The sequence below is a fragment of the Harpia harpyja genome, chromosome W, assembly GCF_026419915.1.
Source record: "Harpia harpyja isolate bHarHar1 chromosome W, bHarHar1 primary haplotype, whole genome shotgun sequence".
Taxonomy (NCBI): Eukaryota; Metazoa; Chordata; class Aves; order Accipitriformes; family Accipitridae; genus Harpia; species Harpia harpyja.
This window is the reverse complement of record NC_068968.1, coordinates 10,328,224-10,593,047: the sequence shown is the minus strand read 5'-3', so window position 1 is coordinate 10,593,047 and position 264,824 is coordinate 10,328,224. Positions and strand designations below refer to the sequence as shown.

Genomic DNA, 264,824 nt, shown 5'->3' with positions numbered 1-264,824 from the left:
AAGGGGTCGCGCGTCCCTTTCCTCCAATTCCTCTACCTCTTCAGAGCTGTTTTCATCAGAGTCTCCCTGAGATGGGGGGCTAGAAATTTTAGGAGAAATATATCAGCATGGTTACTTATTTTAGATATAGGTAAGGGTTTAATGATTATCTAACTTGTAATAGAGTTTTAATGGCAATAGACATAGTTCAAAGGGATAAGGGACAATGATTAATGTATATGTTGTTGTAACCAACTGAAGCAAGGGATAGTTCCTGATGAGAAGCTGGAGTCGACCGCAAGAACCAGCCAAGATTGGCCACGCGATTTGAACAAAAGCCAAAGGGCGACTGAGCCTGTGCAGGAGCAAGAGGTAAAGAGTTCATCGCGAGGAAGACATACAGCCTTCATCTTTATGACCACCACAAGGAGGCATTGCGCAGACTCAGTTAGGAGGGACTTAGGGAAATGACTTCTTGGAACTAATTTTAATATGAAGCGGGGATAGATCATGCATATGTATAGGTGCATTAGAAAATCTTATGTATAAGTAACACGACTGTTTAAATTTGAAGTAAGTTGCCATGTCAGGCGCGCACGACTTTGGTGGGACTACCCCCCCGTGCTGCCCAGCGCTGAATGAACATACCTACTTTACAATCTCACTGATTGTGGAGTCTGTTTCCGCACGTCAGTTTTGGCGAGCCAGGCAGGAGACTCTCTGCTCGGCTGCGGGACCAACTGCGGAGAGGACGCCCCTAGTCGTGCCCCGAGCACTTTCCTCGGAGGAGCCTCCGTTGCCAGCCGCTCACCGCAGGAGCAGACAACAACCTCCTGAAGCAGCGGACTAAACGGTATGTTTACAAAGGTAGCCTGTAGAAATACGGGCCGGGGCAGCTGGTAAATCGCGCAGAGACGTCTGGCGTGCAGCGTAGTCCCCGTATGGGAGGAGGGTACCCTGTATGGTAAGGGGGATTTGCTGACCGATAGAGCGGCCGCCAGCGATCTTGGGGGTAGATCGAGCAAATCCGGGGTGACCGCTGCATCCCAGTATCGGGAGCCAGGACGGACCTGTCGATGACTGGTATATAGGAGGCAGGAGAAGGGTAAGCACACCCCCTCGCAATTGCGCTTGGTGCATTTTTGGGGTAAGTGGACCCCCTCGCAATTGCGTTTGATTTATTTTTGCAGCTGCTGAAAGGTTGTCAACTGGAGCGATGACTGTATGATGCGAATGTTTGGAAGTTTAGTGTTAAAGACTTTGTATGAATGTTTTGTTGAAATTTATATGTATATATTTGTTGATGTGTAAATGTCTATACGTTTTAATGGAGGATTAGAGCGAAGGGAATCACTTCTTCAGTGGTTTGGGCTTGAACCTTGGGAATATTTAAATGACGGAGGGCATTGGATAGGAAGGGAGAATGAACAATTTTATTTAAAAGGAGCATATGTGACTCCCGCAGGCTGGCAAGTAGCTTTGGATTTGGAACAACCTGCTTTAAATATATCCCAAGATCCCACGATTGGTGGACAAATAGGGGTGATTCCCTGTTTTGTGTGTGGACTTGTAATTAGACTATATAATAACTGGCATCCGGCATGGATTTTGTTGAAGTATAAAATCTGTGGAAGAAGGTAGTATTGTACGTCTGGTAGACGTAAGCCTGGATGTCCTAAGTGTTTTCCCCAAATTTCACGTTTTTATGGTTGGGAAAGAACTCACCAAGAATCTGAGATAGTGAAATTGGTGTGTGGAAGGGAGAATTTAATTCCAGAAATTAGGGATGTGTGAGAAGAAAATTGGGAAAAGACTGTAAGAAGGTGCAAGAGGCGGTTTGCTTGGAAACTAACTAAGAGGAAAAATAAGGATCATTAAAGAACAATATTGCAAGATGAGAAATGGTCAAGGGGGAATATTAAGGAAGAGCCCTCTGGGCTGTGTGCTTGCACACTGGAAGGATATTGTTGAAACGGGGGGCACAGAGAACAAAAAGACTCTTATTAAACATTGCAATCAATGGTGGCCATTGTATAAGCTAGAAGGTGATGCTAAGTAGCCACTTAATGGGTCAATAGATTATAATACTCTATTACAACTAATGCTGTTTTTAAGGAGAGAAGGAAAATGGGATGAGGTTTTGTATGCAGACATGTTTTTCACCCTCCGAAACCATCCGGAGTGGCAAAGGGACTGTGGAATGATACCCCCACAGGACCCCATGGTGCTTGCACTTGAGCGAGAGAACAACAAGGAGCTTAGAGGTAAACTGAGGCGGTGTTGTTCGGCATGTAGTATTGGACAAAGATGTACAAAGACCAATAAAATCCATCAGGCACCAGAACAAGATCTAATTGATTTGTTTAAGCCTCCCCCTCAATCACAGGAACAGGATGCAGACTCGGATAGAACTCCAACCCCTCCAGACAGCCCTGTATCTTCCCGTACTAGGAAGAAAACTACCTCAACAGCTTTACAAGCACCTCTCCGAGAGGCGGTGGGGCCGGATGGTGGGACAATGTTAATCAAAGTACCCTTTTCTACTACTGACCTAGGGGAATGGAAAAAGGTTGCAAAAGATTATAGGAGTGATCCGGTAAGTGTAACTAAGCATTTCCAATTTATTATAAAACAGCATAACCCTGATTGGAAGGATATACAGTTATTATTGGAATACCTGACTGAGACAGAGAAACAGCTGATTTTAAAAACAGCAGGGAACTTAGCTGAAGATCATTATAAGATTACAGGAGGGGACATTAAGGAATATTTCCCTCTCCAAGACCCAAAGTGGGACATTAATAGATCTGCACATATGGAAAGATTGCAGGGGTATCAGGATTGGATTACAAAAGGAATGGAGAGGGCAATCCCCAAAACTATAAATTGGTCAGCTTTATATGCAGTCAAACAGAGTCCTTCCGAGTCTCCATCTGAATTCCTGAATCGACTGAGGGATGTAATGCACCGTAGCACACTGCTGGACCCTGGATCAGAGGTAGGAATACAACAATTAGTTTCCCTGTTTTTAGGGCAATCAACAGGAGATACCAGGTGTAAACTTCAGAAGCTATGCCCCACGTTGGGCCGGAATTTGGAAATATTGTTAGATGAGTGTCATGGTTTCAGCCCAGCCGGTAACAAAGGACCACGCAGCTGCTCGCTCACTCCTCCCGCCCCCCTCCGGTGGGATAGGGAGGAGACGGAGGAGAGAAAAGAAAAAAACCTGGAACCTCGAGGGTTGAGATAAGGGCAGTTTACTGGGACAACACAAAAAAAGGTTACAACAACAACAACGGCACTAATGAAAGAATATACAAAAAGAGTGATGCACAGTGCAACTGCTCATCACCCGGAACCCGACACTCCGCCACCAAAAGTCGAGAGCCCTCCCCCCGGCCTGCTCCCCATTTATATACTGAGCATGATGTCACATGGTATGGAATAGCTCCTTGGCTAGTTCAGGTCGACTGCCCCGGCTATGCCCCCCCACCTCCCAGGTTCCTGTAAAAATTAACTCTATCCCGGCTGAACCCAGGACAATGAGGCATGGAGAGTATTTAGCAACAGAGAAGAAGGGTATAGGCAGGGGCAAAGAAAATAAATGACTGTTATCCAGGAAGAAAGAGGAAGAGGGCCTAGACGAGATATACCCCAACTGGACAAGAACCAATGTGCTTTGTGTAAGAAATTTGGTCATTGGAAAAAGGAATGCCCAAAGAATAAGAAAGAAAATCAGAGGGCTCAAACAGGAAGAACGGTAGCCCATGTGAAGGAAGATTGATGGGAACCTGGGGAATCTACCCTAGCGAATCCACTGGTTATAGTTAAGCTAGGGAAAACACAACAGGAAGTAGAATTTTTGGTAGATACAGGAGTAACATACTCAGTTTTAAACCAAGTCTTGATGCCCCTGGGAGATGATTATGTTATGGTGAAAGGAGCGACTGGCCAAAGTGAGAAGGCGTATTTTTGTAAACCTTTGGAATATAAATTAGGGAAACAATGGGGCATTCACAAATTTTTATATATGCCCAGCTCCCCAAAGGCACTTTTGGGAAGAGACTTGTTGGAACAATTGGGAACAAAAATTGTATTTGAAAAGAGAGAAATTACTCTGGAGGTAAAAGATCAGCAGTATATCCAAATATTGAGCTTAACCTTAACCAGTCTCCCCCTAGAAGGAAGCATTAATGAAGACATCTTAAACCAAGTGTACCCGGGGGTATGGACTACCGATGTACCTGGAAGAGCGAGAAATGCTCCACCTGTTGAAGTTAGGATCAAGGAAGGCCGAAAGCCGGTAAGAATTAAACAATATCCCCTAAAGAAGGAAGACAGAGAAAGAATCCAGCCAGTGATAGAAAAATTTTGGCAGCTAGGACTACTAAAAGAGTGTGAGTCTGAATTTAATACCCCTATATTACCTTTTCGGAAGCCCGATGGGTCATATCGGGTGGTCCAAGACTTACGGGTGGTAAATAGGATAACTGAAGACCTTTACCCGGTAGTGGCGAACCCATATACCCTGTTGACCGTATTAACACCTGAATTGACTTGGTTTACTGTTTTAGATTTGAAGGATGCTTTCTTTTGCCTCCCTCTCCATGAAGCCAGTCAAAAGTTGTTTACATTTGAATGGGAAAACCCCAAGAGTGGTCAAAAGACCCAGCTCACTTGGACGGTGTTGCCACAAGGATTTAAGAATAGTCCCACCATTTTTGGCAATCAGCTTGCGAAAGACTTGGAATCCTGGGAAACCCCGTCTGAGGAAGGAAAATTGTTGCAGTATGTGGATGATATCCTGATCGCCACCAAGACAGAGAAAGATTGTATGACGTGGACGGTGAGTCTGTTGAACTTTCTGAGACTCCAGGGGTATCGAGTATCCAAGAAAAAGGTACAAGTAATGCAACGTAAAGTGAATTATTTGGGCTATGAAATTAGTGCAGGACAAAGAACTTTGGGACAGGCCCGTAAGGAGGCGATATGCCAAACCCAGAGACCTCGGACAGTAAAGAAGTGTCCTGGTTTCAGCTGGGATAGAGTTAACTGTCTTCCTAGTAGCTGGTACAGTGCTATGTTTTGAGTTCAGTATGCGAAGAATGTTGAGAACACTGATGTTTTCAGTTGTTGCTAAGTAATGTTTAGACTAAAGTCAAGGATTTTTCAGCTTCTCAAGCCCAGCCAGTGAGAAAGCTAGAGGAGCACAAGAAGTTGGCACAGGACACAGCCAGGGCAGCTGACCCAAAGTGGCCAAAGGGGTATTCCATACCATGTGATGTCACATCTAGTATATAAACTGGGGGGAGTGGGGGCGGGGGGAATCGCCGCTCGGGGACTAACTGGGCATCGATCGGCAGGTGGTGAGCAATTGCACTGCGCCTCATTTGTACATTCCAATCCTTTTATTATTACTGCTGTCACTGTATTAGTGTTATCATTATCATTATTAGTTTCTTCTTTTCTGTTCTATTAAACCGTTCTTATCTCAACCCACGAGTTTTACTTCTTTTCCCGATTTTCTCCCCCATCCCACTGGGTGTTGGGGGGTAGTGAGTGAGCGGCTGCATGGTGCTTAGTTGCTGGCTGGGGTTAAACCATGACAAAAGGAATTCCAGCCACTCCAAACAGTAAGTCATCTTCTTCTGGGGCCCAACTTAAATGCCTTTATGCAAATACACGTAGCATGGAGAATAAACAAGAAGAGTTAGACGTGCGCACGTCTGCAGGGCTATGATCTTACTGGCATCACAGAGGCATGGTGGGATGGCTCCAATGACTGGAGTGTTGGAATGGAAGGATACAGGCTCTTTAGGAAGGAGAAGCAGGGGAGATGAGGAGAGGGTGTCACCCTCTATGTCAGTGACCAGCTGGAGTGCATGGAGCTCCACCTGGGGATGGATGAGGAGCCGACCAAGAGCTTATGGGTCAGGATTAAAGGAAGGGCAGGGACAGGTGACATTATAGTGGGGGTCAGCTACAGGCCATCTGACCAGGAGGAACGAGCAGATGAGGCCCTGTTGCATTAAAGAGTAAAGGAATTTGGCAGAAAATAAACCCCCTTGTGTTCCAGCTTATCCTCAGATATCAGAGGGGCTGGGGGTGGCTAGGTTTAGTTTGAGTAATGTCCAATTCAGCACTATAAGTCCGGTTGCACAATGATGGATGCACTTATAGCACACTGCACTCTCGGCTTAGCCGCGTTCAACGCACGAGAATTACCAGACTTAGGGAGTTTGGTTGCGTTAACAAACTATCACGACTAGATAGATACCAGTGTGTGGTAGCAAGTGAAATACCATATAGAAGAATGTGATTACATCAGTTATATTGCTAGAATGGATTAATTATTTTTTATAAATATTTGAAAATCAATTTTTTCTGTTGACCTAAAGATTTTGTGAATTTATGATTAATTCAACAAAGAGTTTAGGTTCTGGCAAATTTTTAAAAGCCAAAAAGTTTAATCAAAATTTTTTATACTGGAACATTTCAAATATGTGTCAAAACAATACTTTGATTTTAAAAATGTTAAAAACCTTCTCAAATCATAATGGAACACATTGTACTTTATTGAATGAAATATGATCCAAAATTATTCATTTTTTTACTTGGGTTAAAGAAATCCTGGCTCATGCACTTTTGTCAGGCAGAATTTGTTTATCAACCTTCACAGTTGTATAAGAGGTGGAAGGCTGATGGCTGATACTGTAGAAACTTAGAAAACTATGATAAAGTGTTGTCCAAAATTAACTACGAGGCAAAAACATCAGGACTTTAATTGAACGATACCTGAGTAACCAAAATATAACAAAATAATATAACATAGTCAAGAGGAGTTAATAGAAAGGTAAAAGATAGATAATCACAATGGACTACCTCATCAAGCTCTGACCATTATCATGGCAAGCAGCTACACTGTATAATCCTGATGATTCATTTATCACATGCCAATTTAAAACTTCCTAATTTCTGCCCTTCATTGCTTTTGTTGGAAGGAACCTTGCTGCTCTGATGTGTAAAAGCCATCAAATTTGAAGTCCAATACTATTCAGTTTATACACTTTTGTTGCTGTGCTAGTACTGTAATTTAATTTAATAATTATTCTTCCTCCCTGAGGTTTACCCACTGGTGTATTTTTAGAAATTAATCATATTCCCTCTTGATGTTGACTTTGATATACTAAATAAACTGGGGTGGGGGTTAATGTTGGCTGGCTGCCAGATGCCCACCCAGCTGCTCTCTCAGGAGGACGGGGGAGAAAATAAGGTGGAAAAGCTCATGGGCCAAGATAAAGACAGGGAGATGGCTTACCAATTACCATCACGGGCCAAACAAGCTCAACTTGGGGAAGATTAATTTAATTTATTGCCAAATAATAGTTAGATAGTGAGAAACAAAGACAAAGCCGAAAACACCTTTCCCCCTCCCCCACCTTCTTCCCAGGCTCAACTCCACTCCTTCATTCCTGACTCTTCTACCTCCTCCACCCCACTGAGTGGCACAGTGGAGATGGAGAATGGGGGGTTTGTGGTCACTTCGTAACAGTTTGTCTCTGCTGCTCCTTCCTCCTCATACTTTTCCCCTGCTGGAGCAGGGATGAAGGCAATGGTCCATCCTGGAAGACAGATGTATGTCTGATAGCACTTCACAGGTGGTTTTTAATACAATAAGCATCTCTTTAGACTTGCCTGTAAGAGTATGTCACGTAAATGCTCACATGCCCAAGAACTTCGCCACCAAAGAACATCAAAACAATAAGCAGGTAGACCAGGCTGCCAGAATTTAAGTGGCTCTCCCTGTCCTTATCTCAGCCCACAAGCCTTTCGTCATATTTTCTCTCCCCTGTCTAGCTGAGGAGGGGGAGTAATAGAGCAGCTGCGTGGTGCTTAGTTGCTGGCTGGGGTTAAACTATGACACCTGTAAACCATTCTGTTGTCCCACAAATGGGGTTCATTTACCTGGTGTGCAAGCCAATAACACACAGAGTCAAGGTATTTTCAAATTAATTTCATTGATGCGCATGAATAGGTGCCTGTCTCAAGACGGTACACCCTTGTCTCAAAAATTCCCACATTTATACACTTAACTAATACAATATATTCATTGTTATTTTCCTTAATGATTGGTTCTTTCTTCTTTGCCTTTCATGTAAATTAGTGCACAGACTCTGTCTTCTTCCTCCACTGTCTTCTTTTGAGTAGGTGATATCATCTGAGTAGGTGGTCAATGAGTCGGTGGTCCCGATCTCCCCCTGTAGGAATTACCTTTTACCTACTTCTTCCCTGATCTTGGCAGTTCCAAGTGGTTCTTCAAGGTTTGTTGATCAGACCACAATCCATTACCTTTTCTGACATAAACATAAAGCTCCACTGTCTAGTAGTTAGTTCCTAAACCCTGAATCATGTCTAGTTATTGTTTCCCTATTTTAAGTTTTAACTGATGGGGTCTGTACACAGGACTTTAGCAGCTCCCTGGTTATTTCAAACATATTATACATATTAATTGATAACAATTCCACTGCCCAAAACACCATCCTGGGCTTTGAAAGGCAATTCTGTGGCAACATGGTACCCCAGAAAGAATTGAGGTAGACAATGGGATTCTTTTCCAAAATAACTGCATAGACTCCTGGGCCAAGGATCATGGCATTGATTGGGTGTATCGCATCCCCGACAACCACAAGCCTCCAGAAAGACTGAATGATATAATGGACTGTTAAAGACTATACTGAAAGTGATGGGCACTGGGACATAGAAGCACTTGGATGTAAATTTAGCAGCAGCCACTTGGCTGGTTAACACCCAAGGTCTGATAACTGACCTGGTCCTGCCCAAACAAAGCCCCTACATACTATGGAAGGAGATAAGGTCCCCATAGTGCACATAGGGAACTGGCTGGACAAGACAGCATGGGTTGTTCCTCCCTCTGGAAAAGGCAAACCTGTTTTTGGGATTGCTTTCTCTCAAGGACCCAGGTACAGTTGGTGGGTAATACAGGTGTCGTGGTTTCAGCCCAGCCAGTAACAAACCCTAAACAGCCCCAAACCTCCCAACAGCCATGTTCCAAACACCCTTGGGCAGATACACAGTATGGGGATGAGCCATATTGGGGAAAACGCTTGGTCCTGAGGTATGTGGAACTGGTAAACACCCAGTGGTGCTTTGAGTTTCCTTCAACACCTGGGAAGAAGGGGATGAGGTTTTTTGGCTTCCAAGGTGGCCGTTGCTCTGAGACTGGCTGGGCATCAGTCTGCTTCTGGCAAGTGGTGAGTGATTGCCTTTGCATCGCTGTGGTTTTTTTCCCCTCTTTCCTTCACCTATTAAACTGTCTTTATCTCAACCCATGAGTTTTCTCAGTTTTACTCTTCCTATTCTCTCCCCTGTCTTGCTGGGGGAGGGGAGTGAGCAAGCAGCTGTGTAGGTGCTTGGCTGCTGGCTGGGGTCAACCCATAATGTTGTCCCAAAAGTGGGGTCGTTTACCCGGTGTGCGAAACGCCAATATACGCACAGAGCAGAGGTATTTTATTCCAATTCATGTTTGCGCAAAGATGGGGGCTAGGTGGTAATCCACAAAGCTAGCACACCTCATGCCTAAAAGGGCAAGCAATTTATACGGTTCAGTTATACATATTCAACTTCCAAAGTTCTTCCCCAAAACTATTACTGGTAGTTGCTTATCTAGTACAGTTTCTATTGGGTTAAAGTTTCCCTGCTTCAAATTAAAGGTACAGTGTTCTTTTATTCTACAGCGCATGCTCAAGGAGAGTGGGGGGGGTAAGTCTTTTTGGTCTTGAATTGAGTCGGTGGTTGTGATCTTGCCCTGCCGCCTTTACCTTTCCTCCAGTTATTGAAGATTTTTTGCTGACTTCATGGCTATTAGCAATTTTTCAACTTTTAGGCGCCTCCTGGGGTGGGATGTTCCCTTCTTATCAGTCTTTTAGTTCTTCTTCAGGGGCACAGTCGTTAGCACGGCATGCCTTGTGTATACAAAGGGTATCTTATTCCACAAGACCTTTGTGGTCTTCTTAGGGTGGCTTAAGTACATAATTTCTTAAGTACATCAATAACACCACTGAAGTATAGCACCTCAGTTTTTGGATTGTCAGACTGAGACATCAGGGTCATTCTGACAGGGATACATGACATGGGTATCTCCTCTATAGACCCTCTGTCCTAGTCAACCTAATAAAAATATACATCAGCTGTGTCTTCCTTTGCAATGGTAAAGAAGAGGGCAAGGCACATTAACGGATTCCTCTCTAGACCTTCCTCTCCAGAAATTTGAGTCACATGCTTGAATGGAACCTCTAAAATCATAAGGCTGGCCTTGAGTTTACTATTTTACATCATTCCCGCTCAGGTTACTCCCTGTATTCCTAGCTGTTTTCAAGTGATCTTTCTTAGTCCCCAGTCCTTTTATTTCTTTCTGTTCCTGAACTACTCATATTTTTGCCTGTCCTCCCATTCCCATACCCTTTTCCCCAGAATTCTTTGCCTTCCTTTCCTTCTCTGAATTAACACTTTATACTACATTGCAAAATGATGCTATACTTCTGTTGCATTAAAGGGTAAAGGAATTTTGGCAGAAAATAAACCCCCTTGTGTTCCAGCTTATCCTTGTTGCAAATATTCTGGTAAAGAAATCAAAATTTAATCACATAGAAGAGTTAGGTTTGATTAAGAAGTAAAATTGTGAAGCATAATGTATAGGATTGTTAAGTTTGAAATGTAGCCATAGAAACTTTAGGAACTGTGTTATGTGTGACTATAGGAACCTCAATATTGTTGAAGTTTGAAATAGCTAACCATAGAAACCTCACCAGGAAGTTACTGGTCTTTCTATGTTTTGTTTCAAGAAACTAAGGGAACCGTCATGGACACCAGTTATGCTGCTTGGAAACCCCCTTACCCTTCCCATCTCGATTTGAGTATCGAAGATTCCAATCAGTAGAGCTAAGTGAAATTGACCAATGATTGTTTTTAAATAAGAATATTGATAAGGTTATATAATCAAAGGACCAATCATTATAAAGGTTAAATTTAAGAGCAAGCACAGTATGCATTTTTATGTAAAGAGCTTATGTAACAATGACCTGACAGAAAAAGTCTATAAAAACTGATGGATTTTGATACTAAGTTGGACACGCCTTTGGAGGAGCGATCCCCCGTGTCCCCAGCGCTGCAATAAACGAAGTGCCTGCTTCTTAACTTCACATTGGTGTTAAGGAGTTTTATTCCGCATTTCGGTAACGTCCTCAGATGTCAGAGGGGCTGGGGGTGGCTAGGTTTAGTTTCTGAACAATGTCCAATTCAGCACTATAAGTCCGGTTGCACAATGATGGATGCACTTATAGCACACTGCACTCTCGGCTTAGCCGCGTTCAACGCACGAGAATTACCAGACTTAGGGAGTTTGGTTGCGTTAACGAACTATCACGACTAGATTAATGAGCAGCGCAGTTTATTAAAGCAACAGTACAGGTTCTTTTGGATTGCCGGTGATAAATACACTGTCTGCAAAGCACGTGCAAATGATAATACAGTCGACTGCAAGCGCATAAAATTATGAAAGAAAAGAGCTCTAAAGAATTCTAAGTTTCCCGGGGAAGCACTCGGTACAGCTGAGTGTTTGAATCCCACCCAATAGGCATCCTTATGGGGGGGAAGAGAGGTTCAGCCCGTCGACTGATCCCAGAAGTCAGTGATGTCCTCCCGACTTGTCTATGATGGTATCTTCCCTAATAGTCTTTTTCTTTTTGGGTCTTTTTATCCTATTTTTCCTTTTAGGTGGAGCTTGAGTGACTCTAGTCATACATACCTTTACTTTGATTGGTATAAAGTTCTCTCGCTTTGCTTTTAAAGGTATATGCTAGAAGAAATTCAGAGCGCATGCTCCGTGGGGGGGTGGTTGCACCTTGGCGGTGGGTAAATTTTGGGATGGAGGTGTGTTTTGGTATTATAATGAGATTATAATGAGCAAAGTTCACCCAAAGGACATGGTGTTGCATATCAGTACCCCAGAACTGGGCACGTGTGATATAAATCAGTAGTAGGGCATTAGGTCGACAGAACCCCCATTATTTTACCTCCTTGCTTCAGTGGATTCAATGCAGGGACCAACCGTTCTCATTGTTATCGTTCCAGTTCCCTATCCCTGCAATCACAGAGCCTGGCCGCGGCATCTCCACTCTGCTCCACCTTCCGTGTTACTTTTCAGAGTCAGCATACCAAGCTCCCCTGGTGTTGCTAACATCTAAAGTTGCAGGTTATGTTGCTTAGGGAACTACCATGGAACCGATTCTTTACGTGTCCACTGCATTCCACCCTGGAGGTTCACCTTCCTTTGATGGGGGCGGGGGGTGTCATATCGATGAGTCACCTCCAGCAATCATTCCACAACTTCTTATTGGGTTTTCCCTTTCCTACCTCAAATTTTCTCCCTTTCTATCTGTGAGAAAGTTAGCATGTTTGTCAGAGTCCAATACTCTGATACTGGACAAGATTATACTGGGTACTATTGAAAGGCATTTAAAGAATAATGCAGTCCTCAGGCACAGTCAACATGGGTTCACAAAGGGAAAGTCCTGTCTAACTAATTTGATCTCCTTCTATGATAAGGTCACCTGCCTAGTGGATGGAGGGAAGGCGGTGGATGTAGTTTTTCTGGATTTTAGTAAGACTTTGATACTGTCCCTCACAGCACCCTTCTGGACAAGTTGTCCAACTGTGAGATGAACAGGGTCACGTTGCGCTGGGTGAAGAACTTGCTGAATGGCAGGGCTCAAAGGGTTGTAGTGAATGGGGCTGCATCTGGCTGGCAACTGGTCACCAGCAGCGTTCCTCAGGGTTCAATTCTAGGGCCAGTTCTGTTCAATATATTTATCAATGATCTGGATGCAGGAGATGAATACACCACTAGCAATTTTGCTGATTGTCGTGGTTTAACCCCAGCCAGCAACTAAGCACCACGCAGCCATTCGCTCACTCCCCCCCACCCAGTGGAATGGGGGAGAGAATCGGAAAAAAAAAAAAGTAAAACTTGTGGGTTAAGAACGGTTTAATAGAACAGAAAAGAAGAAACTAATAACGATAATAATAATAATTAAAAAATGACAATAATAATAATAAAAGGATTGGAATATACAAGTGATGCACAGTGCAATTGCTCACCACCCGCCAACCAACGCCCAGTTAGTTCCCGAGCAGCGATTCCTCCCAGCCCCACTCCTCCCAGTTTATATACTAGATGTGACGTCACATGGTATGGAATACCCCGTTGGCCACTTTGGGTCAGCTGCCCTGGCTGTGTCCCCTCCCAACTTCTTGTGCCCCTCCAGCCTTCTTGTTGGCTGGGCATCAGAAACTGAAAAATCCTTGACATTAGTCTAAACACTACTTAGCAACAACTGAAAACATCAGTGTGTTATCAACATTCTTCTCATACTGAACTGAAAACATAGCACTGTACCAGCTACTAGGAAGACAATTAACTCTATCCCAGCTAAAACCAGGACAATTTCATTTCATGCTTTTACTACTCAAGAGAAAGTAAATATTGCAGTAAATGCTGTGTGTAGCTCTAGAAGTTCTTCTCAGTCTAGCAGCAATGAGAAGTGCTGCAGAAAGCTGTGATGATTTATATTGTTACCAGATCAAGAGGTGCCATCTTGTCACTATTGCTCAGTTAAAATGAGCTGACTCTGCTGCAGGAACAGGCAGGTTAATAGCAGTGAGAATGCGAGTCCACCTGGTTTGCAGTTCAGAAAGGGGCTAGTATGGTCCCATTCAAAAAAGAGAGAGTAGAAATCTTTAATGAAAAGTGGAGATTAAAAATCCCAAAAGAAAAAGTTTAATTTAAAGAACAAAAACAAAGGTGGTGTCCCACAAACAGGGTTCATTTACGCGATGTGCAAGCCAATAACACACAGAGTCAAGGTATTTTCAAATTAATTTCATTGATGCGCATGAATAGGTGCCTGTCTCAAGACGGTACACCCTTGTCTCAAAAATTCCCACATTTATACACTTAACTAATACAATATATTCATTGTTATTTTCCTTAATGATTGGTTCTTTCTTCTTTGCCTTTCATGTAAATTAGTGCACAGACTCTGTCTTCTTCCTCCGCTGTCTTCTTTTGAGTAGGTGATATCATCTGAGTAGGTGGTCAATGAGTCGGTGGTCCCGATCTCCCCCTGTAGGAATTACCTTTTACCTACTTCTTCCCTGATCTTGGCAGTTCCAAGTGGTTCTTCAAGGTTTGTTGATCAGACCACAATCCATTACCTTTTCTGACATAAACATAAAGCTCCACTGTCTAGTAGTTAGTTCCTAAACCCTGAATCATGTCTAGTTATTGTTTCCCTATTTTAAGTTTTAACTGATGGGGTCTGTACACAGGACTTTAGCAGCTCCCTGGTTATTTCAAACATATTATACATATTAATTGATAACAAAGGGGCAATGCCAGCTTTCAAAATGCAGACTGAATGTTGGGAAGGATGATCACAAATGGTTCAGAAACCTAATAAGTCACTTACTCAAAGTTCTTCTTGATTTTAGAGGATTTTTTCCAGAATCCCAGCTGCCTAAGAAAATACTTGAACATAGACAGCACTACTAATGAGATAAGACTGTAAAACTCTCCATGCCATTAATAAGGCTCCTAGGAATATTATACAATCATAGAATCATTTAGGTTGGAAAAGACCTTCAAGATCATAGAGTCCAACCATAAACCTAACACTGCCAAGTCCACCACTAAACCATGTCCCTAAGCACTACATCTACACATCTTTTAAATACCTCTAGGGATGGTGACTCAACCACTTCCCTGGGCAGCCTGTTCCAATGCTTGATAACCCTTTTGGTGAAGATATTTTTCCTAATATCCAATCTAAACCTCCCCTGGTGCAACTTGAGGCCTTTTCCCCTCATCCTATCACTTGTTACTTGGGAAAAGAGACCGACACCCACCTCACTACAACCTCCTTTCAGGTAGTTGTAGAGAGCGATAAGGTCTCCCCTCAGCCTCCTTTTCTCCAGACTAAACAACCCCAATTCCCTCAGCCGCTCCTCATAAGACTTGTGCTCCAGGCCCTTCACTAGCTTCATTGTTCTTTGGATGCACTCCAGCACCTCAATGTCTTTCCTGTAGTGAGGGGCCCAAAACCGAACACAGTATTCAAGGTGCAGCCTCACCAGTGCCGAGTACAGGGGAACAATCACTTCCCTGCTCCTGCTGGCCACACTATTTCTGATACAGTCCAGGATGCTATTGGCCGCCTTGGCCACCTGGGCACACTGCTGGCTCATATTCAGCCAGCTGTTGACCAATACCCCCAGGTCCTTTTCTGCTGGGCAGCTTTCCAGCCACTCTTCCCCAAGCCTGTAGCGTTGCATGGGGTTGTTGTGACCCAAGTGCAGGACCCGGCACTTCGCCTTGTTAAAATTCATTCAAATGGCCTCAGCCCATTGATCCAGACCTCTGTAGAGCCTTCCTTCCCTCAAGCAGATCAACACTCCCACCCAACTTGGTGTTGTCTGCAAACTTACTGGGGGTGTGCTCAATCCCCTCGTCCACATCATTGATAAAGATATTAAACAGAACTGGCCCCAATACTGAGCCCTGGGGAACACCACTTGTGACCGGCCACCAACTGGATTTAACTCCATTCACCACAACTCTTTGGGTCCAGCCATCCAGCCAGCTTTTTACTCAGCGAAGAGTACGCCTGTCCAAGCCATGAGCAGCCAGTTTCTCCAGGAGAATGATGTGGGAAATGGTGTCAAAGGCTTTACTAAAGTCCAGGTAAATGACATCCACAGCCTTTCCCTCATCCACTAAGCGGGTCACCTTGTCATAGAAGGAGATCAGGTTAGTCAAGCAGGACCTGCCTTTCATAAACCCATGCTGCTGGGCCTGATCACCTGGTTGTCCTGTACATGCCGTGTGATGGCACTCGAGATGAGCTGCTCCATAACCTTCCCCGGCACCGAGGTCAGACTGACAGACCTGTAGTTCCCCAGATCCTCCTTTCGGCCCTTCTTGTAGATGGGCATCACATTTGCTAACCTCCAGTCAACTGGGACCTCCCCGGTTAGCCAGGACTGCTGATAAATGATGGAAAGTGGCTTAGTGAGCACTCCTGCCAGCTCCCTGAGTACCCTTGGATGGATCCCATCCGGCCCCATAGGCTTGTGTGTGTCTAAGTAGTGTAGCAGGTCGCTAACCATTTCCCTGTGGATTATGGGGGCTTCATTCTGCTCCCTGTCCCTGTCTCCAGCTCAGGGGGCTGGGTACCCTGAGAACAACTGGTCTTACTATTAAAGACTGAGACAAAGGCATTAAGTACCTCAGCCTTTTCCTCACCCTTTGTCACTATGTTTCCCCCCGCATCCAGTAAAGGATGGAGATTCTCCTTAGCCCTCCTTGTGTTGCTAATGTATTTATAGAAACATTTTTAATTGTCTTTTACCTCAGTAGCCAGATTAAGTTCTAGTTGGGCTTTGACCCTTCTAATTTTCTCCCTGCATAACCTCACGACATCCTTGTAGTCCTCCTGAGTTGCCTGCCCCTTCTTCCAAAGGTCATAAACTCTCCTTTTTTTTCCTGAGTTGCAGCCAAAGCTCTCTGTTCAGCCAGGCCGGTCTTCTTCCCTGCCGGCTCATCTTTTGGCACATAGGGACGGCCTGCTCCTGCACCTTTAAGATTTCCTTCTTGAAGAATGTCCAGCCTTCCTGGACTCCTTTGCCCTTCATGACTGCCTCCCAAGGGACTCTGTCAACCAGGCCCCTAAACAGGCCAAAGTCTGCCCTCTGGAAGTCCAAGGTAGCAGTTCTGCTAACCACAGTCCCTACTTCTCTGAGAATTGAAAACTCTATCATTTAATGATTACTGTGCCCAAGACAGCCTCCAACCATCACATCACCCACAAGTCCTTCTCTGTTCACAAACAACGGGTCCAATGGGGCACCTTCCCTAGTTGGCTCACCTACCAGCTGTGTCAGGAAGTTATCTTCCACACACTCCAGGAACCTCCTAGACTGTTTCTTCTCTGCTGTATTGTATTTCCAGCAGACAGCTTGTAAGTTGAGGTCCACCACGAGAACAAGGGCTAGCAATTGTGAGACTTCTCCCAGCTGCTTATAGAATAGTTCATCTGTCTCTTCATCCTGGTTGGGTGGTCTATAACAGACTCCCACCATGATATCTGCCTTGTTGGCCTTTCCCCTGATTCTTACCCATAAACACTCAACACTTTCATCACCATCATCAAGCTCCAGACAGTCAAAACACTCCCTAACATACAGGGCTACCCCACTGCCTCTCCTTCCTTGCCTATCCCTTCTGAAGAATTTATAGCTATCCATTGCAGCACTCCAGTTGTGAGAGTCATGCCACCATGTTTCCATGATTGCAACTACATCATAGTTTTCCAGCTGCACAATGGCTTCCAGCTCCTCCTGTTTGTTGCCCATGCTGCGTGCATTGGTGTAGACGCACTTCAGTTGGGGTATTGATCCCACCACCTTTTTTGGGGGAGAAGCCCTAATTCCTATGTGACCATTCTCAGGTGCTTCCGTGGTTTCTAACACATCAGTAACCCTTGTGTCTTTGCTGCACATGGATCTCCATCCCCTACCTCCACTGAGATGGTAGACCGAAGGACCTCACTAGCACATTGTCCCTCAAACACTGGCATGCTGCCCCCAGGCTTATCTCTAGCAAGCCTGGTTTTATCCCTTTCCCCCTTCAAATCTAGTTTAAAGCTCTTTCAATGAACCCTGCTAACTCCTGCATGTTGTGCGGTTTGGTATACTACTTATATAGAACTTGCTTAGCATTAGTAGCTAAATTTGCTGAAGCCTTAGGCTGCAAGCTGTGAACTTTCACCCAGATATGCTGAACTTTTACCTAGTTAAGTAAAAGAAGGCCTGTCCTGGGTTCAGCTGGGATAGAGTTAATTTTTACAGGAACCTGGGAGGTGGGGGGGGCATAGCCAGGGCAGCGGACCTGAACTAGCCAAGGAGCTATTCCATACCATGTGACATCATGCTCAGTATATAAATGGGGAGCGGGCCAGGGGGAGGTGCTCTCTCGATTTTCGGTGGCGGAGCGTCGGGTTCCAGGTGGTGAGCAGTTGCACTGTGCATCACTTTTTTTTTGTATATTCTTTCATTAGTACCGTTGTTGTTGTTGTAACCTTTTTTTTTGTGTTGTCCCAGTAAACTGCCCTTATCTCAACCCTCGAGGTTCCAGTTTTTTTTTTTTCTTTTCTCTCCTCCATCTCCTCCCTATCCCACCGGAGGGGGGCGGGAGGAGTGAGCGAGCGGCTGCGTGGTCCTTTGTTACCGGCTGGGCTGAAACTACGACAAGGCCCCAGAGCCAGTTCGAACTGGAAGATAAGGAAGGCCACTACGATCGTCAGCTGATGCAGCAACCTTAGAGATTAAGAGAAGAAATGGCCTGCCTAGAGGCAATGAAGGGACTCAGTGAAGAACGGGAAGACCCCAGACCCTAATATTACTATTGGTTCAAACTGTTGCGTGAGGGGGTGGGGAACTTAAATTGTAAGCGTATAATTGCCCAGGGGTTTCTTTGTTTGAGGTCCCCCTTTGGAGGCACCCAGCTTGAGCTGCTCTGCATGTCAGATAAATAAACCACTTATTTACTCAGCAGATTGGCAACTCATCTTTGAGCAGGAACCTAGGGCCAAGCCCTGTGGATGGTGGCATAATTCTTGCAGGTGGTGTAATTCCATCAACACTGGCCAAGGGCATTGACAGTGGCATAATTTCCTCAACATTGCACAAGGATTCTTTTCCCCCTTTGAGACAGGTGTACTCCATCTGTCGCCAGCAGGCCTGGTATCGGGTAGATCAACCCATGATCAACAAACCCAAAATTCTGCCGGTGACACCAGGCTTGGAGCCAGGTATTGATCTGCTGGGTCTTCCTGTTTCTTCCCTCATCATTCCCTGCAACTGGAAGGATGGAAGAGAACACTACCTGTGCTCCTGATCCCTTAACTAGTCATCCCAAGGCCCTGAAGTCTCTTTTGATTGCCCTTGGACTTCTTATTGCAACTTCATCATTGCCTACCTGAAAAATCAATAATGGATAATAATCTGAGGGCCGTACCAGGGTAGGAAGCTTTTTCTTCACATCTTTAACCCAGGCCCCAGGGAGGCAGCAGACTTCCCTAAGAAGTGGGTCCAGTCTGCATATTGGGCCTTCTGTTCCCCTCAGGAGAGGGTCTCCTATGACAGTGACCCGTCTTTTTTTCTTTATGGAAGCAGTTTTGATGCAGGGCATAGGCTGACTTAACCTTGGCAACACCTCCAACCTAGATGGACCATCATTGTTTGGTTCCACTTGCAGAGCCTCGTACCTATTATGCAAGGGCACCTGGGAAGGTGGGGCAGTCACGGAGGATACATGCCTGCTGCACCAGGCAGGAACTTGTCACCTTTCCCCCCTATCCCTTAAGTCACCACATTCATCCAGGTGGAGAGGATAGGGAATCCTCTGTGTCATGTGTCCTGTCTGCCTGACAGGCCTGTTCCAGGGAAGGTAGGGTGCAATTCCAGTAATCTCTCTCTCTCTCAGACTCCCTGATACTCCTCAAACTACTCCCCGAGCTCTATCAATAAGCAGAGGAGTTCCTCTACCCGGATACACCTCCCACAGCTGTACTCACTACTGCCATCCAGTACTGGCATAAGAGCAGGGTACACCCTACAGCCTGATACCTGGGTGGCAGCATGTTCCCATAGGATCTCTGTCTGGGAAGCTGCATCAGTTGCGGCGGGTGCAGAGTTTAGAGAGGCCATGGCTTTCTGCTGGGTGGATACCATTGCTCCCTGGTCGAGCTGGCAGAGCTTCAGCACCCTTCCTGCACAAACTGCCGTGCCCTTGCTGACACGCCACACCCTGTTTGGCCGCCCTGGTCGTGGCGCTTGTGGTTGCTAGCATTCTCTAGGGGTTTCTTTTACACGTGGAGGGGGGGCTTGGCCGCCGTTGCTCCTGGCCCTGCCCAGGTCTCATCAGCCGCTGTCGCGCGACCTGCGGGCTCCTGGCGGCTCTTTCGGCTCCCCTGAGGTTTCCCCGGTTCAGGAAACCGCCCTGTACACCGCGCTAGAGCGCTCCGCTGTGGATTGTGCCGGCACCGGAGCTGCTCGCCTCGGCATTGCCATTAATAGCAACAGTGAGAAAAATTAGATGTCAGTCAAAGAGGATTCCAGGTGGGGGGGAGGGCTTCCTCCCATTTTATGACCATCCCATCTGGTTTCATAGTAGCATATTGCAGCAAAGCCTGCTTTTTATAGTTCCTAATGGAATGGTCCCTGATCTCTGGTAAGACCAATAAACTAATATTTTCATAAACAGGAAAACAAAACTAATGCCTAAAGCTTCAGAAATAATAAAAATAATAGTGTAGCATTATTTATTTGTATCACAATACCAAGTAGAGAAGCCAAAGAAATTAGAAGTTGCTCAATACCAATCAATGTGCAAACATGTAATAGAAACATGCAGCCTAAACAGACCAGATAGAGGCTGAGAGAGGAAACAGAGATACAAGGTAGTAACTAACTATGACTTTTCAAGGCCACATTTCCAAGGCATACAAGGAAAATTAAGGGAAGTTATAGAAAATATGTTAGAAACCTAATTATTGGCCCTGGTTCTTGCAAGCCTCTCGTGGTTTAACCTCAGCCAGCAACTAAGCACCACGCAGCTGCTCACTCACTCCCCTCCTATCCAGTGGGATGGGGGAGAACTGGGAAAAAAAAAAAGTAAAACTCGTGGGTCAAGATAAGAACAGTTTAATAGAACAGTGTGGTGGGTTGACCCTGGCTGGATGCCAGGTGCCCACCAAAGCCGTTCTATCACTCCACCCTCCTCAGCTGGACAGGGGAGAGAAAAATATAACAAAGGGCTCATGGGTCAAGATAAGGACAGGGAGAGATCACTCAGCAATTACCGTCATGTGCAAAACAGACTCAACTTGGGGAAAATTAACTCAATTTATTACAAATCAACCAGAGTAGGGTAATGAGAAATAAAACCAAATCTCAAAACACCTTCCCTCCACCCCTCCCTTCTTCCCAGGCACAACTTCACTCCTGGATTCTCTACCGAACCCCCCAGTGGCGCAGGGGGACGAGGAATGGGGTTTACGGTCAGTTCATCACATGTTATTCCTGCCACTTCATCCTCTTCAGGGGGAGGACTCATCACACTCTTCCCCTGCTCCAGCATGGGGTCCCTCCCATGGGAGACAGTCCTCCACGAACTTCTCCAATGTGGGGCCTTCCCACGGGCTGCAGTTCTTCATGAACTGCTCCAGCATGGGTCCCTTCCATGACGTGCAGTCCTTCAGGAGCACACTGCTCCAGCGTGGGTCCCCCGCGGGGTCACAAGTCCTGCCAGAAAACCTGCTCCGTGGGCTCCTCTCTCCACAGATCCGCAGGTCCTGCCAGGAGCCAGCTCCAGCACAGGCTTCCCACAGGGTCACAGCCTCCTTCGGGCACCCACCTGCTCCGGCGTGGGGTCCTCCACGGGCTGCAGGTGAATATCTGCTCCACCGTGGACCTCCATGGGCTGCAGGGGGACAGCCTGCCTCACCATGGTCTTCACCACGGGCTGCAGGGGAATCTCTGCTCCGGTGCCTGGAGCATCTCCTCCCCCTCCTTCTTCACTGACCTTGGTGTCTGCGGTGTTGTTTCTCTTACATGTTCTCACTCCTCTCTCCGGCAGCAGTTTCTGTGAGTCCCAGCAACTTTTTTTCCTTCTTAAATATGTTATCACAGAGGTGCTGCCACTATCGCCGACTGGCTCGGCCTTGGCTGGCGGCGGGTCCATCTTAGAGCCGGCTGGTATTGGCTCTGTCGGACATAGGGGAAACTTCCAGCAGCTTCTTACAGAAGCCACCCATGTAACCCCCCCCCCCGCTACCAAAACCTTGCCACACAAACCCAATACAAACAGAAAGGAAGAAACTAATAATTATAGTAATAACAATACTAAAATGACAAAAATAATAATAAAAGGATTGGAATATAGAAAACAAGTGATGCACAATGCAATTGCTCATCACTCGCTGACTGATGCCCAGTTAGTTCCCGAACAGCAATCCCCCCCCCAGGCCAACTCCCCCCAGTTTATATAGTAGGCATGATGTCACATGGTATGGAATATTCCTTTGGCCACTTTGGGTCAGCTGCCCTGGCTGTGTCCCCTCCCAACTTCTTGTGCCCCTCCAGCCTTCTTGTTGGCTGGGCATCAGAAGCTGAAAAATCCTTGACTTAGTCTAAACACTACTTAGCAATAACTGAAAACATCAGTGTGTTATCAACATTCTTCTCATACTGAACTTAAAACATAACACTGTACCAGCTACTAGGAAGAAAATTAACTCTATCCTAGCCGAAACCAGGACAAAGCCAAAGGAATTTTTGCACGTATACTCGGTGTAAAAAAATGCTACTGTTTGTGGGGTAGAACAAAAAGGATAATGAATTGTCCTGGTTTCAGCTGGGATAGAGTTGTCTTCCTAGTAGCTGGTACGGTGCTATGTTTTGAGTTCAGTATGTGATGAATGTTGATCACGAGCACTGCGGCTACCCAAACCCCGGCGACAGACACTGCAGTTATCCAAAACCCGGCGAGCAGTACTGCAACTGAGCCAGCGGACCAACCCGCACCAGTATCAGTTGCCCCCATACACAAGAAGAAATATACAAAAAAATCAGTTCGCTGAGCGAAGGAGGGAGATGAGCCAGGGTCATCACGGGAACAGGAGGAAGAGGCAGAACCAGAGGTAATCACCCGATCCCTATCCTTGAGTGAGCTGCGGGATATGCGAAAAGATTTCAGCCGCCGTATAGGTGAGCATATTATCACCTGGCTCCTCCGATGCTGGGACAATGGGGCTAATAGCCTGGAATTAGAAGGTAGGGAAGCCAAGCAGCTGGGATCGCTTTCCAGGGAAGGTGGCATTGACAAGGCAATTGGAAAAGGGGCACAAGCCATCAGCCTCTGGAGGCGACTCCTGTCAAGTGTGAAGGAAAGGTACCCCTTTAAGGAAGATGTTATATGTCAATCAAGCAAGTGGACGACCATGGAAAGAGGTATCCAATATCTGAGGGAATTAGCCGTGCTAGAGATGATTCATTATGACCCGGTGTATACGGAGGAGTTAAAAGATGGAATTTTGGTCCATTGATGAACACTGGGGGAGAAGTAGATAGCCGAGAAAAATGCAGTCAGCACAGAAAACGGATGGTTTGTTGCCCGTTGCTTGGAATGCTGACCACGGAGATAAGAGAGCTGAGCAATACTGGGGGAAGACGAGCAGCAGGCTGTTGCACAGCACAGCTGTGAGCATGGTCGGCGCGTGACTGCTGGATTATGACAATATGCCGTGTGTACAAAGCCCATGAACCAGTAGACAGGATGGCTATGGCTTGTGCAGCGCGCCTGGCCAGCGAGCGCATGCATCATAGGCTCCCTATGTTGCAACCGAGGCGTGTTTTGGCACCCGCTGGCCACGTGTGCCGAAACCCGTTCCTCTGCAAATGTATAAATACCGGGATTTTTCCGAAGAGCATCAGGCTGGTGTACGGCAAGGCCACCGTTGCCTCCGTGGGGACGCCCACGTAAAGCTGGCACCTACCGATTGCTGGGCTGAGCTCGCGGCGCAAGACGGCACAAGAATGTATGGATGGTCCATCTTCCTTACAGTCCTTGGGTCGGTATGTTAACTTGCTTTACAAGATACCCTTAGCATAACGCACATCTGTGTGGCAGTACATTCCCTCCTCCCCCCCCCCCCCCCCCCCCCGTCCTGCCAGCAGGAAACAAAACTTCTCCAGGAAGGGAGAAGGGGAAGGAAACCCTGGAAGCTGCAGGTTGAAATTTGAACTGGCCAATCGAGATGCGCCAGGTACACCGAGGTGACCCTCCTAGCCAATAGGATTAAATGACCACAGGTCAGATTCGACAGGGGTATAAACGGGGTCCCGCCGGAGGACACGTTGGCAGTCCTCCTTAGAGCAGCGGCTCTGCAGTCGGGGACTCCCCTCGGGTCGGGGCACCGCCCGAGGTAACTCCTCGAGGGAGAGAGCCCTCAGCTTTTAGGTGAGTGATACGTGCGTTTTGAGCCATCACTTTAAATCTTGGGGATTCTTAAGTCGGCCGTGTAGTATTAATTCTCTTTACATCATTGAGCCTGTGGTTTTATAAAATGTTACCGGACTTCTAACTAACTTTTGCTGAAGAATAAATCTGAGTTTTAACACCTGTTGGATTTGGTTAGTTGTACATCCGTAACAATCTGTAGTTAATAAATGCTTGCTTTTTCCCCTTATAGTCAGTGTGTGTGTGTGTTTGCCTTCTTGGGAATCCTCAAAACCACCCTAAAACATAATTGGCGACGAGGATGGGATTCCCGTAAAGAAGGAGGCACACAGACACAAGTGGGTGGGACGCGGATAGTGGAGCCGGTAGCTATCCGTCGGTGCGCCACTCAGGCATTAGTGGGTGGGACGCAGATAGTGGAGCCGGTAGCTATCTGTCTGTGTGCCACTTGGTTATGGAGGGGGTTAATGGGAGGGTCTCCACATGAAGGATTAGAGAGAAATCCGATAACAAGGTCTACTGCGGGACAGAGTCCTTGCTGCTTGTGTAGGAGTTGTTTGTGTTCTGTTATATAGATTGTGGTTGGGGTGGGTGGCACATCTTACCCACAGATTTACTGCTGAATAAATTTTTAGAGTTCTTTTGTATCCATTGCGGGTGTACTGGACTTTTGACACACGGTGGAGTAGGTTTTTTTTCTTTTTCCTTTCCTTCTTCGTTTTGTGTAAGATACAGGAAAGAGGTTTTTGCTTACTCGATATAATGGCTCTAAAAATGCTCTGGAAATCTAGGACAGGTACCAGTGGGTCGGCACCCACAATTGAGAGACCAGGTTGGACCCTGGAACCCTGGAATACCCTTTGGGACAAGTGGGAAGCCTGTACTCGGGTATGCCCAGAACCATCGACTAATCAATCCCCTATGGAGGTTTTAAAATATTGGGAGGGGTTCGTAGAAACATCACATACGAAGGGGAAGGGCTGCCTTAAGCATGCTGGGTGGATGGGGGGTGCTGTCCTATGTGCTTATAAAGTACAATGGGGGCGAACACAAAAGTTGGAGGCAAAAGTTGAACAGCTGGAGAATCAGTTGCGGGAGCTCAAGGCGACTACAATCTTACAACAACAAGCCCTCCTTAGTGAAACAAAACAGCGGGAGGAGTTGGTGCAGAAATGTGCCAATCTTGCTACCCATTTTGCAGTGCGAGCAGCACGCCGGAGGCAAAAGGGCTCCCAAAAGCCGAAGGGTGGCCATCACGTCCGGGCAATTGTAACTGACCCCGGGTGGGATCCCGAGACATGGGATGGTAATGTATGGGAAAGTGGTGATGATGATTCCACCGAGACGGAGGGGGAGGAGGCAGCACCCCTGACCTCTGCAGTGCCTGAGTCAGGGAAGCGAGCTGCTCCCATAGTAAAGCGAAAGGCGGTGCAGGATCCCAACGGCGTATTTGTCCAACAGGACCAGATGGAAGATTATTCCCCTGAGGACATTAAAAACCTCTTAGCAAAATATAGCCAAAAACCGGTGAAAAGCCACAGCATTGGCTGGTATGGCTTATGGAAGAAGGAGGGGATACAGTGTTGATAGATAGTGTAGATGCTAGTAAATTCCTGGGACTTACAACAGACCCATATGTTCATTCAGCTTTGTGGCGGATGACTCCGGGTATAAACCGCACCTTAGTTGCTATAATAGCCGAAGGACTCGGGGATCGACATACAAATGATGGGGCGTGGCCGCAGGGTGCAAAAAGTTGGGCTACTTTACAGCAGGCTATCGCCCTCCTGAAGGCAGAGGGTATGAAGTTAGCAGTGGGTATGGGAGATCCCGGCCTTTATCTTGACCAGCCACTCCTCCCTGGGAGTCGTAACCTGCTCCTTGAGGGCTGTCCAGCAGGTTGGAGACCATATTTGATTCCCCTTTTTATGGCGGAGCAGGGGAACCCCATATCTCAGGTAATTGAAAAGCTAGGTCAGATGGGAGACCTCCCAGGCATCATGACAATGGAGAATAGTACTCCCCGACCCCAACCAATGAAAGAACCGCGCCCTGAACCAGGGCCGCCAGGAGAGCGCGGCTGCTTGTTTAAACAATTACTGGAACAGGGCATCCCCAAAACAGAAATAGATGGGCAGCCCCTATCGGTGCTGCGCCGTTTAGCCCAACAGGGGAACAAGAATCAAATTCGTAAGATTCAAAGCGAGGCCCCAGGTTTCGCTCCCGTGTCTCATTCCGGTTTTGAGCCTCATCCGAAAATCCCACAGTACCCTTGGAAGGAACTAGACGAGACCGTGGCCCAGTTTCACCCAAAAGCTGAATGAGGGTCAGACCAAGCCCTGGGTCTGAGTTGCCGTGTACAGCGGCATGACCCGCATCCCTTTGTAGCCTGCACAATTTGGTGGTCTCCTACAAACAAATAGCCAGTGCGGGCTCTAGTGGACACTGGGGCGGAGGTCACAATTATACACGGCAATCCAGCCAAACATAAGGGGGAGACAAGCCCCGTATGGGGCTTAGGGGACCAACCAGTTATCGGATGCCTAACGCACGTAACATTGCAAATTGGGGAATGGCCCCCCAGGTCTTTTAGGATTATGATAGCCCAGATTGGAGAATAATATATTATTGGTATGGACATACTCCGGGGCCAGACCTTGGAGCTGCCCGATGGTTTATGGGCTTTTGGTGTGGCACAGCAACTGCACATTCGGGCCATCCAAGTAGGGAAAATTCCTGACAAGGCAAATATACCTGTGGCTTACACAGTGGTACACCTAAAACAATACCGAATACCGGGAGGGAAGGCTGAAATTGAGCAAACAATACAAGACCTGCTTCAAGCAGGCGTGGTGCGTTACACGCACTCCCCATTCAACAGCCCCGTCTGGCCAGTTAAAATCCGGATGGGAGCTGGAGGATGACTGTAGATTATAGGGGTGTGAATAAGGTATCTCCACCGATAACCGCTGCTGTTCCTGAAGTAGCTGAATTGGTACATCAGATCCAGGCGCACCCAGGCACCTGGTACGCTGTAATTGATATAGCCAATGCCTTTTTCACTGTCCCCATTCCTCCAGCTACTCAAGAGCAATTTGCTTTTACCTGGGGTGGGACCCAGTATACTTCTTTTACCAGATTACCCCAGGGGTACCTACACAGCCCAACCTTCTGTCACCAAGCCATTCACAAGACCCTACAACAGGTCAGCCGGGAACCTGAGACCCGAATAGTACAATATATCGATGACATTTTAATCCAGGGACCATCCCAAGAGCAAGTACAACGACAACTCGACCATGTCCTAGACAAATTGAAACAGGATGGGTGGGCGGTAAACTTCAAGAAAGTTCAGGGACCCTCAGACACTGTGAAATACTTAGGTATTATGTGGCATCAAGGAAAACAGCAGATCCCTGAACCTGTATTGAAAACTATACAGGAATGGCCATGGCCGACCACTAAGAAACAGGTGCAACAATGTTGCGGACACATATTTAGCTAACGGTCGCAAAAGTATTCCAGATGCCTTTAGAAGGCCTTGAACAGAATAAACAAGAAGACAAAAAAAGAAAGATGCCAATTAGAAGAACACAGGTGCGCATTCCAAGATAAAGGGAACTTGGCACGAAGAACCTCAATTCGGCAGTTTATCTTAACCAATTAGGCTGAGACAAGTTTCGCATGTTTTAGTTAGTATAACCAATTGTGTCCTATGTTTATGTGCGTGGACAGAGATAGTATAACCAATTATATTTTAGCTTTTGGCGCGTGGACAGCTGATGTTTAGCTTGACAAGGTATATAAGCATGCTATTTGGGCAATAAAGGGAGAACAACTTTAACCATATCGGTGTCTGGTTGTTACTTGGCTCACGTCTCCAGATGGTTCCCTGCTACACAACAATTTTTGGGGGCACTTGGCTTTTGGCGGTCGTATCTTCCCTGCCTGGCCATTGTATTGAAGCCCTTATATGTTGTAACCCAAAAGAAGGCCCATTTCCAATGGGAACGTGCACAGCAGGAGGCCTTTGAACAAGCAAAACACATAGTCCAGGAATATTTGGAACTTCACCCTATCCAAGATGGGCCTGTGGAGCTACACGTCTCGCTAGAGCGTGATGTGGCTCTCTGGAGCTTGTGGCAACTACAGGATGGTCGCAGATGGCCTTTGGGGTTTTGGTCCCGCCGGCTTACCAGGGCTGAATTGTGGTATACTGTATTTGAAAAACAACTAGTTGCTGTATATTGGGCCCTGCTCCACACTGAAGCCAGGACCCTTGGGCACGATGTCTTAGTACGGACCGAGACACCGGTGATAGCCTGGGCAATCACTCCATCCACAACACATAAGATCGGCCACGCACAGGAAGCCACAATTATCAAAATGCGGTGGTACCTGCAGGAGAGAGCCAAGCCAGGTCCAAGGGGTACACACCAACTCCATGAAGCAGTGAGCACTGGGGTATTTGAGGAAGGGAAAACAGCTACTGATGTGGTGAATTATCAACTGGGTTTGTGGGGTGTGCCATATGAAGAGCTTACAAAGGAACAGAAAGAGTTTGCCTGGTTCACTGATGGCAGCTGCTCTGCAACAGGACACTGGCGGGCCATCACCTACAACCCTGCTACTAGAACAACTTTCAGTACTGAGGGGGAAATGGGCAGCGCTCAGCTTGCAGAGTTAATAGCAGTTTGGCAAGCTATTGACGCCACCCCACCCAATCACATCTGTTATCTCTACACTGACTCTTGGGCTGTAGCCCAAGGACTTGTACATTGGTTGCCAAAATGGCATGCTGACCAGTGGCAAATCGGGACTAAAGATGTGTGGGGCCGTCCTTACTGGGAGTGTATTTGGGCTCTCCTCCAGGACAGGGACGTCCGTGTATTTCATGTGGACGCACACACGAAAGAACAATCTGAAACACATCTGGGGAATGCACAAGCCAATGTCCTCGCAAAGATTCAATCAGTAAAGCTAGAGGAACAGAGTAACGCCGCATTAGCACAGTGGGCCCATGAGAAGGCCATTCATGGAGGAAGGGATGCCACCATAGCATGGGCCAAGGCCCAGGGTGTACAACTTTCAGTAAAAGATGTACAAACATGTATTGCTCAATGTGAAACTTGCCAACTGCTAAAAAGACATCCTTATTTAGATCAACCAGTAGGGCACATACGGCGGGGCACAACTGGGGGTGAAGTATGGCAGATTGACTATATTGGACCTTTGTGGGAACATAGGCAACAGCGCTATATCTGCGTAGCTGTGGACACATATTCGGGACTAGTAGTAGCAGTTCCCAGCCGCTATAGTAATGCACATACCACAATTAAATGCTTAGAAATGATAGAGCTCTATTATGGTACCCCTGTAGAGATCCAATCTGACAATGGGATGCATTTCAAAAACACCAGAGTAGCACAGTAGGCCAGTGACCGAGGAGTTACGTGGACATGGCATCTTCCTTACCACCCCCAGGGGGCAGGATTAGTAGAGTGCACTAATGGATTATTGAAAGAGCAGCTGAAGCGCTTGGGGGGTGGTACATTCACTGGGTGGGTAGACCATCTAACTGAAGCAGTACGCATCTAGAATAACCGTATCATTGGCCAGAGCTCGACCCCCATCCTACGCATGAAGCAAGGGCAGATCAGAACCACAAAGGTTGCAAATCCAGGAATATCTGTCACACAATGGACGGCCTTCACAGCTACACCCCAAGGCAGTGGATACGCCGTGCAAAGCACTACAGATATAACCATGGCTAGCCAAGAGACGTGGTGGTTCCGCACCGATGTCACGCTGTATCCAGCCTCCGGCAGCTGTCTACGTTTATTGTGTTTGACCCCAGGGCCTTGTGTTACTGAATCCAACTCAGGAATCTGGAAAAAGACCACTCATATTTGGAATCAAAAACACCTCCTCGTGGGCGGTGATCCTACCTACCGCCCCATGGGTTTTGGTATATCATGTCCTGAATGCACCACCAACTACAGAGACCACGCGGTGGTTCGCTGGGGCGCGGGTATGGTATCGGCCCCCATTAGGACAATCGGTTGCGGCTGAAGTTATAGCTGCTGATGACTCACAAACTGTAACTATTGTGGTGCAGGGAGAATCTGCATGGCGGCACGTGCCAGCACAGCACCTAACGCGACGGGAGTAGGGTATGGGCTATGTTTCCCCTCCCCTCTTGTGTTCACAGATGGACATAGTCATGGATACCGCCACAACCCAAAGAAAATGTCTGGATGACCCTGGCTAACATGACCAGACAAGATTCCTTATGCCCCAATACAGCAACACCAAACAATCCCTTTTCCACATGTTTAATAGGGGTTCTGCTGGCATCAACGAAGTTTAAGAACCTATTGACGGAGACCCCCATGCAGCAGGCCATAGACGCGACGGATTGGAATGCCTGGTTTCCACGGATTGGGCATTCATCCTCATTGCCACCCCAGGAATCACAAATTCAGGGGTCCCTGAATGCAGATTGGTGTAGCATTATCTTATTTACTATTAGATGTAGGTAGTATTAGACACACACCCTTACAAAATAGAGCTGCAATTGACTTTCCATTACTTGCTCATGGACATGGCTGCCAAGACTTTGATGGACTCTGTTGCATGAACTTGAGCGACCACTCCACATCTGTTCATGCACAAATACAGGAGCTACAAAGGCTAAGTCACAAACTTGTTGTGCAGACAGGTTGGAACCCTCTTTGCAGGGTGGACATGGGGGTGGCCATGGCTATGACAACTCATCTTAGGTTTTGCTCTTGTATGTCTTGTATTTTTATGTATCATGTGTTTTGTCCCCTGTATTATTCAACTAATATGACAGATTATGGATACTCTGCTGCAACAACATATCGTATGAATGGTAGAATATTGTTGTGTTCCATCCACGGACCACGCAGTGGCATGTATACGGATGGCTTAAAAGATGGAATTTTGGTCCGTTGATGAACACTGGGGGAGAAGTAGATAGCCGAGAAAAATGCAGTCAGCACAGAAAACGGATGGTTTGTTGCCCGTTGCTTGGAATGCTGACCACAGAGATAAGAGAGCTGAGCAATACTGGGGGAAGACGGACAGCAGGCTGTTGCACAGCACAGCTGTGAGCATGGTCGGCGCGTGACTGCTGGATTATGACAATATGCCGTGTGTACAAAGCCCATGAACCAGTAGACAGGATGGCTATGGCTTGTGCAGCGCGCCTGGCCAGCGAGCGCATGCATCATAGGCTCCCTATGTTGCAACCGAGGCGTGTTTTGGCACCCGCTGGCCACGTGTGCCGAAACCCGTTCCTCTGCAAATGTATAAATACCGGGATTTTTCCGAAGAGCATCAGGCTGGTGTACGGCAAGGCCACCGTTGCCTCCGTGGGGACGCCCACGTAAAGCTGGCACCTACCGATTGCTGGGCTGAGCTCGCGGCGCAAGACGGCACAAGAATGTATGGATGGTCCATCTTCCTTACAGTCCTTGGGTCGGTATGTTAACTTGCTTTACAAGATACCCTTAGCATAACGCACATCTGTAGTTAATAAATGCTTGCTTTTTCCCCTTATAGTCAGTGTGTGTGTGTTCGCCTTCTTGGGAATCCTCGAAACCACCCTAAAACACCCAGACAACCCACAATTACCCAAAGATCCAGACGAAGTCCAATGCACACGACCAATGTGGCAGAAGTTTGTATGGAGCGCACCATCGTCCTATGCCAACTCACTGGCGATAATGACCTGGAAAGACGAAGAGGCACCAACAGTGGATGAAGTGGCTCACCAACTCCGTCAATACGAAGAAAATCTTTCTTCCTCCCTACAAGCCTGCATTTTGGCTGTGAAGAAGCTGTCCCAGGATTTCCAGCAATTCAAAGAGGATATGTCCTACTCCCCACCTGTAAGGACCAATGTCTCAGCTATTAGGCGTGAGCGCTCCTCTGCCCAAGAGAGACAATATAGAAGGTACACACCGCGAGGTGCCCTGTGGTTTTACTTATGTGATCATGGAGAGGACATGAGGAAATGGGATGGAAAACCTACCTCAGTCCTAAATGCACGGGTACGTGAGTTGTGAGGAAAAACCACCACAAAAGGGGATTCTACCAGGGAAAATGCCGCTCCAGTTTCCAAACAGAGTAGAAGGGCTGATCTTATTTCTGATCCTCTTGAAGGGACTTCTGAGCCAATTTTACGAGAAGTGAGTACTGGATACTCTGACCAGAATTAGAGGGGCCCTGCCTCCAGCCAGGTGGAGGAAAGGGATAACCGGGTCTATTGGACTGTGTGGATTCGATGGCCTGGCACATCAGATCCACAGGAATATAAGGCTCTAGTAGACACTGGTGCACAATGTACCCTAATGCCATCAAGTTATAAAGGGGCAGAACCCATCTGTACCTCTGGTGTGACAGGGGGATCCCAAGAGCTAACTGTATTGGAAGCTGAAGTGAGTCTAACCGGGAATGAATGGCATAAACACCCCATTGTGACTGGCCCAGAGGCCCCATGCATCCTTGGCATAGACTATCTCAGGAGAGGGTATTTCAAGGACCCAAAGGGGTACTGTTGGGCCTTTGGTATAGCTGCACTGGAGATGGAGAAAATTGAACAGCTGTCCGCCTTGCCCAGCCTCTCTCAAGACCCTTCGGTTGTGGGGTTGCTGAGGGTTGAAGAACAACAGGTGCCAATTGCTACCACGACAGTGCACCGGCGGCAATATCGCACCAACCGAGACTCCCTGATCCCCATCCATAAGCTGATTTGCCAATTGGAGACCCAAGGAGTGATCAGCAAAACTCGCTCACCCTTTAATAGTCCCATATGGCCCATGTGGAAATCTAATGGGAAGTGGAGACTAACAGTTGACTATCGCGGCCTTAATGAAGTTACACCACTGCTGAGTGCTGCTGTGCCATATCTGCTAGAACTTCAATACGAACTAGAGTCAAAGGCAGCCAAGTGGTATGCCACAATTGACATCATTGCTAATGCGTTTTTCTCAGTCCCTTTGGCAGCGGAGTGCAGGCCACAGCTTGCTTTCACATGGAGGGCTGTCCAGTACACTTGGAATCGATTGCCCCAGGGGTGGAAACACAGCCCCAGCATTTGCCATGGACTAATCCAGGCTGCACTGGAAAAAGGTGAAGCTCCGGAACACCTGCAATACATTGATGACATCATCGTATGGGGCAACACGGCAGAAGAAGTCTTTGAGAAAGGGAAGAAAATAATCCAAATCCTTTTGAAGGCTGGTTTTGCCATAAAAGAAAGTAAGGTCAAGGGACCTGCACAGGAGATCCAGTTTTTCGGAATAAAAAGGCAAGATGGATGTCATCAGAACCCAATGGATGTGATCAACAAAATAGCAGCTATTTCTCCACCAACTAATAAAAAGGAAACACAGGCTTCTTAGGTGTCGTGGGGTTTTGGAGAATGCATATTCCAAATTACAGTCTGATTGTAAGCCCTCTCTATCAAGTGACCCGAAAGAAGAATGATTTTAAATGGGGCCCTGAGCAACAACAAGCCTTTGAACAAATTAAGCGGGAGATTGTTCATGCAGTAGCCCTTGGACCAGTCCGGGCAGGACAAGATGTTAAAAATGTGCTCTATACTGCAGCCGGGGAGAATGGCCCTACCTGGAGCCTCTGGCAGAAAGCACCTGGGGAGACCCAAGGCCGACCCCTGGGGTTTTGGAGTCGGGGATACAGAGGATCCGAGGCTTGCTATACTCCAACTGAAAAAGAGATATTGGCAGCATATGAAGGAGTTCGAGCTGCCTCAGAAGTGGTTGGTACTGAAACACAGCTCCTCTTAGCACCCCGACTGCCAGTGCTGGGCTGGATGTTCAAAGGGAGGGTCTCCTCTACACATCATGCAACTGATGCCACGTGGAGTAAGTGGGCCGCACTGATCACACAACGAGCTCGCATAGGAAACCCCAGTCGCCCAGGAATTGTGGAAGTGATCACGGACTGGCCAGAAGGCAAAGATTTTGGAATGTCGCCAGAGGAGGAGGTGACACGGGCTGAAGAGGCCCCACTGTATAATAAACTGCCAGAATATGAGAGGCAATATGCCCTGTTCACTGACGGATCCTGTCGCATTGTGGGAATGCATCGGAGGTGGAAGGCTGCTGTATGGAGTCCTACATGACTAGTCGCAGAAACTGCTGAAGGAGAAGGTGAATCGAGTCAGTTTGCAGAGGTGAAAGCCATCCAGCTAGCTTTAGACATTGCTGAAAGAGGGAAGTGGCCAGTGCTCTATCTCTATACTGACTCATGGATGGTGGCAAATGCCCTGTGGGGGTGGCTACAGCAATGGAAGAAGAACAACTGGCAGCGCAGAGGTAAACCCATCTGGGCGGCTGCACTGTGGCAAGATATTGCGTCCCGGCTAGAGAATCTGGTTGTAAAAGTACGTCATGTAGATGCTCACATACCCAAGAGTCAGGCCACTGAAGAACATCAAAACAACCAGCAGGTGGATCAAGCTGCCAAGATTGAAGTGGCTCAGGTGGACCTGGACTGGCAACATAAGGGTGAGCTATTTATGGCTCAGTGGGCCCATGATGCTTCAGGCCACCAGGGAAGAGATGCAACATATAGATGGGCTTGTGATCGAGGGGTGGACTTGACCATGGACACTATTGCACAGGTTATCCATGAATGTGAAACATGTGCTGCAATTAAGCAAGCCAAGTGGCTAAAACCCCTGTCGCGTGGAGGGCGATGGCTGAAATATAAACAGTGGGAGGCCTGGCAGATTGACTATATCACACTCCCACAAGCTTGCCAAGGCAAGTGCCATGTGCTTACAATGGTGGAAGCAACCACTGGATGGCTGGAAACATATCCTGTGTCCCACGCCACTGCCCAGAACACTATCCTGGGCCTTGAAGAGAAATTTTTATGGCGACACGGCACCCCAGAAAGAATCGAGTCAGACAACGGGACTCACTTCCGAAACAACCTCATAGACACCTGGGCCAAAGAACATGGCATTGAGTGGGTATATCACATCCCTTATCACGCACCAGCCTCCGGAAAAATCGAACGATACAATGGACTGCTGAAAACTACATTGAGAGCAATGGGGGGTGGAACTTTCAAACATTGGGATACACATTTAACAAAAGCCACCTGGTTAGTTAATACTAGAGGATCTGCCAATCGGGCTGGCCCCGCCCAACCAAGACTTCCACATACTGTAGAAGGGGATAAAGTCCCTGTAGTGCGCATGAGGAGTATGTTAGGAAAGACAGTCTGGGTTAGTCCCCCCTCAAGCAGAGACAAACCCATCCAAGGGGTTGTTTTTGCTCAGGGACCTGGGTACACCTGGTGGGTGATGCAGAAGGATGGGGAAGTTCGATGTGTACCTCAGGGAGATTTGATTTTGGGAGAGAATAGCCAGTGAATTAGGCTGTATGATATTTAACTGCTAAATAACCTGCCAATGTATGTCATTGTATCTATAGTGTCTATATGCCATATCAAGGGTATTACTGTAAGAATTACCCAAATGACTGAAGGATGGACTTTGAAACCAAGCCAAGTACAACAGTGATAGAACTTGAACTGGTGCCCTGCAATTTCCTCGAGATCAGCCTCTTCGACCTGCAGGCCAAGGGTGTGGGTTGCACCAAATGTACCGGCCACAAGTTCCAGAGGCAGCATACAACAACCTAACACCTCACACCATCTCTCTTATCCTGAAGAACTGTTACAACAGATGGAGCCCCAAAGTCATGGACTAAATAAAATTGATGGACACATTGGAGGGATAGCCCATCGACTAAGGGAATACTATTTGTGTGTGTGTGTGGGGGGGGGGGGATGTCCATATACATATATATATATATAAGACAAGGAAAGTGGTAGTAGTTGATTGGAAAATGTAAGATCTGGGCATGATGTAGATGGTATAGAATAAGGGGTGGATAATGTCCTGGGTTCAGCTGGGATAGAGTTAATTTTTACAGGAACCTGGGAGGGGGGGGGGCATAGCCGGGGCAGCCGACCTGAACTAGCCAAGGAGCTATTCCATACCATGTGACATCATGCTCAGTATATAAATGGGGAGCGGGCCGGGGGGAGGGCTCTCGACTTTCGGTGGCGGAGCGTCGGGTTCCGGGTGGTGAGCAGTTGCACTGTGCATCACTCTTTTTGTATATTCTTTCATTAGTACCGTTGTTGTTGTTGTAACCTTTTTTTGTGTTGTCCCAGTAAACTGCCCTTATCTCAACCCTCGAGGTTCCAGGTTTTTTTTTCTTTTCTCTCCTCCATCTCCTCCCTATCCCACCGGAGGGGGGCGGGAGGAGTGAGCGAGCGGCTGCGTGGTCCTTTGTTACCGGCTGGGCTGAAACCACAACAGGCATATATAAAAATTTATGAATGCCCCACTGTTTTCCTAATTTATATTCTAAAGGTTTACAAAAATATGCCTTTTCACTTTGGCCAGTCACTCCTTTCACCATGACATAATCATCTCCCAGGGGCATCAAAGCTTGATTCAGAACCGAGTATGTTGCTCCTGTATCTACCAAAAATTCTACCTCTTGTTGTGTTTTCCCTAGCTTAATTATAACCAGTGGGTCCGCTACGGTAGATTCCCCAGGTTCCCGTCAATCTCCCTTCATATGGGCTACCGTTCTTCCTGTTTGAGCCCTCTGATCCTCCTTGTTCCTTGGGCATTCCTTTTTCCAATGACCGAATTTCTTACACAAAGTACATTGATCCTTGCCCAGTCGGGGCAAGTCTCGTCTAGGCCCTCTTCCTCTTTCTTCCTGGATAACAGCCATTAATTTCCTTTGCCCTTGCCTATATCCTTCCTCTCTGTTACTAAATACTCTCCATGCTTCATCCAACAATATTTCTTAATTCCTACGCTCTGTAGGGTTTAATTTCTGAAGTTTGCGCCTTATATCCCCTGTAGATTGACCCAAAAACAGGGAGACTAATTGTTGTACTCCTACCTCTGACCCAGGATCCAGCGGTGTGCTGCGGCGCATTACATCCCTCAGTCGATCCAGGAATTCGGATGGAGACTCAGAAGGACTTTGTTTGACTGCATGTAAAGCTGACCAATTTATAGTTTTGGGGATTGCCCTCTCCATTCCTTTTGTAATCCAATCCTGATACCCCTGCAATCTTTCCATATGTGCAGATCTATTAACATCCCACTTTGGGTCTTGGAGAGGGAAATATTCCTTAATGTCCCCTCCTGTAATCTTATAATGATCTTCAGCTAAGTTCCCTGCTGTTTTTAAAATCAGCTGTTTCTCTGTCTCAGTCAGGTATTCCAGTAATAGCTGTATATCCTTCCAATCAGGGTTATGCTGTTTTACAATAAATTGGAAATGCTTAGTTACACTTACCGGATCACTCCTATAATCTTTTGCAACCTTTTTCCATTCCCCTAGGTCAGCAGTAGAAAAGGGTACTTTGATTAACATTGTCCCACCATCCGGCCCCACCGCCTCTCGGAGAGGTGCTTGTAAAGCTGTTGAGGTAGTTTTCTTCCTAGTACGGGAAGATACAGGGCTGTTCGGGGGGGTCGGAGTTCTATCCGAGTCTGCATCCTGTTCCTGTGGTCGAGGGGGAGGCTTAAACAAATCAGTTAGATCTTGTTCTGGTGCCTGATGGATTTTATTGGTCTTTGTACATCTTTGTCCAATACTACATGCCGAACAACACCGCCTCAGTTTACCTCTAAGCTCCTTGTTGTTCTCTTGCTCAAGTGCAAGCACCATGGGGTTCTGTGGGGGTACCATTCCACAGTCCCTTTGCCACTCCGGATGGTTTCGGAAAGTGAAAAACATGTCTGCATACAAAACCTCATCCCATTTTCCTTCTCTCCTTAAAAACAGCATTACTTGTAATAAAGTATTATAATCTACTGACCCATTAAGTGGCCACTTAGCATCACCTTCTAACTTATACAACGGCCACCACTGATTGCAATATTTAATAAGGTTCTTTTTACTTTCCGTACCTCCGGTCCCAACAATATCTTTCCAGTGGGCAATTACACAACCCAGAGGACTCTTCCTTAATACTCCTCCTTGATTGTTTCCCATTTTATAACTTCTCCTTTTAATAAGCTTCCATGCAAATCGTTCCTTACACTTCTTTATAGTCTTCCCCCAGTTTCCCTCCCACACGTCCCAAATTTCTGGAATTAAATTTTCCTTTACACACCAATATTCTTGGAGAGCTCTTTCCCAATCATAAAAGTGTGGAATTTGGGGAAAACACTCAAGGCAGTCTGGTTTCCGTCTGGTAGATGTACAGTACCACCTTCTCCCACAAGATTTACACTTCATCAAAACCCAAGCCGGATGCTAATTACTATATAGTCCAGTTACAAGCCCACATACAAAGCAGGGAATCACCCCTATTAATACGTAAAGACATTCACACATTAACAAACATACATACACCTATAAATTTCAACATATCATTTCCATACACCCACACAAAATCTTTAACATAAATTTCCAAACATTCACATCATACAGTCATCGCTCCAGTTGACAACCTTTCAGCAGCTGCAAAAATAAATCAAACGCAATTGCGAGGGGGTCCACTTACCCCAAAAATGCACCAAGCGCAATTGCGAGTGGTGCGCTTACCCTTCTCCTGCCTCTTATATACCAGTCATCGACAGGTCCGTCCTGGCTCCCGATACCGGGATGCAGCGGTCACCCCGGATTTGCTCGATCTACCCCCAAGATCGCTGGCGGCCGCTCTATCGGTCAGCAAATCCCCCCCTTGTTACCATACAGGGTACCCTCCTCCCATACGGGGACTACGCTGCACACCAGATGTCTCTGTGCGATTTACCAGCTGCCCTGGCCTGTACGATTTACAGGCTCCCTCTGTGACACATACCGTTTGGTCCGTGGCTTCAGGAGGTTGTTGTCTGCTCCCGCGGTGAGCGGCTGGCAGCGGAGGCTCCTCCGAGGAAAGTGCTTGGGGCGTGCCTAGGGGCGTCCGCTCCGCAGTCGGTCCCTCAGCCGAGCAGAGAGTCTCCTGCCTGGCTCGCCAAACTGACATGCGGAAACAGACTCCACAATCAGTGAGATTGTAAAGGAGGTATGTTCATTCAGCGCTGGGCAGCACGGGGGGTAGTCCCACCAAAGTCGTGCACGCCCGACTTGGCAGTTCGCTTCAAGTTTATACAGTCACTTGTTACATATTCACAATACGCCTATACATATGCATGACCTATCCCCGCTTCATATTAAAATTAGCTCCGAGAGGTCATTTCCATAGTCTCCTCTCAACTGCGCTTGCGCAGTGCCTCTTTATGGTGGTTGTCTGGTGGTCACAGAGATGAAGATAGATGACTCCGTCACCGCTAGTAACCTCTTTTCTTGCGCAGGCTCAGTGGTTTCTTGGTATTCACCCAAGCCGCAAGACCAGTCTTAGCTGGCTCTTGGGGCCAGCTCCTGCTTCTTATCAGGAACTGTCTCTGCCTCATTGGCTGGTTCTTGGGACCAGCTCTTCTTATCAAGGACTGTCTCTACCTCAGCTAATTTCAACAATGTAAGCGCTAAACATCATCTTTCATCCCCCTTTATTATGTCTACTGAGATTCTTTTGACTCCCCTTGTCTCACACGGGCTTCAGTTCTTCATGAACTTCTCCAGCATGTGTCCTTTCCACGGGGTGCAGTCCTTCAGGAATGGACTGCTGCAGTGTGGGTCCCCCGCAAGGCCACCAGTCCCACCAGAAGACCCGCTCCAGTGCGGGGTCTCCATGGGGTCACAGCCTCCTTTGGGCACATCTACCTGCTGTGGCTTGGGGTCCTCCACAGGCTGCAGGGGGGCAGCCTGCCTCACCATGGTCTTCACCATGGGCTGCAGGGGAATCTCTGCTCTGGCAACTGGAGCACCTCCTCCCCTTCCTTCTTCACTGACCTTGGTGTCTGCAGAGTTGTTTCTCTCACATATTCTCACTCCTCTCTTCCGGCTGCTGTTGCGCAGCATTTTTTTTCTCTTCTTAAATATGTTATCACAGAGGCGCTACCACTATAGCTGATTGGCTCAGCCTTGGCCAGCAGTGGGTCTGTTTTGGATCTGGCTGGCACTGGCTCTATCGGTCATGGGGGAAGCTTCTGGCATCTTCTCACAGAAACCACCCCTGCAGCCCCCCCTGCTACCAAAACCTTGCCATGCAAACCCAATACACGTGGACAGTGCTTTATGGGAATCATTAATGTGTCAGCAGGTTTGGCCTAAGATTCCTGCAATATTCCTATAATTCACATGCTCCTGCATTTGGCCAGTAAGAGCTGGAAGTTCTTACTTATGTCACGTTTTAGATGCACAATATTGAAGTGACATATTGCATGCTTGTCCCCCTTCTTGGTCTATACACTTTAAAACAGGATGATGTTTCTGCAGAAAGTTTTCTGTGTAAATATGCCTACTCACAAGACCTCCTTTTAACTACATAGTTTTCTGCATGAGCTGTTCCTCAACAGAATTTCTGTTGACATGTTTTCTTCAGTAGTGCTTTGCTCCTTCTCCCAAACATTTTTCAGGAGTGAAGTCCTGAGAAAGAGTGCTTAATAAAGAAAATGAGCTTGTGGTTAGACTGACTGGATGTACTGGGTCTGGCTGGGACAGAGTTAACTTTCCTCATAGCAGCCCATATAGTGCTGTGCTTTGCATTCGTGGCTAGAACAGTGCTGATAATGCACCAATGTTTTGGCAGCCTGTGGCGGGTACACCCGCCCTGATAGAGCAAAACTTCTTGGCCATGGAAAAGAGGAAAAAAACCCTAGAAGCTGCGGTTCGGGGGTCGAGCCGCCCCGCCCACACAGTGGGGTCCAGTTACAACCGCCAGGTACACACTTTGGTCAGGAATAAGGAAGTGTTGGCCCTCGGCCAAGGAGGACTAACATGACCTTATTTGACCACAGATCAGATTCGACTGATAAACGGAGCCCCGCCGGAGGGAAATTGAGTCGGTCCTCCTCGGAGCAGCGGGTCTGCAGTCAGGGACTCTCCCCTTGGGTCGGGACGCCGCCCAAGGTAACTCCTGCAGGTTGAGAGCCCTCATTTTTTAGGTGAGTGATATGCACATTTTGGGTTACCATTTCTAAAGCTTAAGAATTCTGAAGTCAGTTGTGTAGTATTAATTTCCCCTTACATCATTGAACCTGTGGTTCACTAATGTTGTCGGAGTTCCAAACGGTTTTGATTGAAGAATAAATTTGTTCAATTTAACACCTGTTTAATTTGATTGGATGAGCCTCCATGACATTACCTCGAGGCTTTCTCTCCACCACCCCCACCCCCAAAGGCCAGTAGGCTGGGGGTGGGCAAGAGGTTGGGAGGGGACACAGCTGGGACAGCTGACCCCAACTGACCAAAGATATTCCATACCATATGATGTCATTCTCAGCAATAAAAGCTGAGAGAAGGGGGGGACATTTGTGGTTAAGGTGCTATGTGTAATGAGGTTCTGCTTCCCAGGAAGTGGCTGGACATCACCTGCTGATGGGAAGTAGAGAATAAATTTACTCTTTCTGCTTTGCTTCTACACATGGCCTTTGCTTTTCTTATTAAACTGCCATTATCTCAACCCACAAGCTTGTCCATCTTATTTTCTCCCCCTGTTCTGTTGAGGAGGGGGAGCAAGAAAACAACTGGGGGAGGGAGGGCTAGCAGCCAGCCAAGGTCAACCCACCACACTAGATCTGTGCTCAAACTCTGGATTAAATTTCTGGGTTTACCACATACTACATGTATGACCTGAGGCAAGGTACACTGCCTCTTTATACAGCAATTTCTCATCTTGAAAGTGGGGATAATAATATTTTCTCTACATGACAGGATTCTTGTGAAGTATAGTTCATTAACAGTAATGAGAAGCTTAAATAGAATGGTAACAATGTTTGCAACAGTTCTTTGTATTCATCAGATAATGACACTCCATCATCTAATCATGTACAAGTAAAACACCATCAGTAGGGCATAGGGCTGGGACTGGTGGTTTTCAGTGGCTGGATCTGTAAAAGGGAAGATGAGTGACTAGATCTGTGACCTGATTCAAACACCCCTCACACGGTCCTTCAGAAAGCAATTCAGAAATAACCACATCTGGTACTTCAGTGGCACAAAGGCAGGCCTCTAAGAAAAATGTCCAAAATCATAAAAAAGAGTCTGTAAAAATAAAAAAAAAAGGCAAGAGAACAAGGAAAATCAATTGAAGGCATTGCAGGAGCACTCATGCATTGCATTGTCAGTTGATACAGCTTTTATTAAAGACATGAAACCTATATTGTTAATAAGCCTAAATATCAGGTGTATTCATATAGACTAAAAAGAGACCAAAAGTTTTTTAATACTTTTTGATATGTTTGATAGCCTTTTCAGACTGTTTTATAACAGTTTGCTGATTTAGGTATAGACAAGGAAACTTTCCACTCTATAATTGGTCTCTGTGTCTCTTTCTCTGTGATACTGTCCAAGTTCAGCTTAGTGGAAACTCTTTTAACACTGCAACATTTTCAGTTTTACCCATGCAGCTGAACCACACATGATCTGTAAAATAAGGACAACTAGTACACAAGTGAGATGGAGGAGGATGGCAGCTTCTCTTAATTTGGAGGACTGGAACACAACAGAACTGAGGTATCTCTGGGTATAGCTGCCACCAGTTCCTTGCCACTCAGTGGGAAAGATCTGATCCTGCACATTGGTCAAGTTTCATGTTTGAGTCATGCTTGCCACTTTTAGTGGCAAAGTGAAACCTTTTTTCTTCTCTTTTAAGGACAATATATGGTCCAATCTAATGGAGTGAGGTCTGTTCAAGAGTCACAGTGGTGCAATACCTATTTTGAATCAATAAGAGCTATGGGTGTGGAACACTCAACAGGAGCCCTAATCATTCTGCAAAGTCAGGTTTGTATTGCTGCCATAGACTGAAATCCTAATCCTACAAGGGGGATAAGTAAGACGGGAAAGTTCATCAATTTACAAAGGGGGTTTGCTGCTGTAAATAGCCTGAGGTCATAAGCCAGAGCATTTGGTCATGGTTTACATTTTCTTTTCTTGAAGGGCTGACATGGATCATATCAGTTCTCATGAACGTATTTCACACGTCTCTCAAGGCCTTATGAATGCCAGAACAGAATTAACTGGTTTTTATGCTATCCTGGGATGTGCTATTTCCTGATAAAGCAAAGGTGAGCATCCGAGCAGGTGAGATGACTCCCTCCTTCCTCCAGATTCTTCTCTCTCAGTTGACTTCAGGAGGAATCTGGAATGCTGGCTTCACCCAGCTCCCTAACTTCATGGACCTGAAAGGAAAGGAGAGGAATCCTACTCAGGGAGAAGGATTCTCCTCCTGGCTGGACAGAGAAAGCTCTCTGGTGGACAGGGAGAGTTTGTCCCCAGGACCGCACGTGGCACCAGCCAAAGTCCGATTTCCTAGGTGGTTCAAATGCCCTGTTAAGATGATTTTGGAAAACACTTTTATAACAGGATGGGGCAGATGTCAGGAAGTTCTAGGAGTGCCTTGCTGACCAGGGCCCGCAGTGATGAGAGCCGTGTAGGAGGAACATACCCCACATAACTGACCACAGCTAGGGAGGAGCTGCCAGGCCTGCTCCCACCGGCTGCCCCACCGCCGCCCACTGACTCACCCCGCCGCCCCGGGCTGGCAGCGAGGGGCCGCAAAAACGACGATATACCCCAGGCCGCACTGGACCTTGCTGGGCCGTGAGGCCCACAGACACTGTGGCTACCCCGCCCAGCCACCCCCGGGGGGGCTCCTGCAGCTCCCCGGTGATGCCGCGCGCGGCATCAGGGAGCGCTGCAGCACCAGCTACCTCACTAATCCCTGGCACTGCGGCCACGTCCGGCGGCGGTTTGAAAGTGCGGCAGCAGAGGGGCGGGTTGTATATAAGGGCTGACAGGAAAGAGCAACTCCTTTAGTTGCTGCTTGTGTCTCCTTTATTCGCTGTCTTCCTCGTCGTGCTGAGCCCAGCCGGTAGCGTGGAGTGAGCCGGCCTGGTGGATCTGTTCCCATCGCCGCACTAGCGCCACTGAGGTCGCCATTTTCACCTCCTCCCCACCCCAGACCCTCCCGGCCGGGCTCGCAGCGCGGCGGGGGGAAGGCGCTTCGCCGGCGGCAGCAGGCAGTGTTTGGCGCTCAGCTGCGGTAGGAGAGTCAGCCGGGAGGGCGAAGAGAGGCTAGCGCCGCTCCTGCCCGTTGCGTGTGACCACCCGGCCATCACCAGCCTCCTCCATTGATTTCGCCTCTATCCTCCTCCACCCCTCCCTAGCACCGTGGAGAAGGGGCACGGGACTCCCGAAAGGAGGGGGAGAAGGTACCAAGGAGAGGTGGACAAGGAGAGACTGCCACTGCGCATAGCGGTGAGTGACGGGGACAGGGATTTGGGTTCCCCCGCCAGCCCAGTCGGCGGTTTTACCACCCCCTCCTTCCCCCGTGAGCCCGAGGAGCGGCCTCGCCGGCCTGCCCGCCATCAGGGGTGCTGCTGGCGCCGGATTGGGCAGGGTGCCGTGGAGCAGGTACCTGCGGCCGGCAGCGAGTCGGGCTGCGCCTCGGGCACCGGAACCGGTTGCTCCCTTCCCCTGGGCAGGGAGCTGGCAGAAACCCAAGCCCCCCTCCCACGGACCGGAGCAAGGGGGTAGTCCCGGCAACCTCTCCCTGTAGAGTCCCCAGTCTGCCGGCGGCGGCTCCTTGCCGAGGAGCCCACCGGTATCTTCCGTACTACAAGCCCTCAGCCCTGCGACTGGGCTGGGCGAGCTCCCCGCGAGCGGCGGCAGGGCCGCCGAGGCCCGGGTGAGGCGTTGTGAGAACAGCCCCCTTGCAGGGGTACTTAACCTCAGAACAGGTAGGCTCTTTGTCAACAGTGCGGTGAGCGATGCTCTCGAGGCGTTTTAAAAACCGTTTTCTTCTGACACTTTAACAACAACAACAACAACAAAAAAACCCCAAACAAACCAAAAAAAGAGAGGCAGGCAAGAAACAGCGTTTCTGGTAGATTATAAAAATTAGGATGTTAGTGGGTGGGTTGGTGGGGTGGTTTTTGTGTTGTTTTGTTTTTTCGGGGGGAGGTAGATGTGAGAGCAGACTGTGTTGAGGGAGGGCAAGTGGTGCTTTGAACAGGTTGCTCGGTGGCAGACCTGTGGGAGGTCAAGGCTGTGCGGGGGCCCTGAGCACGGCCTGTGTTGAACACAGGGTGTGGTGGCCTGCTGGGGATGCTGCGGTGCCTCCCTCCCGAGCAAGAGGCACGAGTGTCTGTTACCTCCCCCCCTCGCATTTTAAAATAATGGTATAGCTTATTGTACAACGGTATGAAATGCAGAATGTCACTCTGAAGAAAAATTCCTTGAAGCTACCTATTAAACCAAGTGTCTAAAGGCCATTGGGGATGTAACAGTGAAACTCATTTTGTATCCAAAGAGCTAAACTCTTATTTTAACAAGGTGGTTTGAAATGTGGGGCTTGTCTTGGATTAAGCATTTAATTTTTAGTCTGTTATGTAGTATATGTAACTTTATGCTTTTATCAAAATTATAAATCTTTTATAGGCCCATCAGTTTTTGGGACTTCTAACTCTGAAGTCAGATGTGAAATAGATCATAAGCCTTCTGATCTTGTTTTTGAACTTGGATGAATGGAGTAATTTTTTTTTTTTTTTTTTTTTTTACTTTTCAAAATGAGAAACTTCTTAGCAATTTAAACAAAACACTGAACAGACCTTTCTCACACCCATTCCAAATATCCTTCCTGTACTAACTGCTTAAAAAAAAATAAAATCTAAAAGAAATTTGTTTGTAAAGTTGGGGGAGTTGCTTTAGTTCTATTTCTTTTTTTGTGTGTGAAGGATCCTATCTAATGCTCAAGGTCTGAGTTTTATTGTGGTTTTTTTTTTTTTTGAAAAATTGAATCAGTGTATAAGGAACTCTTGTAAATATAAGGTAACACTAGTATTACAGTTGAAAGAAGTAATTGGGGTTAGAATGTGTTCTTGCACTCAAGGCACATTTAGTTATTGACATTTACTTAGGTCATCTGATTAATATTAGCTCCATGGAGATGTGTGGATGTGTTTCTGAAAGGTACGTTTTTCACTTTCTCAAAACATAGATACAATTTTGAAAGACAATAAAATAAGTGAATTTCTGTTGTAATGATTGGTGTGTTTTTTGAGGGGGAGAAAGGGAATATTGAAGATGAAATTACAGAAAGTGATCTTGCAAATGCTTATGACTATTATTAAGTAGCAATTCAAATAAGCAATGAGGTCCTTTACTGTGTATAAGTTCTAGTATGTTGTATTTGGTTTACATGGCAAGGTTGGTTTTTTTTTTGGGGGGGGGTGGCTTCTGTGAGAAGACATCAGGAGCTGCCCCCATGTCAGAGGCAGTTTAAGCTGGTTCTGAAATGGACCCACCACTGGCCAAAGCTGAGCCAATCGGCAACTTAAGTAGTGCTTCTGTGATAACATATTTAAGAAAGGGTAAAAAAAGCTGTGCAGCGGCTGTGGGAGAGAGGGGTGAGAGAAACAGCCCTGCAGACACTAAGGTAAAGAAGGAGGGGGAGAAAGTACTCCAGGTGTCAGAGCAGAGAGTTCCCTGTAGCCTGTGGAGAAGACCATGGTGACACAGGCTGTCCCCCTACAGCCTGTGGAGGACCCCAGGCCAGAGCAGTTGGATGTGCCCTGAAGGAAGCTGCAGCCCATGGAGAACCCATGCAGGAGCAGGCTTCCTGGCAGGACCTGTGACTCCATGGGGGACACACGCTGGAGCAGTCCATTCCTGAAGGACTGCACCCTGTGGAAAGGACCCATGTTGGAGCAGTTTGTGAAGAACTGTCTCCTGTGGGTGGGACCCCATGCTGGAGCAAGGGAAGAGTGTGAAGAGGAAGGAGTGGCAGAGAGAGACAAAGCATTATGAACTGACTGCAACCCCCATTTCCCCTTGTGCTGCTTGGGGAGGGGAGGAGGTAGAAGAGTTGGGAGTGAAGAAGGGAAGGGTGGAGGGGGAAGGTGTTTTTTAGTTTTATTTCTTGCTATCCTACTCTCTTACAATTAATTGGCAATAAATTAAATGAATCTTCCCCAAGTCGAGTCTGTTTTTTGCCCATGATGGTAATTGGTGAGTGATCTCCCTGTCCTTATCTTGACCCATGGGCACCTGGTGTCCAGCTGAGGTCAACCCACCACATATGGGCATAAAACTAATTGTGTGTGAATATTTACATTGTCCTCTCAAATTTAATTTCCCCTATTAGCTTGGGTAAGAACTTACAATATGGATATACTTGCCTGGATAACTAACTTTTTTTTTTTTTTTTTTTTTACTAGTGGGTGATTTTTTTTCTATGTACTTTCCATGTTGAAAGAGTGGTCTCCTTTCCAAGAATAGAATCAATTATGCTGGATTGAAGAAACTTCCTGCTGAAGTTTATATAACTCTATACCAAAGATACATAAATTGGAAATATAAAAAAAAAGTAGTGTATGGTCTGTGAAATATTTTAATTCATTTGTACACCAGATGAATGAAGAACACTGAAACTAGTTTGTAGTCCAGAAATGTTGCAGCTGTATTGTATGTTATCTTTGACAACTTTTAGTATAACTTTTAGATAACTGTTTAGTGACAACTTAAACTATCATATAACAAGGCAAAATAAATTATTTTGAAGCATGCTAGTAATGGTGACCTTGTGAGCATGTCAGCTCTGTGGTGGTTTGCAGTATAGCAGTTTGAGCAAAGCTTGTGGAGAAGGTGGTTTTTTACAACAGGGAAAAGAGTTAGAAATGTTTTGAACGTCCTTTCATGGTTATTTCTGTCCAAAACCAGTTGAGTTGCTTTAGAAACTGGAAGGAGAGAAATTCAGTGTGTGTGTTTTGAGTGACTTCCTGCATTTTTTGTGGCTTTTTTTTCCCCTAGGTATCAGAGCATTCACTGCACTGATTAAATCATTACTCAGAGTAGTGACAAGAAATCAGATCAGGACATACAGAGGTGTCACAGTAAACAAGAAATGTTAAACATGTTGGTTTTTTTTTTTCCTCCTCCCCAGCAAGAAGTGTAATTGACTATGTTTTACATCTCTAGAAGGAGTAATGGTTTGTGGTGATGAAATAATGTTAATCAGCATTTGCTGCTATAATTCATTGCCCACTGGGCAGCGGTTAGTATAATACCTGGTAACTTGAGCAAACCTTTAAGAGGTTGTGATGTTTATATACCAGACTTTTTGACCCCCCAAAGGTGGGTGTCGCAGGGGGGGAATTTAAAAATGAGAGAGGGGTTTGGATTGCTTAAAGAATCACCTCCAATAGTATTAGCAATAGAAAAATGATTTTATAGAAATTTGTATAAAAGTGCGACTTCACAGAATTCACTGGCAAGGTTCACTCTATTACTTAGTACATGGATGAAATGCACACAGGAAAATTAAATCAGAATCAAACTAAACTTATGTATATAGGGACCAAAAACGTAATAGGGTAAAAGGAAATGTGGGAAAGGGTAAGGGAGACCCTCCCATTGAGTCACAAGGTTCAGAGAAGACCCCCTTGCTTTCTAAACTCCTGTTGGAGTCTAGGTGCGGCTGGATCGACTCCTAGTCTCAGACTTGGTCAACGGTTTATATCTAAAGGGATTATGAATATAATAGCAGCCTAAAATTCATTCACAGTTGAATAAAAATCATGACTGAAATTTAAGTATAAATTTGAAAGTATTAACTTATATCTTATAATATACTTGCTATAACTTACTATAGACTATTCAGGTTAGTACACATGTGTGCATAAAGACACTAAGAGAAATACATATAAGAGAGTAAAAGAATAAAAGAGAGAGTAAAAGAGGTATACCTGTTAAAAATTCCCCTCGAGGTCAGTGAAAATATTCATGTCAAATGCTTCGGCATTTGTCTCAACGGGAGAAGGGTCGAGCTTCAAGGAGTGAAGAGAATCAGCCCAGGTCGTGTTGGCTTTTGGCGACAGACCTCTGATTTTCGCAAACTGGACAGCTTGCGAGCTCTGAGAGGCGTCCCACTCAGAGGGAGATGCTGGTCACAGCCTGGTGTGGTCCAGGAGAGCTCAAAGGGCCTCGCTTAGTACTGCTGTTTATAGGTTTGGGAGATGATTGACTTTTGTCATCAACAAATTTCTAGAATCCCAGCTGCGCTGGAAAATTCCGAGACTGTTGGAGAATAACTCAAAACATAGATACGGGATGCTCCAAGATTGTCAGGGGAGGATTGTAATGTCTCGAAGGTTGTTATGAGAGAGAGCTGGCTATCTCTACTCCCGTCCCCCTGCCTTTGCCAGGCAGCAGGAGTCCTTGAGACACACAGCATGTCTCCCTGTCTTAGCTGTGTAAGAATTCCTGGCACAGTCAAGGGTCGCTTAACTGCCCGACTCATTACACTTATGCTAAGGCCTAGTGAGCCTTCCTGAGTTCGTAAATCAGCCTGGAGAGGGGGAAAGAAATGCACCACCACAGTGGGGTGTATGGGGTTGTCCTGGTTTCAGCTGGGACAGAGTTAATTGTCTTCCTAGTAGCTGGTATAGTGCTATGTTTTTGAGTTAGGTATGAGGAGAATGTTGATAACACACTGATGTTTTCAGTTGTTGCTAAGTAACGTTTAGTCTAAAGTCAAGGATTTTTCAGCTTCTCATGCCCAGCCAGCAAGAAAGCTGGAGGGGCACAAGAAGTTGGGAGGGGACACAGCCAGGGGCAGCTGACCCAAAGTGGCCAACGGGGTATTCCATACCAGGTGACATCACATCTAGTATAGAAACTGGGGGGAGTGGGGGGGGGGGGGGATTGCCGCTCGGGGACTAACTGGGCATTGGTCGGCGGGTGGTGAGCAATTGCATTGTGCATCACTTGTATATTCCAATCCTTTTATTATTACTGTTGTCATTTTATTAGTGTTATCATTATCATTATTAGTTTCTTCTTTTCTGTTCTATTAAACTGTTCTTATCTCAACCCATGAGTTTTACTTTTTTTTTCCTGATTCTCTCCCCCATCCCACTGGGTAGGGGGGAAGTGAGTGAGCAGCTGTGTGGTGTTTAGTTGCTGGCTGGGGTTAAACCACAACAGGGGTTGTGGTGGGTTATCCTTGGCTAGCTGCCAGAGACCCACCCAGATGCTCACACACTCCCCTTCCTCAACAGGATGAGGGAGAAAATAGGATGAAAAAGCTCCTGGGTCAAGACAGACAGGGAGATCACTTACCAATTAGTCACAGGCAAAATAGACTTGACTTGGGGAAAATTAATTTAACTGATTGCCAATTGGGGGGACAAAAAGAAAATAACACCTTTTCCTCCACCCCTTCCCTAGGCTCAAGTTCACTCCTGACTGATCTACTCCTTGCTTGCCCCCCAGAAGCACAGGGCAATAGGGGTTGCTGTCATAGAACTGTAGAATGATTCAAAGCCCTGTTGAACCTGACCTTGAACAGTTCCAGCAGTGGTGCATCCACAACTTCTTTGGGCAGCCTGTTCCAGTGTCTCACCCTCCTCGTTGTAAAGAATTTCTTCCTTATTTCCAATCTAAATCTACCTTCTTTCAGTTTTAAACTGTTACCCCTTGTCCTGTTGCTACAGGCCCTGGTAAAAAGTCTCTCTCCATACTTCTTTCAAACTGATTTTTCCTTGTATTGTAACAGGGTCAGCTGTCCCACCTGTCCCCCCCCTCCCAGCTGCTTGTGCATTCCCACAGCCTACTCACTGGTGGGGCAGCATGAGAAAGAGGAGGCCTTGATGCTGTGTAAGCACTGTTCAGCAGTAGCTAATACGTGTGTGTGTTATCAACACTGTTTTGGTCACAAATCCAAAACATATCACCATGTGCTACTATGAAGATAATTAACTCTATCCCAGCCAAAACCAGTACACTTTTCCATTCTAGTATCAGTACATATCACTTCATTCACTGAAGGTCTAGAGTACTGGGGTGGGGGGGGGAAGGTGGAAAAAACTTTCTTCTCTCTTCTGGAGATAGTGTAAAAATGGTAGTGAATTTTGGGAGAGAAATGCTTTTATAATAACAGACAAGTAGAGTTTATTGAGGAAACCCTTATTCCATTCATTTCTGGCACTGAAAGCTTCTCCCGCATTTCTGCAATACAGTCTAGTTGCCAAAAGTGCTAGCCTAAAATGTTAGCAGACTGCATTCATGGTTGTGTTTGTTTCTGGATACCACTATAGTAAAGCCAGTGTATCTTTAAAATCCGAAATGTCTTTTCTATTGCCTTGGTTTTGTACTGTATGGTTTTCATATTTGTTTCATGGACTGTCTTCTGTGCAAGATTTTAATGGTTTTAGCTTCCTGAAAGTGTGTAAGGAAGTAAGTTTTTAGATTTGTTGCCAAACTCCGGAATAAAACTCCTTAACAGCAATGAGAAGTTAAGAAGCAGGCACTCCTTTATTGCAGCGCTGGGCACACGGGGGATCACTCCACCTATTGTGTGCACCTGTCTAGTCTAACTGTGCAGGTTAAATACACACCTGTTATACATATTCACTAAATTTCTGGAAAATGTTATACATAATCATTAGTTTTCCGATAAATCATTAGCATATGTAAATGTCTCTTCATGCAGGCGCAGTGAAGGTCTCTGGTGGTCTTCAGAAGCCCTCTGGTGGTCTTCCATAGTCTTCCTCACTTGTCCGCTTCTTGACCTCTCTTAGGTGATTCTGCGCAGTACGATTCTCACCATCATCTATATTAGTTTACATAAAAATGCATACTATGTCTATTCTTAAATGTAACCTTTTAATAATTGGTCCTTCAGTCACACCATCTTATTAATATTCTTACGTTAAAACAATCATTGGTTAATCTCACTTAACTCTACTGATTAGAATCCTCGATAATTAGATCGAGGTGGGAAGGGTAAGGGGTTTCCAAGCAGCAAACTGGTGTCCATAGCGGTTTCCTTAGTTTCCTAAAACAAAACACTACAAACCAACAAATCTTTGTCAAAGTTTCTGTGGTTAACTGATTTTAGACAATACTTGAATTCTTATGGTTACACATAGTACATTTTTGTCCTGGTTTCAGCTGGGATAGAGTTAACTGTCTTTCTAGTAGCTGGTACAGTGCTATGTTTTGAGTTCAGTATGCGAAGAATGTGGATAACACTGATGTTTTCAGTTGTTGCTCAGTAGTGTTTAGACTGAAGTCAAGGATTTTTCAGCTTCTCATGCCCAGCCAGCGAGAAAGCTGGAGGGGCACAAGAAGTTGGCACAGGACAGAGCCAGGGCACCTGACCCAAACTGGCCAATGGGGTATTCCATACCATGGGACGCCTCATCTAGTATAGGAACTGGGAAGTGGGGGCGGGGAATCGCCGCTCGGGGGACTGGCTGGGTGTTGGTCGGCGGGTGGTGAGCAATTGCACTGCGCATCATTTGTACATTCCAATCCTTTCATTATTACTGTTGTCATTTTATTAGTGTTATCATTATCATTATTAGTTTCTTCTTTTCTGTCCTATTAAACCGTTCTTATCTCAACCCACGGGTTTTGCTTCTTTTCCCGATTTTCTCCCCCATCCCACTGGGTGGGGGGGAGTGAGTAAGCGGCTGCGTGGTGTTTAGTTGCTGGCTGGGGTTAAACCACAACAGTCCTTTTTGGCGCCCAACGTGGGGCACGAAGGGTTGAGATAACGACAAACCTGACCAGAGCTTGTTAAAACAAATTTGTTATAAGTATTTATTATATCGGTCTAATAGTCGCTGGTCATTATGTTGATTTATGTGTTCTTAGAGTTGTTGCTCTGGTTTTTAAAGTTCTTTTATGTATCACCTCGCTTGCTGTATGTAGTCCCTCTTCTGCTGCTTATCATCCGTGGGAGGTGGATTAAGGTTTTTGCTTTGATGTATTGTATAACACTGGTTTATGGTATGATAAAGTCGTCGGCTGTGGGATTAATCTGGTACTTGCACTCAGCATTGTCACCTTTATACTTCGGGAGCCATCTGTGGGAAACTATTAATAATTACACCATTTACCTTTCCTCCTTGGAAAACCAGTCTATGGGTGGCATACCTTTCTTCCCCTCTCCTTTCTCCTTCAGTCCAGTTACAATGGTGTTTGAGAATTTTGAAAAAATTGAATACTCTTGGGATGTTGGGACCAGCACGGTCCTAGCCCTACTGCTAGGAATTAGCATGGTTCTGAATGTGGTTCAGCTCTCTTTTAAGGTTAAACAACTATTTAAGAAAATCACCCAGAGATCTGCCCCAAGGCTGGATAATTATGAGTGGCAGGGTGTGTGGGGTAGTATGGGCAAGTACCTAGAAAAGTGGGCACCTCCAATGTTTTGGAAATTCACCCCTGAACAAATGCAGAATCCAGAAGAACTAGTAAAATATTTGGAAAAGGTATGCTGTCACCCCGGCAGCTCCAGAGAGATACAAATTACTGCAACGTGCTGGGGCCTGGCCCATGCCTATCGAGCCCTGTTTGACACCACTCAGTACCCTCAAGGGGAAGAGAAGGTCTCTGGACCTAACAACAAAACGATGAGCACTGCAGTCACTCAAACCTCGGCAACGGGTGCTGCGGCCCCTCCAGCCCCGGCGACGAGCACTGTGGCTACCCAAACCGCAGCGACAGGCACTGCAGCCCCTCCAGCCTCGGCAATGAGCACGGCAGCTACCCAAACCTTGGCAACAGACACTGCGGTTATCCAAGACCCGGCGAGCGGTACTGCAACTGAACCAGCGGACCAACCTGCACCAGTATCAGTTGCCCCCGTACAGAAAAAGAAATATACGAAAAAATCAGTTTGCTTAGCGAAGGATGAAGGCGAACCAGGGTCATCACGGGAACAGGAGGAAGAGGCAGAACCAGAGGTAATCACCCAAACCCTATCCTTGAGTGAGCTGCAGGATATGCGAAAAGATTTTGGCCGCTGTATAGGTGAGCATATTATCACCTGGCTCCTCCGATGCTGGGACAATGGGGCTAATAGCTTGGAATTAGAAGGTAGGGAAGCCAAGCAGCTGGGATCGCTTTCCAGGGAAGGTGGCATTGACAAGGCAATTGGAAGAGGGACACAAGCCATCAGCCTCTGGAGGCGACTCCTGTCAAGTGTGAAGGAAAGGTACCCCTTTAAGGAAGATGTTATATGTCAATCAAGCAAGTGGACAACCATGGAAAGAGGTATCCAATATCTGAGGGAATTAGCTGTGCTAGAGACAATTCATCATGATCCAGACAACCCACAATTACCCAAAGATCCAGACGAAGTCCAATGCACACGACCAATGTGGCAGAAGTTTGTACGGAGCGCACCATTGTCCTATGCCAACTCACTGGCGATAATGACCTGGAAAGACGAAGAGGCACCGACAGTGGATGAAATGGCTCGCCAACTCCGTCAATACGAAGAAAATCTCTCCTCCTCCCTACAAGCCTGCATTTCGGCTGTGGAGAAGCTGTCCGAGGATTTCCAGCAATTCAAAGAGGAGATGTCCTGTTGCCCACCTGTAAGGACCAATGTCTCAGCTATTAGGAGTGAGCGCTCCTCTGCCCAAGAGAGAGAATATAGAAGGTACACACCGCGAGGTGCCCTGTGGTTTTACTTATGTGATCATGGAGAGGACATGAGGAAATGGGATGGAAAACCTACCTCAGTCCTAAATGCACGGGTACGTGAACTGCGAGGAAAAACCACCACAAAAGGGGATTCTACCAGGGAAAATGCCGCTCCAGTTTCCAAACAGAGTAGAAGGGCTGATCTTATTTCTGATCCTCTTGAAGGGACTTCTGAGCCAATTTTACGAGAAGTGAATACTGGATACTCTGACCAGAATTAGAGGGGCCCTGCCTCCAGCCAGGTGGAGGAAAGGGATAACCGGGTCTATTGGACTGTGTGGATTCGATGGCCTGGCACGTTAGACCCACAGGAGTATAAGGCTCTAGTAGACACCGGCGCACAGTGTACTCTAATGCCATCAAGTTATAAAGGGGCAGAACCCATCTGTATTTCTGGTGTGACAGGGGGATCCCAAGAGTTAAACTGTATTGGAAGCTGAAGTAAGCCTAACTGGGAATGAGTGGCATAAACACCCCATTGTGACTGGTCCAGAGGCTCCGTGCATCCTTGGCATAGACTGTCTCAGGAGGAGGTATTTTAAGGACCCAAAGGGATATCGATGGGCTTTTGGTATAGCTGCCTTGGAGATGGAGGAAATTGAACAGCTGTCTACCCTGCCTGGTCTCTCTCAAGACCCTTCGATTGTGGGGTTGCTGAGGGTTGAAGAACAACAAGTGCCAATTGCTACCACGACGGTGCACCGGCGCCAATATCGCACCAACCGAGACTCCCTGATTCCCATCCACAAGTTGATTCGCCAACTGGAGATCCAAGGAGTGATCAGCAAAACTCACTCACCCTTTAATAGTCCCATATGGCCAGTGCGAAAGTCTAATGGGGAGTGGAGACTAACAGTTGACTATCGCGGCCTGAATGAAGTTACGCCACCGCTGAGTGCTGCCGTTCCAGATATGCTAGAACTTCAATACGAACTAGAGTCAAAGGCAGCCAAGTGGTATGCTACAATTGACATTGCTAATGCGTTTTTCTCAATCCCTTTGGCAGCAGAGTGTCGTCCACAATTTGCCTTTACTTGGAGGGCTGTCCAGTACACTTGGAATCGATTGCCCCAGGGGTGGAAACACAGCCCCAGCATTTGCCATGGACTAATCCAGACTGCACTGGAAAAAGGTCAAGCTCCAGAACACCTGCAATACATTGATGACATCATCGTATGGGGCAACACAGCAGAAGTCTTTGAGAAAGGGAAGAAAATAATCCAAATCCTTTTGAAGGCTGGTTTTGCCATAAAAGAAAGTAAGGTCAAGGGACCTGCACGGGAGTTCCAGTTTTTAGGAATAAAATGGCAAGACGGGCGTCGTCAGATCCCTATGGATGTGATCAACAAAATAGCAGCAATGTCTCCACCGACTAATAAAAAGGAAACACAGGCCTTCTTAGGTGTCGTGGGGTTTTGGAGAATGCATATTCCAAATTACAGTCTGATTGTAAGCCCTCTCTATCAAGTGACCCGAAAGAAGAATGATTTTCAATGGGGCCCTGAGCAACAACAAGCCTTTGAACAAATTAAATGGGAGATTGTTCACGCAGTAGCCCTTGGACCAGTCCGGACAGGACAAGATGTTAAAAATGTGCTCTATACTGCAGCCGGGGAGAATGGCCCTACCTGGAGTCTCTGGCAGAAAGCACCTGGGGAGACCCGAGGCCGACCCCTGGGGTTTTGGAGTCGAGGATATCGGGGATCCGAAGCTCGCTATACTCCAACTGAAAAAGAGGTATTGGCAGCATATTAAGGAGTTCAAGCTGCCTCAGAAGTGGTTGGTACTGAAACACAGCTCCTCTTAGCACCCCGACTGCCAGTGCTGGGCTGGATGTTCAAAGGGAGGGTCTCCTCTACACATCATGCAACTGATGCCACGTGGAGTAAGTGGATTGCACTGATCACACAACGGGCTCGCATAGGAAACCCCAGTCGCCCAGGAGTTTTGGAAGTGATCACGGACTGGCCAGAAGGCAAAGATTTTGGAATGTCGCCAGAGGAGGAGGTGACACGTGCTGAAGAGGCCCCGCTGTGTAATAAACTGCCAGACAATGAGAGGCAATATGCCCTGTTCACTGATGGGTCCTGTCGCATCGTGGGAAAGCATCGGAGGTGGAAAGCTGCCGTATGGAGTCCTACACGACAAGTTGCAGAAACTGCTGAAGGAGAAGGTGAATCGAGTCAGTTTGCAGAGGTGAAAGCCATCCAGCTAGCATTAGACATTGCTGAAAGAGAGAAGTGGCCAGTGCTCTATCTCTATACTGACTCATGGATGGTGGCAAATGCCCTGTGGGGGTGGCTACAGCAATGGAAGCAGAGCAACTGGCAGCGCAGAGGTAAACCCATTTGGGCTGCCGCACTGTGGCAAGATATTGCGTCCCGGCTAGAGAATCTGGTTGTAAAAGTACGTCATGTAGATGCTCACATACCCAAGAGTCAGGCCACTGAAGAACATCAAAACAACCAGCAGGTGGATCAAGCTGCCAAGATTGAAGTGGCTCAGGTGGACCTGGACTGGCAACATAAGGGTGAGCTATTTATGGCTCAGTGGGCCTATGATACCTCAGGCCACCAGGGAAGAGATGCAACATATAGATGGGCTCTTGATCGAGGGGTGGACTTGACCATGGACACTATTGCACAGGTTATCCATGAATGTGAAACATGTGCTGCAATTAAGCAAGCCAAGAGGTTAAAGCCCCTGTGGTATGGAGGGCGATGGCTGAAATATAAATATGGGGAAGCCTGGCAGATTGACTATATCACACTCCCACAAGCTTGCCAAGGCAAGTGCTATGTGCTTACAATGGTGGAAGCAACCACTGGATGGCTGGAAACATATCCTGTGTGCCATGCCACCGCCCGGAACACTATCCTGGGCCTTGAAAAGCAAGTCTTGTGGCAACATGGCACCCCAGAAAGAATTGAGTCAGACAACGGGACTCATTTCCAAAACAACCTCATAGACACCTGGGCCAGAGAGCATGGCATTGAGTGGGTGTATCATATCCGCTATCATGCACCAGCCTCTGGGAAAATTGAGCGATATAATGGATTGTTAAAGACCACATTGAGAGCAATGGGGGGTGGAACTTTCAAACATTGGGATACACATTTAGCAAAAGCCACCTGGTTAGTCAACACCAGAGGATCTGCCAATCGGGGTGGCCCTGTCCACTCAGAACTTTTACGTACTGTAGAAGGGGATAAAGTCCCTGTAGTGCACATAAAAAATATGTTAGGGAAGACAGTCTGGGTTACTCCTGCCTCAGGCAAAGGTAAACCCATTCGTGGGATTGCTTTTGCTCAAGGGCCTGGGTGCACTTGGTGGGTGATGCAAAAAGATGGGGAAGTCTGATGTGTGCCTCAAGGGGATTTAATTTTAGGTGAGAATAGCCAGAATTAAACTGTATATTAGTTGCTATATAACCCTGCTACTGCATGTTATCCTTACTATAATTGTTGTATGCTATATCCATAGTACTATAGTAAGAATCACTTAGATCAAGCAAGAAAAGAACTGTGATAAAACTGAGCAAAGCGCAGTAGTGATGGAACCAGAACTGACTCCAGCATGCAACAATCCAACAGTGCACACCATCCTCCTGCTGCGCCAAATGTCACCTGCTTGTCACAGCGCACTGAAGCCCAATTCTGCTCTACCGACTGAAAGGACTTTGCACCATCCCTCCTGCCCAGAAAGACTGGTATGACAGATGGAGCCCAGAGTCAGAAACTAAATGAACTCAATGAACATTTTATGAACATGACCCATGAACTAAAGGAATGATATCTCTGTGTGTGTATACATATATATATATATATCATTGTTCATATGTCTTAAAGGGATGGAAAGGTGATGATGATTGATCAGGATGTAACTAAAGGTATGGGAACTGTGCATGACGTCAATGGTATAGAATAAGGGGTGGATACTGTCCTGGTTTCAGCTGGGATAGACTTAGTTGTCTTCCTAGTAGCTGGTGCAGTGCTATGTTTTGAGTTCAGTATGCGAAGAATGTTGATAACACTGATGTCTTCAGTTGTTGCTCAGTAGTGTTTAGACTAAAGTCAAGGATTTTTCAGCTTCTCATGCCCAGCCAGCGAGAAAGCTGGAGGGGCACAAGAAGTTGGGAGGGGACACAGCCAGGGCACCTGACCCAAACTGGCCAACGGGGTATTCCATACCATGGGACGCCTCATCTAGTATAGGAACTGGGAAGTGGGGGTGGGGAATCGCCGCTCGGGGGACTGGCTGGGTGTCGGTCGGCGGGTGGTGAGCAATTGCACTGCGCATCATTTGTACATTCCAATCCTTTCATTATTACTGTTGTCATTTTATTAGTGTTATCATTATCATTATTAGTTTCTTCTTTTCTGTCCTATTAAACCGTTCTTATCTCAACCCACGGGTTTTGCTTCTTTTCCCGATTTTCTCCCCCATCCCACTGGGTGGGGGGGGAGTGAGTGAGTGGCTGCGTGGTGTTTAGTTGCTGGCTGGGGTTAAACCACGACAATTTTCTAAAGTTCCTAAGTTCCTATGACTACATTTCAAACTTAACACTCCCATACCTATGTTTCACAATTTTCTACTTCTTAATCAAACCAAACTCTTTTATATAATTAGATTTTAATTTCTTTATCTAAATATTTTCAACATTCCCCCCTTTGAAAGTTTTGAAAATCATTTCAATACTTTCACTATCATTTTACTAATTATTCACTATAAGGTGGAGGAAACTCTGGGATTGATTGTCCATTTTGTTGTCTTGCAACAGCTTGGATGATCATGCGATTAAAAGAAGTTTTACGAGTAATTTGCTTTTTCAGAAAATAATAAATCAAAATGATCATTAAAGAGATTATCATCAAAGTTAATACTGTACTAATCAATGATTTAATCCAAGAACTTAGTTTCCACCCTAATCCCTTAAAGATCTTGTCTATCCAACTCTCTTGCATATCTTGTTGCAACTCTTGTGTGTCTTTCTCAATTTTTCCCAATAATTCCAAATCATGTTCTACATCCTGAGTTACATTTGGAACGTGTATACAACAATGGTCCATTCTGTCTTTTAAATATCCACACACTCCGTGTTCTTTGAGTAAAAGCATATCTAAAGCCATTCTATTTTGCAGAGTCATTTTGGAAGTGGCCTGTAATTGTATATTTAGATCTCTAAATCCTTTTCTGGTCACATTGGCCAGTTTCTCTACCTGTCCTGTTAGTTGGTACAGCCATTCTCCATTCCTGTATATTGCCAAAGGGGTTAGTAGAGATTCTAAGGCCCAACTAATTCTAACTCCAGTGGAGGCTTCATTCCATTCATCATCTATTTCTGACCTTTTTGCCCATTCCAATTTCAAATTTTCTAACGATCCTTTAAAAGGAGACTTTTTCCAAATTGGGCATAATGTTGGCATTCCCAAAGTGATTTGTTTTACCTTCCCATCAAGAGGCAGATGGGTTGTCCAGGTTCCGTCACTCATTGCCCAAACTAAGTGTCCTGGACTCTGAATGGTAGTTTTTCTGCAACTAAATATTGTTCCTCTTTTAGGTTTAAAGGTTTCAGTCAATTGGAGATCATTTTTAAGTCCTCTACACAAGCAGCCATACTTCACGGCTGCTGCTAAAGGGGGGAATTCTTTGTATTGCCATGTCTTTAGTACTGCAATTGTATATTTTCCCACATTTCCACCAAGATACTAAATTTTCCTTTTCTTGTAATGTACTCCCTTTGTCATTTACTGATGGCCAAGCTGTAAAAATGGTTCCATCCCAAGTAAAACACCAAGGAGCTTTGGCCATATATTGGAATTGAGACAGTATAGTCATAGACCACACTGAATCCCAACTAATTGTCCTTTCTGGTATTGTCTGATTAGCCTTATCACATTTCCATTCCATGATCATTTGAGTTGTATTTTTCTTAACTTGTTCATCATAAGTACAATATCCTACATTATGAAATCTCCCAACTTTAATAAAAACCGAATTTAATAATTTTTCACAATCTGCCCTGCTCCCTGGAGACTTCCATTGCTTCTTAATAGTTGTCACTTGTTCTTGCCATCCAACTACTGGCCTTTGTTCACAGTGGGTAGTCACATTTCTATGTTCTAAATTAGTCAAATTCATTGTCAAAATTCCCCATGGAACGGATTCACCAACTGCCCTTGGTATTGGTAAACAGGCAGTAATTTGTGTCACATTCTGGAAATTAGCAAATCCCTTAATCAATCCTACCATCAAATTTTCTTCCTGAATTTTCTTTGGGAGGTAAATTAATTATTCAGCTTGTCTCTTATTTCTTGTCTTTTTCTTCAGCTCAGTTTGTCCTGGTAGATACTCGCCTTTTCCCTTATCTCTCATCCAACTAATTTCTAATTTGTCAGGATCAAGTTCTGGAATCTGAGTAAAATTACATCCCAATCCCAAAGTACCTCCGTAGTTCACTGTTACTTGTTGTTTAGCCACAATCTCAGACCAGACTCCCACCAATATTATTTTCCAAATCAAAAACCATTTCCCCCAGATTCCAAAATGATATGGAAGATTAGACATGCTTCAAAGTCAGTTTTAAGGTTCTAGGGTCTCTATATACAACTTTCCAAGATGATGGAGCTTTCTTCACCCGAGTATAATGGATCCATGCATCTGATTCAGCAATCTTGACAGCAGTGAAAGTAGTCAACAATATTTGAAAGGGTCCTTTCCAATGTTCCTGAAGAGGTTCAGAAGTCCATGTCTTCACATAGACATAATCACCTGGTTGGAAATCATGTACTGGATTTTCCAAAGACAGAAGCCTGTTCCAAACAACTGCACTCCGAAGCGCAGTTAAAGTTTTTCCTAAAGAAAGCAGACAGTTATATACATCTTGTTTTCCTTTTAAATGTATGCTCAAGTTTGGTTCAGGAGATTCATAAGGTTTTCCATATAATAACTCATAAGGACTAATTAATGTCCCACTCTTTGGTTGGACCTGAATTCGTAAAAGGGCCAGTGGGAGTGCCTGAGGCCATTTTAAATTAGTTTCCTGACATATTTTACTAACTTGCCTTTTCAGTGTTTGATTCATTCTTTCTACCCTTCCACTAGATTGTGGCCTCCAAGGTGTATGCAAGTCCCATGTAATTCCCAAAATTCTACTAACACCCTGGACCACTTCTGCAACAAAATGGGAACCTCTATCAGAAGAGATTCCAATAGGTACTCCAACTCTCAGGATAATTTCTTGTAGTAGCCATTTAATGACCTCCTTTGCTTGATTGGTCCGACAGGGAAAGGCTTCCGGCCATCCTGTAAAAGTATCAACCCCTACCAGAATGTATCGATACCCATTTTGTCGAGGTAACTCTGAAAAATCTATTTGCCAATAATCCCCTGGTTCCATTCCTGATTTCAATATTCCCATTTGGACCTTTTTCTTTACTACTGGATTGTTTTTCAAACATATTTCACATTTAGCAATTGTCATTTTAGCTATTTCTAGCATTTTCACTGATACTACTTGCCTTCTCAAAAGAGTTACTAATGCTTCTGCTCCCCAATGACATTCCTTATGTTTTGTCTGTACTATTTCCCTCATTACAAATGGTGGGACTACTACTTGACCTTTTGATGTCACCCACCATCCTTCCAGATTTTTCCTTGCATTTAATAATCTCCCCAATTTCTCATCTTCCTCTGAATATTTAGGTTTTTCCTTTGGTAATGCAATAGTTTTTGTAGGAATTAATGCCATTTGTAAGGCATTCCTTTTGGCTGCTTCCCTAGCTGATTTATCTGCTAATCTGTTCCCTACAATCTCTTTTGTATTCTCTGATTGATGTGCTTTACAGTGCATGATTGCTACTGCAGTTGGTTTCTGAACTGCTTGTAATAAATGCAAAATCTCCTCTTTATATTTAATGTTGGACCCCTGAGAGGATAATAATCCTCTTTCTTTCCATAAAATCCCATGGACATGCACCACACCAAATGCATATTTTGAATCAGTCCAGATGTTTACTTTCTTTTCTTCATTCAATTCTAGAGCCCTTGTCAAAGCCACTAATTCCGCCTTCTGAGCTGAAGTTGTGCTCGGCAAAGCATTGGCTTCTATAACTGATTTTTCAGTTGTTACCGCATATCCTGCATAGCGGATTCCATTTTCGACGAAACTGCTACCATCTGTGTACAATTCCCAGTCCGGATTGTCCATAGGTACATCCTTCAGATCCTCTCGACTGGAATATACATATTCAATGGTAGTCAGGCAATCATGTTCCAGGTGTCCTTCTTCCTGTATAGAACTCAAAAAGACTGCAGGATTAGTTAAGTTAGTGGTTTTCAAAATCACATCATCTTGCTCCATCAAAATTACCTGATATTTCATCATTCTTCTCGGGGATAGCCAATGGCCCCCCTTTTGCTCCAACACTGATATCACCATATGTGGCACATATACCACCATCATTCTTCCCAAAGTCAATTTTCGGGCCTCCTGTATTATCATCACAGTGGCTGCTACCGCTCTCAAACAAGCAGGCCAGCCCTTACTTACAAAGTCCAATTGTTTGGAAAAATATCCAACCGGTCGCTTCCAACTTCCCATCTTCTGAGTCAGCACTCCCAGTGCAATGTGTTGTTTCTCATGTACAAATAACTGAAAGTCTTTAGTCAAATCCGGAAGTCCCAAGGCTGGTGCTGTCATCAGGGCCTGTTTTAAACTCTTGAAAGCTCTCTGCTGATCTGGACCCCATTCAAATGGTGGACCTTTAAGAGCTTCATATAATGGTTTAGCCAACAGACCATAGTTCATTATCCATAGCCGACACCACCCAGTCATTCCCAAAAAGGTTCTTAATTCATGGGTATTTCTCGGCTCCGGGATACTGCAAATTGCTTCTTTGTGGTCTGTTCCCAACTGTCTTTGCCCTTGTGAGATTTCAAAACCCAGATATATCACAGTCTGTTTTGCTGTCTGGGCCTTAGTTCTAGAGACTTTGTATCCGCTTAGCCCCAAAAAGTTTAAAAGATCAATTGTTACCTTTATACACGCTGGTCTTTCTTCTGTTGCTATCAATATGTCGTCTACATACTGTAGGAGCAAATGTCCAGGTTTGGGACCATCTCGTTTCCACATCTCAAGTTCTTTTGCTAATTGGCTCCCAAAAATTGTTGGACTGTTCTTGAATCCTTGCGGCAATCTTGTCCATGTCAATTGTGTTTTTCGTCCTGTTTTTGGATTTTCCCACTCGAAAGCAAATAATTTTCGACTTCCTTCTTCCAGGGGTATACAAAAGAAAGCATCTTTCAAATCAAGCACTGTAAACCACTGATGATTCTCCCCTAGAGCTGTTAAGAGTGTATATGGATTGGCCACTACAGGATGTATATCTTTCACTACCTGATTTATCGCCCTCAGATCCTGTACTAATCTATATTCTCCTGATGGCTTTTTCACTGGTAAAATTGGAGTATTATATTCAGATTCACACTCCTCTAAAATTCCATATTCCAAAAATTTATCAATTAATTTCTTGATTCCCAATCTAGCCTCAGGTTTAACTGGATACTGTTTTAATCTCACTGGCTTCACATTTTCCTTCAGTTCTACCTTTACAGGCTGTGCCATTTTAGACTTTCCAGGTATCTCTGTGTTCCAAACTGTAGGGATCACAGCATCATCAGCTTCTTGTGGCATCTCCTGAATCTTAACCTTCTCCTGTATCATCAATATTTCTCCTGTCTTTGATTCTGGTATTTTTAAAAGAATTTCTCCTCCCTCAAAAGCTATCTGTGCATTTAATTTGGATAACAAATCTCGACCCAACAAGGGTATCGGACATTCTGGCACATACAAAAATTCATGTGTAATTGCCTTATTTCCAAATTTTAAATCAAGGGGTTGAAAGAATGGTCTATTTTCCTGTTTCCCAGTCGCTCCAATTATGTTAGCTGTTTTATTTCCCAATTTCCCTTTATAAGTATTCAAAACAGAATATACTGCTCCCGTATCAACTAAAAATTCAACTTTATCATTTCCCAGCTTAATTGTAACCAGAGGTTCAGCTGGGTTCCCCTCCGGTCCCCTTCATTCATTCAAAGTCATCATTTTTGCAGCCTCTTGCTTATTTGTTTGCAATTTAGGGCAATCCTTCTTCCAATGTCCATCCTCCTTACAATATGCACACTGATTCATTCCTAGAGGTGCATTAGGTTCCCAGTTACCAAAGTTTCTAAAACCTCCTCTTCCTCGAGTTCGTCCTCTTCCTCTTGCTGCATTTCCTGTTAAGACAGCTATTAATCTACTGTCTCTAATCTTTTCTTTCTTTTCTTTTCTTTGCTCTTCTTCCTTCTCTCGATTATTATAGACTTTCCATGCTGTTTCTAGCATTTTATTTAAATTTCTTGAGTCCTCTCCCTCCAATTTTTGGAGTTTTCGCCTTATATCAGGCGCTGACTGCCCCGTAAAAATCGAAGCCAATTGTTGTTGTTCTGCCTCTGTTTCCAATTTTAAATCAGTATATTTTCTAGCAGTTTCCTTCAATTTTTCCAAAAACACAGAGGGAGATTCATTTTTATCTTGCTTTATCTCATATAATTTAGACCAATTCAAAGCTTTCGGCATTGCATGCTTTACTCCATACAATACCCATTTTTGATATCGAGTTAACCTTCTCCTGTGTACAGGGCCATTTGGATCCCACTGGGGATCTCCCGAAGGAAAATTCTGTTCCAAAGTTCCAGAGAGCGTTTCATTCATAAATGCTGCCTCTGCTTGTGCTTTTCCAGTTTTTAATACCATCTGTTTTTCAGTACTATCCAATAAGTTATCCAATATTACTTGTAAATCATTCCAATCAGGATCCTGAGTTCTAATAATTGTTTCTACAACCCTTCCTACTCTCTCTGGGTCTTCTCTATAAACCCCTGCTGCCTGTTTCCATGCCATCTAATCCATAATAGAAAATGGCACTTTGACATATACTGGCCCATGCTGTCCCACTCCCTGTCTCAAGGGAGCCAACAATTGAGATTGCTGATGAGTTCTCCGAGACACTGGGGTATGAATTACTACTTCTGGTGTCTCATCAGCTCCTTCCCTCATTCTAGTACTATCCGGTTCTATTATTCTCCCTGATTCAATACTCCTTTCCCGTGCATGTGAGGGAGAGAGATCCTGCTCCTCCCTTGGTGGGGCTATTTCTAATTCTACTTCCATTTCGTCCTCTTTTGGTACCGTACATCTAATGCACCTCCTTCCAATATCACAAGCCGAACAACAACTCTTAGCTTTCTTATTTTCTGAAGTCAATGTCATCACCAAATTATCTCGACTAATTAACTTGCATTCTTTTTGCCAATCCGTTCTCTGCCTCAAATAAAAAAACAAATCCACATATGGCACTTCACTCCATTTACCCTCTCTCCTACAAAATAACATTAACTGTAATATAGTATTATAACTTAAAGTTCCATTTGTTGGCCACTTTTCCTGATCTTCCAAGACATACAAAGGCCACCAATGATTACAATATTCAATCATTTGACTTTTACGTAAATCATCATGTAATTCACCCCAATGTGCCAATAAACATCCCAATGGTGATGTTTTCGGTATCTTTTCATCAGTGGTTATATTTCACATACTCTTAAATAATTTGGCTAATGCCATTATACTTATATATCAAATACCAAATATACCAAATATCAAATATCAAGTTGCCTATTAGCAATTTTTCAACTTTTAGGCGCCTCCTGGGGTGGGATGTTCCCTTCTTATCAGTCTTTTAGTTCTTCTTCAGGGGCACAGTCGTTAGCACGGCATGCCTTGTGTATACAAAGGGTATCTTATTCCACAAGACCTTTGTGGTCTTCTTAGGGTGGCTTAAGTACATAATTTCTTAAGTACATCAATAACACCACTGAAGTATAGCACCTCAGTTTTTGGATTGTCAGACTGAGACATCAGGGTCATTCTGACAGGGATACATGACATGGGTATCTCCTCTATAGACCCTCTGTCCTAGTCAACCTAATAAAAATATACATCAGCTGTGTCTTCCTTTGCAATGGTAAAGAAGAGGGCAAGGCACATTAACGGATTCCTCTCTAGACCTTCCTCTCCAGAAATTTGAGTCACATGCTTGAATGGAACCTCTAAAATCATAAGGCTGGCCTTGAGTTTACTATTTTACATCATTCCCGCTCAGGTTACTCCCTGTATTCCTAGCTGTTTTCAAGTGATCTTTCTTAGTCCCCAGTCCTTTTATTTCTTTCTGTTCCTGAACTACTCATATTTTTGCCTGTCCTCCCATTCCCATACCCTTTTCCCCAGAATTCTTTGCCTTCCTTTCCTTCTCTGAATTAACACTTTATACTACATTGCAAAATGATGCTATACTTCTGTTGCATTAAAGGGTAAAGGAATTTTGGCAGAAAATAAACCCCCTTGTGTTCCAGCTTATCCTTGTTGCAAATATTCTGGTAAAGAAATCAAAATTTAATCACATAGAAGAGTTAGGTTTGATTAAGAAGTAAAATTGTGAAGCATAATGTATAGGATTGTTAAGTTTGAAATGTAGCCATAGAAACTTTAGGAACTGTGTTATGTGTGACTATAGGAACCTCAATATTGTTGAAGTTTGAAATAGCTAACCATAGAAACCTCACCAGGAAGTTACTGGTCTTTCTATGTTTTGTTTCAAGAAACTAAGGGAACCGTCATGGACACCAGTTATGCTGCTTGGAAACCCCTTACCCTTCCCATCTCGATTTGAGTATCGAAGATTCCAATCAGTAGAGCTAAGTGTAACTGACCAATGATTGTTTTTAAATAAGAATATTGATAAGGTTATATAATCAAAGGACCAATCATTATAAAGGTTAAATTTAAGAGCAAGCACAGTATGCATTTTTATGTAAAGAGCTTATGTAACAATGACCTGACAGAAAAAGTCTATAAAAACTGATGGATTTTGATACTAAGTTGGACACGCCTTTGGAGGAGCGATCCCCCGTGTCCCCAGCGCTGCAATAAACGAAGTGCCTGCTTCTTAACTTCACATTGGTGTTAAGGAGTTTTATTCCGGAGTTCGGTAACGTCCTCAGATGTCAGAGGGGCTGGGGGTGGCTAGGTTTAGTTTCTGAACAATGTCCAATTCAGCACTATAAGTCCGGTTGCACAATGATGGATGCATTTATAGCACACTGCACTCTCGGCTTAGCCGCGTTCAACGCACGAGAATTACCAGACTTAGGGAGTTTGGTTGCGTTAACGAACTATCACGACTAGATTAATGAACTGTACAGTTTATTAAAGCAACAGTACAGGTTCTTTTGGATTGCCGGTGATAAATACACTGTCTGCAAAGCACGTGCAAATGATAATACAGTCGACTGCAAGCGCATAAAATTATGAAAGAAAAGAGCTCTAAAGAATTCTAAGTTTCCCGGGGAAGCACTCGGTACAGCTGAGTGTTTGAATCCCACCCAATAGGCATCCTTATGGGGGGGAAGAGAGGTTCAGCCCGTCGACTGATCCCAGAAGTCAGTGATGTCCTCCCGACTTGTCTATGATGGTATCTTCCCTAATAGTCTTTTTCTTTTTGGGTCTTTTTATCCTATTTTTCCTTTTAGGTGGAGCTTGAGTGACTCTAGTCATACATACCTTTACTTTGATTGGTATAAAGTTCTCTCGCTTTGCTTTTAAAGGTATATGCTAGAAGAAATTCAGAGCGCATGCTCTGTGGGGGGGTGGTTGCACCTTGGCGGTGGGTAAATTTTGGGATGGAGGTGTGTTTTGGTATTATAATGAGATTATAATGAGCAAAGTTCACCCAAAGGACATGGTGTTGCATATCAGTACCCCAGAACTGGGCACGTGTGATATAAATCAGTAGTAGGGCATTAGGTCGACAGAACCCCCATTATTTTACCTCCTTGCTTCAGTGGATTCAATGCAGGGACCAACCGTTCTCATTGTTATCGTTCCAGTTCCCTATCCCTGCAATCACAGAGCCTGGCCGCGGCATCTCCACTCTGCTCCACCTTCCGTGTTACTTTTCAGAGTCAGCATACCAAGCTCCCCTGGTGTTGCTAACATCTAAAGTTGCAGGTTATGTTGCTTAGGGAACTACCATGGAACCGATTCTTTACGTGTCCACTGCATTCCACCCTGGAGGTTCACCTTCCTTTGATGGGGGCGGGGGGTGTCATATCGATGAGTCACCTCCAGCAATCATTCCACAACTTCTTATTGGGTTTTCCCTTTCCTACCTCAAATTTTCTCCCTTTCTATCTGTGAGAAAGTTAGCATGTTTGTCAGAGTCCAATACTCTGATACTGGACAAGATTATACTGGGTACTATTGAAAGGCATTTAAAGAATAATGCAGTCCTCAGGCACAGTCAACATGGGTTCACAAAGGGAAAGTCCTGTCTAACTAATTTGATCTCCTTCTATGATAAGGTCACCTGCCTAGTGGATGGAGGGAAGGCGGTGGATGTAGTTTTTCTGGATTTTAGTAAGACTTTGATACTGTCCCTCACAGCACCCTTCTGGACAAGTTGTCCAACTGTGAAACTCTGTTTCAGACACCCATTTTTACGAATACATATTCATTTCTTATTACTGCTGTCTCTTGTACCCAGTATGTTTATATCAGGCTGTGTTCCAATTCTTTCATTCTTAAAGCTGGGTCAAACAAATCACTGAGGTGCAGCTGGGTTGTACTGTTGTCCCACAAATGGGGTTCATTTACCCGGTTGGTGTGCAAGCCAATAACACACAGAGTCGAGGTATTTTCAAATTAATTTCATTGATGTGCATGAATGGGTGCCTGTCTCAAGACAGCACAGCTTTGTCTCAAAAATTCCCACATTTATACACTTAACTAATACAACATATTCATTGTTATTTTCCTTAATGATTGGTTCTTTCTTCTTTGCCTTTCATGTAAATTAGTGCACAGACCCTGTCTTCTTCCTCCACTGTCTTCTTTTGAGTAGGTGGTATCATCTGAGTAGGTGGTCAATGAGTCGGTGGTCCTGATCTCCCCCTGTAGGAATTACCTTTACCTACTTCTTCCCTGATCTTGGCAGTTCCAAGTGGTTCTTCAAGGTTTGTTGATCAGACCACAATCCATTACCTTTTCTGACATAAACATAAAGTCCCATTGTCTAGTAGTGAGTTCCTAAACCCTGAATCATGTCTAGTTATTGTTTCCCTATTTTAAGTATTAACTGATGGGGTCTGTACACAGGACTTTAGCAGCTCCCTGGTTATTTCAATCATATTAGACATATTAATTGATAAGAATTTCCCCCCTTTGAGACTTGTGAAGTCTTAATATACTTGAACAAGTCTCATTTTCTATCTCTTATTAATACATACGATTGAGATACCTGTCTCATGATGATACTTTTAAGACTTCCAAACAAAAATCACTATAATAACTAAAATGATTAGGTTCTGTAGTAAAGTCTATAGCCATCCAGTCCTGGAGAATTCAAACCCATGCAGGATTTTATTCAACCACCCTGTCTCCATTGCCTCTCTTATATTTCTACAAGATTACTTTACCACTGGACTGTGGATTCCAAGGGGTATGCAAATCCCATTTAATACCCAAAAATCTAGAAACTCCCTGTACTATTTCTACAATAAAATGGGTTCCTTTATCAGAAGAAAAACCTTCTGGAATACCAAACCTAGGGATAGTTTGTTTTAATAAGGCCTTAATTACTTCTCTAGCCTTGTTGGTACGACATGGAAAGGCCTCTGGCCAACCCAAAAAGGTATCTACTATCACCAATAAGTATTTGTATAAATTACACCTTGGTATTTCCGTAAAATCTATTTGCTAGTACTCCCCAGGAGTTATTCCTTGTTTCACAACTCCTCTAACTCTCTTGGTAATTTTTGGATTAGTAGCACAACAAATAGCACATCTTTTAACTATTATATCTGCTAGATTTTGCATTTTTGGTCCTACAACATATCTTTTCGGCAGTCAATACCAATGCATCTGCTCCTGAATGTGTTTCTTGATGCAATCTTTTAAGTAGAATTTCCATCATCTTTTCAGAATGTAGCAATTGTTTTAAAGGTGTCACCCACCATCCCTGATCATTTTTAGAACAATCTAATTGTTCTGCCAATTGATCTTCTTTCTCAGTACACTGTGGCTGGAATTAAGGCTCCTTCAGATTTTGACTCTTTTAGAGCTGCTTCTTTTGTCGCTTGATTTGCTTTTCAGTTTCCCTTTAGAATTTCACTGTTTCCTCTTTGATGGGCTTTACAATGTATTATTGCAACTTCCTTGGGTTGAAGAACTGCCTGTAAAAGTTTCATTATTTCTTCTCCATATTTAATTGGGGTTCCTTGTGAGCTTAGAAGTCCTCTTTCTTTCCAAATTGCTCCATGTGCATGCACCACTCCAAAAGCATACTTAGAATCAGTATAAATATTGACTCTTTTTCCTTGGCCAAGTTCCAAGGCTTGCGTTAATGCTACCAATTCTGCCTTTTGGGCAGAAGTATTATTAGGCAGAGATTTAGCTTCTAAAGTTTGAGTAGATGTTACCACAGCATATCCAGCTTTTCGCCTTCCTTTCAATACAAAACTGCTCCCATCAGTAAATAGCTCCAACTCCACATTAGGCAAGGGTTCATCCTGCAGGTCAGGTCTACTGGAATACACCTGTTCAAAAGTAATCAAACAGTTATGATGCATCATTATCACTTTGCTATTGTTCTAGCTCTTTAGCCAATATGTTACTAAACAAAGTGGGGCTATTCTTGTGCCCTGTAGTTGGATTTTCCCATTCGAAGGCAAAGATTGTCTGGCTTTGCTTATCCACAGGAATACAAAAGAAAGCATCTTTCAGGTCCAACACTGTAAAATAAGTGTTACTGTCAGTGATTGAAGCAAGGAGAGTGTATGGATTTGGAACCACAGGGTGAACATCTACTTTTCTCATTAATTTCTTGTAAATTCTGTACCAGTCTATACTCTGAAGAATGAGGTTTCTTTGCAGGTAAAATTGGAGTATTATATTCTGATTAGCATTCTCGTAGTCCATATTCCAAAAAGGAGTTTATCATAGGTTCTAAGCCCTTTCAGGTTTCTAGCTTAATAGGATATTGTCTTTTTCTTACTGGCTGGGCTCCCAGTTTAAGTCCAGTCTTTACCGGAATCACATTCTTCGCTCGTCCAGGTATCTTTGATGCCCATACCAAAGATATAACTGCGTTTAGTACTTCTTCTGGAATATCCCTTTCTTCATCAGGATTCTCTTCAGTTATTAAACATATCTGGGCTTTCCAAGCTGTCTCTGCAGGAATATGCAACTGAATACAGTCTTCAGAAAATGTTAGTTGTGCATTCAACTTACAAAGTATGTCTCATCCAAGCAGTGGTAAGGGGCATTCTGGCACGTAGAGAAATTCATGTGTTAATTTAGTATCACCAATTGAACACTCCATAGTTTTTTAAAATGGTCTTAAGGTCTTTTTCCCTGTCACGCCAACAATATTTATCTTAGTTTTACTTAAGTGTCCTTTACAACTAGTTACTACAGAATGTGTGGCTCCACTATCAACTAAAAAAATCTGTTATCTTATTCCCCAGCTTAACTGGAACCAGAGAATCAGCTGGGGAGTTTTTAATAGATTCCTCTGGTCCCCTTCAGTCTAACTCAATCTCTGCCATTATTTCAATAGTTTCCTCTCCTTTTTCTCTGATCATTAGAGAGATTAGGGCATTCCTTTTTCCAATGTCCCTCCTTTATACAATATGCACCTTGGTTTGTTCCTAAAGAGATGTTGTAATTTCCTCTATCATAACTTCCCTGTCCTTGAAATCCACCTCTTCTACATCCCCTTCCTCGCCCTCTACTTCTCCCATCATTTAGGGCAGCTACTAGGGATGCCTGAATTTTGGCCTGTCCTTGTTTTTCCTTCTCGGCCTCCTCATCTCGATTATTATATACTTTGTATGTAATGGATAACAACTGTGAAATTGTCATTCCATCTGCCCCTTCTACTTTTTGCAGTTTTTTTCTAATATCTATTGCAGCTTGACCAATAAACAACATATTAAAGAACTTCAAATTGCTGGGATCTTCTGGATCTAAATCAGTCCATTTTTGTGCCACTTTGCACAATGTCTCATAAAAAGCAGAAGGGGTCTCTTTATCCCTTTGTCTGACTTAATATAATTTGGATACTATGCATCCCTTTATGATTGTCTTTGATATGATCCAATTTTTGTCCCTCAAATGGGGTTTGTTTACCTGGTGTGCAAGCCAATAACACAGAGAGTTGAGGTATTTTCAAATTAATTTCATTGATGCGCATGAATGGGTGCCTGTCTCAAGACAGCACACCCTTGTCTCAAAAATTCCCACATTTATATACTTAAGTAATACATATTCATTATTATTTCCCTTAATGATTGGTTCTTTCTTCTTTGCCTCTCATGTAAATTAGTGTGCAGACTCTGTCTTCTTCCTTCATTGTCTTCTTTTGAGTAGGTGGTCAATGAGTCAGTGGTCGCGATCTCCCCCTGTAGGAATTACCTTTACCTACTTCTTCCCTGATCTTGGCAGTTCCAAGTGGTTCTTCAAGGTTTGTTGATCAGACCACAATCCATTATCTTTTCTGACATAAGCATTCTACCTATCTACAAAGCCCCATTGTCTATTCTTTCTTCCTAAACCCTAAATCATGCCTAGTTATTGTTTCCCTATTTTAAGTATTATCTGATGGGGGGGGCTGTACACATGACTTTAGCAGCTCCCTGGTTATTCCAATCATATTATACATACTAATTGATAACAGTGCGACCAACTCATTCAACTCAAATATTTTGTTTGCATTTTGAAGTGGAGCACAGCTGATCCAGATTGAACAATATCAATGTCACAGTGTCACATTTGCGGTCATTTTTCACAGTAAAGTGCAACTTGAGAAACAAAGTCACTGAGCTTTTGTGCTGGTGGAAGCCATAAAGTAGAAGAAATTTAGAAAACCAAGTTCATCAATAAGAAAATTACAATCATGGAAACCAACTTTCTTTATATCTGTCTGTCTATATGAAGAGTGTATTATCCAAAAAGTAGGATGGGAGAGTGCTTCAGGGAAATTGGTTGATTGTCTAAATTAGTCACTTTAACTGGTTTGTTCTCCTGCTGTGTAATGGGAAAGCGAATGTAAATGAGGCTCAGAAAGAAGTGATGCTAGGAAGTGTAATTAGAAATACATCTGTATCATGTTCAGTTAATGTATTCTGAAATATTGAATATACACTCTGAGAGACCTTCCATTTTTGAGGTTTTATATTTAGACTTCTAAGTAGCTGTAGAATGTACTTTGTAATGATATTATAAGTATCTCTAACAGATGGGAAAGTTCTGTCCTATAATGCTTTTTCTTTCTGGATGTAGGGTCATATGCCACAATCTTTCTCTTAAATTGGCTAAGCTTATGTACAGTGTGAAACATGACATCCTGAAAAAAACTGTACATTTCCTGCTCTTTTTCCCCCCACAGTGGTTTTTGCAATCATATTTTTGTGTCTTTCATTTGATTTTTATGAAGGAAAAAAAGTCTGCCATTTTGTAATCAAGCCACAAAAATTTGGGAAGCCTAAGAGTAATTCTGGCTTCTACTACCATGAATAATCATGTCCACAAAAAATGCCCCAAGCCCAGGTGGTGTGTAATGCTCAGGACAAAGTGCCATCTGCAATTAGAATGCTGAAGAAGAATGTCCAGAGACTGCTTCAATGCTGACATCCCATTTGCCGGGAGAGGCTTGGGGGAGTGTTAATAGTCCTTGGCGCAATTTGTTTAGTGCTTGCATCCAACTACTGATGCTAGGACTCTCTCTCACTCCAGTAACTGACACCACAGGCCTGGGGCTCCTATGCCCCCGGTCTGACTCCAGTTACTGGCCCCATATCCACTTGTGCCAGTCCCCCCAGTAGCTGACACTTAGTCCTTGCAGCACACACACACGGGATAGAGAGTGAGATTACACAGAGATAGTAAAGAAAGGATGTAATAAGAAGATATAAGAAGATAGGACAGGCCGTGGTGATCAGGTGCAGGACTCGGCCAGACAAGCATACTAACCGGCCTTATTTTACACCTGACCGGTCCTTTTTGTACCCCTTTCTTTGTATTCCTCCTTTTGTTCCTCTCCAATCCCCCTTCCCCTGCACGTTCCCTCATCAGTTTGCATAGTTCCATCCACTCTCTTCCCCCCACCTCCCCCAACGTCCTGGACCCTCAGATTTGCATCCTTAGTTACAAAGTCTTGGTTTGCATGCAGTTTCTTGATAGCCCATCAATTAGTGCGATTCTCAAGGTTTGTTTCTTGTCATCTTTGTCTCCCTCTACGTTTGCCTGTTAAGTTTGTGTATTCTGTATATTTTGTTTCTGGATTTCCCCTTTTCCTTAGTATCCCATTTGACAAGGTTCTCGATTAGATAATTTACTGAAATAAACATTCCCACATACCCTTATCAATTAGTGTGATTGACCAGGTTTGGTTCTCATCACTGCCTCTTCCCCTTACCATTTGTCAGTCATGTTTGTGTCTCTGTATGTTCTTGTTTATGGCTTCCCCCTTTTCTTATTATCCCTTTTTGCATTGAAAAGGTTCTTGACCAGATACCCTTAAAGGAGCAGACACTCCTTCCACATACCCTTACGTTGCATATCCTGCTTCTCAGAAATCTGGCAGGCTTTGAGGGAAGTTGGGTATTTGGCACTTATGTTTTGGGAAGCTTTTGTCATAAGGCTCCTAACTCCAAATGCCACAAGAGACTGGATCATAGATGGACACCTTCTTTGACTTGGAAGACCTATGGTGATTGCATGCAATTTTGTAAGGCCACAGGATTCCTTGTGCAATTGTTCATATGTAAATAGTCATGATTGAGTGGCTGGAATTGTTCAAGTACTTTCTGGTGGGTGTGTGTGGGAATGCTCTATTCTCACTATGTGCCCTCTGAGAAAAAGATAATTAAAGCATTTATGCCTCTCTCCAAAGACTTGCGTTTCAACAGGAGTTGGCCATGCAGCTGTAACCCTAGCAACAAGGCTTTAGGAAAAAGAATTAGGGCAGCTTTCCAAAAGAGAGAATCTCCACATTTGGAGATGAGCAAATGAAACTGGTAGCATGGTATTTAGGAATTAAAGGAAGTATAGAAGAACTTATGTATCTGCTTTTGTTCCTAGGTTTATTTTTGGAACTTTAACAATTGAACTGAAATCCCCATTTTTAAAATATTTTTTAAAATAAACAGGTAAATCAATGACTTAAGACTTGGCAAGGTCTTTATTGTTGTTATCCTAATTTCTGGTATTGAACATAACACTGTAAGTATGTTCTCATAAAAACAGTAAAAATCCTTAATTTTTTTTGCAACTTTTCAGTCTTCATGTGAGAGTGTATTTGCTGAAGCATTCATAGTGCTGTTTGATGCAGTACATAATTCATTGTCACCAGTTAACTAATATGAAGGAATTCAGTTGGAATTGATTTTTGTGGTATGGATGCACATTTCGGTACGTTTCAGAAACAGTGGTTTAAGAAACTAATTTCTTGTAAAAATTCACAGGACTATTTGAAAGTGTGGTTTAACCCCAGCCAGCAACTAAGCGCCACGCAGCCACTTGCTCACTCCCCCCCCCCAGGGGGGGCTGTGTGAGAATTAGGGAAAAAAGTAAAACTCATGAGTTGAGATAAAGACAGTTTAATAGGACAGAAAGGAAGAAAAAATAATGATGATAAAAAAATTACAATAATAAAAGAATCGGAATATACGAAACAAGTGATGCACAATGCAATTGCTCACCACTTGCCGACTGATGCCCAGTTAGTTCCCGAGCAGCGATCCACTCCCCCTGGCCAACTCCCCCTAGTTTATATACTAAGCATGATGTCACATGGTATGGAATATCCCTTTGGCCAGTTTGGGTCAGCTGCCCTGGCTGTGTCCCCTCCCAACTTCTTGTGCCCCTCCAGCCTTCTGGATGGATTTGTATTAGTGCTTATGAAAGGGTTATACTTATTGTAACAAATGTTTTTGAGAGAAACTAACCATAAATATTTCATTTGTAAGGTGTGGCAATCTGATCTATTTGCATGGGAAGTACTGAATGAGTTGGGGGTAACACTACTGATGTGACTGCTGTGGAAAGTGATTCACTAACTACAGGTCTCACCACATGTTTGGAAGAGAAGGGGTGTTTGTTTGAGAGAGACTGAAAAATGAATACCTGTCCTGGTTTTGGCTGGGATAGAGTTAATTTTCTTCCTAGTAGCTGGTACAGTGTGTTTTGGATTCAGTATGAGAAGGATGTTGATAACACACTGATGTTTTCAGTTGTTGCTAAGTAGTGTTTATACTAAGTCAAGGATTTTTCAGTTTCCTGCGTGCTGCCAGCAAGCAAGTGTACAAGAAGCTGGGAGGGAGCATAGCCAGGACAGCTGACCCAAACTAGCCAAAGGGATATTCCATACCATAGAATGTCATGCCTAGTATATAAACTGGGGGGAGTTGGCCAGGAGGGGCAGATTGCTGCTCAGGCATAGGTCAGCGGGTGGTGAGCAATTGCATTGTACATCACTTGTCTGTTCTTGGGTCTGATTTATCTCTCTTTTTTTTGTTATATTCCTTTTCATTACAATTATTGTTATTATATTTGTATTATTATTGTTCTTATTATATTTTATTTCAGTTATTAAACTGTTCTTATCTCAACCCACGAGTGTTGCGTTAAAGGGTAAAGAAGTTTGGCAGAAAATAAACTCCCTTGCATTCCAGCTTGTCCTCAGATATCAGAGGGGCTGGGGGTGGCTAGGCTTAGATTGAGTGATGCCCAATTCAGCACTATAAGTTCGGTTGCGTTCAATATATTGAACTTTCACGATTACAGATGCACAAATAGCACACTGCTTTCAATTTAGTCATGTGCAACGAATTAGAACAGCCAGACTTCAGGAGTTTAGTCGTGTTCAGCAAACTATCACAGCTAGATTAATGAACTGTACAGTTTATTAAAGCAACAGGAGTACAGGTTCTTTTGGATTGCTGGTGATAAATACACTGTCTGCAAAGCACGTGCAAATGATAATACAGTCGACTACAAGTGCATAAAATTATGAAAGAAAAGAGCTCTAAAGAATTCTAAGTTTCCCAGGGAAGCACTCGGTACAGCTGAGTGTTTGAATCCCACCCAATAGGCATCCTTATGGGGGGGAAGAGAGGTTCAGCCCGTCGACTGATCCCAGAAGTCAGCGATGTCCTCCCAACTCTTCTATGATGGTGTCTTCCCTAGCATTCCTCCTCTCTTAAGCCCTTTTATACTATTTTCTTATTTTTAGGTGGAGCTTGAGTGACTCTAGTCATACATACCTTTATTATGATTGGTGTAAAATCTCCTTGCTTTACTTTTAAAGGTATAAGCTAGAGAAAATTCAGAGTGCGTGGTCATGAAGGGTGGTCGCACCTTGGAGGTGGGTAGCTTTTGGGATGGAGGTGTGTTTTGGTATTATAATGAGATTATAATGAACAAAGTTCACCCAGAGGACATGATTTAGCGTGTCACTACTCCAGAACTGGGCACTTATGATATAAATCAGAAGTAAGACAATAGCGTTGACAGAACCCCATTGTTTCACCTCCTTGCTTCAGTGGATTCAATGCAGGGACCTTCCATTCTTGTTCCAGTAGTTCCAGTTCCCCATCCCTGCAGTGATATCACAGAGCCTGGCCGCGGTGTCTCCACTCCGCTCCACCGTCTGTGTTGTTTCTCAGAGTCAGCATACCAAGCTCCCCTGGTGCTGGTAACATCTAAGGTTGCAGGTTATGTTGCTTAGGGAATTATTATGGAACAGATTTCTTGCATATCCACTGCATTCCACCCTGGAGGTTTACCTTCCCTTAAGGGGGAGGACACACATATCAATAAGTCACCTCCAGCAATTATTCCACATGTGAGTTTTACTTTTTTTTTTTCTCCCCCCCCGATTCTCCTCCCCATCCCACTGGGAGCGAGGAGGAGTGTGCAAGCGGCTGCATGGTGCTTAGTTGCTGGCTGGGGTTAAACCACGATAATACCTTACACAAAATGATCTGTGACTGAGTAGCAGACAAAGAGGGCTTTGGGGAAGTAACTGCTTATTGTGTGTGAAAGGACAGCAGCAATATCTGGCCTTCACACTGAACCTGGCATGAGCCATCACTCCTGCTTTCTTAGGAGAAACAAGGGAAATCAAATCCATATAGGAAGCAAGTATACCTTGTAAGTGAAGGTGCTGTTATTGTATCATGTTCATCTAGTTACTGAACTGAAGAAAGGTGACATAAAAAGATTGGTTATTTCAGTTCTGTTTTCCAGCATTTTGACAAATGCAGTACCCATTTTTTGGCGAGATATTTACCAAATTTCTTGGTTTTTCTTTTGCTCTCTTACCTCTTATATGCAGTCTCTAACATCTATGCTACAAGCTGCTTGTAAGTCAGAGCCCATAGCAGCAGATCTGATTTCTGGATGTTTTTTGATTTGACTAATATGCTGACCTGGGGCAACAACGTCAGGAGCACATTCCCTTCTGCAGGCTCTGCTTACAGATGCAATGATGTCCTGCACAGGAGCAGAGTGGAAAGCTGGAACAGCAACATCTTAAATTGTTTGAGTAAGATTTACTGGAGCTTGATTGTAGATGGGATGAGTTATTAATTCATTGTTGCTTTTTTTTTTTCTTTTTACCTTCTCGGCTTGCTCTGTATTAAGCCTGTGCAATGGAAGAGGACTGAAGGTAGAGGTTGAGAAGAATGTGTTCCCCCACAAGGTATATTTGTTGACTTGCTATTAAAGTGCAAAGGGGAAGTCTGACACCTTGAGTTTCAAATTATGTAATTGTCAGATAGTATTTTTGTGAGGGGTAGGAAAAATAAGGGAACTCTTTTGGGCTGGGTTGAGATTTGAATCTGAACTTTAACATTAGATTTAATAACTGTATCTTGCACTCTTTTGCAAAAGTTGCTAGTGAAAGCAAAGTTATGAATTTAAAGAGCTTGAAATCCCCTTTAACAGCACTTTCTTTTAATTGAGAAAGAACAGCCCTGATGAAAAAACATGTTAAAGAGCAACTATAACACTGATCTAAATGCATGTTTCTTATACCTTAATCTTTTAGGTAAAAATTGATATCCCAGGCAGAAGAATTTGTGGGTTTTTTTGTTGTTCTGTGGTGGTGTTTCTTTCTCTGTGTGTGTGATTTCTCCCCTCCTTGAATCTGCTGACAATGAAATCCCGTGTATATTTGGAAACAAGCAGTTGTGTGGCATTAGGAGATGATCTCATTTAAAATAGGAAAACATTGCATAGTAAACTGAATTGTCACATTACAACTGTTTGACAATTTAGTCAAAGTGTGGTCCCTCAAACGGGGTTTGTTTACCCGGTGTGCAAGCCAATAACACAGAGAGTTGAGGTATTCTCAAATTAATTTCATTGATGTGCATGAATGGGTGCCTGTCTCAAGACAGCACACCCTTGTCTCAAAAATTCCCACATTTATATACTTAAGTAATACATATTCATTATTATTTCCCTTAATGATTGGTTCTTTCTTCTTTGCCTCTCATGTAAATTAGTGTGCAGACTCTTATCATCTTCCTCCACTGTCTTCTTTTGAGTAGGTGGTATCATTTGAGTAGGTGGTGTCATTTGAGTAAGCGGTCAATGAGTCGGTGGTCCTGATCTCCCCCTGTAGGAATTACCTTTTACCTACTTCTTCCCTGATCTTGGCAGTTCCAAGTGGTTCTTCAAGGTTTGTTGACCAGACCACAATCCATTACCTTTTCTGACATAAACATAAAGCTCCACTGTCTAGTAGTTAGTTCCTAAACCCTGAATCATGCCTAGTTATTGTTTCCCTATTTAAGTATTAACTGATGGGGTCTGTACACAGGACTTCAGCAGCTCCCTGGTTATTTCAGTCATATTATACGTATTAATTGATAACAAAAGTAGTTGCTGCTCATTTTTCATTTGAGTTGATTTAAGTCGGTTCTACAGGCAGCCTTGATTGTACCCTCCAGCAAAACCCTAGTGACTCATCTCCAGACCTTTCATTGGAAAGGATTATACAAATGAAATATTATGATGTAATTAAATTATTTACAAAAAAACCCCAGAAATAAGAGAAATGTGAAGGTAGCACAGACTTTTTTTTTTTTTTTGAGCAGAGAGGATTTAACTAAATTTTACAGCCTAAATTTTCAGTAATTATGGAATTTCCCAGCAGTTCTATAGTGTGCAGAAAGGCTCACCAGAAACTTGTAAAGGTCAGCATGAAGACATTTGCTAAATATATATACTTGAAAGCAGTTACAATCTCTTCTTTAAATGTGGCTGCAAAATTCTAGGAGCTCAAGGTAACTGGGGAAAGGGGCAAAAGTATCCATAGGACCCGAGGAAACAGGGCATCTTCTCTCAAAGTTCAAAAATGTGCAGTTTTATGTCTTTTATAAAATCAGAATGCTAGTTTGGGCTATCTTTATCTTTCTAAAACCTTTTTCTGTTTTAGTCATTTGCCACAGGAAACTGTTTCTAAGAGGAAATGAGGCTGTCGTGCTGCTTATTGTTTAGGGTCTCCAAATCGCTGAGATCCCTGCAAATGACAAAGTCCCACTGCGTTTAAATGAGACCACTGTGTTTAAATGAGACTATGCTTGTGTGTTAAAGTGAAATGTTCCAGACCATGCTTATGTTTTAAAGTGAAATATGTACCAGGATGATCCTTCCAAATACCTAATATATATTTATCTTGTGGTCTAGGGAATTAAGTACTTATCAAAACAAATAACTCTGATAACTAAGTTAACCTGTCGGAAGAATAGAATAAGACACTAGGCCATGGAGAATGGCTTAGGTGATGTTGGCAAAGCGATTTGCCAAGCTTAAACTGGGAAGCATCTGATGTTAAATCCATCATGATCTATGCCTTGTAATTTATTTCACTGTGTCTGTGGCTTGTTCTGCAGTCTTTCAGTATAGTTGACAAAAGTCATGGAGGAATTTGAGGATACTTCCTGATGTAATGAGCTGCAATGGTTGCTGCTGCCATTTCCCTTATAGCTTCATAGTGTAAATAACAAAAAGATTTCTTGTTGTGCTGGCTGTCTGGAAAACTTCTGTAGCTGATCTTGAAAAAGAAACTTGCATTTCTCTGTTTCAAGTAAACAAAGGGTTTTGAGTCATGTGAGAAACACTTGAGTCCTCATGCTTATATTTATAGAGAATCTTGTTTGGTGTGGCAGCAGCATTCTTTTCATACTGAGGAAACTGAAGTATTGCATTTCATATATCTGTGTGTCCTGGATTCAGCTGGGATAGAGTTAATTTTCACAGGAATCTGGGAGGGGCCACAGCCAGGACAGCTGACCTGAACTAGCCAAGGAGCTATTCCATACCATGTGACATCATGCTCAGTATATAAATGGGGAGTGGGCTGGGGGGTGCTCTCTCGGATTTTGGTGGGGGAAGTGGTGGAGCGTTGGGTTCCGGGTGGTGAGCAGTTGCACTGTGCATCACTCGTTTTGTATATTCTTTTATTAGTACCGTTGTTGTTGTTGTAACTTCTCTTTTTGTGTTGTCCCAGTAAATTGTCCTTATCTCAACCCACGAGGTTCCGGTTTGTTTTTTTTCTTTTCTCCTTTCTGATTCTCTTCCCCATCCTACTGGAGGGGGGCGGAGAGGAGTGAGTGAGCAGCTGCGTGGTCCTTTGTTACCGGCTGGGCTGAAACCATGACAGTCCTTTTTGGCGCCCAACGTGGGGCCCAAAGGGTTGAGATAACGACAGATCTGGCCAGAGCGTGTTAAAACAAATTTGTCATACGCGTCTTTTATATTACTTAAATAGTCGCTAGTCACAATGTTGGTTCATTTGTTCACATGGTGGTGTTGTGTAAGTTCTTATATGCTCTATGTATTCCCTGCGGTTATGTTTATCATCTCTGGGAGTGGGATCAGGATTATCATTTTGCTGTACTGGGCAATGTCGATTTATGAAATGATTACATCACTGGTCATGAGGTTAAGCTGGTATCTGTATGCGGCAGTGATATCATTTCCATACTTCGGGCGCCTTCTATTGGAATTTATTGGTAATCGCACCCAATCCATGGAGAAGTTGGGGGGGATACTTCCCCTCTGTTCGTTCACCTCCCTTTTCTCCTTCCGGCTAATTACAACAGCTTTTGAGAATTTTGAATATCCTTGGGATGTGCAAGCCAGCATGCTGTTAGTGCTATGTCTCCTGAATATGTTTCAGGTCTTGTTTAGGGCTACAAAAAGGTTTTTTTAAGAATACCACCCAGAGATCTGCCCCAAGGCTGGATATTCATGGGTGGCACGGCATGTGGGAGGATATGGGCAGGTATCTAGAGAACTTCTCACCTCCAGTGGCTTGGAAGTTCACTCCTGAACAACTACAGAACCCTCATGAAGTGGTAGAATATTTGAAAGGAAAATGCTGTGGCTATTCCAGAGACGCACAGCTTACTGCACTGCACTGTGCTGGGCCTTGGCCAGTATCTACCAAACACTGCTTGATATTAGGCAGCACCCTCAGGGGGAAGAGAGGGAAAACAGAGCGACAGGCACCATGGCTACCCCAGCCCTGGCGACAGGTACTGCAGCTAAACCAGAGAACCAACCTGTGCCAGTATCAGTCGCCCCTGTACAGAAGAAGAAACACACAAAGAAATCAGTTTGCTTAGTGAGGGATGAAAGTGAACCAGGGTCATCACGAGAACAGGAGGAAGAGGCAGAACCTGAAATAATCACCTGACCTCTATCCCCGAGTGAGTTGTGCAACATGCGAAAAGATTTTGGCCGCCACCCAGGTGAGCACATTGTTACCTGGCTGCTCCGATGCTGGGATAATGGGGCCAGTAGTGTGGAATTAGAGGGTAGGGAAGCCAAGCAGTTGAGATCTCTGTCTAGGGAAGGGGGCATTGACAAGGCAATTGGGAGAAAAACACAAGTCCTCAGCCTCTGGAGGCGACTTCTGTTAGGTGTAAAGGAAAGATACCCCTTCAAGGATGAAGTTACATGTCACCAAGGCAAGTGGACCACCATGGAGAGAGGTATCCAGTACCTGAGGGAATTAGCTGTGCTGGAGGTGACTTATAATGACCCAGAAAATGGGCAGTCACCCACAGATCCAGATGAAGTCCAATGCACACAACCCACGTGGCAGAAGTTTCTACAAAGTGCACCACCAACCTATGCCAACTCATTGGCAGTAATGTCCTGGAAAGAAGGCAATGGACAAACGGTGGACGAACTGGCTGTCCAACTCCGGCAATACGAAGGAAGTCTCTCTTCCTCCCTACGGGCCTGTGTCTCGTCTGTAGAGGAATTGTCCCGAGAGTTCCAGCAATTCAAAGTGGATATGTCCTCCTCCCCACCTGTACAGGCCTGCATCGCAGCTATTAGGAGTAAGGATTCCTCTGCCCAAGAGAGAGGAGAGAGAAAGTACACATGACGGGCTAACCTCTGGTTTTACCTGTGTGACCATGGAGAGGACATGAGGAAGTGGGATGGAGATCCTACCTCAACCCTAGATGCACGGGTACAGGAGTTGCGAGAAAAAGCAATCAGAAAAGAGGATTCTTCTTGGAAAGCTGCTGCTCCAGTTTCCCGTGAGCAGTCCCCCAGACAGAGTAGAAGGGCTGATCTCATTTCTGATCCTCTTGAAGGGACTTCTGATTCACGTTTGCGAAAAGTGAGTAACAGATACTCTGACCAGGATTAGAGGGGCCCTGCCTCCAGCCAGGTGGAGGAAAGGGACAACCAGGTCTACTGGACAGTGTGGATTCGATGGCCTGGCACATCAGACCCACAGGAATATAAGGGTCTAGTAGACACTGGTGCACAATGCACCCTAATGCCATCAAGTTATAAAGGGGCAGAACCCATCTGTATCTCTGGTTTGACAGGGGGATCCCAAGAGCTAACCGTATTGGAAGCTGAAGTGAGTCTAACTGGGAATGAGTGGCATAAACACCCCATTGTGACTGGCCCAGAGGCCCCGTGCATCCTTGGCATAGATTATCTCAGGAGGGGGTATTTCAAGGACCCAAAGGGGTACCGTTGGGCCTTTGGTATAGCTGCACTGGAGATGGAGGAAATTGAACAGCTGTCCGCCTTTCCCGGCCTCTCTCAAGACCCTTCGGTTGTGGGGTTGCTGAGGGTTGAAGAACAACAGGTGCCAATTGCTACCACGACAGTGCACTGGCGGCAATATCGCACCAACCGAGACTCCCTGATTCCCATCCACAAGCTGATTTGCTGATTGGAGAGCCAAGGAGTGATCAGCAAGACTCACTCACCCTTTAATAGTCCCATATGGCCCATGTGGAAATCTAATGGGGAGTGGAGACTGACAGTAGACTATCGTGGCCTGAATGAAGTCACGCCACTGCTGAGTGCTGCTATGCCAGATATGCTAGAACTTCAGTACGAACTAGAGTCAAAGGCAGCCAAGTGGTATGCCACAATCGACATTGCTAATGCGTTTTTCTCAGTCCCTTTGGCAGCAGAGTGCAGGCCACAGCTTGCTTTCACTTGGAGGGGTGTCCAGTACACCTGGAATCGACTGCCCCAGGGGTGGAAACACAGCCCCACCATTTGCCATGGACTGATCCAGGCTGCACTGGAAAAAGGTGAAGCTCCAGAACACCTGCAATACATTGATGACATCATTGTATGGGGCAATACAGCAGAAGAAGTTTTTGAGAAAGGGAAGAAAATAATCCAAATCCTTTTGAAGGCTGGTTTTGCCATAAAAGAAAGTAAGGTCAAGGGACCTGCACAGGAGATCCAGTTCTTAGGAGTAAAATGGCAAGACGGGCGTCGTCAGATCCCTATGGATGTGATCAACAAAATAGCAGCTATGTCCCCACTGACTAATGAAAAGGAAACACAGGCTTGCTTAGGCGTTGTGGGCTTTTGGAGAATGCATATTCCAAATTACAGTCTGATTGTAAGCCCTCTCTATCAAGTGACCCAGAAGAAGAATGATTTTAAATGGGGCCCTGAGCAACAACAAGCCTTTGAACAAATTAAATGGGAGATTGTTCATGCAGTAGCCCTTGGACCAGTCCAGGCAGGACAAGATGTTAAAAATGTGCTCTATACTGCAGCCGGGGAGAATGGCCCTACCTGGAGCCTCTGGCAGAAAGCACCTGGGGAGACCCGAGGCTGACCCCTGGGGTTTTGGAGTCGAGGATACAGAGGATCCGAGGCCCGCTATACTCCAACTGAAAAAGAGGTATTGGCAGCATATGAAGGAGTTTGAGCTGCCTCAGAAGTGGTTGGTACTGAAACACAGCTCCTCTTAGCACCCCGACTGCCAGTGCTGGGCTGGATGTTCAAAGGGAGGGTCTCCTCTACACATCATGCAACTGATGCCACGTGGAGTAAGTGGGCCGCACTGATCACACAACGAGCTCGCATAGGAAACCCCAGTCGCCCAGGAATTGTGGAAGTGATCACGGACTGGCCAGAAGGAAAAGATTTTGGAATGTTGCCAGAGGAGGAGGTGACACGGGCTGAAGAGGCCCTGCTGTATAATAAACTGTCAGAAGATGAGAGGCAATATGCCCTGTTCACTGACGGGTCCTGTCACATTGTGGGAAAACATTGGAGGTGGAAGGCTGCTGTATGGAGTCCTATATGACAAGTCACGGAAACTGCTGAAGGAGAAGGTGAATTGAGTCAATTTGCAGAAGTGAAAGCCATCCAGCTAGCGTTAGACATTGCTGAAAGAGAAAAGTGGCCAGTGCTCCCTATCTCTATACTGACTCATGGATGGTGGCAAATGCTCTGTGGGGATGGTTACAGCAATGGAAGCAGAGCAACTGGCAGTGCAGAGGTAAACCCATTTGAGCTGCCGTACTGTGGCAAGATATTGCTATTTGGCTAGAGAAGTTACTGATAAAAGTACATCACGTAGATGCTCATGTACCCAAGAGTCGGGCCACTGAAGAACATCAAAACAACTAGCAGGCTGATCAGGCCGCTAAGTTTCAAGTGTCTCAGGTGGATCTGGACTGGCAACATAAGGATGAGATATTTATGGCTCGGTGGGCCTGTGATACCTCAGGCCATCAGGGAAGAGATGCAACATATAGATGGGCTCATGATCGAGGGGTGGTCTTGACCGTGGACATTGTCGTGCAGGTTATCCATGAATGTGAAACATGTGCTGCAATTAAGCAAGCCAAGCAGCTAAAACCCCTGTGGTATGGAGGGCGATGGCTGAAATATAAATATGGGGAAGCCTGGCAGATTGACTATATCACACTCCCACAAACTCGCCAAGGCAAGTGCCATGTGCTTACAATGGTGGAAGCAACCACTGGATGGCTGGAAACATATTCTGTACCCCATGCCACTGCCCGGAACACTATCCTGGGCCTTGAGGAGCAAGTTTTATGGTGACATGGCACCCCAGAAAGAATCGAGTCAGACAACGGGACTCATTTCCAAAACAACCTCATAGACGCCTGGGCCAAAGAACATGGCTTTGAATGGGTATATCACATCCCCTATCGTGCACCAGCCTCTGGAAAAATCGAACGATACAGTGGACTGCTGAAAACTACACTGAGAGCAATGGGGGGTGGAACCTTCAAACATTGGGATACACATTTAACAAAAGCCACCTGGTTGGTTAATACTTGAGGATCTGCCAATCAGGGTGGCCCTGCCCAACCAAGACTTCCACATACTGTAGAAGGAGATAAAGCCCCTGTAGTGTGCATGAAGAGTATGTTAGGTAAGACAGTCTGTGTTAGTCTTGCCTCAAGCAGAGACAAACCCATCCACGTGATTGCTTTTGCTGAAGGACCTGGGTGCACCTGGTGTGTGATGCGGAAGGATGGGCAATTTTGATGTGTACCTCAAGGACGTTTGATTTTGGGAGAGAATAGCCAGTGAATTAGGCTGTATGATGTTAACTGCTAAATAACCTGCCAATGTATGTCGTTATATCTATAGTGTCTATATGCCATATCAAGGGTATTACAGTAAGAATTACCCAAATGACTGAAGGATGGACTTTGAAACCAAGCCAAGTGCAACAGTGATAGAACTTGAACTGGTGCCCAGCAATTTCCTCAAGATCAACATCTTCGACCTGCAGGCCAAGGGCGTGGGTTGCACCAAATGTACCAGCCACAAGCTCCAGAGGCAGTATACAACAACCTAACACCTCACACCATCTCTCCTGTCCTGAAGGACTGTTACAACAGATGGAGCCCCAAAGTCATGGACTAAATAAAACTGATGGACACATTGGAGGGATAGCCCATCGACTAAGGGAATACTATTTGTGTGTGTGTGTGTATGGGGGGGGGGGGTGTCCATATACATATATATATATATATATAAGACAAGGAAAGTGGTAGTAGTTGATTGGAAAATGTAAGATCTGGGCATGATGTAGATGGTATAGAATGGTGGATAATCCTTTCTGATTCTCTTCCCCATCCTACTGGAAGGGGGCGGGGAGGAGTGAGTGAGCAGCTGCGTGGTCCTTTGTTACCAGCTGGGCTGAAACCATGACACTGTGTTATTCAGGACCTCTTATGTTTATCAACAGAAGTATTGTATGTCTAATGATTGTTTTGGCATGAGAAATACCATGCTCACAGCACTGTTTATTTTTCAGGTTTCCTTAGTTTTTTGGCTCCCTGCCTTTAGGGCAGAAGGTCGAAGACGTGGAGAGAAGCAGCCAGTATTTTGATGTGTGTGTTTTGGTTTTGTTTCCTTTCCTTACCTGTTTGCAAGTAGATGATAACTTACTAAAAGATTGCTTGGGGATAATATGCCTCTGATCTGTACCACACTTGTTGACTTGTGATATTTCTTTGGGGATTAGTAATTGGGATCATAGCAGTACATTAATGTGCTGCCGGAGGTGCTAAGTACCTTGCCAATCTTGTACTGAAGTTTGTAAAGCTGTTGATAGCCAGCTTGCAGTCATTCTGGTTACACCAGCTTCAGTTTCTCCCAATAACAACAATTTATTTGTTAGGGTTTCAATATCAAATGAATTAAATGTTCCTGTTCCTGTACCAATTCTACCCAACAAAGTTTGGATGATATATCTTTTAGTTCTCTGTCCTATTGGTCTATGATTTTTGTAGCCACCAATCATAGAGAGGGTCACTATAAACAACACAATGGTGTTTATGGAAAAATTGCCTTATATTATTGTGTTGTTATCATTGTTTACAGTTAGAGTGTAATTCTTATGAGCCACTAACATACGATTAGTTGCCTTACATGTCTGTAGTACCCATTTCACTTTATTGTTAAAACCATTTGCGGTTTCCCATCCGGTGTTATTACATATAGTTAAATTCAGATTAACTTTAGATCTTAGAGTTAGTGTAACATTATTACCTGCGATCAGTCCTTGACCTTGTGCTAATACAGATGGTATTCCTCCTGTAACTGGTTTCAAAGATGGCTTGTGACTGATGTTCAACACCTGAGTTGTTCCATGGGCAACATGAAAAGGCAGATCCTGTTAGAATCATAGAATCATTTAGGTTGGAAAAGACCTTCAAGATCATCGAGTCCAACCGTCAACCATGCTCACTAAACCATGTCCTGAAGTGCCTTGTCTATGTGCTTTTTGAATACCTCCAGGGACGGTGACTCAACCACTTCCCTGGGCAGCCTGTTCCAATGCCTGACAACCCTTTCAGTAAAGAAGTCTTTCCTAACATCCAATCTAAACCTCCCCTGGTGCAACTTGAGGCCATTTCCTCTCATCCTATCCCTAGTTACTTGATAGAAGAGACCAGTACCCATCTCACTACAACCTCCTTTCAGATAGTTGTAGAGAGCAACAAGGTCTCCCCTCAGCCTCCTTTTCTCTAGACTAAACAGCCCCAGTTCCCTCAGCCGCTCCTCATAAGACTTGTGTTAGATACAGGTTTAGGCGGTGTGTTCCCATGCTGATAAGGTAACACCACATTTTCCTGTAAGAGAAGACACCTAGGTCTTCGACATAATCCAAGCCTCAGTTATGGTTAACTTGCTTCCCTTAGTGTCTACAGCATGCCATATTCCTTTTCCTTTCTATAACAACAGAGTCACCCAGATCCATCCCCGAGTTGGGTGTTTAACCACGACCTCATCTCCAGGACTTAGGGTTTCACCTCTGTTTTAACAGGAATTTGTGCAGCCATTGACATGAATCACTTATCTATGGGCCTTCCCATGGGAGTTTGTTGCTTATTTAGCTGACTTACAACTTCTCACAAATGGGATCCCCATTCAGAAGCATTAATAGATTCACTCCTGTGTAGTTGTTTTAGTAGTCCATTCCACCTTTCTGCTGTCCCATTACTTTGATGTTGATATGGTAGGTGGAAAGTCTATTGTACTCCATTTGAAGCACACCAAGTTTGCACTTCTTTATTTTTAAAATGTGATCCATTATCAATTTTTATTTCTCTGGGCAAGGGAAAAGTAGCAAACAACTGGTTTAAACCAGCAGTGGTTGTCAGACCAATTGCAGCCTGGGTGGAGTGCATGTTCCCTATACCACTATTTGTACTCCTGTTTCCAGCCTTCAGGTGTTTGCTTTAAAGGATCAATACACTCTACTTGCCAGGTTTCCCAGAGTAGTTTACCTTCCCTGATATTGACAAACTTATCCTTTTGACATGGACTGTACCACTGTTTGACAAAAATGGCATGAGTCTACAATTTGTTTTGCCAGAGCTTTTGTCACAGGCCATCCTCTCCTTGCAGCCTGTTGAAACAAATCATAACTCCCAGTGTGTCCTAGCCATTCCTGTAACCACTTACCTAGCTGTTCTGAGGCAGAATTTTGTAATACAGTTTTTTTCTAGCCAAATGATCAGCCATCTGGTTCCACTTTGCTTCAGGGGTTTTATGTTTTTGGTAGGCAGATATATGCCCTATGGATATGCTCTTAGATTGAGCTATGTCATAAATCTTTTTCCAGTGTGTTCTTCCCCATGCATTTCTACCATTTACTTGCCAATTGTTTTTCACCCAGTTCTCTAGCCACTGGGTGGTACCGGCCCACACAACATATGAGTCTGTATAGACCCAAGTGGCTCCTTGCTCCAGGGTCATTTCCAAAGCTCTGAGCTCTGCCAGTTGGGCCGAGCTGTTGATTTCATCTGTGAAAGCTTTTCTGGTCTCTACCAATATAGCTGCAGCTTTACCTCTCTAGTTTCCCCATTTGCTTGACACTCCCATCTGTGAACCAAACTCTTCTTGTCTCGCTGTCCCAGGGTAAGGCATCAGTTAACAGGGAGGAGGGCAAATGGGAGTATTCAATAGGCATCCCAATTTGCTCTATACTTTCTGATAATTTGTTTTCTGTATTCATCCCATCACTTGTCACTCAGTAATGTATAGACAAAGCCTATTGCTGCACAGTAGTTTTCTGTGCTACCCCTAAGGGTAATGGCTTACCAGCTAAAATTGCTTTTAAAAAAGGAATAAGCACACATAGCTTGATTTCCCTTTCTTGAGTCTGCTTTTTTTCTTCAGCAGATCATAGAGGTCTCGCTAGATACTGAATCTAGGAATATGTGACTTCCAAAACCCAAAAGTTCCTAATAAAGCTTGCAATTCTTTTTTGTCAGAATGTGCTGGAATGCTTTGTATCTCTTCTAATGTAGATTCTGATACAGTTTTACATCCTCCTATCCACCAGGAACCTAAAAATGTAACCTCTTGACTTGGTCCTTGCCATTTTGAGTTGGGAATGCTAAGATTTAGTTCTTGTAAATGCTGGACAATAGCGTTCACACTTTGGCAAACCACTTCCTATTCTGGTCCTCCGATTGGAATATCATCTACATATTCTAAAATTGTTACTTCAGGTGGGAGGATGATTGATTCTAGTTCTTTAGCTAACATGGCATGAGCAATTGTGGGGCTATGTTTAAAACCTTGGGGTAGATGATTAAAGGTACTCCAAGTAAAATCAAACTTTGGTTTGTCTTGCTCTTGTATTGGGATCATAAAGAACATCTTTTATATCTAACACTCCTATCCATGGAAAAGCACATTCGTTTATTGTATTAACTATATCTACTATGCTAGGAACAGCAGCTGTTAAAGGGCCAGTTACTTTATTCAAAGCCCTATAGTCAACAGTCATATGCCATGTCCTGTCTGTTTTTTTAACAGGCTGTACGGGGCTGTAATATGGTGAATGTGGGGGTTTTTTTGTTTGGTTTTTTTTTTTTTGTTTTTCTACAATACCCCCTGTCCTGGTATCAGCTGGGATAGAGTTAATTGTCTTCCTAGTAGCTGGTATAGTGCTATGTTTTTGAGTTTGGTATGAGAAGAATGTTGATAACACTGATGTTTTCAGTTGTTGCTAAGTAGTGTTTAGTCTTAAGTCAAGGATTTTTCAGCTTCTCATGCCCAGCCAACAAGAAGGCTGGAGGGGCACAAGAAGTTGGGAGGGGACACAGCCAGGGCAGCTGACCCAAAGTGGCCAACGGGGTATTCCATACCATGTGACGTCATGTCTAGTATATAAACTGGGGGGAGTGGGGGTGGGGGGGATCGCCGCTCGAGGACTAACTGGGCATCGATCGGTGGGTGGTGTCTGCAGGGTTGTTTCTCTTACATGTTCTCACTCCTCTCTCCGGCTGCCGAATACCACCGTCCCAACTTTTTTTCCTTCTTAAAAATGTTATCACAGAGGCGTTACCACTATCGCTGATTGGCTCGGCCTTGGCCGGCGGCGGGTCTGTCTTAGAGCCGGCTGGTATGGGCTCTGTCGAACACAGGGGAAGCTTCCAGCAGCTTCTTACAGAAGCCACCCCTGTAACCCCACCCGCTACCAAAACCTTGCCACACAAAACCAATACATTCCACCCCTCGCCTCTGTGCATCACATTTTTAAGAACTATCATTAAAATCTACATTCATCACACAAAATCTTCACTCACATCAACAAAAAAGAATTCCCCACACCAATCAAAATAATATCATCACAAAACCGACAAAAAGTGGACAATTTACACACAATCCACCCCTGGTCCCTTCACCACAATTACAACAATAAAAATTCCCTGCTCGTCATGCAGCTCTTAACTCTCTAGCTGCGTTCAGTCCATGTTTTGCCCGTTACCTCTCTCAGTTACTATCCTTATCTCAAATTCCTCACTTGCCCGCATTCTCCACCAAAAAAAGCCTGTGATGGGTTAACCCTGGCTGGATGCCAGGTGCCCACCAGAGCTGTTCTATCACTCCCCCTCCTTCTCAACTGGACAGGGGAGAGAAAATATAACAATGAGCTTGTGGGTCGAGATAAGGATAGGAGAGATCACTCACCAATTACTGTCACGGGCAAAACAGACTCAGTTTGGGGAAAAATTAACTTGATTTATTACAAATCAACCGGAGTAGGGTAATGAGAAATAAAACCAAATCTCAGAACACCTTCCCTCCACCCCTCCCTTCTTCCCGGGCACAACTTCACTCCCGGATTCTCTACCACCCCCCCAGCGGCACAGGGGGACGGGGATGGGGTTTACGGTCAGTTCATCACACGTTATTTTCTGCCGCTTCATCCTCCTCAGGGGGAGGACTCATCACACTCTTCCCCTGCTCCAGCGTGGGGTCCCACCCACGGGAGACAGTCCTCCACGAACTTCTCCAACATGGGTCCTTCCCACGGGCTGCAGTTCTTCACGAACTGCTCCAGCATGGGTCCTTTCCACGGTGTGCAGTCCTTCAGGCACAGACTGCTCCAGCGTGAGCCCCCCACGGGGTCACAAGTCCTGCCAGAAAACCTGCTCCGTGGGCTCCTCTCTCCACAGATCCGCAGGTCCTGCCAGGAGCCTGCTCCAGCGCGGGGTTCCCACGGGGTCACAGCCTCCTTCGGGAACCCACCTGCTCCGGCGTGGGGTCCTCCACGGGCTGCAGGTGGATATCTGCTCCACCGTGGACCTCCATGGACTGCAGGGGGACAGCCTGCCTCACCATGGTCTTCACCACGGGCTGCAGGGGAATCTCTGCTCCGGCGCCTGGAGCATCTCCTCCCCCTCCTTCTTCACTGACCTTGGTGTCTGCAGGGTTGTTTCTCTTACATGTTCTCACTCCTCTCTCCGGCTGCCGAATACCGCCGTCCCAACTTTTTTTCCTTCTTAAAAATGTTATCACAGAGGCGTTACCACTATCGCTGATTGGCTCGGCCTTGGCCGGCGGCGGGTCTGTCTTAGAGCCGGCTGGTATGGGCTCTGTCGAACACAGGGGAAGCTTCCAGCAGCTTCTTACAGAAGCCACCCCTGTAACCCCACCCGCTACCAAAACCTTGCCACACAAAACCAATACAACATCTAATCTAAATCTATCCTCTTTCAGTTTAAAGCCATTACCCCTTGTCCTATCACTACACACCCTTGTAAAAAGTCCCTCCTCATTTTTCCTGTAGGCCCTCTTTAAGTATTGAAAGGCCACAATAAGGTCTCCCTGGAGTCTTCTCTTCTTCAGGCTGAACAACCCCAACTCTCTCAGCCTGTCTTCATAGGAGAGGTGCTTCAGCCCTCTGATCATCTTCGTGGCCCTCCTCTGGACTTGCTCCAACAGGTCCATGTCCTTCTTATGTTGGGGACCCCAGAGCTGGGTGCAGTACTCCAGGTGGGGTCTCACAAGAGCAGAGTAGAGGGGGAGAATCACCTCCCTTGACCTGCTGGTCATGCTTCTTTTGATGCAGCCCAGGATATGGTTGGCTTTCTGGGCTGCAAACACACGTTGCCGGGTCATGTTGAACTTCTCGTTAACCAACATCCCTAAGTCCTTCTCTGCAAGGCTGCTCTCAATCCACTCATTGCCCAGCCTGTATTTGTGCTTGGGCAAAAATGTTGTGGTATACTTACCATTTACAGCAACCAACACTTCCAGACCCTAGTTCCATGCGGCTGCCTTGTCGGCCATGGCCCAAACAGTGGAGCTGTCAGCTCCCCTAGCATTTAAATCGCCTTGCTCCAAGTGTTGAGTGATACTCCCTAACTTCGGGGGTGGGCAGGGAGCTGGTGTGGGTCCTGAGATCTGCTCCTGGGCTTCTCTTACTAATTGTTTCAGCACTGCAGTCAGCAGACCTTGCAGTTGCTGCCTCATTAACCCTTTAACTAAACATTTTTGCCAAACAGAACTATGTTTCTCCGATGCACTGTCTGGAGGGTCTTTGCCTTTATTTTTTTTTTTTTTTTACTGGAATCGAGTAGGGGGGGGCATTGTAGCTGGGCTTAACTGCTTGCATGTTCCTAACCTTTACCTTGGAGTCTGATGTTTCATATAAGGGTAAAGCAGACTGCTGCAGAACCGTCTCCCATCAAGTAGCTGCATTTATTCCTGTCGTTGTAGAAAGGGTGAGCAGTTTCAGCGCTGCAGCTGCTCACTTTAGGAGAAACCCCAGTCCTAGTAGTAAACCTTGAGCCTCATCCATGGTGAGGGTAACCTAATTTGCACCTTCCCCCCATATATGGGCCATCCATTCTAGGGGTGTTTCTCCAGTCTTAAAGGAAAATTTAGTTTGAAGATCAGTTAACTCCATGAAAGTAAAACTTCTCACAGTTGTTTGACGGGGTGCACCTGGTGTTTGCTCTACTTTTATCATGGGAGCAACCATTTTTACATTATTTTCTTCCCGTGGATCATCTGAATCATTGTGAGGAGGATCAGGATCAAGCCAGATATCTCCTGACCATTCACCATCATTGGTGTATATAACAGCCATCATTTTAACAGGGTCTATTTGAGTAGACTGTAGTAAGCGATCCCTACGCATGTGAGCATTGGCTATGATCTGAGGCTCCAATTTTGATTCTAAGAACCTGTTCTGATTTTCTACGTATGTTGTGTTTTATACATCGTATTATCTCTTATAATTGTTTCTTTCTCTGTAGAATGTTATAATTACGTGTCTCCTCCTCTAACTTCTCCACTACTGCTCGCAAGCAACTTCCTAACAACCAGAACAAGCCTGCTTTCCCCTTTCCTTTCTTCAAATTATTAGAACCTTTCAATTTTTCAAATTTATTCTAAATATCTCTGGGATCAGTGCAATGTTGTTCTACCCATGAAAAATCTCAGATAGGATATCTCCATCTCTCTTTTTAAAATTTATTGCCTAGCTTTTTCCAGTCTTTGTTAGCACTCATAATGATTTATACCCTCTAAATGGTAGCAGTCCCATCTGCAGCCAGTCTTATCACTACCCTTCCTTAGTCACAGCATGTGTTGCCTCTCTTAGTCTCTTATTCATGGTTGTAATGCTAAATCAGAAATCCCGTTATTGCTGAATTGTTAGTAAATAACATTTACCCTCAGGAATATCCTGTGACACCAGTTAGTGTCAGAGTCCAATACTCTCTGACAGGTTCTTTTAGTTATTCCACATGAGGAGGGTTTAATGTTTAATATCAAATTTACTTATTTGATATATTTGGTGTTACATGGGATTTTGATTTAGTAGAATAATACAGCAGTACACTGAAATCACAACACAAGCATAATATACCAATTGCAATATACAGTTTAATCACAGTACAAACATGATTCCTATTACTGGTCTTTATATTCTTACTGTCATGATGCTGGGCATCCTCAGCTGCTGGGGAGGAATACATGGGTTGAAGCCAGCTCAAGCCCATTGCTCTCTTCAAAGCTCATTTTGTTGATTGCTCAGTTTTTATACTTTATGTTGAGCTGAGCCATGTATATGCTTCCCCCTCATGCTAGTCTGTCTAGCTCAGGAAGACATTACTAGTTACCTCAGGGAAAGCTGATTATACAACCTGATGACCATATATATGGTACAGCCATATATCTAAACAAAGGTTACCTACTGTGGGGATGTGCCGATCGGTCACATTTTCTTGTAAATAATCTAATTCCCTCCCCTCCCTCATTTCCCAACTAATTCTCCTGAACTGGGTCTTTGCACTATTCATTCAATGTGGATAAGCAAATACTGTAGGGCAACATGACAGCAAAATTGAAATGCTAACAATGTGAAAACATATGTAACTTCATTTCTGTGTTAGCTTACAGTGATAAGATTTTATTTCTCGCTGCTAACATCTGCTATAAGTAAATACTACATTGATCATTTGAGAATGCAATATTAAGTGAGTCTTTTCTTCCTCACCATATGTGTATGGAGGAGAGAAGTATAGATGTTCTTCAGGAAGGGATGAGAAAGCAAGAGGTAGATAGGGGCAGTGTCTGAAGACTAAGCCAGGCTAGCATAGAGACCTGGACAATGCAGGGGCAAGAGCAGGAAGCATGGCCTCCCCTCTCAACAAAATGCCTAGGAATGGGAGTGAAAAGGGGCTCTCTAGCAAGAAGAGCAGTGCTGTTGTCTTATTAGTTGTGGTGGGTTGACCTTGGCCAGCTGCCAGACACCCACCCAGCTGCTCTCTTATTCCCCCTCCTCAACAGGACAGGGGGTTGAAAATAAGATGAAAAAGCTCATTGATTTAGATAAAGACAGAGAGATCACTTACCAATTACCATCACAGGAAAAACCATACTTGACTTAGGGGAAATTTTATTTATTAATTTATTTTATTGCTACTTAAAATAGATTTGGATAGTGAGAAACAAAGACAAATTAATACAACACCTTCCCCCCCAACCCATTTTTCCCAGGCTCAACTTCACTCCATCATCAACTCCTCTACTCCCCCCTCTGTCTGAGAGCAGCATGGGGGGTGTGTGTGGGAATGGGGGCTTGCAGTCAGTACATAACAGTTTCTCTCTGCTGCTTCGTCCTCCTCACACTTTTCCCCTGCTCCAGCATGTGTCCTCTCCGCAGGCTGCAGTCCTTCAGGAGAATTTGCTCCAGTGCAGGCTCTCCACAGGCCACAATTCCTTCAGGAAATATCCACCTGCTCCAGTGTGGTCTCTTCCACGGGCTGCAGGGGAATATCTGCTCTGATGCCTGGAGCACCTCCTCCTCCTTCTCTGACTTTGGTACCTGTTTTTTCTCACACTTTTTTTCCCCCCCCTCACTCCTCACTGCCTGTGCAGTGTTTTGCTCTTTCTTAAGTATGTTTTCACAGAGGCTCAGCTTTGGCCTGCAGTGAGTCCATTGCTGGCTCTGTCCAGCACAGGGCAGCCCCTTACCTCTTCTCAGAGAGGTCACCCCTGCACCTCCCCTGCTACCAAAACCTTGCCACGGACACCCAATACATTAGTGCTGGTCAATAACTATATTATTATCCAAGCACCTAGTTCAAATCACCTTAAAGGGCTGATAGTTTGCCTCCTTCACAGTATGGAAGAGGTGGATTCAGCAGAACAGAATCAATTGGTTTGCCTGTGTCACCTTCTTTTTCTAATTTTTTTCTTTTTTTTTTTTTTTTAAGCTCTATCTCCTATCTGCATTGCTCCCAGGGTTTGACATACATGCTTCACAGTGCAGTACTGCAGGGAGAGCAGAGGTGGCACAAAGAGGAAAAGTACAAGAGCTTGAGTATCTGGCAGCTTGACACACCTTGAGGGCAATTGCTTTGTTTGTTTTAAATACTGGCAGTAATATGAAAAGTACACAGAACTCCAGCTAATATCAACTTAAGCCTTAACAGCAAATAGCCCAAGTTTCTTGAGTTAATGGGAGGGGAGGGAGATGTTTACTGGTTTGTCGTTAACTTTTTCCAAATTACTGACTCTTCCCTTCCCCCAATATCTTTATTCCATTCTTAAGTGTTGAGCTCTACCAGATAGATTATCCTACAGAAGCTAGATACATAGACAAGGCTGATTTTTTTTTTTTGTTAACAAGTATTTGAAACAAGAATATGTGGATGGCAAAAACATCAAAGTAGACTGTAAAGTAGGAAAAGTTTCTATCAAACCTTGATTAATTTATAACCCCCCCCAACAGAATATTTTGATTGTCATCTTGGAATACCATACATAATGAAAATAATAGTAAAAGGCAGGTGATGTATGACTTTTCCCCTCTGGATGCTTTCTCCTATTGAAAGGATTAAAGAAGATACTATTTCTGCTGTATTTTGCCTTTGAAAAAGTGAGGGAGCTGTGAAAAAGTTGTTTGAGAAGGGGGGGGAAGTTAATTGGGGGGGGATAAAGTTTATATACAATCCTGCTCTGAGTTATTACAGAAATAAAGGTGCATATTTTTAACACAGATTAATTAATCAACAGAACAACTTTCTAAAGGAACTAATGGATTCCCCATAATTCAGTATCTTCAAGGTAGATTTGGATGGCTGTTTAGAAAAAGATTCCAAATCAGACTAGAGGTTAACTATCTTCATTTTCATTCTGCTATAACTTTAATTTCTTTTGTGTACAATACTGGACAACAACATTAGAGAGGCCTCATCGGACTAGAAAAACTATCAATCAGTCCACTTATCATAAATGCTGTTTTACATCTAAAAGTTTTAGTTGTTGTTTAATTCAGCTGGCACTTGTCCATACAACAAACTTTCAAAATTCAAATTTTTTTTCCTTGAAGTTTAAAAAAAAAAAAATAAAGACTGAGTTTGGCTAAATATGAAACAGTAGAAGCATTTCAATAAGGTCATTAATTAATGACTAGTATATATTTTTATTTGTTATTTTGACTGATTAAAAATAATAAGCTACTTTCAACTCAGCAGTGCTTGACAAAGAGCAATCTTGCAAGGAAATGCAGATTTGTAACATGGTGACATACTTAAAAACATTTACATTAGTAAATAGGATGGTGGTGTTCCTCCAGGTGTGGTGGGTTGACCCTGGCTAGCAGCCAAGAACCTACATAGCCGCTCCCCCCCCCCCATGAGATGGGGAAGAAAATCGGAAGAGCAAAAGTGAGAAAATTTGTGGGTTGAGATAAAGATAAATAATAGGTAAAGCAAAAGCTGCACATGCAAGCAAAACAAAATAAGGAATTTATTCATTATTTCCCATCGACAGGCAGATGTTTAGCCATTTCCAGGAAAGCAGGGCCTCAGGACACATAACGGTTCCTTGGGAAGACATACACCATAACCATGAATGTCTCCCCTTCCTCCTCCTTTTCTTGAGCTTTTATTGCTGAGCATGATGTCATATGGTATTGTTGAAAATATTTTGATAAAGAAATTAAAATCTAATTATATAAAAGAGTTTGGTTTGATTAAGAAGTAGAAAATTGTGAAGCATAGGTATGGGAGTGTTAAGTTTGAAATGTAGTCATAGGAACTTAGGAACTGTAGAAAATGTACTATGTGTGACTATAAGAATTCAAGTATTGTCTAAAATCAGTTAACCACAGAAACTTTGACAAAGATTTGTTGGTTTGTAGTGTTTTGTTTTAGGAAACTAGGGAAACTGTTATGGACACCAGTTTGCTGCCTGGAAACCCCTTACCCTTCCCACCTCGATCTAATTATTGAGGATTCCAATCAGTAGAGTTAAGTGAGATTAACCAATGATTGTTTTAACATAAGAATATTAATAAGATGGTGTGACTGAAGGACCAATTATTAGAAAGGTTAAATTTAAGAATAGACATAGTATGCATTTTTATGTAAACTAATATAGATGATGGTGAGAATCGTACTGCGCAGAATCACCTAAGAGAGGTCAAGAAGCGGACAAGTGAGGAAGACTATGGAAGACCACCAGAGGGCTTCTGAAGACCACCAGAGACGTTCACTGCGCTTGCGTAAAGGACATTTACATATGTTAATAGTTTCCCGGAAAACTAATGATTATGTATAACATTTCTCGGAAATCTAGTGAATATGTATAACAGGTGTGCATTTAACCTGCATAGTTAAACCAGACAGATGCACACGACAGGTGGAGCGATCCCCCGTGTGCCCAGTGCTGCAATAAAGGAGTGCCTGCTTCTTAACTTCTCATTGTTGTTAAGGAGTTTTATTCCAGATTTCGGCAACAGTATTGAATATCCCTTTGGTCAGTTGGGGTCAGCTGTCCCAGCTGTCCCCCCTCTCAACTTCTTGTGTACCCCCACAGCCTACTTGTTGGGGGGGGTGTGAGAGACCAAAAGAGTTAATGTCTCAAACATTGTGGTGGGGCAAGTTCTGCTTAAAGACAAACCCTGCACAGCAAGGAACCAAGGTGAAAAGCCCATCAGCTCAGACATCAGCAACAGGAGGGGAGGGCATGCTGGAGGGTGCACAGCTCCCTGTTCTGATACAAAGATCAAACAATGGCCATGTCTGCAGGGAAGGAGAAGTTACTCCACAAATGACCCCCAAGCCCAAAGGCTCACAAACTGCACATTAACCTGAGGAGTTTGGGTGCCCTCCCAAAGGAGGGGCAAGGATGATAAAAGGACACCAACTGAAGCCCCGGGCGTGCAAGCCCACCGGAACTGGACCCCTCGGCTGACTGAACCAACGCTGGACCCAGGACCGGTGAAATCTTTCTCTCCTCCTTGTTCTCTCTCCGTCTTCTTCTCTCTTTCCTTTTCCACAATCCCTACACCTCATCTGTTTCAAGATATAAACTGTTGACCAAGTCTGAGACTGAGAGTAGATCCAGCCGCCCCTGGGCCATTCATTCTCTGAGGAGGAGTCTAGAAAGCAAGGGGGTCTGCTCTGAACCTCGTGACTCAATGGGAGGGATCTCCTTATTCCCTGAATTGATGTATATGGTTACCCTGGGTTACACGGTTTACTGAGGTAGTTCCATGCCAATTCCTGTTGTGAGAAACCCTGCCACCTACTACCACGCCTCCCCAGTTCAGTCTGCTTCTGTCATAAATAAAATCTTTAACTGATCATTTGGTGTCGTTTCGCCTTAATTTAGCCTGAGGGAATTTCAAATTAAACATGACTCCCTGGTCTGTCCAGTCTGGGTCGTGACAGGGTGGGTGATAGGGAAAAAGAGACAACCTTCACACTGTGTAAGCATTGCTCAGCAATAGCCAAAACACTGGTGTGTTATCAACACTCTTTATTCAGAAATCCAAAACACAGCACCATATGGGCTGATATGAAGAAAGTTAACTCCATCCTAGCCAGACCCAGTATACCAGGTAACTGCTGTAAATCAGCACTGGTAAGTCAGCTGTCCTTCTAAACCATAGTTTGTATTACTTTAGCTTATTTTTTTTCCCCTGAATAATTTGTTTAATCTGTGAAGCATTTGCCTCTCATCTCATATAATGTCTGTGTCTTTAGAGAAAAGTGTTTAGGCTTTTAAAAATCATGTTCTGTCATAGGAAAATCCATTTCAAAATAAAATATGCAATTCCTAGTGATTTATGAATTGATTTTGATTCAGTAAGAAATGCTGTGCATTCTGGCATCGTTAGTCCTGTGTTGACTGCTTTTAGTAAAGGCGGCAAATCTGCTTAGAGTGTATCTGTTGCCAAAATCCAGAATAAAACTCCTTAACAACAATGAGAAGTTAAGAAGCAGGCACTCCTTTATTGCATCGCTGGGCACACGGGGGATCGCTCCACCTGTCGTGTGCATCTGTCTGGTTTAACTATGCAGGTTAAATGCACACCTGTTATACATATTCACTAGATTTCCGAGAAATGTTATACATAATCATTAGTTTTCCGGGAAACTATTAACATATGTAAATGTCCTTTACACAAGCACAGTGAAGGTCTCTGGTGGTCTTCAGAAGCCCTCTGGTGGTCTTCCATAGTCTTCCTCACTTGTCTGCTTCTTGACCTCTCAGGTGATTCTGCGCAGTACGATTCTTGCCATCATATATTAGATTACACAAAAGTACATTCTATGTTAATTCCTTTTCAATGATTGGTCTTTTAATCATACCACCTTATTAATATTCTTATGTTAAAACAATCATTGGTTGATCTCACATAATCCATTAACCAGAACTTTGATCAAAGTAGGATTTCTAAGCAACAAAACTAAGGTCCATAACGATTTCTTAAAACAAACCACTATAATTAATCATTCTGTGTTAAAATTCTATGGTTAACTGACTGTCAACAATACTTGTATTCTTATGATTATGCTTAGCACATGTTGTAATGTTCCTTAAGTCTCTATAACTGCGTTACAAACTTCACAGTACTGTTCCTTATCAAAGTATTTGCAACATATCTGACAAGTAAACATTGACATGTATAATCACTACATGTGGTATATTAATATTTTACATAAATAAAACTCTTTAAAACCCCTAGTAGGTACAATAAAAGGTTGCACAATGTTTTTTTTATTGAAGAGCTGCTGAGTATGCTGCAGAGCTTTTATAAATATGGAAGGCAATGCTGATATGGGGAAATGAAACTAGTGTAAGTACATAAAACTCAGTAGGTATCCCACACTAACTCCCCATGTGGATACTAGAATTTCACATTTCTAGTGGAGAAATAGTATTTGTGGATCCTACAGCCACTGTGCATTATGTTCACTCCATAGTTTATTACATTCACATAGTTGACTTCACAAATAATGTCAATGAGTCACTATGGCCCAAGACAAAGTTATGCCTGTATTAGTGCTAGGAATACATTAAGATCAGAAAGCAAAGTTGTGATTCTTTTGCCTGTTTGATACTGGTTCTCCAATAAATATTTTATCCATGTCTTTAAATTGTTATTGAATCAGTTTTATTTTTTGTTAATATATTTTTTTAAATGTACAGTAAAGACTATTTGATTTATTTCCCACAGAATCATGAAAAACAGGGATGGAAAAGAACTGCTCATTCATCTGTTAATTTTTTTGCCTAGATGTGACTGTTCATCTGTGGTGTGATGTTTTTGGGAGATGTATGTGTTTTTCTGTGCTTTTTAAAAAATTATTATTATTATTTTTAAACTAATGCTCTGTCCAGTTTAGTGCTAAATGACTCACGTGCTGGAACTTCCCTACTTGCCTTTTGAGACTGTTCTATAATTTAGAAAAAAATTAGGAAGTGTTTTTTGATAATTACCTTCCATGTTTTTTTGCCTTATAGCTTTTCCTGTAAATTATATATTAATTTAATTTAGGTTAAATTGATTAAATCTGTGTTAGAGAAGGGAGGGGCTCTGGAGGCTGTGTGTCAGAGTACGAAAGTGCTCATTTGCAAATGTATCTTCAGAAGTGTAATTGCCCAGTTATGTTAACAATTTGATTTGTGATTTTGGACATAATAAGCATTCTTATAATTAAAGGTCTATTTTATGCTTCCATCTATCTTCTGAAAGTGTGACCATACAAAGAAAAACCTTTTGTATTTCATGCATGTTCAGTAAATAAGCTAGATTAATTGATCTCATTTATTCCTTATTATTTAACTTGAATTTTCATTCATTGGTGAAAACACTGCATTGGTGTCTTAGCTGCTTTCAGTGATTAAAAATATTGACTTAATAGGTGCGTGTGGGGTTTAGCTGTGTGGTGGGTTGACCCTGGCTGGATGCCAGGTGCCCACCAAAGCCACTCTATCACTCCACCCTCCTCAGCTGGACAGGGGAGAGAAAATATAACAAAGAGCTTGTGGGTCAAGATAAGGACAGGAGAGATCACTCACCAATTACCATCACAGGCAAAACAGACTCAGCTTGGGGAAAATTAACTCAATTTATTACCAATCAACCAGAGTAGGGTAATGAGAAATAAAACCAAATCTCAGAACACCTTCCCTCCACCCCTCCCTTCTTCCCAGGCACAACTTCACTCCTGGATTCTCTACCTACCCCCCCAGCGGCACAGGGGGACAGGGAATGGGGTTTACGATCAGTTCATCACACGTTGTCTCTGCTGCTCCATCCTCTTCAGGGGCAGGACTCATCACACTCTTCCCCTGCTCCAGCGTGGGGTCCCTCCCACGGGAGACAGTCCTCCACGAACTTCTCCAACGTGGGTCCTTCCCATGGGCTGCAGTTCTTCACGAACTGCTCCAGCATGGGTCCCTTCCATGACGTGCAGTCCTTCAGGAGCACACTGCTACAGCGTGGGTCCCCCGCAGGGTCACAAGTCCTGCCAGAAAACCTGCTCCATGGGCTCCTCTCTCCACAGATCCGCAGGTCCTGCCAGGATCCTGCTCCAGCGCGGCGTTCCCACGGGGTCACAGCCTCCTTCGGGTACCCACCTGCTCCAGTGTGGGGTCCTCCATGGGCTGCAGGTGGATATCTGCTCCACCGTGGACCTCCATGGGCTGCAGGGGGACAGCCTGCCTCACCATGGTCTTCACCACGGGCTGCAGGGGAATCTCTGCTCCGGTGCCTGGAGCATCTCCTCCCCCTCCTTCTTCACTGACCTTGGTGTCTGCAGGGTTGTTTCTCTTACATGGTCTCACTCTCTCTCTGGCTGCCGTTTCTGTCTGTCCCGCAACTTTTTTTCTTTCTTAAAAATGTTATCACAGAGGCGTTACCACTATCGCTGATTGGCTCGGCCTTGGCCGGCGGGGGGTCCGTCTTAGAGCCAGCTGGTATTGGCTCTGTTGGACACAGGGGAAGCTTCTAGCAGCTTCTCACAGAAGCCACCCCTGTAACCCCCCCTGCTACCAAAACCTTGCCACACGAAGCCAATGCAAGCTGGCATCAACTAAGAAATTCATATCTATAGTAAGCATAAGCATCTATCTTTCCCCTCAATTCATATCTATAGTAAGCATAAGCATCTATCTTTCCCCTCTAAAGACAATAGAATCTTTCTGTGAAATTGAAGCAATACTGTCATACAAAAATGTCTGAGTTGCCTTTGAGCTTTTCTTGAGGTAGTATATATTGATTATTGGTAAATAAGTAAATGTTTTGTAAAAGCACAGTACCCATTGATCATTTCATGCATGAAATTGCTAGAATAAAAGGGAGGAAAAAAGATTCCTTTAAATCTAGGGGTTTTTTTGTTACAGGAACCTAGATATAGTTATTTTAGCTTTGACATGATGCAGCTTTGATTCCTCTATGAATTAGAGCAATACACAGCATTTTAGAGTGTGTCTTAAAAACAAGGATAGTTCCAACTCTTGGTGCCATAGTGCATAAACACCCTTTACACAAAGATGACCATGCAGAGGGATGAGGTACAAAGCACATGAGAGGCAGGTGGCAACATCTGGTGAAGGATTGTGCTCTGAGGTTAGGTGAATCTGGGTCATATTTATATATGGAAGGTGTAATAACTAGTCAACACTAATTCTCTGTAGTGTGCTCAAATCATCTCTGGATTGGGTACCCTATACTACTTGTGAAAGTTAGCTCCCTTGCACATGGACACCCTCAGCGCTTCAGGAAGTGTCCGCATGGGAGGCAGATTAAGTGCAGAGTCACTATTATGCAGTGAAATCATATCTTGGATGACAGTGCACCAACCTCCTTGTGTAGACACAGTGTATGTGATGAAGGGCTAATCCAGTTTCATATCCAGAACATTTCTGAGGTTTTTTTTCAGAACAGGTTTTCTGATTTCTTTAATAATGTAGTTTGTTCTTAATATAATTCACAGATGGGAGTCTTTCAAAGGCAAAAATCATTGTCTAGGAACATAGCTGTAACTGAAAACTAATAGGAAATAAGTAGCAAATGCTATCTGGCTTTGAGCTAACAGTTTCAGAAACTTTCAGATGTAGGCATTTCTTCAGTCTTCTGAAGCTACTATCTAATTAACAACTGAACTCTCTAGTCAGTCCTGTGAAAGAAGCCTGATAAGAAGAGCTGGAGAACTTGTTAATTTTTGTATTTAATGAAATAAGACCCTAGTTCAGATTCCAGATAGCGCAAGGCCTGTGGTTGATAATGCGTTGGCAATATCTGTTTCTTTTCTGAACACCTGGTAGTGAGGTAGAAGGTATTGTTTCTTAGACTGCTTCAAATTGAGAAGCAGATAGCTTTGCTGTGAGTTAAGTTTTAGTGTACAAGAAAAAAAATTCTACCACCAGCAAGATTAACAGTTAAACCAATGACTGTGAAAGTAAATTGAACAAAAATGTCATGCTATTCAAATCTTCTTTATTGCCCCACATAGAAACATAGAGCAGATTTACAACTGTGTGTGCTCTTCTCTTTAGAATGGCTTATTTTTTATGCTGCAGAGCTGTTGTATGTTAAGCAAAATAATTCTCAGTGTAGCAGATGTAGCGTTGAGAACTGCAACATGGTGAGAAATGTCAGTGGCATTCTGTCCCATCTTTGCTGTTAGATGCACTGGGTGAATTGAGAATGGAGCTTGAAAGTTAGTTTCCTTTCATGTGACTCAATGTCTTTTGATGTACTTTTTTCTCCCCTAAACTTATGTTTTTTAAAAGGAAAAAATACAGTTCTGATTAATTTTCAGGTAGGTCACATTGAATAGCTGACATGACTCTGCAAATTTCATGTAGTAGTTCTGTCTCTTAATGAACATAATTTTTATTATGTGACATAAATTTAGTCTAGTATGTATTAGGAAGAGAATAGGACGGGTGTTTCTAGTGCAAAATATACTTAAGAGCAAATAAAAAGCAGTGGTTTTAGAGAAGAGAATTAACAGCAGCAGATGCATGGGTACATGGAAGCCAACTGGCTGAAGCAATTCTGCAATCAGAATGAATGAGTAAAATGTGCTGTAGATTAATCAGTTTTTTACTGGGGAGTAAAAAGGAAATGTTAGTAATCTAAATATCCATCTGTTATCTCCTCCAGCTTTTAAAAAAGCTGTCACTTATCTGTACTAAACTGAGTAGTTCTTGAAGCTAATTGCAGATATGCATGACATCAGTGAGGCCTTACCCAGGGGCCAAGAAGCTGAGTGTGGGGAGCAGAGTTCCTGCTCCAGGGCTTGCCCCACAGGGCAGGCTGATCTGCCTGCAGCAAGCTGGGTGGTTGGTGGCTCCTCCCACCAGCCTTCCCACTTATTTGGCAGAGAAGGTGCTCCAGATCTCACCAATTTACCTGCTTGTCTGGTGCTGTGAAATAGCCCAAGTCTTGAGGCAGAAGAAGTGCTGAGAATGAACAGGCAAGAGACTACCCACTGAATCCAGATATATAGAATCATTTCGGTTGGAAAAGACCTTCAAGATCATCGAGTCCAACCATTAACCATGCCCCCTAAACCATGCCCTGGAGTACCCTGTCCACTCGCTTTTTGAATATCTCCAGGGATGGTGACTCAACCACTTCCCTGGGCAGCCCATTCCAATGTTTGACAACCTTCTCAGTAAAAAAATTTTTCCTAATATCTAACCTAAATCTCCCTTGCCTCAACTTGAGGCCATTTCCTCTTGTCCTATCTCCAGACACCTGACAGAAGAGACCAACACCCTCCTCACTACAACCCCCTTTCAGGTAGTTGTAGAGAGCAATAAGGTCTCCCCTCAGCCTCCTCTTTTCTAGACTGAACAGCCCTAGCTCCCTCAGCCGCTCCTCATAAGACTTGTGCTCCAGGCCCCTCACCAACTTGGTTGCCCTTCTCTGAACACGCTCTAGCAGCTCAATGTCTTTCCTGTAGTGAGGGGCCCAAAACTGAACACAGTACTCGAGGTGCGGCCTCACCACTGCCGAGTACAGGGGAACAACCACCTCCCTGTTCCTGCTGGCCACACTATTTCTAATACAGGCTAGGATGCCATTGGCCTTCTTGGCCACCTGGGCACACTGCTGGCTCATATTCAGCCAGCTGTCAACCAGCACCCCCAGGTCTTTCTCTGCCAGGCAGCTTTCCAGCCACTCTTCCCCAAGCCTGTAGCGCTGCATGGGGTTGCCGTGACCCAAGTGCAGGACCCGGCACTTGGCCTTGTTGAACTTCATACAATTGGCCTCAGCCCATCGATCCAGCCTGTCCAGATCCCTCTGTAGAGCCTCCCTACCCTCAAGCAGATTGACCCTGCCTCCCAACTTGGTGTCATCTGCAAACTTGCTGAGGGTGCACTCAATCCCCTCATCCAAATCATCAATAAAGATATTAAACAGAACAGGGCCCAACACCGAGCCCTGGGGAACACCACTTGTGACCCGCCGCCAACTGGATTTCACCCCATTCACCACTACCCTGGGCTCGGCCATCCAGCCAGTTTTTCACCCAGTGAAGAGTGCACTTATCCAGGCCACGAGATGCCAGCTTCTCAAGGAGTATGCCATGAGAGACAGTGTCAAAGGCCTTGCTGAAGTCAAGGTAGATAACATCCACAGCCTTTCCCTCATCCACTAGGCGGGTCACCTGGTCATAGAAGGAGATCAGGTTGGTCAAGCAGGACCTGCCTTTCGTAAACCCATGCTGACTGGGCCTGATCCCCCTCTTTTCCTGGAGTTGCCATGTGAGTGCTCTCAAGACAAACCGTTCCATAATCTTTCCCGGTACCGAGGTCAGGCTGACAGGCCTGTAGTTCCCCGGATCCTCCCTCTGACCCTTCTTATAAATGGGAGTCACATTGGCAAGCCTCCAGTCCTCTGGGACCTCCCCTGTTGACCAGGAACGCTGATAGATGATAGAGAGTGGCTTGGCAAGGACCTCTGCCAGTTCCCTCAGTACTCTTGGATGGATCCCATCAGGTCCCATAGATTTGTGAGTGTCCAGATGGTGTAACAGGTCCCTAACTAATTCCTCCTGGATTAAGGGGGGTTATGTTATGCTCTTCATCCTTACCTTCCAGCTCAAGGGGTGGAGTACCCTGAGGATGACTGGACTCACTATTAAAGACTGAGGCAAAGAAGGCATTAAGTACCTCGGCCTTTTCCTCATCACTGGTTGCTACGTTCCCTTCTGTATCCATTAAAGGAAAGATAGTCTCCTTGGGATTCTTTTAACTGTTAACATATTTGTAAAAACATTTTTTGTTGTCCCTTACGATAGTGGCCAGATTTAGTTCTAGCTGAGCTTTTGCCTTTCTAATTTCCTCTCTGTATGATCTAACAAGATCCCTGTACTCCTCCCAAGTTGCCCGCCCTTTCCTCCAGAGATGATAAGATAAACTCTCCTTTTTTTTCTTAAGTCCTAGCAAAAGCTCCCCATTCAGCCAGGCCGGTCGTTTTCCTCGGCGGTTCGACTTGCAGCACATGGGAATAGCCTGGTCCTGAGCCATTAAGATTTCCTTTTTAAAGAATGTCCATCCCTCCTGGACCCCTTTGCCCTTCAGGACCGTCTCCCAAGGGACTCTCTCAACCAGTGCCTTGAAGAGGCCAAAGTTAGCCCTTGGGAAGTCCATAGTGGTGGTTTTGCTGACCACCTTCTTTGCCTCACCAAGAATTGAAAATTCTATCATTTCATGGTCGCTAAGCCCAAGACGGCCTCCGACCATCACACCTCCCACCAATCCTTCCCTGTTTGTAAAGAACAGATCTAGCAAGGCTCCTCCCCTGGTTGGCTCACCCACCAGCTGTGTCAAGAAGTTATCTTCCACACACTCCAGGAACCTCCTAGATTGTTTACTCACTGCTGTGTTGTATTTCCAGCAGATGTCTGGAAAGTTAAAGTCCCCCACAAGGACAAGGGCACATGATTCTGAGACTACTGCCAGCCGCTTGTAGAATGATTCATCCGTCTCTTCAACCTGGTCGGGCAGTCTATAACAGACTCCCAGCACAATATCTGTCTTATTGGCTTTCCCTCTCATCCTCACCCATAAGCACTCCACCTTGTCATCAGAATCGTGTAGCTCTGTACAGTCAAAACATTCCCTAACATAGAGAGCCACCCCACCACCTCTTCTACCTTGCCTATCCCTTCTGAAGAGCTTGTAGCCATCCATTGCAGCACTCCAGTCATGGGACTCGTCCCACCATGTTTCCGTGATGGCGACTAAGTCATATCTATCCTGCTGCACGATGGCTTCCAGCTCCTCCTGTTTATTGCCCATGCTGCGTGCGTTGGCGTAGATGCATTTGAGCTGGGTTATCGAATCCACCCCTAACATTGGCATGCTGCCCCCAGGCTCATCTCTGTTGCACCTAGTTTTATCCCTTACCCCCGTCGAACCTAGTTTAAAGCCCTTTCTATGAGCCCTGCCATCTCATGAGCAAGGATTCTCTTACCCCTTTGAGATAGCTGGACACCATCTGTCGCTAGCAAGCCCAGTGCTGTGTAAGCCTCCCCATGATCAAAAAACCCAAAATTCCACCTATGGCACCAGCCTCTGAGCCACATATTAACCAGGTGTGTTTTCCTGTTCCTTTCAGTGTATTTCCCTGCCACTGAAGGGATTGAGGAAAACACTACCTGTGCTCCCGATCTTTCTACTAATCGTCCCAGTGCCCTGAAGTCCCTTTTGATTGCCTTTGGATTTCTCCCTGCAATCTCATCACTGCCAACCTGCACAACCAACAATGGGTAATAATCAGAGGTCCGAACCAGACCAGGGAGTTCCCTGGTAACGTCTTTTACCCGGGCCCCAGGGAGGCAGCAGACTTCCCTGTGGGATGGGTCAGGTCTGCATATTGGGCCCTCTGTCCCCCTTAAGAGGGAGTCGCCTACAACAATTACCCTCCTTTTTCTTTTTTCAGAGGATGTGAGAATGCGTGGGGATGCCCGACTGGGCCTAGGCACCTCCCTAGATAGGGCTTCATCTACACCCTGATCTTCACTGGCCTGGTCCTCAAGTTCCAGAGCCCCATACCTGTTGAGTAGGGGCAACTGGGAAGGTGAGGGAGACCAGGAGGGGACTCGCCTGCCTCCCCGAGCAGGGACCTGTATCCATTCCCCTCCATTTCTTAGGTCCCCTCCTGCCTGGTGGCAGGAGGGCAGGGGAACCTCCACTTCTTGCGGAGCCTCCATCTACTGCCTCTGCCTCAGGGATGGTAGGGTGTGGCTCCACCAATCTATCTCCCTCTCACACTCCCTGATACTCCTCAACCTTTCCACTTCCTCCTTCAGCTCTACCACCAGGCTGAGCAAATCACTCACCTGGTCACACCTCACACAAGAGGTGTCCCCGCTGACCTCCATCATTTCTGATAGACTCAGGTACTCCATGCAGCCAGAGACCTGGACAGCTGCATGTTTACATGGGACCTCTGTCTGCGTTGCCACATTTTTCCTAACAATGGCTTTCACCTGAGTGGCAACCATACCTGGGTCACCCTCTGGGCTGACACCCACCACGTGAGTAGCCTACTCGAGCTGGGAAGAGGTGGGGCTGCGCCCTACCTGCACACTCTGCTTGCACGAACTGCCGCGCCACGCTGTTTCTGATGTACCACGCCCTGTTTGCCCGCCCTGTTCGCCGTGCTCCTGGTCACTGTCGCTCCTCAGGGGCGTTCAAATCTCCCGCGGTTGCCCCTGGCAACGCCCGCGCCACGTCAGCCTCTCCCGCGAGAGCCGCCGGCTCTGGCCAGGTCCCTCCGCTCTTCCCCGGCGCTCCTGGGCCTCGGGAACCTCCCTGTCCGCCTCAATCTAGCTCTTAGCCGCCGACTTACCGACTGACATTTGCCTCTGCTGGCCTCGCCGCTGACTGAATGCTGCTGACCGTTACGCCACGTTCAAATCTCCCGCGGTTGCCCCGGCAACACCCACGCCGTGTCAGCCTCTTCCACGAGAGCCGCCGGCTCTGGCCGGGTCCCTCCGCTCTTCCCCGGCGCTCCTGGGCCTCGGGAACCTCCCTGTCCGCCTCAATCTAGCGCTTAGCCGCTGACTTACCGTTGCCTCTGCTGGCCTCGCCGCTGACTGAATGCTGCTGACCATTACGCTGCGTTCAAATCTCCCGCGGTTGCCCCTGGCAACGCCCGTGCCGCGACAGCCTCTCCTGCGAGAGCCGCCGGCTCTGGCCGGGTGTCACGGTCCACTCGGTGGACTCGTGATGGTTTGTTTGCTACGATCTCGAAAGTGCAAAATTAAGGTGACCAACACCAAAGGGGATAGCAATAATCACACAGTAAAACTTTATTGTATTGCCTGTAAAGAGGCACGCGATAGTTAGGGATGGGTGAAAGAAAGGAGAAAAGAGTAAAGTTAAGTTTAGAGAGAGGAGAAAGAGAAGTTATAGCTACCACCGCTGATCTCAAGACGTCCTAACGGTCCCGGGTCCAGCTAATGCTGCGTCGTCGATCGTCGTGGTCCTTGGTGGGGAAGCTCCAAACTTCCGTTGTTCAGAAGTCATCTTTTTATGCTTAGTAACACACCTTGCTCCACCTCTGCCTCAGGAGTCTCCGCCCTTCTCGAGCGAGGCTATCACGCAGGCGCAGGGTCAGTGTCCGAGGCGTGGTAAGTCTTGGAGGCGGGTAGCCTTCGACCAGGAGGTGTGTTTTGGTATTATAATGAAGCAAAGTTCATTTAAAGTTCATGATTTCTTCATCGATGTTATGGCAACAGTTGCAATCCATCCTTTTTGACAGTCTAATGGCTCTAGCCAGGTACCTTCCAGGAGCCTTGTACCGCGCGTTCCGTTCTTGGGATCGGCCACTGCGCTCCAAACAGGCCATTCTCAGGAAATGTACTGTTCATGTTCCTGATGACAGTGTTGAGACAATGCTGATTTTCTGACCGACTCCTACACCACCCCGTGGCTCAACATGGTCGTCAGGACGTCAGGACCGCTTTGTGGTAGCATGATAAAGAAGAGGAAGAAGAAAAGGAAAAGAGAGAGAGAGAGAAGGAGAGAGGATAGAAAGGCAGGACAGAGAGAGAGAAGGAGAGAGGATAGAAAGGCAAAGAAGAGGAAAAGGAAAAGGAAAAGAAAGAGAGAGAGCGCAGGAGAGAGGATAGGGAGGCAACTACAATATATCAATTACAATCAAAGCTGTTTATATAAAAGAAGAATCAATGAGGTTTCAAAACATCAATTGATTTGGGGATATCCACATTGGATGGGACATCAAGCATATTGTATGTGTTCAATACAGACATCAAATGTGTTAACCGATTCATCATTCTCCAGGTTATGACATACAATACTGCCGACAAAGCCAAACTGATCAAAACCAATATCAAGAGAACCACGATGGGGTGACACAACTTGTTCAGGATGCCTGTAGCAGTAGGCGACCATCCGAAAAGTGTGTCCCACCATCTATGTTCTGCATCCTTTTGCACTCTTTCTAAAACTCGGTGTATTTCTTTCACATTGTGATGAACAGTTATTAAGGTTTTCTGTCCATTTTCCCTAATTTTTTCCAAAATCTCAACCAAATCCTTGTGTTGTAATAACTGTTTTACCAAAGCGAGATTCATTCCGATGGGTATAGGTAGCAATTCATGAATCAACATGTAGTTAGATTGCAAAAGTTGGTGAGACGTGACCGGGGCTGAATAGGAAAAGTCACATCCGACAATCTTAGTAAAATTGCAAACACAAAAATTTGAATGATTTTTAGTCTCTACAACTACCTTGTCTACAGATAAAAAGTCACAAACAGTCCTCAAACATACACAGCCTTTGCCGATATATATGAGTACTGTTTCAGGGTTTTCATTAGGATGAATCTCAAAATGGCAAATATTTTGTTCAGTATCTAAACAAATATCTTGTGCCTCAATTGCATTACCTTCACAAACAAATCCTTGTTGTTCCCGTACAATGCAAGATTCCAAATTAACAGTTTGCCATTTTTCATTCTCCTTTCGGGCCCATACTCTATGCTCAAAAGGATAGAGTATAGTTCCGTTGTGGTTCAACCCTAATGCAATAATGGGATAAATTGGGTATATGGTAGCATTATATATAGTAAGCACAAAAGTTGTAGCTATGTTTGTAACGGGATCGTAAGTAAAGTTTACCAGGTTCCACCAGGATTGGAGTTCCTTCTCAAAATCAGTGGCACTGTCCCAAATTATTTTCCGAATTTCAGTAGGGAGAATACCTTCTTCACCTTCTCTTATAATTGAGGCGGCTACCGACTGCATCCATATTTGAGCCTGGATACAACTGAGAGCCAAAGAGAGGTTATTTTGGACCACCCCAAGTGCATCAGTAATCAATTCGTGGTCCCTTATATTTACCTTTTCCCATTTTGGTAATATATTTGACAACAGCCACTGGTTAGTCCCCAAAGCCAATAACGAAGATCATCAAGGCTGTTGTAATTTAGCCAAATCACTAATTGAAGTAGCCAACTTGTTCATTATTACTTCTGAATCGATGCTATTTAGAACTCCCAATCCTGTTCCCAAAACACCGGTTAGGTCTCTCCGTGTTCTTCTCATGGGAAGAGTTCGTTTTTGCAGCCAGGTTGTCCATCCCTCATAAGAAGTCTTTAGGAAAGGTGAGCAAGCTGGCTGAATGTCTGAAACATTGTTCTGCATCGACAATTCAACTCGTTTGAGAGACCATGCCGGGTTAAGCAACATTTGTTGTAGGCCCGTATTTCTGATCACATACGGTCCAATTTCAAAGATTTTTGGGTTAAGTACAACAATTGGTTGGGTAGTAGGTATTACAACATCTATTTTAAATCCTCCCCAATATTTAGTATTATTTTTACCACACATAACTTTATAAAAGTATTGTACAGCAGTCAAATTTAACCAACAGTCTAGATTTTGATTTTTACACAACAAAATACGGCCATATGGTCCAATTCCATAACTATTTGTGGATTCAATGTGAGATTCAGTGATCAGTCTACATCTTATTGTGATGTTATTTCCTTGTACCACCGTAAAAGAGGGTATAACTTCATCTTTGTCAGTTAGCGGGAAGAGGGTATCTATGCCATTGTGCGTGACTACTGCAACAAGCATCACTAGAGGCCTAGTTACAGCATTCATTTTGAATTTAAATGTTAGGCCTGATAGCCCTCCTGTTGGTGGATTAGATCGCCAATCGCACACCACATAAACTGGTTTGGTCAAAGTGAAATTGTACCAACAATCTCCTTGTTCCTTAATACAGGATTTGGTGATTTCAACATTGTTAGTACTTGGGTCTAGGGAGTAGTTACCGACATTCTTTTGACGGCAACACATAATGAGAGAATCCTGTTTGTTACATCCCCATTCTGTAGTAGGACAGAGTTTCGTAGTGATGTTGGAACTAGGGTCCAATAGATTTCCAGAGATGGTAATTGAAGAGGCTTTCTCATAAAGAGATCCTTCCACTTTTCTGCATCCCACTTGGATTTTTTCTCCAACCGTTCCAGTCAGGACACGGACCCAGTCTTTTCTGTCCCGTTCCCCCCACTCAAGTGGGTGGTATGCTTCAGAATCATGCATTACTACAGTGGCTAAGCTTGGGAAACGGTCTTTGGGATACTGTCCCATACTCCGAGTATACTGGACAATAGCTTGGGACCATGGCCATTCTGTATTCCTTTGGCTACAGATTAGTGGTGAGATACAAAAAAGTATTGTCAATCTAATTAAGTGATTCATACTTCATGCCGTTTTTGGCGTCCCTCGGAGTTCTTCTGTAAAACAAAAGACAAAACTTGCCTCTCTGGGGCAAAAAGAGATTAATACTATACAGACAATTAAAATGATGGAATTATCCAGCGAGTATTTATCCGATGCTCCTTCCCTAGGGCATCAGACGCTACCCATGAGTATGCATTCAGTGGGGTTTTTAGTACCAGTGGCACACTTCCTACGGTGGGAAGTTCTACCAGGACAGGTTGTCCAGGGAAATGTGCTGGATTCTTAGAATCATCTGGTCCCTTTAATGAGGGAACTAGAGAGGGAGCCTTTGGGCAAAAGGCAGTAATTTTGGGGCATCCATTTACCCCCCATCTGTCATTTACACCTTTGACAGCTTCCCATAGGCGGGCATCCCAATTTCCCTCCTGTGGTTTCAAGAGTCGTTTTAAGAGACCATTTGTTCTCTCTACAATTCCATTTGCCTGGGGATAGTAAGGAGTGTGGAAGACCCATTTAATCCCTTCGCTTCGTGCCCAATCCTGTATGATTTTGGCGGTGAAGTGGGAGCCATTGTCAGATTGTATTTCTTGTGGTTTTGTAAAAGTTCCAAACCACTCACGCAGTGCTTTCACAGTTTTTTCTCCCATAGCTTTGTTAAAAGCTTCGGCTTGGACTAGCCCTGATGTTATTTCCACTCCTACCAGCACAAAGCGTTTTCCTCCTGATCTCTTAAAGGGGCCTATATAATCTACCTGCCAAGCATCCCACAAGCCTTTACCCTCTCTTAAATGCAGAGGGTCATCCTCTAAGGGGTGTCTTTCGAGCCGTGTACGGCACTGTTCACAAGCTGATATGCAGGTTTTACACATTTCCCTAGTGACAGGCCAACCTTGGGCAAGGGCTTCACGATACAGATCTTTAGCTCCCGTATGTTTACGTTTTATATGCAACCATTCTAGCAAACGATCCCAATCTTCTGTGATCTGGTCCTTTTGTACAGGAGCTAGTCTTGCTAATTCATCAGCTTTGTTGTTCCATTCTCCTGCTGAGCCCCCATCTACTTGATGAGAAGCTACCCATCCCACAGCAAAGTTCCTTTGGCTAGCAATGCTCAGAATTTCTTGCCACTTGTCCTTTTGCCACACTGGAATTCTGTTAACCTCCTATTCATTTTGCTCCCAGAAAGGGAGCCATTCAGTACATCCTTTAAACACTGCATAGGAATCGGTATATATGTGGATGGGGGAAGCGGTTTGTGCTTCATGCTTGAAAACGCTCCATACTGCAATTAATTCTCCTACCTGGGCACTCCCTTCTCCCTCTGTTATTATCTGTTCATTAGTAGTAGTGTGGAGGGCTACTGCCCGGTATTTCCACACTTTTCCTTCTCGCTTTGCAAAGCGTTGGTAAACCAAGCATTCACTGACTGATTGTGGGAGAAAGGAGGGGCTACCCGAATAGCTGAGATAGGTTTGTCTTGGCTGCCGTCCAGGCTTCCTGTTTCTTGGATAGCTAAGTTTTTTAAAGCTCCTTCAGTCACTGAGAAAAGGTTACAATAGTGTTCAATCTGGGCATACCACTTTCGTACCGAGGCTCTCTGGGCCACCCCGTCAGGAGGGGGGGTCCCGTTAGTGACTGCTTTTATAACTTTGAATGGGCCTCTTAGCACGATTGGTTGCTGACGTGTAATTTTCTCCACTTCTATGAGAGCCATGCTAACCACAAACAAACCTTTCTCCCAGGCAGTATATCTCTTCTCAGCATCCTTAAAGCCGCGGGAGTAAAATCCTACAGGACGGGTTGGACCCTCAGGACCACGTTGCCAAATGTGTACTGACAATCCTGTTGTGGCAAACCCCCATTCTACTTGAAAAGAGTCTGTAGGGTGGATAGGGCCAAGAGCCTGATGAGCTGTTGCTTCAAAAATTAACAATTTCATTGCTTCTTCCTGAGAAGCAGTCCATTCCCATTTGGCCCCTTTTCTCAGTAAATCGTAAAGAGGTCTGGCAATGATAGAAAAGTCTGGGATATGTTTTCTCCAGAATACCAATAACCCTAAAGCATGCTGCAAATCCTTTTTTGATTCAGGCATTTTAATCTGATCTAGGGAAGTGAGGGTGTCTGGTGGGATACATGTCATTCCCCCCTTCCACCAAATTCCCAAAAACTTTACTTCTTGTGAGGGTTTTTGGATCTTTTCTGGGGGAATTTGCAAACCCAAGTTCTCCAAATGAGAGATTATGTTCTGTTGAGTTGCCTCCACCTCCTTTTCTTTATCTCCACCCACGAGAACATCATCAATATACTGATAGACAGCTATGCCGTCGGCTTTTGGTATTTTCTCCAGTTCTTGGGCCAAAGCGTGGTGAGCTAGTGTAGGGGAATGTTTGTATCCCTGAGGCAGCCGGGTAAAGGTAAATTGTTGTCCCTCCCAAGTAAAAGCAAAGCGATCTCTGTCTTCTGGTCGCAAAGGTATCATGAAAAACATATCTTTAACATCTATGGTTGCCATGATCGGATGAGCTTTCTCCTGAATTGTTATTACCAGTTCAGCCATATTAGGGACTGCGGCAGTTAGAGGCCCTGTGTTAGCATTCAGTCTTCGAAAATCTACTGTGAGCCTCCACTTCCCATTAGGTTTTTTCACCGGCCATACCGGCGAGTTAAAAGGAGAATGTGTATTTACCACCACTCCTTGTTCCCGCATCTCCTGCATGACTGGTTTGATACCTTCCTTTGCTCCCAGGGGGAGGGGATATTGTTTAACACTAGTTACTTTGCTAAATGGTAGAGGGGGTGCAGTTTGAAGTAGCCTGATGTTCAGCTGCGGTGTCCCGAAAGTCCACAACAATCCTTCTGAATCCTCCCACCCCCTTCCTTTAAGGGCATCTATTCCTAACAGGTTAGTCGGAATGTTCCCAATCACCATGTCAATAGTGATCGTGCCTTCCTCTCCCGGCAGCATCAGCTTTACCGGAACAACCTTCATAACTTCTGTTGACCCTAAAGCATTCAGGACACAAACGTTTCGCTTAGAGAGAATCACCCCACACCTCTGTGCATCTTCCTCAGTCAGGGCGGAGATCTGTGCACCGGTGTCAATTAAAAAGGTTACGGGTGCACGCTTAGGACCTACAATAGCTGTAATCAATAAATCTCCTCTGTTAGTTTTAGTGAGCTGTCGGATATAAATCCATCCTCCGTTCCCCCGCCCACTGCTAAGGAACGGAGGTTCTAGTTTCCCTGCTGACTTTCCCCGTCACCCGTGCTCTCCGCGGGGGGGGCTGTGGGCATGACAGGAGAGATTTCTCTATTTGACCCTAAGTGCTGTGGGTGTTGTTTCGGACCATACCACTTTGATATCAGTTTACTCAGTTTATTAAGGGGTAAACCATCCATCACATCTCTGGGAACTCCCTTTTTAATTCCCAAGGCCCACCATTGTTGTCGAGTCAGGGGTTGTCTTCCTCCTCCCCCAGTTTTAGAGTAGGAGTAGTCAGCAACAGTGGCGGAGTCAGTGAGAGCAGTTACAGTTTTACTAACAGATAGGGGTAGATTTTTAGCTCCCACTTGACGGATTCCTTTAGATTTCTCCTCCAAAGTTCTCACAGGACCATATTTTCTGCTATAATCTATCAATTCTTGTGCTACGTCTCCCCATGTCCAGATCCTTTTATGCTTTGAGTGGGAAGGAGACAAGCCATGATTGAGAGGTGAACCTGTGCCAACATCAATTTCATCTCCTTTACCTTTAGTAGAGCTCTCCAACTTTTCTACAGCGTCTAAAGATGCTATGGTCCTTTGGAGAACAATCCCGGTAGATTTGAGTGATTCTGGGAGTCCCCTTATCAAAGGAGTCATGATTTCAGGATTCACCGGCAACATCATTGGGGATTCACATCCGGGAACTAACTTCCTTTCATGTATCATCTGCAGGCAGGCTGCTTTGTGCACACTTTCTAGCAATTGATCAGCTGTGCCTGTGATTGCTAGGGGATCTCCCCTGTCTAAGGGGTTCAGCCCTCCGGCCCAATAGGCAGCCCGCTGGGTTAGGGACCATGGGGCACGTCTATCCCCTGTTGTTAAAAAGACACTGTGGCCCCAGTAACCACTAGCTTCCCTTTCATTTAACTGAATATGGTCCCCTCCAGTTAAAGATACACGCCACACATACTCTGTTTCGGATTCTTTGGGAAGACGCCCATATTCTCTTTTCATTTTGGCCAATTCAGTGGGAGTGTATGGTATCTCTTTAGTTGTAATATGTGGGTCATTATCCTCATCATTTATATAAGCAAATTCTGCTTTAATCAAAGGCCTCACTTGGGGGTTTTCTCTGAAGTGTCTCCTTGCTTCCTCTAGTTCCTTTTGGGGGTATACCTGACTTATTTGCTGAATACCTATCTTTTCCATCTTCATTTCTATCTCATTCAATGATTCAGCAGACTTTGAAAGTCCTTCTTTCAAGGCATCTTTTAGACAGCGATTTTCTTCCTCCTTTTCCTCTGCTCGCTGTTTGTACAAGCTAATTACTCTTTCTTTCTCTGCTACCTGCTCTTCCAGGTTGGAGGTTGTTTTCTGCAAGAGTTGTACCAAATTTTCAAGGGATTCTATGATTTGTTTTTCCTGGCTACACCGCTTATAGCGGTCTTCAATTGCTGCAACCAGGCTGGCTCCAAGAACTGCACAGATTATCGCTTTGCCTTTGCCTGACCGTGATCCAGCCTCATTATGTATAGAAATCACTCGGTCTGTTACACTCTGTAAATTCGCCCAATTGTCTCGAGCCCACTCTTCCCCAGGTGGGGAGGGTCGAGCTCCATACTTTGCCAAGAGTGCATAAAACGAGTCAAGATTTTTTACTGATGGAGAGTTTTGATAACCATTCTTTTCAGTCATTTTTGCTGCGAAGGGCCAAACTCACTTCGGGGAGGTCAAACTTAGTTACACCACACACGCAACAACTGCTGCGTCGCCCTCCTCTTCCCCGAGTGGCGAAAGGGACTCAAATCTCACTTCGGGGAGGCAAAACTTAGTTGCTCACAAGTGCAGACTTTCTCTGCTTGTCCCTTCAACTTCCCCTGGTAATCAACCTCATCTAATGAGGACAGTTCCCCCTTTTGCACTAAGAGATCCTTGCACTTGATCCTGATAGAGCCCTCAATTCGAGTTTGGGGTGAAATACACCGAGGTGTGTGTGGTGTGCGGGAATCCCGAATCGTCCCCCTTGCTTTCTGGACACCTCTCACCCTTTCAGGTGTAGGGCCAGGTGCGGCTGGAACGAAATGTTCTTCCCCTGTTACAAACCACACAAAACCTGCACCCCTCTGTCTCTCAGGATCCTGTCCGTGACGCCAGTTTAATGTCACGGTCCACTCGGTGGACTCGTGATGGTTCGTTTGCTACAATCTCGAAAGTGCAAAATTAAGGTGACCAACACCAAAGGGGATAGCAATAATCACACAGTAAAACTTTATTGTATTGCCTGTAAAGAGGCACGCGATAGTTAGGGATGGGTGAAAGAAAGGAGAAAAGAGTAAAGTTAAGTTTAGAGAGAGGAGAAAGAGAAGTTATAGCTACCACCGCTGATCTCAAGACGTCCTAACGGTCCCGGGTCCAGCTAATGCTGCGTCGTCGATCGTCGTGGTCCTTGGTGGGGAAGCTCCAAACTTCCGTTGTTCAGAAGTCATCTTTTTATGCTTAGTAACACACCTTGCTCCACCTCTGCCTCAGGAGTCTCCGCCCTTCTCGAGCGAGGCTATCACGCAGGCGCAGGGTCAGTGTCCGAGGCGTGGTAAGTCTTGGAGGCGGGTAGCCTTCGACCAGGAGGTGTGTTTTGGTATTATAATGAAGCAAAGTTCATTTAAAGTTCATGATTTCTTCATCGATGTTATGGCAACAGTTGCAATCCATCCTTTTTGACAGTCTAATGGCTCTAGCCAGGTACCTTCCAGGAGCCTTGTACCGCGCGTTCCGTTCTTGGGATCGGCCACTGCGCTCCAAACAGGCCATTCTCAGGAAATGTACTGTTCATGTTCCTGATGACAGTGTTGAGACAATGCTGATTTTCTGACCGACTCCTACACCGGGTCCCTCCGCTCTTCCACGGCGCTCCTGGGCCTCAGGAACCTCCCTGTCCGCCTCAATCTAGCGCTTAGACGCCGACTTACCGTTGCCTCTGCTGGCCTCGCCGCTGACTGAATGCTGATGACCGTTACAACGCGTTCAAATCTCCCGCGGTTGCCCTGGCAATGCCCACACCGCGTCAGCCTCTGCCACGAGAGCCGCTGGCTCTGGCCGGGTCCCTCCACTCTTCCCTGGCGCTCCTGGGCTTCGGGAACCTCCCTGTCTGCCTCAACCTAGCGCTTAGCCGCCGACTTACCGTTTCCTCTGCTGGCCTCGCCGCTGAATGAATGCTGATGACCGTTACAACGCGTTTAAATCTCCCGCGGTTGCCTCTGGCAACGCCCGCGCCACGTCAGCCCCTCCCGCGAGAGCCGCCGGCTCTGGCCGGGTCCCTCCGCTCTTCCCCGGCGCTCTTGGGCCTCGGGAACCTCCCTGTCTGCCTCAATCTAGCGCTTAGCCGCCGAGTTACCGACTTACCGTTGCCTCTGCTGGCCTCGCCGCTGACTGAATGCTGCTGACCGTTACGCCACGTTCAAATCTCCCGCGGTTGCCCCGGCAACACCCACGCCGTGTCAGCCTCTTCCACGAGAGCCGCCGGCTCTGGCCGGGTCCCTCCGCTCTTCCCCGGCGCTCCTGGGCCTCGGGAACCTCCCTGTCCGCCTCAATCTAGCGCTTAGCCGCTGACTTACCGTTGCCTCTGCTGGCCTCGCCGCTGACTGGGACAGTTTTTCTGACTGTGTCCCAAGTAACAAACTGGAAGTGGCTAGGTATGATGTCTTGGTCCTCTCTTTGCCATCTATACAATTGAAAGAACTGTTTTTGTCTTTATGGATTTTGAAAATACCAAATTATTTTTAATAAATAATTTTAATAAATAATTACCGATGGGGAAAATGTGTCTTTGGGTGTAAGCTGGTGGGACTGATCGAGAGAGCTTTAAACTATAATCGATGGGGGAAGGGGATACCAACAGGATTGCAGTAGGTAAGCCAAGGATTGGTATGGCATTGCCTGAGGGTGGCAATGCTAGTGGGAGCATTTACACTCTTCCTGGGAGCATGGAAGGCATTTGAAATGCTTGTACACCAACACACGCAGTATGAGAAACAAACAGGATGAACCGGAAGCATTGGTCAGCTCCCAGAGCTACGATATCATTGGTATTAGTGAGACTTGGTGGAATGAGTCCCATGACTGGAGTGCTGGGGTGGAGGGCCACAGGCTGTTCAGGAGGAATAGGTAGGGCAGGCGAGGTGGAGGTGTCACACTATACATAAGGGAGAGATTTGATAGTACAGCCCTTGCAGTTAGTCATGATGTGGTAGAGACCCTCTGGGTGAGGATTAGGGGGATGGAAAACAAAGGAGATGTTGTAGTGGGTGTCTACTACCGATCGCCCAGCCAGGTTGTAAGCACTGATGGGTTATTCTATAGGTAATTAGGAGAAATTTCTGGATCAGTAGTGTTACTGAAATCCAGAATAAAACTCCTTAACAGCAATGAGAAGTTAAGAAGCAGGCACTCCTTAATTGCAGCGCTGGGCACACGGGGGATCGCTCCACCTATCGTGTGCACCTGTCTAGTCTAACTGTGCAGGTTAAATACACACCTGTTATACATATTCACTAAATTTCTGGAAAATGTTATACATAATCACTACCTTTCCGATAAATCATTAGCATATGTAAATGTCTCTTCATGCAGGCGCAGTGAAGGTCTCTGGTGGTCTTCAGGAGCCCTCTGGTGGTCTTCCATAGTCTTCCTCACTTGTCCGCTTCTTGACCTCTCTTGGGTGATTCTGCACAGTACGATTCTCACCATCATCTATATTAGTTTACATAAAAATGCATACTATGTCTATTCTTAAATGTAACCTTTCTAATAATTGGTCCTTCAGTCACACCATCTTATTAATATTCTTATGTTAAAACAATCATTGGTTAATCTCACTTAACTCTACTGATTGGAATCCTCGATAATTAGATCGAGGTGGGAAGGGTAAGGGGTTTCCAAGGAGCAAACTGGTGTCCATAACAGTTTCCTTAGTTTCTTAAAACAAAACACAACAAATCTTTGTCAAAGTTTCTGTGGTTAACTGATTTTAGACAGTACTTGAATTCTTATGGTTACACATAGTACATTTTCTAAAGTTCCTAAGTTCCTATGACTACATTTCAAACTTAACACTCCCATACCTATGCTTCACAATTTTCTACTTCTTAATCAAACCAAACTCTTTTATGTGATTAAATTTTGATTTCTTTACCAGAATATTTGCAACAGTAGCCCTTGTCCTTATGAGAGATTTCAACTTCCCAGGCATCACCTGGGAATATCATACTGCTGTGACAAGCAGGTCTTGGAAATTCTTGAAGTTTGTAGGAGATGATAACTTCTTGTCACAGGTACTCAGGGAGCCAACTAGGAAAGATGCCCTCCTAGACTTGCTATTTGTGAATAGAGAAGGACTCGTGGGAGGTGTGATGGTAGGTGGCTGTCTTGGCCACAGTGATCATGAAATGGTTGAGTTCAAAAATTTCAGTGTAGTGAGAAAAAAGTTCAGCAGAGTTGCTACCCTGGACTTCAGGAGAGCAAACTTTAAGCTATTCAGGGAGCTATTTAGCAGAGTGCCCTGGGAATCTGCTTTTGAGGGCTTAGGAGTCCATGAGTGCTGGTCAGTCTTTAAGAACTACCTTTTAGAAGCACAGGAGCAGGCAATCCCCTTGTGTTGAAAGTCAAGCAAGGGGGGCAGAAGACCAGCTCAGCTGAACAGGGAACTCCTCATGGAGCTCAAGAGGAAAAAGAAATTGTATGATCTCTGGAAGCGAGGTCAGGCTTCGCAGGAAGATTACAGAGCCATGGTTTGTATATGCAGGGAGAAGACACGAAAGACCAAAGCTCAATTAGAGTTGAAACTGGCCAGTGTTGTGTCAGACAACACGAAAGGCTTTTTAAAGTATGTTAATAGCAAGAGGAGGTCTAAAGAAAACATTGGACCGATACTTGTTGAAGATGGTCATCTGGCTAATAGGGATGAAGAAAAAGTGGAGGCATTCAATGCTTTTTTTACCTCAGTCTTTAATAATACTGATAGACCTTGGGCTGCCCGGTCCCCTGAGTCAGAGGACCACGAGTGTGGGAACAGTGACTTTCCATTTCTGGACACTGAAATTGTAGGGGACCAGCTGTATCAGCTGAATGTTCACAAGTCCATGGGGCCTGATGGGATTCATCCCAGAGTACTGAAGGAACTAGCGGATGTTATGGCAGGACCCCTTTCAATCATCTACCAAAGGTCTTGGGAGTCTGGGGAGGTCCCTGCTGACTGGAAGCTAGCCAACGTTATTCCAATCCACAAGAAGGGCGTGAGGGAAGACCCAGGGAACTATAGACCTCTTAGTCTAACCTCAGTACCTGGAAAAATGATGGAGAAGATCATACTGGGTACTACTGAAAGGCATTTAAAGAATAACGCAGTCCTCAGGCACAGTCAACATGGGTTCACAAAGGGAAAGTCCTGTCTAACTAATTTGATCTCCTTCTATGATAAGGTCACCTGCCTAGTGGATGGAGGGAAGGCGGTGGATGTAGTTTTTCTGGATTTTAGTAAGGCTTTTGGTACTGTCCCTCACAGCACCCTTCTGGACAAGTTGTCCAACTGTGAGATGAACAGGTTCACAGTGCACTGGGTGAAGAACTGGCTGAATGGCAGGGCTCAAAGGGTTGTAGCAACTGGGGCTACATCTGGCTGGCGACTGGTCACCAGCGGCGTTCCTCAGGGTTCAATTCTAGGGTCAGTCCTGTTCAATATTTTTATCAATGATCTGGATGCAGGAGTTGAATGCACCATTAGCAAGTTTGCTGATGATACCAAACTGGGAGGTGCTGTTGACTCTCTTGAGGGACAAGAGGCCTTGCAGAGGGATCTAGATAGATTGGAGCATTGGGCAATGATTAATGGGATGAATTTTAAGAAGTCCAAATGCTGGATTCTGCACCTGGTGTCACGACCCAGACTGGACAGACCAGGGAGTCATGTTTAATTCGAAATTCCCTCAGGCTAAATTAAGGTGAAACAACACCAAATGATCAGTTAAAGATTTTATTTATGACAGAAGCAAACTGAACTGGGGAGGCGTGGTAGTAGGTGGCAGGGTTTCTCACAACAGGAATTGGCATAAGACTACTTCTGTAAACCGTGTAACCATATACATCAGTTCAGGGAATAAGGAGATCCCTCCCGTTGAGTCACGAGGTTCAGAGCAGACCCCCTTGCTTTCTAGACTCCTCCTCAGAGAAGGGCCCAGGGGCAGCTGGATCTACTCTCAGTCTCAGACTTGGTCAACGGTTTATATCTTGAAACGGATGAGGTGTAGGGATTGTGGAAAAGGAAAAGGAAAGAGAGAAGAAGACAGAGAGAGAAAAAGGAAGAGAGAAAGATTTCACCGGTCCTGGGTCCAGCGTTGGTTCAGTCAGCCGAGGGGTCCAGTTCTGGTGGGCTTGCGCACCCGGGGCTTCAGTTGGTGTCCTTTTATCATCCTTGCCCCTCCTTCGGGCAGGCACCCAAACTCCTCAGGTTAATGTGCAGTTTGTGAGCCTTTGGGCTTGGGGGTCGTTTGTGGAGTAACTTCTCCTTCCCTGCAGACATGGCCATTGTTTGATCTTTGTATCAGAACAGCTTATCAGAACAGGGAGCTGCACACCCTCCAGCATGCCCTCCCCCTCCTGTTGCTGATGTCTGAGCTGATGGGCTTTTCACCTGTGGTTCCTTGCTGTGCAGGGTTTGTCTTTAAGCAGAACTTGTCCCACCACAATGTTTGAGACATTAACTCTTTCAGTCTCTCACACCTGGGACGGAGGAATGCCTGACCCAAGTATAGATTGGAAGAGGAGTGGCTGGAGAGCAGCTCTGCAGAAAGGGATCTGGGGGTGCTGGTTAACAGCAGGCTCAGTATGAGTCAGCAGTGTACCCTGGCAGCCAAGAGGGCAAAAAGCATCCTGGGGTACATCAAACACAGCATAACCAGCCGATCAAAAGAGGTGATGATCCTGCTGTATCCAGCACTGGTGTGGCCTCACCTCGAGTACTGTGTGCAGTTTTGGGCCCCACTGTTTAAGAAGGATGTTAAGGTACTCGAATGCATCCAGAGTTGGTGAAAGGGCTGGAAGGCATGTCCTATGAGGAGCAGCTAAGGACTTTGGGGTGGTCTAGTTTGGAGAAAAGGAGACCTGAGGGGCGACCTCAATGCTCTCTACAGTTTCCCGAGAAGGGGAAGTGGACAGGGAGGTTTTGATCTCTTTTTCTGATGTCTTCAAAGCTGCGTCAGGGGAGCTTCAGACTAGACATTAGGAAGCATTTCTTTACTGAGTGGGTGGTCAAACACTGGAACAGGCTTCCTAGAGAGGTGGTCAATGTCCCGTGCCTGTCAGTGTTTAAGAGGCCTTTAGATAATGCCTTTAATAACATGCTTTAGCTTTTGGTCAGCCCTGAATTGGTCAGGCAGTTGAACTAGATGATCATTGTAGGTCCCTTCCAACTGAACTATTCTATTCTAGTCTAAATTTTATTCAGTGTATTACAGTATGTGGCGTGTGTATGTATATACATACAGTAGAATATGTTACACATTATATAAATATATTTAATATAGTATAATAATAGTATGCATACGTCAAAAATATTTCCTGTTCAGGATTGGAATATACAAATGATGCACAATGCAATTGCTCACCACCTGTCGACCGACGCCCAGTTAGTCCTCGAGCGGCGATCCCCCCCACCCCACTCCCCCCAGTTTATATACTAGATGTGACATCACATGGTATGGAATACCCCGTTGGCCAGTTTGGGTCAGCTGCCCTGGCTGTGTCCCCTCCCAACTTCTTGTGCCTCTCCAGCCTTCTTGTTGGCTGGGCATCAGAAGCTGCAAAATCCTTGACTTTAGACTAAACATTACTTAGCAACAACTGAAAACATCAGTGTGTTATCAACATTCTTCTCATACCAAACTCAAAAACATAGCACTATACCAGCTACTAGGAAGACAATTAACTCTATCCCAGCTGAAACCAGGACAGCATTGCAAGTTGCTCATTATTTTGTCAGTAGCTATCAGTTTGAGGAGCTGAAATGAGCCTGTTTCACATTTGCAGGTATGTACAATTTGTCTTAAAACTAGTTGGAAAAATAACTCATAGCATCTAAAATTATGAGTCTCTTCTAGGCTTTTTCTCCTCACTGGATACCTGTCAATGTAGGTAAGCCATATACCACTGTATACATGGGTCATTTCATAGGAAGGCTAAATAATTTAAGGTTTACAATGGTTATATGGGCAGTAAAACTCTAGATAACAGTCAAGATTGAGCTCTGCCCCATAGGGCATTTTCCAAATGGGCATTTTTAGCAATAAATGCCTTGAACTTTTCATAGGTACACAGGGGATACAATTTGGTGTTTCTTGGTGTGATAAGCAGGTCATTTCTGAAGAGACAGTTTAACTTCCTGTATATTCAGATTTCAGAACAGTAGTAACTGTTCTGTTAAGAATACATACTTTGTTATAATAATGTTTCTGGAACATTTTGAAACTGCCTATGTTCACAGCAGTTTGTATCTTAACTAGGTCATAATGCTGGTATCTCCATTGAAGTTGCATTTCAGTGTTGGATATCTGTCTTTTATGCACCATGTGCTTTTATTTTAAGCTAACTCTATGCTTGCTTGACTATTTTTATATATATGTTATGGAGTAGTCTTTTTTTCCTCAAAATATTTGTTTTAAAATAATTTTTAAAAAACCTGGTAGAGAGATGTGTATTTTTTTATTTGGTAAAGTTATTGTTCTTTCCTTGTGTATAAAAGGATATCCTGCTGCACCATTTACAGTATTCTTTGAAACTTCATTCAGAAGCAACACATTCTCATAATATGATGGTCCTTCATGGCTATGAATTTGTTACTTAAGGAAATAATGAAAACTATTTCAATATAAGTAGGGAGGAAAAAAATTACTCCAAATGACCAATGATCAAAAAATAAAACCCTTATAAGAAAATCTCTAATTATAAGTAACTTTTGAACATTATGACTAAACCTCATCATAAAGGAAAGGACATTAATAAAATGGGTCACTGTACAGAATCAAGACCTATGCTTTTAGTGTTTAAAAATGCATAAAAAAGTATAACTTAAACTTTGAAGAAGTTTCTTCAATGTTTTTATTCTTAACTTGAAACTAAACATGGAGCATTTTGGGGAAGCTATGGGAAAGTTATGAGGAAGTGATAAAAGGTTTTCAGGCTATATTGTGCTTTGTCTGGCAGAGTTACTTGCAAATCAGGTTTCTTGGGATCTGAGAGTACAAAAGAGAATTGGTGCATTAAAAGCATTGCCAAAGTTCCTAGAAGTCCCTGCCCTGCTAGGGGGAAGAGAAGAAGAGGGCTTCTGCAAGTGCATCTGGCCTGGTGAGAGAAACATGGCTTTCAGAGCAGCTTCAGTAACTAGTTTGAACCCCTCCCTTCAACTTTTAAAAAATGTCAATATTATTTCAAAGAATACCTATCAGGGTACTTCCAACAAAGATTTCTGGAAAATTCCTAGTTCTAGTTAAGGTGTGAAGTTTTCAGAATACGGAGATACTTTTTTCTCTAAATTTTGAAAAGCATATTTTTGCTTGACAGCTGTGCTACAGGATTGTGGTCAAATAGTATTTAAACCTTGCTACCTTGCTCTCAATGGACTGGGTAATTTTTCCATTGAGAAATATGAAGTGTCAATAAGCAGAATTCCTTAAGAAGTTGAAGTACGGTCAGTTGTCATTTTCCATTAAGATAGTGAAAGTTAGGAATAGACCAAACATAGATGGCTGCTGGAAAATTGGATGCCAGTTCTTGATGCTGGTTCGCCTAACAGGAGTTAGAGAATTTCAGCCTCACTTGAATTTCTGGTATATGCCATTTTCACTACTCACTGTAGAATCATAGAATATGTCAAGTTGGAAGGGACACATAAGGATCATCAAGTCCAACTCCCTGCTCCTCCCAGGACTACCTAAAATGAAATCGTATGACTAAGCGTTGTCCAGATGCTCCTTGAACTCTGACAGGCTTGGTGCTGTGACCACTTCCCTGGGGAGCCTCTTCCAGTGACCGACCACCCTCTCAGTGAAGAACCTTTTCCTAATGTCCAATCTGAACTTCCCCTGAGGCAGCTTCATACCATTTCCTCATGTCCTATCACTGGTCACCAGAGAGGAGATCAGCACCTCCCCCTCCGCTGCCCCTCTTGAGGAAGTTGTAGACTGCGATGATGTCACCTCTCAGCCTTCTCTTCTCCAAGCTGAACAAACCAAATTACCTCAACCGCTCAGTCTTTCCCTTGAGACCTATCACCATCTTGGTCACTCTCCTCTGGACACACTCTAATGGTTTGATGTCCTTCTTATATTGAGGTGCCCAAAACTGCACACAGTACTCGAGGTGGGGCCGCACCAGTGCAGTGTAGAGTAGGACAATCACCTTCCTTGACCGGCTAGCTATGCTGTGCTTGATGCACCCCAGGACACAGTTGGCCCTTTTGGCTGCCAGGGCATACTGTTGACTCATATTCAACTTGCCATCAACCCAAACCCCCAGATCTCTTTCTGTGGGGCTGCTCTCCAGCCTCTCATCCTCCAATTTGTACGTATAACTAGGATTACCTAATCCCAGGTGCAGAATCTAGCACTTGCTCTTGTTAAATTTCATATGGTTGGTGATTGCCCAGCTCTCTAGTCTATCCAGATCTCTCTGTAAGGCCTCTCTACCCTCAAGGGAGTCCACAGCTCCTCCTAGTTTAACATCGTCGGCAAACTTAATGTACATTCGATTCCTGCATCCAGATAATTTATAAAACCATTAAAGAGCACTGGCCCTAAAACTGAGCCCTGGGGAACCCCACTGGTGACTGGCTGCCAGCCTGATGTAACCCCATTTACTAAAACTCTTTGAGCCCGACCTGTCAGCCAATTTTTCACCCAATGTATTATGGACTTGTCTAGCTGTATGCTGGACATCTTGTCCAGAAGGATACTGTGAGAGACAGTATCAAAAGCTTTGCTAAAATAAAAAAAACCCCACATCTACTGGCTTCCCTTGGTCAACTAGATGGGTGACCTTGTCATAAAAGGAAATTAAGTTAGTTGAACAGGACTTTCCCCTCGTGAACCTGTGCTGGCTATGACCATTGACTGCATTGTCTCTCAAGTGTTTTTCAATAACTCCCAGAATAACCTTCTCCATAATTTTACCAGGCACTGAAGTGAGACTGACAGGCCTGTAATTACCAGGGTCTTCCTTCTTACCCTTCTTGAAAATTGGGACAACATTTGCCAGCTTCCAGTCAACTGGGACCTCTCCAGACTCCCAAGACCATTGAAAAATAATGGAGAGAGATCCCACCATAGCATCAGCCAGCTCTTTCAGTACCCTGGGATGAATCCCATTGGGCTTCATAAGCTTGTGCACATCCAGCTGGAGCAGCAAGTCCTGAACAAGTTCAGAGTCGGCTGGGAGTTTATCATCCCCCCAGTCACAGTCTTCCAACACAGGGCTCTGGGAGTCCCAGGGCCCATCGTCGGTGTTAAAGACAGAGGTGAAGAAGATATTAAATGTCTCTGCTTTGTCTGTGTCCCCATTTGTGAGGTGACCGACCTCATCAAGTAGCAGACTGTTGTGGTTTAACCCCAGCCAGCAAGTAAGCACCACGCAGCCACTCTATCACTCCGTCTCCTCAACTGGACAGGGGAGAGAAAATATAACAAAAGGCTTGTGGGTCAAGATAAGGACAGGGAGAGATCACTTAACCAATTACCATTACGGGCAAAACAGACTCGAATGGGGGTAATGAGAAATAAAACCAAATCTTGAAACACCTTCCCCCCACCCCTCCCTTCTTCCCGGGCACAGCTTCACTCCCGAATTCTCTACTTACCCTCCCCCAGTGGTGCAAGGGGACAGGGAATGGGGTTTACGGTCAGTTCATCACACGTTATCTCTGCTGCTCCATCCTCTTCAGGGGCAAGACTCCTCATGCTCTTCCCCTGCTCCAGCGTGGGGTCCCTCCCACAGGAGACAGTTCTCCATGAAATTCTCCAACGTGGGTCCTTCCCATGGGCTGCAGTTCTTCACAAATTGCTCCAGCATGGGTCCCTTCCATGGCGTGCAGTCCTTCAGGAGCACACTGCTACAGCGTGGGTCCCCCGCAGGGTCACAAGTCCTGCCAGAAAACCTGCTCCAACATGGGCTCCTCTCTCCATGGATCTGCAGGTCCTGCCAGGAGCCAGCTCCAGCACAGGCTTCCCACAGGGTCACAGCCTCCTTTGGGGGCATCCACCTGCTCTGGCGTGGGGTCCTCCACGGGCTGCAGGTGGATATCTGCTCCACCATGGACCTCCATGGACTGCAGGGGGACAGCCTGCCTCACCATGGTCTTCACCATGGGCTGCAGGGGAATCTCTGCTCCGGTACCTGGATCACCTCCTCCCCCTCCTTCTTCACTGACCTTGGTGTCTGCAGGGTTGTTTCCCTTACATGTTGTCACTCCTCTCTCTGGCAGCAGTTTCTGTGCCCGCTGCAACTTTTTTTTCCTTCTTAAATATGTTATCACAGAGGCGCTACCACTGTTGCTGATTGGCTTGGCCTTGGCCGGTGGCAGGTCTGTCTTAGAGCCGGCTGGCATCGGCTCTGTCAGACATAGGGGAAGCTTCTAGCAGCTTCTCACAGAAGCCACCCCTGTAACCCCCCTGCTACCAAAACCTTGCCATGCAAACCCAATACACAGACCAGTGTTATCCCTGATACTCCTTTTGCTGTTAACATATTTTAAAAAGCCCTTTTTGTTGTCCTTCACAGTACTAGCCAGCTTGAACTCTAATAGAGCTTTGGCTGCATGAATTTCCTCCCTACAATGGCAAACAGCATCTCTGTAGTCCTCCTGTGTTGCCTGTCCTTTCTTCCAATGTCCATACACTTTCCTTTTCTGCTAAAGTTCTAGAAGAAGATCCCTGCTCAGCCAAGCTGGCCTTCTGCCCTGCTTGCTTGACTTCCGACACTTTGAAATTGCCTGCTCCTGTGCTTTTAAAAGATGGCTATTAAAAAGAAATAAGCGTGTGACTTGTTTGCTAGTGTCTCTCCACTGTGTAATTCAAGATGTCATCAAGAAATCACTGGCATGTGTGGCTGGCTGTGAGTGTGAGGTTCTGTATCTTCTTTCTTTCTGATGTAATTTACTTCTTTCTTTCTGATGTAATTTACTTCTTTCTTTTCAGGTTCACATAACGCTAGGAATCAAAGAAGCATATGTAACACTTGTGTGGTGCTGGGACCAGTCTTCTGAAAGAAGACTCCAAAATAATCAACCTGTTTATCCTGAGACTGACTTTTCTTTGGAAAAAAGCTCAACAGAGAAACTTTTCACATTGGAACCATTATAAATCAATCTAAAGAAGTTGCTACTTGGAGACACTTTTGCAGAGATTGAATCCTGCTTTTCATCTGTGTTTGCACTTCAGACTGTAAGCAATGAGTGAGTTCTGGTTGTGTTTCAACTGCTGTATTGCAGAACAGCCTCAGCCTGTAAGTATGAGTATTGGAACTGTTTTGTGTATAATTCAATACATTGTTCAATTTTTTTTTGTTTGTTTTAGCTTCTTAAATTAGTGCTGTTGGACTAAGCCCAGTGAGAATTGAGGAATTAACTACCATCTTGGTTTAGCTGTGAAAGAGAAGAGTCTAATCTAGACTGTTAGAGACATTTTTCTATCCTTAATCTTAAATCTGTCTGAAGTCTTTGAAAAGTCTTTATATGTTTGAACTGTAGAGAGGGAGGAAGGAGAAGGGGAGGGTGAGAGTGAGGAGGACCTAAACTGTTGCTCTAACATCTGCCAAAAAGCAGGTGGAAATCTGGAAATGTCATGACATCTGATATTGTTTATGGCTTATTTTCCTGTGTGGCTGGACAATAGTGAAGGAAGGAAATATTGCTGTTAAGAAATATAGGGTAAAATCCATTCCTCCTCTGCCTTTCTAAGCATTAATTTAAATGAAGTCAGAAAGAGGGTGGGCAAGAGGGAGAGCAAGAGAGCAAGGAGGCAGGTGGGTGAGAGAGCGGGGGCAGGGAAGAGGGAAGGAGCACAAGCCAGGGAGAGCGGGCAAGAGTGAGCGAGAGGGAGTGGGAGGGGAGCAGGTGAGCAGGGGAGGGAGCGGGGGGGGGGGTGAGAGTGTGCAGGTGAGGGAAGCATAAGGGGGCGAGAGAGGGAGGGAGAGAGACTGAGGGAGGGTGAGTACAAGTGCAAACAAGGGGGGAACAGGAGCATGGGAGAGAGCGTGAGTGCATGTGCGGGTGAGCAAGCAAGGGCACGAGAGAGCAAGAGCAAGTGGAAGTGAGAGCAAGAGAGCACGGGTAAGTGCTTGAGAGTGAGCGAGGGGGGAGAACGAGCATGGGGAGGGAGAGGGTGTGGTCGCGTGAGAGGGTGGGGGCGAGTGAGAGGGCAGGGGCAAGCGAGAGGGGCAAGAGAGCAACAGTGAGCGGGGCAGGGGGCGAGCGAGTGAGGGAGGGTGAGAGGGCACAAGTGAGCAGGGGCGAGGGTGAGCAAGGGAAAGGGAGGGCAGGAGGGCGAGGGTGGGCAGGAGGGCGAGGGTGGGCGTGAGTGGGAGGGTGAGGGCAAGCAAGAGAGTGAGGGAGAGGGAGGGTGAGAGGGCAGGCGAGAGGGGGAGGGTGAACGAGAGAGGGGGCAAGGGGTTAAGCAGGGGCAAGTGGGCGAGGAGGTGAGTGGGATCAAGGAGGCAGGCGAGGGGGCAAGTGGGCAAGGAGGTGAGTGGAAGCAAAGAGGCAGGCGAGGGGGTGAGCTGACTGGGGGTGAGGAGCCAAGCGAGACTAAGGAGGTGAGCGCGAGGAGGAGATGGACTGGGGGAGGAGGTGAGCATGGGGTGGCAAGCGCTAGGTGATGAATGCGAGCATGAGACTTGAGATGAACGCGAGGATACGAGCGTGAGCAAGTGTGAGGACACTAGCAACAGGGAGGGGATGAGCACAATTGAGAGAGGGAGGAGATGAGAGAGAGGAGATGAATGCACAAGGGAGAGGAACAAGATGAGCACAAGGATACAAGCATGAGGGGGAGAGAGAGAGAGAGAGGAGACAAACGTGAGAAGGCAAGCTGGAACAAGAGAAGGAGATGAGTATGTAGTGGAGGGGGGAGGGGGGGAGACTATTGAGAATGAGAGCAAGGCAGCTCAGGCGAGAGACCAGGAGGCAGCGGGGAAGAGAGGGAGGGAAAGAGCACAGGCAAAAGAGGAAGAGAGGGAACGTGAGACGGCAAGAGCGAGTGAGACAGCAGTTGTGAGACAGAATGAGTGCGAGACTGTGAGAGCGAGTGCGAGTCAGTGAGGGCAAGTGTGAGATTGAGTGAGATGGCAAGTACAAGACTGAGTGAGAGAGGGTGAGACAGTGAGCGAGCATGAGACAGCAAGTGTGAGACAGCATGCAAGAGGAGGCAAGCACAAGTGAGAGACTGAGCATGTGTGTCACTGTTGGAGTGAGCTGGAGCGAGCGTGAATGGTCAAAACAGTGAGATGAGCGCACGCTTGAGTGAGCATGAGATGGAGAGAAAGATGGTGATCACTAGATGGAGCAAGAGCAAGGCAGCAAGAGAGTGACACAGTCACAAGCATGAGACAGTGGGACTGCAAGCAAGTGCAAGCAGGTGAGAAAATGAGCACAAGGTGTCAGCACGCGTGAGAACAAGCACAAGATGATGGGAGTGGGCACGAGATGGCAGGTGACACACTGAGTGAGCACGAGACAGAGTGAGCAAGGTAGTGAGAATGAGAGACAGTGAGATGGCATGGGGGGGGAGAGAGAGAAAGAGTGAGAAAGAGGGAGACAAGGGAGTGAGACAAAATTCAGAGATGGAGACAGAGAGACAGCAAGAGAGTGGGAGTGTTAGGGAGACAGAGCGAGAGAAGGAAACAGCAAGCAAAGGTACAACAGATAGTGAGAGAGAAGAAAAACTGAGAGACAGAGAAGAAGATTAAGATGTTAATTGATCTAGTGGTTCAAGCAGAATACCTGAAGGTTATGGGGTTTACTGCAGGCTACAACACTTAGGTGTTTTCTAAATAGCAAATATGTACAAACTGTAGTCCCTGGTTTCTCTAATTTGTCAAGTATGTGTTTTGGATAGTGGGTTGTTGGTGTTTTGCATGTGAGGTTTTGGGGAGGGTGTTGATTTTTTGGTTTGGATTTTTTTTGTGAAGGGAAGAATCTGCTTCATTGTTGCAAAAACTGATCGACTTCTGGAATATTTTACTTAGATTAATGCTTGCCCAGGATGATGTTAACTGCTTTGACATCCTCTGAGGAAAGGCACTACAGTATACTGTAAAATACAGAGCTCTTGGACATTGATAAGTAGGTCTTCACGGGGCATGTGTATAAGCACTGTGACTTTTTATTGAATGTAGTGCAGCTTAAATGTTTTGGCAAACACTTATTCTAGATAGATTTTAAATATGAAAACTATCTTATTTTTAAAAATTGACATCAAGCAAGTAGTTTAGATATGGAAAAGCTGATTAGACTTAAGAGATGTATTAAAATACAAGAGGAATTTCTGAAGTGCATAATACTTAAGTGAAATTACTGCAGTGTAAAAATCTGCAGCAACGTATTACAAATATGAGGGCCTCTTGATTATCCTTTGAAGACAGTAAAATTGGTCTCCTTGTATGCTGCTTGCATCATACTTCATTTCACCAAAATGATCTTCTGCAGTATTTAGATCACTCTCTCACTCTCTCTTGCACAATCTCTCTCTTTGAACTTTACACTGGTTTAAATATTTTTCTATTTAGTTTGTTTGATGTAAGCCCTTCTGTTCACACTATCTGAAACATATTATTTTAAATGATAGGAAAAGTGATCAAGTACTTAGGATATCTTAAATTACATAATAACTTATTGTTGTGGGTTAACCCTGGTAGGCAGCTAAGCACCACACAGCTGATCACTCGCTCCCCCCACAGTGGGATGGGGAAGAGAATTGGAAGGGTAAAAATGCAAAAATTTGTGGGTTGAGATAAAGACAGTTTAATGGTGAAGCAAAAGCTGCATGCACAAAGCAAATTGAAGGAATTCATTCACTACTTCCCATTGACAGGCAGATGGTTAGCTATTTCCAAGAAAGCAGGGCTTCATCACATGTAATGGTTACTTAGGAAGACAAATGCCATAATTCTGAACTTCCCCTCTTCCTCCTCCTTCCCCCAGCTTTTTATTGCTGAGCATGATGTCATATGGTATGGAATATCCCTTTGGTCAGTTGGGGTCAGCTGTCCCCCCTCCCAACTTCTTGTGCACCCCTGGCCTACTGTCACCACCCGGGCTGGACAGACCAGGGAGTCGTGTTGAATTTGGAATTCCCTCAGGCTAAATTAAGATGAAACAACACCAAATGATCAATTAAACATTTGATTCATAGCAGAAGCAAACTGAACTTGGGAGGCATTGTTGTCCCAAAAGTGGGGTCGTTTACCCGGTGTGCGAAACTCCAATATACACACAGAGCAGAGGTATTTTATTCCAATTCATGTTTGCACAAAGATGGGGGCTAGGTGGTAATCCACATAGCTAGCACACCTCATGCCTAAAAGGGCAAGCAATTTATACAGTTCAGTTATACATATTCAATTTCCAAAGTTCTTCCCCAAAACTATTACTGGTAGTCGCTTATCTAGTACAGTTTCTATTGGGTTAAAGTTTCCCTGCTTCAAATTAAAGGTACAGTGTTCTTTTATTCTACAGCGCATGCTCAAGGAGAGTGGGGGGGGTAAGTCTTTTTGGTCTTGAATTGAGTCGGTGGTTGTGATCTTGCCCTGCCGCCTTTACCTTTCCTCCAGTTATTGAAGATTTTTTGCTGACTTCATGCCTATTAGCAATTTTTCAACTTTTAGGCGCCTCCTGGGGTGGGATGTTCCCTTCTTATCAGTCTTTTAGTTCTTCTTCAGGGGCACAGTCGTTAGCACGGCATGCCTTGTGTATACAAAGGGTATCTTATTTCACAAGACCTTTGTGGTCGTCTTAAGTACATCACTCCTTAAGTACATCAGCATAACAGTAGGTGGTGAGGTTTCTCACAACAGGACTTGGCATGGAACTACCTCAGTAACCCCTGTAACCCATGATAACCATATACATCAGTTCAGGGAATAAGGAGATCCCTCCCGTTGAGTCACAAGGTTCAGAGCAGACCCCCTTGCTTTTCTAGACTCCCTCTCAGAGAGGAGCCTAGGGGTGGCTGGATCCACTCCTAGTCCCAGACTTGGTGAACGGTTTTATGGCTTAAAGGGATGAGGTGTAGGCGTTATGGAAAAGGAAAGAGAAAGAGAGAGAGCAAGACAGAGAGAGAAAAAGGAAGAGAGAAAGATTTCACCGGTCCTGGGTCCAGCCTTGGTCCAGTCAGTCTAAAGGTCCGGTTCCGGTGGGCGCACGTGTGTGGGGCTTCAGTTTGTGTCCTTTTATCATCCTTGCCCCCTCCTTTGGGCGGGCACTCGAACTTATTAGGCCAATTAGGTGTAACCTTCAGGCGGTGGGCTTGGGGGTTGTTTGGGGAGTAACTTCCCCTTCCCTGCAGATGTGGCCGTTGTTTGATCTTTGTATCAGAACAGGGAGCTATGCACCCTCCTGCACGCCCTTCCCCTCCTGTTGCTGATGTCTGTGCTGATGGGCTTTTCACCTGTGGTTCCTTGCTGTGCAGGGTTTGTTATGCAGAGTTCTTCTTTAAGCAGAACTTGCCCCACCACAATGTTTGAGACGTTAACTCTTTCAGTCTCTCACATCTACTCGTTGGTGGGGTGGGGTGAGAAGCAGAAAAGGCCTTGACTCTGTGTAAGCACTGTTCAGCAACAGCTAAAACATCTCTGTGTTATCAGCACTTTTTCAGCACAAATCCAAACCATAGCACCATACAAGCTACTATGAAGAAAATTAACTCTATCCCAGCCAAAACCAGTACACTTATGTTCTGGAATTGGTCAGGTCATATTATTTCTCAGTGAAAAAGAAAGAAAAATTATGAAAGGAATGAGAAGATTTTCTTTGGGTTTGGTGTCCTTGGTTTTTTTTATGTAATCAGACAGATAAAACTTTTCCTTTGAAGTTTACTGTGAAATACAACCTTAAAATCTTTTACCATATATTATTTTGTTGCTTCATAAAATGTACGTCAAATGATTACATTTTACAAGGAAAAGCTTTTTAAAATAAGTAAAACTTCCAGTTGCCAGGGCTACAAACTCAGTCTGCATTCAGAGAGTTCAAGCAGGGTCTATTTCCCACATTGGCACAGTATGTTTTCTGCTATTAATCCCTTTGCTTCAGCTCATTGGAATTTAGTAAATAATTTGGTCATAGAATCATAGAATAGTTTGGGTTGGAAGGGACCTTTAAAGGTCATTTATTCCAACCCCCCTGCAATGAGCAGGGACATCTTCAACTAGATCAGGTTGCTCAGAGCCCTGTTCAGCCTGATCTTGAATGTTTCCAGGGATGGGGTTGTCAGGGCCAGCCCGATTGGCACCTTAAGTCTATGGGCCATCCCTATAAAATGTCTGTTGAGTTCATTTAGTCCGTGACTTTGGGCTCCATCTGTCATAACAGTCTTTCTGGGCAGGAGGGATGGTGCGAAGCCCGATACTGCTCTGCCGACTGTATTCCAGTAAGAATAACCACCATCATTTTGGGGAAATTCCTGGATGGTTATCAAATAACAAAGTTTACAGATACCTTTAGGGGACCAGGACAGATAAAAGTTACTGAAATAGAAAAGGAAAAGGATCAAAGACAGGGAATGCTCCTTATAAGTATGCTGTGGGCTGCAGATAGCAGTTATCTGGAAGGATGAAACTTTTTTGGACAGGGGTGGGTGGGGGTGTACATTCAGCAAGGCAGTGAAGAGAGGGATATGGAGTGAACACCAGAGAGATAGTAAGAAAGATGTGAAAAGGAGCACCACAGCCTTCTCATTTTCAAAATAGTTTCTAATGTGTTATTTTCAAACATTTGAAGTGAAAGAGGCTCTGGGAAGCTCTCTATAGGGCAACTATAAAGCGATAGTCTTTTACTAATTCCATATTAGACAATTCAGATTTTCCCCATTACATTGAGACATTTCACATTGATTCATTTCTTCTTGTCCTAAATTATTTTGATATGGTATGCAGCTGTCCTTACTGCAAAATTTTGAAGCTATCAAGAACACGTAGACCTAAATGACTTGGACAGCAGTTGTAGAAGGCTACTCTATAGCCTGTGTCCATGAATCTTTGGGCACTTTATACCCAGAACTTTGGGGAATTTCAGTGTGTCCTGGTTTCAGCTGGGACAGAGTTAATTGTCTTCCTAGTAGCTGGTATAGTGTTATTTCTTGGATTCAGTATGAGAAGAATGTTGATAACACACTGATGTTTTCAGTTGTTGCTAAGTAATGTTTAGTCTAAAGTCAAGGATTTTTCAGCTTCTGATGCCCAGACAGAAGGAAGGCTGGAGGGGCACAGGAAGTTGGGACAGGACACAGCCAGGACACCTGACCCAAACTGGCCAAAGGGATATTCCATACCATGTGATGTCATGCCCAGTTGTATTGGGTCTGGCTGAGATGGAGTTAATTCTCCCCATAGTAGCCCTCATAATGCTGTGCTCTGCATTGGTAGCTAGAAAGGTGTTGATAAGACACCAGTGTTTTGGCTACTGCTGAGCAGTGCTGGCACAGCATCAAGGCCGTCTCTCCAACATTTTTGCCCCCCTCAACGGCAGGCTGGGGCTGGGCAAGATCTCGGGAGGGGACATAACCAGGACAGCTGACCTAAACTAACCAAACAGATATTCCATACCATATGACGTCAGCTCAGCTATAAAAGCTAAGTAAAGGGAGATGGAAGGGGGGGCATTTTGTCTTCTGGAGCAACCACTACACGTATTGAAGCCCTGCTTCCCAGGAAGTGGCCAGACATCACCTACTGATGGGAAGTAGAGAATAACATCATTTGTTTTCCTTTGCTTTCACGCGTGACCTTTGCTTTCGCTTTATTAAACTGTCCTTATCTTGACCCACGAGCCTTTTGTTATATTTTCTCCCCCCTGTCCAGCTGAGGAGGGGGAGTGATAGAACGGCTTTGGTGGGCACCTGGTGCCCAGCCAGGGTCAACCTACCACAGTCCTTTTTGGCGCCCAATGTGGGGCATGACAACAGCAGTTTTGCATTAAGCGTGCCATAGCTAGTTATTAAGTGGCAAGCTCCCGTGTGGGTCACGGAGTTTGTTGGCTGCTTGCTTATCTCTGTTTTGCTGAGTTTGGGAGCATGCTAATACAAACAATGGCTATGTGCTTTGTCCTGGCACTGATGGCTTTGCTGTGTTGTGGGAGCTATCTTGTGGAGGAGATGAGGGAATACATCTCCCTCTCCCTACCGGGCACTGATGTGAATGGCTTTATTATGCAGGCTCCCGAGGTCCTTATTCACCCTTATGTGAGCTGTTCAATACTAATAATGAATACTAGCGGTATATTATGGGTATTGTGGAATCTGGTCTCGTCCTGGTATAAGAGAAGACAAGTTTCGGGTGAGGCAATACTGAAATGTGCCCTCAAGCGACCGGTCCCTGGGTGGCAGGGTATATGGAAGGATTTGGGCAGATTCCTAGGACGGTTATCACCTCCCATAACCTGGGACTTTACACCCGAACAGGCAAGCAACCCTGGCAAACTGACGCGCCACCTGATAGAAGGGTGCCTTGCCTATCCCAATGAAAACCAGCAGCTTCTCGCACTGTACTGGGGCCTGGCCTATGCCTACCGAGCCACAGTTCAACACTCTCAGAGGACCACGGTTGAGGCAGGGACCCAAACTGCATCTGAGGACACCATGGTTGAGATAGGGACCCAAACAACAACAACTACAGTAATTGCCCCAGTAGTGAAAAAGAAACAGTGGACAAGGAGATCAACAGGTCCACATCATCGATTAGTAAGGGAAGAAGAAGAAGAGGAAAGGTTTGATCTAGAAGCCGGTCCTTCGACAAAGAAATTGGAGGAAGGAGTGAGAAAACTTAGACAGGAAGCGGAAACTACCCGGTCCCTGACCTCCTCAGAACTTCGAGACATGCGGACAGACTACAGCCGCCAGCCAGATGAGCGGATTGCTGCCTGGCTGCTCCGATGCTGGGATAACGGGTCTGACAGTCAGCAACTGGAAGGCAAGGAAGCCCAACAGCTGGGATCCCTTGCTAGAAACTGGGGAATCAAGAGAGGAATTGGAAAAGAGGCAGCAATTTGCAGTCTCTGGAGCCGGCTCCTCTCAAGTGTGAGGGCAAGATATCCATTCAAGGGAGATCTTGTGAACTCCTCAGGAAAGTGGACTACCGCAGATGAAGGCATCCAGTACCTGAGAGAGTTAGCAGTGGTGGAAGTCATCTACAGTGATCAAGATGATGAGGAGGTCTCCAAAGATCCAGAGGATGTCCTGTGCACACGGGCCACGTGGAGGAAGGTGATTCAAGGTGCCCCAGCGTCATATTCTAACATCTTGGCAGCAATGTATTGCCCAGATATGGAAACACCAACTGTGGAGAAAGTGTCATCTTGGCTCCAAAACTTTGAAGAAAATCTCTGTATCTCCTCATCCCTACAGGACAGTGCCTTGGCTGTTAGGGACGCCCCAAGAAATCAGTCCTCTCCTGCCCCGGTCAGAGGGAAAGGGAGCCCGAGGCATATGCCGCATGGTGCACTCTGGTTCTTCCTGCGTGACCAAGGGGAGGACATGAGGAAGTGGGATGGTGAACCCACCTTTAAGCTGGAAGCCCGTGTACGTGAACTGAGAGGGAAGACAGCTGTTAAGAAGGGGTCACCCAAGAAGAAGGCTGTCAGCATAGTTGCAGTAGAGGCCCAAGAAAGCAATCAGCGATCCTCCAGGCATAGAAGAACTGCAGCCACCTCCCTTGATTCTGGTGAGGAGACTTCTGGTCTGGCACTGCAAGGGAGTTCCTCTGATGAGGAACAGCAATAGAGGGTCCCTGCCTTCGTCCAGGAGAAGGAAAGGGATGACCGGATATACTGGACTGTGTGGATTCAATGGCCTGGCACATCAGACGCACAGAAGTATAAGGCTTTGGTAGACACTGGTGCACAGTGTACACTGGTGCCATCAGGGTACAGGGGCACAGAACCCATCTGGATCTCTGGAGTGACAGGGGGATGCCAAGAATTGTCTGTATTGGAGGCTGAAGTGAGCTTGACAGGGGACAAGTGGGAAAAGCACCCCATTGTGACTGGCCCAGAGGCCCCTTGTATCCTTGGCATAGACTACCTCAACAGAGGGTACTTCAAGGACCCAAAGGGGTACCGATGGGCTTTTGGTATAGCCACTGTAAACTCAGAGAAGAGCAAACAGCTATCTACCCTGCCTGGCCTCTCGGAAGATCCCTTCATTGTGGGGTTGCTGCGAGTTGAAGAACAGCAGGTGCCAATTGCTACCAGGACAGTGCACCGGCAGCAATATTGCACAAACCGAGACTCCCTGGCTCCCATCCATGAGCTGATTCATCAACTGGAGAGCCAAGGAGTCATCAGCAAGACTCATTCACCTTTTAATAGTCCTATATGGCCAGTGGCAAAGTCTGATGGAGAGTGGAGGTTAACAGTAGATTATCACGGCCTGAACGAAGTGACACCACCACTGAGTGCTGCTGTACCAGACATGTTAGAGCTCCAATATGAACTGGCATCAAAGGCAGCCACGTGGTATGCTACAATTGATATTGCCAATGCGTTTTTCTCCATTCCTTTGGCAGCAGAGTGCAGGCCACAGTTTGCTTTCACGTGGAGAGGTGTCCAATACACCTGGAATCGACTGCCCCAGGGGTGGAAGCACAGCCCTACCATTTGTCACAGACTAATCCAAACTGCACTGGAACAAGGCGATGCCCCTGAACATCTACAATACATAGATGACATCATCGTGTGGGGCAACAAGGCAGAAGAAGTGTTTGAGAAGGGAAAAAGAGTAATTCAGATTCTTCTGAAAGCTGGTTTCTCCATAAAGAAAAGCAAGGTCAAGGGACCTGCACAGGAGATTGAGTTCTTGGGAATAAAATGGCAGGATGGATGCTGTCATGTGCCTATGGATGTGGTCAACAAGATAGCAACTATGTCTCCACCAGCTAACAAGAAAGAAACACAAGCTTTCCTAGGCCTCGTGGGGTTCTGGAGAATGCATATTCCAGGTTATAGTCAGCTTGTGAGCCCTCTCTATCGAGTAACCTGGAAAAAGAACTATTTTGAATGGGGCCCCGAGCAACAACAAGCCTTTGAGCATATCAGACAGGAAATAGCTCTTGTGGTAGCTCTTGGGCCTGTCCGGACAGGACCAGATGTGCAAAATGTACTCTACACTCCAGCTGGGGAGCATGGTCTCACCTGGAGCCTCTGGCAGAAAACACCAGGAGAAACCCGAGGTCGACCATTAGGGTTTTGGAGCCGGGGGTACCGAGGATCAGAAGCCCACTACACCCCGACTGAAAAAGAGATACTAGCAGCATATGAGGGGGTTCGAGCTGCTTCAGAAGTTGTTGGTACAGAAGCATATCTCCTCTTGGCACCACGATTGCCTGTGCTACGCTGGATGTTCAAAGGAAACATCCCCTCTACACATCATGCAACCAGCGCTACATGGAGTAAGTGGGTAGTGTTGATGACGCAACGAGCTCGACTGGGGAAATCCAACCGCCGAGGAATTCTGGAAGAGATCATGGACTGGCCAGAAGGCAGAGATTTTGGAGCATTGCCTGAGGAGGTGGCTCATGCCCAAGAGGCACCACCATATAATGAGTTATCAGAAGACGAAAGGCGTTATGCTTTGTTTACTGATGGATCCTGTCATGTGGTAGGGAACCAGCAGAAATGGAAAGCTGCTGTGTGGAGTCCCACACGACAAGTCGTTGAGGCCACTGAAGGAGAAGGTGAGTCAAGTCAGTTTGCAGAAGTGAAAGCCATCCAACTAGCCCTAGATATTGCTGAATGAGAAAAGTGGCCAGTACTCTAGCTCTATACTGACTCCTGGATGGTGGCTAATGCCCTATGGGGGTGGCTACAGCAGTGGAAGAAGACCAATTGGCAGCACAGGGGTAAACCCATCTGGGCAGCTGCATTGTGGCAGGACATTGCTGCCCGGGTAGAACACATGGCTCTAAAGGTACGTCATGTAGATGCTCACATGCCCAAAAGCCGTGCCACTGAAGAACATCGAAATAATGAACAGGTAGACAAGGCTGCCAAAATTGAAATAGCTCAGGTAGACCTGGACTGGGAGCGTAAGGGTGAGCTATTTGTAGCTCGATGGGCCCATGAGACATCAGGACATCTAGGGAGAGATGCAACATATAGATGGGGTCATGATCGAGGGGTGGACCTGACCACAGAGGCCATCACACAGGCCACTCATGAATGTGAAACATGTGCTGTAATCAAGCGAGCCACCAGAATAAAGTGTCCCTGGAACAGAGGGCGGTGGCTGGGCTTTCGATATGGCGAGGCCTGGCAAATTGACTACATCGGACCACTGCCACGAACACGCCAAGGCAAGCGCTACATACTCACGATGGTGGAAGCAACTACTGGTTGGCTAGAAACATATCCTGTAAACCATGCCACTGCCCGAAACACCATCTTAGGCCTCGAAAGGCAAATTTTATGGCGACATGGTACCCCAGAAAGAATTGAATCAGACAATGGGACTCATTTCCGAAATAACCTCATAAGCTCCTGGGCAAAGAAACACGGCATTGAGTGGGTGTACCACATCCCCTATCACCCGCAAGCATCTGGAAAGATTGAGAGATATAATGGACTGTTAAAGACTATGTGGAGAGTGTTGGGCAATGGGGCATGGAAGCTTTGGGATACAAATTTAGCAGAAGCCACTTGGCTAGTTAACACCAGAGGATCTGCTAACCATCCTGGTCCTGCCCAAACAAAACCCCTACATACTGCGGGAGGAGATAAGGTCCCCGTAGTGCACATGGGGAAGTGGCTGGGGAAGGCCGTGTGGATTTCTCCTCCCATGGGAAAAGGCAAACCCATTCGTGGGATTATCTTTGCTCAAGGACCTGGGTGTACTTGGTGGGTAATGCGGAAGAATGGGGAGACCCAGTGTGTGCCTCAAGGACATTTAACCTTGGGGGAAAATAATCTGTGATGTGAGTTGTATGTTGTAGGAAGTAATGTAGCAGGAATGACCTGAACCGCAGAGGAGTGAACTTCGCAAGGAACCAGACGAGTGCAATGGTGACCCAAACCAAGCTGGTGTTGGTGCCCAACGATCAAACATACTGCTTCTCCTGTCCTGACCACTCATCTTGATGGATGGGGCCCAAGTCATAACCTGTGTGTGAACATCTGGAGGAGTGGAAGAAGCCCATGGAATATCTATCTGTTAAAGGACAGGGGATAGTAGTTAATAAGAATGTATAAATCTGTACGTTGGGTATAAAAGTGGTTTAAGTATGTAGTTTCAGTTGTAAGTGTTGGTAAGAAGGGATTTCAGTAATGAGAATTAAATACAATGGCGTGGTTCGAAGATATATGTGTATTAAATTATGTGGGACCTGAGCATGACGCAAATGGTATGGAATAAGGGGTGGAGATTGTATTGGGTCTGGCTGAGATGGAGTTAATTCTCCCCATAGTAGCCCTCATAATGCTGTGCTCTGCATTGGTAGCTAGAAAGGTGTTGATAAGACACCAGTGTTTTGGCTACTGCTGAGCAGTGCTGGCACAGCATCAAGGCCGTCTCTCCAACATTTTTGCCCCCCTCAACGGCAGGCTGGGGCTGGGCAAGATCTCGGGAGGGGACATAACCAGGACAGCTGACCTAAACTAACCAAACAGATATTCCATACCATATGACGTCAGCTCAGCTATAAAAGCTAAGTAAAGGGAGATGGAAGGGGGGGCATTTTGTCTTCTGGAGCAACCACTACACGTATTGAAGCCCTGCTTCCCAGGAAGTGGCCAGACATCACCTACTGATGGGAAGTAGAGAATAACATCATTTGTTTTCCTTTGCTTTCACGCGTGACCTTTGCTTTCGCTTTATTAAACTGTCCTTATCTTGACCCACGAGCCTTTTGTTATATTTTCTCCCCCCTGTCCAGCTGAGGAGGGGGAGTGATAGAACGGCTTTGGTGGGCACCTGGTGCCCAGCCAGGGTCAACCTACCACACACCAGTATATAAACCGGTGAGAGTTGTCCTGGGGGGGGATCGCTGCTCGGGAACTAACTGGGCATCGGTTGGCAAGTGGTGAGCAATTGCATTGTGCATCACTTGTTTTGTATATTCCAATCCTTTTATTATTATTAGTGTCATTTTATTATTGTTATTATTATCATTATCAGTTTCTTCCTTTCTGTTCTATTAAACTGTTCTTATCTCAACCCATGAGTTTTACTTTTTTTTTTTTCCAATTCTCTCCCCTATCCCACTGGGTAGGGAGGAAGTGAGTGAGCGGCTGCGTGGTGCTTAGTTGCTGGCTGGGGTTAAACCACGACATAGTGAAACAGAGAAGTGTTTGTAGATGGAGGTGAGGCACAGAGACCATGCAGGAAATCTGGGAAGAGTCAGATGCATATTCTGTGCCTTGATTGTGGAAGCATGCTTTTGAGTGGTATAGTCTGATGACACTGTGGTACAGGGATCTCTTAAAATCATCTGATAAGATCAGAATTTGGCAGTTTTCATACTGATGAACCATCTGTTCAAAAACAACTTTTTTTATTGGCACAGCTGTGAGAGTCCACTGGAGACCCATCTGTTGGTAAAAAGGTATCTGACATTCACGCTATAAAACATGGAGTGGCGTTTGTTTTTTATTTTAGCTTAGTTTTATTTTTTAAATTTAGGAACGATAGATGTTTTCCTATCAGCGATTATGATTGAGTTCCATGTCCATATCTCTACTTGATGGGCAAAATGGAGTTGTCTGCCTATCTTTTATGTTTTATATGGTTCCATTTTCTGAAAAGCACAAGGAAAAATATTTACTATAAATAATCTACATATTATTATGCACCCAGTTTGCAAATTCCGAGTGTGCAATGCTTTAGAAAACTGTTTTTGTTCTGGTTTGTTTATTGCTTTTTCTCCATTCTCTGATTTATTTTTTTAACTGTTTGTGATTGTAAATCTGTAGCAAATAGATGATGTTGACTGTGTTGTCTTTTTGATAGAAGCTAACTACATTCATGGAACTGGGAAGCAGTTACCTTGAAGTTACCATTAATGCAAGAACCTGTAGGAGTTTGTGATGTCTGTGGTGTTTCGTGTTCCAATGCCAAGCTTCATTTTTTTTGCTGACTACTCAAGAACCATCTTTTCCTATTCCATCTTTCTTAAGAAGCTCTTGAATATAGGTTTATTCTGGCAAGTCCAGTAGATCTGACATACTAGGAAATCCACTAAACTTCCTGCATTTCTCCAATGGATCCAACGTCAGAATTACCGGTATTAGATTGAGAGAATGGTGTCCAAAAAAAGTATGCAAATAGGAGACATTTACACGATATAAATTCTGCCATCAGAGTAATCAGTTAATTATAGATTAGTTATATCCATTGAGTTCATAATTTGTTAAAACTTGTTACTAAACCATGGAAAGACATGAAACTTGTGGAATAGGAAATGAATTTAGCTCATTAGCTGGACTAAACTGATAGTTGAGGTTTCTTTTTCAGTGATGTTGAAGTTTTGTTGAAGACAGACTATTGCTGTTGAAATTGAATCCATTTCTGTTGCTGGAGTGGGGGAGAACCTATTTGTATTCCACAGCCTCATTAATTGCATGCTGTGTGGGGAAAATGTTGGTCAGTAATAGCTTAATGACTGCTGTATAACATGGTATGGAATCATGACTGCGTACTTATTTCCTTTGCACTTTGCTTTCTTTTTATGTCCAAGTTGAAAATTTAACTTTGAACTAATGGAGGAAATTCAGGCCCTCCAAAGAAATAGGGAAAGCAAGTCTAGTCTGAGAATGCATCTTCCCAGACATGTTAGATTAGTGTGTTTGCTCTAAGGATAATGAAATAACTATATTCACATAGAGAGTTGTCATGATACTCTGTCATGACTACTTAAGATACTTCCCTGGAAAATCAGTGTACTTGCTCCTTTTTTGCACTTTTATTTAGTTTATCATATAGCATCCTACACAAATATAGCACAATGTTTTTATTGCTTCATTCTCCTGTTGCGGACGGAGTGACACACTTCACTCGGAAGAGAGAAGTAGCAATATGTTTATTGATATAAAACAGCAATTTAACAAAGTTTGATAGTAAATGTGACAGTGGCTTAACAAGATTTGATGGCAAGGTTCACTTGGTATTTACTGCATAGAGGACAGGGTCAGACAAAACTGTCAGGGAGACACTCCCGTTGAGTCACGAGGTTCAGAATGGACCCCCTTGCGTTCTAAACTCCTTCTCAGAGAGGAGTCTAGGTGCGGCTGGATCCAGACTTAGTCCCAGACTTGGTCAACGGTTTATGTCTAAAGGATTCTATATGTGCAATCAGTCCTTGATATCGCTTAGCTAAGATTTCAAAGTTTAGCATGCTATTAATCACTTACCAAGAATCTGTTGCAGCAAGGACTCTCTCAACCTCGAGGAGTAACCTTGAGAGGCATCCTACTCAAGGGGAGATCCTGGCGTGCAGCCTGCTGCTATGCAGGAGAGCTCAACGGGCCCTGGGCTGTCCACTATTTATGGAGTAAGATAATTGACTCATAGTCATATTTGCATACCAACTACGGATGTTAGCTTCTTTCAAATTTGGCTTGAGTTGAACATTGACCAGCACTGTGGTTAGGTGGGTGCATTGTTCAAATTAGTCCTTGGCTATTGTGTTGTTATCTGTCTTCCCCGAAACCACTTTGACCGGATGCAGCCATCACGACCAGACGCATCCATTACAATTGCCACTGGTGGTTATCACTTGATCAGGATTATGGGAAATACAGGTCCGGTTGAGGTGGGGGGTGGAGCATACCGCCACACTCCCGCCTCCCTTGAAGTAACTGAAAACTACAGAAATTCTGAACTTGTTAAGCCAGCAGATTTCCATGCTTCATTCTTCTGAATTCCCATAATTTCCCCTATATTTGGTTAGTGCCATGTACTGCGTATGTCTGGGATGAAGTTAATTTTCTTCATAGTTGCCCATATGGTGCTGTGCTTTGCATTTGTGGCTAAACAGTGTTGATAACACACCAATGTTTTAGCTATTGCTGAACAGTGCTTGCACAGCATCCAAGCCTATTCTGTTTCTGACTCTGCCCCTGCAGTGGGTAGGCTGATGTGGTGGGTTAACCCTGGCTGAATGTGTTGTTTCACCTTAATGTAGCCTGAGGGAATTCGAACTCAACACAGACTCCCTGGTCTGTCCAGCCCGGTCCTGACAACCCTGACCAGCAACTAAGCACCCACCAGCCACTCCCACACTAGCCCTACCAGTGGGATGGGGGAGACAGTGGGAAGAGCAAAAGAGAGAAAAAAAAACCCTCATGGATCAAGATAAAGACAGTTTAATAAGTGAAGGGGGAAAAAAAAAACAACACCCCCCCCCCCCCGAAGTGATGCAAAGATAATCACTCACTGATACTTTGAGTAAAGACTGGAGTTAAAAGACTCCATTGTATTTTAATTTGTGCTTGCTTGAGCGACTTTGAAACTTTTGGTATGTAAGAAAACCTTGAGCTTTGTTAACAGTATGCACAAATAGATAAGAAGCCTTAAGTTCTGCTGAGCTTTGTGATTAAAACCTGCCAGGACCAGCTAACTGGGAAGAAGAGATGAACCACCTGGGATGACCCCCACTGCACATGCCTTAAGGGAGAGTTCAATTAGCGGACACCAAGAAAATGACCACCAGAGGGTTTTGAAGACCCCAAAAGACCACCGACCCATTTAATAGCGCATGCCCAAAAGGGCGGACACTATGTAAATAATTTCTGGGAAATAACATGAATATGTACGACAATTCCGGGAAATGTAATGAATATGTATATATTAGAACAATATAAGCTTTGCTTGCTGTAGGTAGCGGTATGCATGCTAGGAGGAACTATCCCTTGTGCATCCAGCGCTGCAATAAAGAATGCCTGCTTTCTAAAATTCCAAAATTGAGTCTTAGAGAATTTCTTCGACCGGCTTTTTCGGTAACAGTTTTGGCGACCCAGATGGGACACTGCTTCTAGACCTCGATGGATACGTGGGATTACGGGACCTCCAGCCGGCACCGAGGGATTCTCGGGGAGAACCTCTAATCCCCAGACCGAAGAGCTCGAAGTAAGACCCCTGGTAAGTTTAAAGGCATTCTCTCTGTTGGTTTCTGGTCGCCTGCCCGTAAGATGCAGTGAAAGCTGTGCAGGGTTGGGCTAGAAAGGTACCTATTGGATTTGTTTTGATAAGCCCAGGTTCTGGTTTGGTAAAAGGGGTTAAAAGTCCCCAATTTGGTTAACTGTCTTGATTTGGTCTCTGAATTTTGATTTGGTTATCGGAACTTGGCTATTGGAATTACGGATTTGTTTCTGTTTACTTGGATCATATAGTCGTCTTGCTACTCATATTTAATATGAGTGGGGGATCATCTAAGGGAGGCATCCTGAAAAAGTCACCTTTGGGGTGTATCTTGAAACATTGGAAACAGATTGCCGGACCCCCGGGTGGGGTCTCGACAAGGGAAAATTTGATTAAGTATTGTAATCAATGGTGGCCACTGTATAAATTGGATGATGGGGAAAAGTGGCCTATGAATGGTACATTAAATTATAACACCTTATTACAATTAATGTTATTCTTGAGGAGAGAAGGAAAGTGGGATGAAGTGTTGTATGCGGATATGTTCTTTACTTTGAGGGGACATCCGGGGTGGCAAAAGGAATGCGGTATAAATCTTGCACCTAGTGATCCCCTCGTTTTAGCTTTGGAAAAGGAGAAGGATGAGTGTTAAATTTCCCTGAGCAGAACTAGCACAACAGGCTGGAGAAAAAAACAAAGGATCAAAACTGGGACTATAACAATGTAGGAGACTGAGCCGTTTGTCAGACAGGGCTCTGAAATTTAATAGAAGCCATTAGGGCATGTGGGGAACTAGGGGTAAATTGGACTAAAAGTGCAAGAATGCAGGCAGAGACCTGATGAGCGTCCCAATAATTTTTGGGGACGACTCAGACAAGCTCTGCTAACAAAATTTTAATGATGCACTCGCAATTAGTGTCCTTGTGGATCAAACGGCCCCTGATTTAGAGAAATAATTTGAGTGTTGCTGTGTTTGTATAAGATGAGCACAAAGAAAAGCAGAAAACTGAGCAGCAAAAAAAAAAAAAAAGAAGAAAAAAAGAGGAGCAAAGCAACAAGAGGCTGATTTACTGGCAGCCCCTTTTGCAAGGAATTTACAAGTGAGATAAGGATTAGGAAGAAAGATGATCAGGTACAGGGTCTGAACTAAGACCTGGAAAAAGGGAAGGAGAATTGGAAGGAACGCTGCAAGAAAATGTTACTATTGTGGAAACCTGGGATATGTGCAGCAAGAAAAATATTTTTCTAAACATGTCCCTGAATGACCAGGGAAGTCAATGGATGAGGTAGTACATTTGGCTACAGTGGTCAAGAAGAGGAAAGGGTTAAGGAAGAGGGATGTTAAAGGAAAGAGGAATCAAGTGTGTTTGTGGCTGTGCTGAGAGAAGCGTTTGAAGTAAGCAGGGGGAGAGGACTGACAGGGACCGGAGGAACCTCTCCCAGCGGAACCTCTAGTTAAAGCAAAGCTGGGAGATGAGGAAATAGAATTTTTAGTCGACACTGGGGCTACATATTCGGTCTTAAATACACTAGAAGGAAATTTAAGTAACAAAAGCATAAATGTCATTTGTGCAACAGGGACTCGTGAGACCCGGCCATTTTTCAAACCCCTGAAATTTAAACTTGGAAAACAATGGGTTACTCACCAGTTTTTATATTTGCCAAATTCTCCGAAAACCTTTACTGGGTAGAGATTTACTTGAAAAGGTAGAAGCTGAAATCAGATTCAAGGATGGGGAAGTTGAAATTTTAATCCCAGAATCTAAATATGTTGAAGCCACAGCCTTGTTGTTACAGGATACAAATCCCAAAAGGGACAAGATACCTCGAGAAACAGAAGATGCAGTGATTCCCATCGTTTGGGCAGGAGAAGTTCCAGGAAGGTCTAAGAGAGCGGAACCAGTAAGAATTGATCTAAAACCAGGATCGTTACCAGTAAGAATTAAACAATACCCTTTAAAATTAGAAGCGAGAACTGGCTTGATACCAATAGTTCAAAAATTCTTGAAATATAAGTTGCTGGTAGAACGTGAGTCACAATATAATACACCTATCTTACCAGTAAAGAAAGCTAATGGAAAAGATTATTGTTTGGCTCAAGATCTTAGAGCAATCAATCAGATAGTGCAAGATATACATCCCGTAGTTGCAAACCCATATACATTACTAACTACCCTCACCAGTGAACAAGGCTGGTTCACGGTTTTAGATCTGAAAGATGCCTTTTTCTGCATCCCTTTGGACTCTAAAAGTCAGGAGCTTTTTGCTTTTGAGCGGGAAAATCCTGAAACAGGGCGAAAGACACAATATACTCAATATACTTGGACTGTTCTACCACAAGGCTTCAAGAATAGCCCAACTATTTTTGGAAATCAGCTGGCGAAGGAATTGGAGATTTGGAGGAAATAAATGGACAGGGAACTGTATTACAATATGTAGATGACATCTTAATTGCAGCAGAAACTCGAGAACAATGTTTTTCTTTGACCATAAGCCTCTTGAACTTTTTGGGACTTAGCGGATACTGGGTATCAAAGGAAAAGGCGCAGATTGTAAAGGAAACAGTAATTTATCTGGGCTTCAAAATTCTAAAAGGGCAGAGACGATTGGGAATTGAATGGAAAGAAGCCATTTGCCGCCTCCCAGAGCCGTGTACACCAAGAGAACTGCGAGCATTTCTAGGCATGACAGGGTGGTGTCGCCTGTGGATTGTAAATTATGGACTGTTAGTAAAGCTTCTATACGAATTACTAAAAGACTCCCAAAAAGGGACTCTTGAATGGACAAATGACAACAGAGCTGTGTTTAAGCAACTGAAACAAACTCTGATGAAAGCCCCCGTCCTGGGATTGCCAGACCCGACAAAATTTTTTGCACTTATGAGCGACGAGGAGTGGCACTAGGGGTCCTGGCACAGTTTTTAGGGGGGCAAAGGAGAGCCATAGCATATTTTTCCAAACAATTGGACAATGTGAGCCAGGGATGGCCCAGCTGCCTCAAAGCAGTAGCAGCCGCAGTATTATTGATTCAAGAGGCTCGTAAACTTACTTTAGGGCAAAAGATCACTGTGTATGTACCACATATGGTAGCCATAGTTTTAGAACAAAAAGGGGGGCATTGGTTGTCCCCCAGCCGTATGCTGAAATACCAAGTAGTACTACTGGAACAAGATGACATCGATCTCAAGACTACTTCAGTTGTCAATCCTGCAGTGTTTCTCTCCACTGATTGAGTGGAGAGTCCACCAGAACATGATTGCTTACAAACAGTAGAAGAAACATATGCTAGCCGTCCGGATCTTAAAGACGTTCCGTTGGAAAATCCAGACTGGGAGTTATATACTGACGGCAGTAGTTTTGTTCGCGATGGGAAGAGACTGTCAGGATACGCTGTGATGACCTTAGATGGCATAGTAGAGGCACAAGCCTTATCTCCCAAAACATCAGCCCAAAAGGCAGAACTAATAGCCTTAACTCAAGCATTTGGAACTGAGCGAAGGGAGAAAGGTTAATCTCTGGACAGACTCTAAGTATGCTTTTGGAGTTGTACACGCCCATGTAGCCATCTGGAAAGAGAGAGGACTACTATCAGCACAAGGAACTGAAATCAAGCATGCTGCACAAATACAAGAACTATTAGAGAGCATTCAAAAACCGACGGCAGTTGCAACAATGCATTGCAAAGCCCACCAAACAGGAAAGACCCCACCAGAAATAGGTAATCAATTGGCAGATAAAGCTGCCAAAGAGGCTGCAGAAACAGGCATCATGGCATTATTACCAGAAAAAGAAATAACTTTACCTGAAACACCACCTAAATATGATAATAAAGATGCCAAATTAATAAAGGCCTTACAGGCACAAGAACAGACAGATGGGTGGGCTGTTACACCCACAGGGCAAGTGGTAATCCCACCCTCATTAATGAGAGAAATTGCCAGGCGAGAACATAATAAAGTACATTGGGGAACTCAAAATTTAGTAAAACATCTTCAAAAGATAGTTATAAGCCAGGCAATGACAGAAATTACCCGATCCATTATGGGAAAATGTGAAATTTGTTGTAAAAATAACCCAAATACCAGCAATAAGTTAATTTTGGGGGTTACAAAAGGAGGAAATTCCCCAGGAGATTATTGGCAAATTGATTTTACAGAACTACCTAGAAAAGGGGAATATAGATACATCCTTGTTCTAATTGACACTTTTACTGGATGGCCAGAGGCTTTTCCCTGTCGCACCAACAGAGCTAGGGAAGTAACTAAAATCTTGTTTAAAGAAATTATCCCGAGGTTCGGTGTTCCTTTAGGAATGTCCTCAGACAGAGGACCACATTTTGTTGCTGAAGTTATAAAACAATTGAGTAAAAACTTAGCCATAACATGGGATCTCCATACCCCTTATAGGCCACAATCAAGTGAAAAAGTAGAAAGAATGAACTATACACTTAAATTGCAGATTGGAAAAATATGTCAGGAAACATCAGTGACTTGGATACAAGCACTACCTTTAGCGCTGTTAAGAATTAGAATACAACCTCGTGGTAAAAACAGCTTGAGCCCTTACGAGTTACTTTATGGAAGGCCTTACCAGGCCCCACATATACCAGGGACAATCCACATTAAAGGGGAAATGGATTTAAACAATTACTTAATGTCTTTGGGAAAGACTTTACAGGAATTGCAAAAGTACAGGACAACAAGCAGGCCCTTGGAACTGGATACACCAGCCCATTCATTTCAACCTGGAGACTGGGTCTACATCAAGTCGTGGAATTCAGAGCCGCTGACTGAAAACTGGAAAGAACCATTCCAAGTACTCTTGACAACTTACACAGCTGTCAAGGTCCAAGGGAAAGGGCCGTGGATTCATTACTCCAGGATTAAAAGGGCTCCCACCACATGGACAGTTGAACAAAAGTCTCCCTGTGGTGGGTTGACACTGGCTGGACACCAGATGCCTACCAAAGCCGCTCTATCACTCCCCCCCCCACCTCAGCTGGACAGGGGAGAGAAAATATAACAAAGGGTTCGTGGGTCAAGATAAGGACAGGGAGAGATCACTCAACCAATTACCATCACAGGCAAAACAGACTCGACTTGGGGAAAATCAACTTAATTTATTGCCAGAGTAGGGTAATGAGAAATAAAACCAAATCTTAAAACACCTTCCCCCACCCCTCCCTTCTTCCCGGGCACAGCTTCACTCCCGGATTCTCTACCTAACCCCCCCAGTGGCGCAGGGGGACAGGGAATGGGGGTTACGATCAGTTCATCACACGTTGTCTCTGCCGCTCCATCCTCTTCAGGGGCAGGACTCATCACACTCTTCCCCTGCTCCAGCGTGGGGTCCCTCCCACGGGAGACAGTCCTCCACGAACTTCTCCAACGTGGGTCCTTCCCACGGGCTGCAGTTCTTCATGAACTGCTCCAGCATGGGTCCCTTCCATGACGTGCAGTCCTTCAGGAGCACACTGCTACAGCGTGGGTCCCCCGCAGGGTCACAAGTCCTGCCAGAAAACCTGCTCCAACATGGGCTCCTCTCTCCACAGATCCGCAGGTCCTGCCAGGAGCCAGCTCCAGCACAGGCTTCCCACAGGGTCACAGCCTCCTTCGGGCACCCACCTGCTCCGGCGTGGGGTCCTCCACGGGCTGCAGGTGGATATCTGCTCCACCGTGGACCTCCATGGGCTGCAGGGGGACAGCCTGCCTCACCATGGTCTTCACCACGGGCTGCAGGGGAATCTCTGCTCCGGTGCCTGGAGCATCTCCTCCCCCTCCTTCTTCACTGACCTTGGTGTCTGCAGGGTTGTTTCTCTTACATGGTCTCACTCCTCTCTCTGGCGGCAGTTTCTGTGCCCGCCGCAACTTTTTTTTCCTTCTTAAATATGTTATCACAGAGGCGCTACCACTGTCGCTGATTGGCTCGGCCTTGGCCAGCGGCAGGTCCGTCTTGGAGCCGGCTGGCATTGGCTCTATCGGACATAGGGGCAGCTTCTCACAGAAGCCACCCATGTAACCCCCCCCGCTACCAAAACCTTGCCACACAAACCCAATACGTTCCCCTTCTTAAACTGAAATTGAAAAAGTTATGACTGTATTTTATGTTTTGTTTGTAACAATTATGGTAGGTATGAGTCAAGTGTGCCAGACATCATCTTGGGATCAAAACCTCCATTTAATCCTAACACAGAATATAACCTGAATACTCTGCAAAAGTGATTGTTGGAGTTGTACCCAAATGCCAACTTCAGGACAAGGCCAAATCGTACCCTTGATAGGAGTGCCACTGTCAATAAAAACGTCATTATTTAACAATCCACAATATGGTATGGGACATCCAGACAATGCGTGGTGGCCAAGACTTTTTAAAAAAAGACAAGAAGAAAAGTTGCAAGTCACCATGATAAGAGATAATCTGAATTCCACTGTATGCTTATATGGGCCAGGTAATGACTGTCTAAGTTCCCATTCCCTTAAGCCTGGAGATGATGGGTGTTATAATTACACTGCCAAACGAAATGACAGAACTTTTGTAGGATGTTTCTCAGGATGTAACAACAGAACCGGATCATATTGGAGGCCCGCACTAAGTCATATAGATACATCAAATTATTTTGGCCTCCCAGTCCCAGAAGGAAGCGGTTGGTATTGGTTATGTGGAATACATACTCGGAAAGTACTACCTCCCAATTGGCAAGGAGCATGTACATTGGGAGCTGTAGTTCCCAATATGACAATAATTGACAAACTACATAAACAGATCGGATGGGTGAGGACCCTTCTCAAACGAACCAGGAGGGCTCATAATCCCATTGCAGATCATTCCTCAGGATTCCATAGTTTTGTCAGATGGTTTCTCCCTTTTGCTTGGAGTTAGTGAATAGGAAAAGGCAATTGTAAATATATCAGCTGCAATAGAAGACATTGAAAACAGAACCATTGATGCTATACAGGCATTAAAAATTGAAGTATCTAGTTTATCCCACGTAGTGATGCAAAACCGAATGGCTCTTGACTTGTTATTGGCTTCACAGGGAGGTGTTTGCACAATTATTAATATGATCTGCTGTACATATGTGGACCAAGGTGGCAGAATTTCTACTGATTTAGCAGAAATTTGGGAGCAAACAAAGATCTTACATGAGGTTACTAAGGACAATACATCCTGGGGATTTGAAGAGTTATGACATAAACTTACCTCATGGCTACCAAATTGGACATGGCTAAAGAATTTGTTTGTTATTATAATAGTCATAATTTGTGTGTGCATCTTAGCCTGTATAATGATTCAGTGCTGTAGTTGTTGTAGTAAATTATGTATGAAAATTAAGTTTAGATATTGAGGCTTTGAATTTGTATGTCCAAAGTCTCAATAAAAGGGGGGAGTTGATGCCTTGAATAAAGACTGGAGTTAAAAGACTCCATTGTATTTTAATTTGTGCTTGCTTGAGCGACTTTGAAACTTTTGGTATGTAAGAAAACCTTGAGCTTTGTTAACAGTATGCACAAATAGATAAGAAGCCTTAAGTTCTGCTGAGCTTTGTGATTAAAACCTGCCAGGACCAGCTAACTGGGAAGAAGAGATGAACCACCTGGGATGACCCCCACTGCACATGCCTTAAGGGAGAGTTCAATTAGCGGACACCAAGAAAATGACCACCAGAGGGTTTCGAAGACCCCAAAAAGACCACCAACCCATTTAATAGCGCATGCCCAAAAGGGCGGATACTATGTAAATAATTTCTGGGAAATAACATGAATATGTACGACAATAATGACGTTTTTATTGACAGTGGCACTCCTATCAAGGGTACGATTTGGCCTTGTCCTGAAGTTGGCATTTGGGTACAACTCCAACAATCACTTTTGCAGAGTATTCAGGTTATATTCTGTGTTAGGATTAAATGGAGGTTTTGATCCCAAGATGATGTCTGGCACACTTGACTCATACCTACCATAATTGTTACAAACAAAACATAAAATACAGTCATAACTTTTTCAATTTCAGTTTAAGAAGGGGAACGTATTGGGTTTGTGTGGCAAGGTTTTGGTAGCGGGGGGGGTTACAGGGGTGGCTTCTGTGAGAAGCTGCCCCTATGTCCGATAGAGCCAATGCCAGCCGGCTCCAAGACGGACCTGCCGCTGGCCAAGGCCGAGCCAATCAGCGACAGTGGTAGCGCCTCTGTGATAACATATTTAAGAAGGAAAAAAAAGTTGCGGCGGGCACAGAAACTGCCGCCAGAGAGAGGAGTGAGACCATGTAAGAGAAACAACCCTGCAGACACCAAGGTCAGTGAAGAAGGAGGGGGAGGAGATGCTCCAGGCACCGGAGCAGAGATTCCCCTGCAGCCCGTGGTGAAGACCATGGTGAGGCAGGCTGTCCCCCTGCAGCCCATGGAGGTCCACGGTGGAGCAGATATCCACCTGCAGCCCGTGGAGGACCCCACGCCGGAGCAGGTGGGTGCCCGAAGGAGGCTGTGACCCTGTGGGAAGCCTGTGCTGGAGCTGGCTCCTGGCAGGACCTGCGGATCTGTGGAGAGAGGAGCCCATGTTGGAGCAGGTTTTCTGGCAGGACTTGTGACCCTGCGGGGGACCCACGCTGTAGCAGTGTGCTCCTGAAGGACTGCACGTCATGGAAGGGACCCATGCTGGAGCAGTTCATGAAGAACTGCAGCCCGTGGGAAGGACCCACGTTGGAGAAGTTCGTGGAGGACTGTCTCCCGTGGGAGGGACCCCACGCTGGAGCAGGGGAAGAGTGTGATGAGTCCTGCCCCTGAAGAGGATGGAGCGGCAGAGACAACGTGTGATGAACTGATCGTAACCCCCATTCCCTGTCCCCCTGCGCCACTGGGGGGGTTAGGTAGAGAATCCGGGAGTGAAGCTGTGCCCGGGAAGAAGGGAGGGGTGGGGGAAGGTGTTTTAAGATTTGGTTTTATTTCTCATTACCCTACTCTGGCAATAAATTAAGTTGATTTTCCCCAAGTCGAGTCTGTTTTGCCTGTGATGGTAATTGGTTGAGTGATCTCTCCCTGTCCTTATCTTGACCCACGAACCCTTTGTTATATTTTCTCTCCCCTGTCCAGCTGAGGTGGGGGGGGGAGTGATAGAGCGGCTTTGGTAGGCATCTGGTGTCCAGCCAGTGTCAACCCACCACAGGGAGACTTTTGTTCAACTGTCCATGTGGTGGGAGCCCTTTTAATCCTGGAGTAATGAATCCACGGCCCTTTCCCTTGGACCTTGACAGCTGTGTAAGTTGTCAAGAGTACTTGGAATGGTTCTTTCCAGTTTTCAGTCAGCGGCTCTGAATTCCACGACTTGATGTAGACCCAGTCTCCAGGTTGAAATGAATGGGCTGGTGTATCCAGTTCCAAGGGCCTGCTTGTTGTCCTGTACTTTTGCAATTCCTGTAAAGTCTTTCCCAAAGACATTAAGTAATTGTTTAAATCCATTTCCCCTTTAATGTGGATTGTCCCTGGTATATGTGGGGCCTGGTAAGGCCTTCCATAAAGTAACTCGTAAGGGCTCAAGCTGTTTTTACCACGAGGTTGTATTCTAATTCTTAACAGCGCTAAAGGTAGTGCTTGTATCCAAGTCACTGATGTTTCCTGACATATTTTTCCAATCTGCAATTTAAGTGTATAGTTCATTCTTTCTACTTTTTCACTTGATTGTGGCCTATAAGGGGTATGGAGATCCCATGTTATGGCTAAGTTTTTACTCAATTGTTTTATAACTTCAGCAACAAAATGTGGTCCTCTGTCTGAGGACATTCCTAAAGGAACACCGAACCTCGGGATAATTTCTTTAAACAAGATTTTAGTTACTTCCCTAGCTCTGTTGGTGCGACAGGGAAAAGCCTCTGGCCATCCAGTAAAAGTGTCAATTAGAACAAGGATGTATCTATATTCCCCTTTTCTAGGTAGTTCTGTAAAATCAATTTGCCAATAATCTCCTGGGGAATTTCCTCCTTTTGTAACCCCCAAAATTAACTTATTGCTGGTATTTGGGTTATTTTTACAACAAATTTCACATTTTCCCATAATGGATCGGGTAATTTCTGTCATTGCCTGGCTTATAACTATCTTTTGAAGATGTTTTACTAAATTTTGAGTTCCCCAATGTACTTTATTATGTTCTCGCCTGGCAATTTCTCTCATTAATGAGGGTGGGATTACCACTTGCCCTGTGGGTGTAACAGCCCACCCATCTGTCTGTTCTTGTGCCTGTAAGGCCTTTATTAATTTGGCATCTTTATTATCATATTTAGGTGGTGTTTCAGGTAAAGTTATTTCTTTTTCTGGTAATAATGCCATGATGCCTGTTTCTGCAGCCTCTTTGGCAGCTTTATCTGCCAATTGATTACCTATTTCTGGTGGGGTCTTTCCTGTTTGGTGGGCTTTGCAATGCATTGTTGCAACTGCCGTCGGTTTTTGAATGCTCTCTAATAGTTCTTGTATTTGTGCAGCATGCTTGATTTCAGTTCCTTGTGCTGATAGTAGTCCTCTCTCTTTCCAGATGGCTACATGGGCGTGTACAACTCCAAAAGCATACTTAGAGTCTGTCCAGAGATTAACCTTTCTCCCTTCGCTCAGTTCCAAATGCTTGAGTTAAGGCTATTAGTTCTGCCTTTTGGGCTGATGTTTTGGGAGATAAGGCTTGTGCCTCTACTATGCCATCTAAGGTCATCACAGCGTATCCTGACAGTCTCTTCCCATCGCGAACAAAACTACTGCCGTCAGTATATAACTCCCAGTCTGGATTTTCCAACGGAACGTCTTTAAGATCCGGACGGCTAGCATATGTTTCTTCTACTGTTTGTAAGCAATCATGTTCTGGTGGACTCTCCACTCAATCAGTGGAGAGAAACACTGCAGGATTGACAACTGAAGTAGTCTTGAGATCGATGTCATCTTGTTCCAGTAGTACTACTTGGTATTTCAGCATACGGCTGGGGGACAACCAATGCCCCCCTTTTTGTTCTAAAACTATGGCTACCATATGTGGTACATACACAGTGATCTTTTGCCCTAAAGTAAGTTTACGAGCCTCTTGAATCAATAATACTGCGGCTGCTACTGCTTTGAGGCAGCTGGGCCATCCCTGGCTCACATTGTCCAATTGTTTGGAAAAATATGCTATGGCTCTCCTTTGCCCCCCTAAAAACTGTGCCAGGACCCCTAGTGCCACTCCTCGTCGCTCATAAGTGCAAAAAATTTTGTCGGGTCTGGCAATCCCAGGACGGGGGCTTTCATCAGAGTTTGTTTCAGTTGCTTAAACACAGCTCTGTTGTCATTTGTCCATTCAAGAGTCCCTTTTTGGGAGTCTTTTAGTAATTCGTATAGAAGCTTTACTAACAGTCCATAATTTACAATCCACAGGCGACACCACCCTGTCATGCCTAGAAATGCTCGCAGTTCTCTTGGTGTACACGGCTCTGGGAGGCGGCAAATGGCTTCTTTCCATTCAATTCCCAATCGTCTCTGCCCTTTTAGAATTTTGAAGCCCAGATAAATTACTGTTTCCTTTACAATCTGCGCCTTTTCCTTTGATACCCAGTATCCGCTAAGTCCCAAAAAGTTCAAGAGGCTTATGGTCAAAGAAAAACATTGTTCTCGAGTTTCTGCTGCAATTAAGATGTCATCTACATATTGTAATACAGTTCCCTGTCCATTTATTTCCTCCAAATCTCCAATTCCTTCGCCAGCTGATTTCCAAAAATAGTTGGGCTATTCTTGAAGCCTTGTGGTAGAACAGTCCAAGTATATTGAGTATATTGTGTCTTTCGCCCTGTTTCAGGATTTTCCCGCTCAAAAGCAAAAAGCTCCTGACTTTTAGAGTCCAAAGGGATGCAGAAAAAGGCATCTTTCAGATCTAAAACCGTGAACCAGCCTTGTTCACTGGTGAGGGTAGTTAGTAATGTATATGGGTTTGCAACTACGGGATGTATATCTTGCACTATCTGATTGATTGCTCTAAGATCTTGAGCCAAACAATAATCTTTTCCATTAGCTTTCTTTACTGGTAAGATAGGTGTATTATATTGTGACTCACGTTCTACCAGCAACTTATATTTCAAGAATTTTTGAACTATTGGTATCAAGCCAGTTCTCGCTTCTAATTTTAAAGGGTATTGTTTAATTCTTACTGGTAACGATCCTGGTTTTAGATCAATTCTTACTGGTTCCGCTCTCTTAGACCTTCCTGGAACTTCTCCTGCCCAAACGATGGGAATCACTGCATCTTCTGTTTCTCGAGGTATCTTGTCCCTTTTGGGATTTGTATCCTGTAACAACAAGGCTGTGGCTTCAACATATTTAGATTCTGGGATTAAAATTTCAACTTCCCCATCCTTGAATCTGATTTCAGCTTCTACCTTTTCAAGTAAATCTCTACCCAGTAAAGGTTTTCGGAGAATTTGGCAAATATAAAAACTGGTGAGTAACCCATTGTTTTCCAAGTTTAAATTTCAGGGGTTTGAAAAATGGCCGGGTCTCACGAGTCCCTGTTGCACAAATGACATTTATGCTTTTGTTACTTAAATTTCCTTCTAGTGTATTTAAGACCGAATATGTAGCCCCAGTGTCGACTAAAAATTCTATTTCCTCATCTCCCAGCTTTGCTTTAACTAGAGGTTCCGCTGGGAGAGGTTCCTCCGGTCCCTGTCAGTCCTCTCCCCCTGCTTACTTCAAACGCTTCTCTCAGCACAGCCACAAACACACTTGATTCCTCTTTCCTTTAACATCCCTCTTCCTTAACCCTTTCCTCTTCTTGACCACTGTAGCCAAATGTACTACCTCATCCATTGACTTCCCTGGTCATTCAGGGACATGTTTAGAAAAATATTTTTCTTGCTGCACATATCCCAGGTTTCCACAATAGTAACATTTTCTTGCAGCGTTCCTTCCAATTCTCCTTCCCTTTTTCCAGGTCTTAGTTCAGACCCTGTACCTGATCATCTTTCTTCCTAATCCTTATCTCACTTGTAAATTCCTTGCAAAAGGGGCTGCCAGTAAATCAGCCTCTTGTTGCTTTGCTCCTCTTTTTTTCTTCTTTTTTTTTTTTTTTGCTGCTCAGTTTTCTGCTTTTCTTTGTGCTCATCTTATACAAACACAGCAACACTCAAATTATTTCTCTAAATCAGGGGCCGTTTGATCCACAAGGACACTAATTGCGAGTGCATCATTAAAATTTTGTTAGCAGAGCTTGTCTGAGTCGTCCCCAAAAATTATTGGGACGCTCATCAGGTCTCTGCCTGCATTCTTGCACTTTTAGTCCAATTTACCCCTAGTTCCCCACATGCCCTAATGGCTTCTATTAAATTTCAGAGCCCTGTCTGACAAACGGCTCAGTCTCCTACATTGTTATAGTCCCAGTTTTGATCCTTTGTTTTTTTCTCCAGCCTGTTGTGCTAGTTCTGCTCAGGGAAATTTAACACTCATCCTTCTCCTTTTCCAAAGCTAAAACGAGGGGATCACTAGGTGCAAGATTTATACCGCATTCCTTTTGCCACCCCGGATGTCCCCTCAAAGTAAAGAACATATCCGCATACAACACTTCATCCCACTTTCCTTCTCTCCTCAAGAATAACATTAATTGTAATAAGGTGTTATAATTTAATGTACCATTCATAGGCCACTTTTCCCCATCATCCAATTTATACAGTGGCCACCATTGATTACAATACTTAATCAAATTTTCCCTTGTCGAGACCCCACCCGGGGGTCCGGCAATCTGTTTCCAATGTTTCAAGATACACCCCAAAGGTGACTTTTTCAGGATGCCTCCCTTAGATGATCCCCCACTCATATTAAATATGAGTAGCAAGACGACTATATGATCCAAGTAAACAGAAACAAATCCGTAATTCCAATAGCCAAGTTCCGATAACCAAATCAAAATTCAGAGACCAAATCAAGACAGTTAACCAAATTGGGGACTTTTAACCCCTTTTACCAAACCAGAACCTGGGCTTATCAAAACAAATCCAATAGGTACCTTTCTAGCCCAACCCTGCACAGCTTTCACTGCATCTTACGGGCAGGCGACCAGAAACCAACAGAGAGAATGCCTTTAAACTTACCAGGGGTCTTACTTCGAGCTCTTCGGTCTGGGGATTAGAGGTTCTCCCCGAGAATCCCTCGGTGCCGGCTGGAGGTCCCGTAATCCCACGTATCCATCGAGGTCTAGAAGCAGTGTCCCATCTGGGTCGCCAAAACTGTTACCGAAAAAGCCGGTCGAAGAAATTCTCTAAGACTCAATTTTGGAATTTTAGAAAGCAGGCATTCTTTATTGCAGCGCTGGATGCACAAGGGATAGTTCCTCCTAGCATGCATACCGCTACCTACAGCAAGCAAAGCTTATATTGTTCTAATATATACATATTCATTACATTTCCCGGAATTGTCGTACATATTCATGTTATTTCCCAGAAATTATTTACATAGTGTCCGCCCTTTTGGGCATGCGCTATTAAATGGGTCGGTGGTCTTTTGGGGTCTTCAAAACCCTCTGGTGGTCATTTTCTTGGTGTCCGCTAATTGAACTCTCCCTTAAGGCATGTGCAGTGGGGGTCATCCCAGGTGGTTCATCTCTTCTTCCCAGTTAGCTGGTCCTGGCAGGTTTTAATCACAAAGCTCAGCAGAACTTAAGGCTTCTTATCTATTTGTGCATACTGTTAACAAAGCTCAAGGTTTTCTTACATACCAAAAGTTTCAAAGTCGCTCAAGCAAGCACAAATTAAAATACAATGGAGTCTTTTAACTCCAGTCTTTACTCAAAGTATCAGTGAGTGATTATCTTTGCATCACTTCGGGGGGGGGGGGGTGTTGTTTTTTTTTTCCCCCTTCACTTATTAAACTGTCTTTATCTTGATCCATGAGGGGGTTTTTTTCTCTCTTTTGCTCTTCCCACTGTCTCCCCCATCCCACTGGTAGGGCTAGTGTGGGAGTGGCTGGTGGGTGCTTAGTTGCTGGTCAGGGTTGTCAGGACCGGGCTGGACAGACCAGGGAGTCTGTGTTGAGTTCGAATTCCCTCAGGCTACATTAAGGTGAAAGGACACCAAACGATCAGTTAAACATTTTATTCATGGCAGAAGCAAACTGAACTTGGGAGGCATAAGAGCAGGTGGCAGGGTTTCTCACAACAGGAGCTGGCATGAAACTACCTCACTAAACCCCTTTAACCCGTGGTAACCATATACATCAATTCGGGGAATAAGGAGATCCCTCCTGTTGAGTCACGAGGTTCAGAGCAGACCCTCTTGCTTTCGAGACTCCTTCTCAGAGAAGGGCCTAGGGGCGGCTGGATCCACTCCTAGTCCTAGACTTGATCTACAGTTTTATGTCTTAAAGGGATGAGGTGTAGGCATTCTGGAAAAGGAAAGAGAAAGAGAGCGCAAGATGGAGAGAGAAAAGGAAAAGAGAAAGATTTCACCGGTCCTGGGTCCAGCCTTGGTCCAGTCAGTCTAAAGGCCCAGTTCCAGTGGGGACGCGTGCATGGGGCTTCAGTTTGTGTCCTTTTATCATCCTTGCCCCTCCTCTGGGCGGGCACTCGAACTCATTAGCCTAATTAAGTGTCATGAGCGGTTTGTGCTTTCAGGACATTTGGGAAATGGGTCGGTGGGCTTGGGCGTCGTTTGGGGAGTAACTTCTCCTTCCCTGCAGGCTTGACCATTGTTTGATCTTTGGCCATACATAGTGAGCTGTCCTGCTCAGCATATCAGACCATGTATCAGAACGTGGAGCTGCACAGCCTCTTGCATGCCCTCCCTGTCCTGTTGCTGATGTCCTGTGCTGATGGGCTGCTTTTCACCTGTGGTTCCTTGCTGTGCAGGGTTTGTTGTTATGCAGAGTTCATCATTAAGCAGAACTTGCCCCACCACAATGTTTGAGACATTAACTCTCAGTCTCTCACAGGGGTCAACCCATCACATTCCATTATCAGATTTCCGTTAGAACTGTAAAGAATGCTCTGTGAAGAACTGATCTTGAAGCAGTAATTGCAGACAGGTGCACACCTTTTGAAGAACAAGCAGTGATAACAATGTTGAATGCTTCTCAGGGTTGTGCCTTATGTAATGACTGCTTGTTATATTTTGCAGGAGACCTGCAAAACAGGTTATAGCCTTGTCAAAGAGATGGAAAAGAAGGCAGAAAGACTTTCTGAACATTATTGTTACCGAAATCCGGAATAAAACTCCTTAACAGCAATGAGAGGTTAAGAAGCAGGCACTCCTTTATTGCAGCACTGGGCACACAGGGGATCACTCCACCTATCGTGTGCACCTGTCTAGTCTAACTGTGCAGGTTAAATACACACCTGTTATACTTATTCACTAAATTTCTAGAAAATGTTATACATAATCATTAACTTTCTGATAAATCATTAGCATATGTAAATGTCTCTTCATGCAGGCGCAGTGAAGGTCTCTGGTGGTCTTCCATAGTCTTCCTCACTTGTCCGCTTCTTGACCTCTCTTAGGTGATTCTGTGCAGTATGATTCTCACCATTATCTATATTAGTTTACGTAAAAATGCATACTATGTCTATTCTTAAATGTAACCTTTCTAATAATTGGTCCTTCAGTCACACCATCTTATTAATATTCTTATGTCAAAACAATCATTGGTTAATCTCACTTAACTCTACTGATTGGAATCCTCAATAATTAGATCGAGGTGGGAAGGGTAAGGGGTTTCCAAGCAGCAAACTGGTGTCCATAACAGTTTCCTTAGTTTCTTAAAACAAAACACAACAAATCTTTGTCAAAGTTTCTGTGGTTAACTGATTTTAGACAATACTTGAATTCTTATGGTTACACATAGTACATTTTCTAAAGTTCCTAAGTTCCTATGACTACATTTCAAACTTAACACTCCCATACCTATGCTTCACAATTTTCTACTTCTTAATCAAACAAAACTCTTTTATATAATCAAATTTTAATTTCTTTATCAAAATATTTGCAACATTATGAGCAGCTGTCCTGGTTTCAGCTGGGATAGAGTTAATTGTCTTCCTAGTAGCTGGTACAGTGCTATGTTTTGAGTTCAGAGCGAAGAATGTTGATAACACTGATGTTTTCAGTTGTTGCTCAGTAGTGTTTAGACTAATGTCAAGGATTTTTCAGCTTCTCATGCCCAGCCAGTGAGAAAGCTGGAGGGGCACAAGAAGTTGGCACAGGACACAGCCAGGGCACCTGACCCAAACTGGCCAAAGGGGTATTCCATACCATGTGACGTCCCATCCAGTATAGGAACGGGGAAGTGGGGGGCAGGGATTGGCCGCTCGGGGACTGGCTGGGTGTCGGTCGGCGGGTGGTGAGCAATTGCACTGCGCATCATTTGTACATTCCAATCCTTTCATTATTGCTGTTGTCATTTTATTAGTGTTATCATTATCATTATTAGTTTCTTCTTTTCTGTTCTGTTAAACCGTTCTTATCTCAACCCACGGGTTTTGCTTCTTTTCCCGATTTTCTCCCCCATCCCACTGGGTGGGGGGGAGTGAGTGAGTGGCTGCGTGGTGTTTAGTTGCTGGCTGGGGTTAAACCACGACAGCAGCCAAAAGTGCCTCTGAAAATGAATGTGTAATATATTTTTGATCCTACTTTGAGACTGGTGGTGAATTCTGAATAATGAAAATATCTGAGATTTTTCTCTTAACAAAACTTGTATATCTTCTTAGTGCAGGTAATGGAGAAGTAAGGAGCTATTGTTACTGTTCCTGACATCTTTTCACCCAGACTGCATTTAGATGTATAAAATTGACCAAATAAGTTTGTGTTACATGTGGGATCAGTATCTAAGCATCCCTAAAATATCTACTGGACCATCTGTTGCTAAATTGTCTTGCATGCTCATCTTGTAATGCATCCCTCACAGCATCCTTCTGGACAAGTTGTCCAGCTGTGGAATGAGCAGGTTCACGGTGCACTGGGTGAAGAACTGGCTGAATGGCAGGGATCAAAGGGTTGTAGCGAATGGGGCTGCATCTGGCTGGTGACCGGTCACCAGCGGCATTCCTCAGGGTTCAGTTCTAGGGCCAGTTCTGTTCAATATATTTATCAATGATCTGGATGCAGGAGTTGAATGCACCATTAGCAAGTTTGCAGACGATACCAAACTGGGAGGTGCTGTTGACTGTCTTGAGGGACAAGAGGCCTTGCAGAGGGATCTAGATAGATTGGAGCATTGGGCAATGATTAATGGGATGAAAGCCCAAATGCTGGATTCTGCACCTGGGATGGAGGAATGCCTGACCCAAGTATAGATTGGAAGAGGAGTGGCTGGAGAGCAGCTCTGCAGAAAGGGATCTGGGGGTGCTGGTTAACAGCAGGCTCAATATGAGTCAGCGATGTGCCCTGGCAGCCAAGAAGACAAAAGGCATCCTGGGGTACATCAAACACAGCATAACCAGCCGATCAAAAAAGGTGATGATCCTGCTGTATTCAGCACTGGTGTGGCCTCACCTCGAGTACTGTGTGCAGCTTCTGGGCCCCACAATTTAAAAAGAATGTTAAGGTACTTGAATGCATGCAGAGGAGTGCAACAAAGCTGGTGAAAGGGCTGGAAGGCATGTCCTATGAGGAGCGGCTAAGGACTTTGGGCTTGTCTAGTTTGGAGAAAAGGAGACCTGAGGGATGACCCCATTGCTCTCTACAGCTTCCTGAGGAGGGGAAGTGGAGAGAGAGGTGCTGATCTCTTCTCCCTGGTATCCTGTGACAGGACGCGTGGGAATGGCTCAAAGCTGCACCAGGAGAGGTTTAGACTTGACATTAGGAAGCATTTCTTTACCGAGAGGGTGGTCAAAGACTGGAACAGGCTTCCTAGAGAGGTGGCTGATGCCCCATGCCTGTCAGTGTTTAAGAGACATTTGGATAATGCCTTTAATAACATGCTTTAACTTTTGGTCAGCCCTGAATTGGTCAGGCAGTTGGTCTAGATGATTGTTGTAGGTCCCTTTCAACTGAACTATTCTGTTCTTCTTGTATTGTCTTTTTTATTTGTGCAATGCTATCATTTCCACGTGCACTGGTAGGATCACCTTTTAAATATGTGACATAGTATGAGTAGAATGTGAGAGATTGTTCCTGCTTCCTTTGTATTGATAATAACTCCTTTTCGCTTTGACTTTATGAGAGCAAGCAAAGACTGACTAGATCATAATGTATTGTGGGATGTGCTTCTTCCAGTGACCTACCTAAATGAACTGGATGAACAGTTTTCCAAAGATGACAAATTTGGGAGCTTTGCAGAACTCCTTACAGGTGTAGGAGTTGGGATGGCCACTGAAGCAAATTTGTGATTCCATGCTTATGAATGTTTCTCTATGCTGTGAAATGGAGTACCTGAGGCTGTTTGTCAGCACTTACATTCATTATTGCTGACCTTTCTGGTAATCCTCCCATTGGTATTTCCTTGCTATGTTATTTTTCACCAGTATGAACTCATCATTATCTCTGGGTTCTCCTTGCTGCTCCAAAGGCATCCTGACCAGTTGCTTCATCAGTATGTATCTCATGAATTTATTCTGTAATGGCAAACAGCAAATGTTTTGGAGATAATAATGGAAGTGGTCATTCTCTGATTGCAGAAAGTCATTCTGCGAAGGAGCCCTTTAGAGCATCCAGCTGGATCATTCACTTCTCTGTTCACCAGGGAAAGTTTCCCAGTAAGGACTTAGCAAGTACATTGAACCAGTCGTCTTTAGTTACCTTCTTGCAGAAAGTGATGATGAGCCTGTTTTATGAGAGTAATCATTTAACAAAAGGAAAAAATTATTTTTTGTCTTAGCTAGGCTTCTGATCCTGCAAGCCATTAGGAAGCTCAATTAAAGCAATCCTGCCAGAGAAATGTGACCCAATTTAGCATCATATGCTGCTGGGATACCCAGTTCTACAATGTAATAGTATGGATACGTTGGTTTCCATAATCTGCATTACTTTTAAAGGTTGATTTAATGGCTTTTTTAAAATAGTCTTAAAATTAAGGGAAAGACTGATACAAGACTGGAAAATGAATCTCAGGAAGTTGATGTTTTTACCGTGCATCAGTTAAGGTGCCAAAGCATGATTTTTTTTTTTTTCCTGATTTTGTATCAATGTTGGTTGTTAAAATACAAAATATGTTTCTCATTATTTTATTCAGAAAGGAAGATTGTAAAGCACAGGGACTATGCCTCAATAAATGTAACTTTTTAGCTTTTCTGCATGTGTGTCTCTGTGGCAAGCTTACAAATTTTGTGTTGAAATATCTTAACAATCTGTTATTTTGGCTTTTCTGTTATAAAGACTAATAGAGATATTCTTGCAGAGTGAGCAGAAATGATGACAGTTTGTCCTGGTTTCAGCTGGGATAGAGTTAATTGTCTTCCTAGTAGCTGGTACAGTGCTATATTTTGAGTTCAGTATGAGAAGAATGTTGATAACACTGATGTTTTCAGTTGTTGCTAAGTAGTGTTTAGACTAAAGTCAAGGATTTTTCAGCTTCTCAAGCCCAGCCAGTGAGAAAGCTGGAGGGGCACAAGAAGTTGGGAGGGGACACAGCCAGGGCAGCTGACCCAAAGTGGCCAACGGGGTATTCCATACCATGTGATGTCACATCTAGTATATAAACTGGGGGGAGTGGGGGCGTGGGGAATCGCCGCTCAGGGACTAACTGGGTGTCGGTCGGTGGGTGGTGAGCAATTGCACTGTGCATCATTTGTACATTCCAATCCTTTTATTATTACTGTTGTCATTTTATTAGTGTTATCATTATCATTATTAGTTTCTTCTTTTCTGTTCTGTTAAACCGTTCTTATCTCAACCCACAAGTTTTACTTCTTTTCCCGATTTTCTCCCCCATCCTACTGGGTGGGGGGGAGTGAGTGAGCAGCTGCATGGTGCTTACTTGCTGACTGGGGTTAAATCACGACACAGTTCTACAGATAATTAGACAGAATGAAAAACAAAGAACAGTGTGAAAAAATAAAGATGCATCACATTATTTATGGATCACTTCATATTGATATGGATCTGGCTGGAGACCTGGTATTCTGGATTAGACTAGATCAGATCAGCATGCTATTTCCTTTCTAATTTAGTTTACCATGCCCTAAACAGATAAATGTTTAAGTCTAGTCTGTCTTTGATGTTAATTTGTTGTTAGCATTGATACGTTCCATTCTTTCTCTTTAATAGACTCATGTTGGGGGCAGTGGGTGTTCTATTGCTTAGTTTCTTAGTTTACTTGAAATTACTGCAATCTTAGAATCATAGAATCATTTAGGTTGGAAAATACCCTTAAGATCATAGAGTCCAACTGTTAACCTAACACTGCCAAGTCCACCACTAAACCATGTCCCCAAGCACTACATCTACACATCTTTTAAATACCTCCAGGGATGGTGACTCAACCAGTTCCCTGGGCAGCCTGTTCCAATGCTTGATAACCCTTTTGGTGAAGACATTTTTCCTAATATCCAATCTAAACTTCCCCTGGTGCAACTTGAGGCCATTTCCCCTCATCCTATCGCTTGTTACTTGGGAAAAGAGACCGACACCCACCTCGCTACAACCTCCTTTCAGGTAGTTGTAGAGAGCGATAAGGTCTCCCCTGAGCCTCCTCTTCTCTAGACTAAACAGCCCCAGCTCCCTCAGCCACTCCTCATAAGACTTGTTCTCTAGACCCTTCACCAGCTTTGTTGCTCTTCTTTGGACACACTCCAGCACCTCAATGTCTTTCTTGTAGCGAGGGGCCCAAAACTGAACACAGTACTCAAGGTGTGGTCTCACCAGTGCCGAGTACAGGGGAACGATCACCTCCCTAGTCCTGCTGGCCACACTATTTCTGATACAGGCTAGGATGCTATTGGGTGCCTTGGCCACCTGGGCACACTGCTGGCTCATATTCAGCCAGCTGTCAACCAGCACCCCCAGGTCTTTCTCTGCCAGGCAGCTTTCCAGCCACTCTTCCCCAAGCCTGTAGTGTTGCATATGGTTGTTGTGACCCAAGTGCAGGACCCGGCACTTAGCCTTGTTGAATCTTAAGATAAAAAATGCCAGGACAACATATAGATGGGTAAAGAGCATTGCTGTGTGGGAAGAAGAGCTGACAGCCTTTCTTGTGTATAAAATAGACATGATGAAATGATAAATGACAGCAAAAAAGAGTCATATGAGGGAATTTCAATAAAGAAGCATTGTTTTCAGAAACTGTACGTTTGCAGTACAGCAATAACTTCTCCTTGAATTGCTTTAGTTTCTACTATGTATCGCTTTATGTTTAGAAAGCACCTTCCTAATCTGTACCTGTATACCACTTTCTTTTGAGAGCTGATGATACCGAAATTCACGGCCTGTAAATGAATACTCTCTAAGACTCGTTTTGGAGTTTTAGAAAGCAGGCATTCTTTATTGCAGCGCTGGATGCACGGGGGATAATTCCACCTAGCGTGCATGCCATAGCTTCAGCACAAACAGGTTATATGGAGTAACTAATTACATATTAATCAGATTAGTATACATATACATAAAAATTATTGTAACTGATTATCATAGTACTGCCTACATCCGATCATGCACAATGGTTCTCCATTTGAGTCGAAGGGCTGTTTTTACGACCACCGAACCATTTGAAATTCTGTTGGCTGACCTTGAAGTCTTTGTTTGTCATCCTTGTTCTTTGATCTTGGAGCTTAACATGGTTTCAGTCACATATGGTCAGTTTCAATATTATTCTTATCTAATGTACAGGAACATCCAGTCATAAGAGCAAAGAACTGCAAAATTTATGAGTAACTGCCTCTATTAGTTAATTACTTGGCTACACTTTTGTCTATTGTTTCAATCATAGTGTTATATAAGATTTCTAATAATTATTTACCAAATCTCACCTTTACAGTCATCTAGCAGCAAACCAGTTTCCACGGCTGGTACAAAATATTAAAACCATAAAATTATTTAGACATACCATACAGAATGTATGGACATATGCTATCACTGATAGAAGCTTTTGTAGAGCTGAGATGGAGGCTCCAGCAATTGAAATCACCATAGGCTTTGGGAGTAAGAGAGCGGATCATTTGAAATGGTGTGCATCAGTTATATTTCACTCAAACGTGGATTTAGGGTATGTACCTAGCCAATATCTTGTAAAAATCTGGTGTAGATTAAGCAGAACATACTTTTCTCTCTGCTAAACAAGAGACACTTCTTTGCCCTTGATCCCCTGGGTATATAGGCTACTACTTGCAGTGACTTCGGGATATCTTTGTATGCTGTTTTGTGTTTGACTTCATTTAGGGCTTCTACTTTTAACAGTTTCCAGAAAATTAATTATCAGCCTGCTTGGATCTAAGTGACATAATTTGAGGTTTTTATGATATATTTGAGACCCTACACTACTTGATGTTAATCTGCATGGGGTTTTTTGTTTGGGTTTGTTTTGGGTTTTGGGGGTTTTTTTTGAGAAAGGATGTCCTGGTTTTGGCTGGGATAGAGTTAATTTTCTTCCTAGTAGCTGGTACAGTGTGTTTTGGATTTAGTGTGAGAAGAATGTTGAAAACACACTGATGTTTTAGTTGTTGCTAAGTAGTGCTTATCCTAAGTTAAGGATTTTTCAGTTTCCCATGCTCTGCCAGCAAGCAGGTACACAAGAAGCTGGGAGGGAGCATAGCCAAGACAGCTGACCTGAACTAGCCAAAGGGATATTCCATACCATGTGACATCATGCTCGGTATATAAACTGGGGGGAGTTGGCCGGGAGGGGCAGATCGCTGCTCAGGCATAGGTCAGCGGGTGGTGAGCAATTGCATTGTGCATCACTTGTTTTCTCTCTTGGGTTTTTTTTTTAGATAAGTAAAATAAAATGTAATAGTAACAGTAATAATAAAGTACATCTTAACAGGAGCAAAACAGTTGGTGTTGAGGAACCAAGGTAAACATTAGATGCGTTTCAGGGTTTAATTCAGACTGGCTCACCTAGTTCTCTGGCCTCAATGTCCATTAACAATTTGAGTGTATCAATCAGCTAGGAGAGTGTCTTCCAGTTCAGCTTCATCCAAAAGAAATCCAGTTTATGCACTCTAAGATTACCCTGAAATTCAAATTGAAGCATGGTAGACAGGGACTGGCAAAGTCCCTTCAAAAATATGCTCCTGATCCAAGCTAAAACCCTAATGTAAACAAAAACTGAGTGCTCCTGCAGCAAAAAAGCATCAGTTTTATTTGCTTTTAGAGTGAACTGCTTTGGGGTCTTTGTTTAGCAGAGCATTTAAATATTGTTCCATTGCTTCAAAGAGATCACATCAGTGGGCACATGCCAAGATGTAACTGGCTTCTATGGCCTCTGATAAGAAACTTGCTTAAGATAAGAATCAGGGTTCGATGGTGATTCACTTTAGTGGTTACTGGTTCACTAGCTGATGAGTGAAGAATCATTTACAGTCGTTCACAAGATCCAGCATTTTAATACTGTTACTGCTATACCAGCATTCTTAGCAACAAGTAAAGAAGAAAATAAGTTGAGTTGCTCAAAGAAAGAGTTCAGTTCTCTGGATATCAAAACCCCAGCATTTCAAAACTCCATTAAAACCAACAGTTCATGGATGTATTATTTGTACACACAAATGCCTTTGGCTTTCTGTTATTCTACAAAAAAAGGCAATATAAAATAAACTACAAAACTGAAACAATTTAAAATGTTTTAATTGAGGGAGTTGTGTGTTCCAGTAGCATGTGACTTTCTAGAGATTCTTCCCACTTTAGAATAAGGACTACAACTCTGACAAACTGTCCCAGCATTTTACAATATTACATCATGTAAATATAGTAACTATGTATTTAAAATAATCATTACGCCTGGTGGAGATGCTCCTAATACTGAATATTTTAGATTAGGAGTTTTCATCCAGTGTAAACATAAACTGGGTATGAGATGCCTCCACTCAAGTTAGTCACATATGTTTTGCTATCCTATATCATGCATAACTTAAAAAATAGTTAGCTGTATATATGTGAGTTTGACTTCTAGATTGAAATATTAATGCATTGGGACATGGCTAGAGATTCTTTTGTAAATATATATGTCTCTGAAATATATCAGTTTTCTGTATTTGAGACATCTAAATTCATTTCCATGAACGCTTTCTCTTTGAAAGCCCTTGGAAACTACATGACAATGTTTTTATAGCTATGGTTATTTCATTTGGTTGATCCTGTCAAATTAGTTGGGGATAGAGAATTCACTACTAGTTTAGGTATAAAACAGGTCATTTTGTTTTGCTATTCCTGTGTGAGTAGTTTTGCTTCCTCCCACCCCATGACTGTTAAATACTGATGCAATAAGGAACTGAAACCTGCTTTTAGCAATAGCAAAAAGGTACAGGAAAGGATTAAAAGTGTTTTTTATTTGCTGGCTAAGCCCTGTAATGTATTGTCATAGCTGCAGGCTCTGATTCATAAAGATTCAATTGTGGCTGTGTTTCAATAGCAGTGAGTCCATTCATGAGGCATGTACCTTCCTATCTGAGTCTGGGTGTTCTTAAGATCTTATTGCTGACTAGAAATGGACATTGAGCAGACTTTAAGTCAATGGGAAGCTTTTAATTGATCTTCAGTAATTTCGTAGCTATTAGACTGTATTTCATTTAACATGCTGTAAATTGAAATATTCATATTGTGCTCCATGACTGTTCTCATCTTTTAAATACAGGATACTGGCTTGTAGTGGTTGCAGGCTGTGTGGTTCACTCTACTTAAGCTTACTGCCTCTGGCCTAAAAGATGAGGATAATATTTTCTATTTTATTCCTCTAGATGCAATGTTCAGCTGGAGGCAGAGAAACAAAGCAACTTTTACTAGAGGAAGTCCTTACTGCTTCTAATTTCTCATTTACCTGCTATTACATGAATAAAAACTGAAGCCATGACTCTGACAAAGAGGAGACAGAAGTTAAGCTATTCTTACATTATGTCTCATGGCACAGTAATCAGAGTATCCTTAGGATCTAATCTGGCATCCTGTCTTAATATCACCCTACATCTATCTCTGCAGCTCTCGCACTACAACCATGCAGAGTAAAAGTTATCTGAGTATACAGGCTCCACTAAGGATATGGCTGTGACTGAACCTGATCAAATTCAAGGCATTATTCTGCACATCACAGTGAAGTATGTTACTAGAAAAATGGGCATAAGTTCCTATGCCAAGGCAACTCAAACTCTGTAAATTAGCTGTTTATTGCACTCTACTAATGCTCTTTGACCCTTAATTCTTGTTTTGAATGATTAAACCTCAAATTTGACCTATCATGTTTAAATACATATATAGACAGAAGCCACCATGTGGAATGTTACAGATATTGTTACAGTGAAATGTAGTAAGGTTATTTATGAATGTTTGGTTGGTTTAAATGTTAGGAGTGATATCAGTGCTGGTCTAACAATCTGCTATATAGATCCTCCAAGTAAAAACAAAGCACATTGGACTCTGCCTTTTGATCCTATGAAAATATCCTATGGTGTATGAAATAATCTATGGACAGTTAACTTCTACATGTATGTCAAACATTGTTTTTTTAAATGAATCTCAATCAGATGGTTTCTTTACCTGCCTTTCAGAAAAGACGACGGCGGATTGACCGAAGCATGATTGGGGAGCCAATGAACTTTGTTCACACGGCTCATGTAGGATCAGGAGACCTATTCAGTGGAATGAACTCGGTAAGCATGAGTGGATGAAGAATATTTAATCTTTGATACAATATGGGAACATGACTATTATGGCTGAAGCAATTAGTTGAAGGAGTGGTTCTCAACTGAGTTATAAGAGTTTCTGTAAAGCTGAAAAACAACCTGCTAGTGTCTTAATTACAAGAGTTAACCACTTGCATTCAAGATTATGGAATACCATATTAAAAATTCCTATGTTTATTGACAATACAAAGTACATTTTTTATAAATTGTACAAGGTATATGTAGAGTACTTCTTAAATTTATTCCGATAACATGTATGAACTAAAATTGAGGTATATTTTAAAATATACTAGAATATTTCACAAAAAAATCCTTTTAAAGTATCTTATAATTCCCATTAGATTTCTTAAATTTTTTTTAAATGTTTTTTATATAAAACTCTGTAACTTTCCTTAGTTTATGGTTCATACAAATATTCTTATTGTGTGTACTTATTGAGGTTCTCACTATTTGCGATGTGAATTATTTCCAGAGCAAGCGACACTGATGTCACAAATGGAGTTCTGTGGCTTCCTGTAGGTGATAGGAACTATAAGTATTTTTATATCTTTGAAAGTAAAAAACAGAGGCTAAGAGTGGTGAGTTAGCCTTTGCCAACAGCCAAACCCCACCTAGCCACTCACTCACTCCCCTTCCTCAATGGGACAGGGGGAGAAAATAGGATGAGAAAGCTTGTGGGTTGACATAAAGACAGGACATCACTTACCAATTACTGTCATGGGAAAAACAGACTCAACTTGGGGAAAATTAATTTATTGCCAATTAAAATAGATTCAGATAGTGAGAAACAAAAAGACAAACATTAAAACAAGTTTTCTCCCCCCTTTCCCAGGCTCAACTTCACTCCTCCTTGACCTGCCCCAATGAGCAATGTGTGCATGTGGGGGGTTTATGGTCAGTACATAGTGGTTTCTCTCTGCTGCTCCTTCCTTTTCACAGAATCATAGAATGGTTTGGGTTGGAAGGGACCTTCAAAGATCATCTAGACCAACCCCTCTGCCATGGGCAGGGACATCTTTCACCAGATCAGGTTGCTCAAAGCCCCGTCCGACCTGAACTCGAACACTTCCAGTGATGGGGCATCCACAACTTCTCTGGGCAACCTGTTCCAGTGTCTCACCACCCTTACTGTAAATTTTTTTTTCCCTATGTTCAATCTAAATCTACCCTCTTTCAATTTAAAACCGTTGCCCCTTGTCCTGTCACTATAGGCTTTGGTAAAAAGTCTGGCTCTCCATCTTTCTTACAAGCCCCCTTTATATACTGAAAGGCCGCAATAAGATCTCCCCAGAGCCTTCTCTTCTCCAGGCTACACAACCACAACTCTTTCAGCCTTTCGTCATAGGAGAGGTATTCCAGCCCTCTGATCATTTTTGTGGCCCTCCTCTGGACCTGCTCTAACAGGTCCATGTCTTTATTGTACTGGGGACCCCAGAGTTGGATGCAGTACTCCAGGTGGGGGTCTCACAAGAGCAGAGTAGAGGGAGAGTCCTTCTTTGCAGGACTGCTCTCAATCCATTCATCACTCAGTCTGTACTGATATTTGGGATTGCTCCAACCCAGGTACAGGGCCTTGCACTTGGCTTGGTGGAACCTCATGAGGTTCGCACGGGCCCACTTCTCCAGTCTGTCAAGGTCCCTCTGGATGGCATCCCTTCCCTCTAGCGTATCAACTGCACCACTCAGCTTGGTGTCATCCGCAAACATGCTGAGGACACTATGTCATTAATGAAGATATTAAACAGTACCAGTCCCAATACGGGCCCTTAAGGGACACCACTCGTTACTGGTTTCCATTTGGACATTGAGCCGTTGACTGTACCGATGCGGCTATCCAGCCAATTCCTTATGCATCTAATAGTCCATCCATCAAACCCATATCTCTCCAATTTAGAGGCCAGAATGTTGTGGGGGACCATGTCAAAGGCCTTACAGAAGTCCAGGTAGATGACATCAGTTGCTCTTCCCTTGTCCACTGATGCAGTCACTCCATCGTAGAGGGTCACTAGAGTAGTCAGGCACGATTTGCCCTTGGTGAAGCCATGTTGTCTGCTTCCAATCACCTTGCTGTCTTCCATATGCTTCGACATGTCTTCCCAGGAGGATCTGCTCCATGATCTTACCAGGCACAGAGGTGAGGCTGACTGGTCAGTCGTTCCCAGGGTCCACCTTTTTAAAAATGGGTGTGATATTCCCTTTTCCCCAGTCACTGGGGACTTCGCTTGACTGCTATGATTTTTCAAATATGATGGAGAGTGGCTTAGCAGCTACATCTGCCAGTTCCCTCAGGACACTGTGTCCCACGGACTAGTGTATGTTCAGGTTCCTCAGGTGGTCTCAAACCGGATCGTTTCCTACGATGGGAGGGACTTTGTTCCCCCAGTCCTGGCCTTGAAGTTCAGGGACTTGAGAGATGTGGGAACAGTGGTTGCCAGCGAAAAGGGAGGAAAAAAGTCGTTGAGTACCTCAGCCTTCTCCATGTCGGTTGTCACTAGATCTCCCGTCTTCTTTATCAGAGGGGGGTGGGGGTGGCGTACATTTTCTTTACTCTTCCTTTTCTGACCAACGCACCTGTAGAAGCCCTCCTTATGATTCTTCACATCCCTTGCCAAATTCAGCTCCAGCTGTGCCTTAGCTTTCCTGATCCCATCCCTAAACACCTGGGCAGCATCCCTATATTCTTCCCAGGATGCATGTCCCCACTTCCACTGCCTATGCATTTCCTTCTTGCGCTTCAGCTCGACCAGAAGGTCCTTCCCCAGCCATGCTGGTCTCCTGCCTTCCTTGCCTGATTTCTTACGCATGGGGATCGAGAGCTCTTGTGCGCTAAGAAAAATGTCCTTAAAGAGCTGCCAGCTCCCTTCTGCTCCTTCTGCACAGTAGCTTCCAACTCCTCCTGTTTGTTACCCGTGCTGCATGCATTGGTATAGAGGCACTTCAGCTGGGCTGTCGACCGTGTCACCTTTTTGGAGGATCAAGCCCCAGTTCCTTTGCGGCATTTCTCAGGTGTTCCCCTGTTGGTTCCTAACGCATCAGCAGCCCCTGGCTCTTCTCTGTTGCTCAAAACTCTGTCCCCTTCCCCCGCTGAGTCTAGTTTAAAGCTCTGGTCAGGCATGGGTTCTCCACAGGCTGCAGTCCTTCAGGAATATCCATCTGTTCGGTGTGGGTCCTCCACAGGCTGCAGGGAGTATCTGCTCCAGTGCCCGGAGCACCTCCTCCTTCTCTGACCTTGGTGTTCCCTCTGTTGTTTCTCACTCTTTTTGTTCCCTCCTCCTCTCTCTCCAGTGGTTTTGCCCTTTCTTAAATATGTTTTCAAAGAGGCATCACCACTTTGCTCATTGGCTCAGTTTTGGCCTGCAGTGGGGCTGTTGTGGAGCCTGCTGGAACTGGCTGTATCTGGCACAAGGCAGCCCCCCACCCTGCAGGGGTGGCCTCTTCTCACAGAAGCCACCCCTGCAGCCCCCCTGGCTACTAGAACCTTGCCACATATACTAAGATAGATATTGAAAATGACCTTATGAGAATAGAATTATTTTGTACTACTTCATATTTTCTGTGAAATGTCAATATATTTTTAAGGTCAGTAATACACGATCTAAGAAAAGGGTGGCATATAGATAATGATGAAAAATACTTCTTGACCTTAATAATCCCCTTTAAAAGAAAAAAATTGTTTATCCATTGTGGATTTTAGCAAAGGGGAAGACAGTTTTCTGTCAGGGATATTAGAATAAAGAACAGAGCTGTAAAGAAAAAAAGTCAGTTTTAATGTAGGCAAGTGAGGTCATTTGTAGCTTCCTAGAAACTAGTTTGATTTTTTTACAGCTTATTGCGATCAGAAAAAAACTTTCGTAACTCAATAGTCATTGGGGAAGGGCAAAGCTGAGAAATCTGACATGTCAAACAAAGTACCAGGTTTTCCCTGAAGCAACATTATGGATTGGAAGTAATTTATACTAAAACATCTGTAAGCAAGTTAAATAGACAAGCACAGTTTCAGCTTGATAAAATTAAATTAATGCTAATTATCTATTTAATGCAATATATTACATTAATATTTAAAACTATGTGTAAATTGAAATAATGAAATGAGTGAGTGAGTGATATTCTTAATAAAATTTTTAAAATGCATGGCTTTTTGCTTTTTAGATGTTTGCTGCCCTTCCTGTGAGAACCTTTCTGATTCTCACAGCTGAGCAGCCTCATGGGAGGCTTGTGTTGGTTGCCTGAAGCTTTACTCTTTCACCTCACACTTTTTCCGCTACTTGCCCTCACCTTTGCCTTGCATAATACCCAACTCATCTCCAGATAGTAGATAATCATTATTGTCTCTCTACAGGGACTTTTTCTTTCATTTTAACACTCATAACTCGTTGTATTTCTTTATCTTTTTTCTTTTGGATAATGTGCTGCATCGATGACTAGAGTGATTTTTCTGATCCCAGATAAGAAGAGACAGTATGCAAAAAATAATCATTTTCTCTCTCTTTTTAGAATCACAAATCTCTACTTTTTCACATTTGCCTATTTTCCTGCCTCTTCCTTGGTGACTCACTGTGGTAATATTTCATCCAGTCTCTGTGTTAATTCTTGACAGTGTAAATTCCAAGATCACAGTCTTCTCTTCATGTGTTTTTCTGCTGCTTAACTTCCTTTATAGTATGGACGTTATACTACGTGAACTTACTTCTGCCTTCTCTCTTCTGAATATCTTAGGAAGACCTCCTGCAATTTCATTACCTTTTTCCCATATAAACTTGGGAATAAATTCAGTATCTGCTCTGCGCCTTTTTCATCAGCATTGTTCTTTATTATATATCCTCATGCTTCTGAGTACAGTAGTTTTCTGACTACCGAAATATTTTAGTTTTGTTTGCCTTCTCTGTAGAGAACTGTGCTATTTTGTCAGAGGTAAAATTATACAGTAGGAACCCTCTGTGCACTGTTCCCTTCTCATTCCCATCACCTTCTTTCTGTTTTATCTTTGTATTCCATGGTGAAATGTCTCACTTTTCTTTTTCTGCTTTATAATCCTCAATTTATCCTTTGATTTCATGCATTCCATTCTTTTCTTCTTTTCTTAGTTTTTCTCTACTTAGTTTTCTCTTGTTTACTCTCTCAAGGACCATCTTATTTCCTGGTTTTAAAGGGGAGGGAAGAAATTAATTAGCTAGATATGCAACACAACAGATTGTATGATGTGATTTTTTTGGTGTGATCCCTTCCAAAATTCTTGAAACCTTATCCTATCTAAATTAGACGTAAACCAGAAAAGAACCTTTGTAATTATGTATCATCATAGGGAAGGCAATGGTATCTTTGAAGAAAAAAAAAAAGCATTTCATTGTGCTTGTTCTTGTATTTTAGACTGCCTAAAAAGGAGGGTGCTTCAGAAAGAGTGCCACCTTGTCAGTCCACAATTCTGTTAGACCTGCTTTTTGGTCAGTGTTTTTGACATTGTATGTGTCCTACATAAATTTTCATATAGAAGATGGCCACTGAACTACTAATGCAGTCAAGCTTACATTTGCTGGAGTTTATTTTAGGTGCAACAGCCTCCCTATTTTAGACTGATATTTCTTTAGTTGCTAACACAAGCATGCATATGGGGCGGCAGGTGAACCCCCTCCTTGCCTACCTTGCCTTCCCAGGTGCCTCTGTACAACAGGTATGAGGCTCTGGATGTGGAAGGCCAGTCAATGGATGATGTGGATGTCGGTCCATCTACACCAGAGGTGTCGCCAAGGTCAGAAAGGCCTAACCCCCATATCACAAACACCTCCACGAGGAAGAAAAGACGGGTTATAGTTGTAGGTGACTCCCTTCTGAGGGGAACAGAGGGTCCAATATGCTGGACAGACCCTCCTCTTAGGGAAGTCTGCTGCCTCCCTGGGGCCCGGGTTAAGGACATCACTAGGAAACTTCCTAGCCTGGTACAGCCCTCGGACTATTACCCATTACTGGTCTTCCATGTGGGTGGTGATGAAGCTGCAACACATAGTCCAAGGGCACTCAAAAGAGACTTCGGGGCCTCGGGATGATTGGTAAAGGAATCTGGAGCACAGGTTATTTTTTCCTCTATCCTTCCATTTGCGGAAGAAACAGACTGACCCAGTCTATTAATACATGGCTCTATGGCTGGTGTCACCGCCACAATTTTGGGTTTTTCAATAATGGGATGGCCTACATGGCACCAGGCCTGCTGGCGTCAGATGGGATTCACCTTTCTCAAAGGGGGAAGAGGGTCTTTGCTCATGAGCTAGCAGGGCTGATTGACAGAGCTTTAAACTAGACTTGAAGGGGGGAGGGGGATAATATCAGGCCTGCCCATGACAAGCTGTGGGATGACATGCCAAGGTTAGAGGGACGGGGTGCTAGGTGCCCTCAGCCTGTTGCTCCGAGACGTGCTGGGTACACTGGAGCACACTTGAAGTCTTATGGAGATGAGCCAGGGGCTCCTGAGGTAATAGGAGCCAACAGGGAAACACCAGTGAAATACCTCAAAGGAATTAAGGGGTGTTCCTCTAAAAAGGTGACACATCTGACAGCCCAGCTGAAGTGCCTCTACGCCAATGAACACAGCATGGGCAACAAACAGCAGGAGTTGGATGCCATCATGCTGCTAGAAAGCTATGACCTAGTTGCCATTACTGAAACTTGGTGGGACAAAGCCCATGACTGGAGTGCAGCTATTGATGGCTACAGGCTGTTCAGAAGGGACAGGCGAGGAAGGAGGGGTTGCCCTCTACATCAAGAAATGGATAGAGTGTGAAGACCTGTCTCTGAAGAATAGCCACAAGCAGGTTGAAAGCTTATGGGTAAGAATTAGAGACCGAGGCAACAAAGGGAACCTTGTGGTTGGTGTTTACTACAGGCCGCCCGATCAAGGGGAGCCTATTGACAAAGCCTTCTTACTCCAGCTCCAGGAGGCATCGCGCTTGCAGGCTCTCATCCAGCTGGGGGACTTCAACCACCCTGACATCTGCTAAAAAGTAGCACGTCGAGCTGTAGGCAATCCAGGAGACTCCTGGAGTGCATCGAGGATAACTACTTAAGCCAGGTAATAGACAGCCCTACCAGAGGGGATGCGATACTGGACCTGTTGGTCACCAACGCAAGTGAGCTAATGAGAGATGTCAAGATTGGAGGCAGCCTGGGCTGCAGTGATCATGCACTGGTGGAGTTCGCAGTCCTGAGGGATATGGGACAGGTGAAGAGTAAAGTCAGGACCCTGAATTTTAGGAAAGCAAACTTCCAGCTGTTCAAGGAGTTACTCGAGAGGACCCCCTGGGAAACTGCCCTCAGGGACAAGGGAGCAGAACAGAGCTGGCAGATAGATCTTTAAGGATGCTTTCCATAGAGCGCAAGAGCTCTCGATCCCCAGGTATAAGAAATCAGGAAAGGAAGGCAAGGGACTGGCATGGATGAGTCAAGACCTGCTGGTCAAACTGAAGGGCAAGAAGGAAATGCACAGGCAGTGGAAGTAGGGACAGGTATCCTGGGAAGAGTATAGGGACACTACCCGCTTGTGTAGGGATGGGGTCAGGAAGGCCAAGGCGCAGCTGGAGCCGAACTTGGCAAGGGACGCAAAAAATAAGAAGGGTATGTCAGCCAGAAAAGGAAAGTCAAAGCAAGCATACCCCCCCCGATGAACATGACTGGCAAACTGGTAACAATGGACGAGGAGAAGGCTGAGGTACTCAACAACTTTTTTTGCCTCAGCCTTCACTGGCAGCCTCTCTTCCCACACCTCTTGAGTGGATAGACCTCAAGGCAGGGACTGGGGGAGCAAAGTCTCTCCCACTTTAAGAGAAGATCAGGTTCGTGACCACCTGAGGAACCTGAACATACATAAGTCTATGGGACCTGACGAGATGCATCCAAGAGACCTGAGGGAACTGGCTGACATAGTTGCTAAGCCACTCTCCATGATATTTGAAAAGTCATGGCAGTCAGGTGAAGTCCCTGGTGACCGGAGAAAGGGAAACATTGCACAGATTTTTAAAAAGGGTAGAAAGGACCCTGGGAACTACTGACCTGTCAGCCTCACCTCTGTGCCTGGAAAGATCATGGAACAGATCCTCCTAGAAGCTATACTAAGGCACATGGAGGACAGGGAGGGGATTCAAGACAGCCAGCGTGGCTTCACAAAGGGCAAGTCCTGCCTGACCAACCTAGTGGCCTTCTATGATGGAGTGACTACACAGTGGACAAGGGAAGAGCTACAGATGTCATCTACCTGGGCTTCTGTAAGGCCTTTGGTATGGTGCCCTACAACATCCTTCTCTCTAAATTGGAGAGATATGGATTTGATGGATGGACTGTTTGGTGGATGAGGAATTGGTTGGATGGTTGCATCCAGAGGGTAGTGGTCAATGGCTCAATGTCCAGATGGAGATCAGTGATGAGTGGTGTCCCTCAGGGGTCCGTATTGGGACCAATACTATTCAATATCTTCATCAATGACATGGCGGGATCAAGTGCACCCTCAGCAAGTTTGCAGATAACACCAAGCTGAGTGGTGCAGTTGACATGCCTGAGGGACAGGATGCCATCCAGAGGGACCTGGACAAGCTTGAGAAGTGGGCCCATGTGAACCTCATGAGGTTCAACAAGGCCAAGTACAAGGTCCTGCACCTGGGTCAGGGCAACCCCCAGTATCAATACAGGCTGGGGGATGAAGGGATTGAGAGCAGTCCTGAGGAGAAGGACTTGGGGGTACTGGTGGATGAAAAGCTGGACATGAGCCAGCAATGTGCGCTCACAGCCCAGAAAGCCAATCGTATCCTGGGCTGCATAAAAAGAAGCGTGGCTAGCAGGTCAAGGGAGGTGATTCTCCCCCTCTACTCCGCTCTGGTGAGACCCCACCTGGAGTACTGCGTCCAGCTCTGGAGTCCTCAGCACAAGACAGACATGGACCTGTTGGAGCAGGTCTAGAGCAGGGCCATGAAAATGATCAGAGGGCTGGAGCACCTCTCCTATGAGGAAAGGCTGAGAGAGCTGGGGTTGTTCAGCCTGGAGAACGCAAGGCTTCGGGGAGACCTTATTGCAGCCTTTCAATACTTAAAGGGGGCTTATAAGAAAGATGGGGACAGACTTTTTAGTAGGGCCTGTTGCGATAGGACAAGGGGTAACGGTTTTAAACTAAAAGAAGGTAGATTCAGACTAGATATAAGGAGGAAATTTTTTATGATGAGGGTGGTGAAACACTGGAACAGGTTGCCCAGAGAGGTGGTAGATGCCCCATCCCTGGAAACATTCAAGGTCAGGTTGGACAGGGCTCTGAGCAACCTGGTCTAGTTGAAGATGTCCCTGCTCATTGCAGGGGGGGTTGGACTAGATGACCTTTAAAGGTCCCTTCCAACCCAAACTATTCTATGATTCTATGATATGTGAGACTCAGGTACCAGAGAGATTCTTTTAAACTTTAGAAGTACTCATGAAAATTTACTCTTTAGCCTTGCAATTTGTGTTGATATAACGTTCCTTTTTCAAGTAATGTAGGTAAGTTGTCAGTTAGAAGGTGACATGCCCTGGAGATGTGTCTTTCTAGCTGTTTCTCTAGAGGTAGGGTTCATTCAGATGAAATTAATGCAGTCATTAAGTCATCCTTCTAAATACATTTACCTGTAGATTATTTTCTGAAATAGGTTGATTACATTCAAACGTCTTTTGCCCCAAAGGCCAACAGAAGATGCTGTGATCATCAGCTTGGTGAAATGTGAAAGTTTTTAAACCCTACCACAGGAATGGGGTGGTATACTCCCTCCACATTTCCTTATTGTGTTTGTAGTCTCTGGTGTCAGACCCACTAAAGCATTGCATCTGAACACTTATCCATGAAGAAAAATTTGAATGTAACATTGCTTTACTGCAGCTGTGTTGCTTATTTGAATAAATCACCAAAGTAGAAGATGGTGTCTTTGCAGACAGGGAAAATATCATGCAAGCAACTTGAAGATATATCTCCAGCAGTTTTAATACAGCTTTCTAGTGGTGTTTTGAGGTCTCTATGAAGGAGCATACCTGAAATAATTGCAAGTAGTGCCCTGCAGACATAGGCTTCTTACTGCAAGTGCAATTTCTGAAGCTGTAGCTTTAAGTACTTTGTGTTCACTGTGTACTTGTTATGTACACTCTGAGGTGTAAAGAGAAAAAGGCCAAACCTTTAAGATTGGAGCTGTCTTCCTGCAGGCACTAGGAGATGATTATTTTGACTCATGCAGCACAAGCACAAAAGAACTATGGAGTCTTTTCCTTTTTATTGATAATGACAATGAAAGCCATGGGGGGGTGGGGGGGGTGTTTTTTATGTATTTGTTTGCTTCAGCTTAAAAATGCCTTCAAATAAAATAGTTTCAGAGAAACTGATAGATTGAGTATGGTTTAAAAAAATAAATGCCACGCTGATTAAAGGAATAGTATCAATCAAGGAAAAGTAAGTTCATGCCCTTAAACAAAAACCAAACAAAAAAATCTTCCACACACCAAAAGGGCTCCTTCTTTTGTTTAGAAAGCCCTGTTTTAAATGTTCTAAAATTAGCCATACAGTTCAGTTACTATGCAGATATTTTATAAATTGAGTATTACATTTTTAATGTAATGGTGTTAACTTCACTGGTTTATCATACTTGGCAAAAAATATTTTCCATATAACAAGCTAAATTGCAGCTTGTCAGATAGAATGGAGTTGGATACTGATAATATTTGATTAATTTTCTTGATTAATCAAGCAGCTCAATGAAAGCCTGAATCAGCCAGTTTTCTTTGGGATAGAGGAAAAACTTCTGCATCAGCACCAGTTCTTCCATCTCTCCTGCTGAGCTGCCTGCAGAAGTGAATATTCCAGAAAGCCTACACTGCGTATGTCCTCATGCAAAAGTAGTGTAGCTTTAATGGTGAGAGAGTACTTGAAAAATAATTAAAAAAAATAAAACCAAAAGCAAGAAGATGCTATAGTTCACTTCTGCCTGCCTGCCTTGTTTTCTCTGACTCTCTTTCCCTTCTGTTTCCAGGTAAGCTCAATTCAGAACCAAATGCAGTCCAAGGGAGGCTATGGAGGTGGCATATCTGCAAATGTTCAGATGCAGCTTGTAGACACTCAGGCAGGATAACCTTGGGGAAACCTTTCCGGTAAGTATTACTGTCTGCTTTTTAGGCACTGGTAGAGTAGTGAGGTGTCCTGGTTTCGGCTGGGATAGAGTTAATTTTCTTTCTAGTAGCTGGTATAGTGTTATGTCTTGGATTTAGTATGAGAAGAATGTTGATAACACTGATGTTTTCAGTTGTTGCTAAGTAGTGTTTGGACTAAGTCAGTCAAGCTTCTGATGCCCAGCCAGAAAGAAGGCTGGAGGGGCACAAGAAGTTGGGAGGGGACACAGCCAGGGCAACTGACCCAAAGTGGCCAAAAGGGCATTCCATACCATGTGACGTCATGCCTAATATATAAACTGGGGGGAGTTGGCCTGGGGGGGATCGCTGCTCGGGAACTAACTGGACGTCGGTCCACGGGTGGTGAGCAATTGCATTGTGCATCACTTGTTTTGTATATTCCAATCCTTTTATTATTATTGTCATTTTATTATTTTTGTTATTATCATTATTAGTTTCTCCTTTTATGTTCTATTAAACTGTCTTAATTTCAACCCACAAGTTTTACCTTTTTTTTTTTCTGATTCTCTCCCCCATCCCACTGGGGTGGGGGGGAAGTGAGTGAGTGGCTGTGTGGTGCTTAGTTGCTGGCTGGGGTTAAACCACGACATGAGGAAGAACATCCTGCCACATATCGTAATTAGCTCCCTATAAACAGCTGCATCCTTATGATGCACGATTTTAAAATGCATTTCTGGGTAGAACATTCAATATTGTGTGAGCATGTTGATTTTTATTATGTAACGAACAAGACATTAATAGTTAAGTCCTGACCGCAAATCTGTCCTTAAGCCTGTTTTATGTCCAAGATATTATTGTAGGCAAATCTTTGCAAGTGAACTTAGCTGTATACAAAATTTCAGAATTTTGTGATATAATTAGGATACCGTTTTTGCAACAGTTCAATTTAATTAAGCAAAATATGTGTGGTGTTAAATATGTTATGGTAGGAAAATCATCACTATCAAAATGTTCAAAACTCAGTTTAATGTGTGTTTTCTGTGTTACAGGTTTATGTGAGTTCCTGTATCTTCTTTCCTCTTTTGCCTTGGTGACTGCTTTGTGTTCACGATGAGAGAAGCGATGGCTTATTGTTCACACTTTGTGATTACTCCAGTGAAAAGTTGCTGTTGTGCTCTGATGATGCCATTTATGAGATGATTGGTCCTACCGTGCCTTTCAGTGACACGCACACATAGGCCTCCTACCAGTACTACGGACATAGAGCTGTTGTTTAGGATCGGGTTTAGCTGTTTGTTAAAGCAAATTAAAGCACCAACCTTAGCTTCCATCGTCAATACCTAATGCACAGCATTCTGTTACTCTTTATTCTTTAAATATTTTCTCCAATCAAGTAATTTAGAAATGAGTAAATTTCCATTAATATTTTTAATCTCTCATTGTTCATATCCATTTCTGAAAGGCCTGGGCCCTGGCAAGCACAAATTAGTATTTCATACAAAATCAGCAGAATAGATGACCACATGCTTTGTGGAGTTGATTTGTATGGTGGCCTGTTTGGTGCCAGAAGAAATTTAAATTGCTTACTGCAGACTGATGATACTGTTGTTGGTGAAAAATTTAGCTGTGACATGTCATGCCTGTTTCTGAAAAAGGACTTGTATCTTATCTGCTTCAGAGTTAGGTCTTTATTTTAAGTTTTATTCAACTGGTCTTGAAATAATAAAGAGAAAACTTGCATTTATAAGGCGTTTGTTATAAATGTTCAGTATATTTATTTTGAAAGAGCTGACCTCAAGACTGTAAACCAGTGTAGTATCTAAGTATTGTGGAAGTGCTTTAGTCTATTTAAAAAATAAAAGAATCATGTTTGGCTGCTTCTTTCTTTTTACAATTTTTCTTAATTTTAGGCTGTATGGTCATTTCCAGTAGCAGTATGCCAGACTGTCTGCAATATTAGCTGAAAATTTTAGTAGCCCTCTCTAAGTAGTTGGCAGTTTCTGTGTACTAAATATTTAGGGGGCATGGAAGTTGCTAAGAGCAACATACTAATCTGGCCGATGCCAGTGAAAACAACATACAGGGTGACTTTTTACGAAGTCAGCAAAAAGCCTTTTGCTCAGGTTCCAAAGCATGTTTTTCTTTCACAAATTGTGAAAATTGTATTTTGATATTGCACTGTTTTCGAATTATCTCTGTAAATTGTCCTTTTTCTCCTTGTTGGTGGTTTGAAACAAGTTGGTGGTTTGAAACCTGACTGAGTTAAGTTTTTATGTGGAAAACAATTATCCTAACAACTAAGGCATAACTGAGCCTAATAGTTTCCATTTTTATACATAAACACATGTGTTTATAAATAAAGATTGCTTCATAAATGAGTCTTTATTCTCTTCCTCTGCTTTCCCTGATTTCACATTGCAATAGTTATCCAAATGATTTAAACATTTATGAACCTACCTACTCTTCTCCTCAGTTCACAAAGAGCATGCAGAATACAAGGGCTATGGAGGTAGCTAGCCTTCCCTAAGTTGTATTCCAGTGGTAGGTGTCAATTATCTGGTTGAATAGTTCCAATTAGGTTGGATAGTCTTCACTGATAAAGGTAGTGATTCTTGATGACACAAGATCAGATAGATGTTCAGTTGTCTGGGGTGCATAAACACATAGCAATGCAGTGGCATTTTTAGGGGTCAGCATTTCTGATGCCACTTGATCAATGAGTCTTAAATATACTATGATTACAGAATGATTTGAACTTTGTCATCAGTAACTGCAGCTTAAATTTACTTGCCAAAACTATCTTGCATTCCTCAAAATATCTTCAGATCAATAGCCAGAAAAAAAATTGACATATTTTTATAAGACATACTTCTTTGTACATTGTGTTCATTCTTTAATAAAGTCAGTTCAGTGCTGGCTTGTAGATATTAAAAGGAAAATATTGACTTTGATTCAATAAATGTTTTTCTTTCAGTTGGTAGCCTACTGTCTTTCTTTTTCATTAGTTAGATTTGCATTAGAAAAAAACATGCAGCCTACAGACAAATTTGTGGTGAAAATTCTCTGAAGAATAACCTGTTAGTGTGATAAGAAAGTAATTTTCAGGCTTGAGCTTTTCATGCCACTTGACCTTTCTGTTGCCAAAGGGATTAAACCTTAATTTTATTAGCAGTTTTATTTCATTGATTTAATATGTTTACCAGTGGCGGCTGCAAGGATCTCAGAGAGTTTTCTTACTAAGAAATAAATTGGAAACCTTCCTACAGGATTTCTTCACTTTTGACTGCAACTAGTATGTGTGTTTCCTTGCTTACTCTTGATTGTGATGCAGATTATTTTACTGTGGGGATCAGTAGAAGACCAATTAAATACATCATCATAGCAATGTTGTCCCAAAACAGGGTTCTTCACCCAGTGTGCAAAGAGACGATAACACACAGAGCCGAGATATTTATTTCATGTCTGCGCAGAGATGGATGCTAGGTGGTGACTCGGTGACTCCACAAAGCTAGTTGGTATACAACTAAGTTCACTAGCTACCACAGGAATAGGAATGGAAAGTCCTTACATTGAATCCATTGAAGCAAGGAGGTGAAACAATGAGGTTCTGTCAATGCTATTGCCTTACTGCTGATTTCTATATCACAGGTGCCCAGTTTTGGACTAGTGTCAAGAAAAAGTGTGTCCTTAGCTAATCTAGCTTGATTTTACTGTTAAAAATGACACCCACTTGTGCATAATGAGTATGTAAATGTAAGACCACCTTAATATGTTAGGTAAACTTCTAGACATGCATAGAAGCATTTTTGTTATATAAATTGTTTGTAACGAATCATGTATTTTGTTACCATTTTTTTCCTTGATCCTGATGTATATATAAGATCCTGATTGTGTTTCAAGGGTGTGCTGGTTGTGTTAGACACCTGGCACCCTCTTCTGTGCAGAAAAGAAATAAAAAGCAAATATCTCGACTCAGTATGTTATTGGCCATCTGCACACCAGGCAAAAGAACCCTTTTGGGACAACATTTTTGGCGACCCAGATGGGAAAACCATAAGGCCTTGCCCGAATCATCTTGCCGTCCCTGACAGCGGACCGGACCAGACAGAGCTCCAGTGCACACCAACCTATTGATCGGGGTCTCCTCCAGATTCTTTCCGAAGTCAGGGCAATGAGCAACTCAAAGGTGCAACACTGAACAGAGATATTTGTACAAGGGTGAAAAGGGGGGTGAATTCCTGGATTGGTGAGTATTAAATTTAATTTAATTTAATTGCTTCCATGGAAGGTTATAAAGTTGCATGTAGATGCTTGGCAACAGGGGAAAAGATTGCCTTTACTGACAAATTGGGGGGTTAGAGCTGAGTGCGCACAAGGGGAAAAAGTCGCATGTAGATGCTCAGCAAGGGTTGCCTTAATTGAGCAGTGGGGTCAGAGCCCCAGAAGGAATTACTGACCAGGGGGGTCAGAGCTGGCAAATAATTAATAATCTGGATATTTGGTGAAAATGGGATCAGGCCAATCCACGATTACTCCCTGTAGCCCTTTGGGATGCATTTTGAAAAATTGGAATAAGTTTGGGGGAGATCCAATGACTAAAGAGAAAATGAAGAGGTATTGTAATCAATGGTGGCCAAATTATAAATTGGATGGGGAATGGTGGCCAGAAAATTTGTCGCCGATTGGGATGAAGTTCCATATGTCGATGCCTTCATGACTTTGTATAGAAACCCAGATATTCAGAAGAATTGGGGGAAATATGTTGATGCCATGTATAGAGGAGAAAGAAAAATGCAAGGGGTTATATGTTGTGGGGAGAATGAGCAAGAAGATGTACAGGTTTTGGTTCCACCTCCCCCACCTCCTCATAATACAGAAACTGAAAAGGAAAAGGATAAGGATAATAAAGGAATGAGTAGAGAAGGGGGACAAATGGGGAATGAAAATTTTAGTCCTATTTCAAGCTGAACACGAGAACAAACGCAGCCAGTAATACAAAGGCCTTTAAGACAAGCAGTGGGGGTAGAGGATTTACCAGTTTTTGTACATGTTCCATTTACTACCTCCAATCTGTTAAATTGGAAACAGTCTGTTGGTTCATATCAAGAAAATCCCAAAGGCATGTATCAAATTTTAGAAACTATTATGTTAACTCATAACCCTAATTGGGGAGACATGCAAGCTTTATTGAACACCTTTTTTTACTGCAGAGGAAAAAAGAATGGTGCTAGATAAGGCAAAAGAGGAAGGAGAAAAAAGAAATAAGCAGGAGGATCCTAATCAATACTTACCTTTAAGGGAAGATCTGGGATGGGACCCTGTCCTGGGTTCAGCTAGGATAGAGTTAATTTTCACAGGAACCTGGGAGGGGGCACAGCCAGGACAGCTGACCTGAACTAGCCAAGGAGCTATTCCATACCATGTGACATCATGCTCAGTATATAAATGGGGAGCAGGCTGGGGGGGAGCTCTCGGCATTAGGTGTGGGAAGTGGCGGAGCGTCGGGTTCTGGGTGGTGAGCAGTTGCACTGTGCATCACTCGTTTTGTATATTCTTTTATTAGTACCATTGTTGTTGTTGCAACTTCTCTTTTTGTGTTGTCCCAGTAAATTGTCCTTATCTCAACCCATGAGGTTCTGGTTTTTTTCCTCTTTTCTCCTTTCTGGATGGGGGTGGGGAGGAGTGAGTGAGCAGCTGCATGGTGCTTTGTTACCGGCTGGGCTGAAACCACGACAGACCCAAATACTGGATTTGGAAAACTAAAATTAAGCAGTATCAACAGTTGATATTATATGGAATACAACATGGGGTCCCTAAACCTAAAAATTTGTCCAAACGATATGACGTGAGACAAGAGTCTGATGAAAACCCCTCAGCCTTTTATGAAAGGCTGTGTAAGGTAGCTAAGAAGTGGACGGATTTAAATCCAGAGGAAGAAGCCAATCAAAGGCTGCTTAATATGCTGTTTATAGGTCAGTCCTCCCCAGACATAAGAAAAAAGTCGCAAAAGGTGGATGGGGCAAAAGCGATGTCTATTTCACAATTAATTGAAATTGCCTATGAAGTGTATAATAACAGAGAGAAGAAAGAAAAGAGAGAACAAGTGAGAATGAAGTTACAGGCCTCTCTGTTAGTGGCAGCAATAGTAGATAGAGAAGGGGGAAAGGAAGAGGGGGAGGAGGCCGAGGCTGTGGGGATAAGGGCAAAAAGCTGGGGGCATGAAGGGGTCCTCCCTTAGGACTAAATCAATGTGCTATTTGCAGGCAAGAAGGGCACTGGAAGAATGAATGCCCCAACAAGGAGAAAAAGGAGCCAGACAAGGATGTTACTGTGATGGTATTAGAGAGCTCAGATAATGAATAAAGATGACCAAAGGAAGAGGACCGGGGAGAACATTGAAGCATCCCCAGTGGATCCCCTAGTCCCAATAAAGCTGAGGAATGAAACAATTGATTTTTTTTAATAGATAGTGGAGCTACTCATTCAGTGGTAACAAGTTGTAAGGGACCTCTTAGTAAGACTGTGGTACCAATTGTTGGGGCAAGGGGAAAAAGAACCTTGCAGCCATTTTTACAACCTATGGAGTGTATGATTGGAGACACTAAATTAACTCATGAGTTTCTATATATGCCTGAATGCCCCTTCCACTCTTGGAACGAAATTTGTTATGCAACCTTAATGCTCAAATAACCTTCTCTGAGAATTCTGTACAGCTGCACATTCCTCAAGAAACAGCATGGAGGATGCTCAACTCTGTTTACTGATGAATGAAATCTCAGAAGAACCTGGAGACAACATTCCAGACATGGTATTGAATGCAGTAATTCCTCTGGTATGGGCCTCAAAGCTGCCAGGTAAAGCTAAGAATGTGATCCTGATAACGAAAAGCTGACTGAAGAAACTCTAAGACTCAATTTTAGAGTTTTAGAAAGCAGGCATTCTTTATTGCAGCGCTGGATGCACAGGGGATAATTCCACCTAGCGTGCATGCCACAGCTTCAGCACAAACAGGTTATATGGAGTAACTAATTACATATTAATCAGATTAGTATACATACACATAAAAATGATTGCAACTGATTATCATAGTACTGCCTACATCCAATCATGCGCAATGAAGGATTCATTTGAGTTGAAGGGCTGCTTTTGCGACCACCGACCCATTTGAAGTTCTTGTTGGCTGTCCTTGAAGTCTTTATTCTTGTCCTTGTTCTTTGATGTTGAAGCTTAATGCAGCTTCAATCACATGTGGTCAGTTTCAACATTGTTCTCATCTAGCGTACAGGAACATCTAGTCATAAGAGCAAAGAACTGCAAAACTTATGAATAATTACTAGTTAATCACTTGACTACACTTTTGTAATTAACTCCCTGGCTACACTTTTGTCTATTGTTTTGATCATAATGTTACTATTTGATTTCTTATAATCATTCATCAAATCTCACTTATACAGTTATCTAGCAGAAAACCAGTTTTCATAGCAGGTACAAAATATTAAAACCATAAAAATACTTCGACATACCATACAGAATGTATGGACATAGGCTATCAATTCCCCCCTTTCTGTTTGAGGCTACTAATTCTTTTAGTAGTCTCACTTGAACATAGATCATGTCACAGCTCGTTTAAGACAGTGTCGTTGTTTAACCCCAGCCAGCAACTAAGCACCATGCAGCTGCTCACTCACTCCCCCACCACACCCAGTGGGATGGGGGAGAAAATCGGGAAAGGAAGTAAAACTCGTGGGTTGAGATAAGAACAGTTCAATAGAACAGAAAAGAAGAAACTAATAATGATAATGATAACACTAATAAAATGACAACAGCAATAATAAAAGGATTGGAATGTACAAATGATGCACAGTGCAATTGCTCACCACCCGCCGATCGACACCCAGTTAGTCCCCTAGTGGCAATCCCCCTGCCCCCACTCCCCCAGTTTATATACTAGATGTGACATCACATGGTATGGAATACCCCGTTGGCCACTTTGGGTCAGCTGCCCTGGCTCTGTCCTGTGCCAACTTTTTGTGCCCCTCCAGCTTTCTCACTGGCTGGGCATGAGAAGCTGAAAGATCCTTAACTTGAGACTAAACACTACTTAGCAACAACTGAAAACATCAGTGTGTTAGCAACATTCTTCTCATACTGAACTCAAAACATAGCACTGTACCAGCTACTAGGAAGACAATTAACTCTATCCCAGCTGAAACCAGGACAGACAGCCAAAAGCAACACAGATTATAACAATGATGATTCATAATGTTACTATTTGATTTCTTATAATCATTCATCAAATCTCTACTTATAAAGTTACGTAGCAGCAAACCAGTTTTCATAGCAGGTACAAAATATTAAAACCATAAAAATATTTAGACATACTGATAGCATATGTCCATACATTCTGTGTGGTTTGCTCAAATTTTTATGGTTTTAATATTTTGTACTTTCTATGAAAACTGGTTTGCTGCTAGATAACTGTATAAGTGAGATTTGGTAAATAATTATTAGAAATCTTATACTAACACTATGATTGAAACAATAGACAAAAGTGTAGCCAAGCAATTAACTAGTAGAGGCAGTTACTCATAAATTTTGCAGTTCTTTGCTCTTATGACTAGATGTTCCTGTACGCTAGATGAGAACAATGTTGAAACTGACCACATGTGATTGCAACTGTGTTAAGCTTCAAGATCAAAGGACAAGAACAAAGACTTCAGGGACAGCCAACATAATCTCAAATGGGTCGGTGGTCATAAAAGCAGCCCTTCGACTCAAATGGATCCTTCATTGTGCATTATCAGATGTAGGCAGTACTATGATAATCAGTTACAATCATTTTTATGTATATGTATACTAATCTGATTAATATGTAATTAGTTACTCCTGTCGTGATTTAACCCCAGTCAGCAACTAAGCACCATGCAGCCGCTCACTCACTTCCCCCCCACCCAGTGGGATGGGGGAGAAAATCGGGAAAAGAAGTAAAACTCGTGGGTTGAGATAAGAACGGTTTAATTGAACAGAAAAGAAGAAACTAAGAATGATAATGATAACACTAATAAAATGACAACAGTAATAATAAAAGGATTGGAATGTACAAATGATGCACAATACAATTGCTCACCACCCGCTGATCAACACCCAGTTAGTCCCCTAGTGGCAATCCCCCTGCCCCCACTCCCCCAGTTTATATACTAGATGTGACATCACATGGTATGGAATACCCCGTTGGCCACTTTGGGTCAGGTGCCCTGGCTGTGTCCTGTCCCAACTTCTTGTGCCCCTCCAGCCTTCTCGCTGGCTGGGCATGAGAAGCTGAAAAATCCTTGACTTTAGACTAAACATTACTTAGCAACAACTGAAAACATCAGTGTTATCAACATTTTTCTTATACCTAACTCAAAAACATAGCACTGTACCAGCTACTAGGAAGACAATTAACTCTATCCCAGCTGAAACCAGGACAAATCTATATAACCTGTTTTTGCTGAAGCTGTAGCATGCACGCTAGGTGGAATTATCCCCCGTGCATCCAGCGCTGTAATAAAGAATGCCTGCTTTCTAAAACTCCAAAATGAGTCTTAAAGAGTTTCTTCGACCGGCTTTTCGGTATCAATACCATACATAATGTATGGACATATGCTGTCAATCCCGATCAAAATCAAGCTCAAAGCAGGGGCAGGTCCAGTAAAGGTAAATCAGTACCCTCTTAGGCTGGAAGCACGCAAAGGATTAGAGCCTTTGATAAATGCTTTTATGCAGTATGGATTGCTCAGAGAATGTCAATCCGAATTTAATACTCCTATTTTACTGTAGGAGATAGCTTGTAACTCCCCGAAACAAAGATTGAGAGAAGCAGCCTGAGGGAAGCACGAACAATGGTGAGAGACAAAACTTGGTAAAGATAAGGGGGGAGGGGAGCAGATGCCCTCAGAGCCTTTCTGAGAAATGTCTCAAACACTCACAAGTACCCTGAACTGAATAATGCAGGCCTTGTGCTCAGTGGACTGATAAGGCTACTCATGCAGGAGGAATAGCATAGGATGCGGCTGGAGGAGGAAGCCCTGTGGAGACAGGACAGTTCTGCTCTGGTGCAACTTGTGAAGCTCGTTATGCTAATGAAGATTATGGAGATCACGCTAAACATATGTGACTACAGCACTTGTCTCTCAACCCAAATCATGCTACATGTCACCTGGGGGAAGGGGGGAGAACCTGAAATGAAACTGCCACCATAGCAGGAGTGTTGTCCTAAAAGCGGATTCATTACCCGGTGTGCAATAGACCAATCTCACACACTCAGGAGAGATATTGCTTTATTCTGCGCAGGGTGCTCAGTGGACTTTCCACAAATCAAGCACACCAGATTCATCAGGTGTGTCCCTTTTATACAGTAACAATTGCATCTAATTTATTAAACTACTCCTTCCTAGTACATATTCAAACAATCTAATGCATATGCATAGGATTATGTAACCATGACACATCAGATGCCTTCTCTGCATGCGCAGGGGTCTCAGGTGGTCTTCAGTGGTCGTTTGAGGAGGTATCCCCTCCTCACTTTGACCTCTAAGTCGCTCTGTATCAGGTCAGTGGTTCATTTTCCTGCCAAGAGGGTTGCACCATCAATCAGGAAGAATAGAAAGGATCAGAATTGGTGCTCCAGGTGAGGCACCATTAAACAGGAAGAATAGAAAAGATCAGAATGATCTTGGCTAACTAACTTAAAACAGGACTTTCTAATCTACCACAGGATTTTCTCTATCTGACATCAGGAGGGCGGGTTGTACTGATAACGGCGAACATAAAAAGGGAAGATAGGTGCCACTGAAAAGGCGGAAAAAGGGGGAATCTGCAGAAGAGTGCTCTTACGAACCAGAAACCCCCTGTTGGCTGGACCAATGCTGGAACCAGGACCAGTGATCTCTTTACCTCTCTCCCTCCCTCCCTCTGTTTCTCTTTTGTCTTAGAGTTGTTAAGTAATGCAAGGTGTACCTTGCCACTTGCCATAATTTGTTATATACCTAACCAATTATCGGAAAACCTAGTTTAAGACATATATTAATCACTGTGGGAATCTAATAAATGCTTGTATATGGACCTTGAGAGTTGTCTCACCTTAGTCCACACTGCTGGGGATTTGCAAATCTGAGTCACTCACCCTCCTCTTCCGAGTGGGTCATGACATTTACCTGTAAAGAAACCTCATTCTCAGGAATACAGACTGGTACAGGACTTGAGAGCAATAAATCAAACACTTATTTTACTGTCCTAGATCTAAAAGATGCCGCCTTTTGTATCCTGATGGACAAACCAAGCCAAATGATTTTCCCCTTCAAATGGGAGAGCCCCACAATAGGGAAAAAAGTGCAGCTGTGTTGGACTGTACTCCCACAAGGATTTAAAAAACAGCCCTACCCTGTTTGGTAATGTGTTGGTGAAAGAATTGGAACAATAGCGATGTAACAATGACTATGTGACCTTGTTACAATATGTTGATGACATACTAATAGGAGTTGACACTGAAAAAAGTTGTTTGAAGGCAATCTTGTTAAACTATCTGGGATTGGCAGGATACAGAGTTTCCAAGAAAAAGGCTCAGATAGCAAAGGAAAAAGTTCACTATCTGGGCTTTGAAGTATCAAAAGGACAAAGAGAACTTGGAATAGAAAGAAAAGAGGCTATATGCAGGATTGCAGTACTGAAAACTAAAAGACAATTAAGGGGGTTTCTGGGGATGGCTGGTGTCACAACCCGGGCTGTACAGACCAGGGAGGGGTCGTGGTGAATTTGGAATTCCCTCCGGCTAAATTAAGGTGAAAGGACACCAAACAATCAGTTAAACATTTTATTCATGGCAGAAGAAACTGAACTTGGGAGGCATAACAGCAGGTGGCAGGGTTTCTCACAACAGGACTTGGCATGGAACTACCTCAGTAAACCGTGTAACCCATGCTAACCATATACATCAGTTCAGGGAATAAAGAGATCCCTCCCGTTGAGTCACAAGGTTCAGAGTGGACCCCCTTGCTTTCGAGACTCCTCCTCAGAGAAGGGCCTAGGGGTGGCTAGATCCACTCCTAGTCCCAGACTTGGTCAATGGGTTTATGATTAAAGGGATGAGGTGTAGGGCTTATGAAAAGGAGAGAGGGAGAGAGAGAAAAAGAGAAGAGACAGATTTCACCGGTCCTGGGTCCAGCATTGGTCTAAAGATCCAGTTCGTGGGGCTTCAGTTTGTGTCCTTTTATCATCCTTGCCGCTCTTTCAGGTGGGCACTCGAACTCATTAGGCTAATTAGGTGTCATGAGCAGTTTGTGCTTTCAGGACATTTGGGAAATGGGTCGGTGGGCTTGGGGAGTAACTTTCCCTTCCCTGCAGACATGACCATTGTTTGATCTTTGGCCATGCATGGTGAGCTGCCCTGCTCAGCATATCAGAACACAGAGCTGTGCACCCTCCAGCCTGTGTGCTCATCGGGGGCTTTTCACCTGTGGTTCCTTGCTATGCAGGGTTCATTGTTATGCAGAGTTATGCGGAACTTGCCCGACCACAACGTTTGAGACATTAACTCTTTCGGTCTCTCACAGCTGGATTTTGTCATATTTGGATCCTGAACTTTGGATCAATAGCTAAACCATTATACGATGCTATAAAGGGACCAGAAGAAATATTGAAATGGACAAGAAATCTTGAAATTGTTACATGCAGTTTCAAAACCAAAAGAGGTAGCCATAATTCATTGCAGAGCCCACCAAAGAGGACAGGGAGAAATAATCCAGGAAAATAGAAAGGCCAATTTGGCAGCCAAAAGAGCAGCACTGCGTGATCAAGTAATTGGAGCTTTGGTACCCGATAAAAGAATTAACATGAAGCCCCCTCAATATTCTGAGAAGGAAAATCAACTGGCAGAAAGGTTAAAATGCTCAAAAAGTGCTGAAGGATGGTGGATGACTTTGGATCTACAGGTTCTCATCACAGCCAAAATGATGGAAGCTCTCCTTAAAAGATTACACGAAGAAACTCATATGGGAGCAGATGCCATGATAAGTAGTGTTAAAAGATACGCCATAGGACCAAGAATGCAGACAATTGCAGATATAATAGTAAGAAGATGTCAAATTTGCTGTTTCAATAATCCCAAAATACAAAGAAGACCACCCGCTGGTGAAGTGAAAAGGCGAATAACTCCTGGGGAGCACTGGCAAATAGATTTCTCTGAGTTACCAAAGTGTAGACAGTACAGGTATCTACTCGTTTTAGTTGATACCTTTTCAGGTTGGCCCAAGGCTTTCCCTTGCCACACCAATTGAGCTAGAGAGTTCATTAAAGCACTATTAAAATAAATAATTCCTAGATTGGAGACCTCAGTCAAGTGGAAAAGTGGAAAAGATGAACCAAACCCTTAAAAGGCAAATTTCAAAAGTGTGCCAGGAAACTCAATTCAAATGGGTAGATGTCTTACCAATAGCTTTGATGAGAGTTAGAATCACTCCCCTAGTTAGGGAAGGGGTGAGTCCTTTTAAAATACTATATAGGAAACTGTACCCAGTCAATAGCATAGGAATTCAGAATGATCAAACGCATATTAAAGGGGAGGAAATGTTAAGAAATTATTGGTTGTCTCTCTTGCACATTTTATCGTCTTTGCACAAGTACCTCAATCAGCGAGCTCCTTTGCCCCTGGATTCACCAGTACATAACTTTCAACCTGGAGACGCAGTTCATATTCGTACTTAAAAAGATGAACCATTGAAAGAAAAGTGGAAAGGACCTTACATTGTCCTGTTGACTATCTATACAGCAGTGAAGGTGAAGAGAATCAGCTCTTGAATCCACTGCACGCAGGTCAAGCCAGCCCCTCCGACAGAAGCTAAGGATGGGTGGAGAGCCATCTCGGTGGGACCATTAAAGACTATATTGTCGCACAATCTTGTCATAAAATGAAGGGTTATATACTTTTTGTTCTTTTCCAGGTTATGGATTCAACTATGCTTGTCCAGAAATGGCTCAAATAAGAGAAGCAACCCTGGAAAATAGGGCAGCAATTGAATATTTGCTTTTAAAGCATAATCATGAATGTGAGGAATTTAAGGGAATGTGTTGCTTCAATTTAACAAATAACTCTCAACTGACAAAGGAAAAAGTTCAGAAATTAAAAAAATTAGCATCCCAATTCCATGAGAGAGAAGGTATAGATTTTTCCTGATTAACTTTTTGGTTACCCAATCTAAACTGGCTAAAACAATTCTTTGTGATAATCATCATGATAATAATGGTCCTAATATTAGGCTGCTATATGATTCAATGTTTGCCTCTATGTACAGACTTGTGTAAACAAACAAGGAAAATCAAAAAACCTCAGCAGATAATGGTGACTAAATTGGGGGATGATCTCTTTTTTAAAAAGATAGAAGAAAAGGAATCTAAAGGTGAAACATATCCATAAGTCTCAAAGGGGAGGAATTTGATGTTGGAAGGACAATCTGTTCTTGAAACCATAGGAACAAGAATGGAAGGTCCCTATGTTACCGAACTCCGGAATAAAACTCCTTAACAGCAATGAGAAGTTAAGAAGCAGGCACTTCGTTTATTGCAGCGCTGGGGACACAGGGGATCGCTCCTCCAAAGGCATGTCCAACTTAGTATCAAAATCCATCAGTTTTTATAGACTTTTTCTGTCAGGTCATTGTTACATAAGCTCTTTACATAAAAATGCATACTATGCTCGCTCTTAAATTTAACCTGTATAATGATTGGTCCTTTGATTATATAACCTTATCAATATTCTTATTTAAAAACAATCATTGGTCAGTTACACTTAGCTCTACTGATTGGAATCTTCGATACTCAAATCAAGATGGGAAGGGTAAGGGGGTTTCCAAGCAGCAAACTGGTGTCCATGACGGTTTCCTTAGTTTCTTGAAACAAAACATAGAAAAACCAGTAACTTCCTGGTGAGGTTTCTATGGTTAGCTATTTCAAACTTTAACAATATTAAGGTTCCTATAGTCACACATAACACAGTTCCTAAAGTTTCTATGGCTACATTTCAAACTTAACAATCCTATACATTATGCTTCACAATTTTACTTCTTAATCAAACCTAACTCTTCTATGTGATGAAATTTTGATTTCTTTACCAAAATATTTACAACATTTCCCCCCTTTGAAAGTTTTGAAAATCATTTCAATACTTTCATCTTTTCTGTTTGAGGCTACTAATTTTTTTAGTAGTCTCACTTGAACAGGGATTATGTCACAGTTCGTTTAAAACAGCCAAAAGTGACATGGATTATAACAATGATGATAACTATGAGAATTATATTTTGTAAAAGCTCAGTCAACCATCCAGTCAGAGAAAATCTAAAGTTTTGAAATATTTTGTTTAGCTAAAAACTTTCTATGTTTGATCTTAATTCTCTACTATTTTGAGCTAGATGTTTTATTCTCTCTATCTGATGATTTAGATCATCTGTCACATTTGGTATGTGGATATAACATGAATCATTTAAAAGTCCAATGTACCTACATACTCCATGTTTTTTTAATAATAATAAGTCTAAAGTTAATTGATTTTGCAATGTCATTTTATTAATAGCTTGTATTTATACTTTGAGTTTATTTATTTAACCCACTTTGAATAACATTAGCTAATGTTTCTACTTGGAATGAAAGATTGTGAAGAGTTATCTTATTTTGAAGAGTTGTTAACTGTGGTAAAAATATAGATTTTAATACCCATCTTATTTTAGTTCTAATACTTGGCAATTATTTCACCATCGAGGCCACAAGGGAGATTTCTTCCAGAGAGGGCATAAAGTTATTAAGTCTAAAGTCCATTATTTGCTTTTGTCCTTCATGAAAAGGTGAGTGGATCATGTATCATCACTACTCACCCAAACAGTTAGTCCTAAACTTTTCACCTGTCCTTTAATACAATCAATTCCAGGCCAAATTTTTCTTCCATTATTAAGAGGGGACCAAGTATCATTTAAAACATTACTATAATTTCTACAAGCACATCCCCATCTTAGAGCTTTAGCTACTAGATAAAGTCTTTGGATTTTTGGGTTACAGAGGAGTTACAAGTATAAACTTTCATATAGTTCTATTTAGGATGTGTGATTTTTTTCTGTTTGTCTAAACCAACCTAAATTTCCATAGATGGTCCTGGCTCTGGGTGGATCTAACAAGGATCCTGGAACTACAATAAATTCTAAACATCATTTTATATTTTAAATATGATCCCAAGTTCCTTTTTGCACTTGTCTCTATGGTTTTGGCAATTGGCAGCCCCAAGGGGTGTTTGTACAAGTTTCTCCTGAAGGGCGATAAATTAATTCTTTTGCCCATGAGGTGGATGGTTTAGTAATGTTATAATTCAAAATGCTATAATTCCTTCTTTCAAATTTAAAAAAAAATAATTGCCTTCTTTTAAATCCATGCAATTTAATTTGCTAAAATGATTCTCATTGTTCTACAGCTTTTCTCAAGTTTTGGTTAAATTCAATGTCAATATTCTCCATGGAACTAGATTTTCAGCTGACTTTGAAATCAGAAGGCAGGCTGTTATTGAGGTTAAATTTTATATCTTTACAAAACTTTGAATCAATTACAAAACTAGATTTTTTTTTTAATCAAAATTACAAAGGCAATTAATATCAAGATTAGTAGCTCTAACAATAATTGTTTCATTTTGTTTATCTTATGTTTAGAACCCCTTAAAAAAATACTTAAGCCCTATAACACACAAAAAGATTACTGCCTTTGACAATATTCCTAATAGCAACCCCAATATTATAAGCTTTACACAATTGTTTTCCCAAGTAGATAACATAAAACTTATTTATAGATTTTAAATTTCAAAGGACCAGTTTCTTTAGACTTCCAATTTCCTGTTGGTGCTTTCTTTATTCTTGAATAATGAAGCCAAGGTTCTTTTCCCAGACCTTTACTACTATAAGTGTTGTTAAAATATGGTCCTTTCCACTTCTCAGTGATTTTATATATATTCAGTCTCCTGGTCGGAAGGGATGCGCTGCTATGTCCAATTCTAAGGGCCCAGCTGTGGAGACATACTGACAAAGTTCTTGAAAAGAATTTCTTAAAAAAATCATAACACCCTTTAAAGACATATCTCCAAAGGCACTCAAGATACTCAAAACATAGGACTCTTGATATGGTCTTTCATATAACATTTCATGATGACTTAAATTTCTTTCTCTTCTGGCTATACTCTAATTTTTAATAGAGCCATGGGTAATGCTTTAACCCATGTGAGTGAGGTTTCCTGACAAATTTTACTCAACTGTTGCTTAAGGGTATAGTAATACTTTGCTCAACTTGTCTCATAATCTTTGCTATAAAATGAGGGCCATTGTCAGATGACATTCTTACAGGAACCCCAAATTTTGGTATTATCTCTTTGAGCAAGACTTTAACTACTTCTCTTGCTTTGTTGGTGTGACAAGGGAAAGCCTCAGGCCACCCAGTAAAGATATCAACTAAAACTAGGATGTATCAGTATCCTTCTTTTCAAAGCAATTTTATAAAATCAATTTGCTAATATTCTCCTGGAAAATTTTCTTGTTTAATAATTCCAAAGATAATCTTATTACTGGTTTGGGGATAATTTTATATATAAATTTCACATCCGCTTATAATTGTTTAAACAATCTTTGTCATATTTTACTTTCTGTTCCTCAATATACTTTGTTATGTTCAGCTCAGGCAATTTCTCTTATTACTGCGGGTGGGACTATTATTTGACCTGTCGGTGTTACAGCCTATCCTGTTTCATTTTTGTTAGCCTGCAATTTAATAATTAATTCTTCATCTTTTTCATTATAATTTGCAGTTTCTTTAGGCAATTTTACACTTTTCTCTGAAAGTAGTGTTAGGATGCCTTTTTCTGCAGCCTCTTTAGCAGCTCTATCAGCCAATTGGTTACCTGTTTCAGGGACAGTCCTACCTGACTGATGTGCTTTACAGTGCATTATCGTGACTGCTGTTGGCTTTTGAATGGCTTTTAACAATTTCAGTATTTGTTCTGCATGTTGAATGGTGGTTCCTTGTGCAGATAACAGTCCTCTTCCTCTCCATATCACTCCACATGCATGTACTACTCCAAAAGCACTTTGAGTCTGTCCAAACGTTGACTTGTGTTTTCTTGACTTAGCTCCAGTGCTCGAGTAAGAGCTATCAATTCAGCCTTTTGGGCAGATATATTCGAAGGCAAAGCTCGTGATTCAATTACCTCCTCAGTAGTAGTTATCGCATATCTTGATAAACGCTTTCCTTCACGGATGAAACTGCTTCCGTCAGTATATAGTTCCCAATCTGTTTCTTCCAGTGGTGCATCTCGGAGATCCGGTCGGCTGGAGTAAACTTCTTCGATTGTCTGCAAGCAGTCATGTTCCAGTTCTCCTTTAACTTGATCAGTTGTTGAAAACACAGCAGGGTTAATGACGGTAGTAGTTTTTAAGTAAACATCTGTTACAGATGCACGACTAACCAAATCCAACAGGTGTTAAAACTCAGATTTATTCTTCAGCAAAAGTCAGTTAGAAGTCCGGTAACATCTAATAAAACCACAGGCTCAATGATGTAAAGAGAATTATTACTACACAGCCGACTTAAGAATTCCCAAGATTTAAAGTGATGGCTCAAAACGCGCGTATCACTCACCTAAAAGCTGAGGGCTCTCTCCCTCGAGGAGTTACCTCGGGCGGTGCCCCGGCCCGAGGGGGAGTCCCCGACTGCAGACCCACTGCTCCGAGGAGGACTGCCAACGTGTCCTCTGGCGGGACCCCGTTTATACCCCTGTCGAATCTGACCTGTGGTCATTTAATTCTATTGGCTAGGAGGGTCACCTCGGTGTACCTGGTGCATCTCGATTGGCCAGTTCAAATTTCAACCTGCAGCCTCCAGGGTTTCCTTCCCCTTCTCCCTTCCTGGAGAAGTTTCGTTTCCTGCTGGCAGGATGGGGGGGGCGGGATGTACTGCAACAACATCATCTTGTTCCAGCAACACCACTTGGTATTTCAGCATTCTACTAGGGGATAACCAATGCCCCCCTTTCTTTTTTAGCACAATAGTTATCATATCAGGAACATACACAGTAATCCTTTGTCCTCAGGTGAACCTACGAGCTTCCTGGATCAGTAGCACAGCTGCAGTGATGGCTCTCAGACAACCAGGCCATCCCAGACTCACATTATCTAATTGCTTCAAGAAGTAGGCCACAGCTCGCCAAATTGGCCCTAAATATTGGGCCAGGATACCCAGAGCTATACCTTTTCTTTCATGAGTAAAAAGTTCAAATGTCTTTGTGAGATCTGGCAGGCCTAGGGCTGGCGCCCCTATTACAGCCTGTTTCAATTCTTTGAAAGTAGCTTTCTCGGCATCAGTCCAATCCATTGTTTGAGGTTTTGAGCTGCTCGCATAAAGGTCAGACCATCAAGCCACAATTTATAATCTACAGGTGACACCACTCAGCCATTCCCAGAAATGCTCGCAATTAATTTTTTGAGTCTTAGGTTCAGGGAGATGACAAATTGCCTCTTTTCTCTCAGTTCCTAATTGTCTCTGTCCTTTCAGGATTTCAAAACCCAAATAAGTTTCTTCTTTCTGGGTTATTTGGGCTTTCTCTTTTGACACTCGATATCCACTGATTCCCAAAAAGTTCAAAAGGCTAATAGTTAACTTTGTGCATTGTTCTTCCATCTCAGCTGCAATTAACAGATCATCCACATATTGTAACAGGATTCCTTCATTATTTTCTTTCTTCCAAATCTAATTCTCATGCCAATTGACTTCCAAAAATGGTAGGGCTGTTTTTAAAGCCTTGAGGCAAGACTGTCCATGTATATTGTGTTTTTCTCCCAGTCTCAGGATTTTCCCATTCAAAAGCAAAAAGCTCTTGACTATTGGGATCCAAGGGAATACAGAAAAAGGCATCTTTTAAGTCTAACACTGTGAACCATTCTTGTTTCTCTGTTAGGGTTGTTAACAAAGTATAAGGATTTGCCACTACCGGATGAATATCTTGTTCTATTTGATTTATTGCTCTGAGGTCTTGAACTAATCTGTAATCTTTACCATTAGCCTTTTTAACAGGCAAGATTGGGGCGTTATATTTGGATTCGCATTCTATTAACAATTTATATCTTAGAAATTTTTGTATTATCGATACTAACCCTTTCTGACTTTCCAGTTTTAGGGGGTATTGTTTAATTCTTACCAGATTCGATCCTGGCTTTAAATCAATTCTCACAGGTTCTGCTTTTTGGATTTACCAGGAACTTCCCCAGCCCAGACGATTGGAATTACAGCATTATTTACTTTGACTGGTATAATCTTCTGCTTTCGGTAACCATCCTGTAACAACAAAGCCACTGCTTCAATATGTTTAGTTTCTGGAATTAAAATTTTAATCTCTCCATTTTTAAATTTTATTTCTGCCTCTAAGTTCTCAAATAGATCTCTCCTTAACAGGGGTTTAGGAGAATTTGGCAAATACAAAAACTGATGAGTGACCCATTGCTTTCCTAATTTCATTGTTAAAGATTTAAAGAAGGGTCTAGTTTCTCGTTCACTTGTTGCACCACCACCACCAATTTCTTCAAAACTTAACTCTCCCTCTAAGGTATTTAAAACTGAAAAGGTGACTCTAGTGTCAATTCAAATTCAATTTTCTGTTCTCCCAGTTTAGCTGTAACCAGAGGTTCTGCTGGGAGACTCCCCTCCAGTCCCTGTCAGATACTTTCACTTAAAAAGAACAAATCTACATATGGCACTTTATTCCATTTACTCTCTCTCCTACAAAACATTAATTGCAATATAGTGTTATAACTCAAAGTTCTGTTTGTTCACCATTTTTCCAATGTGCCAATAAACATCCCAATGGTGATGTTTTTGGTATCTTTTCATCAGCAGTTATATTTCCTGCACTCTTATTCTTAAACAATTTTGCTAATGCCATTATATACATTCAAATACCAAATATCAAATACCAAACAAATGCAAATTACAATTGTCCCAAATAATACACAAAGTCCAACCCAGCAGTAGCTTTCGCTTATGACTTACGGGCAGACGCCTAGGCTTCCAATGCAAACAGGTACCCTCCGAGCCCCAACTCTGCGAAGCTTTCACCGCGCCTTACGGGCACGCTATCCAAACAAATTCCAAAGAAGAAGTGCCTTACCCTTTTTTCCAGGGAACGTTGCGAGGAGCTTTGTGAGTCGAGGGTGATGGTTCTCCCCGAGAATCCCTCGGTGCCAGCCAGAGTTCGATCAACACTCGATCTCGTCCAGTCTCACTCGCAAGGTCCCATCTGGGTCACCAAAACTGTTACCGAACTCCGGAATAAAACTCCTTAACAGCAATGAGAAGTTAAGAAGCAGGCACTTCGTTTATTGCAGCGCTGGGGACACAGGGGATCGCTCCTCCAAAGGCATGTCCAACTTAGTATCAAAATCCATCAGTTTTTATAGACTTTTTCTGTCAGGTCATTGTTACATAAGCTCTTTACATAAAAATGCATACTATGCTCGCTCTTAAATTTAACCTTTATAATGATTGGTCCTTTGATTATATAACCTTATCAATATTCTTATTTAAAAACAATCATTGGTCAGTTAGTTACACTTAGCTCTACTGATTGGAATCTTCGATACTCAAATCAAGATGGGAAGGGTAAGGGGGTTTCCAAGCAGCAAACTGGTGTCCATGACAGTTTCCTTAGTTTCTTGAAACAAAACATAGAAAAACCAGTAACTTCCTGGTGAGGTTTCTATGGTTAGCTATTTCAAACTTTAACAATATTAAGGTTCCTATAGTCACACATAACACAGTTCCTAAAGTTTCTATGGCTACATTTCAAACTTAACAATCCTATACATTATGCTTCACAATTTTACTTCTTAATCAAACCTACTCTTCTATGTGATGAAATTTTGATTTCTTTACCAAAATATTTGCAACACCTATATTGAACCCATTGAAGCAAGGAGGTGAAACAATGAGGTTCTGTCAATGCTATTGCCTGCCTTCTTATTTTTATCACAGGTGCCCAGTTTTGGACTAGTGTCAAGAAAAAGTGTGTCCCTAGCTAACCTAGCTTGATTATAATATTAAAAATGACACTCACTTGTGCATAATGAGTATGTAAAAGTGTCGTGGTTTCAGCTGGGATAGAGTTAATTGTCTTCCTAGTAGCTGGTACAGTGCTATGTTTTGAGTTAGGTATGAGAAGAATGTTGATAACACTGATGTTTTCAGTTGTTGCTAAGTAATGTTTAGTCTAAAGTCAAGGATTTTTCAGCTTCTCATGCCCAGCCAGCGAGAAGGCTGGAGGGGCACAAGAAGTTGGCACAGGACAGAGCCAGGGCAGCTGACCCAAAGTGGCCAACGGGGTATTCCATACCATGTGATGTCACATCTAGTGTATAAACTGGGGGGAGTTGGCCTGGGGGGATCGCCACTCAGGGACTAACTGGGCGTCGGTTGGTGGGTGGTGAGCAATTGTATTGTGCATCACTTGTATATTCCAATCCTTTTATTATTATTGCTGTCATTTTATTAGTGTTATCATTATGATTATTAGTTTCTTCTTTTCTGTTCTATTAAACTGATCTTATCTCAACCCACAAGTTTTACTTTTTTTTCCTGATTTTCTCCCCCATCCCACTGGGTGGGGGGGAAGTGAGTGAGCGGCTGTGTGGTGCTTAGTTGCTGGCTGGGGTTAAACCACGACAAAATGTAAGACCATCTTAATATAATGAGTTAGGTAATTATCTAGACATGCGTAGAAGTACTTTTGTTATATAAATGTTTGTAACCAATCATGTATTTTGTTACCACTTTTTCCTTGATACTGATATGTATATAAGATGCTGTTTGCATTTCAAGGGTGTTCTAGCTTTGTGGAGTCACCACCTAGCAGTCCTCTCTACACAGACATGAAATAAACAAATATCTTGACTCTTGTATACAGACGGGTTAAAAGATGGGATTTTGGTCTGTGAATGAACACTGGGAGAGAGGTAGATAGCTGTCGTGGTTTAACCCCAGCCAGCAACTAAACACCACGCAGCCACTCACTCAATTCCCCCACCCAGTGGGATGGGGGAGAAAATCGGGAAAAGAAGCAAAACCCGTGGGTTGAGATAAGAACGGTTTAATAGAACAGAAAAGAAGAAACTAATAATGATAATGATAACACTAATAAAATGACAACAGCAATAATGAAAGGATTGGAATGTACAAATGATGCGCAGTGCAATTGCTCACCACCCGCCGACCGACACCCAGCCAGTCCCCCAAGCGGCGATTCCCTGCCCCCACTCCCCAGTTCCTATACTAGATGGGACGTCACATGGTATGGAATACCCTGTTGGCCACTTTGGGTCAGGTGCCCTGGCTGTGTCCTGTCCCAACTTCTTGTGCCCCTCCAGCTTTCTCGCTGGCTGGGCATGAGAAGCTGAAAAATCCTTGACTTTAGTCTAAACACTACTGAGCAACAACTGAAGACATCAGTGTTATCAACATTCTTCGCATACTGAACTCAAAACATAGCACTGTACCAGCTACTAGGAAGACAGTTAACTCTGTCCCAGCTGAAACCAGGACAATAGCCGAGGAAAACGCAGTCAGCACAGAAAATGGACGGTTTGTTGCCTGTTGCTTGGAATGCTGACCACGGAGATAAGAGAGCTGAGCAATACTGGGGGAAGACGGGCAGCAGGCTGTTGCACAGCACAGCTGTGAGCATGGTCGGCGCGTGACTGCTGGATTATGACAATATGCCGTGTGTACAAAGCCCATGAAACAGTAGACAGGGTGGCTATGGCTCGTGCAGCATGCCTGGCCAGCGAGCGCATGCATCGTAGGCTCCCTATGTTACAACTGAGGCGTGTTTTGGCACCCGCTGGCCACGTGTGCTGAAACCCATTCCTCTGCAAATGTATAAATACCGGGATTTTTCCGAAGAGCATCAGGCTGGTGTACGGCGAGGCCACCGTTGCCTCCGTGGGGACGCCCACGTAAAGCTGGCACCTACTGATTGCTGGGCTGAGCTCGCGGCGCAAGACGGCACAAGAATGTATGGATGGTCCATCTTCCTTACAGTCCTTGGGTCGCTATGTTAATTTGCTTTGCAAGATACCCTTAGCATAACGCACATCTGCAGTTAATAAATGCTTGCTTTTTCCCCTTATAGTCAGTGTGTGTGTGTGTGTGTTCACCTTCTTGGGAATCCTTGAAACCACCCTAAAACAACTCTGTGTGTTATCGGCTCTTCGTACGCGAGGTGAAGAACCCTTTTTTGGGACAACACTGGGGAACTCTTCCAATAAAAAATTTCTCAGAGGAGAGCTACCAAAAAAGTAGGAATTAGATGAGAGGGTGTCCCATTCCAAGATGCTTGCTCATATTAAAATAGCCTTCCTTTTTCAGAAGTGTATCTGTTAGTATGTGGTAGAACTGCAATATAAAAGATGCTTCATGCATTCTTTCTAAACAGAATGTCCTTATGTTTCCTTTCCTTGCATTGCTCCAAGATGACGGTGAACCATTGTTGTAGCAAACAACCCAAATCTACTTTATTTTCCTTTTCCTTATCCCCTTACTATATGAAGAGTTCCAGCATGTTACTTTCCTCTTTATGAGAGGAATCAAAAGCAATTGTGTTGTTCTACTACCCCTTTGCTGAAAGGAAAAGTGCCTGTTTTTTTGGCCAGCTCAGATATGACCATCTGTGTAGGAATGGTACCAGTGAAGAGTTTTCTAAAGAGACTAGATGAGGATATCTGTGGCATGAGTCAAGTACTAAGGCTGAAGAATGGTTTAGCAAACAGTCATATGTAGATTTTACTCAAATAGTGGAAAACATGTACACAAAGGCAGAATAACATTCATTTAATAAAGATTGGAGCCTGTTTAATGCTGAAGCTCTCATTTAACAAAATAAAGCTACTAGCAAACAGTAGATTTAACAACTCCCATATATGCAAATAGACAATTTCCTTGCATGTAAAAAAACCCCCAACCTTGATGAAAGTACATGGAGTAACAAACACAAGATTCTCCATACAGTCATTGTGGTGGATTGACCCTGGCTGGATGCCAGGCACCCACCAAAGTTGCTCTATCACTCCCCCCCTCAGCTGGAGAGGGGAGAGAAAATATAACGAAAGGCTCATTGGTTGAGATAAGGACAGGGAGAGATCACTCGCCAATTACAGTCATGGGCAAACCAGACTCGACTGGGAGAAAATGAACTTAATTTATTGCCAATCAACCAGAGTAGGGTAATTGATAGCATATGTCCATACATTCTGTGTGGTTTGCTCAAATTTTTATGGTTTTAATATGTCGTGGTTTAACCCCAGCCAGCAACTAAACACCACGCAGCCGCTCACTCACTTCCCCCCCACCCAGTGGGATGGGGGAGAAAATCAGGAAAAGAAGCAAAACCCGTGGGTTGAGATAAGAACGGTTTAATAGAACAGAAAAGAAGAAACTAATAATGATAATGATAACACTAATAAAATGACAACAGCAATAATGAAAGGATTGGAATGTACAAATGATGCGCAGTGCAATTGCTCACCACCCGCCGACCGACACCCAGCCAGTCCCCCAAGCGGCGATTCCCTGCCCCCACTCCCCAGTTCCTATACTAGATGGGACGTCACATGGTATGGAATACCCTGTTGGCCACTTTGGGTCAGGTGCCCTGGCTGTGTCCTGTCCCAACTTCTTGTGCCCCTCCAGCTTTCTCGCTGGCTGGGCATGAGAAGCTGAAAAATCCTTGACTTTAGTCTAAACACTACTGAGCAACAACTGAAGACATCAGTGTTATCAACATTCTTCGCATACTGAACTCAAAACATAGCACTGTACCAGCTACTAGGAAGACAGTTAACTCTGTCCCAGCTGAAACCAGGACAATAGCCGAGGAAAACGCAGTCAGCACAGAAAATGGACGGTTTGTTGCCTGTTGCTTGGAATGCTGACCACGGAGATAAGAGAGCTGAGCAATACTGGGGGAAGACGGGCAGCAGGCTGTTGCACAGCACAGCTGTGAGCATGGTCGGCGCGTGACTGCTGGATTATGACAATATGCCGTGTGTACAAAGCCCATGAAACAGTAGACAGGGTGGCTATGGCTCGTGCAGCATGCCTGGCCAGCGAGCGCATGCATCGTAGGCTCCCTATGTTACAACTGAGGCGTGTTTTGGCACCCGCTGGCCACGTGTGCTGAAACCCATTCCTCTGCAAATGTATAAATACCGGGATTTTTCCGAAGAGCATCAGGCTGGTGTACGGCGAGGCCACCGTTGCCTCCGTGGGGACGCCCACGTAAAGCTGGCACCTACTGATTGCTGGGCTGAGCTCGCGGCGCAAGACGGCACAAGAATGTATGGATGGTCCATCTTCCTTACAGTCCTTGGGTCGCTATGTTAATTTGCTTTGCAAGATACCCTTAGCATAACGCACATCTGCAGTTAATAAATGCTTGCTTTTTCCCCTTATAGTCAGTGTGTGTGTGTGTGTGTTCACCTTCTTGGGAATCCTTGAAACCACCCTAAAACAACTCTGTGTGTTATCGGCTCTTCGTACGCGAGGTGAAGAACCCTTTTTTGGGACAACACTGGGGAACTCTTCCAATAAAAAATTTCTCAGAGGAGAGCTACCAAAAAAGTAGGAATTAGATGAGAGGGTGTCCCATTCCAAGATGCTTGCTCATATTAAAATAGCCTTCCTTTTTCAGAAGTGTATCTGTTAGTATGTGGTAGAACTGCAATATAAAAGATGCTTCATGCATTCTTTCTAAACAGAATGTCCTTATGTTTCCTTTCCTTGCATTGCTCCAAGATGACGGTGAACCATTGTTGTAGCAAACAACCCAAATCTACTTTATTTTCCTTTTCCTTATCCCCTTACTATATGAAGAGTTCCAGCATGTTACTTTCCTCTTTATGAGAGGAATCAAAAGCAATTGTGTTGTTCTACTACCCCTTTGCTGAAAGGAAAAGTGCCTGTTTTTTTGGCCAGCTCAGATATGACCATCTGTGTAGGAATGGTACCAGTGAAGAGTTTTCTAAAGAGACTAGATGAGGATATCTGTGGCATGAGTCAAGTACTAAGGCTGAAGAATGGTTTAGCAAACAGTCATATGTAGATTTTACTCAAATAGTGGAAAACATGTACACAAAGGCAGAATAACATTCATTTAATAAAGATTGGAGCCTGTTTAATGCTGAAGCTCTCATTTAACAAAATAAAGCTACTAGCAAACAGTAGATTTAACAACTCCCATATATGCAAATAGACAATTTCCTTGCATGTAAAAAAACCCCCAACCTTGATGAAAGTACATGGAGTAACAAACACAAGATTCTCCATACAGTCATTGTGGTGGATTGACCCTGGCTGGATGCCAGGCACCCACCAAAGTTGCTCTATCACTCCCCCCCTCAGCTGGAGAGGGGAGAGAAAATATAACGAAAGGCTCATTGGTTGAGATAAGGACAGGGAGAGATCACTCGCCAATTACAGTCATGGGCAAACCAGACTCGACTGGGAGAAAATGAACTTAATTTATTGCCAATCAACCAGAGTAGGGTAATTGATAGCATATGTCCATACATTCTGTGTGGTTTGCTCAAATTTTTATGGTTTTAATATGTCGTGGTTTAACCCCAGCCAGCAACTAAACACCACGCAGCCGCTCACTCACTTCCCCCCCACCCAGTGGGATGGGGGAGAAAATCAGGAAAAGAAGCAAAACCCGTGGGTTGAGATAAGAACGGTTTAATAGAACAGAAAAGAAGAAACTAATAATGATAATGATAACACTAATAAAATGACAACAGTAATAATGAAAGGATCGGAATGTACAAATGATGCGCAGTGCAATTGCTCACCACCCGCTGACCGACACACAGCTGGTCCCCCCGAGCGGCGATTCCCCGCCCCCACTTCCCCATTCCTATACTAGATGTGACGTCACATGGTATGGAATACACCGTTGGCCACTTTGGGTCAGGTGCCCTGGCTGTGTCCTGTCCCAACTTCTTGTGCCCCTCCAGCTTTCTCGCTGGCTGGGCATGAGAAGCTGAAAAATCCTTGACTTTAGTCTAAACACTACTGAGCAACAACTGAAGACATCAGTGTTATCAACATTCTTCGCATACTGAACTCAAAACATAACACTGTACCAGCTACTAGGAAGACAGTTAACTCTAACCCAGCTGAAACCAGGACATAATATTTTGTACTGTCTATGAAAACTGGTTTGCTGCTAGATAACTGTATAAGTGAGATTTGATAACTGATCATGTATTAACATTATGGTTGAAACAATAGACAAAGGGTAGCCGGGGAGGTAATTACAAAAGTGTAGTCAAATGATTAACTAGTATTTACTCATAAGTTTTGCAGTTCTTTGCTCTTATGACTAGATGTTCCTGTACGCTAGATGAGAACAATGTTGAAACTGACCACATGTGATTGAAACTGCCTTAAGCTTCAAGATCAAAGAACAAGGACAAGAATAAAGACTTCAAGGACAGCCAGCAAGAACTTCAAATGGGTCAGTGGTCGTAAAAGCAGCCCTTCGACTCAAATGAATCCTTCATTGCGCATGATTGGATGTAGGCAGTACTATGATAATCAGTTACACTAATTTTTATGTATATGTACACTAATCTGATTAATATGTAATTAATTACTCCATATAACCTGTTTGTGCTGAAGCTGTGGCATGCACGCTAGGTGGAATTATCCCCCGTGCATCCAGCGCTGCAATAAAGAAAGCCTGCTTTCTAAAACTCCAAAACGAGTTTTAGAGAGTTTCTTTAACCGGCTTTTTGGTATCATAATGAGAAATAAAACCAAATCTTAAAATACCTTCCCCCCACCCCTCCCTTCTTCCCGGGCTCAACTTCACTCCTGATTTTCTCTACCTCCTTGTCCTGGTTTCAGCTGGGATAGAGTTAATTGTCTTCCTAGTAGCTGGTATAGTGCTATGTTTTGAGTTAGGTATGAGAAGAATGTTGATAACACTGATGTTTTCAGTTGTTGCTAAGTAATGTTTAGTCTAAAGTCAAGGATTTTTCAGCTTCTCATGCCCAGCCAGCGAGAAGGCTGGAGGGGCACAAGAAGTTGGGACAGGACACAGCCAGGGCACCTGACCCAAAGTGGCCAACGGTGTATTCCATACCACGTGATGTCACGTCTAGTATATAAACTGGGGGGAGTGGGGGTGGAGGGATAGCTGCTCAGGAACTAACTGGGCATTGGTTGGCAGGTGGTGAGCAATTGTATTGTGCATCACTTGTATATTCCAATCCTTTTATTATTACTGTTGTCATTTTATTAGTGTTATCATTATCATTATTAGTTTCTTCTTTTCTGTTCTATTAATCTGTTCTTATCTCAACCCATGAGTTTTATTTTTTTTTTCCCCGATTCTCTCCCCCATCCCACTGGGTGGGGGGGAAGCGAGTGAGCGGCTGCGTGGTGCTTAGTTGCTGGCTGGGGTTAAACCACAACACTCCTCCCCCAAGCGGCACAGGGGGATGGGGAATGGGGGTTGCAGTCAGTTCATCACATGTTGTCTCTGCCACTCCCTCCTCAGGGAGAGGACTCCTCACACTCTTCCCCTTCTCCAGCATGGGGTGCCTCCCACGGGAGACGGTCCTCCATGAACTTCTCCAACATGGGTCCTTCCCACAGGCTACATTTCTTCATGAACTGCTCCAGTGTGGGTCCTTTCCATGGGGTGCAGTCCTTCAGGAACAGACAGCTCCAGTGTGGGTCTCCCATGGGGTCACAAGCCCTGCCAGGAGCCTGCTCCAGCGCGGGTTTCCCATGGGGTCACAGCCTCCTTTGGGCACCCACCTGCTCCAGCGTGGGGTCCTCCACGGGTTGCAGGTGGATATCTGCTCCACTGTGGATCTCCATGGGCTGCAGGGGGACAGCCTGCCTCACCATGGTCTTCACCACAGGCTGCAGGGGAATCTCTGCTCCAGCACTGTGAGAAACTGAAAGAGTTAATGTCTCAAACATTGTGGTGGGGCAAGTTCTGCTGAAAGAAGAACTCTGCATAACAAACCCTGCACAGCAAGGAACCACAGGTGAAAAGCCCATCAGTACAGGCATCAGCAACAGGGTGGGGAGGTTGTGCTGGAGGGTGAGCAGCTCCCTGTTCTGATAAGCTGTTCTGATACAAAGATCAAAAGATGGCCACATCCATAGGGAAAGAGAAGTTACTCCCCAAACAACCCTCAAGCCCAAAGGCTCACAAACTGCTCATGACACCTAATTAGCCTAATAAGTTTGAGTGCCCGCCCAAAGGAGGGGCAAGGATGATAAAAGGACACAAACTGAAGCCCCATGCAGGCAAGCCCACTGGAACTGGACCTTTAGACTAACTGGACCAAGGCTGGACCCAGGACCGGTGAAACCTTTCTCTCTTCCTTTTTCTCTCTCTGTCTTGTTCTCTCTTTCTTTTTCCTTTTCCATAACCCCTACACCTCATCCCTTTAAGACATATAACCGTTGACCAAGTCTGGGACTAGGAGTGGATCCAGCCACCCCTAGGCCCTTCTCTGAGGAGGAGTCTCGAAAGCAAGGGGGTCTGCTCTGAACCTTGTGACTCAACGGGAGGGATCTCTTTATTCCCCGAATTGATGTATATGGTTACCATGGGTTACACGGTTTACTGAGGTAGTTTCATGCCAGCTCCTGTTGTGAGAAACCCTGCCACCTGCTGTTATGCCTCCCAAGTTCAGTTTGCTTCTGCCATGAATAAAATGTTTAACTGATCGTTTGGTAGCCTGAGGGAATTCGAACTCAACACAGACTCCCTGGTCTGTCCAGCCCGGGTCATGACAGGTGCCTGGAGCACCTCTTCCCCCTCCTTCTTCACTGACCTTGGTGTCTGCAGGGTTGCTTCTCTCACATATTCCCACTCCTCTCTCTGGCTGTAATTTTCTTTTGCGCAGCAACTTTTTCCCCTTAACTATGTTATCACAGAGGTGCTACCACTGTCACTGATTGGCTCAGTGTTGGCCGGGGGTGGGTCCGTCTTGGAGCCGACTGGCATTGGCTCTATTGGACATGGGGGAAGCTTTTAGCAGCTTCTTAAAGAAGCCACCCCTGATAGCCCCCTGCTACCAAAACCTTGCCATACAAACCAAATACAATTCATGCATATGCCTGGCTATATGTGAATTTACAGAGATATGTATGCATTTCAAAGTTGTCAAGTCAACTTTTAGTTTCTTTGTCAGGGAAGATAGAGAACCATCCTAGCTTATTCCAAAGTGTTAGCTCAGGTCATTCACAAAGTGTTGCCTATTCAACATGGCATTTTTCTTTCAATTCTCTAAGATTAGAGATATAAATAATTGTTCTTAAAAACCCTTTTCTCTCTTAATTTTATTAGAAATAACTCAAACTATGTCATTTTGTCAAAAATCCAGAAAGCTGCTGTAAGTCTGGAGCTATAGTAAGTTACTAGATTTGCTGTGTTATTGACAGGAAACAACCCTGTGACATCTAATGACAACAATTTTTCAGGAACTGGTTATCTGGGTATCTGACTCCTACTTGGTAACAGAATAATAAAAAGAATATGGGTCAGACAACATGACAAACACTGAGTTATTGCATCTTTGGATGAAGATATCAACTTTCTGGGTTAAGGTCACGCACAATAGATGAAAGAACAGTGATATTTTCCCCCAAAGATGTCTTTTCTTATTGTGAATCCCCAGCAGCACAATTAAAAATTGAGCATTTATTTTCAACATGAAAGATAAAAATGGGGATATTAAATATGTTTTTCCCTCACAGCAATTCATTCTTGTCACCCAGCATATACCGTCTTCATAGAACCAAGATGACTTTTGACAGTAAATTTTTTGAACAGCCCTGAACAGAGGTAGCAATCAACATGTTTCTGACAGTGAAGATGGCAGATCCTTTATTTCTGTACACATAGGTTCTCAAAGAAAATCTCACAGAATTAAATCTGATCCACAGATTTCCTTTTTGCTAACCAAATATGAGACAACACTTAAGAATTAGCAGAAACTGCTGATTTCATGGAACATGAGGTGGGGAGGAACAGTCCCCTACCATCAAGGGACTCCCTGGACTATCATTACATATGCCTTTCCAAGAGCATACACATTTTAATCATTCCACTAAAGACTAAATGACCATCAGCAGCACTAGAGGTAGGTTCTTGCCAAGGAACAGTAGATATGCCAGAAACAATTAATTACATGCTGCAACAGCTACAAGAGCAGCAAAATGCTGTTCAGAAAGAACCTGTTGGTTTGCACAGGATACTATTATCTTAACAGGAGGAAAACAATAAAATGAGATGTCTGCCCATGACAGTAAGCATGTCTGTCCAAGTAAAACCCTTTCCTTTCTCTTTATGGCAGCTGAGCATCTCCATAACTCAAATGTCCTGTCCTAAATCATTCTGAGGAAAGCAGATCTCCCAAACTTGCTGTTTGCTGGCTCCAGGAAGAAGAGTGATAAAAACTACAGAAAGTTTTATGATGCTTAGAATTATATAATCATAAGACCCAGGGGTCTTTGTTTTAGAAGTTTTCTGTCGGCAGTAAATCTCAAAATACTACATAGTAACAACTCTGCTGATGGGAATTGAAACAATTTGGTGATGTTTCTCTGAGCTCTTTGACTTGCTGACCGAGACATTCCTGGCTTACAGCTACAAACCTGTGAGACATCACTCTCATTTTCCTGGATGGTCAAACTAGTCACATTCCCAATTAACCTGTTGACCTAGCACTTGCAGATAGGATTGAATTGCTGAGCAGGTAAAGGCTTTGTCTGGGACAGGAAACATTTATCTTGTGGAACCCTGTGTAAGTGTTAGTACTAATACTGCATTCATTGCTTGTACAGGTAAATCAAAGATCTGGGCAGCACTGCTAGTTAGGAAGGCTTGTTATCTAGCCTTTACATCTTAAAGTGTATTATTCTGAATAACCAAACAACAAGATAGGTCGTTTTCTACCAACAAATGTGGAGTAAGCACTCTTTTACTAAAAAGTTCAGCTGCCAAAAATGAATTGACATTATACTGACTTTGCCTGGCAACAATTTTCTCAGTAGGTGTAAAATCCTCCTCATCACCTGATTTATCTATAGCCCCTATTTCAGATAATTTACTGGTTAGACCTTCCCAGGTGATGCAGAAACAGAACATTTTTTTCCTGAGTAGTTGCACAGAACTTGGCATCTTCATCACCTATACAGCGTGTAGAATCAAAAAAGAGGAATACATCTACTCTGTGGGAGATTTCATGGAAAATGGGGGACATTTCTTTGAGCCTGATTATTTAGAGTTAGCATAAGTAGGCCGCAGTTAGCATGAGTGGGCCAGAGTACGTGACAGCTGCAGTATGAAAGGACTTTGAACCACCAGAAAAACAATGGACATGAGGAACTTGGACAGTGGAGCAATTAATAAACAAGATAACAGAACTGCAGAGGCAAGAAGGAGCTGCAAGAGCTTTAACGCAATTAAGAAAGCTGTCATTTTGGCTTAGAGCATTTAGCTGCAGGATGGGGACTTAGGAGTTGGTTTGTATCTTTGTTAAAAATTGGGGTTTCTTTTATTGTTGTGTATTTTATTAGGTATAATGTTGCTTTTACTGTGTTTAATTAATTGTGTTCATAGATCTTGTAGGTCACCTTGGCCAACATAACAGGTCAAGATTCTCTGTGCATTGCAACCGCATCACAAAGCCCATGAACCAGTAGACAGGATGGCTATGACTCGTGCAGAGCGCCTGGCCAGCGAGCGCATGCGTCATAGGCTCCCCATGTTGCAACCGAGGCGGATTTTGGCACCCGCTGGCCACGTGTGCTGAAATCCGTTCCTCTGCAGATGTATAAATACTGGGATTTTCCGAAAAGCATCGGGCTGGTGTACGGCAAGGCCATCGTTGCCTCCGTGGGGCCGCCCATGTAAAGCTGGCACCTACCGATTGCTGGGCTGAGTTTGCGGTGCAAGACGGCATGCAATGTTGCAGAATCGAGCTGCTATTGATTTTCTATTGCTAGCACATGGTCATGGTTGTGAAGATTTAGATGGAATGTGTTGTATGAATTTATCTGATCACTCTGAATCGATCCATAAAGCTATAAAAATGATGAAGGACCAAGTTCAAAAACTGCAGGTTAGTGATGGTTTGGGATGGTTAGACAGGCTGTTTACCCATTGGGGAATTATGAGATGGATAAGAGATCTGTTAAAAATGTTGGGAATTGTTTTGTTAGTATTGGTAGTCTTGTTATTAATTATCCCTTGTATACTCAGTTGTTTAGGAAGGATGGTACAGAATGCAATGGCTAAAGTCTGGATTGTTCAAAAACAAAAAGAGGGATTTGTGGGATACTTGGAAAGTAATGGGCACATAGTGAACAATCCAGACTCAGTGGAACTGATCAATTTCTGAGCCAAGGATGTTTTGTAGGCAGCAGGCTTCAAGGACGCTTTGCTTGTGGACACATATTTAGCTAACGGTAGTAAGAGCATTCCAGATGCCTTTAGAAGGCCTTGAACAGAATAAACAAGAAGACAAAAAAAGAAAGATGCCAATTAGAACACAGGTGCGCATTCCACGATAAAGGGAACTTGGCACAAAGAACCTCAATTCGGCAGCTTATCTTGACCAATTAGACTGAGACAAGTTTCGCATGTTTTAGTTAATACAACCAATTATGCCTTATGTTTATGCATGTGTACAGTGTTGATATAACCAATCACTAGGTGTAACTAGGCGCGTGGACAGCTCATGCTAACCAATCTCTAATTTGCTTATGCGTGAACAGTAACTAGAATGAACATATAAACCGAGCTATCTTGGCAATAAGGTGGCATCTGCTTGATCATATTGATTGTGTGCAGTGTCCGTGACTTCCGCGTCAACACTACTTGACACATATGCAAAGCCAGTGAGCTGTGTCTGCTTATCCTCAGCCAATATGTACACACCATGTAGCATACTGTCGTGGTTTCAGCCCAGCCGGTAACAAAGCACCATGCAGCCGCTCACTCACTCCCCCTACCCCAACCACGGTGGATGAGGAGAAAATATAAAGGCAGGCTCGTGGGTGGAGATAAGGACTGGGAGGGATCACTCACCAATTATGGTCACGGGCAAAAGACAGGCTCAACTTGGGGAAGAAACAAAGTCAATTTAATTTACTACAATTCAAATCAAAACAAGGATATTGGGAAGTAAAACCAAACCTTAGAACACCTTCCCCCCACCCCTCCCTCCTTCCCGGCTCAACTCCACTCCCGGTTCTCTCTACCTCCTCCCCCCGGCGGCGAAGGGAAACAGGGAATGGGGGTTGGGGTCAGCTTCGCCACACATTGTCTCTGCCTCTCCTTCCTCCTCAGGGGGAGGACTCCTCACTCGTCCCCTGCTCCACCGTGGGGTCCCTCCCACAGGAGACAGTCCTTCACGAACTTCTCCAATGTGACCCCTTTCCACGGGCTGCAGTTCCTCACAAACTTCTCTGGTGTGGGTCCTTTCCGTGGGCGAATCTTCAGTCACACACTGCTCCAGCGCAGGCTTTCCCACGGAGTCACGGCCATCTTCGGGGGCCTCCACTCCACCGTTCACCTCCATGGGCTGCAGGGGGACAGCCTGCCACCTCACCACGGGCTACAGGGGTATCCTCTCCTCCTTCCCTGACCTCAGTATCTGCAGATGTTTCTCTCACATTCCAATCTCCTTCCCTACTGCTGGTTCCCCTTCTTAAATATGTTATCCCAGAGGCGCTACCACCGTCACTGATTGTGTCGGCCTGGGCCAGAGGCGGGTCTGACTTGGAGCTGGGGGAGCTTCTAGCAGCTTCTCACAGGATCCACCCCTGCAGCCCCTCCCCCGCTACCAAAAACCCAGCCACAAACCCAAAACACATCTTGCTTCTAGCCAGAACTTAAAAGTTTAAATAACTTGCCAAAACAAACCTAATTTTTATTAGAAAAAAAAGTGACAGCACTAATGTATTTAGTGCCCCAGGTTTTATTCTTCGGAGTACAGCTTAAACAAATATCTCCTAATGCATACTAAGCAATAACATCACTTAATCACTGTCTGCAGTCATATAATTAAAAACTAATTCCAGTACATTTATGACAACAAACTGTTTTTACTTCAATAAAACAAACCCTGCTTTGACAATGTCTCCAGATTTCCCTCTGCTGGGATAATGGCAGCATTCTATGATTACTCACCAGAAATAAACCACCACAGTCTGTTCGGAATAGTTTTGTAGTGAACACTGTTTTTAAGTTTATAAATGTAGGAAGATGATACAACTTTCCTAATGCATGTGAGAGAACTGCAAATAATCAGACTGATCTGATATTATGCTTCTGTCTCTGATGATGGCTTAGATGGCCTTGGTCATCTTAGTCTTCCAAGATGTACCAGGCTGTTTAGGGCCTAAGAGAAGATGCAGCAGAGGAGGTACAGAGAGCTACATCTCCATGCTGCTATCTCTTAGGGAATTTTAGCTTTATGTTTTTAGACAGGTGTAACATTAGCTGCTGCACAGCATGACACCAAAACCTCTGTGTCATGATCACAGCAACCAGTCTTCCCTTTTTCCTTGGATAATTACTTGCTTTGAAGGCCCCTTATTCATTCATGTTCATGACATCAGAACTGGCATCTGCAACTCTGGCTTTCATTCCAATAATTCACTACTAGTATTGATACCGAAAAGCCGGTTGAAGAAACTCTCTAAGACTCATTTTGGAGTTTTAGAAAGCAGGCTTTCTTTATTGCAGCACTGGATGCACGGGGGATAATTCCACCTAGCATGCATGCCATAGCTTTAACACTAACAGGTTATATAGAATAACTAATTGCATATTAATCAGATTAGTATACATATACATAAAAATGATTGCAACTGATTATCATAGTACTGCCTATATCCGATCGTGCGCAATAAAGGATCCATTTGAGTCAAAGGGCTGCTTTTGCGACCACCGACCCATTTGAAGTTCTTGCTGGCTGTCCTTGAAGTCTTTATTCTTGTCCTTGTTCTTTGATCTTGAAGCTTAACGCAGTTTCAATCACATGCGGTCAGTCTCAACATTGTTCTCATCTAGCGTACAGGAACATCTAGTCATAAGAGCAAAGAACTGCAAAACTTATGAATAATTACTAGTTAATCACTTGACTAGACTTGGTAATTATCTCCCCGGTTACCCTTTGTCCATTGTTTCAACCATAGTGTTAATATATATCATTTATCAAATCTCACTTGCACAGTCACCTAGCAGCAAACCAGTTTTCATAGAAGGTACAAAATATTAAAACCATAAAAGTTTGAACAAATCACATGAAATGTATGGACATATGCTATCAGTTCCCCCCTTTCTGTTTGAGGCTACTAATTCTTTTAGTAGTCTCATCTGAATACAGATCGTGTCACAGCTTGTTTAAGACAGCTAAAGGCGACACAGATTATAACAATGACGATAACAATCACAATTACATTTTGTAAAAGCCCAGCTAACCATCCGGTCAGAGAAAATCCAAATTTTTGAAATATTTTGTTTAGCCAAAAACTTTCTATGTTTGATCTCAATTCCCTACTGCTTTGAGCTACATGCCTTATTTTGTTTATCTGATGGTTTAAATCATCTGTCACATTTGGTATGTGGATACAACACGAATCATTTGAAAATCCAATGTATCCACATACCCCATGTTCTTTTAGTAGTAGTAAGTCCAAAGCTAACCGATTTTGTAATGCCATTTTACTAGTAGCCTGTACTTGTGCATTGAGTTCATTTAGCCCAGTTTGAGTAGCATTAGCTAATGTTTCTACTTGGAGTGAAAGATTGTGGAGAGTAATTTTATTTTGAAGAGTTGTTAACTGTGGTAAGAATATAGATTCCAATACCCATCCTATTTTGGTTCCAGTACTTGGTGATTGCCAGGAATCATCTTCTCGTTTTACCCGATTCCACCATCGGGGCCGTAAAGGGGATTTCTTCCAGAGAGGGCATAAGGTTAGTAAGCCTAAAGTCCATTGTTTATTCTTGTCCTTCATGGGAAGGTAAGTGGACCAGGTACCATCACTACTCACCCAAACAGTTAGTCCTAAACTTTCCACCTATCCTTTAATACAGTCAATTCCAGGCCAAATTCTCCTTCCATTATTAAGAGGGGACCAAGTATCATTTAAAACATTACTATAATTTCTACAAGCACATCCCCATCTTAGAGCTTTAGCTACTGAATAAAGTCTTTGAACTTCTGGGTCAGAAGAATTACAAGTATAGACTTTTGTACAGTTCCATTTAGGATGTGTGATTTTCTCTGTTTGTCTAGTCCAATCCAAATTCCCATAGACAGTTCTGGTTCTGGGTGGATCTAATAAGGGTCCTGTAACTCCAGTAAATTCCAAACACCATTCTATAATTTGAATATGATCCCAAGTTCCTCTCTGCACTTGTCTCTATGGTTTTGGCAATTGGCAGCCCCAAGGGGTGTTTGTACAAGTTTCTCCTGAAGGATGATAAATTAATTCTTTTGCCCATGAGGTGGATGGTTTGGTAATGTTACAATTCAGAATGCTATAATTCCTCCTTTCAAAGTTTAAAGAATAATTACCATCCAAATCCGTCCAATTTAATCTACTAAACTGATTCTCATTGTCCCACATCTTTTCCCAAGTTTTGGTTAGATTCAATGTCAATATTCCCCATGGAACTGGATTTTCAGCTGACTTTGGAATCGGAAGGCAGGCTGTTATTGAGGTTAAATTTTGTACCTTCGCAAAACCTTGAATCAATTGCAAAATTAGATTGTCTTTTACCAAAATCACAGGGACGACTAATATCAGGATTAGTAATTCAGACAATAATCGCTTCATTTTGTTTGTCTTATACTACAGATTCTCTTATCATGTCAATTCGTGATTCTGCCTTTGTAATTTTACATCTGCTATTATTTATCTTATGTTTAGAACAACTTAAAAGAAAATATTTAAAACCTATAACACACAAAAAGATTACTGCCCCTGACAATATCCCTAATAACAACCCCAATATTATGAGCTTTACACAATTGTTCTCCCAAGAGCATAGCATGAAACTTATTTATAAATTTTCAATTTCAAAGGACCAGTTTCTTGAGACTTCCAACTCCCTGTTGGTGCTTTCTTTATTCTTGAATAGTGAAGCCAAGGTCCTTTTCCCCAAACCTTTACTGCTGTATATGTTGTTAAAATTACTTGATACGGTCCTTTCCACTTCTCAGCTAGTGGTTCTGAAGTCCACGATTTTAAATACACCCAATCTCCTGGTTGGAAGGGATGTGCTGCTGTGTCCAATTCTAAGGGTCCAGCTGTGGAGACATACTGACGAAGTTCTTGTAAAGAGTTTCCTAAAAAAATCATAACACCCTTTAAAGACATATTCCCAAAAGCGCTCAAGGTATTTGGAACATAGGACCCTTGATATGGTCTCCCATATAACATTTCATAAGGACTTAAATTTCCTTTCTCTTCTGGCTATACTCTGATTTTTAATAGAGCCATGGGTAATGCTTTAACCCATGTAAGTGAGGTTTCCTGACAAATTTTACTCAGCTTTTGCTTGAGAGTGTAGTTCATTCTTTCTACTTTCCCACTTGCTTGTGGTCTATATGGGGTGTGATAGTTCCAATCTATAGACAATACCTTACTCAACTGTCTTACAATCTTTGCTATAAAATGAGGGCCACTGTCAGATGACATTCCTACAGGGACCCCAAATCTTGGTATTATCTCTTTGATTAAGATTTTAACTATTTCTCTTGCTTTGTTGGTGCGACAAGGGAAAGCTTCAGGCCACCCAGTGAAAGTATCAACTAGAACTAGGATATATCGATATACTTCTTTTCGGGGCAATTCTGTAAAATCAATTTGCCAATATTCTCCTGGAGAATTTCCTTGCTTCGTAATTCCAAAAGTAATCTTATTACTGGTTTGGGGATTATTGCGTATACAAATTTCACATCCCATTGTAATTGTTCGAATAATCTTCATCATATCTCTACTCAAAATACACTTTTGTAAATGCTTAACAAGGTTCTCTGTTCCCCAATATACTTTGTTATGTTCAGCTCAGGCAATTTCTCTCATTATTGCAGGTGGGACTATTATTTGACCTGTTGGTGTTACAGCCCATCCTGTTTCATTTTTATTAGCCTGCAATTTGATAATTAATTCTTCATCTTTTTCATTATAATTTGCAGTTTCTTTAGGCAATTTTACACTTTTCTCTGAAAGTAGTGTTAGGATGCCTTTTTCTGCAGCCTCTTTAGCAGCTCTATCAGCCAATCGGTTACCTGTTTCAGGGACAGTCCTACCTGACCGATGTGCTTTACGGTGCATTATCGCGACTGCTGTTGGCTTTTGAATGGCTTCTAACAATTTCAGTATTTGTTCTGCATGCTGAATGGTGGTTCCTTGTGCAGATAACAGTCCTCTTTCTTTCCATATTGCTCCATGTGCATGTACTACTCCAAAAGCATACCTTGAGTCTGTCCAAATGTTGACTCGCTTCCCTTGACTTAGCTCCAGTGCTCGAGTAAGAGCTATCAATTCAGCCTTTTGGGCAGATATATTTGAAGGCAAAGCTCGTGATTCAATTACCTTCTCAGTAGTGGTTACCGCATATCCTGATAAACGTTTTCCTTCACGGATGAAACTGCTTCCATTGGTATATAGTTCCCAATCTGTTTCTTCCAGTGGCGCATCTCGGAGATCCGGTCGGCTGGAGTAGACTTCTTCAATTGTCTGCAAGCAGTCATGTTCCAGTTCTCCTTCAACTTGATCAGTTGTTAAAAACACAGCAGGGTTAATGATGGTAGTAGTTTTTAAGTAAACATTATCTTGCTCCAGCAACACCACTTGGTATTTCAGCATTCTTCTAGGGGATAACCAATGCCCCCCTTTCTGTTCGAGCACAGTGATTACCATGTGGGGAACGTACACTGTAATTCTTTGTCCTAGGGTGAACTTGCGAGCTTCCTGGATCAATAGCACAGTTGCAGAGACGGATCTCAGACAACCAGGCCATCCCAGACTCACATTATCTAATTGCTTCGAGAAGTAGGCCACAGCTCGCCGACTTGGTCCCAGATATTGGGCCAGGACACCCAGAGCTATACCTTTTCTTTCATGAGTAAAGAGTTCGAATGTCTTTGTGAGATCTGGCAGGCCTAGGGCTGGTGCCTCCATTAGAGCCTGTTTTAGTTCTTTGAAAGCAGCTTTCCCGGCATCAGTCCAATCTATAAATCCATTGTTTGAGGTTTTGAGCTGCTCGTATAAAGGTCGGACCAGCAAGCCATAATTTGCAATCCACAGGCGACACCACCCAACCATTCCCAGAAATGCTCGCAATTCTTTTTGAGTCTTAGGTTCAGGGAGATGACAAATTGCCTCTTTTCTCTCAGTTCCTAATTGTCTCTGTCCTTTCAGGATTTCAAAACCCAAATAAGTTTCTTCTTTCTGGGTTATTTGGGCTTTCTCTTTTGACACTCGATATCCACTGATTCCCAAAAAGTTCAAAAGGCTAATAGTTAACTTTGTGCATTGTTCTTCCATCTCAGCTGCAATTAACAGATCATCCACATATTGTAACAGGATTCCTTCATTATTTTCTTTCTTCCAAATCTAATTCTCATGCCAATTGACTTCCAAAAATGGTAGGGCTGTTTTTAAAGCCTTGAGGCAAGACTGTCCATGTATATTGTGTTTTTCTCCCAGTCTCAGGATTTTCCCATTCAAAAGCAAAAAGCTCTTGACTATTGGGATCCAAGGGAATACAGAAAAAGGCATCTTTTAAGTCTAACACTGTGAACCATTCTTGTTTCTCTGTTAGGGTTGTTAACAAAGTATAAGGATTTGCCACTACCGGATGAATATCTTGTTCTATTTGATTTATTGGTCTAAGGTCTTGAACCAGCCTGTAATCTTTTCCATGAGCCTTTTTAACAGGCAAGATTGGGGTGTTATATTTGGATTCGCATTCTATTAACAATTTGTATTTTAGAAATTTTTGTATTATCGGTACTAACCCTTTCCGACTTTCCAGTCTTAGGGGGTATTGTTTAATTCTTACCGGACTCGATCCTGGCTTTAAATCAATTCTCACAGGCTCTGCTCTTTTGGATTTACCAGGAACTTCCCCAGCCCAGACGATTGGAATTACAGCATTATTTACTTCGACTGGTATGATCCTCTGCTTTCAGTGACCGTCCTGTAACAACAAAGCCACTGCTTCAATATGTTTAGTTTCTGGAATTAAAATTTTAATCTCACCATTTTTAAATTTAATTTCTGCCTCCAATTTCTCAAGTAGGTCTCTTCCTAACAGGGGTTTAGGAGAATTTGGCAAATACAAAAACTGATGAGTGACCCATTGTTTTCCTAATTTCATTGTCAAAGGTTTAAAGAAGGGTCTAGTCTCTCGTTCACCTGTCGCACCAACAACACTGATTTCTTCGGAACTCAATTCCCCCTTTAAGGTATTTAAAACTGAAAAGGTGGCTCCAGTGTCAACTAAAAATTCAATTTTCTGTTCTCCCAGTTTAGCTGTAACCAGAGGTTCTGCTGGGAGACTCCCCTCCGGTCCCCGTCAGATACTTTCACTCAACTTTCCCAAGAAAGGGGGAACTTGCTGAGATTGTGTGGTCGAAATTGGGATCACTTGTGACCTTGTAGGTCTCAGGGCAGATGGGACATTCCTCTTTCCAGTGTCGTCCTTGGCTACAGTATGCACACAGATTCGGTCCCAGGGGCTGGTTTAATCCCACTGGTGACCCCAATCCAGTTCCTCTCCCTTGTCCCATTCTTCGACCACATCCCCTTCCTCGAGGAATAACTCCTCTGCCTCGTCCCACGCCAGCTTCTACTTCCAGAGCAGCTATTAACCTTCCATTCGTTTTACTCTGTAATTCATCTCTATTTCTATATGCCACCCAAGCAACTTCTAATAATTTTCCCCAGTCTCGAGAATCTGCTCCTTGTAATTTTTGTAATTTCCTTCTGATATCATCAGAGGATTGTCCTATAAATAAAGGAGCCATTTGAGCTTTTCCTTCTTCAGACTCAGGATCTATATTAGTATATTTCCTAGCAGCATCTTTTAATCTGCTTAGAAATTCAGTGGGAGACTCTTTTCTATTTTGTTTAATTTCATATAATTTAGACATGTTAATTGCCTTATGCATAGCATTTCTGATTCCGAATAAAACCCATTTTTTATATTGATCTAGCAGTCTTCTCTGAGCCAAATTATTAGGATCCCATTTAGGATCAGTAGATGGAAAATTTTGTTCCACTGTTCCTTGTAATACTCCAAAAGCCACTTGTGCTTCTACCTGGGTTTTAGCAACCCTCCGGATCATATCTCTTTCTGCACTATCAAAAAGTACATCCATTATTACTTGTATATCTTTCCAATCAGGATCCTGAGTCTGAATCATTGTTTCAAAAGCATGGGCTGTTTGATCAGGGTTTTCCCGATAGCTCCCAGCTGCTATTTTCCAATTATTTAAATCTACAATAGAAAAGGGTACTTGAATAGTTGCCACACCCTCAGTCCCAAGCGCCTGACGAAGAGGAGCTTGAATAACTTCGCTCTGTTTAGCTCTTGTTCGCCCTGTGACAGGACTATTCATGGGTTCTCTTTCATCACTATTTCTGGGAGCAGTTCTAGGTGGGGCCCTTTGAGATCCAATTATCATTTCAGTATCATCCTCTCGTTCTTGCTCATATAACTTTAAACATCTTTGCCCAATACTACATGCAGAACAACATCTTTTGAGCTTATTATCACCCTTTTTGTTTTTCTCTCTTTCCAAAGATAGCACAAAAGGATTGCTGGGTGGCATATTAATTCCACAATCCTTTTGCCACTCAGGATGATTCTTTAAGGTAAAGAACAAATCACAATACATAACTTCATCCCATTTCTGCTCATGTCTCAAAAATAACATAAGTTGTAACATGGTATTATAATTTAGTGTCCCATTCACAGGCCACTTTTCCCCTTCATCAAGCTTATACAGAGGCCAACAATGATTACAATATTTAATCTAATCTTCTCTCCGCATGTTACCACCCGAGACACCCCCCAGCTGTTTCCAGTGCTTTAAAACACACCCCAGAGGTGATTTTTTAGGGAGTTCACTTGACTGTCCTGTTCCCATTATCAACACCTTCAGTATATAAAAATCAGAAATCGGAAAGTGAAATATCAGAGCCTAAGTCAAAATACCAAACAGAATCAATCAGAAATCAAAAGGTCATATCCAAAATCAATAGTCAAATACCAAAGCCTTAATCAAAGTATCGAGACCAAACCAAATGGGTATTTTCGTCTTCAACCAGCGAGACGAATACCCTTTACCAGAGAAGTACTTCTACCAGAATACCAGATTTTTAAGGATCCTTTTATATCTCTTCCTTGCTGACTTCTCTTAGTCAGGCTTACAGGTAAGAGTACCAGACCAGAATACCAGAACCAGGTTAATCAAAAGAATGCCTTTAAATAAAATCTTACCAGTGGCCTTGGCTTGTGAGCCCGGGGAACGGGGATCAAGGGTCTCCCCGAGAAATCTTGGTGCCAGCTGGAGGTCCTGCGATCCCATGTCCGTCGAGTCTCAGAAGCCGTGTCCCATCTGGGGTGCCAAAATGATACCAAAAAGCCAGTCGAAGAAACTCTCTAAGACTCATTTTGGAGTTTTAGAAAGCAGGCTTTCTTTATTGCAGCGCTGGATGCACGGGGGATAATTCCACCTAGCATGCATGCCATAGCTTTAACACTAACAGGTTATATAGAATAACTAATTGCATATTAATCAGATTAGTATACATATACATAAAAATGATTGCAACTGATTATCATAGTACTGCCTATATCCGATCGTGCGCAATAAAGGATCCATTTGAGTCAAAGGGCTGCTTTTGCGACCACCGACCCATTTGAAGTTCTTGCTGGCTGTCCTTGAAGTCTTTATTCTTGTCCTTGTTCTTTGATCTTGAAGCTTAACGCAGTTTCAATCACATGCGGTCAGTCTCAACATTGTTCTCATCTAGCGTACAGGAACATCTAGTCATAAGAGCAAAGAACTGCAAAACTTATGAATAATTACTAGTTAATCACTTGACTAGACTTGGTAATTATCTCCCCGGTTACCCTTTGTCCATTGTTTCAACCATAGTGTTAATATATATCATTTATCAAATCTCACTTGCACAGTCACCTAGCAGCAAACCAGTTTTCATAGAAGGTACAAAATATTAAAACCATAAAAGTTTGAACAAATCACATGAAATGTATGGACATATGCTATCAGTATAAGAAGGTAACATTACACATCAAAGAACTACTTGAGCTAAAAAAAAATTTAACAGGCTAGGTCCTGTTCTGCTTATTGCAACTAAAGAGAGCAGGGTAAAAAGGCATGGCATATGCCTTTGTGATATACATGTGCTTGCTCTGTTGGAAAACAGAGTAGTTATTGGTGAATTCAGCCCAGTGAGTTTTCCAGACTTTTTTTCGCAACATGATCTTGAAGGCTGACATATGAGAGGATATAACTCTATGTGGGGGAAGGAGTAGCTAACAGTTTAATAAAACCAACTTGACAGCTCCTACTTAGAAAAACTGTACATAGCCTTTGTGCCTCCACAATAGAATGAAATAGCTATGGCACTGGACATGAGTTGGGAAGTTGTTATGCTAACATTTAAATTAGATGCTATAAATATCTTTTACATGAGATAACATTTTGCATCCTCCTTGTATTCTCTTTCAGATAATCTTTTTTTCCCTTGCCTTGCCTTTTCTATAGAAAAAACAGCCAGCCAACTATATTCTTATTTCAAAAAAGTTGGCAGTTTTGGCTCTACCTTGCACTGCTGCCATGCAGAACATTCTTCTACAGATCTAGATTCCCTTGCAAACTTTGGTCCTGCTCTGCTGAATGCAGTCTGCATTTGCACCACTTGGAGATTATTTTGGTATTCATGCATATGAATAGTACTATGTTTGCATCACTAGATATCAATTTGATTGAGATATCATCACATTAGGTAGCATTTTTTTCAGTTATATATGGCCATAATTGTGTGCTCTTGCAGTTGCTTTCAGACAAGTAACAGAGCTTGCTCAGTTACAATGGGGTACGTTTGACTCCAGGATATGGATCTACTCATTCTTCCCCATACTGCAGCTTGTTGCGGAGCTGTAATTCTCTTTATAATGCACGTAGAAAGCATCATTTTCAGGTAGCACTTTCTATTAGCTCCCATATAATGGACTCCTACCCCTCCTTTAAAAGTGTTGGTACATGCTCCTTTGTAGTTCAAATATTATTTTTACACTGTATTTTATAGGCTTAGATTAATCTTTGGATTGTCTAGGAATCTAATTCTTCTGAAGTACCTGGGAGAATTCATCTTTTGCAAAAGTGGAAGGGTGAAAACTAAAACAAAACCTATTCTGTCTCCCACCCCTGACACTACCGTATCATGCACAGCTGCTCAAAAGCAAATTTCTTCCTAGTGGTGAGGTTATATTAACTTTCATGGCTTATTCGATCTTTCATTATTCTGCTCAGACTGCTTAGGAGGTAAAGCCACCTGATGGTGGGGTTTTACAGCTTAGACAACTTGTTCAGGAGAACTGAGTTTGCTCAACCTATTCACTTCATATTGGTTACAAAGTGTCTGCTGGTTTTGGCTGGGATAGAGTTAATTTTCTTCATAGTAGCTTGTATGGGGCTGTGGGAGCAGCTCGGAACACCTGGCATTTGTTTTCAAGAGTGACCGTTAGAATTTGTTGTGCTGCATGTTTGCCAAGCCCTTGAAGAACTAGTTTCACAAGGTCAGGTTGGAGGATGGCCTTGTGTAGGCCTGGGAAGATGTGGCTGAAGACAGTCACGAGTATGTCTATGGAATGTTTTTATCTTTAACTGTTCTGAGGACTGGCAAACATCCCAGCTGGGCCAGATATGCCCTCCTGTGTTAGTAGTATTGGCTGTATGCCATTAGTTCTTTCTAGATCTTTGTTGAAACATATATAAGTTGGATTCTTTTGTGAAATAAAGGGAATCTTGCACTGTAGGAACATATTTAGCTAACAGTCACAAGAGCATTCCAGACGCCTTTAGAAGACCTTGAGCAGAACAAACAAGAAGACATGAAAGAAGAAAGATGATAATAAAGCCAATTAGAAGAACACAAGTGCGCAATCCACGATAAAGGGAACTTGGCACAAAGAACCTCAATTCGGCAGTTTATCTTGACCAATTAGACTGAGACAAGTTTCGCATGTTTTAGTTGGTATAACCAATTATGCCTTATGTTTATGCGCGTGTACAGAGATGGTATAACCAATCATATTCTATGCTTGTGCGCGTGTACAATGACTTTGCAGAATATGTGATTATAAATATGTGTGTGTTTTAGCAATAAAGGGTCGTCTGTCATTTGCTTTCAACTTTACAGGCGTCCGTGTATTTCTACCTCCTGCATTGCACAGAGAGCTTGAGCGCTTGATTGAGTTGCTGCATGGGGCTGTTTTGGATTTGTGCTGAAAAGAGTGTTGATAACACAGGGATGTTTTCGTTATTGCTGAGCAGTGCTTACACAGAGTCAAGGCCTTCTCTGCTTCTCATACCACCCCACCAGCAAGTAGGCTGGGGGTGCACAAGAAGTTGGGAGGGGACACAACCAGGACAGCTGACCCCAACTGACCAAAGGGATATTCCAGACCATATGACATCATGCTCAGCATATAAAGCTGAGGGAAGAAGGAGGAAGGGGGGGACATTTGGAGTGATGGCGTTTGTCTTCCCAAGTAACCATTACGCATGATGGAGCCCTGCTTTCCTGGAGATGGCTGAACACCTGCCTGCCGATGGGAAGTAGTGAATGAATTCCTTGTTTTGCTTTGCTTGCATGCACGGCTTTTGCTTTACCTATTAAACTGTCTTTATCTCAGCCCACGAGTTTTCTCACTTTTACTCTTCTGATTCTCTCCCCCATCCACTGTGAGGGAGGTGAGTGAGCGGCTGCATGGTGCTTAGTTGCCAGCTGGGGTTAAACCATGACAGAGTGATACCCAATATCAATATTCATCCACCTGAGCTCAGTTCATAGCAGTTTCTTATAAGGTATTGTATTTCAGAGCCAGACACACCCAGTCTTCTCTGAACTGGCACTACATAGCTTGCTCGGTTTATAACCTGGTCACCTCATTTAGGACTGCTTCTTAGGTTGAAATATTAATGCTAAATATTTACAGGTACATTTAATTATACCTGTTTTACAGGTGGACTTTACAGTCTGTTGTCAAAAATCACAGTAAGCACAATGGCAGTGTCACAGCATATTTTTGCAATATATATAAAAAGCTAGCATGGTAATCTTACTGTCAGAGGAACTAAGGAAAACAGAGAATTTAAAGCATAGCCAAATGTTGTAGCATGTACTCAGAGATTATTTGTTCTTGTTCTAAAATTAAATGCTGAAGAAAATTCATGTCTGGCTGGATTTTCTGTAGCAATGTTTAGCTTGCATGCCTTTAATTGATACCATGGATAAAACTCCAGATATATTTTTCTGCTCTGCATATACCCATTAAAGTCCACATTCTGACATTTTAAAGATGTTTGATATAAAGCAATTAGGTCCCAGAATGTTTCCACTAGCAGACTGTGATTCACAGGTGTTTCCTGCCCAGGAATACTGTGGTACACTATCAGCAGTTAGGGTGAAGTGTGGCAACCTATAAGTGTGGTTTGTTCTTGCATCCCAACATTTGCTCTCATTTTTCTGGTTAGAAAACCAGGTCTCATTTGTACTCCTATTTAAAGCTACTGAATAGGACATTAGTGTTGCCTCATGTTTTAAAAAGCACTCTGCCATTTGGAAAGAAGATCATTCTACCTAGAGCTGGATGGATAAAGCAAAAGAAACCTGAGCATATCTGAGATGTTGTGAGAGACTGAAAGAGTTAATGTCTCAAACATTGTGGTGGGGCAAGTTCTGCTTAAAGAAGAACTCTGTCTAGCAAGGAACCCCAGGTGAAAAGAAGCCGATCAGCCCAGGACATCAGCACTAGGAGGGGGAGGGCGTGCTGGGGGAGGGGGGTGGGGTGCACAGCTCTGTGTTCTGATATGCTGTTCTGATATGCTGAGCAGGGCAGCATACCATGCATGGCCAAAGATCAAACAATGGTCACATCTGCAGGGAAGGGGAAGTTACTCCTCAAACGACCCCCAAGCCCAGACCCCCAAGCCCACCGACCCATTTCCCAAAGGCTCACAAACTGCTCATGACACCTAATTAGCCTAATGAGTTCGAGTGCCCGCTGTCCCGATCCAATGTCAGGGAAGGTTTTGATATGATCCCAAGAGCGAGATTAAGACACAAACGAGGTCAAATGCCGTATACCCAAAAGAGCTTTTATTATCAAAAGTATCAAAAGTAGAAAATAGTGGCGATAGGATAGAATGGAAGAAAAGGCAGAAATCAAGCAAGCAGTCGGGATAGAGTTGCAAGGATAGTCACCACCATGGATCCAGCGGCATCCCGTTGGTCCTCAGTCTTCAATTCTTCGGTGGTGGGTGCACACCACGGCTTGTCTCCACGGTTTTTTTATAGGGCATAGTTCAATGATGCATGCACACACATACTGTTCATGCACTGTTCACGTGCTGCAGGTTTCGTCTATCACAGGACCTTTACAGTTTCCGTGAGAATGGTAGCCTCCACATTCCTGCATGCTTTGTTGGCTCCAGCCCGTTTCCTCCCCTGGATGCCTCAGTGGCTTGGTAATCGCCCTTATGGATGGAGGAATGTCCTGCTTAGACAGGCCATCCCAGAGACAAATGGCTTGAGGTAAATAGTTCACCGTTCAGTCAAACAATCCTCGAGATGAATGGCTTGAGATGACAGTCCAGTCTCTCACAACAAACAATCTTTGAGACAAACAGCTCGAGATAACAATTCAGTCTCTCACACCCACCCAAAGGAGGGGCAAGGATGATAAAAGGACACAAACTGAAGCCCCATGCAGGCAAGCCCACTGGAACTGGACCTTTAGACTGACTGGACCAAGGCTGGACCCAGGACCGGTGAAACCTTTCTCTCTTCCTTTTTCTCTCTCTGTCTTGTTCTCTCTTTCTTTTTCCTTTTCCATAACCCCTACACCTCATCCCTTTAAGACATATAACCGTTGACCAAGTCTGGGACTAGGAGTGGATCCAGCCACCCCTAGGCCCTTCTCTGAGGAGGAGTCTCGAAAGCAAGGGGGTCTGCTCTGAACCTTGTGACTCAACGGGAGGGATCTCCTTCTTCCCTGAATTGATGTATATGGTTACCACGGGTTACACGTTTCACTGAGGTAGTTTCATGCCAGCTCCTGTTGTGAGAAACCCTGCCACCTGCTGTTATGCCTCCCAAGTTCAGTTTGCTTCTGCCATGAATAAAATGTTTAACTGATCGTTTGGTGTCCTTTTACCTTAATGTAGCCTGAGGGAATTCTGAACTCAATGCGACTCCCTGGTCTGTACAGCCCGGGTTGTGACACATGTTTATTTCAGTTTTGTCTCAGTTCATATTTTCTGTATTGCTGCATAACACTTAAAGCACAAATCATAGAATCATAGAGTGGTTTGGGTTGGAAGGGACATTTAAACATCATGTAGTCCAAACCCCCTGCAATGAGCAGGGACATCTTCAAGTAGATCAGATTGCTCAGAGCCCTGTCCAACCTGACCTTGAATGTTTCCAGGGATGGGGCATCTACTACTCTGGGCAAGCTGGTCCAGTGATTCGCCACCCTCATTGTGAAAAATTTCTTCATTATATCTAGTCTGAATCTACCCTCTTTTAGTTTAAAACCATTACCCCTTGTCCTATTGCTACAGGCCCTACTAAAAAGTCTGTCCCCATATTTCTTAGAAGCCCCCTCATTGTGGTTTAACCCCAGCCAGCAACTAAGTACCACGCAGCCACTCACTCACTTCCCCCCCCACCCAGTGGGATGGGGGAGAGAATCAGAAAAAAAAAAAAAGGTAAAACTTGTGGGTTGAGATAAGAACAGTTTAATAGAAGAGAAAGGAAGAAACTGATAATGATAATAATATCAATAATAAAATGACAATAATAATAATAAAAGGATTGGAATATACACAACAAGTGATGCACAATGCAATTGCTCACCACTTGCCAACCAATGCCCAGTTAGTTCTCGAGCAGCGATCCCCCCCAGGCCAACTCCCCCCAGTTTATATACTAGGCATGACATCACATGGTATGGAATACCCCTTTGGCCACTTTGGGTCAGCTGCCCTGGCTGTGTCCCCTCCCAACTTCTTGTGCCCCTCCAGCCTTCCTTCTGTCTGGGTATCAGAAGCTGAAAAATCCTTGACTTTAGACTAAACATTACTTAGCAACAACTGAAAACATCAGTGTTATCAACATTCTTCTCATACCTAACTCAAAACATAGCACTATACCAGCTACTAGGAAGACAATTAACTCTATCCCAGCTGAAACCAGGACATCCCTTTAAGTATTGAAAGGCTGCAATAAGGTCTCCCTGGAGTCTTCTCTTCTCCAGGCTGAACAACCTTAACTCTCTCAGCCTTTCTTCAGAGGAGAGGTGCTCCAGCCCTCTGATCATCTTCATGGCCCTGCTCTGGACTTGCTCCAACAGGTCCATGTCCTTCTTATGTTGGGGGCCCCAGAGCTGGATGCAGTACTCCAGGTGGGGTCTCACCAGAGCGGAGTAGAGGGGGAGAATCACCTCCCTTGACCTGCTGGCCACGCTTCTTTTTATGCAGCCCAGGATACGATTGGCTTTCTGGGCTGTGAGCGCACATTGCTGGCTCATGTCCAGCTTTTCATCCACTAGTACCCCCAAGTCCTTCTCCTCAGGACTGCTCTCAATCCCTTCATCCCCCAGCTTGTATTGATACTGGGGGTTGCCCCAACCCAGGTGCAGGACCTTGCACTTAGCCTTGTTGAACCTCATGAGGTTCACATGGGCCCACTTCTCAAGCTTGTCCAGGTCCCTCTGGATGGCATCCCATCCCTCAGGCATGTCAACTGCACCACTCAGCTTGGTGTCATCATGATCAAATTTAGTTGAGAAAATTGTGGGAAATTAATTTCAAATAATATAATTTTTTTAACAATGATTTCTTGCCATTAAATGATTTTGCTAAAAAGGTTTTACCCATTCAAGGAAGAGAAGCAATAGCATGACTTTAGCAGATGTTAACTGAAGAGCAATGAACAATGTTGCACCTATGATCTCCATATAAACTATTTTTAGTAATGTAGGGAGTCCTCACTGTAAGGGAAGAAAAATATAAGTATTATCAGCAATTCTGTCCCCAGCAAGTCTGCACCCTTGTTAGATAAATTGTAACAGAGCTCAGTAATTTTTAAGCAATATGTGGTACTTTTCCCCAAAGTAACGCTGCCTACCCAGCATCTCTTTTGTAGGGAGTTACTTTTGCTCTACAAAGCTCCAGTATCCATATAGAAAAAAATCACAGCCCCTTAACTCATCAAAATTAAGTCAAAATAGTTTAGCATCATCTTTCCTTACAAGCCACCTCTCCTTACTAAGCTGCTACACAGATAAGCTAAGGAGATAATTCAAGCTACACCCTAGTTAGTTATAACAAGAGAGTGCCAGATTACCTGAAGGGCATTTCCCGCCCCCATCCCCCTCCTTTTTTTTATTTGGCCCAACAACAGCCAAAATAATTTGAATCAAAAGCATCCTGGGCATGCTGCAAAGCCTCTCTGAGTCGGAGTCTGAATGTGGCATTCTGGTTGGTATTAGGAATACTGAACTGAATGATACAGTGCTGGAAGGAGTAGAAGAAAAGGGTTACAAGGGTTAGCCCTCCAATTTTGCTTTCAGAGTGATTCCTGTATTGTGTTTGTATTTTAGGACAAAGCTGCCAGAAGTGAAAAAGCTTCTTTTGTGTGCATTGACATCTGGTTATCGTACCTCATTCGGGATGATATCTACAGACACCCATCGGTACCATGACTTCTCCTCTCTGTTCTTCCTCTGATACATTTCCAATGTGTTCTTTAGATTAGGAGCAGTCTTTTAATGCTGGATCAGTTCAGTGTCTAACTTAATGGAGCAATTTGTATTGCTAGGTACCACTATAGTTGTACAACAGGCACAGCAAAATTTTGAACTAGGACTCTCAGGACCCTCACTATTTTGTATTTATACAGCATCATAACTATCATTGCTAATCCTGTGCCAGTTCTTTGGCTTCTGCAAAGTGCAGTTAAGTATACAGACTCAAATCTTCAATTTGTAAGAATAAGTAGGCATGAAGCCCTTAGTGGAGCACAAAAATTGAGACAGTGTTTTGCACCAGGAGGTGCTGGTCTGTTATGATCCCAGTAAGAAAGTCATTCAGACTCTGTAAGGTATCATTTAAAATGCTATTTATTAGAGCTAAAACTATAAGGAGATAATAGTATAGATGATCTTACGTCCCTTTAGATGGTGGGAATGCCAGGTGGTGTAGCATTGAATGGGACTCTGACCCACATGCAGTATGCTGGGCAGACCCTGTCCATAGAAGAAATTCTTCAGTTTTGGTCATTCAAGCTATTATAGGATTTTCTTACAAGAAAACTCTATTAATCATTTCCACTCTCAAACAGAAAGGATGTTCGCATGAGAACTTGTTGCTTCACTACTGGATAAAGGCAAGGCCACGCAGGTGGCTTTATCGCCAGTACCAAGTGGGAGCTGCCTACAGGCTCCTCTGTTGCAATGACCTGGCTGAGTTCACCCTGCGGCCAAGGGATTTGTGCAGCACGACACAAGTCTGAAGGCCAAGCTGTACATGCAGCACAGCACAGGCCTTGGATTAGTCGGGTTAACTGTTATATGGATGGCTAACTCTTTGATGTACAATGGTTTTCCGGTCAGCATCACTACACAATTTTTTTTTAAGTTACAAGATACCACAAAAATGCCTGTGGAGTGGTGGTGGGTGTGGTATCAAGGCAAAACTATATTAATTTTCTCACATCTTCCAAATTATGTTACTAATATTCTAGTAATAGTAGCTTATCTAACAAAAATAATCTAGAAAATAAATGTTGCTGTTTGTTGAGTTTCTCAAGCTGAATCAATTAAACAAGATGATAGGGAGAGCTGCATTTCAGTGTCAATATAACCTATGAATTTTAAAAGTACTATTAAGAAATACAAAGCAGTTTCTTTCTCCTTTTTTCTTAAAAAGTAATCTATATTGTAACTAGAGATTTGGATGGAAAAATTAAAATGTTGAAAATTAATTTGATCAATGAATGAGTTTCCCCACGCAGAGTTTAGAAAAGACTCAGTTGAGAAAGGAAGCGAGAGCTCTATCAGGATGCTTCTTTGGGAAATGCAAACCAACATTCACTACTAAACATCAAGCCTTGAGGTCCCTAATAATAAGCTAAGACTTTAAAAGTACAATTGGCTGAGACCCTAAATCTGAACCAATTGAAGCCTTTAAAGTTTAGGTGTTTCCAGTAGTGTGTGGGTTTGTTTTTTTTTTTTTAATCTTTACAACACAGGTATAAAATAATGGATACTGTTGATTCTCAACTCCCTCATGCTTATTTAAACCCAGTGGCAAATAAGGCTTTCTTCCAATGGGGGTTTCCAACTGACATTATAATTTGGGGCTTTCAACTCCATTGGTTAAAATAATATTACGTTCGCATATTAAATGTTGCAACCGTGGCAAACTCCCTAACCTAACACAAACCATGTGCTTGGAGAAAGCAGGCCCTAAATAGAAAGGATATTTTTAAAAAAAGTTAGTTATAGGCTGGCAATTAAACAGAATAAAGCTACCTCTAAAAGTTTGGACTACTTGATTCTTCCCATTTGGATAACAACTACTACTTTGTCGTGATTTAACCCCAGCCAGCAACTAAGCACCACGCAGCTGCTCACTCGCTTCCCCCCCACCCAGTGGGATGGGGGAGAGAATCGGGAAAAAAAAAATAAAACTCATGGGTTGAGATAAGAACAGATTAATAGAACAGAAAAGAAGAAACTAATAATGATAATGATAACACTAATAAAATGACTGGAATGTACAAATGATGCACAAGGCAATTGCTAACCACCCGCCGAACGACAAGAAGTTAGTCCCTGAGCGGTGATCCCCCCGCCCCCACCCCCCCCAGTTTATATACTAGATGTGACATCACATGGTATAGAATACCCTGTTGGCCACTTTGGGTCAGCTGCCATGGCTGTGTCCCATCCCAACTTCTTGTGCCCCTTCAGCTTTCTCACTGGCTGGGCATGAGAAGCTGAAAAATCCTTGACTTTAGACTAAACATTACTTAGCAACAACTGAAAACATCAGTGTTATCAACATTCTTCTCATACCTAACTCAAAACATAGCACTATACCAGCTACTAGGAAGATAACTCTATCCCAGCTGAAACCAGGACAGTATCCACCCCTTATTCTAGACCACTGACGTCATGCTCAGTTCCCATACCTTCAGTTACATCCCAGTCAATCATCATCAACTTTTCTGTCCCTTTGAGATATATAAACAATGATATATGTATATATGTATACACACACACAGATATCATTCCTTTAGTTTATGGGTCGTGTTCATAAAATGTTTGTTGAGTTCATTTAGTTCCCGACTCTGGGGTCCATCTGTCATACCAGTCTTTCTGGGCAGGAGGGATGGCGCAAAGTCCTCTCAGTCAACAGAGCAGGATTGGGCTTCAGTGCGGTGCGACAAGCAGGTGACATTGGACGCAGCAGGAGGATGGTGTGCACTGTTGGATTGTTGCATGCTGGAGTCAGTTCTGGTTCCATCACTACTGCACTTTGCTGTTTTATCACAGTTCATTCTTGCTTGGTCTAAGTGATTCTTACTGTAGTACTATGGATATAGCCTATAACAATTATAGTAATGATAACATACAGTAGCAGGGTTATATAGCAACTAATATCATACAGTTTAATTCTGGCTATTCTCACCTAAAATCAAATCTCCTTAAGGCACACATCAGACTTCCCCATCTTTTCGCATCACCCACCAAGTGCACCCAGGCCCTTGAGCAAAAGCAATCCCACAAATGGGTTTACCTTTGCCTGAGGCTGGAGTAACCCAGACTGTCTTCCCTAATATATTTTTTATGTGCACTACAGGGACTTTATCCCTGTGATGGGTTAACCCTGGCTGGATGCCAGGTGCCCACCAGAGCTGTTCTATCACTCCCCCTCCTTCTCAACTGGACAGGGGAGAGAAAATATAACAAAGAGCTTGTGGGTCGAGATAAGGATAGGAGAGATCACTCACCAATTACCGTCACGGGCAAAACAGACTCAGTTTGGGGAAAAAATTAACTTGATTTATTACAAATCAACCGGAGTAGGGTAATGAGAAATAAAACCAAATCTCAGAACACCTTCCCTCCACCCCTCCCTTCTTCCCGGGCACAACTTCACTCCCGGATTCTCTACCACCCCCCCAGCGGCACAGGGGGACGGGGATGGGGTTTACGGTCAGTTCATCACACGTTATTTTCTGCCGCTTCATCCTCCTCAGGGGGAGGACTCATCACACTCTTCCCCTGCTCCAGCGTGGGGTCCCACCCACGGGAGACAGTCCTCCACGAACTTCTCCAACGTGGGTCCTTCCCACGGGCTGCAGTTCTTCACAAACTGCTCCAGCATGGGTCCTTTCCACGGTGTGCAGTCCTTCAGGCACAGGCTGCTCCAGCGTGGGCCCCCCACGGGGTCACAAGTCCTGCCAGAAAATCTGCTCTGTGGGCTCCTCTCTCCACAGATCTGCAGGTCCTGCCAGGAGCCTGCTCCAGCGCGGGCTTCCCACGGGGTCACAGCCTCCTTCGGGAACCCACCTGCTCCGGCGTGGGGTCCTCCACGGGCTGCAGGTGGATATCTGCTCCACCGTGGACCTCCATGGACTGCAGGGGGACAGCCTGCCTCACCATGATCTTCACCACAGGCTGCAGGGGAATCTCTGCTCCGGCGCCTGGAGCATCTCCTCCCCCTCCTTCTTCACTGACCTTGGTGTCCGCAGGGTTGTTTCTCTTACATGTTCTCACTCCTCTCTCCGGCTGCCGAAATACCGCCGTCCCAACTTTTTTCCTTCTTAAAAATGTTATCACAGAGGCATTACCACTATCGCTGATTGGCTCGGCCTTGGCTGGCGGCGGGTCTGTCTTAGAGCCGGCTGGTATGGGCTCTGTCGAACACAGGGGAAGCTTCCAGCAGCTTCTTACAGAAGCCACCCCTGTAACCCCACCCGCTACCAAAACCTTGCCACACAAAACCAATACAATCCCCTTCTACTGTACGTAAATTTCTGACTGGGCAGGGCCACCCTGATTGGCAGATCCTCTGGTGTTGACTAACCAGGTGGCTTTTGCTAAATGTGTATCCCAATGTTTGAAAGTTCCACCCCCCATTGCTCTCAATGTAGTCTTTAACAGTCCATTGTATCATTCGATTTTCCCAGAGACTGATGCATGATAGGGGATGTGATATACCCACTCAATGCCATGTTCTTTGGCCCAGGTGTCTATGAGGTTGTTTCGGAAATGAGTCCCATTGTCTGACTCAATTCTTTCTGGGGTGCTGTGTCGCCACAAGACCTGCTTTTCAGGGCCCAGGATAGTGTTCCAGGCAGTGGCATGGGGCACAGGATATGTTTCCAGCCACCCAGTGGTTGCTTCCACCATTGTAAGCACATAGCGCTTGCCTTGGCGGGTTCGTGGGAGTGTGATATAGTCAATCTGCCAGGTCTCCCCATATTTATATTTCAGCCATCATCCTCCATACCAAAGGGGCTTTAACCGCTTGGCTTGCTTAATTGCAGCACATGTTTCACATTCATGGATAACCTGTGCGATAGTGTCCATGGTCAAGTCCACCCCTCGATCATGAGCCCATCTATATGTTGCATCTCTTCCCTGATGGCCTGAGGTATCATGGGCCCACTGAGCCATAAATAGCTCACCCTTATGTTGCCAGTCCAGGTCCACCTGAGACACTTCAATCTTGGCAGCCTGATCCACCTGCTGGTTGTTTTGATGTTCTTCAGTGGCCTGACTCTTGGGTACATGAGCAGCTACATGACGTACTTTTATAACCAGATTCTCTAGCTGGGACACAATATGTTGCCACAGTGCGGCAGCCCAAATGGGTTTACCTCTGTGCTGCCAGTTGCACTGCTTCCATTGCTGTAACCATCCCCATAGGGCATTTGCCACCATCCATGAGTCAGTATAGAGATAGAGCACTGGCCACTTCTCTCTTTCAGCAATATCTAATGCTAGGTGGATGGCTTTCACTTCTGCAAACTGACTCGATTCACCTTCTCCTTCAGCAGTTTCTGCGACTTGTCGTGTAGGACTCCATACAGCAGCCTTCCACCTCCGATGCTTTCCCACAATGCGACAGGATCTGTCAGTGAACAGGGCATATTGCCTCTCATTTTCTGGCAGTTTATTATACAGTGGGGCCTCTTCAGCACATGTCACCTCCTCCTCTGGCGACATTCCAAAATCTTTGCCTTCTGGCCAGTCCGTGATCACTTCCACAATTCCTGGGTGACTGGGGTTTCCTATGCGAGCCAGTTGTGTGATCAGTGTGACCCACTTACTCCACATGGCATCAGTTGCATGATGTGTAGAGGAGACTTTCCCTTTGAACATCCAGCCCAGCACTGGCAGTCGGGGTGCTAAGAGGAGCTGTGTTTCAGTACCAACCACTTCTGAGGCAGCTCGAACTCCTTCACATGCTGCCAATATCTCTTGGAGGGCTGCAGGGGCATCACCTCCTCAAGCGCACCTCCTCCCCCTCCTTCCTCACTGACCTCGTTATCTGTATAGGTGTTCCTCTCACATTCCAATCTCCCTACTCCCTGCAGGTTCCCCTTCTTAAATATGTTATCCCAGAGGTGCTACCACTGTCACTGATTCAGTCGGCCTGTGCCAGAGGCGGGTCCGACTTGCAGCCAGGGGAGCTTCTAGCAGCTTCTCACAGGAGCCATCCCTGTGGCCCCTCCCCCCCACCAAAAAAACCCATGCCACACAAACTCATAACAGTAATGTAAAGATAAAAGCTGTATAGTTTTCGAACATGGGGCTCCACCTTTGCGAAACGGTTCGCGTGTGCGCCCAGTGGTGCAATAAACAATGCCTGCTTTCTAAAACCTCAAACTGGTCTTAGAGAGTTTTCATAACCGGATTTTCGGTAACAAGTCCACCCCTCGATCTTGAGCCCATCTGTATGCTGCATGTCTCTCTAGATGTCCTGATGTGTCATCGGCTCACTGAGCTATGAATAGCTCACCCTTATGTTCCCAGTCCAGATCTACCTGAGCCACTTCAATTCTGGCAGCCTGGTCTACCTGCTTTTTTTAAATTGTTCTTTGGTGGCATGGCTCTTGGGCATGCCAGCATCTATGTGATGTACCTTTACAAGGTTCTCTACCTGGGCAGTGATGTCTTGCCACAATGCAGCAGCCCAGATGCATTTACCTCTGCGCTGTTTCAAGTGTGGTAGCCACTTCCACAGAGAATTAGCCACCATCCAGGAGTTAGTATAGAGATAGTGTACTGGACACTTTTTCTCATTTGGCAATCTCTAGGGCCAACTGGATGGCTTTCACTTCTGCAAACTAACTCAATTCACCTTCTCCTTCAACAGTTTCTGCTATTTGTCATGTATAACTCCATACAGCTTTCCACAGTTTCCCAGAGTGCAACAGGACCCATGGGTAAACAAAGAATAGTTTCTCATTTTCTGTTGATTATACAGCGGGGCCTCCTCAGCATGGGTCATGTCCTTGGGTGATACTCTGAAATCTCTGCCTTCTGGACAGTCCATGATCTCTTCCAGGATTCCTAGGCAGTTTGGGTTCTCCATTTGAACCTGTTGCATTATCAGTTCTACCCACTTACTCGACATAGCATCAGCTGCATGATGAGTAGAGGGGACCCTCCTTTTGAACATCCAGCACAGCACAGGCAATCGCGGTGGCAAGAGGAGTTGTGGTTTTGTACCAACTACTTCTGAATAGCTCAACCCCCGCCCCCATATGCTGCTAATATCTCTATTTCAGTCAGGGTCTAGAGGCTGACCTCAAGTCTCCAGGTGCTTTCTGCCATAGGCTCCAGGTGTGGACATGCTCCTTGGCTGTGGTATGGAGCACATTTCTCACATCTGGTACTGTCCAGAATGGCCCAATGGCTGCTGCACATACTATCTCCTGTTTGATCTCTTCAAAGGCTTGTTGCTGCACAGGGCCCCACTCAAAATAGTTCTTCTTTCAGGTCACTCAACGGAGAAGGCTCACAAGCTGACTGAAACCCAGAATATGCATTCTCCAGAATCCCACAAGGCCTAGGAAAGCCTATGTTTCTTTCTTGTTAGCTAGTGGGGGCTGTTATTTTATTGATCACATCCATAGAGATATGATGATGCCCATCCTGCCATTTTATTCCCAAGAACTGGATCTCATGTGTAGGTCCTTTGACCTTGCTTTCTTTTATGGCAAAACCAGCTTTCAAAAGGATCTGGATTATTCTTTTCCTTTTTTTTTTTCCCCTGCTGTGTTGCCCCACATGATGATGATGTCGCCGTATTGCACATTTTCAGGGGTATCGCCCTGTTCCACTGCAGTCTGGATCAGTCCATGGCAAATGGTAAGGCTGTTCTTCCACCCCTGGTGCAGTTGATTCCAGGTGTATTGGACATCCTTCAATGTGAAATCAAACTGTGGCCTGCACTCTGCTGCTAATAGAATTGAGACAAACCCATTAGCAATATCAGTTGTGGCATACCACTTGGCTGCCTTTGACTCCAGTTCGTATTGGAGCTCTAGCATGTCCAGATCGGCAGCACTCAACAGCGACATGACTTGTTCAGGCCACAGTAGTCCACTGTTAGCCTCGACCCTCTGTTAGACTTTTGCACTGGCCATATGGGACTATTAAAGGGTGATCGAGTCTTGCTGATCACTCTCTAGTGATCTCCATTCGGCTCTCCAGTCGATGAAGTAGCTCGTGGATGGGAACCTTGTTTGGGGAGTCCAGGTTGGTACGATATTGCCCCTGGTGCACCATTATGGTAGTGATCAGCACCTGCTGTTCTTCGACACACAGCAACCCCACAAGAGAAGGATCCTTCGAGAGGCCGGGCAAGGTAGACAGCTGTTAAATCTTCTCTGTATCCATGGCAGCTACACCAAAGGTCCACCAGTACCTTTTTGGTTCCTTGAAGTACCCTCCCCTGAGGTAGTCTATGCCAAGGATACATGGAGGCAGTCAGAATAGGATGCTTCTGCCACTTGTTCCCTGTTAGGCTCACCTCAGTCCCCATCACAGATGACAGTTGGGATCACCATGTGTGACTGACTAATAAACCCCTACAATGGAAGAAGGCTGAGAGGATATGGGCAAGGGCCATGTGCCCATGAAGCTCAGGGAATAATGTAGGGTGTGACTGTCCACAGCTGTTGCAAAGAAAGCTGACTTTATCTCAACACCAAGGGGACTGGAGGGTGGCCTTTGGTTTTGATAAACAGCTATGTCAGTTGAGTGAATCAACCAACTACATCCCAGTTGAGTGGATCTACTGGTAATGTAAATGTTTCTCCCCGAGTTCATTAAAAGAGTGTGAATATTTCCCCGAGTTAGCCAGACCAGCATGGGTGGAGTGAATATGTCACTCAGCCCAACATAGAGTATAAAAACCTGAACAACTAGCAAAAGAATTTTGAAGAGAGCAATGGGCTTGAGTTGGCTTCAACCCACGTATTCCTTTCCGGTGATTGGGGACGTCCAACATCGTGACAGTGAGCATATTCTAGAGACCGGTAATGGGAATCACATTGATATTGTGATTGAACTGTGTATTGCAATTGCTATATATTTTGCTAAGTGTAACTTACATTTGTACTGTGTTACACAATATATTTTGTATCACTCCACTAAATCAGAAATCCTGTGTAACATCAACTATTTTTAAATAAGTAAATTTGATATTAAACATTACACGCTCCATGTGTAGATTATCTAAATGGACCTGGTCAGAGAGTATTGGACTCTTGACACCATGTCACTCCAGAAATCCAGATGGGTTATGCCATCTTTTACCCTGATGGCATTCAGGTACACTGTGCACGAGTGCCCACCAGAGCCTTATACTTCCGTGGGTCTGATGTGCCAAGCCATCGAATCCACACAGTCCAATAAACTTGGTTGTCCCTTTCCTCCACCTGGCCAGAGGCAGGGCCCCCCTATTCCTGGTCAGAGCATTCATTACCTGACTCCTGTAGTTGCAAACCTGAAGTCCTTTCATCAGTTTCAGAAGGAGGAGAGGCATCCTCAGCCCTTCTGCTATGTCTGGGGAATTGCTCAACATCAACTGGAGCAGTAATCTTCTTGGATGGAGCCTTTCTAGCTGCTGTTTTTTTCCCAGCAATTTACGTATCTGGGCTTCCAGGTCTGAGGTAGGTGCATCATCTCACCTCCTCATGTCCTCTCCATGGTTCTGCAGATAGAACCACAGTGTGGCACATGGCATGCACCCACAGTTCCCTTTCATTTGAGCATAGAAAAGCTGACCCTGTACAGCACTCTTGATAGCTGAGATGCTAGCCTGCAGGGGCAAGGAAGAAGAGATATTCTCTATATTCTCTTTGAGTTGCCAGAAATGGCAGGACAGCCTCTCCACAGCTGAGATGCATACCCATAGGGTCAAGGGGGAGGGACAAGAGACATTCTTCTTGAATCGCTGGAGCTGGCAGGTCAGTCTATTCACAGTTGGTGCCTCAAAGTCTGTCCAGTCCATTATTGCCAGAGTCCTTGTATTGGTGTAAAGGGAACTAGGCCTTAAGCCTCATTGTTTCTAAGACTATTCATATCAAACATATAACTAATGATTAGAGATTTAGATGTGATTAATAGAATGCAGGTGCTTATAAAACAATATGCATAAGCTGCTTATTTGTCCCATGTGTAGCCCTCACCATGGCTGGCTTAAAACCCAGTCAAGCTGAATCAACAGAGGAAGGATCATACATCTTAGACCTAAGACATAAGAATAGATAAGAGTAAGTGATTAACTTTAGAGTAAGATGAATTAATAGAACAACCTGAGTGATTCTCAGAAATTCAAAGGTGATCTTTGATGTTGTCCTGGTTTCAGCTGGGATAGAGTTAAGAGAGAAGATAAGTGACTGTGGTGACCGGAGACCTTCTGCCTACAACCACTAACTTCAGAAGAACCGAGACGAGACAATAAGAATCAGTTGAGACAGGAAAATGTATTGGACTTTTGAAACCACTGGAGAATAGAGAACTGAGTTTGTGGAAAAACACCAAGAACACGAAGAACTTCTTTTGACAAGACATCAATTGCATAATGTTTTGTAAAATCGTATATATAGAAGGTGTTTTTGAGCTATCTTTCGCCATTCACTGAGGTGGTGGCCCAACTGAGTTGTTAATAAAGCAAACCTAGAGAAACCCATTGTAAAAGGAACTAGGCCTTAAGCCTTATTGTTTTAAGACTATTCATATTAGACATATAACTAATGATTAGAAATTGTTTTAGATATGATTAACAGAATGCAGGTGCTTATAAAACAATATGTATGAGCTGCTTAATTGTCCTATGTGTCTCCCCCTTCATGGCTGGCTTAAAACCCAGTCAAGCTGAATCAACAGAGGAAGGATCATACATCTTAGACCTAAGACATGGGAGTAAGTGATTAACTTTAGAACAAGATAAATTAATAGAATAACCTGAGTGATTTTTAGAAATTCAAAGGTATCTTTGAAGTGTAAGAAGATAAGTGATTGTAGTGACCGGAGACCTTCTGCCTATGACCACTAACTTCAGAAGAACCGAGACACGAGAATGGATGAGATAAGATGATGAATGATAACGATATGAGAACAGAGATCGGCTGGAAAATTACAAAGACTTTGGACTGGGACAATGGGTGGTAAAAAGGTATATAAGATTTGGAAATTTTTGGAAGTATGGCATTCACTGCAGTGGTGGCCCAACTCTGAGTTGTTAATAAAGCAAACCTAGAGAAACCCACTGTGGCAGTAAATCCCGCCCCCCCCATCCTGCCAGCAGGAAACAAAACTTCTCCAGGAAGGGAGAAGGGGAAGGAAACCCTGGAGGCTGCAGGTTGAAATTTGAACTGGCCAATCGAGATGCGCCAGGTACACCGAGGTGACCCTCCTAGCCAACAGGGATTAAATGACCACAGGTCAGATTCGACAGGGGTATAAACGGGGTCCCGCCGGAGGACACGTTGGCAGTCCTTCTCGGAGCAGCGGGTCTGCAGTAGGGGACTCCCCCTCGGGCCGGGGCACCGCCCGAGGTAACTCCTCGAGGGAGAGAGCCCTCAGCTTTTAGGTGAGTGATACGTGCGTTTTGAGCCATCACTTTAAATCTTGGGGATTCTTAAGTCGGCCGTGTAGTATTAATTCTCTTTACATCATTGAGCCTGTGGTTTTATAAAATGTTACTGGACTTCTAACTAAATTTTGCTGAAGAATAAATCTGAGTTTTAACACCTGTTGGATTTGGTTAGTCGTGCATCCGTAACACCCACATTTGAAAATTCTTTAAAACCCATGACTGAAAATTCTTTAACAATTGGGTCTGGCTGAGATGAAGTTAATTCTCCCCATAGCAGCCTTCATAGTGCTGTGCTCTGTATTGGTAGCTAGAAAGGTGCTGATAACACACCAGTGTTTTGGCTACTGCTGAGCAGTGCTGGCACAGCATCAAGGCTCTCTCTCCAACATTTCCCCATACACACCAGCAGGCTGGGGCTGGGCAAGATCTTGGGAGGGGACATAGCCAGGACAGCTGACCTAAACTAACTAAACAGATATTCCATACCATATGATGTCAGCTCAGATATAAAAGCTAAGGGAGATGGAAGGGGGGGCATTTGTTATTTTACGTATGTCTTCCAGAGCAACAACTACGAGTACTGAAGTCCCGCTTCCCAGGAAGTGGCCAGACATTGCCTGCTGATGGGAAGCAGAGAATAATATCATTTGTTTTCCTTTGCTTTCGCGTGCGACCTTTCTTTCGCTTTATTAAACTGTCCTTATCTCGACCCACGAGCCTTTTGTTATATTTTCTCCCCCCTGTCCAGCTGAGAAGGGGGAGTGATAGAGCAGCTTTGGTGGGCACCTGGCACCCAGCCAGGGTCGACCTACCACAGTCCTTTTTGGTGCCCAACGTGGGGCACGACAACGGCAGTTTTGCATTAAGCGCGCTATAGCTAGTTATTAAGTGGCAAGCTCCTGTGCAGCTCATGGAGCTTGTTGGCTGCTTTGCTTATCTCTGTTTTGCTGAGCTTGGGAACATGTTAATACAAATAATGGCGATGTGCATTGCCCTGGCACTGATGGCTTTGTTGTGCTGTGGGAGCTATCTTGTGGGGAGAATGAAGGAACTTGGGAACGTGCTAATACAAACAATGGCTATGTATGTGCTTTGTCCTGGCACTGATGGCCTCGCTGTGCTGTGGGAGCTATCTTGAGGAGGAGATGAGGGAATACATCTCCCTCTCCCTACCGGGCATTGATGTGAATGGCTTTATTATGCAGGCTTCTGAGGTCCTTGTTTACTCTTATGTGAGCTGTTCAATACTAATAATGAATACTGGTGGTATATTATGGGTATTGTGGAATCTGGTCTCGTCCTGCTATAAGAGAAGACAAGTTTTGGGTGAGGCAATACTGAAATGTGCCCACAAGAGACCGGTCCCTGGGTGGCAGGGTATATGGAAGGATTTGGGCAGATTCCTAGGACGGTTATCACCTCCCATAACCTGGGACTTTACACCTAAACAGGCAAGTAACCCTGGCAAACTGACGCGCCACCTGATAGAAGGGTGCCTTGCCTATCCCAATGAAAACCAGCAGCTTCTCGCACTGTACTGGGGCCTGGCCTATGCCCACCAAGCCATAGTTCAACACTCTCAGAGGACCACGGTTGAGGCAGGACCCAGACTGCATCTGAGGACACCATGCTCGAGATAGGGACCCAAACAACAACAACAACTACAGTAATTGCCCCGATAGTGAAAAAGAAACAGTGGACAAGGAGATCAATGGGTCCATATCATTGATTAGTAAGGGAGGAGGAAAAAGAGGAAAGGTTTGATCTAGAAGGCGGTCCTTCGACAAAGAAATTGGAGGAAGGAGTGAGAAAACTTAGACAGGAAGCGGAAACTACCCGGTCCCTGACTTCCTCAGAACTTCGAGACATGCGGACAGACTACAGCCGCCAGCCAGATGAGCGGATTGCTGCCTGGCTGCTCCGATGCTGGGATAACGGGTCTGACAGTCAGCAACTGGAAGGCAAGGAAGCCCAACAGCTGGGATCCCTTGCTAGAAACCGGGGAATCGAGAGAGGAATTGGAAAAGAGGCAGCAATTTGCAGTCTCTGGAGCCGGCTCCTCTCAAGTGTGAGGGCAAGATATCCATTCAAGGGAGATCTTGTGAACTCCTCAGGAAAGTGGACTACCGCAGATGAAGGCATCCAGTACCTGAGAGAGTTAGCAGTGGTGGAAGTCATCTACAGTGATCAAGATGATGAGGAGGTCTCCAAAGATCCAGAGGATGTCCTGTGCACACGGGCCACGTGGAGGAAGGTGATTCAAGGTGCCCCAGCATCGTATTCTAACAGCTTGGCAGCAATGTATTGCCCAGATATGGAAACACCAACTGTGGAGAAAGTGTCATCTTGGCTCCAAAACTTTGAAGAAAATCTCTGTGTCTCCTCATCCCTACAGGACAGTGCCTCGGCTGTTAGGGACGCCCCAAGAAATCAGTCCTCTCCTGCCCCGGTCAGAGGGAAAGGGAGCCTGAGGCATATGCCGCTTGGTATACTCTGGTTCTTCCTGCGTGACCAAGGGGAGGACATGAGGAAGTGGGATGGTGAACCCACCTTTAAGCTGGAAGCCCGTGTACGTGAACTGAGAGGGAAGACAGCTGTTAAGAAGGGGTCACCCAAGAAGAAGGCTGTCAGCATAGTTGCAGTAGAGGCCCAAGAAAGCAATCAGCTATCTTCCAGGCATAGAAGAACTGCAACCACCTCCCTTGATTCTGGTGAGGAGACTTCTGGTCTGGCACCACAAGGGTCAGACAGTGAATACTCTGATGAGGAACAGCAATAGAGGGTCCCTGCCTTCGTCCAGGAGAAGGAAAGGGATGACCGGATATACTGGACTGTGTGGATTCAATGGCCTGGCACATCAGACGCACAGAAGTATAAGGCTTTGGTAGACACTGGTGCACAGTGTACACTGGTGCCATCAGGGTACAGGGGCACAGAACCCATCTGGATCTCTGGAGTGACAGGGGGATGCCAAGAATTGACTATATTGGAGGCTGAGGTGAGCTTGACAGGGGACAAGTGGGAAAAGCACCCCATTGTGACCGGCCCAGAGGCCCCTTGTATCCTTGGCATAGACTACCTCAGGAGAGGGTACTTCAAGGACCCAAAGGGGTACCGATGGGCTTTTGGTATAGCCACTGTAAACGCAGAGAAGATCAAACAGCTATCTACCCTGCCTGGCCTCTTGGAAGATCCCTTCATTGTGGGGTTGCTGCGAGTTGAAGAACAGCAGGTGCCAATTGCTACCAGGACAGTGCACCGGCAGCAATATTGCACAAACCGAGACTCCCTGGCTCCCATCCATGAGCTGATTCATCAACTGGAGAGCCAAGGAGTCATCAGCAAGACTCACTCACCTTTTAATAGTCTATATGGCCAGTGCAAAAGTCTGATGGAGGGTGGATGTGGGATACTTGGAAAGTAATGGGCATGTAGTGAACAATCCAGACTCGATGGAATTGATCAATTTGTGAGCCAAGGATGTTTTGTAGGCACCAGGCTTCAAGGACGCTTTGTTTGTGTATACATATTTAGCTAACGAGCGCAAGAGCATTCCAGACGCCTTTAGAAGGCCTTGAACAGAATAAACAAGAAGACAAAAAAAGAAAGATACCACTTAGAAGAACACAGGTGCGCATTCCACGATAAAGGGAACTTGGCAAAGAACCTCAATTCCACAGCTTATCTTGACCAATTAGACTGAGACAACTTTCGCATGTTTTAGTTAATACAACCAATTATGCCTTATGTTTACGCGCGTGTACAGTGTTGTTATAACCAATCATTAGGTGTAACTAGGCGCGTGGACAGCTCATGCTAACCAATCTCTAATTTGCTTATGCGTGAACAGTAACTAGAATGAATATATAAACCGAGCTATCTTGGCAATAAAGTGGCATCTGCTTGATCATATTGATTGTGCGCAGTGTCCGTGACTTCTGCGTCAACAGGTGGAGGTTAACAGTAGATTATCGCGGCCTGAACGAAGTAACACCACCACTGAGTGCTGCTGTACCAGACATGTTAGAGCTCCAATATGAACTGGCATCAAAGGCAGCCACGTGGTATGCTACAATTGATATTGCCAATGCGTTTTTCTCCATTCCTTTGGCAGCAGAGTGCAGGCCACAGTTTGCTTTCACGTGGAGAGGTGTCCAATACACCTGGAATCGACTGCCCCAGGGGTGGAAGCACAGCCCTACCATTTGTCACAGACTAATCCAAACAGCACTGGAACAAGGCGATGCCCCTGAACATCTACAATACATAGATGACATCATCGTGTGGGGCAACAAGGCAGAAGAAGTGTTTGAGAAGGGAAAAAGAGTAATTCAGATTCTTCTGAAAGCTGGTTTCTCCATAAAGAAAAGCAAGGTCAAGGGACCTGCACAGGAGATTGAGTTCTTGGGAATAAAATGGCAGGATGGATGCTGTCATGTGCCTATGGATGTGGTCAACAAGATAGCAACTATGTCTCCACCAGCTAACAAGAAAGAAACACAAGCTTTCCTAGGCCTTGTGGGGTTCTGGAGAATGCATATTCCAGGTTATAGTCAGCTTGTGAGCCCTCTCTATCGAGTAACCTGGAAAAAGAACTATTTTGAATGGGGCCCTGAGCAACAACAAGCCTTTGAGCATATCAGACAGGAAATAGCTCTTGTGGTAGCTCTTGGGCCTGTCCGGACAGGACCAGATGTGCAAAATGTACTCTACACTCCAGCTGGGGAGCATGGTCTCACCTGGAGCCTCTGGCAGAAAACACCAGGAGAAACCCGAGGTCGACCATTAGGGTTTTGGAGCCGGTAGTACCGAGGATCAGAAGCCCACTACACCCCAACTGAAAAAGAGATACTAGCAGCATATGAGGGGGTTCGAGCCGCCTCAGAAGTTGTTGGTACAGAAGCATATCTCCTCTTGGCACCACGATTGCCCGTGCTACGCTGGATGTTCAAAGGAAACATCCCCTCTACACATCATGCAACCAGCGCTACATGGAGTAAGTGGGTAGTGTTGATGACGCAACGAGCTTGACTGGGGAAATCCAATCACCGAGGAATTCTGGAAGAGATCATGGACTGGCCAGAAGGCAGAGATTTTGGAGCATTGCCTGAGGAGGTGGCTCACGCCCAAGAGGCACCACCATATAATGAGTTATCAGAAGACGAAAGGCGTTATGCTTTGTTTACTGATGGATCCTGTCATGTGGTAGGGAACCAGCAGAAATGGAAAGCTGCTGTGTGGAGTCCCACACGACAAGTCGTTGAGGCCACTGAAGGAGAAGGTGAGTCAAGTCAGTTTGCAGAAGTGAAAGCCATCCAACTAGCCCTAGATATTGCTGAATGAGAAAAGTGGCCAGTACTCTAGCTCTGCACTGACTCCTGGATGGTGGCTAATGCCCTATGGGGGTGGCTACAGCAGTGGAAGAAGACCAATTGGCAGCGCAGGGGTAAACCCATCTGGGCAGCTGCATTGTGGCAGGACATTGCTGCCCGGGTAGAACACATGGCTCTAAAGGTACGTCATGTAGATGCTCACATGCCCAAAAGCTGTGCCACTGAAGAACATCGAAATAATGAACAGGTAGACAAGGCTGCCAAAATTGAAATAGCTCAGGTAGACCTGGACTGGGAGCGTAAGGGTGAGCTATTTGTAGCTCGATGGGCCCATGAGACATCAGGACATCTAGGGAGAGATGCAACATATAGATGGGGTCGTGATCGAGGGGTGGACCTGACCACAGAGGCCATCACACAGGCCACTCATGAATGTGAAACATGTGCTGTAATCAAGCGAGCCACCAGAATAAAGTGTCCCTGGAACAGAGGGCGGTGGCTGGGCTTTCGATATGGCGAGGCCTGGCAAATTGACTACATCGGACCACTGCCACGAACACGCCAAGGCAAGCGCTACATACTCACAATGGTGGAAGCAACTACTGGTTGGCTAGAAACATATCCTGTAAACCATGCCACTGCCCGAAACACCATCTTAGGCCTCGAAAGGCAAATTTTATGGCAACATGGTACCCCAGAAAGAATTGAATCAGACAATGGGACTCATTTCCAAAATAACCTCATAAGCTCCTGGGCAAAGAAACATGGCATTGAGTGGGTGTACCACATCCCCTATGTCCTGGTTTCAGCTGTGATAGAGTTAACTGTGTTCCTAGTAGCTGGTACAGTGCTATGTTTTGAGTTCAGAGCGAAGAATGTTGATAACACTGATGTTTTCAGTTGTTGCTCAGTAGTGTTTAGACTAAAGTCAAGGATTTTTCAGCTTCTCATGCCCAGCCAGTGAGAAAGCTGGAGGGGCACAAGAAGTTGGCACAGGACACAGCCAGGGCACCTGACCCAAAGTGGCCAAAGGGGTATTCCATACCATGTGACGTCCCATCCAGTATAGGAACGGGGAAGTGGGGGGCAGGGATTGGCCGCTCGGGGACTGGCTGGGTGTCGGTCGGCGGGTGGTGAGCAATTGCACTGTGCATCATTTGTACATTCCAATCCTTTCATTATTGCTGTTGTCATTTTATTAGTGTTATCATTATCATTATTAGTTTCTTCTTTTCTGTTCTATTAAACCGTTCTTATCTCAACCCACGGGTTTTGCTTCTTTTCCCGATTTTCTCCCCCATCCCACTGGGTGGGGGGGAGTGAGTGAGCGGCTGCGTGGTGTTTAGTTGCTGGCTGGGGTTAAACCACGACACCCTATCACCCGCAAGCATCTGGAAAGATTGAGAGATATAATGGACTGTTAAAGACTATGTGGAGAGTGTTGGGCAATGGGGCATGGAAGCTTTGGGATACAAATTTAGCAGAAGCCACTTGGCTAGTTAACACCAGAGGATCTGCTAACCATCCTGGTCCTGCCCAAACAAAACCCCTACATACTGTGGGAGGAGATAAGGTCCCCGTAGTGCACATGGGGAAGTGGCTGGGGAAGGCCGTGTGGATTTCTCCTCCCATGGGAAAAGGCAAACCCATTCGTGGGATTATCTTTGCTCAAGGACCTGGGTGTACTTGGTGGGTAATGCGGAAGAATGGGGAGACCCAGTGTGTGCCTCAAGGACATTTAACCTTGGGGGAAAATAATCTGTGATGTGAGTTGTATGTTGTAGGAAGTAATGTAGCAGGAATGACCTGAACTGCAGAGGAGTGAACTTCGCAAGGAACCAGACGAGTGCAATGGTGACCCAAACCAAGCCGGTGTTGGTGCCCAACGATCAAACATACTGCTTCTCCTGTCCTGACCACTCATCTTGATGGATGGGGCCCAAGTCATAACCTGTGTGTGAACATCTGGAGGAGTGGAAGAAGCCCATGGAATATCTATCTGTTAAAGGACAGGGGATAGTAGTTAATAAGAATGTATAAATCTGTACGTTGGGTATAAAAGTGGTTTAAGTATGTAGTTTCAGTTGTAAGTGTTGGTAAGAAGGGATTTCAGTAATGAGAATTAAATACAATGGCATGGTTAGAAGATATGTGTATTAAATTATGTGGGACCTGAGCATGATGCAAATGGTATGGAATAAGGGGTGGAGATTGTATTGGGTCTGGCTGAGATGGAGTTAATTCTCCCCATAGCAGCCCTCATAGTGCTGTGCTCTGCGTTGGTAGCTAGAAAGGTGTTGATAACACACCAGTGTTTTGGCTACTGCTGAGCAGTGCTGGCACAGCATCAAGGCTGTCTCTCCAACATTTTTGCCCCCCTCAACAGCAGGCTGGGGCTGGGCAAGATCTCGGGAGGGGACATAACCAGGACAGCTGACCTAAACTAACCAAACAGATATTCCATACCATATGACGTCAGCTCAGATATAAAAGCTAAGTAAAGGGAGACGGAAGGGGGGCTTTTTTGTCTTCTGGAGCAATCACTACGCGTACTGAAGCCCTGCTTCCCAGGAAGTGGCTAGACATCGCCTGCTGATGGGAAGTAGAGAATAAAATCATTTGGTTTTCTTTGGTTTCGCGCGCGACCTTTGCTTTCACTTTATTAAACTGTCTTTATCTTGACCCACAAGCCTTTTGTTATATTTTCTCCCCCCTGTCCAGCTGAGGAGGGGGAGTGATAGAGCAGCTTTGGTGGGCACCTGGTGCCCAGCCAGGGTCAACCCACCACACTTGGTTGAATAAATGTTGATTGTTGTTTGAACTCCCCTGGTATTGTTTCACCTTATTTCTGACAAAGGAAATCCATGAACCTGAGTCGCTCCAACTTTGGGATGTGACACCAAGTAACTGTTACATGTGATGGAGCCCTGCTTTCCTGGGGATGGCTGAACACCTGCCTGCCGATGGGAAGTAGTGAATGAATTCCTTGTTTTGCTTTGCTTGTGCACACGACTTTTGCTTTACCTATTAAACTGTCTTTAGCTCAACCCACGAGTTTTCACACTTTTAATCTTCTGATTCTCTTCCCCATCCCACTGGAGGGGGGACTGAGCGAGCGGCTGTGTGGTGCTTAGTTGCTGGCTGGGGTTAAACAACGACAATGGTTTTCAAAACTGTTACTGAAGTGCTTTGTCTAACACTACGTAAGGTCTGCACAACAAAATCAGGGACAGAATCCAACTTCCTTGAGCAATATTATTTTTTCTTAACCTTTAAAATTTTGAACTACCTTTATCCTCTGCAGCTTTCAGCTTCATTCATTGAAAACACTTCAACTGTGACAATGGATGTATTATGAATTACACAAATTTAAGACTCTTTCACAATATAACACTGATTGTCCTCCAGAGGAGGCCCATCATATATGGTAAATGAGTCCCAAATCCAATAAAGAATTTAGTCTTTTAACAGAATATAGGTTCTAAATCCATGGTAAATCATTAGAAACCTGGAAGTCTGTATGGATGTAGGTTTTCAACAGTTCTACTCCCAACATAGTTTAGACACCTAATGTTTTGCTCTGGTGCATGCCCTAAAATAATGTCTTTTGCTTTGTGTGGCCCAACTGAGGCTTGAGTGATCCAGCTGAAATTCAGACAGTAGGTGTTTCCTCTGCCTAATTATTCTGAGTATTTTCATTTAATAGGAAAATTTTGAGCCTACTACAGGACCAAGGGAAAATCATGCTGTCCTGGTTCCAGCTGGGATAGAGTTAATTGTCTTCCTAGTAGCTGGTACAGTGCTATGTTTTGAGTTAGGTATGAGAAGAATGTTGATAACACTGATGTTTTCAGTTGTTGCTAAGTAATGTTTAGTCTAAAGTCAAGGATTTTTCAGCTTCTCGTGCCCAGCCAGCGAGAAAGCTGGAGGGGCACAAGAAGTTGGCACAGGACAGAGCCAGGGCAGCTGACCCAAAGTGGCCAAAGGGGTATTCCATACCATGTGATGTCACATCTAGTATAGAAACTGGGGGGAGTGGGGGTGGGGGGATCGACAGGTGGTGAGCAATTGCACTGTGCATCATTTGTATTTTCCAATCCTTTTATTATTATTGCTGTCACTTTATTAGTGTTATCATTATCATTATTAGTTTCTTCTTTTCTGTTCAATTAAACCGTTCTTATCTCAACCCACGAGTTTTACTTCCTTTCCCGATTTTCTCCCCCATCCCACTGGGTGGGGGGGATGTGAGTGAGCAGGTGCGTGGTGCTTAGTTGCTGGCTGGGGTTAAACCACGACACATGCCTGACCAACCCAATTGCCTTCTGTGATAAAATGACTGGATATGTGGATGAGGGGAGAGCAGTGGATGTCATTTACCTTGACTTTAACAAGTCTTTGAACATCCTCTTCTGCAATATTCTTGTATCCAGGTTAAGGTGTTACAGTCCTAATCTGGATCTGGTGCAGGTGGACAACCAGATAGGTAAAAAAATATGGTTGGATGATAAAGCTCAGAGGGTAGTAGTTAATGGGTTATATTCTACCTGTAAGCCAATGACAAGCAGAGTACCACAGTGGGACCTATTCTATTTAACATCTTCATCAATGACCTGATGGAGGTGAGAGAGTGCACACTCACCAAGTTTGCAGATGACACTGAATTGGGAGGACCAATCAGTACACTCAAGGGCAAAGCTGCCATTTGGAGGGATGTAGATGGGGGGAAGAGGAGGGGAGGGAGGAGGGGAAAAGGAAGAGGAGAGGGCTGGGCTTTGGGTGGGGACCTAATAGCAGTCTTCCAGTATCTACAAGGAGGTCATAGAGAAGAAGGAGCCAGGCTCTTCACAGCAGTGCATGGTGGGAGGACAAGACACAATGGGCATATATTGAAAGATGAGAAACATAAGGAAAAACTTTTTTCCTATGAGGACAGTCAAGCAGCGGCACAGGTTGCCCGCAGAGGTTCTGTAGTCTCTGTCCTCGGAGTTTTTCCAAGACCCAACTGAACAAGCCCTGAGCAACCTGGTCTGAATTCAACGTTGATCCTGCTGTGAACAGGAGGTTGAACTAGAGATCTCCTGAGGTCCCTTCCAGCCTGAATTAGTCAGTGGTCCTGTGACTGAGATTTGCAGCTCAGCTTTAGTTAGAAAAAATATAGCCAGCATTAGGCCCTACTTCTTTCTGTGGTAATAACCAAGTGTTTATTATATACCTAATAATAAGTTAAGTTACTGCAGTAATGGGAGATGAGGATCAGTCCCCCTGTCAATAGACAGTAGGCAATTTTTTTTTTTTGTCTTATGGACATTCTCCATCCCTCCTTTGCTTCTAGAAAACAAAGATGATGATCTCCATTGGACTAGAGAGAGGGAGGTACTAGAGGAAGCATGACTTTGTGTCAAGGACTGTCAGGAAATGACACAAG

General features: G+C 44.1%; 2 protein-coding genes across 3 annotated transcripts; one reads left to right on the top strand and one right to left on the bottom strand.

Annotated features, from left to right (window-relative positions):
* The first annotated feature begins 43,877 nt into the window (after positions 1-43,877).
* Positions 43,878-192,309, top strand: LOC128136122 (CDC42 small effector protein 2-like). Of its 2 annotated transcripts, none has more exons than XM_052775271.1 (5): positions 43,878-44,544; positions 133,470-133,776; positions 178,210-178,311; positions 189,360-189,477; positions 190,506-192,309. In XM_052775271.1, the coding sequence occupies exons 2-4, from the start codon at positions 133,723-133,725 to the stop codon at positions 189,456-189,458; spliced, it is 255 nt and encodes an 84-aa protein (XP_052631231.1). In that variant the 5' UTR covers positions 43,878-44,544; positions 133,470-133,722; the 3' UTR covers positions 189,459-189,477; positions 190,506-192,309. The 2 variants fall into 2 exon arrangements, with proteins under 2 accessions (XP_052631231.1, XP_052631232.1); XM_052775272.1 differs by having other exon boundaries at positions 43,878-45,026.
* On the bottom strand, positions 119,398-120,894 carry LOC128136120 (uncharacterized; the record flags this gene model as incomplete). Its single annotated transcript, XM_052775270.1, has 1 exon — positions 119,398-120,894. A coding segment is annotated over one exon (1,497 nt), but the record flags the coding sequence as incomplete, so codon positions are not given.
* Positions 192,310-264,824: the final 72,515 nt, after the last annotated feature.

Bases quoted from the DNA above. Each gene is read 5' to 3' on its own strand.
- LOC128136122 (XM_052775271.1), top strand. From the start codon at position 133,723: ATGAGTGAGTTCTGGTTGTGTTTCAACTGCTGTATTGCAGAACAGCCT. The intron at 133,777-178,209 runs GTAAGTATGAGT...CCTGCCTTTCAG, and splicing joins TTGCAGAACAGCCTCAGCCT to AAAAGACGACGGCGGATTGA. The intron at 178,312-189,359 runs GTAAGCATGAGT...TTCTGTTTCCAG, and splicing joins TATTCAGTGGAATGAACTCG to GTAAGCTCAATTCAGAACCA.